The sequence below is a fragment of the Martes martes genome (genome assembly GCF_963455335.1).
Source record: "Martes martes genome assembly, chromosome: 17".
Taxonomy (NCBI): Eukaryota; Metazoa; Chordata; class Mammalia; order Carnivora; family Mustelidae; genus Martes; species Martes martes.
Window position 1 is genome coordinate 2125882 of NC_137905.1, and position 233157 is coordinate 2359038.

Genomic DNA, 233157 nt, shown 5'->3' on the forward strand with positions numbered 1-233157 from the left:
AGCCCAAAACTCGTGGCTTAGACAGACATTTCCTATCTTGCGGTCCCGGTGGCCGGATGTCTGACACGGGGCTGGCCGGACTGACATCAGGGCACGCGCAGAGTGGGCTCCTTCTGGAAGCCCTGGGTGTGGTCCGTTTCTCCGCCCCCCCCCCCCCGGCTTCTAGAAGCCTCCAGCGTTCCTTGTCTTACAGCCCGTCTTCCAGACGCAAAGCGGGCAGCATGGCCCCGTGGCTGCTGTGTGACGTCCTGCTTCCCTCCTAGAAGGACCTGTGTGGACACTGGGCCCACATGGACACCCCAGGACCGTCTCCCCATCTCAGGGTCCTGACCTTAATCACACCGTAACGTCCGCTTTGCTCTGTACCTTACCCCGGGCCCCAGGGACGAGGGCCCGGCTGTCTTGGGCCGGTTACTTTGCCAAACTCTCTCCTACCTTGGGGCCTCTGAGACGGGGCGGGTGGGTGGGGGAGTCTGGACAGGCGAGCCGCGCCTGAGCCGCCCCTGGCTGGGTCTGGGGGGTGAGGCTGTGTCACCGCGTGGGAGACTGAAGGGACACCACAGGGGCTCTAAGACCGGGAGGCGGGATGGCTCTGGACGGCTTGTTACGGAACAGATTCAGACATTGTCGCGGCCAGGAGCTCTGGGAGGTGTCTGGGCGGTGTAGGGCACGGAGGGTGGTTGCTGGTCAAGGTCCCGGTCGGGGGCGCTGGGTCCCTGCCTCTCCTTCTCTTCAGGCTCCAGGGAAATGGGACGGGACCGCTGGGCCGTCAGTGTCCCGTCCCACGGCCCTCCGTGGCCGGCCTTCTGTGGGCGGCATCGTCAGTCCTCCGCCGGCCCCCACCGGGGCTCCCAAATGGGGCAGAGGGACACTCAGGGGCAGTGTCAGCCCCCCGAGATGAGCCTGGACAACGCCGTGAGTTTGGATTCAAGCCACTACGGAGTGTTGAAACTCTCCCTCGGAGAAGATGGGCAGATAGGCGATGTTTGATGTGACGGCGAGAACGTTCAGTGCGTTCCGCTTGTCAACAGCTCCCTTTACTGGAACAGGAACTTGGATTCATCCTGAGCCAGAATGTCTGGCCTGTCCCTCGGCACAGCGGTGGGTGAAGGTGACCTGCTTGAAAATGTTGGCCAGTGAATCCAGTGCGAGCAGACTCTGCTTGGACAGGGAGGCTGAGAAAGTCACACAGGGTTTCCCCGCATGCCACCGGCCCTGCAAGGCAGCCTCAACCACAGGAGAGACTGTCCTGCCAGGAGCTGCGTCCAGGATTGTCCTACGCGGTCAGGCCCGTCCCAAGGACCGCGGAAGAAGCTTTGTTTGCTCTCCGTGGGGAAGCGTAGAGGCCCTGTTGGTCACCACACCTGGTCCTGCCGGAACGAGGGACCATGCGCTCGGCACTCAGCCACAGACCCGTCCTCGCCTGGGCCCCGCAAGACAGGTCTGAGGTCGAGGTGTCCACAGGACTGCCACGGCCCCTCAGGACGCTGGGTCAGTGGTCTCGACTGTTCGCTGGGGAACGCGCTGTCAGCCCTGCAAGCCCGCGTGGGTGTGGGGCAGCCTCCGCTGACCTGGTGGGGCCCGGCCCTCGCCTTTTTTCCACGTGGCTGCCTCTTTCCAGCGAGGATAATGCTTCTGTCCGACGGGAGGATTAAGGGAGCGCCTGTGATCCGCAGGAGGCAGCGGACGGCGGGCGGCTCCACCGAAACCAGAGAGTGTTGTAGGCGCCCGTGAGTCGGTAGGGAGCGGCTGATTCCAGACACTTCCCCCTCTCGGCCGGAGATGTGCTGACCCCTGCCCGGGGGCTCTGCGGTACCCGCCACCGTGCACAGGAGAGCCTGGGAGGTGGCGAAGACGGCCTGGGCCCGGGGCTCTCCCCCGTGTCCCCGGGGCCTGAGCAGGTGGGAGGCGGGAGGGTTTTCTGCACGACAGAGCCCTGGGCATCGGGACTCCCTCTCCCCTGGTGGGGGGCACTGCCCACGTCCTCCTTCCCCCAGCTCAACCGTTCTTGTCTAAGGAAGGGGGCGGGACATCTGCCGTCTCAGCCTCACGCCCTCCGTGCCCTGGGCTCAGCCTCACGCACAGAGCCGTCCCTGTCCCTTCTTCCCCAGTTTCTTTTACAAATATACATATGGGGGCGCCTGGGTGGCTCAGTGGGTTAAAGCCTCTGCCTTCGGCTCAGGTCATGGTCTCAGAGTCCTGGGATCGAGCCCCGCATGGGGCTCTGCTCAGTGGGGAGCCTGCTTCCTCCTCTCTCTGCCTGCCTCTCTGCCGGACGTTTAAAGGCTCCTTTTAACTGAAATATAAGTGACACAACCTGAAGTTCAGCACTTTAAAGGGTCCGGCTCCGCAGTACTTAGGAGACTCACCCCCGTGAGTCCCCCACTCTACCCACTGCCGGAGCAGTTCCCTCCCGCCCCGCCAGCCCGGAGCTGGGACGTCGCGGCCTCCCCTCCCCCGGCCACCGAGTGCCTGTCTCCGCCGACTCGCCTATTCCAGACACGTCCTCCGCGGGGCATCACGTCCTCAGCGGCCTTCTGCGACCGGCTTCTGCCACCGAGCGACACGTGGTCCGAGCGGGTCCATGTGGCGGGTTGTAGCAGGGCTCCCCGCCCCTCCTGCCCCCCGGCTGTGCCCCACCCCAGGGCGCGGAGGCGCTGCGTGGACGTGTGCGCCGCGGGCACTCCGGGCCGTGGGAACGGGGCCGGCTCCACCATGAAGGTTCCTCTCCTCGGCGCTCGCGCCGGGGAGCGGAGCCGGTGGGTCGCCAGCGTTCCCTGTGGTCTGACTGACGCTCTGAGCCCCGCTGGCGGGCCAAGGTCCCCGGCCGCTCCCTCAGAGCCGCTCCCTCGAGAGCCCGCGGCGGGGAAGGGACGTCTCTCACACATGGCCAGCCCGCGGGGGGCAGGGTGTCCCTGACACGCGGATCGGGGCCTCAGAGGCGATCCCCGGAGGTGCATCAGGGTCCACAGACCCCGTGTGGACTGGCGCTGAGGGGTCTCTCCAGAACCTCCCGCCCCGTGAGTCCCACTTCGCCGCCGGTCAGTTTCCGCCACCTCCTGACGCTCGGGCCGTCCTCCGTCTCCGCGGCCCGGCGTTCCCATCCTTCTGCGAACAGCCGGACCTGCGACCCTCTACTGTGGCGTTTTTTCCTTGTGTTTACGGCTGGTTTTCCCATTAAGTGAGTCCATTTTAGGAAAAGCGGTAAGAGGACAGCGATGGGGAGCCCGCGGGGTGACTGAGGTTTGAGACGCCTGCAGCGCCCAGGAAGCGACGACGTGGGCCTTGCTTCCGCCCACGTAGAAAACGTTACTACAGAGTTTTGGGGGGGAGCACCTGGGTGGCTCGGTCAGGTGAGCGTCTGACTCTTGGTCTCTGCTCAGGTCATGATCTCAGGGCTGTGAGATCGAGCCCCGCGTGGGGCTGCGTGCCGGGCAGGGATCTCCCTCTCCCTCTGCTCTGCCCCCCACCCCTCAGGTCAATAAATACATCTTTTAAAAAAAGGTTTTTTGGAAAACAAATTCCTGGTCACGCCTGCAGGATTCTGGTCTCACAAGGCTTGGGCAGAGTCCCGGGGTCCACAGTTTAAGGGGTTCCCTAAAGTGTGCCGTGGGGAAGCCAGTTGGGAGGTGCTGGTTTGGGGTTGGGGTCTGAAGTCCCAAGCAGGGACTCGTTCCTGGGTCCCGTCCCTCCCCCGTCCCACGCCGTGTTATCTTCTGCCCCAAGCCCCTCGAGTGTGGGTCCTCAGACCGGTGAGGACTACGATGTCACAGTCTGTGGGACCGGAGCCCGGGCAGTGCTGTTTCTTGAGCGGGTGCACCTGCCTTAGGAGCTGGGCCCTCCTCTGAGGAGGCACCAAGGCTGAGGCCGACAGCTGGGGCTCCCCACCCCACAGTACTTCCAATTAGCATTTAAAAGTGGGGAGATTTCGCATTAAAAAACGACAACAAATTTCTGACTTCTCTCTCTAAAGAAAACTCAGCAGTCCAAAAGTTTTGGGTTCCTGGTCCCCTGGAGCGGCCCAGCAGTGGCCCAGGTTCTTGGCGGGCCTGGGTGCCGAACCATGGCCTCCCCCTGCCCCTTCCACTGCCCCTCTTCTAGGTCTGGCCCCTGGAACAGCTTGAGACGGCAACTGCTGCCTGTCTCACCACCTTCCCCGAGAAAACAGCACTCCACAGAGGGCCACCGGGCCGCGGAAACCCTGGCTTACGCAGGGTCCGGCGAGCGTCTGTCCACGCCCGGGGCCAGCAGCACAGAGGCTGTGGGAGCAAAAGGCCCGGAGGGAAATGGCAGAGAGACGGAACGGATTAGCTGCCTCCGTGCAGGACAGTTTGCCAGGTGGGTCTAGGATCAGGTTGGAACAGCAGAGCCTCGCTGCACCCTTCCCCGTGCCAAGGGCGCACAGAAGCCACGGATGAGCCTGCTCCTTTTCTCTCCGGTCCCGGGGCCGTGGACATGTGCGGCCAGATCACACTTTGTGGACGTGTGTGCTGGGGGACCGTCTGTGCCTTGACGCGCATGGACCCGAGGGCGCCCCTCCCCAAGCTGTCCCCAGACGCAGACGCAACCCTGCTTGGAACGAAGGCCCCATGCTGCTCAGGGCCCCAGCCCGCCAGGGTCAGCCCCAGGGGAGACCCTCTGCCCTCCCTGCCAGGTCCCAGTGTGTGAATTCTGTGAACTCTCTCTCTAGCACCGTGACCCTTTCCAGAACCCTGCTGCCTCCTGTGGACGTGCAGATGCCGCTGCCCTGAGCCCTGCCTGTGCTCCCTTGGGGCGGGGGGGGGGGGGTGTCTGTGACTCCCAGACCCAGGTGAGGGCAGGCAAGTGTCAGAGCAACTGCGGCGAGGAGCATCTGGCCTGACCACAAGGGCAGTCTCTGGTGACGCAAGTGCCCATCTGGGCAGAGAAGGCAGAGCGCCGCTGTGTTGGGAAAGAAACCCTCAGGGGCATGTTCCTTCCCGCGCATCCGCGAGCCGGCAGCCAGGTGGAGGCTCCAGCAGCCTGTCCGTCCTCCCCCCATGCCTCGTGCAAAAGGGTGGCTGATGCAAGAGGCCCCCCCGAGTGCCCTGTTCCCCAGAACTGCTGCTCGGGCCAGGGGGAGGGGAACGCAAACGACCAGTCGACAAGTCGCTAGCACAGAAGGCGGGAGGCAGCTGCCAACATACAGCCGACAGTTAGAGACAGAGGGGCCGTGCTGGGGCTCTGTCGACGGGGAACTAGAAAAGGACCAACGCTGTGGGCACGGCGGCAGGAAGGAAAGGGAGCACCGCGCACGGCCGCCCCAGCCGGAGCCTGCGCGCGCCCGGGGCGGGGCGGGGCGGGGAGGAGGGGCGACAGCCGGAGGAGGCCCGAAATAGCACGGCCGGTCCCCAGCGGGACCCAGCAATAGGGTTCCTGCCCGGGAACCCTGGGGAGGCTCTGAGGCCCCGGAGCCGTCGGGAGAGGTGCGGGCGGCCCCCCAGCTGCCGCCACAGGGGCCGGCGTGCCAGGGAGGGTGGCCTGGGAGCTGTTTGCTCAGCACCCGCCTCCTAGCTCTCCGCTGAGTGGGTGCCCGGGCTGGAGCACAGGAAGTAGCCCCCTGTGGTCCCCGCCTGGAGGAGGAGGGGACAGTGGCGCACAGGAGTCAGGCAGCCGCGCCCTTCGTCTCAGAGTCACAGGCCCACCCCACAAGCCACACTTGGGGCCGGAGGTCCTCCGTGGTGGGGCTGTCCCTTGCGTCATAGGTTGCCGAGCAGCTTCCCCGGAGCGTCCACCCAGCAGGTGCCACGGCACTTCTCCCTGTATCGACAGACGTCACCAAACATCCCCAAGTGTCCCCTGGGAGGCACCTTTGACCCTGAGTGAGTGCCAGCCCAGGGCCGAGTGGAGCCAATCCCCAGAAACAGTCCTGTCCTCTGCTCAGCTGAAAGTCCTGTCCCTCCTGTCCCGGCTCTGACACCCGCCTGCCACACCCACCTCTCCCCGTCCCTTGACCCTCTTGGCCCTGGGCTCTTTGGAGGCTGGCCAACCCCTGCACCCTCTGCTGGGTTCAGCTCCCGGGAAGGACCCCCGCCAACGTGTCCACAGGAACAGGGAAGCCCCCCCCAGCCTCGTCAGACGTGAAGACAGAATCTCCAAGTGGCAGGTGTCATCTGGTCCTTTTAGAGGTCTGCCGGGAGGCCCTCCGACGAGGGGAGAGGCACCTGCTTGGGCGTCTGGGACAAACGAAGAGACTTGTCCACGGAGGAGAGGGCAGTGTCGCAGCAGCAGGTGCCACGCGGCGGCTCCCGTGGGAGGCTTGGGGTCCGAGCCACGCATCACCCTTGTCACAGCGGGGGAGAGGGAGGCAGGTTTGTGCAGGACGTAGGGCCAGTGCAACGGGGCTCCGCCCGGGGGGAGAGAGCTGCGAGCTCCAGGATGGCAGGGGCCCTGGGGTCAGGAGCTGCGAGTCGTGAAGAGGAACATGGCGGGGAGGGAGGCTCCGGCTAAACAGAGGACCGGAGAGTCAACATGGCAGTCCTGGCCAAACCGACGTGGCCGGGCTCGTGTTAGCTCCGGGCTCCTGGGGATGTGCCCTGTGTGGCGGCCTAGTCGGGAAAGGGTACAGAGGAGCCTACGAGACCCGGGTCAAGGAGCCTCCATCACAGACCGGGACATTATGTTGGTAATCTCTCATTATCCTCCGGGAGGGACTAGGGGTGCAGAAAGGCCCGGTCCCTTGCCACGTCCCCAGCGGAGGGCCGGGCAGGCGTCAGAGACCCGCACGGCCACATGGGGCCCAGACGATGACCCTGACATGTGGGAGTCTGGTGAGGGAGAGTGAGGCATGGGTTCCCCTTTTCTGCAGCACGTGCTGCCCCCATCGGACCCCGAAGACATGGGGTAAAGGGGACAACTGTCTCTGGGGCAGGGCCTTTCCGAGGCCCCTACTTTTGGGGTTTTTTGAGTCAGAGGAAGGATGGAAACCTTCTCAGGTATTGTTCAAGCCAGCTTGTCTTCCCTTTAATCCCACGCCGCGGGGTCTCGGGGGACTGGCAGCCCCCAACAGGGTGCTGAGGAACTAGCCGCCAAGATGAAGGCCGTGGCGCTGGCGAGGCCAGGAGCCCGGACCGCCCAGGTTAGGATCGCCCCAGATTCCCGTGGCTGTGGGAGGGGCTGCCCGGTAGTGCTCCGGGGGACATGCGGCCCCACCCCGCAGGAAGGCCCCAACACGTCTTTCTCTGGCCTCCCTATCCCTCCAGAATCAGCCTCCGGGCTCCCGCGGTAGCGTCCCCGTTGGTCGAATCCAGCCGGCAGCCAGAGGGCAACAGAGTGGCGAGCTGGCCATCCGGAACAGCCTTGGGGTGCAGGACGGGGGACACATGGGGTGGGCCACGGCAGAGGGAGGGTACGGCAGGGGGAGGGCCTGGAGGGCCCGGGGCGGCGGCATGGGTGCTTTCAGGCCCGGGCAGAGCAGGCTGGATTATGATGGCAGGTGGCTCCAGGCAGGCTGGGGTCACAGCGGAAGAGGTGGGAGAGGCCCGTCCGCGTCCCGTCCCGCAGAGCCAGCCAAGGATTAGAGGGGCGGGGGCGGGTGCTCTGTTCCAGATCGGGGCCCTGTGATCATCCCTTCAAAAGAGCTCTTGTCAGGTTGCTCGGGGCTAGACAAGCAACAACTAGAGACCCAGCCCGGGGGGTGGGGTCACGACCCGATCCCAGAGCCTTGCTGGCACCTACCCGGCACCGCGTCTGAGCTCTCCTGGCACCTGGACCTGCTTGTATCAGAGCATTCCTCCGGGTCCCTACTTGGCTGAGCTCCCCAGCAGCCAAAATTGGCCTGCTCGAGGAGGGGGCCCACTGCGACCGGGTGAGGAGCGGCAAGGTTGCTGTGAGGAGGAACAGCGGCGGGTCACGCGTCTGAAACAGACACTTCCTACCTCCTCCTGTTGGGAGTGAGGCCTCTGCACAGGGCTGCCACGTACAGTTGCACAGTTTGTACACTTCACAAAGGCACATGGCCCTGGCCCAGGCTCCATGTGCACCCTGTGTACTCGCCTAGGCCTCCTCCAGCTTGAAGACGGGGCATCTGCTTTTTTGCACAGAATCCCATCCAATAGCCAAGACGTCCACTGTGCTCACCCAGAGGGAATGTCTTTGAACAGTGTGTCCCCCCAAGAGGGGAAGACTTTTTTTCCATTCTCGCCAAATCACCTGCTCCACCAATCGCCAGGTAACAAGTCAGCCACGAGTTAGTGTCTTAAGACAATTTATGATGAGGCTCGTGGCTCTGGAGAGCTGGATTCAACTGGACGGTTCCTGAAGAGGGTCTCACAGGCGGCCGGGACCAGAGGACAGCTAGGTCTAGAGTCAGGTCAGGGACTCTCGGTCCCCACGTCTGGCCCCCAGGCTGAAATGGCTAGAGCTGCGAGGGCCGGTCAGGCACGTCTCTGTCCGTGCGGCCTCTCCACGGGACTGACGCGGGGAGACCCTCAGCCTGCCAGTTTCTCCGTGGTTCTTCGGTGGGACTTCTAGGCTCCGGGAATGACTGTTCCGAGAGACCAGAAGGGGAAGCTGCCAGCCTCCCGAGGCCCGGCCCGGAGCTGGCGGAGCATCGGAGCTGTGGGCCGCACCCCTGGATACAAAGAGCCCCAAAGCCTCTGTCCAGCCATTTTCAGTCCACGACCACAACCCAAGGCAGGACCTCAGACTTGGAGCTGGAGGGACCCCCAAAATGAGTAAAACCCCACTCCTGCTTTCTGGGAGCCCCCCTCCCCCAGCCTTGTTGGGCAGCTGAGTGAAGCACACCATGGGCAGGGCTTGGTGACCCATGAAGGGGACCCCAAGGAAAGTGAAGCGTATGTCCTATCTCTAGGCTTTCCACATCTGCGTGGTCAGCTGGGAGGGACTGAACCTCACACCTTCCCATGTGTCAAGGGCACGGCTCAGGAGCTGCCTCCCGTGTGCAGAGTGTAGTGGAGGCTTTGCAGCAGACACGGCCGGAGCCTTGGGGAGCCACTCGGGGAGTCGGCCTTCGGGTCTCTTCAGGCTTTCACCTGATTAGATAAGGCCCACCATCATTACAAAGCACAGTTCGCTTTGCTCAGTCTACCGATTTTAACATTAATCTCACCCAAAACTCTCTTCGCAGAAACGCTCAGAATAACGTTTGACCACATATCAGGGCACCCTGTGACCCAGACACGTTGAGACATAAAACCCATCACACACCTTTTGTGTCTTCTAGGGTCTGGTGGCTCTGGGCCCCCCCGGGCCTGTGGTCACCTCCCTCCACTCTCTGCCTCTGTTCTCCCGTGACCTCTCCCTGTGTCCCTACGTCCCAGATCTCCCTCTCCTGTCTCCTTCAAGGAGATTTGACATTGATTTTTGTAAACTAATCACATCTGCAAAGATCTTATTTCCAAATAAGGTCATATCCACAGGGTGCAGGGGTTAGGACTTGGACGTATCTTTCTGGGGGGTCGCTTTTCAACTCTCCGCTGCACACTGGATGAACATGGCCCTAAAGCTAACCACGGCTGTCTTTGTTTTTTGTGTGGTTTTTTTTTTTTAAATGATTTATTTATTTATTTATTTGACAGAGATCACAAGTAGGCAGAGAGGCAGGCAGAAAGAGAGGGGGAAGCAGGCTCCCCGCCGAGCAGAGAGCGTGATGTGGGGCTCGATCCCAGGACCCTGAGATCATGAACCGAGCCAAAGGCAGAGGCTTAACCCCCTGAGCCCCCCAGGCGCCCCTCCACTGCTGTCTTTGTATGAAGACACGTGAAGACACAGAGAGAAGCCCAGGCGAAGGCAAGCAGAGCCTGGCATGAAGCGGCCACAGGCCAGGAACATGAGGGACTGCTGGCCACCACAGGGGTGAGAGGAGAGCCTCCCAGAGCCTTCGGAGGGAGCTCAGCCCCACCAGCACCTTGATTTTGGATGATTGGCTTCCAGAACTGTGAGACAATAGATTTCTGTGTTTCACCCCATCCCCCTCCACACACACTTTGTGGCAGTTTGTTATCATGGCCCCAGGACACTTGCACACCTGTTGGTTCCTACCTCTAATACATTGAAGCAAGGCACCCACCTGTTTGCTCTACATTTTCCTTGCCATTGATTTCTGTCTTGATCTATCATGAAATCAGGCTACTAGGAAAGTAGCTGCAGAGTCCCCTCTGTCCCCTCGACAGGGTCACATATCCACAGAGCCCTCCTGGGGATCAGAACGGGGTGACCCTGCAGCCCTCACCGTCTGTCCCTCAGCTCACAGGGGCTACAGTGCTCTTTCTGTGGAGGGTAGGTCTCTTCCTGTCACTGCCCTGCTTACTACCCACCAGCAGCTCCTGTGGTGCTTAGAACAAAATCCAGACGCCTCCCGGTGCTCACGACCCCAGAGGAGGGGGCCCTGCCTCTCCACCCACCCTCACCCACCCCACGGCAGCCCTAACACCCTCAGCCCTCCGCCCCTCCTCCAGAGTGTTCCCGCCCTCCCACGGAGGAAGCTTTCTTGCATTCTGCATTCCGCACAGTCCTGCTTAATTCATTCACACACTTGTCCTTGTCCAAACCCATCTGTGATTCCGTTCACTTGTCTCCCGTCCGTGTCACCTCCAGAAACAGAGTTCCCAGCCGAGGGTCCGGGGACCCCCGAGCAGCCCTAGCGCACGGTGGGCACTCAAGGATATTTGTTAAATGCAGAGGCATTCCAGGAGACGCCAAGGAGTTAAAGCCAGCCCTGTCGTCTGTTTCTTGGCACGGGCTCGTCGTCCAGTTCCCGGCCAGGGATTCAGACGCACAAAGCGCTCTTGGCCTGGGCTGGGGGAAACAGAGGGCACAGTGTTGCGGCAGAGACGCCCATTGTGGGCCCCCTTTGTGTCCCTTGAGCAGATGAACTTCCTGCGACTGTGAGGAAGCGGCCGTGGGTCAGGGAGCTGGGCTCCTCTGCGGGCCCTTCTCCACCCGTGATCCGGGAGCCCTGTTTCTGCCACCCGCCACTTCCAAATCCCAGTCTGGCCTTGGCTTTCGGCCGCGGGGAACAGTATTCGTTGGCAGGGAGCCTCCGCCTGGCTGAGCTGTGGGACCACAAGATAAACGATGCCCCGAATCTTGGCAGGAGGGCATGGATTGTTCCTTCTGGGCCGGAGAGCCTCGGGGAACGAGGAAGGTGCTGACGCGGAGACCAGCACAGCCAAGCCCGGGGGGCAAAAAGCGCAGCGGCATCTTGGCCCATTCGCCGGCCTGCCCCGCACGGCGGGGTCCTCTGCTCGGTGCTGGCGTGGTTGTTAATTACAGAGATCCGCAATTATCTCCGGAGAATGAGAGCATTGCATGATTTTGCCCAGGGCTGGGAAGACGCGTCCACTCGCCAAGTAGAAAGGTCAGCGGAGCAAGAGTCTCTTCTGGACGAATAGAAAGGTGAGCCTGACGTGTGTTCGTTTCCATTTGCTCCCCCAGGGAGGAGCCCTCTGAAGACCCCGGAGACCCCGGAGACCCCCAAAGACCAGAGCAAAGAGCCAAAAGCAAACACTCGAGGCAGGGGCAGCAGCCCACTCTATGGGAAAGGGTCCAGAGTGTCCACAGGGCCACACAGAACTTCTGCAACCACAGCCACGGGACGTGGACTGCGGTGGGGTGTGGACCCTCAGGAGCCTCCCCTCCCACAACACCCTTCCCGGCGGCCGTGCCGAGCCACGGTTTCCCCAGCAAATTTCTGCACCTTCGTGAAGCCAGTGTTTGTATCAGGCGACGTACAGTCAAACCAACTGCTGACCGTCCCGGGGGTGGAGGGACCCGGCACGGCAGTTCGAGCCTTGTGTGTGCAGAGCAGCACGCCTTTGTCCCATCCCCGGGAACGCGGCCCCGGATGCTCGGGGCACATCCCGTCCCCTCTTCGGGATTTGTTTGTCGAAACCTGCAGGATCCTGTGTGTTAATTCCCAAGGAATGAAGCCGCTGGAGCGACCCAAAAATTGCTGGGCTCCTACTCCACCAGATTAATGGCTTCCCTAACACGACCCAACAAGTCTAGGGAGCTGCTTCCCACCAACCTGACTTTCGTCCTGGCCTTTCATTCATCCTGTCATTTTTTGACAGCCCGCCAAAGCTTTCCGGTGGTGCGTGCATCTCGGTTCAGAAAGAAGGGAAACTGCCCAATGCCAACTTGTGGGCCATTTCCATAATACCTCCCCCGAGGAGAGAACACCGGCTGCTCCCGACCTGGCTCTGTGGTCCGAAGAGTCATTAGTCATTTGTTTTTTTCAGACGGAGACGGCAAACCAGAGCTCGTTCTGCTTTGCATCTTGCCTCGTCCTTCTCAGTCCTCGGCATTTCCGTTTACGTGTTGCAATCGGCTTCTGGGTTGGTGAGCGCACATGTCTGGGTATGCAGAAAGCCCCCTGGGATTTCGATGAAATGATGCCATATCTGTAGGTCACCGTGGGGAGACTGAAACCTTTCCAGCAGCGAGTCTCGCCTGGTCTCTCAGACCTCTGTCTCCATACGCGGGTCTGCTAAGTGTTCTCGGTGGTGCCCTGCACTCTCCAGCACAAGGTCTAACCCGTCTCTTGCTCCCTCTGCTCCTAGGTATTTGGTGGTTTCTGGTGCTCTAATCAATGGTAACTTCTAAAGATTTTTTATTTTATATTTATTTGTGTTTGGTCTGTAAACAAAAACCAAAAAACCACCCGTTTTTGTATGTCGATCTTGTATCGGGCCGCCTAGCTTAGTTTACCTCTTAATTTGAATGGATCATCGGTAGATGCCTTTGGCTTTTTTTTTATACCGTGCTCTGTGTCAACAAGGACACTTTAGCCTGTCCCTTCTCAAACCTTGTGCCTTTTGTTTGTTTGCCTCTGCCTGTTTGCATGGCTGGCCTGCCTTTGCCGTGTGAGATCGCCATGGCGAGAGGGCGCCGGACCTTCACCTCCTTCAAACCTCCTTCCTTCATCGAAGGGCCCACGAAGGATTCTGGAGAGATGGCCACGGCGGCCTGGTTTTTGGCTACTCCAAAGCCCCACGTAAAACATAGCACCGCTGAAAAGAAAAGTAAAACTTCCAAGAACTCTCACGAGTGTGCAGCGGAGTTTTCCAGAGGCCAGGGACACGCTGTGCCCAACAGACGAAATGCACAAGCAGGAACGAGAAGCTCATCCGTTGTCTACGAAGCCAGACACCGAGACCTCCGAAGAAACACCAAATCATGCTCATCTTTTCACGGAATGTTGTCACTTTTGATTAAAAAGAAATATAGGGGCACCTGGGTGGCTGTCGGTTGAGTGTCTGCCTTCAGCTCAGGTCGTGATCCCAGGGTCCTGGGATTGAGCCCCGCGTCAGGCTCCTGGCTTGGTGGAGTCTGTTTCTTCCTCTGACCCTCCTCCCTCTCATGCTCTCTTTCATTCACTCACTTTCTCAAATAAATAAATAAAATCTTAAAAAAAAAAAAGAAAAAAGAAATGTAGTTGCTTTTCATGAAAAGTAGGTAGTTTATGTTAATGTGTAATAGGATGATTATTGCTGTCTTAAATGAATTAATAAATAGATTGTTTAAAATAAGGAATATCTGGGGAGCCCGGGTGGCTCAGTGGGTTAAGCCTCTGCCTTCAGCTCGGGTCATGATCTCAGGGTCCTGGGATTGAGCCCCGCATCGGACTCTCTACTTGGTGGGGAGCCTGCTTCCCCCTCTCTCTCTGCCTGCCTTTCTGCCTACCTGTGATTTCTCTGTCAAATAAATAAATAAAATCTTTTAAAAAAAAAACAAAATAAAATAAGAAATATCCACAGACAACATCCACACCGAACTAGGAGGTATGGTGTCTGCACAGCACAGAGTTCCCAGCAGGTGGGGCTGAGTCACGGGGAGGCACAGACTGCGGGGGTTGGGTCCGTGTAGGGAGAGCAGGGGGGTGACAAACTGGAGTGTCAGGGGGCATCAGTGCCCACAAGGATGCCCTGGACAGCGTGGAGTCTGACGGCAGCAGGTGAAGGTGACAGCGGGTTGTGGCAGAAGGAGCGGGGAAGGGTGACCTGGTCATGTCTCACGGGGATGGACAGTCCAGCCTCTGGTGGCTCTTTCAGGACAGAGCCCCACACAGAGGGAAAACCGCTGGGTCAGCACCGCCCTGGACGGGGACAAGAGAGACCAGCGAGGGAGAGCTGCGGACAAGCGCAGGGAGGGGGTAGTAGGGTCGGTGACCCTGTTTGTTAAAGCCCCGGGGGTCACAGCGTGCTCAGGAGAGCGACAGGAGAGGGCTGTCGGGGAGATGAGAAAAGCTGTAACATGTCTTCTTCAAGAGGCTCAAGAGCCTTAAATTGACATCAAGCAACAGAAAAGCATCAAGGGTAAATCCCATACAAAGCTACTGCCAGAAAAACGAGAGCATGCCACAGAACGACGCTCCTTACAGAGGAGAAAGCGCAGCAGAAGGATGTGCTCCAAACGAACAAAGGAAATATCAAAATCACAACATCCTGTTCCAGAATAAACTAAAAATGAGAAAATGATAGAAAACCTAGGGGGGAAATGCCGGCACCACAAGTTAATGTTTAAAACTCAGAAGTGAGGCGAGACGCTCAAGCAAGGAATGAAAAACAAAAGAACGATTATTTCATAAATGTAGACGAAATAGAAGCTTACGAGTTGAAGGCAGCACGAGGAAGTGATGCCTTCAGGGGATGAGGAGATGAAAAGGAGAAACAGTTTAAAATTCGAAAGAAGAAAAAAACCACGATTTGGAGGATGTCAAAGAAACTTTGAAATTGTGAAAATTGGCAAAAAAATTCCAACAGACAGATAACAGGGCTCTTTGAGGAAGGCGCCAACGCAAGACGGCAGAACAAATTCTGAGGCCCGTATTCAAGGAAAGTTGCCTGAAATCCAGCCCAGAATGACCAATGCCAAGACATATTTTAGCAAAATGACTGGTATTTGAAGAAAAACAAAAAATCCTTGGGGCTTCTAGGTAGAAAGAGAGCACTGGCTTAGAAGAGACAGAAATCGAGATTATCACACAACTTTTCCACAGCAGCCCTTGATGCCAGGACAGGGGAGTCACGCCTGGAAGGTACTAGAAACCAGAGCCCGAGATTTTTATACCCAGCACGCAGAGCCCATGCAGAGCCCAGAAAGTGCTTCTGCCGTGTAGGAACGCAGGCTCGCAGGAGCCTCCTGGGAAGCCTGCTAGATGGGGTTTCCTGTGCCCCACACAGTGTGGACACACATCACACGAATGTTGGCAGCGTGGACTTGGCTGTTCTGAGAGCACCGCATGCAGGGCGTGGACAAAGCCAATAGGTAGCCAGGGAGAGTCTAGCTCTGTCATCCCAGGTGTCCTTGTGCCGCACCGTTCCCAGTGATGAAGACAGGGTATGAAGGAGGTCAAGGGAAACCTTCCCACACGCACCGGGAGCCTCCACAGCCTGGACCGTGGTCTTAAGGTACCATTTTTGCTCCCAGCCCACTCCTCCTCTCGCTCCCTCCCCATAAACCAAAAAGGCAGGGCTCGGGGAAGTTGGGGATTCCGGGTCTGGGCACAGGCAAGTCTGAAACATCTTGACACACCAGCGACTGGGGCCTCAGACACTGCAGGAGCGGGGGGCCGGCCCTGGGGGGCTCCTGCTCGCTGAGGATGGGGTGATCTGACCTTCCTTAACGGGAAGACTTGCACTGATGTCGACGCCCCTCGGATGCATCTGAATCCGTGCATTCGCGAGGGCATAAAGGCAAGCGGGCGCGCTCATCAATCACACTCTGAGGATGACAGAGAACCCGTTATCTCACACACCAGGCAAATTAAGCAAAGCACCTAGAATATGTCCCTGCTGTCCTCAAAGAAATATACCCCCGCAAGCGAGCAGTAGACCAGGCCTTCCAGAGAGGTCCGGCTCGCCGCGCTTGGGGAGAGAGAGAGAGTGTGAGCGCCGCCAAGCAGAGTCCTGTGGCTCCGAAGGCAAGAATTGTATCTTCGCAAAATTCACACGTGGAAGAGCCAAGCCCCACCTCCTCCGCAAGTCTCCACCATCGGAGATAGAGCCCCCCAAGAGGGGTTGGTTAACATGTCATTAGCTGATCCCTTAACCTGAAATCTCACGGTAGCACAGAGCAATGACCCCGTGAAGCCCGGGGACTGGGCGGGGCAAGGAGGGACCCGCCAGAGGACCCGCCCACAGCTCGGCCTCAGCCTTCCTGCCTGCAGCCCTGGGAGGGAGGGAGCGACCACGGGTCTGTCCCCGCTGCAGTGCATGGCCCTGGCGGCCTGAGCAGGAGACTGTGGGGTGGGCGTGGGGGGACCCTCAGGCCCAGAGGGCTTCATGGGCCCTGCCTGCACGTGGTGTCATGCCCTGTAAAGAAACCACGCCGCCCACCCCCTGCGGGCATGGAGGGGGAGAGAGGCGACGTTTGCCCCAAGGGCACAGGACCCCCAGCCCCATGGGAACAGCACCAGCCAAGCTACAGAGACTTGCCTTGATTTTTTTTTTTTTTTTATGGACTTTACTTTTTTGGAGCATTAACGGGCTACCGTCAGAGCCTACAGGGACACGTCGCCGTCGCCCAGCCCCCTCTGTGCTTCCAAGAACGGGTTTACTCTCCCTGGGTGTCGGACTTCTCACACCACTGCTGGGGCCAGAAGGCGTTTGTTCTGGTCTCTTTGTGCAGAACACGGAGTGGGGATGGTTGGAGAGGGTTAGCCGTGGGGGGAGCCTGAGGGGACCGTGGGTGCCGGTAGGGAATCTTCCCCGACGGAGGGGACACAGCAGCCTAAGCACGCACGGCACGTCCGGCCTGGGGGCTGGGAGGAGGGTACAGGACCCCTCCCCACCACGTCCCGGCTGCCGGGCAGCCTCCTGAACCTGCGCTTCCTTTCTTTGTGCTCAGTCCCCTGATTTGCAAAATAAAGCAGGGGTTTTCTGCAAGCCTAGCCTGCAAGGGGCCTGGGGGTGGGGGGAGGGAGACCGACGGCGCTCAGCCTAGAATTAACTGTGTCTCTGCAGGGTTGGGAGCGGGGGAGCAGGGCACCGACGTAGCCTAGGCCAGGGACAGGGACGGGGAGGCCAGCCCCCATCGCCCTGGTGCCCCATCAGGGCCATGAGAGCTCACACTGGTCGTGGGTTCCTTGTGCCGGGCTCTCCGGGCAGCGCTTCCCCCTCGTCGCTCGCCCCAGGCTCTGCTCTCGGATCCCCAGGCTCTGCTCTCGGATCCCCAGGCTCTTCAGCGACCCTGTGACCCTGGGGGTCAGGAGGATGTCCTGTTTTTGCACTTGGGGCCGGCAGGGCGGGGCAACGTTGGGTATACAGTTCTGCCCTGCCCACGGGTGGCCCCACGGGTTATCGGCTTTACTGTTGTCCCTGATCCGGACAGCAGTCTCCTCGGGTGACCGGCATAGCTCGGAGCCCCAAATGTTCTGGCCCCATTGCACTGTCATGTGATCTCGTGAACGAAATCACGGACCTTCCGGGACCCGTGTGCTCGGGGGCCCCTGGGGGCAGAACCAGTGCTGGGAGTCCTGGGTGCATGGCTGGGAGACATTCGGGTTTCTGCATCTTACTCCTGAGTTCCTTCGGATGTTTTGAGCTGAGCCCAATGATTTAGGGGTAGTTGGACAGAGACGTGAGGTTGCTAGGATACAGGTCCTCAGGAGGGCCTGGCCTCGGGAAGAAGAGACTCCTCCTGCCAGCCTCTATGTGGGGCTTGGAAGGGAGTCTCCGATGACATCCTGCATCAGTGCGTTGACTGTGAGGTCTGGTGAAGCATCTGGGGGTGGGCAGCAGCTAGCCAAAGGTTCTGTAGGGAGATGCTTTGAAATGTTACTTTGGGCATCCTGTGGGGCGGAAAAGGACAGTCACAGAAGGACAGAGGGGACTCTAAGTAAGGAGAGTCTCAAAGAGGCTTTAATCCCTACTTCTACGCCGGGTTCTAGATGAGTCTCATCCCCAGAGGACTCTGCATCTGCCCATCTCAGTGAGGTGAGGCTTGGCAGCCTGTGGTTGATAGTCAGTAGTGAAAGACTGATCCTTCGAATCTTGAGAGCAGGGCAACTGGCGTGATAAGGACGCCAGAGGCTCCCTGAAGGGACGGAGGAAAGTTCCTGCAGGGGAGAGGGGAGGGAGGACGGCGAAGGAGTGCGCACAGCCACCTTCACCCACAGCCCAAGGGCACCCAAGAGATGCCGGGAATTCCCACGCACGGGGATGTGGTCGCCCAAGAGCGGCCGCTGGAGGCCCAGGCCCAGGCCCCAGCGGGGTGGGACGGGGAGGGGCGGCTCTCGGAGCAGCGAGCTGTGCCTGCTGCACGGTCTCCGGCGCGGGGTCGCGGAGACCAGGCCAAGGGCGTTCGTGGACGGGCCGGCAACACCCAGGTGAGGCCTGGCGTGCGGCGCGCAGTCGGGCCCCCGTGGGCGTCTCTCCTGACCCGCTCGCTGTGGTCGCGGGAGATGGGCACACGAGGCCTTCCGTCCGCGGGAAGTCTACGATGCCCGCAAGCGAAAGCCGCGCATCTGCCGGGCAAGGAACGCTGGACAGCAGGGACAAAAGTGCCCGCGGAGCCCCCGGGCCCAGAGGGAACCGGAGACGCGGCGCCCGGGGCGCCCCGGAGGCCCGACGGGGACGCCGCGGAAAGCCCCTCTTCCCGGCTACCCCCGGCGCGGGCCCCGGGCGCACCGAGGACCTCGGGCGTGAGCGCCCCCGCACGCCGCACGCGCCCCGGGAAGGCGGCCCCGGCCCGGCGCGGACCCGCCGCGGGGACGGCGCACGTGGAGCTGACGCAAGGCCGCACGCGGTGCCCGGGCCGCCGTCCGCGGCGCAGCGCCGCCCTCTCGCGGCCGCTCGTGGCGTTGCAGGCCTGCGGCTCATTAGCAAATTCGAGCGGGTGTTGCATCATCTGCGGGGGGCGGGGGGCGGGGGGCGGCGGGCTCCAGTCGCGTGGGACCCGGACCACCGCCCCCCGCAAGGGCCTTTCAAGGCTGCTGGCATGTAAGGTGCAGGTGGTGCGGTGATGCTCACCTCCCAGGCTTCTTTGTCATTGTCGTGGGCGCTGTGTCCACAGTCCCCTAGCCCTGGGCCGGGCTGGGGGCCGCCGGACGCTGGGACCACCGCCTGCGCATCGTCTCCAAGGAAGCCCTCTCTGCTGTTGCTGCGCTACCTGCGCTGACGTCCTGTCCCCCCACCCTTTTTGCCCACGACCTTGGCCCAAAACAGGGTCAGGATGTCTCTGGGCAATGGCCCCCGGGGTCACAGACCAGAGTGATCTGAAGTCAAGAGGAAATGAGGCACCCCACCTTCCACTTCCAAGAACGCTGGGGCAGCAAATCCAGACCCCTGGGACTTCCCTGTGGGAGCTGGAGCCGGGGGACTGGGCAGGGGCAAGGGTCGGAAATGGGGAGAGGTGGGACAGAGAAAAAGATGCCCAGTTCTCATAATCCCTGGTTATTTTATTTCGTTTTATATTTTATTTGTTTGGAGAGAGCAGGCAAACGTGCTCACACGGTGTGGGGGTGAGAGGGGGAGGGGAAGGGGGCGTGGGGGGGGGTAGCGCTCAGCAGGGAGCCAGATGGCGGGCTCAATTCCAGGACCCCGGGATCATGACCTGAAGGCGGACGCTTCGCTGACGGAGCCACCCAGAAGTCCCAGTCCCGGGTAATTTTAAAGTGAGGGCATGCTTTTCTCTTCTTTGCTAGTTTTTATATCTCTTTTTTCTTATTGTGTTTATTAAATATATACATTTTAAGTTTTATTTTAAGTAATCGCTACGCCCAACATGGGGCTTGAACTCCCCACCCTGAGATCAAGAGTCACACGCCCCACCGCACGTCCCTACGTTTATTAAATAGAAATCAATGTGAGTGAGCGCGGCCCCAGTGCCTGTGGGCAGAGCCGGTTTTCCGGGGGGGGGGGGGATGGCGTCCTCATCTTCGCCCCCTGCCGGCCGCGCAGCCTGGCGGCCGGCGTTTCCTTGTCTGGAAACCTCAGCTAAATCCGGGTCGCGGGCTTTGCCTGCCGGGAAGCAACCTTTAAGACGCATGAGTAATGACCAGTCAGTGAGCCGCTCGTAATGACACCAAGAGCCTTGCGTGCCAGCCCTGGGAGCCTGCGGTGGGAGTGTGTCCCTGACCCTGCTTTCCCGGAGCCTGGCATTGGCGGCTGAGTCCCCACCTGTTGTACCCCCACCTGCTGTACCCGACTCCCAGCCCTGGTCATACAGGCCGGCTACTTGCTTTTGAATGTGCTGGGGATAATAACATTAGCTACATCGCTGCCACGCAAAGGGGGCTCCGCATCCCCGCCAGCATTTGGTGTTGTCCGAGTTCTGGATGCGGCTGTTCTTTTATTTATTTATTTATTTATTTATTTGACAGACAGATCACAAGCAGGCAGAGAGGCAGGCAGAGAGAGAAGGGAGGAAGCAGGCTCCCTGTTGAGCAGAGAGCCCGATGTGGGGCTCGATCCCAGGACGCTAGGATCATGACCTGAGCCGAAGGCAGCGGCTTTAACCCACGGAGCCACCCAGGTGCCCCTGGATGCGGCTGTTCTAATGCGTGAGATGATGGTGTCTTCTCGGTTTACTTTGCATTTCCCCGATGACCTATGACGTGGGGCAATCTTCATTATGTATAAAATCCTGAACTAACTGTGTCTTTGTAGAGAGAGGACACTGAGAGCCTAAGACCTGGGACCCTCTTGGAGGGGACGCTGGGGGTCCGGAGCGGAGGCCCTCGTGGGAGGGTCCCTGGGGCAGCGCGCAAGTGTGAGGACCTCGCGTGGCTTCACACCGATGTCACTGGCATTAGGGTTTTGCCTTGGATCTGCTTCCACCCATTTTCCAGAAGGACTAATTGGTGTGTTTGTTTTCAGCACTAACCGTCTCCTGTTGCTGCTAAATTCCCCTCTAAGGCCTTCCTTCCACTCGGGCAAAACATAAACAGGGAAGGGGGGTAGAAAGGAAGGAAGGGAAACGAGGGGCCTGGTTCAGAGAGCTGACGGCAGAGCTGGTAAGGGATGGGAATAAAGGTTTGAGACCATCAAGCCTCACGCAAAGTCCATTCACAGGGAAGATGGGATTTGCATTTTACTCAAAACTCAACAGAGTTTTGTGGGCTTCTCTCTCATTCTAGCAACTGTGATTCATTCAGTGACCCTATGTTCCTCTGCTGGACTAAATCCCCACCTGCACCTCACCTGAGTCCCCGGCACGTGCTCTTCTAATTCTTCAGGAACAGATGATCTGTGCGGTGCGGCTTCTCCAGAACGTTTGAACACGGAGATCCTCCCCTCGTCTGCCCGAGCTGGACAACGCTTTCCGCAGCCCTTGTCCGTCACGAGGGGACTTTATGCATTCCCCATTTATTCATACTTTGCGAACATTTAACAAAGTGTAACCTTGCCATCCGGGGATAGGAAAGTGAACAAGACAAGGCGGAAGGGAGATTAAAATCTAGGGGAAGAGAGCCACAGCGCGTGGGTGATTCTAACACAGTGGGTTTCTAGTGAATTCTCAGGACCACTGGAGGAAGCGCGACAGTGGGGAAATCCTGACTTACCTGGAAATCAGATACTCTGTTATCCTGGCGTGCCATTGAGCAACTGGGCAACACTACACCAATTCACCAGTCCAGTCGCGGGGCACATCTTAGGACAGACCAGTCCTCAGAGTCTCTGATGGAGAAGGCCTTTCTTTAATTGCATGTTTTCTATGAATTGCATCATTCACTAGTGTGGACAAGGGAAGGAGGATGTGGTGAGCTCTGTGCCCAGAATGCAGTTTTCACAACTGTGCTTCCGTAAAGGGTTAACACCTCCCTCTGCCAGATGGCCTGAGATCAGAGCCATGTGGATGAACAATGACAGAAAAAGCCCTTCTTGAGAGCAGGGAGGTTTTAGTGGGTGTGATTGAACTTAATAGCCAGGCAGCTGGAATGTAAGGGGATACCACAAACAGCCCTTGGTATAAGTCGTTGCCTATGAGGTGAGTGAGCTTGGAAACAGGTGTTTCCCGGGATTCAAGGGCCAGACACTCAGCATAGTGATATTACCAGGATTTTATTTTTGTTTGTTTTTTTTTTACCGGGATTTTAAAAAATCAAGTTCCTTTAGGAATCATCAGTGTCTCCAACTATTTGGCAAAGGAGTTTTACCTTCTTAAAATCAAATATATCAGTAGGGACAGATTGGCACTGTTTCTCTGACTGTATTTTCTCTTGTCTGGCGCCTCTGACCACTGTGTTCAGGAAAGCTGACTCTGGGCTGTGTCTGGGTAGGCTGATGGGACACACTTGCCACAGAATGGATGGAAACTTACAGGCTCACGTGAGTGATACACACCGGCCAAGGCTTTACTGCAGCCTGCTCGCCGACCCATCGCTGCCCATGTGATGTTAAAGTTGCTTCCGTGCTTGCAGTGACCATATCCAGTGTGGTTGACGTCTTCTGTTCCATTTTCCGTGCTATCGTCTAGGTTTCCGTGTTTGCTTCTCCCCGGTGTCTACATCTAATGACTTATGGACCGTTCTAGATCTTCATGTGATGCTCTGAGAGCCAGTGATAAAGAAGACAGGGGAGAAGCAAGAGTGAAGGAGGTCTCGCACGCAGGAGCTAAGCGGGTGAGGGAAAGACGACGCAGACCCTTGTCGACCATCAGTCAACAGGAAAATGCACAGATGCAGAGAGTGGTTGCATGTGGGAGGGAAGGCCGTGGGCGACTTTGAAGTTTCCTTCTTAGACCTATGTTTTCCAAATTTCAAAAATTAGTGTTAATTACATACTGAAAAGTACCATTTTAAAAAAGGAAGCAAGGTTGTAACACGGGAGACCGGGTTATGTGAACCAACCTTCCCATTCAAAGCGACTAAAAATGCTGGATCAGTTGTAATGAGGTTTTTTTTTTTAAAGATTTTATTTATTTATTTGACAGACAGAGATCACAAGTAGGCAGAGAGAGAGAGGGGAAGCAGGCTCCCTGTTGAGCAGAGAGCCCGATGTGGGGATTGATCCCAGGACCCTGAGATCATGACCTGAGGCAAAGGCAGAGGCTTAACCCATTGAGCCACTCAGGCGCCCCTGTAATGAGTTTCTTAAAGACACTTCAGAGCTAACAAGTAGGGTGCCACCAAATTGGAACCCAACAGAAAGAACAACAAAACTGGGTAGAAACTAGGTTCTGTGAATGGCTTTTGCTTTCAGGCATGAGCAAGGGTTGCCATGTTTGACTTTGGTTTTGACAGCCTCAAAGGGCAAGGAAAAACGTCATCAAGTCCAAGGCTGCCCAGGAGGGATCTAGAAGGATAAGAGGATCTCCGATGAAGCTCAGGCCCTAAGGGCTGCGTCTGAAGGCGAGAGTAGAGCAGAAGCAATACCGCCCTCTGGTACTTTGGGGGCCACAAGGACATCACCTCGGTGCTGAGCAGGGTGAGAAGGAAAGATCCTGGGGTACTGGAACCACATCCCAGCCCTTCCTTGGACTTTCAGCCTAAATTCTCACTACCTGGGCTGTCAGAAAGACATTGGATGGAGCTGGGCAAAGAGCCCACGGACTAGTACATAAATCAGAAAGAATTATCCAGAATGCAGCACAGAGAGACAAACAAATGGAAAATGGGGAAGATTAGTTAAGAGAACTGGAACAGAGACTGAGAAGGGATGTCATGTAGTTAATTAGAGCTCCAGGAGAAGAGCAGTGAGAGAAAGAACTGCATTCTCTGGAAATGGTAGAGCCATCCCTAGCTTCGTGAAGCCTACTGAACCCCAAACACGATAAATAAAAAGAAATTAACATCCAAATGTACCTTAATGAAACTACAGGCAATAAGAATGAAGATAAAATCATATGAGCAGTTAAGAAGAAAAACAGAAACTTTTCGGAAAGATCTTTGGAAAATCTCCAAATATCTGGAAACAAAAGAGCACATTTCTAAGTAACCCGGGGATATGAGAAGAATTCAAAAGGGAAATTAGGAAGTATCTTGAACAGAATGAAAAACCAAAACAGAGCATATTAAAATTTGTAAGATGCACCCGAAGCAGCATTTAAAGGGAGAGCTAGAGCAGTAAACTCAGAGATCTCAGTTAAATGAAATAAATTTAAAAAAATAACAAAAAGGTCCCCAAACATTTGGAAATTAAACACCACACTTTAACTCCAAAGAGGAGAGAATTTTGCTTTCGGCTCCAATGTGGCAACGGGACTGGATTTTTCTTTTCCCCTTGGATGTCCCGATCGCTGGATGAATGTGTGAAACAATGGTTTGATTTCCCTTATTCCCTTCCTTTCCACTCCTTCCCCACCCCCCATTCCTTGCCTTGTTTCAGAAAGCATCTGAGGGGCCACATCACATGTATCATAGTTCATCTGTCTTGTCAGAAGGAAGCTCCTGGAAGCCGGGGGGGGGGGGGGGTCTTGTGTTCTGATACAATGTTCCTGCTGAGGCTGACATTGTTACCTTACCTGACGTGCTGTCCGGCTGCTCAAATTCATGACTTCACAGCACAGGAATCTCCTACATTTGTATTTTGCTAAACTTTTCTAAGCTTTTTTTGTTATTTTGCTTGATTCTCCCAAGAATGCTGCGCAGGGGGAAGGCTGGTAAACACTCATTTTTCCGGATGGGAAACAGGCAAAGAACCGCCTCATCCAAACCACACGCGGGAGAATCTCCCAGGCCCACGGATTATTCGTGGCCCGGGTCCGGGTCCGGCATTTCTTCTCTCCTGGGTCCCGGCTTGAAGGCCGCAGAGGGCGCCTGACCGCAGGAAAAGCTACACTGTAACAGTTCACGATCTCTTCGTGGCTACGATAACGCATCAAAGTTTCAATAAAAACGCGCTTTCACTGAAACAGGGCCACGTAGTCGATCTCACCACTTCGGGATTCTGGTCCCCTCCCGTGTTCCGGCTGCTCTCCGGGTAGTGAGAGTTCCAACCTCCCGTGACCCACCGAGGCCCCCGGGCGCTTCAACTCGCTTCGCGACGCTTCCGGGTAACAAAGCATTAACCCTGCGTCTCCCGGACGCTTCTGAGTGCCGGGGGGACCGCGCGCCCTCCTCAGCCCCCCGGAGGCCCGCGGGAACGAATGTCCTACAAACGCTCCAAGACGCAGGGGCCACTTGGCCTGGAGCGTGTCGCCTCCCGGGTACTCAACCACCTCAGGAAAGCAGGGAAGGGTCAGGCGTGCTCCTTCCCGCCTTATTCGTGCGTCGGACACACGGATCACGAGCCGGCAGAGCGGGGGGACGCAGCTCCCCGCCCCCAGCAGGGAGCCCGACGGGGGCTCGACCCCCGGACCCGGACCACGACCCGGGCGAGGGCGCCCCGGGGTCGGAGCGCTCCCAGGGCCACGCCGCGCGGGCAGGAGGCGGGCGACCGCGACACCCCGCGGCCGCTCCCCGGCGCCCGCGCGTCCTCCGCCGGCGCGCTCGAGCCTCCTGCGGGCGGCCGGGCCCCGCCGCGCTTCCGCGCTCCCTGCACAGCGCGGGGCTCCGGGCCGGCCCGCAGCACGGTCGTTCCGCGGGCCGCGGCGGAGGAACCGGCGTCCGGGACGCGCAGGCGGGGGCGCGGCGAGCTCCGCGGGGAGGGGCGGGCGCCGTCCGGCGGGGCCGCGGGAGGCCGGGCCGGCCGTCGGCCTCGGGGCCCGCGGGGGAGAGCCCGGAGCGCGGGGGACTTCGCGGCGGCCGGCGCCCTCCCCCGCGGGCCCCCGGCGGCCGGCCCTTCCGGTGACCGCGCTTCCAGCCTCCGCGCCGCGCCTCCGCGTTTCCCTTCGGTGACTTCCACCGCCCGCGGCCACGTGAGCGCCCGACCGCCGGCCGGAAGGAAGGAAGCGCGCGCGCGGGGGGCGGAAGTGACGCGCCTCCGCGCGCCGGCCCGGCGATCGCGTATTTCCGGCGCGCCGCGCTCCGCCGCCCGCCGCGCTCCGCCGCCCGCCGCTCGGGGAGTCCCGGTAGCACCGCGGACCGGCGCGATGGGCAAGAAGGGCAAGAAGGAGAAGAAGGGCCGCGGGGCCGAGAAGACCGCCGCCAAAATGGAGAAGAAGGTGTCGAAGCGCTCGCGGAAGGAGGAGGTGAGCGGGGCCGGCGGCCAGGCTCGGCGCGCCCGCCGCCCGCCGCCGGGGTCCCGGGTCCCGTCGGGCTCCCCTCGGCCGGGAGGCGCCGCGCGGTCTGCGGCGAGGGTCGCAGCCTCCGGGCCTCCGTCCCCACCCCTCGAGAGGGGGTGGGCGAGCCGCACTGCAGCGGGAGCCGCGGGCTTCCGAGGGCGCGTGCCGCCGGGGGCCGCGACCGCCGCCGCGTCTCTCCCGCGCCGTCTCCTTTCTGTCTCTCCCGGTCTCGGCGTCCTGCCCCGGCCGGGTCTGCGGAGGGGCCGGGCTGAGCTCAGCGCCCCGCGCCCTGCTCCCTGTGGCGGTGCCTTCCGACGGCCCGGGCTTCGGTCCGCACCGCGAGCGGGCGCGGCAGCTGGGGCGCGCGGGCTGGCGGCGGGACTCAGGGGCGAGTCGGCGGGGACGCGGCGCCCAGCGGCCGTGCGACCAGGTGTCCCCGGGTCCCAGCTCCGACTCCGCGCTGCCCTTTCTTCAGAGCCGCTCCTGTCTGCGTCTCCCCGTCTGTGGAATTACGGGGTCGGCTTTTCCTTCTGCCTCCGCCGCGCTCGTCGGACGGTTCCTCGCCGGTCGCCTGCACGCGCCGTGCAGCCCAGGCCTGCGTTTGCACCTCCTCTCCGCCGCAGCTGGCTGGAAGGCCTCGGAGGAGCATGACTGTCGGTGCAGCCCCCGCGTCTCAGTGTCTCACGGGGGACCGCACGGGCCTGCGTGGGGTCGTGGCACGGGAAGATAGTTAGGTTGTGGGGCGCCTTTAGAGGTTATTTATGTATTTATTGGACAGACAGAGATCATAAGTAGGCAGAGAGGCAGGCAGAGAGAGAGGGGGAAGCAGGCTCCCCAAGGAGCAGAGAGCCCGATGCAGGGCTCGATCCCAGGACTGAGATCATGAGGGGACCTGAAGGCAGAGGCTCAACCCTTTGAGCCACCCAGGCGCCCCATGTGGGGCACCTGTAGAACAGTGCTTGGCACACAGCAAGTGCTCAGTGACTGGTGGCTGCTTTTCAGTCCTCTTCCCATCTCTCTGCGGAGCCCCGTACCTGGGGGATGATGGTGGCTCCTCTGTGGACAGACAGAGAGCTTGTCAGGTCTGGGGCCTGCGACTTTGCATGGTGCCTTCCTCAGTCCTCAGAACAAATCCTGAAAATCACTGGTCATCTGGTTAGGTCAGGCCCACAGAGGATATTCTCCTTTCTTGAAGTCAGGTGTGTCACATATGTAATCTCATCACGAGTGTGCATCCCGTCATTTCCTGGCTGGGGCCTGAGGGGGAGCATCTTGGGGACAGCTGGGAGTTCTGCCTCCCACAGAACTCATGTGAACCTGGTGACAACTTCACTCGGGTGTCACGCACATTCCTCCCGCTTCTACGCTGCAAGTGTTGAAGGTAATCTCTCTATGAAGGACACTGGGCCAGGTGCTCTGGAGTAACCGTGACTCCCGACAGGCAGTCCCTTCGGCCAGCTCTCCGCAGCGTCCCAGGGGTCAGCAGTGTGCCCTGCCGGCCGGAGGCAGTGGTTTTGCACGGGGGATGTGGTGGTCGATAGGCGAGCCTTCAGGCATCTGCTCACATAGAAGCGGCGGGATAGCGGGTGCTTTTGAAGACCGCTGTGAGGGTGAAAATTGGCAGAAAATTGGCAGAGCCCCTTTGGACCCTAGTTTGTCCCTATCGAGAAGAGCGAGCTGCCACAAAGCAGTTACGCACTTGAAGGCTTGCCTTGGAGAAACTTCCAGCTACACAAAGACATTTCACAAAAATGGCCACCGTAGTGTTTGTGAAAACAAACCACTGGATTTGATCCAGATGTTCAGCAGCAGCAGGATGGGTGGAGAAGCCGGGCTGGAGCGGCACCTCTGCCACAGTGGACAGGAATGGAGTCGGGGTGTCAGGCTTCATTCAGCAGAATCGAGCCACACAGCAGGTTGTAGGAGAATTTACACTCTGATGCTGGCGACGTGAAGTTGAAAGGTGTGAAACGATAATTCATACATGTTACTTTGGGGTACGTTTACGTGCCGTAAGAGTGTAAGGAAATGCGTGAGAGTAAGGCGCCCTCTGTCCCAGAAAGTGGGTGCTTCCTCGGGGCTCATGGGTACACGCAGGGGAGGTGGAGGGCTGCAGGCGGCTGTTCAGGCTGAGGAACGTGGCGTTTTGATGAAAGGAACTCAGGCAGCCTGTGCAGCTCGGAGCCCGGAGGTGGGGTGGGAGATGAAATAGGCAGGACGGTCTGGAAGGGTTTTTAGGTTCAGGAAGGACATCTGCCTCCATTGTGGAAGCTGGAACTGGGGCACGAGGGCTGGGGGTTGGAGAGAGAGAGAAGCAGGGAAGGAGGAGGCGGGGACACATAGACCCTTGAATGAGCGAGGGGAGGAGAGAGCGTTCAAGAAGAGGGTGAAGACGGAAGGGAGCTTCCCCATGATGCACGGGTCACGTGTCGCTCATGTGTGTGATCACTGGCAGATGCAGGGGTAGGACTCGACTGGGAGAAGGAAGGCCAGGTTCCGGTGCCGTCCAGCTGGGCAGATAGATTGGCGTCTTCACTTCTAAATCTGCTTCGGCAGCTGTAGGAACGGAGCCCTTTGTACCCAGCTCGGCTGCAGCTGCCGGCTGCGCGCTCTCGCCACCAGGCATGGTTCTCAGCAGACTGTCTTGCTTGGAGCTCACCTTTTATCACCTTGGTGGGAGGGAGGTGGGGACAAAGTGAGTAAGTGAGCGGGGAACTCTCAGACGCTGCCCTGCAGCCAGCAGCGCGTGCGGCGGGGTGGCCAGGCGTGGCCACGTGAGAAGCGGTTGAAGGTGCTGGCGGAAGTCAGGGAGGGCTTGTCTAAATGGGAGGCCCTTGGTGGGGACTGTGAGGGTTTGGAATGAGGTGGTACATGCAGCGTGTGTGCCTCTCTGTGTACTTCCGAGAAAGCTGCCTGTAGGGTCAAGCTCTGAGTGTTTTTGCAAGTGTCAGCCTGTGTCCCTGATATGGGGGAGCATGTTCTCATCCCCGGATGTGACTGGACCCTGGGCGGGTCAGACTGGGCGGGCAGGTTGGTGCAAGTTTAAAACCATGTCTCAGGTGTGACTGCCTGTCTGTCTACAGGAAGACCTTGAAGCTCTGATAGCCCATTTCCAGACACTGGATGCCGCAAAGACTCAGATCGTGGAGACACCGTGCCCCCCGCCTTCACCAAGGTACGTCAGCAGGACTCTTCGAGCAGCTGATAGATTTCTTGCCTATACTGGAAAACCACTTTAAATTGGCACCGTGTTTAATTTTTTTAAAGATTTTATTTATTTATTTGACAGAGAGACATAGCGAGAGAGGGAACACAAGCAGGGGGAGCGGGAGTGGGAGAGGCAGGACCACCCACTGGGCAGCCTGACAACACGGGGCTCGATCCCAGGACCCTGGGATCGTGACCTGAGCTGAAGGCAGCCGCTTAATGACTGAGCCCCTCCAGGCACCCTGAGACCATGTTTCCCATAAATAACCAGGCACGTGGAATGTTTTCCTTGTTAAAACCTGTTCCCATTCCAGACAAGTTCCCATAACACGGTTTTTCACTTTCCTCCTGAAGAATGGGAGTGAGGCTTTTCAGCTCTGTTGTCACAGGAAACACAGAAACGGGGCCCCCCTGGGCTGCTCCGCAGGGAGCGCCACTCGAGAGCTGTCCAGCTGGTCACAGTCACGCACGGGAGCGTCGCCCCAGCCAGCTCGTAGGTTCTTGAGACGTTTCAGAAGTGTCACAGGTGTAGTCTCTTGTTGCTGTTTGTTCGTAACGACAGGTATGATTTTCAAACATAAGCGTGTATAAGCCATTTCAAATGAAATTTTTTTTTAAAGATTTTACTTATGTATTTGACAGACAGAGATCACAAGTAGGCAGAGAGGCAGGCAGAGAGAGAGGAGGAAGCAGGCTCCCCGCTGAGCAGAGAGCCCGATGCGGGGCTCGATCCCAGGACCCTGAGATCATGACCTGAGCCGAAGGCAGAGGCCCAACCCACTGAGCCACCCCGGCGCTCCTCAGATGAATTTATAAAAATGTGGAGAACTCCAGAGTCTTCTGCAGGATTTCACATACTTGGAAGGAGCCATAATGAGCTTTGGTTTTCCTCTTTCTTACTCTTTGGTGTCAATTCCTGTCCTTTTGGCTTCTGAGCTGCAGCTCTGTTAAAAGCGGATTCAGGGCCCTGTAATTCTTGTATTTGCTACTGACGCGCTAGCGGGGAAAACCCAGAATGCGTTGTCAGGAATCAGGAAAGGCCAAACAACCCTAGAAAAGATACCATGTTCTTCAGAGAAGGGTAAAAACGTTAACTTCACAAGCACACAAGACTGTTTGGTTTTGTTGAAAAATGATTTGCTTCCTTTCTCTCAGAATAAAAATTAATCTCACTAGTGTTGTTGTCAGAAATGAGATTACTCTTGGGGCTCCTGGGGGGCTCAGTCAGTTAAGCGACTGCCTTCGGTTCAGGTCGTGATCCCGGAGGATTGAGCCCCGCATCGGGCGCCCAGCTCTGTGGGGAGTCTGCTTCTCCCTCTGACCTTCTACTCTCTTGTGCTCTCTCTTACTCTCTCTCTGAAATAAATAAATAAAATCTTCAAAAAAAAAAAAAAAAAAGAAATGAGATGAATCTTACTAGAGCTGCCACCAGCCCGAGTGGAGGCCCGGGGTCCAGCACGTCAGGAGGGGGCTGCCGGTCGTGCCTCTGGGGTTAGTCTCCCCCGTCCAGAGACGGGGGGACGGCATGGTGGCCCATGTGCAGAACGAGGGGACGCAGTGCTGTCCAGCAGCGCCCCGAGTTGTGCGATGTCCCTGTCTTCATCTAAGAGCAGCATCAGGGAGCGGGGCGCGCTCTTCCTGTGTTTGGCTTCTTACCCCGGGGCCGCACAGCACTTAACACGTGGTCGCCGCACGCCGTCCTCGGAGTGGTGAAGGCGAGTGAGTCCTTGAAATGGTGGCGGCTTCATACCTACAGCCCCCCGAGGGAAGCCATTCTGAATGTGAATCCATCCCCCGACCCCCCCCCGCCTTTTGCTGACCTTTAAAAACTTTTCCTGAGATAATGTGCCTAAAAAGCCAGGTTTAGTGTTAGGATATAATTAGGAACCTTGGTGCTTCCCTGTCAGCCGGGCATTGTTTGTGACGGAGCTGGGATAAAGTGAGACTCTTCGGTCAGTCACTGTAGTAACGTCCCTCCTCCTTCTCCATCGCGTTCTAGGAAAAACCATGAACATGACTGGGTTTTGTGGGTGCACGTGTCCCTGCGTATTGGCGGCGATGTAGTTGAGTGGGGACGCAAGCGCCATAGACCCAGGTGCAGCAGAGCGGCAGGTGCAGGGCTGAAGGGGTGGGCGTGGCCTGCTGTGGGGGGCAGGGACCCTGCGGGGACCGTGTGGGGGCTGTGGCCCTCACTTGGATTACTGTTTCCCAGCTGTGCTTGCTAATTTTACGTAGAACATTTTAATAGGTGTTAAGGGAAAAAAGAGTTGGGGTTAAATAACTTTGGGAAACAGATGGTTTTCTTTTGAAATTAAAAAAAAACTTGTGGTAAAATATATCTAACATAGAATTTCCCATCTCATCCATTTTTAACTGTGCAGTCACTGGGATTCCTTACACTCACGATGCTCTGGACCCAGGGGATGTCTGTCCTCACGCCCCTCCTCTCGGCCCCTGGGAGCCTTGGCATCCCAGTTTCTGATAGAAGTGGAGTCACACGACAGCCCTCCTTTTGTGTCTGGCTTCTTTCCCTTAGCGTAACGTCCCTAGGGTTCATCCTGTCATGGCGTGAATCTGAACTCTGTTCCTTTTTAAGACTGAGTAGTGTTCCGCTGTGTGGACGTACCATGTTCATGTGTTGACGGACTGCCGACGGACTGGACGGTCACGCTGTACTGGACGTTGGCGTGCAGGCTTCTGCTCCAGTCCGTGTTCACAGGTTTCTTCAGCACGTACCTAGGAGTGTAATTGCTGGGTCACGTGCTAATTCTGTGTTTTTAACTGTCAGACTGTTTTCCACAGCATAGTCCCCCCCCCCCTTTTTTTTTAAAGATTTATTGGGGGTGCCTGGGTGGCTCAGTCATCAGTCATCTGCCTTCAGCTCAGGTCATGATCCCAGCGTCCTGGGATCGAGCCCCACATGGGGCTCCCTGCTCAGTGGGAAGCCTGCTTCTCCCTCTCCAGCTCCCCCGTGCTGTGTTCCTCTCTTGCGGTCTCTCTCTGTCATAAGTGAATAAAATCTTAAAAAAAAAAAAAAAGATTTATTTGTTTTAGGGAGAGAGAGCAGGGGCAGGGGCAGTGGCAGGGGGGAGAGAGAATCTCAAGCAGCCTCCACACGGGCCACAGGGCTCAGTCTCACAACCCTAAGACCATGGCCTGAGCTGAGACAAAGAGTCAGACACTCAACCCACTGAGCTACCCAGGTGCCCCAGCATAGTCCTTAGTCCTGTTTTTCAACCCTGGTTTCTTCCCGGCACACTTTCTGAACCTGTAGAATGTTTTTGTGCACAGTAAATCTCCAAGAGAAAAACAGGGTTGTCCGACGTCTCAAACTTCTCTGACCTTGAAAGCTTTGTCTTCCTGTGCAAAATGCCGTCTGGCGTAACCGCTGTGACGCCCCGCGGGAGGCCGCGGGACGGGTTCTGACAGCGGGGGATTTTCCAGTCGTCGTTTGTCCTGCGCTCCCAGCCCCATCACTGTCTTACTTTCTCCTGAGATGGCCCACATGTATTTATAGTGTCCTCGTAGCTGGTCTTTTGTCCACACGTGTGGTGTCAGGAGGAAGTTATTTGCGCTTTTTAAGCGGAAGCTATCTGGATACATATTGAAATGCTTAAGGCTTGGATTTTTTAGAACAGTTACTTTTTCTGAAAGATTTATTTATTTTTGGAGAGAGAGTACACATCGAGGGAGAGCATGAGCGGTGGGGAGGGACACAGAGGAGGGGGAAGCAGGCTCCCCACTGAGCAGGGAGCCTGATGCGGGGCTCGATCCCAGGACCCCGAGATCATGACCCGAGCCGAAGGCAGAGGCTTAACAACCGAGCCACCCAGGCGCCCTATCAAACAGTATTGATTGTGACTTGAGAGGACGGGCCCGTGAAACAGGTCAGCTCTGGGAAACGCGGCACGTACGTTAGGGGCACCTGGACTTCTCACTGCTTGATGGTTTTTACCCGCAAGCTGTGTGAGTCACCCAGGTCAGGGGGCCCCCTCGTACTGTGGCCGCAAGGTTGATTTTAAGGGATGGGGGCCTTAGTTTCCATTCCCGTTGCCAGGCTTTTCTTTCACAGAAGTCTGGGGAGGTGATGTGGCCTCTGGCGGCAGGGAGGCGGCTCTGGGCTGGGCGCCACGGGGCTGGGTTGTGTGGTGAACTGCTGCCTCTGTCTCTCGTAGGTTACACGCCTCCCTCTCGGCTCATCCCGAGAAAGACGAGTTAATCCTTTTCGGAGGTGAATATTTCAATGGCCAAAAAGTAAAGTATATATTATATTTTTTTTCTTTCCTCCTCAAATTTTCATGGGTCTCATTTTGAGTAAAATTAGTTTAAAGCGGTGATATCAAATTTGCACTGGTCCCACGTCCTGAGCCTGCAGGACCGGCATGCGACCTTGTCCTTGAGAGGCCACCGGGCTCCTCCCATGAGCTTCACAGTTGCTGCTCTTCTGCCCCTTTGGGTTGATGATTCGTAAGCTCGTGATGGGTTTCAGAGGTGTTTGGAAAAGTGGAGGAGAGTGCAGTAAAGTGAAGAGCTCAGCTGCATTTCCGAGCAGGCCAGACAGACCTGTGTTTCAGAATTGCGTATGAAGCATTAGGAAAGCGTGGGTTGGCTTCCCGCCGCTCGAGGATCCCTGTGAGCTCGACTCCTCGGGGTCCGCTTCCGCTCCGAACTCTCACGCCTTTAAGAACCAGGCTGGACTCTGAGAGGTGACTTGCAGGCAGCAAAGGATCTTGGTGCCGTAGGCGCTACTGGGCATGATTGTCATTATCCCAGGGACCCAAGGGGCCCAGCCGGAGGCTTCCCGCACGGTTGGGATTTACATGGCTTTAGGAAATGCATTTCCTGGGGAAAGCTGGTGATTGAGATCCCGCTTTCCACTTACTGTCACTTGGTTGGAGGCTTCACGGATGACACGAGGTTCCTCTTCCTTCGGCAGACGTTTATGTATAACGAGCTGTACACCTACAACATCAGGAAGGACGCCTGGACCCGAGTGGAGATCCCCAACCCACCTCCAAGACGCTGTGCGCACCAGGTATGTGTCCGCGCTGACACTCCGCCTTCCTTCCTTCCTGGGAGCCTTGTGTTCTGTGCTCGTGGGGTTGGCGGACGACAGGCGGCCTGGTTCGGAAGGGCAGGGACTGACACGTGGGCGCGCTTGCTGTCACCGTTTGGACGCGTTGAGAAGCTTCCTGCTCTTTAGCGTGTTCACTTATGAGACGGCGTTGAACACCTTCTCCAGGCGGCCGGAAGAGCGCGGAGAGAGGCCCGGTCGGTCTGCCTCGTGTGGTGCCCAGCACGCCGCAGCCCCACGGCAGAACGCCCGTCCTCCGTCGGAGTGAGAGGCTCCTGCAGGCCCCAGACCTGGTGGCCAGAGAGAGGAGTTCCTCGGGAGAAGCCGAGTGTTCCGACGTCGTCGTTGAGGAGCGAATCGTAACCAGAGATCACAAAGCGGCTGACGTCGGCTTGTTGTCACTGGTTTCTCCTCACCCGGGGGAGCTCTGCAGAGCTGCTGCTGTCCGGTTCTGTAACCCCACGAGCAAGGGCCCTTGGTCTGCCCTGTTACTGTCCTAACCCCGGACTTGGACCAGTGTCAGGGTGCAGAGAATAATTTGAACGAGTAATATGTTTTTATTTTTATTTTTTTATTTTTTTAAATTTTTTTTTTTTTTATTCATTTATTTGACAGAGAGACAGATCACAAGTAGGCAGAGAGGCAGGCAGAGAGAGGAGGGGGAAGCAGGCTCCCTGCCGAGCAGAGAGCCTGATGCGGGACTCGATCCCAGGACCCTGGGATCATGACCCGAGCCGAAGGCAGAGGCTTTAACCCACTGAGCCACCCAGGCGCCCCGAGTAATATGTTTTTAGCCTGGAGAGAGGAGGTTGTGCGAGCCTGCCGTGGTGCGAGGGAAGCATCCCCCACAGCACGTGGGGGTCCTTTCTCGGGTTCTCTGCTCACGGTCACCTGCGGGTCTGAAACCAGTTCTGAGAGGAGGACTTGGCTGCCTGAGCTGCACCTGAGACCGGCAGGCATCTGGACTGGTTCGTCTTGTGGAAAAGAAGGGTGTACTTGCGGGTTTAGCCATCAGATCTTAGTAAGCTTGGATTTTAGTAAGTAATACATTTTTTTTCTTTTAAATCTTTTATTTATTTGGCAGAGAGAGAGAGAGAGAGCACGAGCAGGGGAGCGGCGGGCGGAGGGAGAAGCAGGCTCCCCGCCGAGCAGGGAGCCTAATGCAGGACTTGATCCCGGAACCCTGGGCTCATGACCTAAGGCAAAGGCAGATGCTTAACTGACTGAGCCCCCCAGGCACCCCTAGGTAATGGATGTTGGAGTTTGATCTGTTCACCAGAGACCCTCAGTTCTCGAGAACGCGTGATCTGCCCCAGGCCTCCAGGCTGAGGACGAGTCCTGTCCTGTCCCAGCTGTGGTCTCTCCATGTCCCCGGCCCTCCCACGTACCTCCGTGGATTCCTGAACCCCCAGAGTGCTCACGTTGTGATGGAGCAGTCGCACTCTGGCCGCATCACGTGATGTGGGCTCAGGGGCTTCTTCTGTGTTTGTTTCCTCAGCTGTTTTAACCACAGTTGTTAACTGCATTCTTGAAGAATTAGCGTAAAAGCCTTCGCGATTTTTAAATGCACTCACTTTGCCGGAGTGCTGGGCAGGCTCTGATTCATGTGCGTGCCTTAGGAGGACTTTGCTAGTCTGGGACTAAATAACGTCTTTGTAGTTAAGGTTGGTTTGCTGGTTTCTCCAAATTTCCCAATGAAGTAGAGCCACGGGAAACAGAAAATTGGTTGTAAAGTCTTTGGCCTGAAGGTCATTACAGTCCGAGTTCTACAACATTGAATTCTGAGACCTAAAACCTTCCTCCTTACAGATCGTTCGTGTGACGTCAGAGGCCACGCTCTTTATCTTCTTTTTCGCTGTGGCGGGGAGTGTGGAGGGGAAGGCTGCATGTACACTCTTCTTTCTTTTCTCCTAGATTCTGGAGTTCTGGGGGGTGAGGTTGACTTTAGTGTGCGATTGGAGAGTTTACGTGACTTTTCTATGAGAACACAGCCCAGCGAGAGGTAGGAAAGGGCTGTGGCGCTGCTGGGAGTGTGGCCGGACGTGTGCAGGCTTCAGTGGCTCGCTCGCTCCTCAGCACCCCGTTCCCTGGAGGAGGGGAGGGCACATTCACACAGCTCTGCCTAGACCGTGAGGATGCCACCGCCAGCAGGAGGGGACCACTGAGAACCGCGGGGACAGGTGGCAGGGAGGTGGCGGTCGTGAGATCATGTCTTCTTGGTCCCCGGCTGGTTTCTGCCAAAGTCGTAGCTGAAACGCACACAAAACACAAGGTGTTCTCGCCTAAAGTAGCAGACAGTGACGGTTAAAACGTCAGCCTGGAGCGTTAGTGAGCAGCAGGTAATTTCTGGAGGGAGGTTAATACACGGGAAGCCTTTCTCCTGAGACGGCAGAAGTCACGATGGCCTCCGTGTGGGTAGTGGCCGCGTCTCCGACCGTGCGAGCGGGCATTGCGGGGGTCCCAGCTTGCTCCCTCGGGAAGCAGGAGGCATCTTTTACATTCGAGGCACCCTTCCGGGGCTGGGATGCGGCGACAGAAAAGAACGATCTGCCTTTCCCGATGGCGATGTCCCGTGTCTTGTGTTTTCTCTGATCCTGGTGGATCATGCATTTTTCGGACTCCCACTTTCACGAAGCTGAGGCTGCTGCAGTGTCCATTCAGAGTCTGATACTTTGGATTCTGATGGGCTTGTTTTTGGCATTTGGAGGGAGAGTGGGGAACTTGGGGTTTTCCCAACACGACTTCATTCCAGATAATGCAGCAATAAGCAGGCCTCATGGGACAGGACAGAGCGAGGTGCGGGCAAGGCCGGCCTCGCCTCGCCCCTGGGGCAGGGTGCCGTGCCGTCCGCCCGTCGGCGGGCTGGGCTTTGTCTTCGTGAGGTCCCGGCGACGGTTTCAGCAGTTCCTTCCGGACCGCTGTGTGTATGTGCGCACGTGCCAGCCGGCCAGGCCTGTCCTGAGGAGCTGCCCGGTGGTCCAGCCTCTGCCTCGATGTCTTCCGTAAGGGGACTCCGTATCTTAGGATCTCACGGGAGGTCATTTCGTTAGTGCTAGACTTCTTTTCACAAAATAAACTCTGGAAGAGCTCCTTACTGGGTCCTGAACGTATTATTTTTGTGTTGTGTTTTGACGTGAATGTGCATTTTATGGCTGTCTTCTGGGAAATACATTCTTTTCTGCTGCAGGACATTTTAGAGTACGGCGTGTTTATTCTGCAAACAGCTTTAACTGGCAGTGACCCTCATGAGAATCAGTTCTTGGAGAAATGCGGCACAGATCCGCGACCTGGATCAGACCCCTTCCGAAGCAGTTTCCCTGCCGCTCACTCAACAGTTACAAAATAGAAAGAGTTTGGACATTTGACTTGGACGAGACTGAAACTTCTGGGCGGGAATCGTAAGAGCCTGTCGCGAACTCCCGAACGAGCCACTTCGCCCCTTACTCTTTCCGTAGCCAAGAAACTTCTCTGTTTTCATTTTTCCCTAGTTGCTTTGATACAGAGCTGTGGGTTGTTTTTCCTCACCGTCGATTAGACACGTCCGAGTGGGGCAGGTTATTTGAAATGACGGGACTTGTAAGCATGCCTGGTTGAGGGTGTATTCGTGTCGTCGTGTGACTTCCTTGCTGTGCATTTTGGTGCAGGCGTGCACACGAGTCGCCCGTAGAAAACCCTGTTAAGACAGTTCGGTTTCAGCAGCATCAGTGACGCGCCGGAGCGCCTCCCGACGGGCACTGCACAGACTTTTTTTTCTTTCCCAGAAGAAGGAAAAAGGAAGATGAATTTAGTTTGCCCTAAAACCTATTTTCTTCATCTTTAGGGGTGGCAAGTGAAGGGAGATATTCTTTATTACCTTTTTTCTTAAGAACCTAAAAAAAAGTAGTTCAGCAGGAAGTTCAGATGTAGAATTTATCATGCTTTGTCTGTAACTGGCGCCTCTCTCTAGGGGCTGCTTGTGCTGGTGGGAACCGGCGGTGCGGGGCCCTGGGTGTGTGAGTGGCATCCTTGGGACCTGCCCTTTGCTTCGTTTCTTTGACTTGAATTTCCTCATTTTTTCGGATGACTGGGGTTGTGTTAGGTTCTAGTCTTTGAAGGCTGGGTCTGGTTTGAGGTTGGTAGGAAAGTGATTTGCCTAGTACTTCTCATGTAGTACTTTTGAAATAATTTTTTTTAAAAGATTTATTTATTTATTTGCTAGAGATCACAAGCAGGCAGAGAGGCAGGAGGGGAGAGAGAGGGGGAAGCAGACTCCATGCTGAGCGGAGAGCCCAGCGCGGGGCTCGATCCCAGGACCCTGGGGTCATGACCTGAGCCGAAGGCAGAGGCTTTAACCCACGGAGCCACCCAGGCGCCCCTGAAATCATTCTTAAAAGGTGGGGAAAGTTTTGTGTGTCCAAGACTCTCGACCCTGGGGCCCAAACAGAAGCGTGTGTAGTTCAGGAATTTCTTGTAGTTGTTTCTGTTTCCCTGACATGGGCTCACTGATTTTTTTCTCTTAATTTATACATTTGTCTAAATGTTTACGCGTTTTTCTTTTTTTAAGATTTTATTTACTTGACAGACAGAGATCACAAGTTGACAGAGAGGGGTGGGGGCGGGAAGCAGGCTCTCTGCTGAGCAGAGAGCCCGACGCGGGGCTTGATCCCAGGACCCTGAGACCATGACCTGGGCCTAAGACAGAGGCTTAACCCACTGAGCCACCCACGCGCCCTTCAGCTTTATTTCTAAGTGGAAATGTCTTCGTTTTACTTCGGTGTTACACGATATGTGTGCTAGATACAGAACTCTAGGCCGAGAGCCCTGAGAGATGTTCCGTCTTCTGGCTTCCATCGCCGACAAGAGGTTACCGGTCATTTTTATCTTTGCTCTTCCGTATCTAACGTGTCTGTTTCCTCCTCTAAGTCTGCTGAAATGATTTTCTCTTTGCTGTTGGCATTTTAGCAGCTGGGTTTTGAGGTCCCTCGTGATGTTCTGGGGGTCCGGTGAGGTGTACGCTAGGCTGCTCCACATTGTCCAGTAGTCAGTGAGTCTGTTCCTTCTGGCAGCCTTTTTCTTTTTGGCTTCATTTTGGGTGGTGTTTACTGCCCTTCCCAGCGGATGTGCCGTGAACTTGCGTGGTTTTCGTTTCACAAATGGTGTTTTTCACCGAGAGGGTGTTTGGTTTTGATGACCTTTCCCATGTCTGTTTGTTCTGTTCATTTTTCCTTTAAATCCTTGGGCGTATTTGTTTTTTGTTTTTGTTTTTGTTTTTGTTTTTTTAAAGGTTTTATTCATTTATTTGACAGGCAGAAATCACAAGTAGGCAGAGAAACAGGGAGAGAGAGAGGAGGAAGCAGGCTCCCCACCGAGCAGAGAGCCCGATGTGGGGCTCGATCCCAGGACCCTGGGATCACGACCTGCGTTGAAGGCAGAGGCTTTAAACCACTGAGCCACCCAGGCGCCCCTCCTTGGGTGTATTTGTAACTGTTCTGCATCCTCGTGTACTCATTCTCTCATCTCGCTTCTGGGCCTCTTTCGGCTCTGACTTTTCTTCTTCTAACGGGTTTCGTTTTCCTCCTAGGAATGTGTGGTCAGCTGCTGGTCGGACGCCAGAGGGTGCCCCTGGCATGCGGCAGCAGCTGGGTAGATGGGCGCACGCTGCCCGCTGGCGGTCTGGGTTTTGTCCTCCTGTCGGTGAAGGACGAGGTCGGTCCTGGCCCGCGGTTCTGTCACGCACAGATCGCCGTGATCTTTTGAGGCTTTCCCTCTGGCTGGCCGAGCTCCAGGCTATGGCCTTTCCGGGGTCTCCACTGAATGCCCTGGTGTTCAGTAACACGTTTCGCTCTGCCTGGTTGGAACTCGCTGGGCCCCGAGCCCCTGGGAAGCTCAGGCTGTTCGCAGGCATTCGGCTTTGCCCGCGGCTGTTTGCCCGGCCGCCTGCGGTCCGCCCCGCAGCTGTGCTGCTTGGGTTGGAAGGCCCCAGTGGGGTCCCCGTGTGGATTCGCAGCGTGCTCTCTCCCCAGCTCCCTGCCCCGCAGACCAGCAGCCCTCAGCAGCCCTCAGCAGCCCTCAGCAACCCTGAACTCTGATCTTTGTCTCCTCGGCTCAGGAAGACCGCCTGTCCTGGTGGGTGGCTTTCCCTGCAGCAGGTGCAGAAGGCACCCCCAGAGTCGACGTGCTCGCCCTGCCCGATTGCGGACTCTCGGGAGCATGGCCTGCCCCGCCTGTCGCCTGGTTACAGCCGCTTCGTGGATGGTCCAGTGCTCCCCTTGCCGATGGGGTGGGGGGAGTGGGACTGCTCCGCTGCGCGGTGGTCCGTCGGGTTAGAAGGGCGTTTAACACCTGGTCGTTAGAGCTGTAGCCCGTTCTTGGCTGTGCGTGAGCTCTCCTCTTGGTGCTCACAGTCTTTGAGGAGCGGCTTAAATGAGACTCCAAGGTCACTGACCGTGAACCCGCCTCCGCGCAGCCTCCAGGGTGCCCACTGGGCTGGGCCTGCCGTTGCGGGCGAGTGGGGGATACGACGTGAAAGACTCTACTTGCCTGGACTTTGACTTCGTTTTTTTCAAAATGACAGAAAAAAGTGAGGCGACTGGCTGGCTCAGTCGGTTAAGTCTCTGACTCTTGGTTTTGGCACAGGTCATGATCCTTGGGGTCGTGGGATCGAGCCCCTCATTGGGCTCTGCCCTTGGTGGGTCTGGTTGGGATTTTTTCCCTCTGCCCCATGTGCACACACGCTTTCTCAAGTAGATCATTTATTTATTAACATACCATGTATTACTTGTTTCATGGGTACAGGTCTGTGATTCACCAGTCTTACACAGCTCACGGTGCTCCCCATAGCACACACGCTCCCCAGAGTCCCTCCCCCATCCCTCCGTCCCCCTCCCCTCCAGCAACCGTCAGTTTGTTTCCTGAGACCAAGAGTCTCTTATGGTTGGTCTCCCTCTCTGGTTTCCTCTTGTTTCATTTTTCCTCCCTTCCCCTGTGATCCTCTGTCTTGTTTCTCAAACTCCTCATATCAGTGTCAAATAGATCTTTTTAAAAGTAGATTGAAAAAACTTACTATGTAAGTAATAAAGATTCATTACGAAAAAGTGAATTAAAAAGCAGAGTAAGTCCATTGTCCATTTTTGCATCTCTTGTCTAAACACGTGACTTGGGGACAGCTGGTGGCTCAGTTGGTGAAGCGTCTGCCTTGAGCTCAGGTCATGATCCCGGGTCCTGAAATCGAGTCCTGCATCGGGCTCCCTGCTCCGTGGGGAGTCTGCTTCTCCACCGCCCCGGCTTGTGCTCGCTTGCACGTGTGTGCGTGTGTACTCTCTCTCTTTCTCTCAAATAAATAAAATCTTAAAAAAAATAGACACGCGTTCCTGCACATCTGTGCTTCCTGCTAGCTGGCCCAGCCGTCAGACCCGCGGGGTGTGCACTGTCTATAATGTGGTAGCTCGAGGCACTGTTGTAATGTGCAGCCTGATGGACCCACTAACCCCACTAACTCCGAAAATTGTCAGATTTGGGCCCCAGCGGATCAGGACGTCTGCTTTAATGATTTGAAACAGTCAGTGTCTTCCCCGCACATGCACTGGTGTTTCAGAGCGCGAGGAAGCCGGCTCGTCTCTTCACAGGGTGGTCCTCTGTGTGGAGATGGGTGCCGTGTCGCCCTAACTGCGTCAGCAGGACTCCCCACTTAGTGCAGGGCCACAGTGGCTTGGTGACAGGGCCACAGCTCTGCGATGTCCTGAAGTGGCTCAGTGCGCTGCCGCAGGAGCTCTGGGGTGCTCCACGGGTGCCCGGGAACAGAGCCTGCTGGGAGCCACTGCCCAACCCGGCCAGTGAGCGCTTTCTTTCCGGACCTAGTCCCCCCCCCGCCACACTGCCTGCCACGGTGGCCCCTGCTTCGGAGCTCCCGGCCCAGAGGGCTCCCCTGGTGTGACAGATGCTCCTGTGGTGTCGACTTTGTGGCCGAGTGCCCATGGTTGGTGATCGCAGGAGACCCACCTGGCCTCCGCTCTGCCACAGCCCAGGTTTGCAGGGTGTGTGCCCAGCCTGCTTCTGTGAAGTCGTCCCCTCGGCCACACTGTTTGCAGATGGGCGCACCGCACCCTGCAATCAGCCGGGTCACCATGGTCCTGGGGACGGCGCCGCCTCTCCGGTGGAGTGTCATCGGACTAGAGCTCAGGGGAGCAGGACTCCCCGTCACTGGGCGGCCATGGGGGTGGCTGTCGCGGGTTCAGGCGGTTGTGGTCGATGGCACGTGGCCTGCAGCAAGCTCCCGGAGAGGCCAGGTGTTCTGAGGTGTGGCGCGGCCGCCGGGGCGTCCCCACGGCGAGAAGGGGGCGTGGGTTCTGGGCTTCCGGGCAGGGGCTTCCGGTGTCACTCGTAGCGTGTGTCCGTCTGCACCGAAGCTTGTGTTCGGGGAGCGGTCTGCTCCCTCGCCAGCACATCCAGCCCAGAGCTCGAAAGCCCTGGACCACGTCGTCCAGAGACTGGGGCGCCTGGGTGGCTCAGTGGGTTAAAGCCTCTGCCTTCAGCTCAGGTCATGATCCCAGCATCCTGGGATCGAGCCCCGCATCGGGCTCTCTGCTCCGCGGGGAGCCTGCTTCCCTCTCTCTCTGCCTGCCTCTCTGCCTACTTGTGATCTCTGTCAAATAACTAAATAAAATCTTTAAAAAAAAAAAACAAAAAAAACCCTCCGACCTGGTGTGTGTTTGCATCTGTACAGGTCGTTTTCCAGGGGGTGGCGTTCGCTCTTATTTTAGCTGCCTGAGCACATGCCCTTACACGGTAGAGTCCCTTTTCTGGAAAACCTGGAGACATGGACTGGCTTTGACACATGCTTTCTAATTACATGATTTGACTGGCTTTTTCTGCTCTCATGGGGGACCCAGGACGGTGATCCCAGTCTGCCGTGGGCCGAGTGTGTGCTTTCCTGCTGGTATTTCTGGGGTGCTGGGTATTCTTCGTTGTTGTTGAGGTGGTGACCTCGGGCATGTGAGTGACCGGAGCCCTGGAGTTCCCGTCCTCACTCTGCTCTCCCCTCAGCTGGGCACGTGGGTGTATGAGATGTGCCCGGGGACCACGGCTCTGAGAGCTTTGATACTCTGCTAAGCCTAACCATGCTTTTTTTTCTTTTTTAAGATTTTATCTATTTATTTGAGAGAGAGCAAGTGGGGGAGAGAGAGAAAGAAGGAGCAGAAGCGGGGAGAGGGAGAAGCAGGGAGCCCAGCGCGGGGCTCCATCCCAGGACCCCGGGACCACGACTCTAGCCACAGGCAGACGCTTCCCCGATGGAGCCGCCCGGATGCCCCAGCCCAGTGACGCTTTGAAATACGCCCTCGTCGGTCTTCAGGCGTGGTGTCACACTTGCTCCCCTCGCTCCGTCCTCTCCCGGGCCCACGGCTGTGCGGCTGCCGAGCCTCCGGGATGTGTGGCCCCAAGGGCACTGTTGTCCCCGCTTTCGCTTGCCTTTGCTGTTGTGTGTCTGTCCCTTAGAGGTGCGTGTCGGTAAACGGTGGGTGTCCCGCGCTGGTTTGGTTTGTCGGTGGGGTTGTAGATGCTCGTGCCACACAGCTGGGGAAGGGGTTAATGCGCGCGGCCCGACAGCTCCCGTATCCGTATTTGAGAAGAAGAAGGTGCTCTGTCCGCTCGTGGGGCAGCTCTTGCGAGCGTCTGACGCTGCTGGGTCCGCTTGAACAGGGCCTGGGCTTGCCCGCATCCGTCTTGCCTCCTAGGAATTCCGGGACGTGCGGTGGGTGTTGGACTGCGGAGGACCTCCCGAATGCGGGATCTTTGAGGCCTCTTCCCCTCAGACCAGGGGAAGATGATCGCCGAGCATGGGTGCTGGCTGCGGCCACCGTGTGTGGTGCTCTGCGGCGTCCTGGGACGCGGACTCAGCCGAGAGCTGCATGGCGGCCCTGACCTCTTTCTCTCTTCTCCCAGGCTGTGGTGCTTCCTCAGGGCGGAGGACAGCTGTGGATATTTGGAGGGGAGTTTGCTTCTCCCGACGGAGAGCAGTTCTATCACTACAAGGATCTCTGGGTGCTGCACTTAGCCACCAAGACCTGGGAGCAAGTAAGGTAAGGTGCTGGGTAGTGAGATTGACCTCTGGGCCTGGCTCCGGTCCCGTGCCGGCATTCTGCGTTCACGGGGATGCGCTCTAGCTCTTGGAATTCCGGGGTTCCGAGGGGCATGATTGCACAGCCGTGAGCGGCCAGTCTTGCTGGCGACTGAAGGCAGGCCAGAGCTCGTCTTTCTCTCTAGACCCTTCTCGGAGAAGCCCGGCCCGGCGGTGGCTCCCTGACCACCTGACTTTGTTGAAGGCGTCGCTGGGCTCGCTGGGACAGCTCGGTATCCCTGCTTGCTCTCCTGTCTGCCCTCGGCGGCACCTGCATGCAGTGTCTGGAGTGCAGTCCCCCTCCCGGGACATCTGTGGATCCCCCTGGAGGCAGCGCTGGGTGTCCGCTTGCTGGCAGTGGACCGTGGTCGGCACTACAAGGGACTTCTTCGGTCTGGCGGACCTAGACGTAGCGGAGCTGGGAAGAGGTGGGGAAGGACGGGGAGGGACGGGGAAGGATGGGGAGCGCATCCTTGCCGCTCTTCAGTAAACCAGGCTCTGCGGTTGCTGGTGTTGGAGTTCTGCCCCGTCGGGGACACTGGTAACGGGTTTGTCGCATCTGGACTGCATGTTCACCGCCGGTCAGAGCTGCACATCGGCAGAATGACCGTAGGACGACAGATGGAAAGTAGGGTTCGTTGGCTTTATTCTTCGGTGTCGGGGGTCATGCGCCCCGTGGCTGGGGCCATGCATAGCACGATCCCCGGGCCCTGTCTCTGCTGTCATAGCCTCGGACCAGAGCTTCCTCACGTGCCGGAGCAGGCGGCTGGATTGCAGAGTTCAGTTACGGGGCAGCACCCTTTTTGGGACCTGAGACTTCGATGGGCAGGGAGCCCCGCTCCCCAGAGGCCGCGGTGGGTGGTGTGAGGAGGCTGCCGATGCCGGGCTGTGCAGGCCGGCTCTGACCGGCTCCGGGCCCGGGCTGGTACCTCGGCGGAGGCTGCTGTGTGCGGCGAGGGTGCATGTGGCCCCGGCTCAGTGAAGCCGCCGCAGGGGTTCGAGTTAGTCTTAGCGAAGTGGGAACCGGGGAGCCTTGTGAGCACTACCGAGGACTGACGTCCTTTCCGGTCCCCTCGCTCGCTCTGGGAGATGTTTGTCGCCTCGGCGGGCACAGGGTTCAGTCACGTTCGTATTGAAAGTGGTTTCGTCGTGCACATGTGGAAACTGGTCATTTGTCCTCAGTTTAAAGCATCTTCAGGCCCGGGGCACCCGCCTGTGTTCCTCGTGCCGGGCTCAGTTGTTACTTACCATTCGTCTGTCTTTGGGGAATTGATTCACGATATTTTCTTCACGTTTTTATCAGTTTGAGTAGCTTTTTGTCCATAATTCTGGGGTGGGTGAGGGGCAGTGCTCAGCTCCACGAGAGAATGCGGCCCCCTTGGCGGGCTCCGCGGGGCCGGGGCTGGTGGCGGCTGCGGGGCCGTCCTCAGCTGCTTTGCCGGGTGCCTGTTTTCTCGGGGCCCTCAGCCCTGCCTGCTTCTGCGGCGTGTACTGTGGGTGTGGCACACGGAAGCCGGGGGCACTCGGGACACATGGCCACTCGGGGATGTGCCCTTTGAGGGGCTCGCTGTGGCCGCTGTCTCCCACCCAGCCCGGGACAGCGACCCTCGCCTCCGTGCGACCCGGGCCGTCAGTCCCAGCACGTGGGCATGGCGTTCGCGGCTTACGTCTTGTGTCGGAAGTGGTCTCCTCGAAACAGGTCCCCGCGGTTTGGAGGCTTACTGCGATCGTGATGCCAGAGTTTATGGAAAGCGTGTCGTAGAGCGTATTAGAGGGTGACAGGGACGCGGCGCCTCCCGTTGGCGTTCTTAACCCGGGCTCGTCCGGGGGGCGTGGCGGGCCTGGAACAGGCCGGGCTGCTCTGTTTTACTTTGTGCCTGAGTTCGTCCAGCCTTCCTCCCGGGTAAGGGCCCCGGGTCTGGCGGGTGAGCGTCGCGCGAGCTGTCCGACAGGCCACGTGGCAGTGTGCCCCTGACTAGGAGGTCCAGCCTGCGAGGCAGGAGAGGGAGCATTCTGTCCCCAGCCCTGCTTCCGATTCTGTGTGCCACGAGCTTCTGAACGAGCGGCTAGATTCCTGTGTTTTGCTGCTTCACGTATTTATCGTTGAGCTGTTTTCTGTCTTGAGTGGCTGACGAGAAGCAGAAAGTCCTAAGTGGCGTTCAGGAGGCGTCGTGTGAGGACCATTGCCTACGTCCGTGCCCTGATGTCTCCCATGCTGTACCATCTCCGGCGCTGAGCTCTGCCTTCCTATAACGCTTGGTGCTCTGACGGCCCGCAGGCTGCAGCCCTTCCCCCGCCCCGCCTGCCCCAGAGGTGGTTCTGAGACGAGGAGGGAAGTGCTGCCTGTGCCGCCCCCTCTCCTGCCCTCCCGGCTTCCCATAGCCCTCCACGTGGGGCGGGGATCGGGCAGATCTGCAGAAGGGTTTCCCACTGCTCCAGAAGCCATGAGAGCTGACTCACGTGACCATGGGACCCACTGGTTTTGTAGGGGAATGGTGCCACGAGGACACAGAGGGCGGGGACTGGCAGGGAGCGGGGGCATGAGCGCGTGTTCCCACGGAGACTGTAGAGGAGCGAGCCTCAGAGCCCCATGCGGCTCGGGGGAGACTGCGCAGGGGTGATGGCAGGCCAGCCGCAGAGGAAGGCGGGCACTGCTCGGGGGCGGGGAGGCGGACGAGCAGGACGACCCCCGCAGCCAGGATGTCGCTGCATCTGTCAGTCCCGTGCGGCTTTACATGGGCCTCTGCCCCAAGTGCATTTCTAGGAACATACTCAAAAGAAATACCCGCTCTCATTTTATTCAGAGAAACGTACCAAAAAACCATGTGGCGGAACAATCCGTGCCTGAGAACAAAGCCTGAGTGTGTACACACGCGTGTGTGCCCACCAGGAGAGCCGTGCCTGCGCCGGCCGGATCTGTGCCTGTCCAGGATCGCTCCCTGTCTTCGTCCCTGCGGCCGTCCGGTGTGTTCTGAGAGCTGGAGGGTTTTGCTCATTTACTGAAAACCTTGCTTTGCTGTGTATTTTTTCATATGAATTCCAGAATCAGTTTTTCAGGTGGTATTTTTAAAAAATCCCAGCAAGATTTTGATTGGGCTTCTTTTGCTGGTAGCCTGCACGTTGGGGAGTGGACCTCTTTCCGATGCTGTCTTCTCCCCCGGGAGTGTTGCACTTCTCTCCAGTTAGGTTTATGCCTCGCCCATCCGTAAAATTTGCAGCCACCTAGAAGGAGAATTGCGGAGTCAGCGGCCAGCCATGTCTCTGAGATTCTCCCCTCGTGTCTGTTCCTGCAGAGACTTGAGCCACGCTCCCTCCTTGCTGGGAGGACGCCTGTCCTGGCGCTGAGCTGGCGCTCCGTGTTCTTGTTTGGTGGTCTCTGTACCCCTTCCTTCTCTGTGTAGCAACTCCTAAACGGCGGGCGGCGGTCCTGTAAGTCATTTCCTGTCCTCACTTGGACTTGGGAAGGGTTCCCTAGAGAATGGTTGTGGCGTCCCAGCAAGAGTCGGTGGTGTCGTGGCTGGGAGACCTGTGGCCCAGAGCTGAGGTCACACCTGTGTTCGTGCTTCTCGGGCTCTCACCTCCCTGCCCGCCTCTGGTTCAGAGCACGTTTCAAATGGGGCCCCGGAATCGGCCCTGCACTTAAGCCCTCCCCGCCCCACTCAGTGATCCTGACCGAGGCCGGCCTCGCTGCACTTGGGGCCGTCGGCCTTGATGAGTGGCGGGTTTAGTGCTTATTTAGGGCTCTGCTCGCGGACGTGAACACGGAACACGTCAGCTGCCCTTTCCGAAGTAAGAAAACTCGGGTAAAATTCCTTAGCTCCTTTTTTTTTTTAAAAGATTTTATTTACTTATTTGAGGTATAGAGGGAGCACGAGCAGGTGAAGGGGCAGAGAGAGAGGGAGAAGCAGGCTCCCCGCTGAGCAAGGAGCCAGACGTGGGACTTGAGCCCACAACCCTGGCTGGGATCGTGACCTGAGCCGAAGGCAGACGCCCGACTGACTGACCACCCAGGCGCCCAGTTCCTTAGCTCCGTAAGCAGTGAAACAGACCAGCTAGTGCTTGGGTAATGTATTGCTTACGGCAGACCGCGAGCACCCCACGGCCTGTTTGCTGGCCTCCCGGCTGGGCTGCACACACGCGCCGTGGCCGCTGAGGAGAGCCTGTCTGCTGAGTCCCCGGGGGCCGAGGCGCTGCTCCTGGGCATGGGACTGGGCTGTTCCCGCCCAGGTACAGTGGCTGCCGTGGAGCGGGGACCCCTGGTGGCCGTGTGGCCTCCGTAATCTTGCCTTCTCATCTCAGAGAAAGGTGGGGAGATTCATTCAAAATGCAGACTGAGTTCCCTTTCCCGGGAAGGCCTCTGAGGCCAGGAGAGCCCACATTGCTCGGAAGGCACAGGCAGAGCCCGCCGCGAGCTCGAGCGTGCTTTCTGCCCAGGATTCAGCCCGGTGCTCTGTTTGTTTCTTGGTAAACGTTTCTCACTCCCGTGGGGGTAGCTCTGTGGTTGAGGACGCTTCCAGGGAAAGGTCAAGGCCAGCTCCGGCCGCGTTAAATCAGCACGTAGTGTGTGTTGAACCCCTTTCCTGGCTTTCAAGCAGGTTTTCCCTATGGGAGGGCAGGGCGGATTCCCTCTCGCTGGCTGACGACTTCTGACGGATCTGAGACAGAAGTGTGCCCGCCCATCCTTGCGTGCAGGGGCTGGTCTGGAGAAAGGGCCTTTGGGGAAACAAGTTCAGCTTGCCGGGGAGGAGAGTCGGGGCCTGCAGAGGGTGCTCAGCGAAGAGCCGCTGTGCCGAGCTCTGCAGTCAGGTCACTGAAAGCCGTGCCTTGATCGGCCAGTGCCTGCCTGTTTCCTTGTCGCACCGCCGTGCTGTGCACCGGACGCCCAGGCCTGGAGTCCCATCCCACCACACGCCTGGTTCTGCCAGCAGAGGCTGCGGGGCCTGAGCCGGTGCAGCCGGGGCCCCGAGTGCTGTCTGTACCCGTGGGGGGGTTGCTGCTGGGGACCACCTCCGCAGCCGCCGTCTGCTAGAGGACGGCCTCTCCGCGTGCTGCTGCTGGCTCCAAAGGGACCGAATGCCAGCTTGGTTTTTGGGAAAGTGCCGTTTTAAAAATTACACTTGGATGAATTTACATAGTTCTGTGCAGCTCGATGCAATCCGTGGACGCAAACGCCCTCTGTGCTCAGGTCCGGAACAGCGTGTTACTGCTGTGCCCGAAACCCCTGTGCAGCCCGGAGCGCAGGGAGCGAGTCCTGCCTCTCCCGGCTGTTCCTGAGCGTCGTTTCCAGGAGCCCGGTCCGCGTGGCTCGCGGCAGTAGCCGGCTCACTTGGAGCTCTGCGGCGCTCGTGTACGGACACAGGATGCTGCGTGGGTGCTAGGCGAGCGTCGGGAAGTCACCGGGTTCTGGTAGGTGCAGAGGGGTCTGCCGTCCACATTCCCGTACACCTTGCTGGGATGTGCGTCCGTGTGTTTCTGTCGGGTGTGTCGAAGCCGAGTGAGGCGGGGGTTCCTGCGGCTCGTGCACGTTCAGCTGCGGCCCACGCTGGCGCACGGGTCTGCACGCTGCCGGTGCCGGTTCGCTTGGCAGCCCCGTGGTGAGCTCCGGCCGCGCCCAACTGTGGCGCTGCTTCTGTCGCACACCGAACGCCGAGTGGACTCAGCTGTCTTTTCGGGTCTTCCCTGCCTCCTGTTCGTGTCGCTAGCAGCAGACGTCCCCTCGACCTCATGACGGTGCGAGACGAGAAGATGGCAGGGTTGCTGACCTCAGGAAGGCCCGCGTTAGGTGGTGGCCTCAGGGGCGTGTGTGACCAGCTTTCCCAGATATTTTGAGATTTCCTTCAGTCTCTTTCTTTCCTGGGGGATGCCTGCACACCTGTTCTGCCCCCAAACAGAATTGTCACCCTCTTGTAAGGATGGGCATGCCCACGGTGGGTCACCGAGGGGACAGGGATTTTGGCATCCCTTTTCCATTTATTTCTGAATCTGGGGGCACCCCAGCAGTCACCTGTGACTCAAAACCCAGAGGGAGGCCGGGCTACTTAGAGCTCTGTGTGGTCAGATGTCATTCGCGTGCCAGGAAGTCACCCTTTCACGACGTACGGCTCAGAGAGTCGCGCCGCCGTCGCTACCAGCTCACGTAGAGCAGAGAGAAGCTCCGCTCTCGTTACCACTCCCCCCGGTCAGCCCTCGTCTGTTCTCTGTCTGTGCGTCTGCCTCTCTCGGGTCTTTCATACAACCACAGGCCTGCAGCTGCTGGGCTCTTGGGACCGACTTTCCCTGTGCGTAGTCTCCAAGGCCCAGTCTGTATCGGTAGTTGGTGCTTTTTTTTTTTTTTTCAAGATTTTATTTATTTATTTGACAGAGATCACAAGTAGGCAGAGAGGCAGGCAGAGAGAGAGAAGCAGGCTCCCCGCCGAGCAGAGGACCAGATGTGGGTTCGATCCCAGGACCCTGAGATCATGACCTGAGCCAAAGGCAGAGGCTTCACCCACTGAGCCACCCAGGTGCCCCAGTTGGTGCTTTTTTATGACCAAATAATATTCCATGGTACAGATGGGGCACATTGCGCTCATCCATTCGTTCGTGACGGATGTTTGGGCTGTGTGCACTTTTCCATTTTGTGAGTAATGCTGCCAGGAACGTTTGTGTACAACTCAGGCACTTCTGTGTGCGTCTGAGCACTTAGTAGATGACCAATAAAAATGGTTGAATGAAAAAATACGTAGAAATGTGTGTGTGCACATTTTCTCTTGATTTGCGAAAGGCATGAACATTGGTCCTCAGACCTCCGTAGTGTGTGTGTGTTAATACTGCATCTGAGACACGTGGGACCCATGGGAACCCTAGGAAAGGAGGACCATTAGCAGCAGTTTTTTGTCTGATCCGGTTGTGAGGACCGTGCCATGTAATTTTAAAGAGTTTGAATTTGGGGACCTGAAATGCATGTGGAAGTGAACACACGAGCTGCCTGCTCTCCAGGGTCTGCCGGGAACTTTGAGCTTGCGGGCTGCGTGCTCTCCGGCCTCCTTTGCAGCTGGGTGTGAGCCCGGCGCCTGGAGAACTGGGAGCAGGAGTGCGCATAGACCCCTGCTCCTGCCCTGCTGGCCGGCCGTCGCTCCGGATGTGCTCGGGCAAGGAGGACGGCCCAGCACACAGAGGGTGGGGAGGGCAGAAACTGTCCCGAGGGTCGGTGCTCAGGTCTGCCAACGCGTAGATTGTTCCGTGCTCAGACCTCTGGCTTCGTTTGGGGTGGCTTTATGTCTTAGTTGGTGGTTGCACTTGTGCGTTCTGGGGCAGACTGTGTCCTTTCAGTTCTGGCTCCACCATCGGCCTCGTGTGTTTCTGGACTTCTAGGTCTTGTTGTTCTCATCTGTAAAATGGAGTTAAGGATCGTACCTGCCCATCTGGTTGTTGTTACAAATGAGAGCCCATAAAAGGAGCATGCCTAGTGTAAGATAAACACCCCAGAGATAGTAGTTTTATCATTAATAGTAACAGTTAAAATAAAAGTAAAGCAAGGATATAGTGCCTTAGGCTGCCTGGGTTCTAGAGACTGGTACCGATTATTCTATACGATGCAGTTGAATACCTTATACTTACTTTGCCCAGAATCTGTTGATCCCTGGAAAAGTGGGGCCGAATCCCAGAGGTGCATTGTTTGAAAAGGGAGATTTTCTTGTACGTGTTTCGTTTCCTGCTCAGGCCGTGTTATAACCATTCTTGGAGGAGGGGCTTTTCCAGTCTGAGGATGAGTCACTAGACTAAGTTCACTGTTGGGTCTCCCTGTGTGACCTCGAATCTCAGGGATATGAGAGAAATGGTTCCTTTGCTCCCCAGACGTCTTGGGGCTGCCTGGTATGGCATGCTACCAGAGCGTATCATTTCGTAAGGTGTAAACTTTAAAGTAACTCAGGGAATCATTTGCCTACCAGGTGCTTACCACTGTTTATGCCGGAGCCACGGAGTGAGCTGCTGCTCGTATGTTTCCTGGAGACGTCACCGCCGCGGCCTCCGGAGGGCTGGGTGACGTGAGCGGCGGCTTGCCCTGTTGGATGCCATTCTGCACGGAGCTCAGATGCGTTTAAAAGCACTCACTCCCACAACGTTACACACGTGTTTTTGTGCCACATATAGATCTGGCTGAGTAGGACTTGTTAATTTTCTAAGACTCCATATTTAGGAGTGATGGCAATTGAAATGTGCCTGTTGGAGATTCAGATATAAACAGGCTTTTTTGGTTGGCTTTATTTTTCTAAAGGGGTATATGGAGTCTTTTTATAGAAAAATTTTCTCTTTTTGGTTACAAAACAGTGATACTTGGCTGCTGCCAGAAAAAGGGAATTGGTGTTTCATGCCTGCCTCCCCAGAGGAGCACGCACCCCGGGATTCGCGGGCGGGAGGCTGAGCAGGGCCTTGGACCTGCAGCCTTCTGGCTGCCGGGCGTCCTCGGGCCATGACAGCGCACCGTTGGGTTCACGTAGCATTCGGGTCTCCACGTAACTCTTTTTAAAGTAGAACCGGAAGCGCTATACCAGCTTAGTTGTTGAATGAACATTTGTTCCCCAGGTTGTACTTTTAAAGTATCGTATGAGAAGATCTCTCAGAAGGGAGTGTACCTGTCACCAGCATGCAAGGTGTTTTTCTTCTTACTCAGCCTCTGTCTTGTGCTGCCACGCAGGGTGGCTCATCTCCTCAGCAGCCGGCACGCCGGGGACAGAGGTGGCTGCACGCTGTTGCCACGACGTGCAGAGTGCCAGTCGAGGTCGGTGCCCAGCCACTGCAGAAATCTTTGGGCGGTGGCATCCTGGTGGGCCCAGACCCTCCTTCAGAACCGTGGTCGTTTGGTATTTTTATCAGGAATTTGGGCTTAAAAATATGCTTACTAAATTTGTGGGTGATACAAAGCTGGAAGGAAGAGCAAATAAATTGGTTGACAAAGTCAGCATCCAAAATTAACCTTTGTGGACCAAATCCAGCAAGACGAAATTGAAGTGGGAGAAGTGTCCCTTGTAGGTTGCACGTAAATATAGAATTAAAAAAGAGTTGACTGTAAAAAGCTGCCCTTGCTAGTAGAAGAGGAGGGATTTAGTAATTTGTAATGCTGGTTGGCATCAGCACATAGTGAGGCTACCCAAGGGCTAATGCGTAAAGGTTGGATTAACAGGGTCTGGCGTCCAGGAACAGGTACGGATTACTTTTGGTTGACTTTCCCCTGACGAGTATGGTGGTCGTTTTGAGTAACACATTCCCTGGGACGTTAACAAACTGAGGGCCTTAGGGGAGAGAGACCACGTGATCAAGCATTTGGGGAAAGGTGGGGAGAATGGAATTGGTTCTGGATTGGAATAGGGAAGGCTCTGGGGGTCCTCATGGTGATGTGTGATGGGGCTCCTCATCTGGAGACACTGGGCAGTTTGAACTTTGTTTTCATTTTGAGATTCTGTGTGTTGGTGGTGGTTGTTTTTTGTTTTTTTTTTTTTAAGATTGATTTATTTAGGAGTGCCTGGGTGGCTCAGTGGGTTAAGCCTCTGCCTTCGGCTCAGGTCATGATCTCAGGGTCCTGGGATCGAGCCCCGCATCGGGCTCTCTGCTCAGCAGGGAGCCTGCTTCCTTCTCACTCTCTCTGCCTGCCTCTCTGCCTACTTGTGATCTCTCTCTGTCAAATAAATAAAATCTTAAAAAAAGATTGATTTATTTATTTGAGAGAGTGTGGGAGCATAAGCAGGAGGGACAGAGGGAGAGGGAGAGAGAATCGCGAGCAGACCGCATGCCGAGTGTGGAGCCGGACATGGGGCTCTGTCTCGTGACCTTGAGATCATGACCTGAGCTGAAACCAAGAGTCGGACCTTAAGTGACTACGCCACCCAGCTGCCGCTGTTAATGTATTTTTTGCGGCACCTAGTTTTGGGGGAAGCTGTGTATAATGCACAAAAATAAGCGGAAAAGAACACGTTGTATAGGAAGTGCTGGGCTGCGTGGTTCAGGTCGCAGCCGTCCTTTGCAGCCTGGAGCTGCTGAGGCTTTGTGGGCTGGACTGGACCGAGTTCTCTTAGGTGGGGGAGCTGGGCCGTGGGAGCCACGCAGCGGGGAGCAGAGGCACCTAGAGCCCAGTTCTCACGCAGGAGTTGAGCTTGTAATCTGTAAGAATCCAGGAAGCACACCCACGTGTCAGCTCTTAAAATCCGGTTGTTTTCTTATTGTCGAGTTTTAGGAGTTCCTTGTAGATTTTGATCCTTTCTCAGATGTGTCATCTGCGAATGTTTTCTCCCAGGCTGTGGCTTCTGGTTCTCCTGTTAGCGCCTTCTGCAGAGGAGACGTTTTAAAGTTCAGCGACGTCCAGGTCATCAGTTGTTTCAGTTAGCTCTGTCGTCCGCGCTTGTGGAGGACGTACGGTCTGCGTCTGCGTTCATGTTTTGACACGTGGGTGTCCAGCCGTTCTAGCACCGCGTGTCACAGAGTCTTCTCTTCGCTCCATCGTGTTGCCTTTGTGCCTTCGGTAAGGACCGGTTGACTGTGTTTCTGGGTGCCTAATCCCCGGCTTTCTGTGTTCTCCGACTGGTCTGCTTACTCTGCATCGACACGACACTGTCTTGATTAGGTAGCCTTATAGCAAGTCTTGAAGTCAGGTAGGTCAGTCTTCGACTTTGATCTTTTCAATATTGTGTTGGTTATTTGAGGTCTTTTTAAAAAAATTGTATTTATTTATTTATTTGACAGAGAGAGAGAGACCCAGTGAGAGAGGGAACACAGGCAAGGGGAGTATGAGAGGGAGAAGCAGGCTCCCCGCCGAGCAGGGAGCCCGATGCAGGGCTCGATCCCAGGACCCTGGGATCATGACCCGAGCTGAAGGCAGATGTTTAACGACTGAGCCCCCCAGGTGCCCCTATTTGGGGTCTTTCACCTGTCTGTGTGAACTGTAGAATCCGTTTGTCCGTACCCATAAAGCAGTTCATGGGATTGTGGTTGAGGTTGCGTTGGCTCCATAGATCCAGGTGGGAGGAACTGGCATCGTGATGACACCGCGTCTTCCATACACAAACATGGACTGTCCCTCTGTTTATTTAGGTTTTTGATTGTGTCTGTCATAGTGACGTAGTTTTCCCCAAATAGGTCTTGTAGATTTATACTAGGTGTTTCGTGTTGAGGTGTTAATATAAATGGTAATTTTGTTTTTAATTTCAAATTTCACTTGTTCGCTGCTGGTATGTAGGAAAGTGGCTGACTTTTGTGTATTAATCTTGTTGCCTACAGTGTCGCTATAATTACTTAACTAGTTCCAGGAGCTTTTGGTTAGTTCTTTCAGATTTTATACATAGATCATGTCAATTGCAAACAAAGACGGTTTTATATCTTCCTTCACAATATTTATAGTTTTTATTTCCTTTCCCCCCCGTTATCGCATTACGAGAACTTCTAATGCGACGTTGAAAGAGTTGGCAAGAGGGGACATCCCTGCCCTGTACCTAATCTTCGTGGGAAAGCTTTCAGTTTTCATTATTGAGTACAATATTAGCTGCGGGTTTTTGTAGATCTTTATCAAGTTCAGAAAATTCCCCTCAGGGGCGCCTGGGTGGCTCAGTGGGTTAAAGCCGCTGCCTTCGGCTCAGGTCATGATCCCAGCGTCCTGGGATCGAGCCCCGCATCGGGCTCTCTGCTCAGCGGAGAGCCTGCTTCCTCCCTCTCTCTCTGCCTGCCTCTCTGCCTACTTGTGATCTGTCAAATAAATAAATAAAATCTTTAAAAAAAAAAAAAAAAGAAAATTCCCCTCAATTCCTAGATTGCTGAGAGAGTTTATCCTGAATGGGTGTAAGATTTTGACAAATGCTTTTCCTCCATCCATTGGTATGATCATGTGACTTTTCTTTCTTAGTCTGTTAATGTGGTGGGTTATAATAATGGATTTCAGAACGTGGAACCAGCCTTGCATATCTGGATAAATCCCACTTGGTCATAGTGTGTACTTCTCTTTAGACTTTTCTCGGATTCAATTTGTTAACATTGAGGATTTTGTGCATCTGTGTTTGTGAGAAGCACGGATCTGTAGTCTTTTTTTGTAATGTCTTTATTTGGTTTTGGTGTTAGGGTAGTGCTGGAGGGATGACAGAAGCTGTGCTCTGAAAGAGATTATAGAGGATTGGTATCATTTTTTCCTTAAATATTTGGTAGAATTTTCCAGTGAACCCCTCTGCATGTGGTGCTTTCCATTTTGGAAGATTATCAATTATTAATTCAATGTCTTCAGTAGATATAAGCCCATTCAGATTGTCTACTTCTTATGGATTTTGGTAAATTCTCTCTTTGAAGGAATTGGTCCACTTTATCCAAGTTATCAAATTCATGGGCATAAAGTTTTTAGTAGTATTGCTTTTTAAAATCTTTTTAATTTCCATAGGATCTGTAGTGGTGTCCCCTCTTTCATTTTTAATTAATAGTAATTTGTATTCTTTCTCTCTCTCTCTTTTTTTTTTTTAGCTTGGCCAGAGGCTTATCAATATTTATTTATTTGACAGATTTTATTTATTTATTTGACAGAAAGAAATCACAAGTAGGCAGAGAGGCAGGCAGAAAGAGAGGGGGAAGCAGGCTTCCCGCCGAGCAGAGAGCTCGATGCGGGGCTCGATCCCAGGACCCTGAGATCATGACCTGAACTGAAGGCAGAGGCTTAACCCACGGAGCCTCCCAGGCGCCCCTTCTGCTCTCATTCTTATTATTTTTCTTCTGCTTACTTTTTCAAGTTTCCTGGGGTGGAAAATTAGATTATTGACTTGAGATATTTTTTCTTTTCTAATTAGTACATTTGGTCGTACAAATTTCCTTCTAAGCGCTTGATTTCACTGTATCCCGCAAATTTTGATAAATTGTGTTTTCATTTTTATTTAGTTCAAAATATTCTTAAGTTTTTCCTATTTTTTCATTGACCCACATGTTATTTATAAGAATATTGTTTAACCTCTTTGTGTTTGGGACTTTTCCCAGCAATCTATTACTGGTTTCTAGTTTATTCCTACTGTGGTCTAAAAGCAGACATTGTCTTATTTCTGTTATTTTCAGTTCATTATGGTATGTTTTGTGGCCCAGAATGTGGTCTATCATGGTGAATGTTCTAAGTGAGCTTGAGAAGACTGTTTTTGCCCATTGTTGGATGAAGTGGTCTGTGGATGTCAGTTATATCCTGTTGTTGATTGATGGTGGGGTTGAGTTCAGCTCTGTCCTTACTGGTTTCCGCTGCTGTGTCCATTTTTGAGAGAGGGTCATTGAGTTTTCCCACCGCAACAGCAGATAAGTCTGTTTCTCTTTGCAATTCTGTTAGTTTTTGCCTCACATAATTTGACATTCTGTCAGTTGGCATTCTGTTGTTGGATTTGTACGTGGTAAGAACCGTTCCGTCTTTTTGGAGGGTCCATCCCTGTATACTTAGGTGGTGCCCGCTTAAATCCCTGGTAACTTTCCTTGCTTTGACGTCTGCTCTCTCTGAGATGTAGTTACTCTGGTTTTTCTTTGATTAACTGTTGGCGTGTGCATCTTCTCTGTGTGTATACTCCACTGTGCATGTGTCTCCATGTCTGGGGTGGGCTCCTTGTACAGCACATGGCTGGGGCTTGTGTTTTGATCCACTCTGGCGCTCTCTGTCATTAAATGGTGGGTTTAGACATTAGTGCTCACCGCCGTTACCAGCCGACTGGACCGCGGTCTACCGTGTGGTCACTGTTCTGTTTGTTGCCCTTGTCCTTTGTTCTTCTGTTTGTGTGTGACTTTTTTTGGTGTTTTTTGTGGTTTTAACTGAGCATGTGGTAGGATTCCAGTTTTCTCCTTTCTTAGTATATCCGTTGTTATACCAACGTTTCTGCTGTTTCGGGTGGCCGCCTTGCGGTCGGCCGTGTGTGCGTACAACTGACCCCAGTCCACCTTCAGATAACATGGTACCATCTCGGGAGTTGCGTGGATGCATTGAGATAGCGACATAATCTTAATTCCTTCCCTGTCCCTTGTATCATTGCTGTCTTCTCTCTCCCCCAAGAACAAGCTTAAGAATACATGTGTAGGGGCGCCTGGGTGGCTCAGTGGGTTAGGCCTCTGCCTTGGGCTCAGGTCATGATCTCGGCGTCCTGGGACCGAGCCCCGCATCAGGCTCTCTGCTCAGCAGGGAGCCGGCTTCCCCCCCTCTCTCTGCCTGCTTGTGATCTCTGTCTGTCAAATAAATAAATAAAGTTAAAAAAAAAAAAAGAACACGCGTGTATAGAAGCACACGCAGGCACATCGCTGGGGCCGCCACTGTGCTCAGTTGTTTGGTAGGTGAAGAATCCGAGAAAGAAAACGTTTTTATTTTACCTTCACTTTGTCCCCTCTTCAGTTCATTTCCTTCCTCCGTGTGGAGTCGAGTTCCTGACGCGCACACACGTTCTTTCGCCCTCTCTCTCGAAGACTGTCGAGCGTTTCTCGTGAGGCAGGTGTGTTGGCACCAAGTCCGTTAATTTTCGTTTGTCAGGGAAAGTCCTGCTTCTCCTTCGCTTGTGAAGGACGCTCTCGCGGCGCGCGGAGTCGGGTGCTGGGGTTTCTCCCACCACTGTAGCTTCTTGTCCGCTGTCCTTGCTGCCCGGTTTCTGTGCAGGACTTGGACTGGATCCTCATCTTTGTCTCTCTGTAGGTAAGGTGTCGCTTCCCTATGGCTCCTTTTGGGATTTTTCCTTTACCTTTGGTTTTCTGTAGTTTGAAAATGACAGGCCTTGGTATCCTTTCTTGGCATTTAGTCCGCTTCATGTCCGCTGACCTGCATCGGGCTTTGATGTCAGAGCTCAGTCTGGGGAAATTCTCATCGTTGTGTGTTTTTCTTCTGTTCCTCTGTCTTCTCCTTCAGCAAGCCCATCATGCTTCTGTTTCACCTTTAACATAATCGCCCCACGGTCCTTGGGTATTGTCCTCTGTTTTTTCCCGGTCTTGGTTCCCCTTGATTTGGGGTTTTCCAGCTTTTCCTTGCTGTATCCTCTGGCTCTGGGGTTCATAGCCGTGTCGGGCCTGCTCGCGAGCCCGTCGGAGCCATTCTGGGCAGCCTGCGTTTCTGTTAGTAGTTTGATCTCTCATATTTCGTTCTGGATCTTTCTTAGGCTTTCCGTCTCACCGCTTTCGTTGCCCGCCTGTCCCTGCCTGCCGTCTGCTTTACCCGTCGCAGCCCTAAGCGTGTTCATCACAGTTGCTTTAAGATCCTGTGTCGCGGTCCCAGCACCCCTGCCTGTCTGCTTCTGGTGCTTGCTCTGAACCCGCGGGCAGATTTTTGCCTTTCACCGAGCCTCATACGTGTCCCCGTGGCCCCTCGCTCGCGGGCTGGGATTACCGGCCGGGAGGAGGCGTGTGAGCGGGCTGGTGCGCGTCCGTCCTGGGAGGAGGGCTCGGCTCCCTCCTGGAACTTCCCCAGGGCCTCTCAGTTTCTCTCCTCCCTTGGTAGGTGGGCCGCATGCCCAGACGGAGCTGGAGCGGCCATCTCCCTTCCTCGGGTCCGTGCGCCTCTGGTACCACTGCAAGCCGTGGTGGGCCCCGGGTCGCTGCTTGCCCCTGAGGGTACAGAATGCTCGGGCGCTTCTCAGAACGCTCCTGCCCCCGTCCCCTGCCGCTGCCGGAAGCACGAGGGGATTGTTTGGTGGCACTTCTGTGGGAGGGCGATTGAGCCCCTCGGGTAAGTCTCCCAGTATGGAGGCCCTGCGACTGGGTCCCCCTGGAGCGTCCCACTCCGCGTGTGGCCGCACTGAGCCTCCTGCAGTGTGTCTGTCCAGTGCAGGTTTTCCTGACAGCGTCCGCCCGTGAGCTTCTGCTTCCAGAAGCCGGCCTCCTGCGCTCGCCCGTTGCCCTTTACTTCGGGGCCCGCGGTTCAACCTGTGTGTGAGTCGGGAAGAGCGGCCGACTTCCAGTCTGTTCAGCTTCCCACCTGCTGGGACCGACTGGTGACTTCCAAGTCCTCTGATGCCAGACCAGAGCTCAGAGGTCCCTTTTTGGTTATTTATCCCATGTATTTTTATGTCGGGTTTATTGAGATAAAATCACATTCAGTAAAATGACAGCCTTTTAGCTGGACGGTTAGAGAGGAGTTTCCGCTAATACATAGACCTGTCTAACCACCGCCGTGCTCGGGACAGATGAGGTGTGTGTCTGTCCAGAAAGTTCTCTCCTGCCCTTTTGCTGTCAGTCCCCTTGTAGTCTTTGGCTCTAGGCGGCTACTCTCATCACCATGGATGGATTTTTGCCTTTTTAAGAACCTCCTAGGGGCACCTGAGTGGCCCAGTCAGTGAAGTGTCCGCCTTCGGCTCAGGGCATGATCCCCGGGTCCTGGGATGGAGGCCGGCGTCGGGCTCCCGGCTCAGCGGGGAGCCTGCTTCTCCCTCTCCCTCTGCCTGCTGCTCCGCCTACTTGTGCTCTCTCATTCCGTGTGCCAAATACAGAAACAGAACATTAATAAAAAAAGACTCTCCTACGCATGGAGTCCTGCAGTGTGCGCTCTTTGGCTGCCGGCTTCTGTTGGGTGTGGTGTGTTCGAGACCTGTCCACGGGGCATGTCTCAGGGCACCGTCCTCCTCTGTTGCTGAGAAGTAGTCCATTGTATGGACCCGCCACGCTTGATGCACTCCCTTGTCGAGGCACATATTGGCTGGTTCTGGTGTTTAACGGGAGTAAAGCTTCTCTCAGTGTGTGTGTAGGTCTTTGTTTGCACTTGGGTTTTCAGATCTGAGTGAGGATCTGGCATCCCGTTGCCAGGTCGTGTGCCAAGCACGTCTCACGGTATAAGGAACGGTCACGGTGGTCATGCCACCTTGCCCCTGCCGCCGTGCTGTGCGAACGAGCCAGCTCTTGGCCCGTGGCTCCAGGGGAACTTGAGCCTGTCGTTGGGTTTTGGCTGCTAGTGGCCTGGGTAGGGAGCACACTGTGCTTTGGGCTTTCGCTCCCAACGACTGATGGCGGAGGTAGGCAGCCGTCTCTTGCTGTCTTTGTTGGCCGTTCGTGGGTCTTTTCTGTCCTGTTTTTGTCTCAGCCTTCTGTTCTGTCTTTGCCTATAATTGTACTAGGTTTATCTTACTCAAAACATACAAGAGTTCTTTTACGTATTCTGGGCGCAAGTCATTGGTCAGGTGAGTGCAGAAGTCTCCCCCCACTTTCCGTCTCCTGTCGTTTGATTCTGTAATGGTTTGTTTTGAAGAGCTGAGGTTTTCGGTTTTAACCGAGTCCAGTTTCTGTACGGCCCTGTTTGCGCTCAGGTGTCTTTACTCCAGGGTCATGGAGGTGGTCTCCTGTTTGGTTCTCCATGTTTGTAGGAGCCAGTAGACTCAGGACAGTCTGGGTTACCTGTGGTCAAGTTAGACGGTTCTCGGTAAGTGCTCAGGAAACAGAACTCGGTGTGAAAAGTCGTCTGTTTCTTCCCTATTTCAGATCGTCGGGAGGCCCTTCGGGCCGGAGCGGACATCGGATGGTGGCCTGGAAGAGACAGTTAGTCCTCTTTGGTGGCTTCCATGAGAGTACAAGGTTGGTACCAAACGCAGATATCTTTCTTTCCTGGGACAATAAGGAGTGGACTTTTTGTGGGAAGAACCACTCTGAACACGCACGGGAAGTGCTGCCCGTCCCGAAAACCGCAGCCAGCTCCGTGGATACGTGACAAAGCAGCAGCGCCCGTGCTCTGCTCTCAGTGTCTTGAAGTCCGTAGTATTGAGCAGCGGCTCTGCATCTTTGTTTTACACCGAGACCTGGAAATGATACGGCCGATCCTGTGTAACACAGGATTTTCCGCCTTTACCCTGGTACAGACTCGCCCGGAGGACTTGGGAAAAGTCTGGTTGCCGGTTCCCACCCTCTGCTTTCTGACTCGGTAGGGGTGGGGTCTGAGAATCTGCATTTCAGCAAATGTGCAGGTGATGCTGGTGCTGCTGGCCAGGGGACCCCACTCTGAGAGCCTCTGGGCTAAAATGGAACTTGTCTGTGTTGGGGACCGTGGCGACAGCAGTGCTGTCTGAAGAGGGGCCTCCCGTGTGCCTGTGTGTGGCCATGTTGGTACGAGCCACCGTGATCGTGTGCTCCGTGTGTGCTCACGCCAAACCAGGCGCACTGGCTCTCCAGTTGCTGGGAGCCTGTTGTCCACACCGTAGCCTCTCAAACGTCCTCAGTTGAATCCAGAGAAGCAGGACACGTGACAGGTCCCTGTTCTGTCACCATCGTCATGTAGTGCTGGTCTATGTAACACGGTGAGACTGTCTTGCCTGGCGAAGGCCCCTGTGTTGTGCTTTGCCTCTGACCAGGCCCCACATGGGGGAGGGTGGTCGGGGGTCTCTCCCGGTGGCCATGTTCCACGCTTCCCTCTCCTAACCCCTTAACAGGTAGCAGAGTCATTCGTTTATGACCCGTCCTCGCCCCTCTCCCATTTCTCTCACTCGATCTTTCGTGACAGCGTCCGGCTCTTGACCCGTGCGCTGGATGTTGGTGTGGAACAGGAGGTCTGTGCTAGGGTCTCGCGCCGTCGTTTCCCCAGCACCTGCTCTTGGTTGAGGGGTGGGGGTGGGGGTGGGGCTCTGTTAAAGCTACGGTTTATCTTCGTGAGTAAATGTGTCTTATTACTTGAGAAAAGGAGACATCAATTCTTAAAAGCTTTAGGGGGGATTTTAAAAACATAGTTCAAGTTCAACAGGAGTGATTTTGTGTCCTTAAAGGTGTAACGTGGGTGTAATAATGCTTTAAGGTTGAGTCTCAAAGTCCGTGCTATGTTGGAGCAGGTCGAGACCCCATGTCCTAGGTGAGGAAGCCAGCCTCCCCACTGCCTAGCGGAGTGTGGCCTCCACTGAAGAGTGTTCCCCCCCGCCCCTGCCAGTGTGCAGGGCATATTGCTGTGTTGGATGAGAGAGCCTGGGCTGTTGGCAAAAGTCTACACCTAAGCGATAATCATTTATGATTTATTCTTGACATTTTCTTTTTTAAACAAGGAATTATTTGTCACACACACACACACGGCTGGGGGTGTCTATGAGTGTGTTGGTACATTAGTTCACCTTTTGAGTGTGAGATGGTGGGACCAACACAGGCCCTTGGACTGGGAGCTCACAGGTTAGACAGTGGATCAAGGTCTGTAATGGTTGTAATCTGCCATGTTTTCCAAATCAAAACTGTTTTCAAAACTATTACAATCTGTTATCTTGCTTAAAATTGTTTATGAAGTACTTAAACACACAGGAAAAGACGAAGATACCAGGAAAGCTACCTGTGCAGTCACCTTCCATTTGAAAGAAGTTAGTTTGGCTTTTAAAAACCAAAGAACAGTTGATATTTATGTGTAGAAGAGAATTTTAAAAAATATTTATTTGAGAGAGAGAACGAAAGTATGAGCAGGAAGAGAGACAAGCAGGCTCCCCGCTGAGCAAGGAGCCCGATGCGGGACCCGATCCCAAGACACTGGGATCGTGACCTGAGCCGAAGGCAGACGCCCAACCCGCTGAGCCACCGGGTAACCCTAGGGTAGTTTTTTACTGAACACCTGCGGTGCGAAGTCTGCGGAAACAGAGACTCTAGTGATGCCGTGATGCCTGCTCAGAACTCTGAGCCTCCACGGCCCCCCGTGCATGAAGAGCCATCCCACAGAAGGTGTGTTTCCGTGGGTGCCGGTCAGGAGGGCGCCTGCCAGGTAGCGGCCTGTGCCCTGTGTTGTGTGTGGCAGAGGACACCGGTCCCTCGCCAGCGCTCCTCTCCTCGCTGCCCTTCCACGCGCTGGCTGCGGGCCTCCACACTCGGGCTGGCTGCCGTCGGAGAGACACAATTGCTCACACTGGGGCACGGCTTCCCACTCAAGGCCTGGCTGTCCTGAACACCTGGAGAGCACCTCCTGGCTTCTTCTCGTGTCTTTCTGACTCAGGGCCTTGGCTTTGCCCGTGGCTGTCCGTGACACGACACCAGAACACTGCATCCTCGAGCCGCTGCTTTTCTCTGCATGAGCTCCTGCTCACGGTCCTGTGTGCACTCAAGTCCTTTGCCACTAAAGTCCCAGGAGCGCTAGGCAGGGCGCAGTGGCAGGGCCCCCTTGCTGCTGCCCAGCTGCTGGGCTCCGGGCACGGGCCTGTAGGCACGCCAGTTTCAGGAATGCTCAGCCCGGCTCAGGGTCTCCACCCAGCTCTAGCCCAGCTCTGAGTGTCTCCTTCCTGAGTATGCACTTGGCTCTGTAAGTCCTGAACTTAGAATTACACGCATGGTAACCTAATGTAATGATTTGCAAGATTGTGATTTTATGTTTATTAAAATAAATAAATTAATTTTAAAAAAAAAGATTGTGATTTTATAAACTTTGTAAGGAAGTTTGGTATAACGTTCAGGCTAAAAAGGCTTTCAGCTCTAGGCAAATTACTGTGTTTCCCTAAGGTAGCATTATCTCTAGTTCCCAGATGCAAACTCACATATGCCCATGGTCCCTTCATGTGGATTTAAACTTTAACGAAACCAGTAACTTACTACAAATGGCAGAAAATTTACCTTTAATTTGAATCAGGTTCATTTTCTAATGTCCCCACCTCCTTGTTTGTGTCCCTGTGTTATAACCAGAGATTACATCTACTACAATGACGTGTATGCCTTTAACCTGGACACGTTCACGTGGAGCAGACTGTCCCCATCGGGGGCTGGGCCCACACCTCGGTCGGGCTGCCAGATGTCCGTCACTCCTCAGGGCGGCATCGTCATCTACGGGGGCTACTCGAAACAGGTAAGGACGTGGCAGGCAGGAACCAGGAGCTCCTCTCTGGCCTTTTTCACTGTCACCAGGAATGGAAATGTCCAAATAGGATTGTGAATTGGTTTATTAGAAACACTTTCTGTTGGAGGAGAAATGGATGCAGTGTTCGCCTGTGAATGTACGAAGACTCCTTCAGCCGTATTAAGCCACACTGTGTTGTGACGCACGTGGCCCGGCTTGCCGCAGTGTGCATGATTCCGTTTGGGGGGCGTGGGGGTCTCTTCATGCTGAGCCCCAGATGCCAGCTGCCGCGGTCCGGGCCGGCGTTCTGTGGCGGTAGAGCCGCCGGCGCCGGCAGTGCAGGTGGGCTGGCGTGAGCGCCCCTGCGTCCCCCTCGGGGACGTGCCTCCCACCTGGCGTCTGCGCCTGCCTGCGGCCCCGCTCCGGCTGGCACGTGCCTCGGAGCCCCAGAGGGCTGAGCCGGTGTCTCAGTGCAGGCTTTTTCTTAGTCTTTAGAGTTTGAAAATTTCTCCAGCGCAAAGTGACTTAAAAGAATTAGTGAGCCCTTAACGCCCGCCCGCCCAGACCCTTCTGTAGTTGGCGCTCTGCTGTCCTCGCGTCCTCCCGGAGCCGTTCACAGCATCCGCCGTCATCTTTCTGGGCTTATTTCAGGGGAAAAGTGCAGCATCAGGTCCTTCCCCTGAACGCCGGAGCGCGCATAGCAGCGCACGGAGGTCAGCGTTCAAGTTTGTTTAACTTTATTTATTTTCTATCCTCTCTGCATCTGTCAGGGGGCTCACACTCGTGACCCCGAGATCAAGAGGCGCATGTTCTCTGGCTGAGCCAGTCGGGCACCTCTCCAAGTCCCATTTTGGTTTTGGTTTTGGTTTTTTTTTCCCAAGTCCCATTTTGAATGTACGGTTTCTCTGCCGTGATGCACATGTTTTAAGCGTGTACTGCCAGTCACAGAGGCGAGCGTGTGGGGGCCGGGGAGCCCTCCTCTGCTGTGCCCTCCCCTTACCCAGAGGCAGGTGCCGGGGCCTGCTTTGTTCCCCCTTGTCCTCGACGTGTGTGTTCTGGGACTTGTGACAGGTGTGCTCGGTGGAGGAAGACGTCCTTCCTTCAACATGCTTTTGAGGTCCGACCCTGTCGCACATCGAGTCACTCGCTGCTTCGTGCCAAGCAGGCTCCACCACGGCAGTTTCTCGGCTCTCTGCTGGTGGCCACCGGGTTGTTTCCAGCTTCTGACCATTAGGAACAAAGCTGCTCTGAGCGTTCTTATGCAGGTCACTGTGTGGCTCTGCCTTCTGGTTTCTTGGGAAAATAACCCAGGAGTGGGACTGCTGGGGTCACAGGCTGGAGCGTGTCCCAGCCTTTCCTGCACCGGTCGCCCACACCCTGGGCCGCCCTTGACGCTGCCAGTCTTCTTTGTTCTTGGCCATCCTGGCGGATGTGTGGTGTCTCCCTGTGGTTTTAAATTTCATTTTCCACACAATGGAATGGGCCCTCTGACTTGGGGGCTGAGCAGGTCACCTGCGGGTGGTCGGGATGGCGCAGGGCAGGGGTCTGTCCTGCAGCGGGCCAGCGTCGCGCTTCTGCCTTTTCCCACCCACCTCGCCCCCGTGAGTCGCGGCTCTGCCACTCAGGAAGTGGTCAGCCTTTGTTCTGAAAAGAGGACCTAGGCTGGTTTTCTGGCCGCAGCGAGGTGTTTGACAGGAGGCCCAAGAAACAGGTTGTTTTGGCCGGAAGCTTCTGCCCACATCGTATGCTTCGTCGTCGCCCGAGTGGGATGCAGAAGGGAATCTCGTGACGCTCATGACCCTTGAAAGAGCCACGCTGCTTGCTCCCAGGAAGGCTTCTCAGCAGCTGCTTTGTCCAGCGAGCGGCGCCAGCCGGGCTGTGGACCCGCCGAGGCCCTTCCCTCAGAGGTCACTTGCGCCAGACCTCTTGTGTTTGCATCACAGTGAAAAACTTTTCTGTTTGGCTCCATGGGGTTGATCACAATCGGGGAAGACTGAGCTCTGGCTGCTGTGAAATATTAGAGTCATTCCGAGTGGGTGGCGGGCTGCCTGAGCCCTGACTGGAACACGGGTCCAGGTCCCGGAGCCCGCCCTGGCGGAGTGCTCCTTCCTGCCCCGAGTCCCCACCCAGGGCAGGCGCCATCGGGCACCATGGCAGTGAGCTGAGCGGACAGCCGCCAGACATAACGTCCGGCGCAGATGCCCTCGAAGCAGCTTGGGGCGGCCTTCGGAGCGGCGTCTGAACTTGTGCCGAGGGAGAGATGGCCTCTTAATGGTTTCCTGCACCGCAGACGGCCACCTGAGCACCACGGCTGCCCCCGGACGGCTGTTGAGAGCTCTTTGCTGTTGTGAATCCAAAGGAACCGGGATGAGATTGCGCTAACTTTATAAAGGGACCTCTCGTTGCCAAGACGCTGAGGTGGCCGGTTGGCAACACTGGCTGCTTAGAGAGGGGGCAGGGCCTTCTGCCCCGTGTTAGACTGGTGAGCCAGGCGTTTGTGCCTGGTTTTAAAGTCTCTCCTCCTGCCGTTGGGGAGGACAGCTTTGGCACACGGGGTCGTTTCTGTGGGTGGTTCCGTGCCGGTTCTCCGCCGTCGGGGCAGGAGCAATGAGGCCGTGGGCCTCCCTGCCCCACCGTGCCCCTCCCCTCCCCGGGAGCTGCGGGAGCAGCTTCTCCCAAGGGCATGTGGGGTCTTCCTTTGTCCCCGCAGGCCCTGGTCGGGGTGTGCTGAGGAGACTGTGGCCCTGGGAACACGGGTTCCTTGAAGGTACTTCTCCCACGTGGTCCTTTTCACGTTGTTTGACTCTCGACCTGGTTGCAGGCACTGTGTGGACCCTCTCCCCACCCTCTGGGAACAAACTGGTATACGGGAGGAGTTGGGGAGCTGGTGGGGCGGGCAGCCCCAGGGCCAGTGTGCTCTGGTCCGAAGGTGTGCGACACATCCCCCTCCAGCCAGAGCCCTGGCCTGCGTGCCAGCCTGCCCCAAAGCCGTGGCCCTGGGCTTGTGGCATCACTCTTCTGGGGAAGGGATCCGGCTGGTGGGCCTGGAGAGGAGGTGTTTAATCGGTGCAGCATGGAGCAGGTTCTGACCACTGCCAGCAGCCGAATGGCACGCAGGTCAGCAGGTGCAGCAGTGCGGGGGCTGCGGCCCAGCTGTGATGTGTGTCTCTAGCCCCAGGTGGAGTAGTTCCTGAGCTCCTTCCGGGTCCCCCCAGCGGGCGGGGCCTCTGCGTGTGAATTCCGCTCCTGCAGGTGCTGGGCCTTTTGGTGTGGAATGATAGCCCCTCCTGCCATGCAGACCTGGTTGAGAAAGGGAACGTCTTGTCTGAGTAACTAGCGTGCAGACATTGCCTCACTTGAATCCTGCACATGTGTCTGGAAGGAGCACCAGAGAGGCGCACCCAGTTCCCCTTTCCGGAGATGCGGGACGGTTCCCATGCACCGCTGATCCGAACCTCCTGGGTATTAGGGTGGTCAGGTCACATGTCCCATCTGTGGACAGTTGGATCGTGGCTGTTTTCCAGAAGGAAACCAGCTTCTCCCCGCTGTAGTACACGCACACCCGTGTTTGAGAGAAGAAGACATGCGTGTGTCTCCTGATTTTGTTTTGCATTTGGTGGCGGGGGAGGAGGTGTGTAGCAGCAGCAGTGAGCACTCCTGGTGCCCAGATCTTGGTTTCTGACCATCTCCAGTGAGAGGACCCGGGGCTCCTTGGGGAAAATGGCTGATTGGAGGCCTGGATCAAAAAATGTAGGGGATGAGGCTGGAGGGTCTTGTGCTGTCCCCGTCCACGGAAGGGCTCGTAAGAAACCCACATAAGAGGGCGTGTCGGTGGGGCGCCTGGGTGGCTCAGTGGGTTAAGCCTCTGCCTTCGGCTCGGGTCGTGATCTCAGGGTCCTGGGATCGAGCCCCGCATCTGGGTTCTCTGCTCAGTAGGGAGCCTGCTTCCCCACACCCCTCTCTGCCCCCCTCTCTGCCTACTTGTGATCTCTCTGTCAAATAAATAAAATCTTTTAAAAAAAAGAAAAAAAAAAAGAGGGCGTGTCGGATGGACACAGGAGCCCCTGAAAGGAGTCCCAGTGGCCAAAGCCGGAACTGTTTTAGCAACAAAGGTAAGGAAAGCAGCTTTGATTACAGCTCAGTGTGATGTAAAAATCCGTGAGTCTGTTTGATTACAAGCCGCTGACTGAATGAATACACGAGTCAGGGGCGAGGGACAATTCCACGTGAGCTTTGGGGCCGACTCTGCCCTTGAGGGGTGGAGCGTGCTGCCCTCTCTGCACCTGCCCTGGAGGACTGGAGAGCTGCAGGCTGGGGGCGTGGGGGGTGGGCGTGACAGCCCAGCGACCAGGGTCAGCAGCATTGGTGAGTCATGGACCCAGCGTGCCCTCCTGGCGTGCTACGAGAGAAGGCACGTCATCTGTGAGCGTGTAGCCCCGTGCAGTGCCGAGAGACGTGTCGGGATGTGTGGAGAGACGGGAGATGCAGCACAGGTGAGCTGCGACCTCTCCACTCCGGAAGGTCACTGGAGCCTGGGGGGCCTGGGGCCGTGCGGCCGATGGGGCTGAGAAACCTTGGTTTCGTTGTTGGAGAAGAGTCTCAGGAAAGTTGTGAAATGGTAGTGACTGGCTGGCTGGACGGGGTGTGTGATTTTGCGGGGAAGCCTGAGCACGTGGATTGAAAGATGGTGGTGCGGGGGACACGCGGGAACTGCAACGGAACTTTCCGGTGGCTTTGGGGGAAGGGCCCCTCCACCGACAACAGGGTCGCTGCAGAGCCCCAGATGCCCCCGCGAGAGCGCGCTGGAGTGCCCTTGCCGTGACGGTGCTGGTTAAGAGTGAGTTTGTGGCAGAGTCTGTTCTTGGTCAGTAAATCATACCAGCGTTTTTTATCATAATCTGCTCAATGAGGTCAGAATTGAACCGGTTGCGGGTCTGATATTTTGGGGGGCTGGTCCAAAGGAAGGCTCCAGAGGTATCCCCACTGCACCCCGACAGGAAGCCAGACCGTGAGCTTGAGGGGGCTGTGCGGGGTGCCAGAGGTAGCACCAGGCCGGTTCTCACATGGCTCCCTGTTTCTCTTGCAGAGAGTCAAGAAGGATGTGGACAGGGGCACCCAGCATTCAGATATGTTCCTTTTGCAGCCCGAGGATGGAAGAGAAGGTACAGGCACTGGGCCGTGGGTGTGGGCCCCAGGCTCCTACCGGAAGCAGGGCAGAGATCCGAGAGCCCGCCTGCCCCGTGGAGGGGGCGCTGGGGGGCTGGGGGGGTGGTGGTGAGCCCCGCACACCGTGCCGAGTCACGGGCGAGTCCTTGCCTGAGCAGGCAGGCTGGGGGCTCCGTGAATAACCCCAGGTGTCTGCGTGGCGGGGACCATCGAGGTGTGTTCACCCTCGGGTGTTGGGGACGGCCAATACGAGCAGCGCCGACCCAGGAGCTCCCCTTAGAGCCGGTGGAAGACATTTCCTGGCAGCCGTTTCCTGGCTTGTCCTCACTTGAGCAGGGGCTACCGGGATGTGGGGTCTGGGCACGGTTCTTGTGGGCCACTGGCCCCCACATTTGCTTTCTAAAGCTCAGAAAGTCCGGTAGTGGCCTGTCTGTGAGTCTTGGGGTGAGCCGGCTGCGCCAGACCCCGATGGTGTGGCTGGTCCTGGGTCTGCTCCGGGGCCGGCAGGGCACAGCGTGTCTCCTTCCTTCCCTCCCTGACCTCTGTGAAGTCGGGTGCTTCGCAGGAAGCCAGCGCTGCTGCCCCGCAGTGACCGAGGAGGACATCTGCCTTTTCCTCCATGGGCACCAAGGTTTGGAGCCGAGGAGAAACCTGCCTGGTGTGCACATCCGGGAGCCAGAGCTGGAACCGGACTATGGTTGAGGCACCGGCCCCTGAGCCCATGGGCTCAGCCTGTGTACCCGGGCGTCAGGCCCTGGACCGCCGGCGTGGGGTACCATGTTCACCGGGCACGCGCTGAGAGTGAGCGTGCTGCCTGTGGGGGAGCCTGTTGTTCTGGGGCTCCTGCGCGGAGCAGCTGCCTTGGGTCCGCGGTCCCCCCAGGCAGGGCGTGGCGCGTGCGAGGCTCTCCTCTCACCACAGCCTGCCCGCCTCGCTCCGGCCCGGCCTCAGAGCCCCCATTGGGGTATGCTCGGCTGGGGGGCTCTCGGAGAGCATGTGGGAATATTACTCAGTGCACGCGGGAGCAGGGTGAAACTCTGGGGCGTGATGAGCTGTATTGTCTCCGCGGAGGGCTCCGCACGAGTGAACTGGGGGCCTTCTGCCTGCGGTTCTGCGTTTCCACCCGTCCCAGTCACTGGGGTCGGGCGATCCCGGCTGCGCCTGCGGCAGCTCCCCTTAACCCCACGTTCCCTCTCCAACAGGCAAGTGGGCATGGACCCGGATTAATCCTGTGGGGGCCAAGCCCACTCCAAGGTCTGGCTTCGCGGTGGCCGTGACCCCAAACCATCAGACGCTGCTCTTCGGGGGCGTCTGTGACGAGGAGGAGGAGGAGAGCCTGGAGGGGGACTTCCTCAATGACCTGCACTTCTACGATGCCGCCAAGAACCGCTGGTTTGCAGGGCAGCTGAAGGTAGAGCCGGGCCCGGAGCGTGCACCCCGTGCAGGGCCGCACCTGCTTTCCCTCTGTCGCGTCGGCCGGTCCTTCTGGCGAGGCTTCGGGGTGCCAGCGCCTCCCGGGTCCCACGGTGTGTGGGGCCCCGTGGGTGCTCCATCCATCCACGCCGCAGTGGCCCCCCCGGTGGCCATGCCTGCAGTGGGGTCCCCCTGGGGCTTCAGGTCTAGATGAGTGGAAGGGGTCGGCGGCCCACTCTGGCAGGGACTCACTGTGCTTGCAGAGCCTCTGCAGCAGACCACGTGGACGTGCGGCCAGTGTCTGGACGCCCGGGCCTCTCTGCCTTTATCTTGGGGTCACACCCGGTCGGGGGCTGCGGGCCCCCAGGCTGAACTACAGCAGGAGCTTCTCCAGTGTGGCTCAGCCCCCCTTGGGACTCGAGGATGCTGCCTGCTGCCCGCTGTCTGTGGGTAAAACACATGGCCGTGCTTTTTATCAACAGGGACCTAAGTCAGAGAAGAGGAAACGTAGGCGGGGCAAAACCGCAGAGCCCGGAAGTGCCGACCAGCAGGAGTGTGGGGGGGCCGGAGCCCAGGGGCCCCTGGAGGTGGTCAGAGAGGTGGTCACAGAGGACGGGACTGTGGTCACCATCAGACAGACGTTGGCTGCCCCGGGCTCGGCTGGACAGCCACCGTCCGACGAGGAGGACAGTCCCGACAACGCCGGCGGCCCCGTGGTGGGGCCGAGCCCCCGCTCGAACGCCATGCTGGCCGTGAAGCACGGGCGGCTCTACCTCTACGGGGGCATGTTCGAGGCAGGTGACCGCCAGGTCACGCTTGGCGACCTGTACTGCCTGGACCTGCACAAGATGCAGGAGTGGACGGCTTTGGTGGAGATGGATCCAGGTGAGCCGGTGCGGAGGGGCTCTCCTCGTGCTGGGGCGGGGACCCCGTCAGAGCGCCTCTGCCACATCTGCCTGCAAGCAGGCCCCCGCCCATCTGCCCTGTGCCACTGAGCCCACCCGCCCCTCCCCTCACTGGGCCCCAGTCACCCTGTCCCGGGGGCGGAAGAGGGTGGGCCGCCTGCCCCAGCACTGCGAGGAGCCGCACACCGGTCCTGGCACTGCTCCGAGGGGCGATGTAGGAAAACAGACCTGGAGCCCCTGGTCCAAGGATAGCCGCCTCCTGGCTGTGGCATGGGGGACCCTCCAGGCCGCCTCTGCTCCGGTCTGCACTGCTCCACCCCTCACCTCCACGTCCTACACAGGCAGCTGCTGGACGCAAGCCGCTGCTCCTTTCTTTAAGGCTGGAGACTAGGAATAAAGTTAAAATTCATACATTTTGGGAAAGTTACTCCATGGCTGTGAGACTCCTCCGTCTTCCTGCAAGGCCAGGGTAGAGCCGGGCAGCGGGAGAAAACTCGACGCGGTCTCGTGTCTTTGCCGGCCAGGCTCCTTCACCCGCCTCTGCTCGGACACCGAGAGACAACACGTTTTCTCCGAGCGTGCAGCGGTGCCAGGGCTCAGCTGTGTCCACGCCGAGTCTCGTGAGCGGGCTGCCCCACCGCGCTGACACTCGGAACGTGCCCTCTTGCTTTCCAGGAACTCAGGAGTGGCTGGAGGAGACGGACTCTGAAGAGGACAGCAGTGAGGGCGAGAGTGCTGAGGGCGGGGACGAGGACGAGGACAGCGGCGAGAGCGGCGGGGAGGCTGGGGGTGAGTGTGGCGTGTGTGCCAGCAAGGGGTGGCAGGACGCCCGCGGCCGCGCCGCTCCGGAGCCAAGTGTGCTGCGCCAGACCCAGAGCTCACGGGTCGCTTGGCTCCCACGGTCCTGATTTTTACTGGTAACGAGAGACTTTCGTGCTTTACTCCAGCTGCAGTGAAATTTGGTTTTGCTTCGTAGGCGCACTCTCAGGGGAAGCCTAAGTTTGTGAAAGGACGTTTATGTGTGGAGTGCGGCGTGCTGATGTCTGGGACGGAGCGAAGAGTGCCGTCGCCGCATGATGGCTGTGACTGGGGTGCTCCCGTGCTCACCCTGCCACGCGGGGAGTGGGGGGCCTCTGGAGCTGCCTGACCTGGGCCTCCATCCTGGGCTCGATGTGCTTCCCTCCTGCCCCCTCCAGCCCCCTCCTGCCCCCTCCTGTCCCCTCCTGTCCCATGGAGCCGCTCCCACACGCACGGTGCTGCCCAGCGAGCAGCTTGCACACGGCCTGCCCAGGCCTCAGCAGTAGTGGGCGCAGCTCCCCCTGGACGACGCTGGGCCCCATGCCGAGAGGAGAGCAGCCCACGCCGTGGCAAACGCTTTGTGTGATGACTCCCACGACGACCCCTGAAGTTAACCTGAGCGAGATGCGTTTCCTTTCCCTCGGTGTCACTGGGACTGGGTGTGATTTCCAATACGCCAGCCTTGGGGGCGAAGCCACGGCAGAGATGGTGTTCTGTGCGGCCCTCGGGGGTGCCGGCGGGGCCCCCGCGCTGCAGGCAGCACCTAGAAGACAAGGTAGAAGGCGGGGTGCGGGTGGGCGGTTTCCCCGTGGCGAGATGAGGGGCCGCATGCTCCGGGGGACGCTGCGTCATGGCCTGCGGGCCCCGCTGTGATTTCCGGAAGTCGTCGGTGGCAGCCCCCCAGCCACCTTCATGCTGTGTCTCTGCTGGTCTTTGAAATAAAGTTGTGTTGGCCGGGCGGCTGTGCGTGTTCTGTGCTGCTGGCTGCGCTCGGGCCTCTGAGGGACCGTCCCCGACTCCTCAGACCTGCCCCGCCGCGGGTTTCGGGAGGAGCCGCTGGAGCCGCCCTGTGCTCTTTCCCTTGCAGGCTCTAGGTTGTCGTTGGCAGAGGGACAGGAGGACGGGCGGCCCGGGCTCCGGGACTCCACTGTCTCCACGTGGTGTTGCTGTCCAGCTCCCGTGCAGCGCGGGGTCACCACGGTGGCAGCCTCAGGCGCCTGCACGTCCACACTGGTGCCCGCTCTGGGCTGCTTGGCTGGAGACCGGTTCTCATTGTGTAGTTGGGGTCAGAAGTTGGGCCTTGAAGTCCCAGCGGGTACCTTTCTTCATCTTAAATATCCCCTACAGCAAGAATGTGGTACTGTTAGTTTTTAGTGACACGGCCAGCATCCTGTTCGTTCCCCGGGTTAGGCCATCCCCGTCATTGCCTGGACGCTGACAGACGAGAGTGGCACTGCCCACCTGTGGCAGAGCGGGCCCTGGCCCGGAAGGTGTTGTGGAGGGGTGAGGGCTGACCTGCCCCGGAAGCAGCCCCTCGCTCCCCTAGCCTGCTCACCTGCTCAGCCCCGGCAGCTTCGACAGTGGGACCTCAGCCCGTCGGACTGGCAGGCTTCTGGAACGGAGCCTGGAGGGCTTTTGAGCAGACAGAAATCAGAAGCTGTCCCCTGGCTGTAGCGTCTGCCACTGGCCGTTGCGGAGGCCGGGCCGGGGCCGGGCAGCACAGTACCCTTCCAGTCGACGTCGGGCGGGTTTGGTGGAAAAGCTGAGCGCTCCGGCCCCAGGGGCGTGTCTGTGCCTTCCCTTGGATGCTGGGGCGGGCCGGGTCTTCCTCGGACATGCGGGGTGCAGTCCTGCCGGATGGCCCTCAGGCACAGCTGGTGGGAGGCCAGGGCTGGGGTGCGGGACCTCCCGGGTCCTCCAGGCACCCATTGTGCCCTCTCCTGACATGTGGCCCTCGGCCCTGGCTGTGCGGCTGCTTTCGGGGGAGGTCCTGGAAGAGCTTGTCAGGTGTGCCTCCATGTTCTGTCATCAGAGACCAGGGTGTTCTGATCGTCTCTAGGATAGAGCAGGTCTGAGGGAGGAGGCTGTTTTTCAGTCAGCCCAGTCGAGAGAGAAGTCCCAAACCCCCTGAAAAAACTGTGTACAAACAAGTCTCTGTTTCTGCCATCATGTCCGTAGGGTCATTGCTAGAACACTCAGTTTGAGCGGACCGACCAGAATAAATAAAGAAGCTTCCGGAGAAGGAGCTGCCCTGCTGCCGCATTGCTGAGACAGGAACTCCAGACAGATGCACCCGAGACGTTTAGCAGGCGGAGAGGTGGCCGTGCGCTCTGGGATGGCAGGGGCCCTCCAGGAACAGGACCAGCATGCCCACCCTGCTGTCTGTCGGTGACGGCTGTGCCCCACGGAAGGTTCCGGACACCCTGATGGCCACCACGGGCTTGAGTGGCCGGTACAAAGCCCAAGGCCCCCATTCCCTGTGTTGCTGGAGTCAGAACAGCTGGAAACAGCTGTGTTCCGGGTCAGCAAGGGCCCTGCGGTTACACCCTGTCTCGTCTGCTCCTTGCAGAGTTGGTAAGCCCCCATGCCGCGGCCCGGCTGCTGGGTCTGCGCCTTTCGTGCACGGTGCTCCTCCCCTGGCTGTGCCGTCTTGGACACCAGCAGAGCTCCTTGGGGGGTGTGGGGGGTTTGGGGTGTGAAGACTTCTGCCGAGCCCCGGGGCCGCTCATGCTGCAGGAAGGTGGGTTCCAAAGGGCTGTCCAGTGGGGGTAGATTTCTGGGGTTGGCTTGAATGGAACAAATGTCCTTATCATTCACAGTGTTTTTCCATTTCTCTCTAAAAGACTGGAAAAGTGGTATTTATTGCAGTTAGACACGTTTTGGGTTTTTTTAATCAAGTTGTACAGGAAGGGAGTCAGCAGCTAGCTGGCAGTAGAGACACATTGAGGGGCTAGAGGCTGGCCAGGGCCTGCTGGTGACAGATGGTCTCGTCAGGGCTGTCCCCCGGGGCTCAAAGGGACCTCAGGCTGCCACCCAGGGGAGTTCAGGCATAAGGTTGGATTTAGATCGGATGACCCAAGTGAGGCTCCCACTTGGGAACCAGTCCCCCCACGTGTGTTGGGGTGAGGAGGAGGTGACAGGGTGTTGCCTTGGGGGCTGGGGAGGGGCAGCTGCTCCCTAGTACGGGGCCAGGGGGACGTGACTCCCTGTGGCTTGCGGGAGCAAGAAATCCATCTGCTGTCCACTGCTTACTTCCCTGAGCCCTGAAGGAGCTTTCTAGTAACCGCTGCTTTTCTGCGTGCTCTGACCTGGGAGGCAGGCTGCGTGCAGGCCTTTGGCCGCCAGAGGCCCGTGTTGTCTTACTGGCCCAGGTAGCTCCCAAGTACGGAGCAGCGGCATCTGCATTTCTGTTTTTCGAGAGCTTTGGCAGTGCTGCGTTCAGGCGGGGCCTGGTCCTCCACCAGCGGTCTGACCGTGGTGTCCAGCGGGAAGCCAAGGCACCGACCCGCGCAGCCAGTGGCCATGGACATCACCCATCGGGGCCTGAGGAGCCTCCGTGGGCACAGGCCACGCTGGGCCTGGTTTCCCCGTGCTTAGTGGGTGTGGGACCCTCTGGACCAGACCTGCTTGTGGAGCTCGGCAGCCGTGTGCCAGGGCTCTGGACCGGGGAGGCGGCCTGGAGAGACTCCGGTGTGTCGGGAGGGGATCCTCAGACAGGAAAGCTCTCTCGGGGCGCCCCCATGAGAAGCGAGATCCAACTAGGTTGAGCACAGAGGTGCCGTGAGGCCCTTGGGGCAGAGCCTGTGGAGGGGAGTGGGCGGGGCTGGCGGGCCCGGCTTGGGGTGTGGGGGTGCGCTTTGGGCTGGGCTCCCGGAGCCCTCCCGCCGGGGACCTAGGCTGCAGGGCTGCCGTCGGGGCAACACGGGCTCTGCCCCGGGAAGGAACTCCGTTTCTCTGAAAATTTGGGTTTGAGGAGGTTTCAGTGAAGACCCTGGGCTGTAATGACACGATGCCAGGGACCCAGAGTTTTCACACGATGACGTTTATTACTAAAAGGAGCAAAAGTGTTGTAAATCTTGACAGTGTCCTTTGCTGTAAGAGAGCGAGATACATAATAATGGTATGACTTCGAGTGTTACATTCATTAAGGAGAAGGTCCTTAATTTTCACTTTGTGAGTGACGAAGCTATTTTCCGGCTAAAAGGTGAAATAGCGAGGTAACATACTTAGCTGCTTCATGGGTCAGAAAAATCAAAACACAGTCAACATTCCCTTTTGGTCAATGCACAAACGATTGTACTGTAGTAACGTCTACATGCACCGGGGGGAAGCGCGGGAAAGGGAAATGCAGACCGAGACCGCTTTCGGTTAGAATTCACGGGAAGGCATCTCCGTCAGGGTGCGCGGCCTCGGTCTGGCAGGAGGGCGAGTGCGCACGCGCCACTCCCCGCGCGGTGAGGGCCGCTGGGACTTCCATCGGGCTGCGGCGGGCCTCGTTTCTCTGGACGCGGTGGATGGAGTAGGTGAGCGGAGTCTGGCCGTCAGGGTCGGCCCTGTGGTCAGGGGGACCCCTGGCCACGCGTGAGCCACCGATGCCCGCCGCCTGCGCCCAGACCCGTCTTCTCCCCGAGGCCCCGCCCGTGTGGAAGGCCCCGCTGGGTGACTGGAGGGCAGCCCTGCCCCCGACTGCTCTCCTGCCCTTCGCAGGCGGGGGGTGCGGGTGCCGCTCTGGAGCACTCGGCTGTGTGGTGTGGGCTGCCCCGCGCCTGACGGTGTCAGGGAGGGAGACCCCCTTAGTGCTCTTGGCCTCGCGATGGAAAGCCCTTCCTCTGTGACATGTCCTCTGGGGAAGCCCCGGGGGTGGTGACTCTCATCTTATGGGACTGGGACGCTCCAACCTGCTCATCTCTTATCTTCGTAGCAGGCGAGGGATCGCCGGGGCAGGTGTGGCCAGCGTGGTGGAGGGAAGCAGGGGCCCCGCCAGCACCTGTCCCGCCGTCCCTTGGGGTCTCCTGCCCTTCGTGGGTTCAGGCTCCTGCCGTCCCTGTGTCCCCAGGCAGTGGTGGCACGGCCAGGGCAGGCTTGCGCAGACACAGTGGTGAGCTGTGTGTCAGGTCTGCGGCAGGTGGGAGCGGTGGGGGCAGACAGAAGTGAGGTAGGTATGAGGTGTGCTGCTCTCCGCCTTCCCTGCCGTCCCCTGAAGCCCCGGGTCCCGGCCGCACACCCCGACTGGTCCCGGGCTGCTCGCGGCCGGGCCGCCTGCTTCTCGGAGGCCGAGGAACAAGCTGGAAGGACGCGTGTTTGCCCTTTTATATCTCAGGCACCTCCGGGTTGGGGTTTCATGCAGAGGCGCCCTTTCTCCTTAGCTCGTGGGTGCTCTTGGGGAGGAGGCGCAGCCGTCCCTGGGGGTCTTCCGCGTCCGGGGTCACGCGTGCCGGTGTCTTCTGTCTGCTGCTCTGTCGCTTTTCGAGGTGCCCAGGCCCCCCCCACCCTTCCTCAGATGCTTTCAGTGCCTGCGACCCTTGGCTCCCAGAGCTTTCGGACTGTAAAAATGCAGCGTCGTTCTTCCGTTTTGGAGCAGAGGTAACTGTACTTTTTCCTGATGCTCTTAAGGCTGTTAGCGACACTTCTTGGGAACGGATCTCAGGGGCAGATCCTGTTCCCAGTCTTTGCTTGCTGGCAGTAGCGTGTGACACGCGGCCGGGCCTGGGCAAGGGAGAAACTAACAAGACCGCTTGTTTGCCGAGAGCTCGTCACCCTGCTCCTCTCTCGTCTGGTCTTGTGGCTTCACGTTCATGCTGGACTGATGCGAGCAAGTCCTGCCCGAGGCAGGACACTACGGAAACGCGAAGTGTCTGCGCTCCTCAGTGCTGGCTGTAGAGTGGGGGGCCCGACAGCACGTGCGGCTGTGGACTAGAGGCTGAAAATCTAGTAGGCACCTTGATGATAAGTTTCTGAGACCGAAGGCAAGAAAAACCGGAGGACGAGACCTGCAGGAGTCGAGGAAAGTCAGCTTCATCCAGCGCCGAGGCTGGCGCTCCTTGACCGCGAGAGGTGTCTTCCTGCGTCCTCCGGCGAGCACCTGTCCCTGGAGGGAGGCACCACGGGCGTCCGAAGCATGTCCCCCTGTGGGTGCAAGTGAGACCTGCCTCAAGAGGGGACCCCAACACTGGTGCTGATTCAGGAGGGGATGAGAAAAGGTGGTCAAAAAACCCAAACTAAAAAATGCGAGAAACTACTTTCCTTCAGTGTCGGATGTTCGTCTGCGTCGGGCTGTAGCGTCTTGTACCTGCACTGGGGCTTTCGGTGATGTCCCTTGGCTTTAAGTGGGGACGGATTGTCCCCACTTAATGGATTGGCCAAATGGGGACTCTTCTGCAAGGGAAAGGGAGCACCTTTAGGACCAGGACGTGGGGCTGCCCTCTTGCTGTCCCCTCTTGGTGTGGGCACCAGACACGGTTCCCGAGGGGTGGTCGTGGGCTGTGGGGACCCGCCTGTGTTCTTCCTGCTTTGCTGGGGAGTCTGGGTTGGTGCAAGTGGCAGGGAGCCGTTACCCTACAGTTGTGTGTGTGCGCACACAGCCCGTGCAGTCATTTCGACACAGACGTGAGCTTGTCTGGTTGTGGACTTCTGGGGAGAGCGATTTTGGCAACGGGCGTTGTACTTCTGTGGCTACTGGAAGTTTCCTCCACTTCCGTCCTCTCCCTGCCAGTCATTTTTAGGCTCCTGTATTGCATCCCTGCTCTGTGTCTTTGGAATCCCGTGTGCTAATGATTGGGAAGCTTAGACGTGTGGGTGACTTTCCATGTGCTTGACGTTGTTCCAAGCACGTCACAGGCACTGAGCAGGTTTCGAAAAGCACAGCCCGCCTTGTAAGTTTCCTCGGGTTTTTGGGAATGCAGCAGGTGCTTTGTGGGCACAGACGAGCTCACCTACGGACCCCAGAGGGCAGTGTCCTTCCCAGGTCTTTCGGGGTGAGGTGTGAGTGCAGGTTTCCCAGCCCGGGGAGGGGGGTGGTAAGAGCTGGGCATGGATCGGTGACCTGTTTGCGCCCCCACCCCCCCCAATGGGCCCAGGCTCAGGGGCTGCAGTCACTCAATTTCTCTGCCTCCGGCTTTCACATCTAGAGTGTGGAAGAAGTTGTCATGGGAGAAAAGGACTCTCGCAAGGTTGCTCTGGGACTAATTAAAACGTGTCAGCCCTTCGAACCACGGGGGGCCGGCCCTGACCGGCTCGCCTGTGCTTCCCGACGGGCCTGTGGGGCCTGGTCCAGCTCTGCGTGCGCGCCCTCCGGGAGTGTGCAGGAGAGAAGTGGGTTAGCTGCTCTGGCCCCATGGTAGGACCGGCACCCGCTGGGGGAGCCGGAGGCTCTGGGCCGGGAGGAGAAGCCAGCCCGGAGAGCAGACGTGCTCGTGACTGCTGAGCTGCCTGGTCCTAATCGGTTGGGAAACCAGGGAAGCGCAGCTTCTGGAGTCCCTCAGCCCCAGGACGTTGTGGCTGTGGAATCCAGGGGAACCCCTGGGCGTACAGGGAAGGGCGGGCCACGTGGTGTCACGGCTGTGGTCGCGGCGGCCGGTGTGAAATGGGACACGAAACCCTTGTCATGACACCACTCCTGCCTTCATGGGGCGGCAACTAGCGTTTCTCTGCTCCTCCCAGGTCAGCGTGCGTGCGTGTGTGCGTGCGTGTGCGTGTGCGCGTGTAACCTGCCGCTCCAGGCCCCGTTTCGTGTCTTGCCATCCCCAGAATGTACGGAAGTCTGTCATCTTTGCCAAGAGGCACAGACAGAACTCTCAGACCCACGTCCCAGCACGGAGGGCTCTGAGCCGCCAGGAGCCGGAGTCTCTGGTTTCCCTCGGGTCCGAGCAGAAAGCACGGAAGGTAAGATATACAAAAAGATGCCATTTCCCTTTAGGAAGTGACATCATCAGCAAATGCATTTCCTAACGGATCCTCGCTGTCCTCTGTCCCCAGGGCCCCAAGAAAGACCCCCAAACTAAGACAAGATGAGAGGAAAGGGGGCATGAATGTGGGACGGAACAAACGATGCTGGGTTTAACTGGAACATGCTCTAATCTTGAGTTTATTTCTGGTTAAAAATATAGCAATCCAGTGCAGTGTAGTAAAGAAATCTGCTCGAAAGGTAGCAGAGAAACAGCTAGACATAAGCAAAGCAAGGCAGAGTCCATAGCCGGGCTGTGTCCAGGACGGCTGTGGAGGCTCACGGTCAGGACCGTCCCACGCGCGAGCGCGGCAGCCTGTGCATGGACGTGGCCGTGCCCCACAGACACGTCCATACCCACGGGCCGGGGCTGGCTCCGGCGCTAGGACCACGGGGCGCCCAAACCTTCCGGAACCTTGTTCTTTCATTTGGATGACGGAGCGACACCGGTAGAGAAGGCAGAACTGACTGAAACCAGTTACGTGGTGTTGGGAGGGGGAGGGGACAGGCCACAGCTGCTCAGGAATTTTAAGCCACTGGGTTTCACCCACATTCCTGTCCTGGGACCAGACCAGCTCTGGAGCATGAACGAGGCATCTGGAAGGAGTGTGCATATCCGGGGGTGGGGAGTGGAGGCCGGCACAGGACAGAGATGTGAGAACCCGTGTGCTTAGTGACCGCGAGAAAGGATGGTGTCACTGCCATGACGTCTGAGGGGGACAAGGGGCCTGGGTACACTTTCTGCATGCCACGTGTACAAATGCCACAGTCCGAGCCAGCTGTGCTGGCTACGTGAGCCCACAGTACTCCCTGCCCTCTGTCCCCTCCGCAGCCCTGCTTCCTGGGGGTCGGGGCGGGGGAGGAGGGGGGGTGGGGCAGACCGGAGGCGGGAGTATCAGGACTTTGCTTTCAGACTTGGTGGGCAGCTGGCCTCGCCTTGAAGGCCAGAGGAAGCAGAGGGCAGGGGTGGGAAAGGGAAGGGGCGGCAGGTCCCCGCTTCCTCAAGTACACAGCACAGATTCCAGACAGAGGCCCGGCTGCTGCCGGGGTGGGGGGACGGCGCGCCCTCTTCCCCTGCCGCGCGCCCACTCGGGTCACCCGCTCGCTCTTCCAGGCCCCGGGGGAAAAGCAGAGGTAGCAGACTTCCCGCACTCAGCCTCGCAGCAGCTGCTTCCCGATCGGCCGGGCACAGCCGGACGCGCAGGGCTCTTCCTCCGGCCGCCTCCTTTTCCAGGCCCAGGCGGGGCGTGACGGCGGCGAGGACCGTGGCCGTCTTAGTTTGTGGCCATCGATTTGCTGGGATCCCTTTCCTGCCGCACCGAGCCGGGGGGTCGGGGTGCTGGTCTCCTGCTGCCATGCCGCACGGCGTCGTGTTATACAAGCAAAGAATTTTGGCTAAAATCCAAAAAACATTACCCAGAAAAAAAGGCAAACTGTGAGTAATACCCAATCGTGTTCTGTGAAAAGACTCAGAAGTGGTGGTCGGGCCGTCCGAGTTACGATCCTTCCCTGTTGTCGTGGGTTACGTCCCTTTTGTACACCAACTGTTGTCTTTGCTAACGTGACATCCCGTCAGATGAAAAAGTTAATAAACAAAATGGCGACTCCGATGTTGAGCAGGATCACCATGGCCACGAGGATGGGGGCGGAGCCCTGCAGCGGGAGGGGACAGGAGAGGTGAGCCCCACCCAGCCTGCCCTCCCCCGCCCCCCAGCCAGGAGCCGGTCCTCTTGCTTCTCAGGCTCCAGGGACTGGTCCTGGAATCCCCTCCCGGCACCGGGTCACCTAAAGTAAGTGTCCTCTGCGGCTGGGACAAAATACTGTCCCTGGGGTTCCCGATGTGGCCCATCCAGAAAGGCCGCAGCCTGGGGGCCAAGGCCCCAAACCTGCTGACATCCAAGCCCTCGCACAGGCGTCCCGTCAGCTGCTCTCGCGCCCCTCTTGCTGTCCCTGTGCAGCCTCGGGCCGCCTCCAAGCCTTTGCTGCCCCTGGAGCGGAGGCTGCAGCGAGCCTTCCTGGGGCTGGCTGTCCTTGGAGCCTCAGTGCTGAGGGGAGCAGAGGCCACTGAGCTGCACCTGGGGGCAGGGGTCAGTGGAGGAAATACAGGTGCCCCCCGCCCAGGGGCTTCATCTTACAGCACCAGTATAGGGAAGGAGGCCACGGGTCGAACCTTCTCCCCTATCTCCCACCCGTGTCCATCTTCTAGCTTCCTACCATAACCACACGTGCACCGTGCACATGTGTGCGCGTGGGTACACACACCGTAGGGCGTGCAAATGTTTCTGGCTGCTGGGACGGGACACAGAGCTGTGAGTACAAGCTAATCCTGCCCCAGTGGGCACTCATAGGGTTGCGCTCTGGTGGGATCTGGGCGTGGGGGGAGCAGGAGCACTACGGAACCGGCCCACGCACCCGATGCTCACAGTGGTTTCAAGGGGAAGGCCCTTACCCCCAACGTCTCTTCCCAACGCACGGGGCCCTGACATGCCAGATGGTGCCGCTCCTGCAGGGTACAGGCGCAGACACTGACCCTGCCCGGCCACACTGCTGGGTCCCAGAGGTGGCCGAGGCGCTGCGTGCCCCATGGGGCAGGTGTGTGGCCCTCCAGGGGCAGGGAAGCAGGCCCTCGTGGGTGGGTGCTGCAGGCTATGGCATGGAGCGCGCAGGGGCACGAGCCCAGGGTTGGGGCTGAGAGGCTGTTGGGCCAGGGGCGTCGGCTATGTCTGCCCCTGGTTTGCAGCCTCCAGCTGAAGGGTCCCAGAAAGTTCCTCCTGTGTGTGAGAACTCACCCGGCCCCACACAGTCGAGCCTAGGGGCCTCCGTTCTAAGCTCCAAACTGCCTACCATGGGAGCATATGCACATACAAGGACCCGTGAGTGAACCCCAGGGCTCCCCACCCCCGGTGACCTGGAGCCCGGCTGCACCCATGTGGCTAATTCCCGAGGTGGGTGAGCCAGAGAGGCTGCAGCTCTGTGAGAAACGGAATCTCGGTGTGGGTGGCCTTCACCAAATTTTATCTTCTGTCCATCTTGCCTGTGAGAGCGGGCCTCGTGGAGAACCCCAGCACCTGGCCCCCAAGTGAGAGGTGTGGCCCGGACAAAATAGTCGGGAGCCAGTTCCCAGCCCGATGCCCCAGTGGCTCCGTGCTCTTCTCCGAGACCCGGGACCGTCCCTGAACCCAAGGACGGCAAGGTCTCCTCACCAGGGCAGGGGAGGACCCTCCTGGGCCCAGGTGGGGGAGGACAGGGTCCTGCTGTGGCCCAGTTTCTTTTGGGAGCATCCAGAATGGTCCAAGTGCGTTCGCTGCTAGGGTCAAGCCTGGGAGTGACCTTCTCTTGGTTCTAAAGGAAGGGGGACCCTGTCCCCCCCAGAGGCTTCCTATGGGGAGGGTCCCTTTCCTCCGGAAGAAGTTCCCGCCCCCTCGCCAGCGGCCGGCAACCACTTACCGTGCTGGCCTTGAGCTCGTCCCCATTCTCCTCGTCCGACTCCAGCGCCACCGGTGAGGACTTCTGGGGCGGGGAGAAGGCCAAGTCCCAGCGCAGCAGCCGGGGCTCAGCCCGGTCCCCCAGCCGCAGGCTCTCCAGCCTCTGCACCGCGGGCTCTGCGCAGGGGGCCGGCCGGGCACTGTCCTTGTTCTGGGACTTGGACCGCAGTCTCTGTGCCCCGAAGCCCCGGTCGTCAGCGCGGTGGTCCTCCCCCAGGCCCCGGCAGGCCGCCCCCTTGCTGTAGCGTCTCTTCTGGGGCTGGGCCTCCTGCGCGCGCGAGTCCATCCTCAGCAACGGCTTCATCTCCGTCTCGTAGTTGCTCAGCTTCTCCTCGTCCAGCTCCAGCAGCTTGGCGCCCCCGGAGCTGGGGTTGCTGGCCCGGTGGTGCGAAGTCCAGGAGAACGTCGGGGGTGACTCCGTCCGTCGCTCCCGGGACTTGGGGTTGCCGGGCTGCTTGTGGCCCGAGCCCCGGCAGCGGAAGTCGTCCGCAGGCTGGCCGCTCCGGAGGGCGCTGCCACGGATGCCCCTGGAGCCGCCGGCCTTCTCCTCGCCCCAGCTGTTGCGGGCGTAGTCCCCGCCCCGGCCCTCCAGGAGCATCTGGATGTCCCCGCCTCGCTCCTCGTCCACCGAGACCTGCCGGGAGAAGTGGGCAACCTTGTTCCGTGAGGCAGGGGCCGGGGGCGGGGTGGCCGTGGGGCTGGCGGGGAAGCTCTGCAGGGGGCTGTCGTCGGGGGTCAGGTCCGAGGGGGTGGTGCCTTTGCGGTACAGCTCGGGGCTCTCCTGCTGCAGGGGCGTCCCCGTGGAGGCCACCTCGATGTCACTGCTGGAAATTGGGTGCTTCGGCCGCTGGTACTCGAGCCCTTTATGGAGGGGCAGGAAGCACACAGAGGTCGGGTTACTCAGACCCTCTGTGTCACGTGAGGCCTGATCTTACCAGAGGAGCGCAGGAGACCAGGACTGGGCCTGGGCCCTGGGGGGCAGTGGCCAAGGCCAGGGCGCTCACCATTCACCCGTGGGGTGCAGGCATGGTGGTTCCCAGAGCCCTTTGCATAGAGCCCCAGGCCTCCCACCCGAAGGGCACTTGGAGGGTGACCAGGTCCCCAGGGGCAGCAGTAAACAGAGGCTCTGAGCTGCCCACCCCTCTCCCCGGCTACACGGGAGCCCCAGGCCTCAACATGCAAGCGCGTGGGCTGGCCTGGTCCCTGCTCTCAGGTCCCCCGTCCCCCACCCAGTTCCCTCCGGAAAGTGGAAGGAACCCTCTGGTGTCGGGCAGCCTTCTGCAGGGTCTTGGGGCCTCCCCGGGGGCAGTGTGTAGAACAGGGGTGGTCTCCCCTCTCCACTTCTCTGCTGGGGCTTCGAGCTGGGGCAGGAGGGGCTGCAGGGGCCCCGGACCCCGCGGCCCGGCAGGGAGAAGCGTGCCGTGCTGTTGCCGCCGTGCACGCGGCGGCCCCAGGTTCCCCCTCTTGCGTCTGGGTATTCTGAGACGGGGCCGTGAGCAGCACAAGGCCCAGCTTCGGATGCCTGGCTGCGCGTGGGAGGGTGACGAAGGAAGGGAGGTGCATGGGCCCTGGGGAGGAGGGCTCTCAGACTGGTGAGTGACGAGCTAAATGGTCAGCCCCCCACCCCCCAAGTCCATGCACACTCCGTCCAGCATGTGAGGGTCAGGATGCTGGGGTGGCCATGCACCCCTTCAAGCACAGGGTCGGAGGCACTGGGTGCCCGACCACAGGAGGCCAAAGATCACCGCCCTGACCTGTCTTACTTGTGCCTGGGACGTCCTCGGGTACAGCGCACCCCCAGACACCACGCCCCGTGGGCAGGCCAGGGGGTGGACGGTCCAGCTGCCGGGCGGACTCCGCACACCGGGGGAGGTCTGTGCCCTCCTGTTTGGCGCCAGCACCTCGACGGGCAGCGCCACCGGCCGGGAGCTGATGCTCAGCTCAGACCCGTTCCAGATCACAAGCCCTTCCTGGAGGCGTCACCGTCAAAACCAGGGTAAATGGGGCGGCGATGGCGGCGGGACTCCAACACCTGTGCCCTGTCTTGGGTTCTGGGCGGGTCCAAGGCCACTCAGGTCCTCCTGCCTCCTGAAAGGCCTGGCGCCTCTGGGCTGCCCAGAAGGCCAGAACCCGTCCCAGCGAGGCCTAGAGCCATGGGCTCCAGGAGAGCCTGGGGTGGTCTGGGAACAGCGGCTTCTGTCTTCTGGGCCCTGACCTTTCCTGGCTCTGGAGCCTCCAGGAGGGGAGGAAGCTCCCGGCTGGGGATGAACGGGTGGCGGGGGACGGGGTGATGGGCAGCAAGTCCAGCCTGAGGGCCTCCCCGGCCTCTGGTCGTCACTAACCCTGCTGCAGGCCTCCTGGCTGGCCCTGCTTGTGTGGAGGCTGACGGGGCTCCCCCGAGGGAAGGAGGAGGGTCGCGGGGTTGGCTAGCTCTTGCCAGAGTGCCTGGCGGGAGCACCTCCCTGGGGAAGAGCCGTGCTGTCCCGCCGGGCCAGCCACCACGTGTCCCCCGCGATGGTCACGCAGTGGAGAAACGGAAGCCCTAGTTCCTCAGCGGGCCGGAGAGCCCCCCCGACGGGACAGAGTGGTTCAGCAGAAAGCTCTAGGACCACGGGAGCGGAAAGGGCCGGGGGAGCGTGCAGATGGTCCCCTGGAGAGTAGGAGCAGCGCACAGACCGAGTGTGGGGCGCGGGGGTCGGAGCTGCTGTGGCCTCGCAGCCCAGGGGGCGCCGGAGGGAGGCGCCCACCCGGGCAGACGCGCACTCACCGTTTTCCCGGGGCCGGAAGGAGGGCGAGAACTCTCTGGCAGTGATTCTGGCGACGCGTGCCTCCTCCTGGGCCTTCTGTGCTGCGGTGAGGGCCGCCTCAGCCTTGGCCCGGGAGTGGGAAGTCCTGGCAGGGGGAGGCAGGGCGGGCGGTCAGGGCGGCGGAAGCCTGGCGGAGGGCTGCTGGCTTCCGGATCTCATGCTTTCGTCCCTGCAGCCAACCTGCCGCCCAGCGGGTAGCCCGCCCGAGCACCTGCCAGTGCCTCGGGGCACAGGGCACACCCCAGCCAGGGCAGGGCCTGGCCGAGGATGGATGTCTGCGCCCGCAGGAGAGCTCTCAGCCCGGGCGAGCCCCAGGTCCTGTTGAAGGAGCTTCCCTCCCCCCGGGGTCATGTCCACACGGCAGAGAACGGAACGCAGAGCCGTCTCCTCTCTGAGCCTCCGGACACAAGCAGGAGCTTGGTGCTGCTCTGCCTGGGAAGGAGCTGGGAGGGCAGCTGTGCCCAGCCCCACAGGTGGGGTGAGCAAGTGGCCGGCCGGGCTCTGCAGCAGGAATGGGGTAGGCCGGATGCCCGGACCCGCCAGCCGTCTGAAGGTCCAAGGGCACGAGGAACAGACGGCACCTTCCCCGGGCCCAGGGTGGGTACCGGCTGGCCGTGCCGGACCCCGTGTCAGAGCCAGAACGGCCTCCCAGGAGCGCCAGCCCAGCAGCCGCCGGGGCCGCCCAGTGCCTCTGCCCCCCTGCCCTTCACATGGCCCCGTTGGGGCCCTGGGGAAGGATGCCGGGGGCAGGTCTGACAGGCTGTGGCCGGTCCCTCTTGCCCGCCCCTGGCACGTGTGGAAGCCGCCGGCACAGGCCCTTGTGGAGGAGGCCAGCGGAGCCGAGAGCGTTCTCCGAGTCCGCAGAGGCCTCCGGATACCGGGAGAAATCACGTCCGTGTCCCATGGGCTCGCCCAGGGAGGAGGCCCAGCTCCCACCGGCTCTTAACTCAGGGTGACTGCCCTATGGAGCAGACATGCTTCTCTGTGACTCAGTTTCTCCCCTTGGTCCCACGGATGCCAGCGGCGCTGACCTCGTGTGTGGGGCCTCCAGTAGCTAAGCTCAGGCACGACCCGGGAGACTCCTCCTCACGCGCCGACAGCCCTGCCCCAAGGATGCCCCCCCACCCAGCGAGGACGCTGCCTTGCACCTGCCAGCAGGACGACCCCACACTGTCTCCCTGCAGGCCCACATGAGACCCACCCCCTCGGGGGACGGGGCTAGACCCGCTGCCTCTTACCGGCCCGGCACCCTGGCTCCAGAGCGCCACCTCCCAACCCCGGCGAGACCGACGTGCCACGGCCCGTCCCTGAGAGGGGCCGCGTGTCACCAAGGACAGATCACGTGATAAGTGGTCACCGCTGCCCGGGACCCTCCCTGCGCGCCAGGGGCTGCCGGGAGCCCTGCAGGAGCCACTTCCGCCCCTGCCTGCCCAGCCTCTGGGCCGTGGTCCCGGCCCCTGACGTCCCGCCCCAGCCACGTCCACGGCCTTCACCAGACCGTGACCTGCGGCCTGAACAGACGCACGAGCGAGGCCCAGCCGCCGGCCCGGCAAGGAGGGGCGCTGCTCTCGGCGCGAGCCCAGACCGGTGCAGCGGTTGAGTGAGGCTCTGGGAAATGGCACGGACTGCCCAGAATGCCCCGTGGGTTGGTGTGCTCTGCCGTGGTGACCGTGTCGTCAAGCGGTAACTCACGTGCCCAGCGGGTCACCCAGTTAAGGCCCAGCGCAGTGGTTTCTGGACTCTTCACGGCACGTACCCGCACGGCACTCCTTCTAGAACGGCTTCAGTGCCCCCGCCCTGCATCTCCAGTGACCCCCTTGCCCAGCCCCGCCCTACAGCCCTCGGGCAGGCCTGCTCTGACTTCCCTGCCCGGCCGGTGCTCGCTGAAGGTCACACACAGAGTTAGAAGTGTGCCAGTGGCACACGCACGTTCCCAGGCCGTGTGAGTGTTTCCAGCACCCAGCAGGAGGCCCGGCCCCAGAGCAGCCTGGGGGCTTCTCTGCGACCACTGGGTGTTGGCCGAGCGCCGGCCCTGGTCGCGGGGCCTGGCTGCACGGGCTGCTGCGCGCAACACCGGTGCCCCCGTCCTGGGACCGGCGGTACTCGGCTGGCCAGCACGCACGTCTGGAGGGGACCCGAGCGGCCGACGACCACCCTAGCCCCCTGGACACCTCCACGCACCGGGTCTGGGAAGGCCCGTCCCTCAGGCACGCAGCGCGCTCCCATCCTCGCTGGCGTGCTGAGTCGTGCGGGCTGCGAACGCAGCCTCCGAGGGGGGCAGGCGCGCGGACGCGGGGTCCCGCACCCAGCCGGCTTGCTCACGAGCAGACCAGATGAAGGAGACGCCGAGCGGGGTGTGACGCACGGCGTGCCGGAGGGTTCGGGCTCCCTGGGGGCCAGGCAAGCGGGGGAACGTCATGGATGCCCTTCAGGGCACACGTGAGACACCAGCCTGGGGCTCAGGAGAGGGACGGCCGGGCTCTGGATCTGAAAGCTCCTTCTCGGCCTCACAGGGGGACCCTCGATGCAGGCTGCTGGGGCCGTGCAGGGTGAGTCGAGGGAGAGCGACCCGAAGACCAGCACCGAGGGTCTGGCACAGGGCCCAGCGCCTACGCCGTGGTTCCTTCTCCAAGTTCAGCTTGAATGGCTCGGGGCAGACTCCTCCGTGGGAACGTGGGAACGTGCCCGCTCACGACGGCTCGCCCCTTTCTAACTACACCGCCGACCAGGTGCACGCAGGCCGGCGCGTACCCACACTGCTCTGGGCCCGGAGATGCAGGGCAGAGTGTGGCCACGCGAGGAAATGCCGCGAGGGTGAGGGGCAGCTACGGGTGGCTGTCGGAGCAGAGCTTAGTCCTTTCGGAGCCACGGCCCAGCCCAGCGGACTGGAGCGGACAAGGCTGCCCAGAGAACAGAGTTGCAGGAGGACACGCGTGAGGCTCGGTGTCGGTTAAAGCGGCGAGTTCGAGGTTCCTCGTCCCGAGCAGCAGCGTGAGCTCGCGTCTGTCCTACGGGCACCCCCCCTCGCAGGACTCTGCCTGAGTCCCCCCAGCTGTCGGGCTGGAAGCATTTCTGCACATGCGGCCCTGAGGGCTGCGTGTCAACACGGGGGGCCGCCCCCCAGGTCCTGCGTCCCTACCAGACACATGACTTGGCCACGGCAGCCTCTCCCACGGGGGGCCTCCCTTCTGTTTCTGTCCCAAACCCAGCAAACGAAGTCACTGGGCTCCCAACCCACTTCCCCACCCCTGCCTTCCCCTGGGGAGACCCGGCTGCTGCCAGGGAGAGTCTGCACCTCGCTGGTGTGGCCCGGGCCTCGGTGGACGGTGACAGCCAGGTCCCTGCCTTCAGACTGTGCCGTGGTCACCGCGGCCGTCCTCTAGGCCACATGGTAGGGTATGGTGCCCTGATCCCACACGGACCCTCCCATGGCGGGCGGGAGCCCGGGAGCTGGTCGTGCGCACCCTGGAGTGGCCGCTGTTTGGTTTCTACATCTTCGCTCGGTAAAATACCACAGACGTTAATTCACCAACATCGTACGTGTGTTTACATACACACGCTCACACATAGGGAAGGACTGTCTGTGCCAATCCTAAAATAAACCTGAATCAAGGAGAGCGCGTTTAATAGGGAAGGAAACCTCATGGCGCCTCCCAAGGGCTGAATGGGACTCGGGCTCTCGGGGGGGAGCGGGGCGGGGGGGGGCACCTGAGCCCGACAACCCGTGTGGGGACCCTGAGGCACGGCGGGCAGGTAGCCGCGGCCCCGGGCTCCCTCCCACACGTCAACCGTGGCGGCAGCCCCGGACAGGACGTAGGGTGACCTGCCCGTGTCCACCCCCCGTCCCCGGTTCCACCGCTGGCACCTGCGCTGGACCCTGTCCCCGGCCCGCCCCCACCCGCCCGGCTCTCCTGGCTGGCCCGGAAGTCTGCACTCCCGGTGCTCCCAGGTGACACTGCCGGTGATCCTGGGACCTCGCTCTGAGAACCCGCGCGCCAGAAGCTGGACGCCCCAGACGACCGCCTGACCTGGGCCCGCTGCCCCCGTGCCTGGCCGCTGTTCCGCGTCCAGCCCTTCCTCCTGGATGGTCCCCACGTTCCGTCCCCTCCACACGTGATTCACAGCCGGCCGGCGGCCCACTGCCCTGCCCTGGATCCCAGCACCGTCCCAGCGCAGACCAGTGGGGCGTGTGACCCAGCGCGGGCTCCCCTGCTCTGGGGTCTCCAGCCATGGCAGACCCTCCCCACCAAGTTCAGAATGTGGTTTTCTTCCCAGTCCATAGTCCCTTGTTACTCCCTGAGGGCAGATCCCCTCCCAGTTCCTATCTCGGGTCCCCATAGGGTGTCACTGCGGGGCTCCCAGCTGTCACCAGTGCTGGTAACTGGGGAGCTAAAGTGGGCCTCGGTGGGGGACGAGGGGCCCTGGGGGAGGTCTTTGCTGGTGCGCAGAGGTGGGCCGAGGGGGCCGTGCTACAGGGGTCTCCCCTCGCCAGCCCTTGACCAAGGGTCAGGGGCCTTACACATCGCCACAGGACGCCTACCTCGTGTTCCAGAGGGGCTCACTGTCACATCCCGGACAGACGGGGACACTGAGGCACAGACATCTGGGCTTCCACACGCTTTGATGGTCTCGCCCGACGATCCTAGTTCTCCAGCTCAGAAACGTGCCCCGAGTCTCCGAAGTGGCTCAGGCTGTGGCCTTCCCAGTGCATCGGCTTTGGGAAGGGGCCTGGAGGGGATGCCCGCCACCCCCAGCCCCCAATCCACATCCACCCAGAACCGATGAATGTGGCCTCCTCCGGAAATAAGGTCTTCGCAGATGTCTTTAGTTGCCAGGAGGTCCTACTGGATTACAGGAGCCCTACATCCCATGCGTGGAGTCCCTATAAGGGGGGACACAGCCCATAGGGCGGGAGGCCCCGGGGGGATGGCGGAGGGATGGGGCAGCGGCGGGGGGGGGGCAGCCCATGCCAGAAGAGCCGGGAAGGACCCTCCCTCCAGCCCGCAGAGGGACACAGGACTCAGAGCTGGAGAGTAAACGTCCCGTTTTTGTCCTTGGCTAGCGCCGCCCCAGGACACTATGTCAGGCCGGGGGCATCCTGGGGGGTGCTGCTGGAGGGCTGTGGCCGGAAGGGGGTGAGACCCGTTTCTTGACCCACACGTGAGCTTGTCTTCCACGAGGGGAGACACGCCGCGGGCACCTTTAGGAAGGCTCCAAACGCGTCAGGTGCTAACGAGACCCTGAGCTGCCCCGTCCCTCCTCCCCTACGGGGACCCTGCAGGGACGCTGGCCTCGGTGCAGAGGACACCTCCCTGACACCAGGGCACCTGCCCCTCCCGCTCAGGGCCACGTGCGGGACATCCCTGTGTGGACAGAGATGACACCAGCCCTGCCCCGGAGCCTGCAAGGTGGGGCCCCCAGCTCCCGACAGGCGACCACGGACAGGTCACGTCGGAGATGGCACCCAGCCACTATCACTGCTACCCCGCGCCCCGTCTGCCACCACACACCACACGGGTCACCTTTGTACAAAGCAGGGCCTTTTAGCACGTCCCCAGAGCTGTGTGGCCGTCACTGCGAATTTGAATTCTTGACCGTCTCCAGCTCCTCCAGACCCCCGACCCCATCAGCAGTCACCCCCACCTGCCGACCCCTCCTCGGCCCCACGCAGTGCGCTCTGCCTTCCCACTCGGGCCCCTTCCTGTGACCGTGTCCGCGACACGCCAACATCCGTGTCTCAGGTCCGCCGTGCCGGGCTCAGGGAAGGACGAGCGTCTCTGGGGCGGGACCCGGAGCAAAGCTGGGGTCCAGGGATAAGCAACGTGGAATGATCACTTCACAGTCAGGCCAAATCCCTCCTTCCCCAGGCCGCGTACTCGCGCCCCGAGCCCTGTTCCTACGAGCCCGCCGGTGACTAGTGGGTCTCCACAACCAGTCCCAGTCCGCGAACGGACACACTACGGGCTCGCCCGTGACAGCAGCGCTCCCTCTTCGGAGAATCCCGTTCCCGCACATTCCCCCAGCACTCCTGTCCAAGTCGGGGAGCCACTCAGGGTCCCCCCTGCGTGTGCCATCGCCCAGGGTCCGGGGTTGTGGCCTCCGGTGCGTTCAGGCTCCATGCGCTGTCACCTATCCCCTGACCCCAGGCCCCGGCTGTCCTTGTGGCCCTACACAGAGAGGAGAGAGTGCGCTGGGCCCCAGGTGGCAGAGGCCAGGGCACGGACGATTGGGGGGGGGTCTGCATTTTTAAGGAGGGGCCTGACGTTGCTGAACAGCCGCACAATCCCACGTGCCGTGTGGTCCGTCCCCTGGCCTGCCACGTGCCCCTGGCTTGAGGTCTTGCCCCCCTCCCCCTCACGGCTGTGTCCCCAGCCCTGGAGCACAGCGGTGGCCAGGCGGCGGCAGGAACAGACGGGCTGTGGCGCGGAGGCGTGCCCGTGGGGCGCCCGGGGAAGCAGGTTGGCTTCAGGCCCCGTGTGGAAAAGCCGCGCTCCTGCAGCCCTCGGGAGGCACGGCGGCCTTCCCTCCCGGCGCCGACACGCAGCTTTCGTCTTTCTCAGGCCCGGGAGGCGCTCAGCCCCACAGAGGACATGTGCATAGGCTAAGGGCTGAGTGGCGTCCCCAGGAGACGCGCTGGGTCCTAACCCGGGAACCGGCGCGTGTGACCGCGTTCGGGAGGACGCGGCGTGAAGACGTGGCTGTCAGCGTGCCCCCCGCCCAGGGGGCGGACACAGGGACACAGACACACGCCCGGGAGAGCGGCCTCAGGAGGAGCCGAGCTGCCCACACGGCCCTCAGATGTCCACCCCCGGGACCCAAGGCGAAACGGTCTGCTTAGCTGCCCCCGGCCGTGGCGCTCGGGGACATCGTCGGAGCTGACACGGCATGTGGTTTCTTCCCACACGCGAGCCCCTTCCGCGCCCCATCGCTTCCTCGTCAGCCGTCACTGGTCCCCGAGTCACACTCGGGCCTTTGGTTCGAGCCAGGCCCACCGGTCCAGGGGCTCAGGGACGCACATCACGGGGAAGGGGGCTGCGGCCGCGAGTCACCCCTCGTCCCCCGCTGCCCCAGGCCCCGAGCTGGGGGAGCAGGCCCCGGGCAGGCCCGCAGACCCCCAGGCCCAGCGCTGACCCCTACCTACTACCAGGGGTCAGGCCACCCACGAGGCGGGCACGGAGGGGGTCAGAAAGAGCTGCCCTGGTCGCGGCAGACAGCGAGGCCCCGGTTCCTGGCTCTGGCGATCCTGGGCTGGGTCCCAGGGCCTGTCCTGTTTGCAACCAGAACATCCCTTCTTGGCAGAACCCCAAGGCTGGTTTTGGGGAGCACACGGGCACCCATGCTGAGGGCAGCCCCAGAAACCGGACGAGTCCTTGGGCTGGAGGCTGCTCCCACACGCCCTCCAGCGCGGACGACACTCAGCGCTCTCTGCGTCCCTTCCGGGGGTCTCCGGCCACAGCCCGCGAACCCGCTCTCTGTCCCCAGCCGCCCCGGGCCGCCATCCGTCAGCTGACAAGCTGAGAACCGCGAGCCGCCCCTGCCGCTGTGCCCAGCCCGGTGGCCCTGACCGCGCCGCAGACCTCACACACTTGCCCCCTCGCCCTGGGCCCGTCCCCGCCAGAAAGGGACAGGCCGTGGGAGGATGAGCCGCCTGCCGCGGGGTCCCAGGACCTGCCAGCTGCAACTGGGAGCCGCGGAAGGCCCAACTCTCAGGCCCACCAGGCCCTGCCGACTCAGGGGTGCCCCCGGCGACTGCAGCCCTGATGAGGCCATCCGTGGGGGCATGGGAAGAGCCAGCATCCCTGGGCCCCAAAGCCAGCGGGGCCGGGGGCTTCTCAGAGAATACAAGATGCCTGCGAGCGTGTGTGGTCAGCCTCACAGTTCCTGGGACCCGCCCCCGGGGCAGGGGTGCAGCGGGGGCCACGGGGAGAGGCGAAGGCAGGCGCCCCCCCGGGCGGAAGGCTGGGGGTGCTTGTGCGGGCAGGGGCCGTGGAGGGAACCAGTCCCTGGATGGAGCTGAGCCATCAGGTTGGTGCAGGAGTCTCTGCTTCCCTGGGAGGGAGAGGGGCTGCCGCGGGGGGCCCTGCGTTTCCCCAGGCCGGCCAGGCGCTCTGTCCAGGCAGGGCTGTTAAACGCCGCTGGGGGGACTGTCCCGCAGGCCTGGGGCTCTTTGGAGAGCTGGGTGCCTGACCCAGGGCAGCTGGCATGCACCCCAGGGGACAGGTCACCACGGGCCTTCTGCATTGGTCCTACACGCCGTGTCGTCACGTCCTGTGGACAGCCGGCTGGGAAGCCAGAGACATTCTAGATCACACACAGCGGCAGGCTTCCCTTTCCCCTACCATGTCTCTCCCTACCCCCATTTTTTTCCTATTAAAAATTCTCGAAGAAAGAAAAACACCCCAAGCTAAGGAAGAACATGCTGCCCCATGCGCCGGGGGGGTCGAGGGAGGCTGAGTCACGAAGGCAGCAGGACACCGACGGGGGTCACAGAGGTGCCATCACAGAGGGACAGGCAGCCACCAGCACTCTGCACACCAGCCCAGAAATGGCCAGTGCCTGACGCAGAGACTGCGCCCGGCGGGGCTAGGGGCCATGCCGGTGTCCTGGGGCCACAGTGACGACAAAGCCGTGTCCTCTCCCAGCTCTGGGGGCTGGAAGCCACGATCGCGGGGCTGGGCTCCCAGAGGGATCCAGGGAGGAGCAGCCCCACCAGGCCCCCAGCACGGTGTCACTGCCAGCCCTTGTGCTCCTTGGCTGGCACACGTGCCACCCTGATCTCTGTGTCTGGCTTCCCTGTCTCTCCCTTTCTCAGGACACTCGTCGTTGCGTGTAGGCCCACGTCATCCGGGATGACCTCATCTCCGGGTCCTCAGTTACACGCTACCTCCTTCCAGGCAAGGCCAGTCTGAGACCGCGCTGGACAGGTCTTCTGAGGTCCAGCGTCCCACCTGCGACAGGGCACGAGGGCTCCACCCGTCAGGACCCTCCGTCCCCAGCCAGATTCACCCCAGAAAGTGGCACTGACCCCCCCCTCCACAAAGCAGCCCCCAGCTTTCCTAGGATCACGTTCTAGGATCAGGAACCACGGGGGGCAGTGCGCCATCCCCCACGACTTCATCTGGGCCAGGTCGGGCCGCCGTGAGCCTCAGTTTACTGCAGAGCGGGTACACTAGGGTCCCGGCAGGAGGGGTCTCTCCAGAGCGGGGGGAGCCGCGGCGCACACCGCGCCCAGCCCGCCGCTTCCCGTTAGTGGCGATTTCGTGGGCTTCGTTTCTGAGCAGCTTTGTCGAGACACAGTTCGTAGACCGCAACGCCCTCCTGTGCGAAGGGAACCGTTCCATGTGTTTAGTGAGTGTGGAGCTGTGAAGCCGTCACCATAAGCCAATTCTATAACCTCGCCCCTACGAGAAAGCTCCCGCCCGTCGGCGCTCGCTCCCCGCCCCTCCCGCCCCAGCTCCTGCGCCTGCTCGCGGCTCTGGCTTTGGCTGCTGTGTTGAAAGTGCTTCTCGCAGGCAGGAGCCGAGGGGCGAGGGCTGGGGCCGTGGTGCCGCCTTGGAGAGCCCCCCCACCCCACTGTCCCACAGCACCCCGGTCGCCTCCCACCTGGCGTCGCCAGAGCTCCTGTTTGAGGTCAAAGCAACTCTTAGCTATAAAAGCAGACAAAACTCCAGAAAACCACCCTCCCGGAAGGTCACGGAAGGCAGAAGGGGGGTTAACACTCACCTCGGACACAGAAGCACCCTGCAGCAGCGTGGGTCAGAGAGCCATCAGCCACCCCACCAGGCGCACTCATCGGCCACATGCTGGTAGTGGGGACTCAAAGCATGAGGCAGGTCCTGCTCTGAGGAGGTGGCACGTCTGATGGTGGATGGCTAATGTATCGACAGTGGCTGGGGAGGGGGCACGGGCATTCTGGGGGTGGGGATGGGACGTGAGCATCCCTGGGGTGGATATGGGCATCCCTGAGCTGGAGGCGAGGAGGGGTTGGCCAGGTAGAGTTCCGAGACAAAGGGAGAGCGAGTGCAAAGGCCCAGGGGCAGGGAGCGAGCAGCGACAGCGTATCAGAAAACAGAGAGGTGAGGTGGGAGGCGGCAGCCTCTGCCGTGGAGGGAGAGAGCGGGTGACGGAAACAGCCCTCAAGCCTGTGGGTCTGAAACCTTCCACGGTCCAGCTTTGTGGCTGGATATACACATTTCTAAATTTACAAAAACAAGATGGATTCTTTAAGCAATCTTTTCCTGGTGTAGATGGTGAACGTAAGTCTCCCCTCCCAACTGCGCGGCTTGTCAGTGCCCCCAGAAGACGGCGCTCAGTCCTGCGGGCTCCCGTTCACCTCAAGGCCCACGTCCTCAAAGGTGCGCGTGCCTCGTCTCCGGAACCTCAATGGCACCGGCGTCTACGCAAGTTTCCCACTTGTGGTTTTTGCCCCAGTGCGTCCCGGACCGTGCGCAGCCCCCGCGCGCCGCAGACTTCGGACCCAGATGTCCGCACTCCGCGCGCAGCTCTGCCTCTCGCCTTTCTGCCGTTGGGTTTTGTTTTTTTCACCCCAACGCTGTGTCTTGGAGATTGTCCCACACCAGCAAACACAGAGCTCGCTTGTTCCTTTTAATGGATTTTTGTTTCCCCGAAATAAACCGCGCCTGGCCCGCCGACGGGCCCGGAGGCCGTTCTCGGCTCTGTATTCACGCGCCGCTGTCCTGCCGTCTGGTTCACACACACACACGTCTGTCTTTGAGGCGGCCTGTCTGCACACATCTGCTCTAATCCAGTGACGGTCCATTTTTTAAAAAACCCTCCCCAAGCGGACAGCGATTCAACCTTGTTCTAATCTGCAGTTTTGTTACTTAGAGCGAGGCTGGGTTTCTCCTTGTTCACAAAGACAGAGGGAGGCGGTCCCCCATTTCACAGGTGGGAACACTGAGGCTCCTGCAGGGAGATCCCCCCCACCCCGGGGCTTGCTGGCCCCCTGCAGGGGGATACGCTGCCAGAATGCCGGTGGGGGGGGGCTCGTCCTGGTTGCCATGGCAACCCCCAGCGCCTCTCCTCTCCCAGGGAGCTGATTCCCCAGCATCACTGCCCTTCTCCCCACCGCCTCGCCGCCCCCTGGCCGTGGTCTATGTTTAGACTGAGCGCCCCCTCTTCTCCTCCCGCACCCCACACCCGAGCCCCCGCACTCCAGGAATAGCGCGCGAACCGCCACCCTGCGAGTAGCCTACGTCCCCACTGAGCAAGTGGAAAGCCGGCTAATTCCGGCGCTGCGGTTCCCCTGCGGGGCCGGCCACCTCTGCCTGTGACCGCCGGTGCCGGACGGGGCCGGGGCGCAGGGGGCGGCCATCAGTGTGGGGGGGGCCAGGGGTGGGGGAGCAGGGAGCTGGGGAGGCAGAGGGGTGGGGGGCAGGGGGTGGGGGGCCAGGGGTAGGGGCTGGAGGACAGGGACAGGGAGATGGGGGTGCAGGGGCGTCGGGGGTGGGGGATGAGGGGGGGAGGCAGAGGGGTGGGGGGCAGGGGGGTGGGGGGCCGGGCACGGGCATATCCCAAACACATGAAGAGCTAACACACGTGGTGGGGTCGTCCTTCCTCCTCAGGCCCAGAAGGCCGGGCTGGGAGGAGCCTCCCCCACAGACCAGATCTACCCTAAACCCAGCTGGAGAAGCTCATGCCTGGTCCTCTGTGGTTTGCCGACATAAGGCTCTGCCCGAAACCCGCTCTTTGAAATAACGCTCGGGCACATTCCGTTAGCAAAGGAGCCCATTTGGCCATGATGTCTGAGCCGGGCCAAGGACCACTGGCCTCGGCAGGTCGGGACGAAGGGCGCGCTCCCCAGGAACCCTGGCCGGCAGCACCGCGGTGTGGGGGCCCAGCTCAGTTCAGTCTGGGACCGGGTGCGGCGTCCAGCAGGGCCAAGTCGACAGGGCAGCCCGTGCGGGGCCCCTGTGACCTGCCGGGGGCCCGTGCGGTCACTCTCCCCTCCTGGGGTCCGCGCTCCGGCCTCCAGTGGACAGGCGAGCGGGAAGGCAGAGCTCCCTGCTCCGACATGCCACTGTCTGATGGGGAACAAGGGGACCCTGCCATGGGGCCCCCAAACGTGCTGTGCCATCTGCTCACGGTGACCCCGAGTGCACAGGGCCCCCAGGGGCAGTGGTGGAACGTGGGCTCCCTCACCCACACGACCTGGTCACCACTGCGGGATGCCGAAGGGAGGCCAGGGGGCAGGAGGGGTCGGGGCTGGCAGCCAAGCCCCTGTCCCATGGGAACCGAGGTTCCAAGACTGCAACTTGTGGTTGCATCAGGCCACATTTACACGACACGGCCCCCGAGGCTGGCATTTCAAGATGGGTGGCCGGGCCCTGAGCCCCCGGAGCAGGGTCCCTGTGGGCGTGGGGCTGCAAGGGCGCCGTCCTCGCGCCGAACCCACCCCGATGACCGCCTCGCTGCCCTCTGGTGACGTCATGCTGTCTCCGACTCACGAAGGGCCAGGATTCACCCCCCCCAGCCCCTCCGTCTCTGAGCGGGCGGTTCTCCTGGCAAGTTCCTCCTGCCCAATCCCCCGCCCAGGCCGGGGCAGGTCCCCGCCCTCTCCCCACCCTGCTTAGAAGCTCCCAGACCCTCGGCGGCTCTCCCCTCCTAGCTCGTGTCCCCAGTTAGCGCCTGGGGCCGGCACGGGGCGGGGCCAACACGGGCCCGTGTCAAACCCACTGATGAGTTCATCTCTGCGCTTTCCCAGGAACATCTCCGTCCCTCTGGTCTGGTCTCCGTCTGGTCTGGTGCACGGTGGGCGCCCGCGAGATACCCGTGCCCGGAAGGGAGGGCGAACAGCACAGGCAGAGGCAGGACGGAGGCTGACGGGCGCTCGCTGGGCTTGCCGCTCGCACGACAGACACTTGTCTGGGATCCCCCCACGCGGGGCCTGGCGCCCGGCACCGCACTGCTCACATGGCACAATCAACACGCTTGTTGACAGAATACGTAAGGCCCGGCCAGGCCCGTGGGGATCCGTGGCGGCAGGGACACCCGTTGGGGCCGTGCTCGGGGCTCCCACCTGCGCCCCCGTGGGTCTCCCCCGTGCGCCAGCTTCTCCCGGCAGTTCAGCAACAGGACAAATGAGGGCAAAGGCCATTTACAGCCCGGCCCTCCGGCGGCCTCCATCCCTGCTGCAGGGCTCCCCGCGGCGGGCCCCCACCCATGCCCGTCCAGGCCCTCGTCAGCCCCGCATCCTTCCTGTGGGAGGGATACTGGTCTCGGTCAGGGCCTCGGGCTTCTAGCAACCAGCTGCCGGGGGCGTGGGCCTGGCTTCCACTGACCCGGCACTGCAGAATGCTCCCCATGTCCGTGACCCCGTCCCTGGAAGGGCAGAGAGCTCCGGAGCCTGGCACACGGGCTGGCCCAGCGGCAGTCCCTGGCAGCCCCGGAGGCAGCCGGGCTCCACGTGCAGCCAGACGCAGAACACGGGGGATCCCGCGAGTCGGCACACGCGGCCCGCAGTGAGCCCAGCCTGGTCTCCCCTCCCCACGCGCTGGGTGGTGCTCAGACACCTGCCACTTGGCCCCAGCACACCCCCACCCCCGCCCCCAGAGCCAGCCGGAGCTCTCACCCCAGGCTAGCTCCCTGCCCTTTCCACAGGGCCCCCATCTAGGCACCTGCTGTGTGATCACCCCACGTTATAGAAAAGGACCCCGAAACACAGAATGTTAGGCAACCTGCCCGAGGGGGCAGGCGAGGGGCCCAGGGGCCTGCTCTTCTCTACCACGATGGGGCACGGGTCCCGGCACAAGCATGAGCCCCAAGGGACCCAGCTCCCCGCTTTCTTCAGCCCTCCCCGAGTCAGGCAAGGAGCAGATCTGACACCTGTGGGCGCTCAGCCTGACCAGCCCATCCAGCCAGCAGGTGGGCATCACGGGTCCCAGACCCATCACCCACTGACATGGCAGGATCTCCTACAGGGGTGGACGGGAGCCAAGGCCCGGGTCGTGCCGCTCTGGGGGCCCAGGGCAGACCCTCCACTGCACCCCCGCCCCCGACCTGGCCTGAGACAGCAGGTGTCTGCAGCGCGCCGCGGCTCCCCGGCCCACCCTGGAGGCTGGGAAAGGCTTCTGTGCATGTCTCTGGATAACCTCCCTGGACACAGGGGCATCGAGGACTCGTCTGCGAAGGGCCTGGGGCCCCCTGGAGTCCAGGTCCGGCCGTGTGCAAGGAGCGAGCTGGACGGAGGAGCTCGGCCAAGCACGGCGTCTGCGGGGTAGGAGGGGTGCAGGGGCTCCGCGGCCGGGGTCCCTCCTTGTGGTGGAAGGGCGGGGAGAGGCCCCCAGAGCCCAGTTCTTTGGTCTGCAGTGGGGAGAGCCTGACGGGCCGGCCACAAAAGACCCCTCAGTGGCCGATCATTGAGCCAACTGGACAGGGAAGGAGGGAAGAGGCCCCGCCAGGCTGTGAGCGTCGCCGAGGCCCCAATCAGCAGCAGTGACATGTCCCAGCAGGGGTGTCCTCCCGCCTTACAGCAGGGGAGGCCGTCTGCTGGGAGGCACGTCTGGCCTGTCGGGGCACGCTCCGCACAGAGGGAACCCTCCCCCCGGCCCTCCCACGCCGCGAGATGTCGTCTTTTCCTCCACCAGCATCTGCGGCGACACCGTTCAGGCAGCAAAGGCGGGGGTCTGGGGCGGGGGCACCAGGAGGACTTCCCAGAGGAAGCGCGGCTGATGAGGCACAGGCTGGTGCTGCGGGAGCGGAGGCGGCCTGGGCGCTCGGCTCGGGTGCAGTACAAGAAAGGGGAGCCCCAAAGCAAGAGTGACCCTTGGGGACCGGGCAGGGGTCTGCTGCTCCGGTCGGGGGCAGACGCAGCCCGTGGCCTTGAGTGAGGAGTACAGCTCGCCTTCTGAGGGGCTGTGGAAGAAAGGGGGCGTCCTCTGTGCCCGAGACCCCAGAGCTGGCAAAGCCCGAGACCCTTCCCTCCGTGCCCTGTCCAGAAGGCGTGGACCCGACCAAGAGGCCCTCCGTGGGTCAGTGTCCAACCTCCGCACCTGTGGGGCACCAAGAGGGTGGTGCCTCGGCCAGGACCACCAGCTGTCACCAGGCAGAACCCGGGCCAGGCTTCCCAGGGCCAGGCCCCGCCTGCGATTCCGTCCTGTGCCCCCCGTGACCACGAGACGGATTGGCACACCCTGACCCCAGCCTGGGGGGAGCACCCTTCCTTCCTGCTTTGCTGGGGTTTGGGGGGCAGTGGACAGGGGATCGAGAGGAGGCCTTTAGATCAGATGTGACACTCTCCTCTGCCCACACTTGGAGGGGGGGGCCCTGGGTGGCACGCCACCGCTGTGGGTCGAGGGCTGACCCCGTTTGCGAAGACGGTCTTTGCAGACACCGTTACGTTAAGGGTGTCGAGATCAAAGACTATCCTGGGTTACGGGGTAGGGTTCAAACGCCATCATGAGTGTCCTTAGAAGAGGGCACAGAGGGGAAGGACGCACATGGCCACGGAGGCGAGGGTTGCGGGGAGGGGCCAGCAGCCACGAATGCCTGGGGAGGGGCTGGATTTGGCACTCCGGCCCCCAGTGCCCCGCCGCGGGGCCCAAGGGGACAGAGACACTCACGCAGCTGTCACGGGCACCCAAGGGCTGTCGCCAGGCCTCCTGGGCTCAGTCCCAGCCGAGCCGAGCTGTCGGGGGTCCCAGTCCCCTTGGCCTCCATTTCCCTATCTGCAGAATGGTAACACGCTTCCTGCTTTCCCAGGGTCACTGTGACAGGCAGGGGAGGGTCACCACAGGGCAGGCTCTTTTGAATGGCGCACACGGGCATCCCAGGGTTAAGCCTGCCAGTTCTGCACCCACGCGGCAGGCGGCAAGGGGGTGCCTCCCGGCAGCCGGGGCCGGGCTCAGCTGTGCGACCCGACTTCAGCGTGGAGGCCGGAGTCACGAGGGCCCACGCTCCAGCTGGGGTCAGAACATTCTAGAGAACTAAAGTGGCCGCATCCAAGGAGGGAACGTGGCCTCCCAGGTGCCAGCCAGGCTCGGGGGGACGAGGGGGAGCCGGACCCAGGGCGGACGGGAGGGGGGCGGCGGCGTTAGGGTCGGCCGAGCCGCAGGGACAAGCGCCCCGTGCCCGCCCCCGGCTGCTGCAGCCGGGACTCTGGGACCCCTAGCCTGCGGGGAAGGGACGGACAGCACCGGTGACGTGCGGCAGGACCCCACGATGCCGCGGGGGTTCACGGGAGACCGTGCCCAGGGCACGCCGGCATCTGTGGGCTGCTGTGTCCCATGGGCCCCGCCCCGGGACCGGCCTACTGGGGAGACACCAAGGCCTCTGTCAGCCCCTTCTGGGTCGCCCCCTGAAGCCAGCCCCTGAGAGAAAAGAGCGGATCCCCAGGCTGCCGACGCTCGGGCCCCGGGTGCCCACCCAGGGGAAGAGAGTTCTAATGGGGCACACGGCAGAGGGCTGGGCGGGCAGGGCTCGGGGCCGGGGAGCAGTGGGCTGCTAGCTCAGGGCCTCAGTTTCCCCGTGTGCCACCTGCACCACGACGCCCATCTCACTGGCATGACGGGAGTGAGGGCGTGTGGCCGAGCCTGACTTCTGTCCTGCCGGCAGCCTCCCCGGGAGCCGCTCGCTCAGAGCCCACCACGCATCCGCGAGGCGGCCCCCGGGGCACGGGCCTGTCCAGCAGCTGAGGCCGCGGCCCCTGTGAACCACCTGCGGGACCAGGGTCCCACCCGCCTTCTCCGGGACGCCGGCTCCTCTCCCTTGCGCCCTCCGGTGGCGGCACACGGCCGGACACCCGGGGGCAGGAGGGGAAGGAGGCCCAGGCCTTAGGCGGCACCCCTGCGTGTCTGTGTCTTCATCCGAGGAGTGGGACGGTGACGGCTCGGATGAGAGACACCCGTGAGCCTCTGGGACAGGGCAAGTGCCCGGCACAGCCGAGACGACGGTCAGCAGACCGGCAGGGGCTGCATAGCCAGGGCAGGGGGTGGGACCTGGCCCCGGGAGCGGACGCCGTGGGTGGACGCGGGTCTGTGCAGAGCGGGACCCGCCTGTGGTTGAGCCTCTGCCAGGACCGCCCTCCCGTCAGCACCACGGAGCTGGGCCTGCACCCCTCAGAGTGGCCCGGGAAGCCCCTAATCTTGTGTCCAGAAATTTAAATATTTGTAAAAATGTTCCATCGTTACATGTATTAACTGAAACGGCAGAGTTTGCAGGAAATCAACAGGTCAGGACAGACGGCTGCCCTGAAGGGGCCCCCGGGAGAGGCCAGGGGTGTGGGGGTCTCCCCACAGATGGTCTGAACCCCACTTTGGCTGGTCTCCTCACGAGCCGCCCGGGAAGGCCCAGCGATTGCCAGCAGCTCTGTGGGTGTCGGGGGACCGGGCGCCGTGGTCCTCGCCTCACCTCGCCTGCCTCCCCAGACGCCCTCAGGCTTCAGAGCAAGTGGGGTTCAGGCCCCCGGGGAGGCAAGAGCTTGAAGCTCTGAATTCTTCGGCATTCCCTCCCGTAAACCCAGTGTGGTCAGCGCTAGGACACGGCTCACAGGTTCCTACCAATCACCCCTCCACGCGGGATGCCAGGACACGACGAACCTCAGGGGTCGCGGGGAAACGCCAACACTCACCGACTCACTCGTCGTCAGGACGGGGGCCCGACGGGACAGCAGCCCGGCTCCGCCTGCGCTCGGGGCTCCAACGTGTAAGGACCGCACTAACCACGGCCCGGCTCGCTGGGGTCGCGCGGCACGCGGGGCGGGAGGGCGGCTGCCGCGGGGGGCGAAGGGGGGCGGCTCTCAGGCTCAGGGTGCACCCTGTCCCCACGCAGGTCCGTGGCTGCCTGTCTGCCCGTGTCTCTGGAGCCAACGTGGCGGCAGAACTTGCTACAATTACATCACCGAGAAAGCCACCCGTCCCGACACCTGGTCTACCGACTGCATCACACCTCCCCTCGTGGTCCCCGCGTTCCCAGCGCACAATGTGTCAGCGAGGCCGTGAGCGCCACCGTGAGCCGGGCCAGGAGCTCAGCGTGCCAGACTTCGCGGGGCCCTGACATTGTCACAAGGGGCCTGTGCTCGTCCTCTGTGGGCAGAGGAGAGCTGCCCCGAGTCACGGGGCAGGACTTCCAAGGGAGACCGCAGGCCGCCGTTGGGGCCTTGGGTGGCAGGTGATTAGGACCTGAGCAACACTTTTATTTAGGGGCAAATGAGGGAGAAACAGCCAGCCAACCCTGGGAGACAGTGTGTCCCTCACCCCAAACCCTCAGCAAGACTCGACGGACACGCGGCCGTGACCCAGGACTGACCGTGGAGGGACCAAGGCTCCCTTTCCTCCTGCTCCGAGCATCTGATAAGATCCGGACCCATAACAGCCCAAACACAAGCTAGGACACCAGTGCCCATGTCCACCGAAACCAGCCACGACCCGGGCCTGTTAGCAGATGGTCCCAGGAAATCAGACACGAGCCCAGCAAAATCAGGAGATGGGGGAAATCCAGCTGTCCTCTTCGTTTCGGGGCTGCCCAGCGTCTGCTGCCAACAGAAACGACAGGCCTGCTGGTTCTCAGGCTCCCCCAAGTCGGCGGGGCGGCTCCCAGGCCAGGCACTGCCACGGCCACTCCTCCCAGCAGGGCTCTGCTGTCCCAGCGGCGTGGGGAAGCCGGGCCAGCAGTTTCAGAGCCGCAGGCTCAGCTGCAGCAGGGGTCCCTGTGCCCACGGGAGGCAGGCAAGTTCCGGGGCCCCTCCCGGGACGGTGGGTGACATGTGAGCACAGCTTGTGCGGCCACCAATGAGACCGATTATTTGGAAATGTCATTTACAAATCACGTCTGAGGGCCGGGCACATGCCATGCCTCTCGGTGGACACATGAAACAAGCCACTGTTGTGGCCTACGCTGCCCTGGACAGTAGCGCTGCTTCACGGCCTGATGCTCCCACCACCGGGCCCAGAGTGCCCGGCTGGGCAAACACCAAGTTTCATGGAGACTAGTGCAAGGGCAGATGTGGTCCCGTCCCATCCAGCTGCTTGTGAGCCCTGGGCACCAACCCTGCTCCGACCCCTGGCGGGCTGGGGCACTCTGGAGGTGAGGGACACATTCCCTAGCCCTTACCACAGCCTGCCCCCCAGAAGGCCAGGCCACGCTCGGGGCTGAGGCCTCGCTCCCTCCAACAAGGAGCTACCATCACCCATGGGTCCTGACGGTGGGCCCAGGCCCCAAGACGTCCACGTCCTACTCCCTGGAACCTGGGGGTGTCGCCTCACACAGCGCAAGTGTCCCCGCACATGTGGTTTACTTCGGGATCTGGGGGTGGGAGGATCTTCTGGACGACCCAGGGGGACTACCTGCCTCCACAAGGTCCCTGGCGGACAAGAGTGAGAGGAGGGACCAGGGCAGCAGAGGTCGGAGAGCGAGCCGGGTGACCAAGCTGAGCCGCTGACCGTGAGGGCCGCGGCAGGGCCATGAGCCACGGGAGGCGGCGCCTCCGGAAGCCAGGAAAGGCAGCGAAGGGATGCTCCTGGTGGCTCCAGGAGCAACCAGCCCGGCTCACGGCTCATTCGGGCTTCAGATCTCCGGAACCACAAGGTAACAAGCATGTTGTTTGAAGCCACTGACCTTTCCGTCTGTTGCGATAACCGTAGGCCGCCGTAGGAGGACCCAGAGCGTCCGGAGCTGCGGCCCCACTGGGGGTGGGGGCCCGAGGAACCCCCAGCTCCCAGCTCCTGCTCCGTGCCCGGCACTGTTCTAACCCCTGCCCGGCCAGCACTGCTGTTGTGCCATTTGAGAGATGGGAAAGCCAAGGCTCAGAGAAGCGAGGGGACGGGTTGCATGAGATCCCATAGATGTGTCCCTGGAGGACACAGGAACCCCCAGACATGTCCCTCCAGCTTTGTGTGGGCTCAGGTACCCAGGACGCCACATGGGACGGGCGCTGCTGTCCCATCTCGGCTCAGGGAGGGTCGTGTGAGAGCTGTGTGTCCGGGAAGAGGCTGCTGGTGGGAGGCTGGAGACCCACCTGGGATGGTGGCTTCCCTCGGAGGCTGAGGGCTGCAGTGGGGACACGGGTGTAGGCTGAGGGCTGCAGTGGGGACACGGCTGTAGGCTGGTTCCGATCTGCATGGCCTGGGGCACCACAGGACAGCAGCTGGGGCCACGGTGCCTGGTTCTGCCTGAGGACAGGCTGATGTCACAGACCCTTTGGGGCCCTGTGCCTGAGGGGAAGGCAGACCTGATCGGCCGGGCCCCTCTCGCACAGGGTCCCGGGAACCCCCACTCTGCCCCCATCCCTGGACATCCCCCTCGGGCTTGCGCTCCGCCCTCCCCGCAGATGTCCATCTGCCAGTGGGAGCGTCACAGCCCGTGCTGGGGGAAGGGCTGCTGTCCTCTGGGGAGCCGTTCTGGGAGGGCTGTCCCACGAACGAGACAGTCACTGTCAGCAGGTCCCACCGCAGCCTGGGGACAGGCCTGTCACCAGCTCCTGCGCACACAGGGAGACCGAGTCTCAGACAGGTGACGGCACTCCGCTCACTCTCTGACCTCTGCTGCCCTGGTCCCATCTCCTTCCCCCATCCCCATACTGACCCTCCCGCCTCCTTTCGATAAGGACCTCGTGGGGTGATGGGTGGACATCCAGGGCCTGCGCCCCCTCCCACCTGCGAGGGCCAGGAAGGCTTCTTCAAAGCTGAGAGCGGAAGCCTAGAGGGCGGACAGGTGGGGACCGGCACGCCGACTTCTCACCCAGCCCACACTGGTTCACACCTCCAGCGGGAGGTGGGGTTGGGGGGACAGGGCACTGTCCATAAGACTGTTCACAGCCCCGGAGGGGTCCGGAAGCAGTGGTGCCTGGGCCCCAGTGAAGGGCGGCAGCCGGGGGACTCCGGTGGGCCGCCCAGCCGGAGGGCCGGGCTGCAGGGCGAGTGCCCCGGACGGGCAGGGCGGCAGGAGGAGCGCCAGAGCTCGGGGGTCTTGCCGGTGGGAAGCACGAAAGGTTCCCAGCTGGTCCCACAGTGAAGTCTGCCCTCTGGGGACAGATTCTGGCCACGGAGAAGGGGAGGGGGAGGCTCCGGAGAAGACGGGACCAGGGCAAGCGGCCGCAGGGGGTCGGGCAGGGCCTGGCCAGGGTGAGCTGGGAGGGGGCACCTGGCTGGGCCCAGGTTTCCGTAGGCCCCGCTGGGTGCGTGGTGGGGCTGCTCGTGGAGACTTAACGGAAGCCGGGCAAAGTGCTCCTGGCGCACGCCCGTTAGGACGGCCACCATCAGAAGACCAGAACACAGTGAGTGTTGGCCACACCGCCAGGGAGCCGGAGCCCAGCGTCCTGCCGGCAGGGGCAAGGACGGAACAGCTGCCGTGTGAACCAGCCCAGTGGTTCCTCGAAGAACGGAGTGAGCGCCGCCGCCGGCCCCGCGGTCCCGCCTCTGGGCACATCCCGGGAGCATGGACACTAGAGCATCTAAGAGGAAGCCATACACACGTGGGCACGGCAGCACTGTCCACGGCAGCCAGGGGGTGGAAGCCGCCCGGTGCCCGTCGAGGGATGATGGGCAAACCACATGTGGCTCGTCCCTACGGCAGAAGGACCGGTCAGCCATAAAAGGCCGGAAACCCTGACACCTGCTAGAGCCGGAGGGACCCTGAGGACATCATACTCAGGGAGAGAAGCTCATCGCAGCAGGACAGCGTACGATCCCACAGACATGCACAGATATCTCACAGGTGTCCCACGGATGTCCACAGATGTCCCACAAACATCCACAGATGTCCCGCAGATGTCCAACAGTTGCCCCGTGGACACCTACAGGTCTCCCACAGATGTCCCACAGATGTCCACAGACGTCCAGAGATGTCCAGAGATGTCCACAAATGTCCCATGGACATCCGCAGATGTCCCATGGACGCCCAAAGGTATCCCACGGATGTCCACGGACGTTCCACAGATGTGAGGCCTAGAGCCGATCGTCTATGGAGACAGCTGCTGGGGGCGGGGGGGCCAGAGGAGGTGGGAGTCAGTCTGGGGCTAGTTCTGCAGACGGTGGTGGGGACAGCCTCACAACCAAGCACGGTTGAGCCGGTCACTTAGAAATGATCAGAGTGGTAAAATGTATATTGTGTCTGTCACTACAGCACAAACATTGGAAAAACCCGCCCCAGGCACCAAGGCCAGAGAGGGCAGCTCAGTGGAGAGAGCTCCGTGTCTGCTTCCCTGCCTTTCCCCCGAGACGGCCGAGCGAGGACACACACGCCTCTCTGGGTGGCCCCAGTCCGCCAGGGTCCATCCACCGAGCCCCAGCCTGGCCCCTGAGTCCTTCTGGACCCACAGCCCTTGGCAGCCACACCAGTCAGCGGACGGCGGCCAGCGCCCACCCAGAAGCCGCTCCAGACACAGGGCGGGCTGGCTAGGCCTTGGCTGTGGGCGCCGCGCATCTCGGCCGAGCCGGTGGCGGCTGCATTCTGGCGACAAGAGCCCTGATGGGGTCTGCTCCCCGTCCAGCCACTTCGCGTCCTCTCCCGCCCACATCAGCCAGCCAGGCCGCCCGCTGAGCGAGGAACGGACGGTGTTCAGCCAGAAGGTAGAGGACGCCGGGGCTGCGGGGGCCACTGCAGTGCCGCAGACACAGCACCCCCCAACAGCGGGGCGGGTCCAGGCCCCCCAGCAGGTGGCGTGAACAAGGATGAGAGTCCGCACCGTTTCCCATGGCGGGAGCACAGCCCTGTACCCCCCCCGCCGGCCGGCCCCATACAGGAGGTCACCTGTAGGCCTCCCTTGCCAGGCAGCCCTCGGGCCTGTCAGGACCCACAGGGGAAACACAGAATCTCCATCCAGACGCGTAGCACGTGGGTTCGAGTCCCGCCTGGGCGCTCAGAGGCTCTGCGACCTCCAGGGTCAGTCCCACCGTCCAGCTCTCGCGCACCTGTGTGGTATTCGCTGGTCACAGGCCCGGCGCCGGGTTCACGCCAGGCCCCGGACATGGCCTCACGCGCAGACAGCGCCTCGGCACCCGGGAAAGGAGGGACGTCGGCAGGTGGGAGAGACACGTGGCCTTGTGGAGACGGGGGCAGCACAGCCCCCACGTGCTTGCGAACGTGTGCAGAGCGGGGACATGGAGGTCCTCGGGAAGCCGCGTCCCCGTGAACAAGGAGGCCCCGGTCTGCAGCACCTCATGGCAGCCAGACCGGACGGCACAGCGGGGGAAGGGGAACCCGACGGGCCGGGACCACGAGAGGCTCACAGCAGGAGCACGGGGTCCCACGCGGCCTCCGAGGAGGGACAGAGACCCCGGGGCGCCTGACCCGCAGGGACCAGCTGGAGGACGGAGGTTCACAGTCAGGGCACCTTGGCCGGTTGACCTCAAGGGGCACAGCTTGTCGGCAACCCTCGGGACCCACCATCGAGGCCCCACTGTGGCGGGGGGTGGTGACCTCAGCACAGTTTTGCAGAAGCCGCTGGGTGGGTGGGAAGGGGAGCTTGTCCGGCAGCGGCGGCAGCCGAGGGGCACCCATGATCCCCGAGCATGTGCTTGGTGGCGGGGGCAGCGTGTACACTTCCTGGCCCCCCGACTTCATCTGGAGCCTCCTGGGGGCAAGCGCAGTGGAGTGGACCCGGGACGGCCCCACGGTCCCCTCCACGGAGGCAGGATGCCGGCCAGCGCTACGCCGCGGGGGCTCTTACGTACACCGTCACCCTGGGAAGTCACAGAATTGGAAGAGCAGGAAATGAAGGTCAAACGGGAGGGGGACGCCTGTTCTGCGGGCAGGGACGCGGGGCCCAGCAGCAAAGCGCCTCAGCCAGGGGGCCCGCGCGGGAGCCAGGTCTGGTGGCCTCCGTGTGACCGGACGGCGGCCGACCGGGGTCCCCACCCCGTGTGGAGCAACGGGGTCTTCAAGGATAAGGCGGAGCAGCGCCACCACGGGTGCCGAGCCCCTGCCGACCCCAGAGCACCACCCCTCCGGTCCCCGAGGCTCTCAGCAGGCACCAGCCACGGCCACGCTGAACAACAGCGACCCGCCAGGCACACCCCTCAGGTGCTGGCGGCGGACAGCGGCTCGTCTGTGGGGACGTTTTCCAGGCTCGCCGGGGATCGACCGCGAGACTCTGCCGGGCGTTGCCAGGTGAGTGGCGCACTGCGTGGCCCCCTGCGGGCTGGGCAGAGCCGTGATCAGAACCCAAGGGACCAGCGTCTGCGTGTGGTGAGGCAGGACCCAGAACCCGCGGGAGGGTGGTTCTGTAAGCTTGCTGCACTTTGCACCAGCCTGGAAGGTCCCAGGATGAGGACTACTGCAATCCCAGAGGGCTTTCTGGCGGCAGGGACGGACTGAATATTCCAAGAACATCGTCCTGTTCCATCCACCGCCCTGGGAGTGGTGCCCGATGTACAGATCGGGAAACCGAGGCTCTGACCCTATGGCCCGTGACGCGCACTCCTCAGTACGTCCGTCTGTGTCAGCGAGACTCCACCCCTCCCCCTTCCTTCCTGCTTCACAGAGAAGCAAAGCCCTGACGTCAGGGAGCTCGTGGTCCCAACAGATTCAAAACTGCACCTCAAGGCAGATGTTGACACGGAGGGACCACAGAAAGAGAGCAGCCAACGCTCCTCCTCCGACCGGGGAGGAGTTCAGAGAGGGGCGTCTGAACTGGGTCTTGAGGGTTGTGCAGGAGCTCACTGGGCAGAAGGAAGGGCATTCCAAGCAGAGGGAACAGAACGTGCAAAGGGGAAGGCTGCCCAGAGGGTGCTGGGCCACCCGTGCTGGACGTCGGCCAGGGGTAGGGGGATCCAAGGCCAGAGGACTGTATCCTAGAGACTCGGAAGCACTGAACGGAGACCAAACTCCTCTTTTCACAGCTGCTGATGTGCCCATCTGTTGTCTGCAGAGACGCCCGGACAGGAGGCACTGAAGATGGGCAGGGGTGAGCTCTCCCAGAGGAGGGTCTCTGTTACCGCCTCTCGGCACCGGCACAAACATTCCACACAGCTGGGTCGATCCCCCCTCGCAGGTCCCAGCCCCCGAGACAGGCCACCCCAATACTTCCACACCTGCTGGTCTCTTAGTCATTCTGGACCTCCGTGGGCATCTGGAGGCCCGTCTGACAACCCAGTCTGAGTCACAGAAAATGCCCAGTGGCGTTGGGCCCTGACTGCCTGATTTCTCCTCTCCACTCCCTGAAATTCGCTTATTCCCAAAGTGCCAACCTTCGAGGACAGCAGGCCCCCACAGTCCTTGCCTCTAAGCTGGTCCGGGGACTGGCCTCGGCTGTCATAGTCTCCAGCTCAGCCGAGCCCTGGGGTCCAGGAAGAGGACCGGGCGCCAACTCCAGGGGCTCATGGGTGCCGTACCAGGCCCTCCCTGAGCTGAGGGCCTCCTGGGCCCTGACTGTGCCATGGGGAGGGCGGAAGGGAGTAGGGCATGTGGCCCCATGGCAGGGACCCCGCCCCCCAAGGCCCTGCCCTGCTCCGCACACTCCGAGCCGACAGTGCCGTCCTGGTCATGGGGAGGGCACGGGTGAGGCTGGGGCACTTGGGAAAGTGACGGGGATTCAGAAGCCGAGTTCGAGCCTGTGAATACCCATGCACGCACACATCCGGTTTCCTTCACGAGGACAGGATCCCACTGCATGTGGGACCCGAGTTTTCACTGTAGCCTCACAGCAGGGGCCCTGGGCATAGGGTCCCACGTGCCAGCACGGCCCCCTCCTCTGCCTGTCTGGGTCACGGTGAGTGGACACGGCCACCATGCAGGCCTCCAGAGTGATAGGCGGCCGCGTCTGCCGGGCTGGGAGCCGGCATGTGGAGGGGTCTGGACCTCCCTCAGGCGCCCTGGGGGACCAGGCAGCAGCCTCGAAAGTGTCCAGTGGCCTCCCTGAGTGCAGGGCCAGCTGCGCCAGGAGGGACTTCAGCTTTGGCGATCCGCGCATCTGTCAGGCGGGTCCAACCGTGTCTGAGCCAGTGGTCGACGGCTCTGACGGAACAGACAGACTTCTGGTTCACGCCAGGTCAAAACCCGGTGTTCCTGAAACAACGGACCAGGCAGCGGCCACGTCCGACACTGACGGCACCAAGAGGGACGCGTCCTCGTGGGAACGGGCAAACAGAATGGGGATCTGATAAGGCCTCCTGGTCTACGGGTCTCAGGGAAGCCACGGGACCAAGCCACAGGCTCAGCCCCCCCGGGAAGCAGTCAGCCAGTCCCAGAGCGGGGAGGTCGTACCGCACAGCCTGGCTGGCTCGGCACGTGCACTGCCAGGAGTCGGGGGCCTGGGCTGGGGGAGAAGCTTCAGCGAGACCCGAGGGACCAGTCAGCGCGGCAGCAGGAGGGCTTGGCTGGATTCTTAACGGTATTCGTCGTTGGGGTCTTTCTTCAGGGGGGATGACGTGGAGCCCGGTTTTCATTGTTTTTGTCCTTAGAGGGCAGACGGCGACATGCCTAGAATTGGCTCCAAGAGCGGCCCGGGGGTGCAGCGGGGTTCGGGGTCAGGTGGACGAGAGCAGTCCTGAGCTCCTGAGGGCTCGAGCCGGGGCAACGGCCCACGGGGTCACAGACCCTCCTCTGCACTTGCGTGTCCTGGAAATTCTCCCCGATGCAAAGCAAAAATAAAAGGACGTTCCCCTGTTCACAGCAGTATCATCCACAACGGCCAAAAGGCGGGAGCGACCCGGCCGGCCGCTGTGGGGCGAACCCAGCAGGGTCCCCGCAGGTGACGGGAAGGCGATGGTGACACCTGCTGCAGCACGGACGGACGGACAGACAGACCAGCGAGGCCGGCCCGTCACAAGGGCACAAACACCGTAGGTTCCGCTCATTCAAGGCTCCGGGGCAGGGGGATCCACAGAGGTGGGGCGTAGAAGGGGGAGGGGCGGGGAGGGGGGTGCAGCTCCCCTCCGACCACAGCTGCACTCTGGGAAGATGAGAAGGTTCCGGTGGGCCCAGCTGCACGGCATTACGAACGCACTTCGTGCCGCTGAACGTCCACTTGGAAACGGCTCTGACAGTAAAGCTGACCTTATCTGTGTTTTACCACAATTAGGTTTTGTTTTAAGTGAACAGGTGTTCCTAGTGGACCATGGCTCCCTTCCAGGTGGGGACATGGGACCCAAGTGCCTGGGATCCTCAACCCTGGCTCTGAGGCCGCCGTGCGTGTGAAGCCGCGGGCCCCGGGGAGGGTCGCCGCGTGCCGGCTCCCGCCCCACCCACCCCTGCCCGGGGCCAGGGACTGTGGTGCGCCTGCGATGGAGGGGGACGGGCTGGTGGCCGCGAGTCGGCCCGCAGGGTCAGGCTGGACCGAGCAGCTGCAGGCCAGGGAGCAAAACTGCCCTGTTTGAGCTTTTCCTATTGGCCCAGGACCACGCCCGCTCACGACAGCCGGAAGCCGAGAGGGGACGCAGTGGGTCTGCCCGGACGGACGGGCCGGGGGCCGTGGGACCAGGGGGCGGGGCAGGGAGCCTCCTGTCCCCGCAGAGGAGACAAGGGGCCGAGAGCTCCTGCAGGGGTAGAGGAGTCGCGGGGTGAATCCCAGCACCTGAGCCCCCCTGCTCTGGAGGAATGGGAGTCTGGGGGCGCCGCTCACCCTGCTGCCAGCCCCATCAGAGACCCGCGGCCTCTTGGCTCCACAGGGAGCAGGTGCTCTTTGGACGCGGAGGGAGGCCCAGGCGCGGAGCTGGACGGTAACGTCTGCACACCCACAGGGAGGCCCAGGGCTGGGGGCTCCAGGGCAGAGGCTGTGGGCGCCAGAGAGGCTGAGGTGAGGTGGGAGATGGGCTGACGTCCCCCTGCCCCCCTGACACGCCGTCACCGGCTAGGTACTTGGGGACAGCCGAGGGCGGGAAGGGGTGAGGGTGCCAAGCCGCTGCCGCGCCCTCCCCTGAGGGACCCACCCTGCGGAGGCCCCACAACTAAGTCTCCAGCAGGCGAGCTCAGCGGGGCCTCAGGGCGGGAGGGACCAGGTCTCCCTGGTGGCCACCGCAGAGACTCGGGTCGGTCCCCAGGCTGCACAGCGCCCTGAGGACTGCACTGCGGGGTCGAGGGCTCAGAGCCGCCCGGGTCAGCGCTGGGTAGCTTCACGGTCGGCTCCGGAAGGGGTCCCTCCCTCGGCACCTCCCCAAGCCCCATCCCAGGACCCCCCACCGCTGGACACCGAGGAACAGGGTGGCAGGCAGCCCCCCAGCCCGGCAGGAGCCCAGCCTCACGCAGGAGCTGGACTCCGACAACCTAGCGTGTCCAACAGGACTGAGAACACGACTATTAAAGCCCCAGACTGCAGACGGTGTCCCCACACACAAGCGGCCGACAAGTGTGTCATCCCGCCGTCGTTCGCCGTCGGGGAGAGGCCCCCGCACACCCACGGGGCGGCGAGCGCGCACCCACCGTGACGAGAGGCAGCGAGGATGGGAAGAAACCAGGACCCACTGCGCCGCCAGCGGGAAGACAAGACAGGCGGGCCGCGGCGGCGAACGGCACGGCGGGTCCCCGTAGCGCTGAACCAAGGACTGCGGTGGGTCCAGCGACTGCACTCCCAGGCGGACGCCCGAGCGAGCTGGACACGCGTCCGCACAGGGCTCCGTAGGTGACCATGCACAGCGGCAGAACTCAGCCCAAAGGTGCGGACACACACGCGGGGCGCTGTTGGCAGGACAGCGCCGACACCTGCTGCCGCGAGGATGAACTTGACATCGCAGGGACACGCTGCCGCAGGAGGAAACGGGCCGAGGCTCGCCCGCGTTCCTCACACGCACGAGGACACGCACCCCCGCGCCGCCCCCTTACGAAGCTGGGGCAGGGCTCGTGCACCCGGCCTCCCCCGGCAGGTGCCATCGCTCCCCCACTCCCCGTCCTGCGGGGCGGCCGTCCGGGCATCGGTCCTCCGCCGCCTGCCTCACGCTGGAGGTGCACGTACGTCCCGGGCCGGCTGCTCGGAGACTTTCCCAACCACTCCGACGTGCGTGCCGGGAGCCCGTGCAGTCTCCTTCCCTCCGGACCCAGAACCTCGAGGACGGCCGAGCGCGGACCCGCTGGTCTTTCCCGCCCTGTGCGGGGGAACCCTCCGGAGACGGACGTGAACACGCAGAGGGAAGCCAGCCCGGCCCCTTTCGTCCTGCACGGATTTGAGTTGTGACTCTGTTCTTTTGCAAACGAGTCCTGAATAACACCGCCGGCTCCCAGTTCCCACGGACCTAGGCTTGCAGAAAGCCACGAGGCATCCAACTGCCCTTCGGAACCCCGTGTGGCGTACGTGTAGGAGCTCTGTCTTGCCAACGGTAGGGATGTTTCCACAGCGGAGAATCAGCTCCGCGACGCACTCCTGCGGTGAGGGCCCCCCCACCCCAACCCCGTCAGCCCCACCCCCCACCCCGGGTCTCCCACCGGCCTCGAGGCTGGCGGGCTGGAAGTCGGGACTCTCCGTGGGGCGGGGCGGCTCGCTGCCTGACAGAGCCCGTTGCTGTGACTTGTGAGAGGCAGGGGAGGCCCTGGGGGTCACCGTCTGGGGGCGGCGGCGGACAAAGCCTGAAGCTCGGGCCGGAGGAGTGGCCGGGGCGTTTTGGAGCCGTGGCCTCTGTAAGCCGTGGCAGGTTCCGTCAGGGCTGAGATAACCCCGACTGTCTCGCCATCGGTCAGGTCTACCACGCCGCGTGCCCGGGTAGACGGTGCCTCACGGAAAACTGCAGGAGAGCTGAGGCCCCGGGACCCCAGGAGCTGAAGACACTTTGCGCGGAGGGGAAAGGGGGTCTGAGCAGCCTAAGCAAGCGAGCGGCGACCTGGACCCCAGCTCTCCGGAGGACGGCCGACTCCGCGGACAGGCGCCGGGACAGCAGGAGGTAAAGGAGCGGGGGACACGGCGCTCAAAGCCGTGGAACAGCCTGGCCGTGGCGCAGAGTGCTGTGCGCTGAGGCAGGGCCCCCCACCCCCACCCCACCCTACAGCCGGATTCACACCCACCCAGAACCTCAGCGTGACCTTACCCGGGATGGGGTCTTTGTAGATCTAATTAAGAGGAGGTCAGATGGGGTTACGCTGGCCCTTAGGCCACGGATGTGTCCTTGGAAGAAGAGGGGACACGGACACCAGCACGGGGAGAGGCCGAGTGAGGACAGAGGCAGAGACGGGGGCAGGTGGCCGCCAGCCAAGAAATCCCGGGACCCCCGGAGCAGGAAGAGGCAGAGAGGACCCTCCTGGCACCTCCGGAGGGAGGGCAGACCCACGCACTTGTTTCCAGACCTCTGCCCCCAGAGCCGGGAGAGGATGGACACCTGCTGTGTCGAGCCCTCCCCACCCCCCCCCCCACCACCGCGGGCGGCACTTTGTCACGGCGGCCCCGGGACATGGATCACAGGGAAGGTCAGGAGGGTGCCCCCGAGGACCGACGGTGCGGCACGGCTGGGGCGCAGCAGGGACACTCGTCCTTCCAGAACCACGGCGGGTGCTCTGTCAGCCGGCTACACCGCCGGGAAACAAGCCACCTGGGGGGGTGGCTCGAAGTCATCGTTTATTCCCGCCGGTGCGTCGGGGTCTTCCCGGGGTCCCCACACCCAGCCCCTGCTGTCACGGTGCTGGAGCCCAACGGGGCGAACTGGGGTCTGGCCGCCACGTCCACCCCAGGCCAATGACCAAACAAAGCACACGGCCGAGACTCTAACAGGAGGGACCCCAAAGTCCCCTGGCAGAGGGCACAGCCAGTGGGGGGGGCGGGCAGAGTCGGGAAGAGACGTGAAGCCACCGTCATCTGCTGGATTCCGGCTGGACTGAAACCACACTCTCCGGGTCTGACTGACGTGGACGTGGCTTCCCCGGCTCCGAGGGCGCAGCTCACTCGGGGGAACACGGAGGCTCGGTGACCATCAAGGGGTCAAGGGCAGGGGGGTTGCTGCGCTCTCTGCACCTCTCTCCCTGCCTGCCCTCACGTGCCAGGGAGGAACAACCCAGGGTCCCGTCTGTCCCCGCGACCCCACCGGGCCCCTGCTGCTTCCCACTCCTTACACGGAGCTGAAGACGCGGTCTGGGGAGCCCACGAGCCTTGCCGGAGCCCGGAGAGCAGCGCACGGCTCTCTCCAAGAGGAGGAGGAAACAGGGTCCCGCTGCAGCAGGAGGGCTAGGGGTCCCACTGAGGGGGGCATGTCCCATAGTCACCAAGTCCGGGGACAGATCGCTGAGACCGATTTGAAGTCCCTCTCTCCAGGGCTCTGTAAGAGGCCCCAGCTTCTCCTGAGAGGCGGGGGGCTCAGGGAGGACAGGGGAAACGGCCCCAGCCCCCCTCTGGGCCCTGGGGCCCGGGGTAGGGCTCTCCTGGACGTGGCCAGCGCGAGGCCGGCTTCCTGCTTCCTCGTCATCCAAGGCGCCTCTCTGAGCGCCAGGTGGGGTCACTGCCTGCGGCTGAGTCACAGGCTCCGTGCCTTCTGTCTGACAAGTGGGACGCCGCGGAGCCAAGCGGGCCACGAGCCTAATCACATCCGACAGCCCACATCCCCTGACCCCGCCTGCGAGTGGGAGGCCCCACGGGGTGCGGTAGAGGCATGGAAAGGAGCCAGCCCCTGCCAAGCACCAGAGGACACGGGACACAGGCCCACACTCGGGAGCTCCTGGACTTCTGGGGCAGGAACTAAGGTTTGGGGACGCACACAGCCGGGAGGCAGCAGCCTCTCGCCCCTAAGCGAGCCCTTGGCCGGCCCCAGCGCCTTCCCAGGATCGAGCACCCCAGTCCTGAGCCTCTCCTCCGGTTTTCCTGTCCAGAGGCCAGAGCCAGGACAGATGGCTCTCGCCCACCAGAAGGCGCGTCCTAGCAGGTGGCCAGCCCTCCTCCGGGGGCAGGAAGCTCTCGTACCCTGTGCAGAGAGCCCAGCTCCGCAGGGCCTGGAGGTGCTCCACAGGGCGGGCGGTGCTGGACCCTTCTAGAACCTGGGGGTGCAGGGCTGAGTTTCCTCCCTTCTTCCAGCGGCCCCATCCTGGCCTCCACTGTCAGTCCTCTCTGAGCGCGTGCGCACCTGCTCTGGGACCCTTGTAATCACACCGCCCCCAATCCTGCACCAGCTCGTCCTCTCAAAACCCTTCACCATGTCTGCAGAGTCCCTTCTGCCGCGGAAGGTCACATACCCGCAGGGTCCAGCGATCAGGAGGACGGTGTCTCTGGGGCATCGCCGGCCTCTGCCACGGACAAGCCTCAGTGGTAGAGCTGCCCGTCGAGGTCGCCCCACGTCCTGCCGCAGCCCCCCTCCCCAGCCACAGGAAACCGGGCAGCCCTCCGGCCAGGCCCCCACAGCATCGGCACGGACCAGCCAGCAAGGCCCGCTCCGGGAGGCTGCAGGGCAGAATGGCCAGCCGGCAGCAAAGGGGACAGACCCAGCCTCTGTGGCCTTGCCCCTAAGACCGAGTGACTGGACGCACCCAAAACTCATTCAGAGAGTCAGGGCTGGACCCATGTGGTGTAGCCACGAGGAACACACGGAGAGAAGCGAGCCACGGACGGCGCGGTCCCATCGCGTAACAGGAAACCACAAGAGTGCGAGACCTGTGTCTACACGGACACGGAGAAAAGCCGGACAAGAGCGTGTGGTGGTCAGGGGCGCCTGGGGGGCTCTGTGGGTGAAGCGATGGACTCTTAATCTCAACTCGGGTCTTGATCTCAGGGTCGGGAGTTCAAGCCCCTGCCGGGCTCCATGCCAGGGCGAGAGCAGGAGGGCCTGGCGGCCGGCGCCGATGGTGTGTCTCGTCGTGACCGGGCCACTGCGCCCTCAGCATCAGGGCCTGTCCTCGGCCACGCTGCCCACGCGATTCACCTCCCCCCCCGCCCCGGCCAGGCTGGCAGGGACAACCCCCACCTCGGAAGGGCAGGCTGCCCGTCAGGAGGAGCGTGAGTGCACGGAGGTCAGGGAGCCCTGTCCGCCCGGGTGTGAGGGGGCACGGCCGCCCCTGTGTCAGGAATGACGTCTCCCGTCCAAACGTCTGGTCGAGGTCCCTCGCGTCTCCTCCCCCCTGCAATTCTACGCACTCAGCCAAGCGTCCCAAGACACACACATCCACCGAGGGCCAGCACGCGCACCTGTCTGCCCTGCTGGCCGCCTCGAGGACCCAGCGAGCCTCAGCACACAGGGACAGGTGCCCGCAGCTGCCCGGCCACCACCAACACAGAAGCAGGGATGCCTGCCCCACGCCAGGGCCTCAGGGCACGGCGCTCCCTTCCTGCCTGCACACCCACCCCCACCTGGGGCTGCCCCCAGGACAAGAGCCCCCCCTGAACAGCTCAACCGCCCCCGCACCTCCTCTTCCCTCACCCTGATCACCACGGCCACTCCCCGGGGACTGCTGGCACCAAGCACCAGGCTGCGGGTGTCACGCCAGAGGGAAGCCAGCCCGGGGAGTGGGGGGCTGGGACAGAGGGCTCTTGGGTCACTATCCCTGCTCCCCTGCCCAGCACGTCCTGGCTCGCTGTCCCCGACCAGCCCGGGTCAAATCGGGAGCGAGCCCAGAGGTGCGCCTGGCCCCTGTGGGGGTCTCAGGGGTAGGGGATGCCTGGGAGGGGGATGTGCTGTGCACTGCGAGCTCTCATCTTCGTCTGCACACGCTCACCACCCCTGGGCCCTGTGCTGAAAACGGCAGACCCCACCCCGTGTAACCCCCACAATGCAGGATGCCGCCGGGGCATCGGCCTCCACCCCCGTGGAGCTGGGTGACTGCCCACGGCTGCACGGTGAGCCCTGGCGGTTAGGACCTGGCCCCACCCGCGCGACGGCGGCCCCGGGAGCCGGGACATGGAGGAACCGTGTGGAAAATGCGGTTCCTACTTCTGACCTCTGCCAGAAGGCGCGGCCTCTGCCAGAAGGCGCGGCCTCGCTGGGCCCGGGACGGACGGCTCTCCTCCTGCCGGAATCCACGGGCACCAAGGAGCCAGAGGGTTCCCTCGGTCCCCACGGAAAGGACAGGTAGCTGGGGTGACCCTAGCTGCTTGGGAGTCTGGCAGACTTGTGTCCTGCCCCCCGAGGCCACGGGCACTATCACACCTCCGGGCCCCCAGCTGCTGCCGGTGAGAGCAGGTGCGGCCCGCACGATCAGTCACTCACTCGTCCCCTCCTTCACTCGCTCGAAGCAAGCGCACGGAGCAGATGCCACCGCACACGCTCTTCCGGCCCCCAGGGCCTCAGCCGTGACCAGAACACCCCTGGCCAGGAGTCCACACGCCAACAGACCGAGCAGTGACAAACACCTCAGCGCTTCGGACAACGCCGCACGTCCGCGGACAGCTCTCCGTGGACGCGTCCGCGTGGCTCCACAGAGGCGGCAGACGGGACCCTGCTCGCGACCACCACCGGGGCCCCTGAACTGTCACAGGCCCTGACCGCCCTCGCCCCGCAGACACAGCAGGTGGGCTCACCGCAATCCGTCGCCGCCTTCTCAGCAGCCCGGGGAGCTGCCCTGTGTCGCGGGGCTGCCCCGGATGGGGGGGACGGACCGGGATGTCACCCCCAGCTCGACACCCACCAGCGCTTTCCGCCACGGGGAGCCACGAGAGCCGCGTGACAGAGGGCAGCCTCTGGACACTCCGGTGGACAGCCTCTGGGCCAGGAGTGGACAGGTTTGCGTCCTGACTTCCAACCAGCTCCCGGCTGGTCCTCGGAAAGACCAGCGGCTCTGGTGAGACCGTCAGGTGCTGTCCACCGGGCCAGCGCACTGCCGGGAGTACTGGGATCGACGCGTCACGTCTGCCACGGGCACCGGGAGGGAGGATGGAGAGGCCCCAGGCACGGAAGGGACACATCTGCTGTCCTGTAAAGGACACTTCGCGGAAGGGCCAGGGTGTCGTACAACGGGAGGCGTCTACACTGAGGTCCCCCAGAGTACTTGTGGTCTGAAACAGGCTCCTCCGGGGGCTCAGGGTGTCTCCCGCCCATGACAGGGCAGGTGGCGGCCGTCAGTCACGATGGGGGAAGAGGACACCACAGGAAGTCACAGGGGAAGGACAGCAGCACCTTCTGCTCTGACCGCGGCCCCCTCAGACCGACCCATCTGGCGGGCCCTGACCCACCCGTTTCCTGTCTCCTGCGGCGCCTCCACCCTGGGGGAGCTGGCGGGTGCAGCCTCCCGGGCGTTCTGAGGAATGCAGGTTCTCAGGCTGCGCCCAGACCCGCCAAACCAGCAGCTCTGGGGTGGGGCCCCGCCTTCGGCACGTTACCACCTCTGGTGCTGGTGACACTGACGATGGCCCAGAAAGCCGTAGGAGCTCTGAGCCCAGATGGCACCCCAGACAAACCCAGCATCTCTGGAGGGGTGGTGCAGGTCTCCACGTGCCTTAGAGCCCCGGGATGCCCGTGCACAGACCGGGGACTGGGAACCGGGCTGCGGACACTCCCCCGACCCCACCACCCCTTCAGCTGTGGGCCCACATAAGGGGCCCCCACTCAGAGCTTAAGCTCTGTGTGCCATCGCCCCGCCCATGTTTTCCAGGAAAGCCCGTGTCCCTATCCACAGGGCAGCTGTCCCCACAGAGCTGCCCCCAGGGGAGGAGACACCGCACCGTCTCTCACAGACATCGCTCAGTAACCTGTACCCGCCCAGCACAGAGTGGCAGCCCCCCTCTGTGACCGCCCACATGGCCTGGCTGTCTCTTGGCCGTGACAATGACCACAGTCTGCCTGGGAACCACCCACCCTGCAGATGCCAAGGCCACTTCCACGCTCCAGTGGAGGGGGGCCTTGGGGTGTCCGGCCAGGCCCCCCCCACAGGCTGCGGGCACTGTCCATTGCTTCATCCTGTCCTTCTACAGGGAACCCAGCCCAGAGAGGGAAGCACCTTCCCCACACTGCTCAGCAGTGATGGGCCTGAGCCGGACCAGGGTCTGCAGCCCCCTTGAGCTGACCCCAGCACACAGAGAAATGTTGCCTGAGTTCTCAGACCTTCGGCGGACAGGGGTCGTCACTCCCGGTTCACGGACTGAAGCCAGCCCCGGGGGAGCCCGTCAGGTGTGCGGACTCTGAGCTCAGCCCACAACATGATCTCGGGCCCCCATTTCTGAGCGATTTTTCAGAAAACTTCCGCGTCCCACGTGCTCAGTCCCAAGGACGTTCTCCTGGTCGCTGGACTTTAATGTCACTTCTGCAGGAGACCCGGGGGCCGAGAAGAGATCCGCAGCCGGACGGGAGCTCCCACAAGGACCCCGGATCCCCGACCACTCGGTGCCCCAGCCCTGGAACGGCCTCTTGTCCGTGGAGGTCAACAGGCCACACGACACACAGCTGAACGGTGGGACATACACCCAACACCAGCCCGTCGTGTGGCCCACCAGAGCTGCGGACGCCATCCTCCTTCTACACTCCGCGTTCATACAAGCAAGTGTCGTGTTTAGGAAGGAAAAAATAACGATCACACCTAATTTCATCTTCAGCGTCCAGGGCAGTCGTCATCAATGCGGGCCCTGTTTGTTTCCGTGCCTGGACGCGTCTTGGGGAGGAGCGGGAGCAATTTGGGACCTTGGTGCTCAGGGAGTGGCTGATCCTTCTCTTGGCTTCTCAGAAGGGATCTCCTCTCCCTCTAAAGCCTCAGACTTTGGGAGCCGCAGATATTCTGCCGATAAACCCTAGCTACTGTTTCTGTTCTTCCGCCGTGGACCGAAATTCACGGAAAACCAGAGCCCAACGAACTAAAACTTTAATTAGCGACAAGCTTTGGCCTTGTCCTGACCCTTGATGGAGCCAGAAGGTTTCCTGCCCCTGGCTGGGAACCCAGAATCACCCAGAAAGACGTAGGGTTCTGTCCTCCTAGACGCCTCTGGCCTGGGCAGGTGCGCCTTCCAAAGCCGTCCCTAGGAGCCCTGCCGACCGACCCCAGCAGCTCCGGGAGCCGGGCCCTGAGCCCCTCCTTCTAGCTCTGAGCCCGCACCATGCACCAACACCAAAATCCCCCAGAGAGCTGACACGGTGCCCCCAACAGCCAGCTCGGGACTGCTGCCCACTGCCCGGCAGCTCTGAGGAACCCCAGCTCAGGAAGGGGCACACCTCACGCTGGCTGCCGGCCTACAGCGCCCAGGGTCACGTGGGCCTCTTGCCGGGCACCCCCGGCCGTCCCTCCCCTTGGGGCTATGTCCTGGGGCCCACGGACAACCAGGGTGGCTTCCTCCCGCCGCCACACGCCCGCAGCACCAGGAGCGCGACCGTGGCGACATCACACCTCTGTGTCGCCGGCAGAATGGGCCCCCTCCTTTCCCCACGGCGACCCCACGGGAAACGCCAGCACAGGGAGCAGCGGGCAGTCTTCTCAGCTGGAGGAACCAACCAGCAGCAGCCGCTGGACCAACCGCTGCCCGGCTCCGCCCCCAAGAACCGCCGGGGAGCCCCCGGGAGCCCCAGGGCACCGGATCAGAAACAGCAGCGTCTCATCCTGTGGACGGCGGCGGCCCGAGCAGACCGCCGCGCCCCCGCCCGCCCCCGCCGCGCCGCCCACCTGGAAGCCGCGATCTCCGCCTTCTGCTTGGCGATGGTGGCGGCCCGCTCGGCGGCCTCCACGGCGCGGTCCACCTTCTCGCGGATCTTGCTGGCGCGCAGCGGGATGAGGTTCTTGCGCTTGCCGCTGACGAGCACGTTCTGCTTGTACTTGCCCTCCTCCTTGGTGCCGTCGGGGAAGGTCATGCAGCCGTAGCCGTGCCGCCGGTTGCCGGCCCACTCGCCCTCGTACCGGAGCCCGTCGGAGCGCTGGCTGACGCCGAAGCCCGAGCGCTTGTCGCTCTTCCACTCGCCCACGTAGGTCTCGGTGGTGGTGGCGTCGATGTCGTCCTCGATGGCGGCCAGCTCGGCCTCGGCCTCGCCCAGGCTGATGGTGGAGTGGACGTCGCTGGCCGTGGAGCTGACCGTGCTCATGCCGGCCTCGCTGCGGAACGAGCTCTGCTTGCTGCGCTGGCTGGCCAGGCTGCTCTTGGACTCGGACTTGCGCAGCTTCAGCCCGCTCAGCAGCGAGCGCCGGAACAGCCCCTTCTTCTTGCTCTTGAGGATGTCGGAGTCGCTGTGGGCCACCAGCACGAAGCCCCCTCGGGACACGGCAGGGCTGCCGGCCACCGCCGGGGAGGCGTCGGGGTGCAGCGCCGCGCCGTTGGTGTGCTCGCTGCGCAGAGAGTTGATGGACGTCCTCAGGGGCGAGCGGATGACCGCCGCCATGCCGTAGGGGACGCTCTGCCGCACCCCGTAGCCTTGGCGCATGCCACCGACCCACTGGCCCTGATAGGTCCCTGTGGAGAAAAAGGAGAGGGGGGTGAGCCCAAGGGCAACGGCGGAAGGGGACGGGACACAGCAGATGCAGCAGACCGGCCGCCGTGGTTCTGGCTTGGGAGGCGGAGGGGGACGGAACATAGTGGACCAGCCGCCGTGGCTCGGTCTTGGGAGACGGAGGGGGACGGGACACAGGGGACACAGTGGACCAGCCGCCGTGGTTCTGTCTTGGGAGACGGAGGGGGACGGAACACAGTGGACCAGCCGCCGTGGTTCTGTCTTGGGAGACGGAGGGGGACGGAACACAGTGGACCAGCCGCCGTGGCTCGGTCTTGGGAGATGGAGGGGGATGGGACACAGGGGACCAGCCGCCGTGGTTCAGTCTTGGGAGACGGAGGGGGACGGAACACAGTGGACCAGCCACCGTGGCTCGGTCTTGGGAGATGGAGGGGGACGGAACACAGTGGACCAGCCGCCGTGGCTCGGTCTTGGGAGATGGAGGGGGATGGGACACAGTGGACACAGTGGACCCAGTCGCTGTGATTCTGTCTTGGGAGACAGAGGGGGACGGGACACAGGGGACCCAGCCGCCGTGGTTCGGTCTTGGGAGACGGAGGGGGACGGAACACAGTGGACCAGCCGCCGTGGCTCGGTCTTGGGAGACAGAGGGGGACGGAACACAGTGGACCAGCCGCCGTGGCTCGGTCTTGGGAGATGGAGGGGGATGGGACACAGTGGACACAGTGGACCCAGTCGCTGTGGTTCTGTCTTGGGAGACGGAGGGGGACGGGACACAGGGGACCCAGCCGCCGTGGTTCTGTCTTGGGAGACGGAGGGGGACGGAACACAGGGGACCAGCCGCCGTGGTTCGGTCTTGGGAGATAGAGAGGGATGAGACACAGTGGACACAGGACCAGCCACCGTGGTTCTGTCTTGGGAGACGGAGGGGGACGGGACACAGTGGACACAGTGGACCCAGTCGCTGTGGTTCTGTCTTGGGAGACGGAGGGGGACGGAACACAGGGGACCAGCCGCCGTGGCTCGGTCTTGGGAGACGGAGGGGGATGGGACACAGTGGACACAGGACCAGCCACCGTGGTTCTGTCTTGGGACAACATGGTGAAGTCTGCCTGGAGGCAGACAGCCCGCAGTGTTTTCGTGACTATACCACCGATGGTCTTTGGTAAAGATGCTTCCACCGTGCTGTCTACGGCGGTCTGCCACTCTCCTGGAAGGTGGAGAGGGAAAAGCCAGGTGTCTGATGCGGCCAGGGGTGAACTGGAGCTCCCCCAGCATGCGGGCAAAGGCCCAACCCGGGGAACACGGGGAGGCACCCAGTGGAGGAGGGAGAAGCACGTGCTACCGAGTGGCCTCCGACAGTCGTGGGGCCTGGGAATCCAGCCACGGGGACACAGATCTGGCCTCCAGACCAGGTGTGAAGAGGCTGGCCTGGGACGTGGCAAGCTCCCAGTGGCCGGAGGTGTCCGAGAAGGGTCTGGAAGAGCAGTAAGTGGGGCACCTCAGCAAGGGGTACACGGGGGCACTGCAACCAGCAGACCTGACACGCCCAGAAGAACCCAAGGCAGTATTTGCACACCCAACTCACAGCGGCATCACTCAGAACAACCAACAGGTGGAAAGGGACCAGACATCCCTCTATGGACGAACGGGAAACCCAGATAGGGTCCGTCCACACAGTGGAGCATCATTCAGCCACAAAACTGCCGCCCGCTACAGCGTGGGTGCCCCGGAGGACTTGGGGAAACAAGTCGGTTCCAGAAGGACACACGCCACCCGAGAACCTGGACAGGAGGCCCTTCCCACAGTCGGGTTCAGAGACAAAAGGGCGGGTGCCCGGGGTCGGGGGAGGGAGGAACGGGTTTTGTTCTCCGATGGGGTCGGTTTCTATTTGGGGTGATGGAGAAGTTTGGAAAGTAGATAGACGGGATGGCTGCGTGACACCAGGAATACAACGCCGCTGAACCACGTAACGAGTGGTGAAAACTCCAGATTTTCCGATATATAGAATATCCCACCACAACAGAATAAAAAGGAAAAATAAACCAACAAACGCAGACTCGTATCCTTTGCTCTACTTACTAATTGTGTGATGGGAACCTCTCTGACCCTCGGTCTCCTCGTCCATAGAAGGAATCTGAAAGCCCTCATGCCGTAAGTCACTGGAGGAAGAGGGTGGCCCTCAGTGTGGAGTCTGTCCTGGGTTCCCAGACTAGGTCTCAACCCAGGTCCACCGAGGGGCTCCCCACCCTGGAAGGGCTTTACGCTCTTCCAACTCCCTGTCACAGGGGCTATAAACCAGAAACTCGCCAATATACAGGTCTATTTTGTCCAACAGTGTTCTTATAAAAAGCTAGAATTATGGGGCGCCTGGGTGCCTCAGTGGATTAAGCATCTGCCTTCGGCTCAGGTCATGATCCCGAGGTCCTGGGATCGAGCCCCGCATCGGGCTCCCTGGCCCTCAGAAGCCTGCGTCTCCTTCTCCCACTCCCCCTGCTTGTGTTCCCTCTCTCGCTGTGTGTCTCTCTCTCAAATAAATAAAATCTTGAAAAAAAAAATAAAACTGGAATGCCAACAATTCAAAACCAAGACGTTTCACACAAAAGTTCAGCTCTTCGTTCTCCTACAATTACAGGATCCGGCAACCCTAAATCCTTGTTCCCAGACGGCAAATGGAGTACAGTTCAGCAGCGGCCACCTCCTCCAGACAGAGTGTGTCCTCCGGTTTGCCCCACTCCCCGCTGCTCCCTACTGTCTCTCACGCAGGCCCTCCCCTTCACATGCCCACCCCACAACAGAGGTAAGACACAGTCCAAGTGCGGAATCCAAAGCCTTGCAGCGTGGCCCCAAAAGACTTCAGTCAGGGGTCTGTCACTCCCATCACCATCCCCCACAACCCCAAGGCAGAACAAGTCCTGACCGCCCAAGGGCTTGTCTGACACTTGTCCACACAGCCTGCCCTGACTCAACCCCCATCCCGCCTTTCAAATCCCACCCAATCCAACCCAGCTGCCCGCCCCCCACAGTAACACCGTGGGGTACCCCGGTCCACGGAGCTGACCGCACTCCCACACAGGACCCGTGGCCTCCAGGCCAGCATCCGGCACTCCACAGCAGGGGGGATGCCCGGCTTTGGGGGACACGTCTCCCTGCCAAGCTCCCCAGAGTGGGCGGACCTTGGGCTCTGACTCCTTCTCCTCATGACTGGTGCGTGGCCTCGATGGGGAGACACGTGGCCGGGGCAAGGGGCCAGGACCAGGGACCCGGAAGCCCTCCGCTCCAGCAGACAGCAGCCTACCCGTCAAAACAGTGACTCACACGCAGGTGCTGTCTCGGAGCAGAGCCGGAGACCAGTGTCTCCCTGCAGGGACGGGTGAAGGAGGGAGGAGCCGAGGCGACAGGGGTCTCCGCTGTGTGTGTCCTTCAGCTCAACCCCGTGGACTCACCCCACCCCGGGAGGGGCGAGCTTCTGCGCCCCCACACTGCTCGGTTGTTTGGCAGCCCCAAAGCCGGTGGGGGTGTGCCCTGCTGGGGGAGGCCGTCCTGGGCCCACTGCCCCAAGTGGAGGGGCAAACGTGGAGCAGCAGGGGTGCCCCCACCCTCTCCCCTCCTCCCACCCCTGCCCTGACCATGAGCTCTTCCTGCCTTGGACCGCCTGTCCCGGTAGTGGGCACCTTCCCCCTGGGGGGACACCACCAGCCCCACAGCGTCTGCTGCACCCTTCCCAGAGTCAAGCTGGCTGTAAGCGGGGGACGGTTGTGGGGGCGGGACAAAGGCGATGGCGGATTCTGTCACTCTGCGGGCTCTGTGTGGCCCACGCGGGCACAGAGACCCCGTCCATGGCTGACACCCACGAGGGCTGTGAGGAGGAACCCGGGCCCAGGCGCCGTTGGGGTGGGGAGGCCTGGGGGTAGCGGGCCCGTTCAGGCGGGCAGACCTCCTGTCCTAGTTCAGGCTGCAAACAAGCTGCCATCGCTGGGACTCTCTCCGCGACGCCCAGGATGCCCCTTCCACTTGTGACTCAGGGACGGGGCTGTCAGATGCGGCCCAGGACGCTGAGTTAAAGCTGAGTCTCTGGGACGCACTTATACGAGACGAACTTTTGGTGATGATCTGAAATTCAAGTTCGGCTGGGTCTCCCACAGGTTTATTTGCTGAATCTGGCCACCCAGCTGGGACCCTCCATGAGGACGTCTCGGGTTCTGCAGACGTGGGGCACGAGGGATGGCAGGACCCTCCCCAAGAGCAGGACCTCCTGCGAGGGAGGGGAGCCTCGCCCCTGCCCCGCACGCCTCCTTCCCCTCAGAGGAGGCTGAGGCTTACTGACGAGGAGGAAGTTAAAAAGGTGTCACCCGTGTACAAAATGGGGTGCGTCCACGCAGCGGAGTATCACCCGGCCTAGAACTAGGACGTTGTCACACCTGCTACAGCATGGACGGGTCTGGGGAACACGACGCTTCCCGTGAAACCAGCCCGTCCCAACAGCACTAACGCCGAGCGGTTCCGACCACACGAGGCCCCCGGAGGAGCCGGGTCCTCGGAGACGGGCAGTAGGTGGGGGGCGCGGGGGCCCGGCGACGGGGCTAGGGAGCGGGCGCGCCAGGGGGACAGAGCCCGGTTCAGGCAGGTGACAGAGCTCTGAAGGACGATGGTGTGACAGTTACACAGAATGAATGCCCTTAATGCCACCGAACCGTACACTTTAAAATGGTTAAGATGGTAGATTTTATGTCTGCTTCGCCAAAATTTAAAAGAGGAAAGCAGTGAAGGCACTCCCAGGAGCCACAGGCATAGTCTGGCAAGGGCTGCGACGGGCAGGGGCTTGGGGGAGCGTCAGCAGGACAGACCTGGGTTCGAGTCCCGACACCACACTTTCTGGATCCGTGAGCTTGGGAGAGTCTGCTCTAACCGCAGCGTCCTCGTGGGTAAGAGGCGGAAGATGGCCGTGCGGCGCGGACGCGGGAGCAGGTGCAGAGCACAGAAAGGTCGCCAGCACTCCCGGGAGCTCTTCCTCACCCACACCTTAGGGAGCTGGTACCCCCTGACTTTGCAGGTGAGGGAACGGAGGCCCTCCTGGGCAGGATCTGACCCCAGGGCCCACCGTCCTTCCCCCTCTCCCCCAGCACCCCTGTCCTGCCACGCTGGTCCTCCACGAGCCACGCGAGTCTGCCGGGAGGAGCGGCGTGGCCGGGACAAACCGCGGCCTCTGTGACCCTCAGTCCCCACAGCAGTGGGGCGACAGCGACTCGGTCCTGCGCTTGGGGCTCTCGCACTCTCGTTCTTTAAAGAAAAAGGGGGGGGTGGTTGCCTTCACATGATGTGGATTTCACATCAATTTTTTTAAAAGAATGCAATGATCGGCGCAGAGAAATGCACAGAAACTTAGTGGGCAGTAGGATTTCAAACTCCCCCAAAACAGGCAAAGGGAGAGCTGACGGAGGTCTGGGGGCTTGGAGAGCAGAGAGACGTGAGCTTTCAAATGAAGTCCTGCGGCCAGCAGGGCCTGGCCGAGGGAGCCCAGAGCAGGCGCACCGCCGGTCAGGCAGCCAGAGCCCCGATCTGGCGGCCTGGGGTGACAGCCGCGCCCCGTGCTAGGTCCGTAAGCAGCACACACACGTGCTCGGGGCTGGGCGTGGCCGGAGACCGCAGTCTGGGTCCATATGCACGTCTGCCCCAGTGGGACCCCATCTCCGACGCTGTGGCCGGGACAGTAAGAAACTGCATTTGGCATCGTGGAAACGGCACACCAGCTCGGCTAGGACCTGCGTGGGAGCCCGGCCTTCATCGCCCGCTGCCAAGCGCAGGTCGGAATCAAGAGGACGGACCCCAAACAGGCCTTGGGAAGGTGGCTTCTCCCAGAGGGGGCTCCCATCCTCTGCCCCCTGCCCTCCCTCCCAGCCTCCTCCCTGCGCCAGTCCTCCGCCTCTCCTTTCTTGCTGGGGCTGGCGGAGTGGGGGGACAAACGGCTCAATTCCAGCCCACCAAGTCCCAGTGGCTGAGTCCAACTGGCTACTGGCAGAACATTAATGCAGTGTCTCGTGGTTTCGTCCGACACCCCACGCAGCCTGTGTATGGAAACGCAGGAGTCCGCTGTCCTGCAGGATGCCGGGACGGTCCCCAGAGCAGGGTACCTTCCTGTGTGCCCTTCCGCCTGGCCCGGGGCCGCCCCGCACAGAAAGACACCACGACGCAGACGGACCACCGGGGGCTCCCGTTTCCCTCCCGGCGAGCTCAGGAAGGCAGGGGACCTGCCCACGGCCCGGCACCCGCTCCCCTGCCCATCGCAACAAAGATGAGGGACGGCTCCCTCCGTCCCAGCCCCTGGAACCTGGCATCAGGAGGTCCAAGGGCACCTGAGGTGAGCAAGCAAACTTCCCTGAACCTCGCTCATGAGAGCCAGCGACGCTCCCTCGCGAGAAGAGGAAACCGGACAAGGCCGGGGGTCTCACGCCGGCGCGGCACCAACGTCCCCCCACGGGGCCTGCCAAGCCCTCCCCGACCCTCCGACTCGGGCGTCACGGCGGGAGCTGTGTTCCTCACAGGCTCCCCGGGAGGCGGACACCGCGCTTGGGACCCCAGGGAGGGTCGACAGCTGGTGTGGCCCAGGCCATGCCCTCCCCGCCAGAAGCTTCCCTCCACACTGGACAGGCCTGCGTCCTACAGGGCCGGTCCCTCCTGGGGGCACCGGGCGCAGCGTTGCCCCTCCTGTCGCAGGTGAATGGACCCCAGACTGTGGCCACGCGCCGTCTCCCTGTGGAAGGTCAGCGGGGAGCTGAGGAGACCCGCGTGACCACTTCCTGCCGGCGGAGGAAAGAGAGCGGTAGCCAGGGTCGTCCTCAGTGCAAGACACGGAGGTGCGACCCCCCTCACTCCTTCCAAGCCCATATGTCCCTTTGCCCAAACACTCCCTACGATACCACCAACCACTCCCCCGCCACCGCCGTCTGTCCTCCAGGCGTCAGCGTGCCCAGGACACGTCGACTGGCTGTGAGAGCCCCGAGCTGAACCAGCGTCTCCCTGCCAGTAACACGGCGTTTACAAGCTCCAGGCTCCTTTGTCCTCAGGTGGACAAAAACACCCGGGGATGGGGGGACACACAGGGCCCCCTCCACCCCCGTGCCCCTGCCTTCACGCCCGGGGGCACTCACAGAGCCCCCGCCATCCTTGCACCCCGGCCTTCATGCCTGGGGTGGGGGATGCACGGAGGCCCCCCATCCCGGCACCCTAGCCAGGCTGGGTGGGCAGAGGGACCATCTGACCAGCAGGAAGGCACCCTGAGGAGTCAAGCTGCACCCATATTTCCACACACGGGGCAAGCCCAGAACCCCAAGACGGGCAAGACCTTGAAACAGGGAAAGCTAGTGCTTCCCACACCCCCCTCCCCAACACGAAAGCCACCTGCTGTGATTTTTGGGGGGTGGTAACTGCAGTTCCAGGCACGAACTCTGACCTGTGGAACCAGCACGGTCAGAGCAGAGCCGGCAACGTGCACCTGCCGCCGCCCCCCCGGCCGGGGCGCCCCTGGGGTGAGGGACGTGGCAGAGGCCGGCCAGGAGGGGACGAGCCTGGTCCAAGGACGCCCAGCCCACAGGGAGCAGAGCCCAGGCGGGGGCCTCGCTGCACACGTGGGCACACTAGGCTCTAGAACCTTCTTCCACGAGGTACCCTGGCCTGCCTTCCACCGTGACGACATCCTTAGTGACGGCTGCAGCCAGCCCAACACGGGAAAGCTCCACGGCACAGAAGCTGCGAGCCCGTGGTCTGTGGAATATTGAGGTCATTCCTCATTTTTGAGAGCTTGTGGTCGTACGCAGCCCATATCCTCAGGACGAACTCCGGGAATGAACTTGCTCGTTCCAAAGAAGGGTTCGGGTTTTTGATACGCTGCCCTTGGAAAAGACCCCATCCGTGCGACCGTCTCCCCTTCATCACCAGCACCACGAAGGGTCATTTTTAAAAATCCATTTTCACGGGGTGCTGAAGAGATAGGGCGGGCGGGGGGTGCAGCACTCATCCCCCACGTCGCACTCGTGCCCCCCGGTACCTCAGGACGAGCCGTATCTGGAAAGACACGGCCTTTGTAGACAGGACCGCGGTGGAATGAAGTGAGGCGACAGGCGCACGGGCAGATTCTCGACGCCGCTCGCCGTCCGGGAAACAGGTCGAATCCACAGCGGGACCCCACCTCACGCCCACCAGGACGGCCACGGTCAAAACCACGAGAGGTGGTGTTGGTAAGAGCAGGGAGAACATGGAGCCCCTGCCACCGTTGGCGGGCACGCAGAACGGTGCAGCCGCCGTGGGTGACAGCACGCGGCTCCCCCAGAAAATAAACCCAGAATGACGGAAGGAGCCTGGGGACCCGACCTGGGGGTGGGGCACGGCAGGGGCTCTGCACGCCGCGTTCTCAGCAGCCAAGAAGCGCAAGCAGGCCAAGGGTCCGCGGACCGGTAGGGGAGTGAGGAAAACGAGGTCGACCCACGCCACGGAACATCACTCAGCCCTGAAAGGAGGGAATCCGGACTCGTGCCAGGACACGGGTGAACGCGCAGGACACTACGTTAAGGAAAAGGTAACGATCGCACAACTCCACTTGGAGGAGATACTTAAAGAAGCTCAAATCCGGGACAGAAAGTCGGATGGTGGGTGCGACGCCCGAGGGGAGTCGTTAACGGGAGCAGGGGGCCTTACGGGAGCAGACTGCTGGACGTGGACGGGGGGGATCAGCTGCCCGGCAGTCTGCGTTAGTACCAGTGAACTGCAGTCTTGAAAACGGTGAAGATGATAAATTCCATGTGGTCTTTGACCGCAGCAAGAAATTGGAAGCCCCAACCCAGTTGTTCCTGGGAGAAAGGCGGGTGAAACCGGGGGTGTGTGCAGAGGGGAGCACCCGCATGAAGACGGGGTGAGCGGCCTCGGGAGAGCCCCACCGGCCGGCACCTCGATCTGGGCCTCCAGACTGGGACCCGACAAATGGCGAGGGGTTACGGGAGCCCCGGCAAACCCGTATAAGACCCGGGCTGTGGAGAACACACACCGTTCCGTCCTGTAGCACGCAGAAAGAAGCTTCCGGAGACAGACCCAGAAGATCGCACCTGGGGGTCCCCAGGAGAGAGAAGCCAGACACCGACTTCCGGGAGGAAGGCCCTGTTCTGAGCAGAGACCCTGCCGGCCTTCCCAGGCCATCAGGGGCAGGCGGCTGGGATCGCCCCTGTGGCAGGGCGGAGAGCCTCGGGAGGGGCTGAACGGGGCCCGCTGGCTGCCTGGCATCTCACTTTAATAACTGGACTGCGAGGGGCGGCTGCAAGGCCCAGTTGGTTAAGGGTCTGACTTCAGCTCAGGTCAGCATCTTGGGGTCCTGGGAAGGAGCCCCAGAGTCAGCGAGTCTCTCTCCCTCTGCCCTCACCCACTTGTGCTCACGTTCAAATAAAATATTGAAACGACAGCAACAACCACCCGCCAGGGGCCATCGGACGTTTGGGGAAATCCTCCGGCAGGAAGAAAGAGCCAAACATACAAAAAATGCAGGGGGGAGAGGGAGGGATTGGAGAGAATCATGAAAAACACAGAGTGCGGAAGATGTCAGGAGCCCAGAAGTCACATCCATGAAGAGAGAGGGTCCTGCATCCGCCAAGGGCAAATAAACCCAACAACGGCAAAAAGGGAAAGTCAGGGACAAAGAGCGCTTGGAAATTCAAAGCATGAGCTGGAAGATAAATCCGGGGGAACTCCAGAACCTGGGACAAAAGGAAGAGGCAGGCACAGGACCAGAGCCGGTGCGCGTCAGCCCCAAGCCCGTGCAGCAGGGGTCCGGGACGTTACCGAAGGCCTTCGACAGCGACGCATCCCAGCCCCGAAGGGGCCGGGCCGGAGGGGCTCATGGACGCCCGCACGACCAGGGAAAGGTTCCCACCAAAACTCGGTGTCGCAGGTTTTAGGAACTGCCCCCCCCGCCCCAAGAACGAAGGTGCCCAACCCCGTGGGGGCCCGGGGGCGACCGTGCAGGAAGGACGGAGAATCGGGTCGGCATGGGCCTCCTCCGCAACAGTGGAACTGAGCCGTCCGGGGCAGCTGCCCCCACCCCAAGGTCGGGGCGATGCTGGCCTAGAACTCTGTACGCAACCTGTTCAGCAGCGAAGCCACTAAAACAACCTTCCGGGAGCCCTTGCTCCCAAAGCTGCGGCGGGCCGGCGGCCAGCCAAGGGAGGGAGTGAACCACGAGAAAGCAAGAGGTGGGCAGCGGCGCCGCGGAGGTCCAGGCAGCAGAGGGGGAGCCGGGGACAGACACGGGACTCCCGGAGACAACGAAGGGAAACCCAGAGAGCGTGTGATCGACAGAACGTGTGTGTACATACGGGTAGACGGCGGGGAGACTCTGGAGCGTGCGTCCGCGGAAAAGGCGCCCGGAGAAGCACCTTACGGAGCCTTCGGGAGGCGGGGAGGGGTCGGGGCATCGCAAGCGCCGCGCAGCTGGGAGAGGGCGCCGGCCGGGCACACGGGTTCAGCTGCGCGCGGTGGCGTGGAGAGGCGCGCAGGGGCATCGGGCAGGGCTGGGCGCCCCCGTACGCGTTCGCCTCGCAGTTACGACTGAAAATCCTCCACGGAGCACACGTCCACACACGACAGCGAGGGCACAAAGTTAGCGGCTCGACGTTCTGGGCAGGTGGGGCCGGGCAGGGGTGTGTCTGGGGCCCTGACGGACACCTGCAGCTCCGGGCACACGTGATCTTGACGGAGGTGGAACGCCGTGAGCGGGGAAGGGAAGGGAGGGACATCGGCAACAGGGTCCCTCAGCAGTCATCATGGCCTCACCGCTCCGGCTCCTCACCGCTCAGACCTCATGGGGGTGCCGCCACGGGGCCCCACTGCCCGCAGAGGACGCCAGCCTGCTGAGGGCTCTGCCCGGGGCCTGAGCAGGCTGCCGGGGAAAGCTGGAGCAAAGGGGCCAAGCCTCACCCAGGTCAGTGGTCTCCTTGGGATGGAGGGCGGGACACGGCCCGGGAAGCGCCCTGGGGTCCGCGGGCGCAGAGCTAAAGCAGATCGCAGCGGAGAGCAGCATGCCCGGCCTTCACGTTCACCCTCGTCCCAGCCAGCAGAGATGTGGGCAGTGCCCCCGGCCTCCCGGGGCAGGGGGCGGGCACGAGGAGCCACCCAGGTGGGTGGGCCCCACCTGAGTGTGCTGGGGGCACGAAGGCCAGGGACTAGGCTCAAGAGCAGCCTCTCCCCCCTCGGCGTGGGGGTCCACGGCAGGTGTCCACGCTGCCCCTCTACTCCCCACACCGGTCCATTACGGGAAGAGGTTTTGTTTTGTTTTGTTTCTAAATTTAAGCGCACTTTCAGGGTTACAGAAAGGTTGAGCGGGAAGCACACAGACCTTCCAGACGCCCCCAGGCCACCATTTTGTTCCCCTGCACTCATTAGTCCCAGTCAATGGTCCGGTATCGATGCTGGCCGAAGTGCATAGTTGACAGCAGGAGACACGCAGGGGCCTTCTGTGGGTCTGGACAAACGCGCCCCCACAGAGCCACCCACTGCCCTACAAGTTCCGTGTTCCCCCTGGTCCTCCCTCCCCTCAACCCCAGGCAGCCACGGACCCTGGCACTGTCCGCAGTGTGTTGCCCCGTCCGGTGTCGCAGAGCAGGGACGGTGCACGGTGAAGCCTTCCGGGCTGGCCTCATGCACGCGGCCCCCAGCCCCAGAGGCGTCCGGCTCCCGGGGGGGCTGTGCGCCGCGCATGGTCGTCCACCCCTGGGGAAGGGCAGTTTGCTGCCTCCAAGTCTGGGCAGTTCACGGGAAGTGCTTTTCCGCAGAAGGAAGCAAAAACCTCGTTTCCGAATAAGGACTGTTCCTTCAAGGATTTTGGCCGTCACGAAGACGTCCCCCTATCCGTTCCCGCCACTGTGGAAACCCCTGCTGGTGAGCCCGGCGGGCAGGAACCCCGAGCACGGCGTCTGAAGGGCACGGGCCGCTGCGGCTTGCTGAGTAGTCACGGTAGAGTGCCACGTGCGGTCATTGCACATGGGCCCACGGGGTGCAGAGAGACGAGGGCACTTTTCCAAGATCCCAGAGCAGGGAGAGCGGGGAGATCTGACTCCCCCTGCTTGGTTCCCCCCAGAGCGGACAGGAACCTCTGACCCCTGACAGCCCCCATCCTAGGGGGAGGCCCACGCTCCATGAGGTCAGCCGTGCGGTGCGAGTCTGAAGTAGCAGCGGGTCTGCGGACCCCAGCCAGGGGTCCCCATGTCTTCCTTCCAAGCCACACTTCCCAGGGAGACCGACTGTGCTCGCCTCGTCACCCTGACCTCACAGGGGAAGGCGGAGGCTCCTTACTCGCCAACAGGAATGGCACAGCCCACACTGCCCAGGGCACACAGTGTATCTGCACCACGCCAAGGACTTCTCCGGCTGGGTGCCCAGAGTCGCTGGGCCAAACTTCTGACACGGAGGACACAGCTGGGCTAGGACCCTAACCAGGTGTGCCTGATAGAGACCCAGGCCCGGGTTCTGGACAGTTACCTCCACCACCGTCCAAAAGGTAGGGAGACGCCAGCAATGAGGAACGCGGGCCCCAGCTCCAACCGCACACGCCCCCCCAGGCCTGCCGGGTCTCAGACCCCCGTGCGCAGAGCCGCTCACGCAGAGAGGGCTCGTTCTGAGGCCCGGGAGCGGTTCGGCCGGCGGGCTGAGAGGACCTGGCTGTCTCTCCCACCAGCTTCCCGATGCCATCCTGCCAGGCCTCAGGGAGCGGGGACCACCCGTGCCCCCAGCCCTGAGCACTCCATCCCCCAGAACCGACGGCCGCACAGAGACGGTGTGACTCCGAATCCCACCGTCCGGGGACACCTCTCCTGCGTCCACGCTCCCCCTCGGGTCACCCAGTGGGCGTGGAGGCTCCATAGCCGCCTGACACCCACAGGTTAGTCCCTCTGAGGTCAGGGGTTAATGGGAACACTTGGATGGGGGCCCCGGAGGCCACGGGCAGGAAATGAGGGATCAGCCCTTCTCAAAGGCGCCCTCCACCAGAGGGGCAGAAGTCGGGCAGGTCTGAGCGTGGCCACACGACCCTGGGTAGATTCCTTGACCCCTGAGCCTCACCTGTCTCCATCTGTGAAATGGGTACAATGACAACAGCACGCCCGCCCTGCCATGTGTTTCTTATGGGAAAATTATCGATTCATACTTGGAAAGCACTTGAGGATGATGCTAGGTCCAAGGCGATTGCCGTGTTTAAGTAAAATTCATTAGGAGGCCACGGTGGTCTGAGAAGTAAGCCAGCAGAGGGTCCGCTGGAGGGCTGGCTGTCCATGCGTCACGGCTGCTGGGTCTGCCATGGGTCTCCTGGGCAGCATCTACGCCACCTAGGAACTTGCTGAAATGCAGATTCCCAGGGCCCCAGCCCCAGTGAGGCAGAGCCCCTGTAGGTGGGCCGGCACCCAGGTGACCCTCCAGGTGACCAGGGCCCCTTGGGGCCGAGAACCCATGTTCTCCCAGGAGAAGCATCCAGAGAGTTCTGGGAACCGATCGGACTCTCGGCCTGCGCAGAGCACGGACCCAGGGGAGGGGGGTGGCATCTGGGAGGAGGCTGGGCAGGAGCAGCCCCCCCATCACTTTCCTGTTTACACAATGTCCCGTGAGAACCCACGATCTTGTCGCTGGAAAGTCGCCCGCTGGTCAAGCTTCCGTCCGGCCTTCCGACGGCAGCCCCCCCCCGCCCCCTCTCCCCCCGTGTCGCTTCTCAGGGTTGGGCCATCACACACACACCAGAGGTACACCAGGAGCCCGGCTGAGCACCCCGCCTTGGGGCCTGGGGGCTGCATTGAAGACGAGGCTCTCAACGTGGCTTGTGGTCCATCACCCCATACGCGCACCCACGGCCACAGCGGGACACAGGGGCTCCAACCCCCTCAAGGCTGTCACTAAGCCCCCGTAAGACCTCCACAGGCCTCAGTTTCCCGAGTTCTGGGCCAGAGGACCTGGGGCAGGTGGGGTCTACGTGGGGCTGCCGGTTCCCAGGGGCAGGCCTCCCACAAGGCCACTTGGACGCAAGTCGAGCTCCACCACCAGCCATGAGGCTGGCCGCGTTACTAACCCTCAGACTCCACGTCCATAAAAGGGCGACCATGGTACCCAACCCCCAGGCCTACAGCAAGACGGGGACTGAACATGGGGACCTGTGGGGACTCGGCCAGAGAGTGAAGGATAGAACCACTGAAAGGCCCCACCTTCTGGCCACGGCCCCAGAGGCCCCTGAATCTGCCACAGCCCCACAGAGCCCCCGAGGGCCACGGCCCCCCAGAGGCCCCTTGTGCCTGTTATCATCCCAGGGGGAACCCCCAGGTCCCTGCCATCTTCTCAGGGGGTCCCCCAGAACTCTGTCACCTTTATGCGGGTTCTGGGTTCCACCCCACAGAAAAACAGAGGGCTCCTCGGTGGTCACTGGGGCTAATTTGCACATCAATGTCATTTCCTCTCTGGCGACCTCTCCCGTAGAGAGCGGGATCCCGGTCACTGCTCAGCTAGGGGGCTTCCTCTGTCCCCCTCCCCACACCGAAGCCTCCATCTCCTGCAGCGTGGGGAGAAGACCCCCCCCTCCACGTGACCACACATTCACCTCTGCCTGCGGAGAACCGTCTGGGAGCTGGGCAGAGACCACGCAGAGAACAAAGAACCTCTTGGATCTGGGATTTAGAGGGACAGAGACACATGACGGGAACACCACCGGCAGGAGGAGGCGGAGAGCAGGGCTTCGGGTGGGGGCCGGGGGGCAGGACTGTGGTGGGGACCACGTGCAGGGGACCGCGAGTGCCCCCCCGTGTCCCACACCGCTGCCATCTCCAGTCCTGTAAGGGTTTTCTCCAAACACAGACTTGGCCACGTCCAGAAAGAAATCCATCCCTCACCCCCTGGAGAGGGGGGGATGCTGGTAAGGATTTCTGATCTTCCAGAACATTCTTTTTAAAAATAAGCTGAGTGGAAATGCACAGTGGTGCAGACACTTTGGGAAACAGTCTGGCAGTTCCTCCAACAGTGAAACCCGGAGTCACCCTATGACCGGCAATCCCACGCTTAGGTGCACCCCCAAGAGAGAAGAAAGCGCCCGTCCCACAGACACCTGCACCCTTCAGCCAGCCGATGACTGGGTGAGCCGGCGGTGGCCCGTCTGTGCCTGGAACGCCGGCAAGTCATAGAGGGAACAGAGCTCTGGCACATGTGACCGCATGGACGGACGGAGGGGACTGTAAGGGGGTGTGACGCGTGTACATCAAAGGTCCAGGACTGGCAAACCCAGTGACAGAGAGAAGACTCGGTGGCTGTGAAGGGGCGGGGGGAGCTAGGGAGAGGACAGCTGGGTACAGGGTTTCCCTTTTGAGGCCATGAAAGGCCCTAAAGTCGACGGTGGCGACATGTGCGACTCTGGACCCACCAGGAATCACTGACTTGGGCGTTGGCAGCGGGTGTGGTGTGTGCCAGGTGGAGTCTGTCTGCACCGACTCTGCACCCGGCAAAGAGCGGCCCCCGTGTGAGGTGGTGGCAGCCTTCCTGGGGGGGACATCCCTGCCAGTGTGAACGCACCTCCACGTCCCAGAATCGTCCAATAACAACCCTGCTCATCCCGTCTCCCGGCCACCCAGGGGGGCTCCCGCTCTGCAGCCCAGGGGCTCCCACGGCCGGCGCAGTGTCAAGCACCCGGGTCAGGATCCCCCTCAGGACACAGAGGGGGACAGTCGGATTTCAGACATGAGATCTGCTCCCGAGGGACGAGGTGGGAGGGGAGGCCCCCAGCCTGGGGTGTGCAGACCCTCAGGGGGTCCCTGGATGGAACCGGGGGTTGTAGAGAAAGAACTCACATCCTTTTTTCACTAGCCTCAACCTGAGGTATAAACGGGCAGTCAGTCGCCAAAGCTGTGATTCTGTCAGTGATGGAAACAGCACGTCCCGGGGAGAGCGGCTGCCAATGTCCTGGGGTAGCGTCACCCTCCCCAGGCCTGCCCCCCAGAGCAGGGCCCGACGCTTCGGGACGAACCTCACACCTATCCCACTGGACGTGAGCGTGGCCAGCCAAGGGTGGCCCAGGCCAAGGCCACACAGGGCTCTGGTCCCTGCCTGCCCCTGCAACCCCCATGGACGAACCTCACGCCTATCCCGCTGGACGCGAGTGTGGCCGGCCAAGGGTGGCCCAGGCCAAGGACACACAGGGCTCCGGTCCCTGCCTACCCCTGCAACCCCCATGGACGCCAGCTCCAATGTCGTGCCGGGCCTGGGGAGGCCCAGCCAGCAGCGTGTCCTTGTGCCTGCAGGACGCTGCTGCCCAGAGCAAGGAGGGCTACGGGGGGCTGCACAGGCGTCTCCGGACAGAGCAGCTCCGAGGGGAGACCGGGAGAGCAGAGGGAGGGGCAGCAGGGGCCCAGCTTGCCGGCGGCCAGCACACACGCCTTCACCTACAGCCCCGTGATGACTCCTTCCGGACACCTGTCCCAGCCCAGGAGGACAGGCCCTGGACGTTGGGTTTTCCCGAAACTCCTTCCTCAGCCACCAGCCAGAGTCCCTGAGGCTCACAGAGGAAGAGCAGAGTGAACTCCGCAAAGCCCGGCCCTGCTCCCAGACCCTCACCCAACCACCCCTGCAAAGCCCGGCCCTGCTCCCAGACCCGCACCCAACCACCACCCCAGGCTCCGACACCTCCTCCCTCCAGGTTCCCGCGGGAATTCCTGCAACAAGGAACAAACCAGACCTTCCCACCTCGGGGCGGACGCGCTGCTGGGTGCCCCGGCTGGAGGGCCTCGACACCCCCGAGGGGGTTCTGGATGTTTCTACAGGAACTCCTCTGGCCGCCGTGGGTGGAGGGAAGGCCCGCCGGCAGGGGTCTGCTGGCCCTCCTGAGGGGCGGCGGCGCAGGAGGGCACTTGGAAGCCCCCGGTGCTGACCCCTGCGGCCTCTCGGTCTCTCTCCCTATCTCTCTCTCTCAGTCTCCCCATCTCTGTCTCTCTCTCCCCCTCTCCTGGTCTCTCCCACCTTCCCTTCCTCCCTCCCTGTCTGTCCGCTAACGTCCACCTGCACCCCCGACCGGCGCACTCCTGCCCTCCTCTCCCCCCAGCTCCGGCCTCCGGCTGACAGGACACTCCGCGCTGGTGGACACTTCATGGTCACGGTCTCCAGGGCCGCGTCCAGTCGCAAGGAACCCTTGACCTCCGCTCTCTTCCTGCCGCACTCTCTCGGGGATCCACAGCTCACTCCCTCCAGACGGGGCCCTGCCCCGCAGACGCAGCCGCTCGGCCCCACGCTGTCCGGGTGGCGAGGCGTGCAGGAGTGCAACCAGGCCAGGCCCTCCGTCCCCAGCCGGTTTACAGGTTTCCAGGGTTTTGGCTCTGTGCAGACCCAAAGGGTTGGGCTGCAGCCTCCATGGCCAGGGACGGCCCGAAGCCTTGACACGGGGCTACAGGACACAGCCATGCTGGCTCCCCGTGCTCCCTCGGCCCACGCACGCTTACAAACCCTCCTCCTGGAGCATCTGGGACCCCCCCCCCCCAGCCTGCCCACCTCTCCCCACCATCTCCCGGGGAAAACCCCTCCCCCGCAGGCTTTCTCACACCTGCTCCTGGTCTCTCTGGCCTCCCCTGGCCCAGCTCCTTCCACCCCATCGGCAGGAACGGGGAGTCACGCAACAGGTGCACGGACACGGTCCCCTTGTCCCAGGGCCGGCTCATTGCCAGGCACACAGTCCGCGCTCACTAAACGCCCATGTGCTGACCCGCGGCTGTTCTCCCCGGCTGGGGAAGCAGACCCTTCCGGGCCCCCACTGCACGGCCCGCACAGCATCCCGACCGCCTCGCCCGTGGGCAGTGGTCCTGCTTCTGTCAAGTCAACATCAGCTGAAGCCCTACTGTGAGCCTGGCACCACGCTCGGTGCTCTGGGGCATGACAAAGGCATCGAGCTTATTTCAAGGAATCCGCTCTCCCCTGGGGCAGGCGATGGCCACACGGGATCCTGGGGGAGGGGTCGGGCGCTGGACGTCAAGCCACTATTTACAATGTATTTTTTTAAAAACTGACAACTCAACAACAGAAAAACAAATAACCCAATTTTAAAGCGGGCAAGGATCTGAACAGACACGTCTCCGAAGACATGTGCGTGGCCCACGGACACGTGGACAGACGGGCCTGGCCAGTCCTCAGGGAGACGCCCATCCACACCGAGTGTCCAGGCCCAGCCGCTCCCGAGACAGAAAGCAGGTCAGGGTGGCCCAGGGCGGGACTCAGCGCAGGCGGGGTCTCTTTCTCAGGGGAGAAAAATGTTCTAAAATTAGGGGGTGACCGACTAGACACTACTGAAGTGTACCCTTCGCAGGCGACCTTTGTGACCGGTCACTTGTACCTGCACAAGGATGATATCAAATCCATACGCGACCGTCTGTCCCCTCCTGGTGCCGGCGCGACACGGAACCACCTGTCTGGGACAGGAAGCCCAAGGGGGTGACCAGGGGACGCGCAGAAACCTTTGCCTGGGGACCCTTCCGCAGGGGCTCGGGACCTATGTCGTGTGATCCCCTTGCAGCTGGAATCCAAACCGTCCAAGGGACGCGGGCAAGTCCCTGCGCCCCCCAACCGTGGCTTCCCCGTCTGCAAAATGGCACAGCTGCGTGTACCTGGCCTCGTGGGGTGGAGGGATGGTAAGGAGGCCTCCCGGATGAGAAGGGGGAACCCGGGGCTGAATCCTGGGGCTGAATCCCGGTCCATCTCTGTCCCTGCTGTCTTCCCCTGCCCCCACCCCCCAGGAGCGCCCTCCCCCTCGGCCTGCCTGACTACGTCCCTCGCCCCATCACCCTCCCTCTCCCGCCCAATTCTGAGTCCTGGGGCTTCTTCCCTTCAGTCTGGTCTCTCCCGACTTCATGCCACCTCCCCGTGGACGGTGCCCCCACCTAGATCAGAGGTACCGTCTCCCTGCACCCTCCACCCTCACCCACCGCACACCCTCCTGCCCTCGGAGTCCCCTCTGAAACAGGAGATCGGTCCTGACCTGGGAGCTGGCTGTCCCGGGCTCCGCCCGCCTGCTCAGCCCGCCGCCAAACCTCAGGGCTCTGTGTTTCCCCGCCGCATTGCCCCTACCCAGGCCCAGGCCATCATCTCCCCTCCCCCGGACACAAGCGCCCTCCCAGGGGTCCCCAGCTTCCACTCTGGCCCCCATTTCCATCCCCACCCAATAACCAATGTGATGACCCAAACACAAGCACACAGATGGCAACGGTCCAACAGCCACGCTCCTAGGTGTGTCTCCCAGGGACACGAAGGCTCACGTTCACCTAACAGCCTCTCCGTGAAAGTCCGCAGTGGTGGGACTCATCGCGGCCCCTCGACGGCTCGTGGTTTTTGATGGCACGTGGTTACACAAGCCGTGGTCCATGCACACGCACACCACAAGACCCTGGTCTGCAGCAGAAAAAAGTGTGGAAGCACACACGACCTGGGTGGCTCTCCAGAGAACCAGAGGGAGCGAAAAAAGCCAGTCCCGAGAGGTTGCACCCTGTACGATCCCATGGATAGAACATTCTGGAAATGAGAAAGTGCCAGGAGGGAGAGCAGCGGAGTGGGTGTCAGGGAGGGGAGCGAGCACGGTGTCGCTGGGCAAGGCGGCTGGGGCTCCCCGCTGACGAAACGCTCCGTGTCTCCGTGGACAACCCGGCCACAGCCCGTGCGGTCCTTACGTCAGGGGTTCCTGCGGGGAGACTGCCTGGAGGGCCCAGGGGATGCCTCCGCTGGTGTCACCACCGCGTGTGAGTCGACAAGCATCTCGGAATTCAAACTCAATTACAAAAGCACGAACACCAGCCAACGAGGCCGCCGCACTTGAATCCTTCCGTGCCCTTCCCTCCGGGGGCCGGGAAGCTGTGCTCAGACCCCCACCCCCTCTCCCTCACCCTCTGGGCCTCTAACGAGCCACAGCTGGGTCGGAGCCACACCTGCTCCCGCCTCCTCGGGGCCTCCGAGTGCCCTTTCTCCTGCTCTCCACGCCACTGGCCGTCCTATCATCCACACAGCAGCCAACCGGGATCTCTGGAGCTCTCCCTGCTGCGGGTCCCAGGGAGGGACCGCCAGTCTCTGCCACGCACCCCCCCCCCCCACCAGAGCCTCCAATCCACCGCGAAGGGACCCTCCCAGGAGCAGATGTGCCCAGAGGGCTCGGAGGTTCCCTGAGGGTCTGGCCTCCCCACACCATCCTCACCAACATGCATTCAGCTCTTGCCCGTTCTCCCCCAGAGCTACCCACAGACAGCCAGGACCTTGAACTCACCAGGAAGCGAGCAAACAGCCGGGCGGGGGGCACAGAAATGTCATGCATGGTCCCCCGGCGGGCAGCGGGGCGCCAGCTCACAGCCCCTCACCTTGGCGTCTGCAACCAGCCTCGGAGAGAGCCGGCACTGGTCTGCAGTGTGGGCCTCCCAAGGAGGCCCCCGCCCGAGCCTCCCTTCGGACCTGAAACTCTCCCCACAGGAAATCCCTCCTGGGCTCCCTACAGTGAGACCACCCCTCTGCCACCTTCGGGGGTCTCCTCTTTTCCCCTTAATGGTCCTCACCCGAGGCAGAGGGCAACAGGGAGGGACAGGGTCTTCTCAGATGCGGGCCCCAGGATCCCTGCCCCAGACAGCCCCAGAGGCGTGCCCTCTGCTAGATTCCCTCCTAGGGAGCCGGTCCCTCGAGCCCAGGGTGGGAGGTCAGGAGCAGACCACTAGCAGAACGCTGAGACCCTGAACCAGCATCCCCGTTTCCTTGGCCTCCCTGGGCCTCAGTCTTGCCCTCCAGAAGGGGAAGAAGGCCTTGCTTCCAGGCCGACGGATCGAAAGAACGCACAGGCGGCTCCCGGCTCGTGGCCAGATGCTCGCTGAGGCTCGAGTGTTGTTGGACTGGTGGGGAGGACGAAGATGAAGAAGTTTTGAGGGTCAAATGCAGTCTGGGGGGGCAGACCGGGGAGTCCCGTGGGAGCAGCTGAGGGCCCTGGGGCCTCGACATGGGGAAGGCTGTGTTCATGGGAGAGGAGACAGGGAAGGCCAGGCCTGCCCTCTCCGGTCCTGGCTCTGGACTCGCGGGCTGTAGGAGTCCGCTGGCTCTGGCCCTCCTCTCGTTTCCCACTTGCCGTGCACAGCGAGCCTGGGCTGCCATGGAGAATGGGACGGTTCCTATCCTGGGGTCCATGGACAAGTCTTGGGGAGTCTGTGAACCCCCACAAGTACCCACAAAATGTCTCGTGTGTGCAGGAACCTGCATATATCCTGGGAGAGGACCCGCGGCTTCCCCACACTCTCGGAGGAGCCTGGAAGAAACCATGAGTTTACGCACTGCTGAGCGAAGAGCCACGGAAAGCCCGGCTTCAGGAGGCCAGGCCCCCTCCCCTGCCTCTCTGTTACTACCAGACCCGGGCCCCTCCCTGGTCCTCTGCTGCCTCAACTGTACAGCAAGGGGGTGGCCAAGACAAGTGTCCACCAGGCGGAGCGCCCGGCCCCCCGCCCAGGGTGCTACAGACCGCGCTAGGCCAGCCCCACAGCCCAGCAGCCCCGTGGCCTCGCCAAGCCGCCCCAGGCTGTGAGCACATGCCTCAGACGTGGGAGAGCGCGCCTCACCCCAAGCACAGCTTTAAGGACTAAAAGGAACAAGGTCTACGGCAAAGCGCGCTGGCCAGAACCTGGAACGAAGCAGACGTTCACACGTGGTCAGTGTCCTTCCTTCAGAGCGATCCGCGGCTTGGGGATTCCAGGGGCCCGTGTCTGTTGGGCACACTTTCAAACTGGGGTCTGTAAGACACAGTCGTGTCCTCGTCCTGACCCCAGGGCCCTCACACAGACACAGGCCTTGTGGGTGCAATGAATTCAAGATCCTGAGAGACTGTCCTGGATCCTGGTGGGGCCCTAAACCCGGGGGCGGGCACCCCGTAAGGAAGGAGGAGGCGAAGGCAGAGGCAGGGAGGGGCCACGCACACACAGCAGCTCTCCTTGCCCGGGCATCTGCACGTGCTGGGAAATCTGCAAGTCTACAGACTCTACATGAAGCCTAACATCTCCTCCATGAGCCACTAGACCCGGCGTTTGAAGAACCGTCCAGAGCAGCGGCTCAGCCCCGTCGGCTTGTATCGGGGACCCGGGTCAGGGGGCCATCCTGCCTTCCAGCCGTGTCTTCCGTGCCAGTCTCCCAGCGACACCCCCGGCGAGTAGCCCTCTGCCTCGGCTCTACATCAAGATCACCGGGACAGTTGTCAAAGAATCCCGATGCCCAGGCCGCACCTGGACCAGCTCAGTCTCCGGGTGGGGCCCGGGCATCAGCATTTCCCAACGCAGCCAGATGACTCCATGTGCTGCCGAGGTTGGGACTAGTGCGCTAGGTCCTCCATTCGAGCCACCTGGACATCCTGCAGATGTGGGCTTCTGGCCCTGGAGGCCCCTGGGCTGGGGCTGGGGGGACGGTGCTGGGATTCTGCACGTCTAACGGTCTCCCCGGGGAACCAGCCTCAGTGGCTCTGCTGTGCAGCTGGCATTAAGAAGCCCCATACTTGGGGGGCGCCTGGGTGGCTCCGTGGGTTAAAGCCTCTGCCTTCGGCTCGGGTCATGATCCCAGGGTCCTGGGATCAAGCCCCACATCGGGCTCTCTGCTCAGCAGGGAACCTGCTCCCCCCCACCCCCTGCCTGCCTCTCTGCTTACTTGTGACCTCTCCCTCTGTCAAACGAAGAAAAAAAATCTTTAAAAAACAAAAACAAAACAAAAAGAAGCCCCACACTTGGGCGCCTGGGTGGCTCAGTGGATCTCCAGAGTCCCGGGATCGAGTCCTGCATCGGGTTCCCGGCTCCATAGGGAGCCTGCTTCTCCCTCTGACCTCCTCCTCTCTCCTGCTCTCTCTCTCTCTCTCTCTCTCTCAAATACATAAATAAAATCTTAAAAAAAAAAAAAGCAGCACCAGCCTTACAGCCACTCCAGAAGACAGTACGGAGGTTCCTTAGAAAGTTGAAAATAGAGCTACCCTATGACCCAGCAATTGTGCTACAAAATACTTAACCCAAAGGGTACAAACACAATGATCCGAAGGGGCACCCGCACCCTAGTGTTTACAGCAGCGATGTCCACAGCAGCCAAACCGTGGAAAGAGCCCAGATGTCCATCGGCAGATGGACGGCTCAAGAAGATGTGGCCCATGTAGACGATGGAAAACCGCTCAGCCATCAGAAAGGATAAAATCTTGCCATTTGCAAGGATGTGGATGGAACGAGAGGCTATTACGCTGGATGAAGTAAGCCAATCATCATATGATCTCACTCACGTGTGCAATTTAAGACACAAGACAGACAAACACAGGGGAAGGGAGGGAAAAAATAAGAGGAAATCATAAGAGACCTGAACTCCAGGAAACTAACCGAGGATAGATGGGGGGTGGGTCAGGGATGGGCAGGAAGAAGGGCACGTGACGGAATGAGCGCTGGGTGTTACGCGCGGCTGATGAATCACTAAACTCTAACTCCGAAACTAATAAAACATCCTCTGTTAATTAACCGAATTTTTAAAAAAAGAAAAAAGAAGCCCCAGCCCAGAGCCATGCTTCTAAAGGTGGGGTCCCCAGACCAGCAGCAGTGGCGCCAACTGAAACATGTTGGAAACGCATATTATCAGGCAGGATCTCAGGCCAGAAATTCAAGGGGGAGACCAGCAAATCTGCTTTCGGCACCTTCCAGGCGATTCTGACGCACAGTCAAGTTTGCAAAGCACTGACCTCGAGGAACGACAGTGGGGGGCCAGCATCCTGCCCAACCCTGCTCCCCCAGGGGCACAGAGGACCCTGGGTCCTTCCCGAGGCCTCCAGGAGCATCAGGGAGACCTCCGGACACCCAGGAAGGTGGGAGCCCGCACATGGAAAGAGTATTATGACTCCACTACGAGGACACGCCTCCTGCAGAGTCAGCAACCCAGTCTCGGAGACCGGACCCCAACCCGCCATGATTTAGCCTGAGCCCAGTGGTCCCCTCCCCTGGGATGCCCCTCTGCTGCTCTCAAGGACACACACAACCCCCCTTCCCTTCTCAGACCCCTCCCCTGCGGTGGTTCCCCCAGAGTCCCCAAACTCTGGAGTGAGAAACCCCGGGTTATTTTACACATTTTAGTTTCACTTCCAGACTTTTTGGTAGAAGTCACGTCATCTCGTGTCTTCGACATCGCTGCTAACTACATACCATATTCCTTGTGCTAGCAACAGAATGTCTGTGAGGGTCGGGCCCTAGGCATGGGATTAGTGCCCGATAAAGGAGACCTGGAGGGTTCCTCCAGCCCTTTTCCCCACGTGAGGACACAGGGAGGTCAGCAGTCTGCACCCCAGAAGCAGGCCCTCACCAAACACCAACCTGCCCGCCCCTTGATCTCAAACTTCCCAGCCCCCAGAACTAGGAGAGATACACACGGCTGTTTAGAAGCCTCCCGTCTCTAGGGTTCTGGGACAGCAACCCCAACGGATGAAGGCACAGAAGGGTCAGCAAGTAATCCCAGGTCGACTTCCTAAAGGCTGCCCTGGGCTCTTTGGCTTTCCCCCTCGAGCATAGCAGAGGGTTCAGGAAACGCATCTCGGCGACTGGACCAGTCAAGCCAGAGCAGCCGTAAGAGCAAAGAGAGTTACAAAGCCGGTAGAGGAATGGCCGCTTGTTTTTCGGTTTCTTCCCAGCACTTTGCCACGAACACTGCTCACTGCACAGTGCTCCCGCCGCGTCCTCTGGCCACAACAGCGCTGCGCCCTCGGGACGTCAGCACACCGTCAGAACGGGTCCCCTTTGCTCTACGCCATCCATCTCGCTCACGGGAACAATGGCAGAGCGTCTTACACACAAGGACGGAGCCAGGAGCAAAGCGAAACCCACTGGGGACCTGTCACCTCGATGCTGTCAGAGAAGAGGGAGCGAGGCTGACCCCACCGGCAGGACAGTCTCAGGGAAAACTCTCCTTTTAGCTCTCAATGCCCGCTGCAGGTGCTTGCAATGAGGTGACATGCGGCGAGATGGTGGTGAGGCACGGCCTTCGTTCATTCCACAAACAGCATGCCGGCGCCACCACAGGCCCTGCACGCCAGGTGGGGACCGGCACAGACCTGCGCCTCCCCACGCGAGGCTCACGCCCCAGCAGAACCTTCTGTGATGGGGGACGTGTTCTCTCTCTACACCGTCCACACGTCCCACGTGGCTATCGAGCCCTTGAAATACGGCTAGTGAGAGGCAAACTCTGATTATCTACGTTTTATTTCCCCGAAATTCATTTGGATTCAAATTGGAAAGGCCACGTGTGGCCAGCAGCCACGGGTGGGTCTAGAGGAGGAATCCATGGGTTCTGATTTGAGGAGGAAGGTGGCACGGTAGCCTCTCATTGGCTGTCACGGGCAACATCATTCCCTCACCAGCCTCGGCAGAGCCCCTGCACGCCCCACGAGCACAGAGGCGCACCCAACCTGAGACGGGCAGGGACGAAAAAACTTCTCGTGGCCGAGGGTGCTGGACGGGTCAGAGCCGGGGGGGGGGGGGTCACTGGCCAGGAGGGTCAGTTTGGCCTCTTGGCTGCAAGGGGTTGTCCCGCGAGAGAAGGAAGCGGAGCCAGTCGGGCGTGTGGCGCTCTCCGCGGTGCTGAAGGGACCCGCCGCTCCTCTGTCCTAAAGGAAGACACAGAGAGTCCAAGAGAACCCCTGGTGGGACGCACAGAGCCTGTCGGAGGCAAAGCCAGGACCCAGGGCGGCGCTCACCCACCCACCGCGTGCCTCGCAGGAGGCAGGAGACCCTAAACTGGGGCAGTGGCTGATCTAAGAGGGGTGACCACGGTGGGAAGTCCAAACAAACATCGTCCCCTCGAGATCCCACGGACCCACATGTCTTGTTGTCACTGTGACGCTGGGCTAGCGACCCCCGTCAGCTCAGAGACCACGGCCACTTGACTTCAGAGCTGTGCAGGCCTGGGGGACAGCGAGGAGGCAAGTGAGCCTCCAGGAACAGCGGCAGAGCTTCCCGGCTTTCCCCCAGCAACCACCACCACTCTGTCTTCCAGGCCGTGCCCCCTCCTCCCTCGGTCAGCCGGGCTGACTGTCGCCGTCAGCCAGGGATCCTCGAGAACTCCGCGGCCACTGCGACGGGGCTATTTCCGGAGGGTGCTGACCCTCATCTCCTCACCAGCGTGCGGTGGGGCTCCTGATCTAAAGCACCCACTTTGCTCCAGGGCTGTGTCGGGTGAGAGGAGCGTGCGGTGACGCTCTTTCTCCGCTATTATTGGCAACAAAGAACCAGTTATTTGCTTTTTCTTCTTCCTTCCACCTCCCGGAGCCTTTCCCCTGCCAAAGTGGCTGAACCAGCATCTTCGGGGACGGGCTTTCATCTCCGAAGGCTGAGGGCTGCTTTCTGTTTCCCCGGTGGCCTATGCTGTCCGTCGCCGTGTCCGTGAACCTGCTTCCTTCCTTCCTAACCTGGGCATTTGGATCTCTTTCTTTCTTTCTTTCTTTTTTAATTTTGCTTTCGCATATTCATGGTCTAGTATCAAAAATAAGCCCCTGGTCCTTTATTTTGTTTGGATGAGGGCTGCTTCCCCAGTAACAGGGGCACGGAGGGTAGAAACGCGTGTTTACAGTGGAAACAACGCATCGCCGCCCCCTCTGTAACCTGAGCCCTCCTGGAAGGCTGGCGATCTCCCTTCCCAGGAATTCCTGCTTCTCAGGAGCAGGCGCTAGGAGGGATCTGGAGGGTACACGTGGCTGTGTTTTGGGGGACGGGGTGGAAACATCTCTGGGTGACAGGTGTATTGTGCGTGTGTGTGCGCACAGGCGCAGAGGGCCTGGAATTTTGACCGTGGGCGTGTGTGATTTGTGTGGGCCGAGGGATCTGGGCCAGTGAACGGAATCTGCATTTGAGGGGGGAGGCCTGGTGTGTGAGATGACTCACATCTCTCAGGCTGTGGGAGGGTTTATTTGTGGGGGGAATGCTGGTCCGAGGGGTCCTGTAGACATGGCCGCAGGAGGAAATATTTACCTGTCTGGCCAAGCTCAGGGGTCCAGCGTGTGCAGAAGGGGACGCGCGCACCCGGGCGGGGTAGAGGAGACACCTGGGAGCGCACCTGTGCCTCTGCTGACAACTCCAGGCTGCTGCACACAGAGGGTAAGCCGGGTGCGGAGGAAGAGGAAGGAACGAGGAGGCAGTTTTGCACAAGGGAGTTTGAGAACGTGTTCCACACAAAAGCAGGGGTTCTGGAATCACTGTCCTGAGCGCAAATCCTGGTGCTGCCCAACACCCACCAGCCGAGTCGTCTGCCCTCTCCGAGCCTCCGCTGCCCAGTGTGGGACATGGGGGAACGCGGAAACCAACCCCGCAGAGGAATTAAAGGCCAGAATGCATGCAAACACTTGCCCCATGCCCGGCTAGGGTTCAGCATTTAATGTTGCCATTTAGCCTCATTATGACCGCGACCACACCCGGCTATTGGTTCCAGCAATGACCGTGAGAAGTGGCGTTCACTCCAGGTGTCACGTGAGAACAGAAGAGCCATGCGTGGCCACGAGAGCTTACTGTACGCCTGGCACAGCCGTGCACACGCCTCAATCCATCCCCACTTACTTTACAGATATTATCAGCCCTTCATATGCACCAAGAGACGGAAGCTCAGAGATGTTAAGAAACTCACCCAAGGTCACACAGCAGAACAGTTGCAACTACAGCATGTGCTCCTCCCGTCCCACGTCCCCAGGGCCTCACCATCTCCAAGGGGTCGCCCGGCAGACCGACCAACTGTGGAAATCCCTTGGCTCACTTCGGTAGAAAACGCCTGCCTTGCACTTGGGGGAGGATGAACCCGGAGGAGGAGGGGTTGGCAGAAGGGGCCCCAGTTGAAATGGAGTCCATACCAATCCCAGCCAAATGTAGGATACATTTGCCGTTTGTGCATTATTCATGAAAATCGCTGTTTCCCAAAGTCAGCACTGGGAGCTGAGCTGGAGTTCAGGAGCTGTGCTGATGCCTGCCCAATCTTCCCATCCCTCGTGCAAAGGAAAAGTCGGGCTGGAGTCAGGACCATGAACTCATTAAGGCTCCGCCTGCCCTTCCTGGGCACGAGGTGCCACGCCCACCCGCCCACTGGGGAGAAGGCATCCAGACCCACGCCGCAGCACCCCCCTTGGGTTCTGCTTGCCTGATGGACTGCTGGAGGGCAAGTCACTTCCTTCCTGGTGAGAAGCATGGACCACGCTGCAGAAAGGTGGCCCCAGATGTCTGGCCCGATTATCCCAATTTTCCGTCATGCCATGTCGCCAAGCAAAAGGCAGCAGTCAGCCCGGGCGCCCTGCTACCTGGCCGGCCTACAGGTGGTGTGATGTGGGAAATGGGGGCTCCACTCGGGACAAACCGATGTTCCCACCGTGACTCTGCCACTACAGGCTGGGGGCTCTGGCCTCGTCTGCACACTGGACCTGACCCTCGCCCCCACCATGGGAGGACCTAAGTGAGGAGCTTTAGAGAGCAGAACCGTATGCAGCCACTTGGATGGGAGACAGAGACCCAAGAACACTGATCCACTGAAGGAAGCATTTCTCACATCAACGCATCAGACCCTAAACTCATGGCCAGCTACCGAATCAGAGCCTCTCTTCCCCCAGTGAGCACAGAGGAAATTACTACCCTTCCCTCTGAAATGAAACTGAGGACCAGGACTTTTGTGTGCTCTGCTCACCGCTGGTTTCCAGAGCCCAGAACACCTGCCCATAGCAGTATCTGCTGAATGAAGGATGGATTTCTGCAGGCCGCCCAAGATGTCCGGGGAAGGTGGGCAGCCTGGAGGGCTAGCTCACACTCTCAGCTATTCTGGGGAGTTCCACAGAGACAGGGCCTGGCTCCTCTCCTCCTCAGGCTCCCACAGGAGGCCGCAAAGCTGCTTTCCCGGCTCAGGCACAGCTGGGAGCACCTCTGGAGAGACAGATCCTCAGAGCTGCACGGCCAGAGCCCCCAGGGTGACAACTACCCCTAGGCTCCCAAAGAGCCCAGCTGGGAGTGCCCGGCTGCTGAGCCACCCACCTCAGCCACCCACATCTGCTGCCTGAGCCTCGCCGCGCGCGCGCACACACACTCCTGCATGCACACACGGCCTAAAACCCAGAGAGGGCTGTCTGCTCGGTCCAGCCCCGGCGCCCCAGGGTCACGGATGCTCTCCAACCTGCTCCATGAAAACAACAAGAGCACAGAAGAGGCCGCCTGGGACGAGGCTGGGCACGGCTTTGATAGGCAGGAGCATTATATAATTAACTGCCCCCCCCCACGCCTCCTCCCCTTTGAGTAGTAATGAACCCTGCCTCTCGGTTGCATAAGCCAAAATAATAATTACTCTCCAGCCCTCCGTCGGTCCTGGATGTGGCCGGGGAGCAGGTGTTTGGTGCCTGCTTCATGAGACGCTAAGGCAGCAGGCAGGGAGAAGACCACACGTACGTTCACGATTTCCATGCCCGGTAGCACACGAGTCAGTTCCGTGCCCCACGCCTTCCCCAGGCATCCATGCCTGAGAAATTACCCAGAGGGAGGCATGGAGCCACTCTGGGGATAAGCTCCCAGATGGGGGAAGGGGGCATCTGGAGAGCCAGCTTGTTTGGGGTCTAGCTTCCAGGAACGGTAAACACTCCATGCCTCGGAGAGGCAGGGAGGAGTGGACGCTGGAGTGTCCGGGACAAGGGGGAAGCTGCAAAGCCAGCCCGGGCTCTGTGCACAGAAACCATCTTGCGGCCAAGGCAGGCAGACAGGCTCAGCCCTGGATGTGGCGGCTGGAATGAAGGCACAGAGCATTCCCTAAACTACCGTGAAAATGATTCAGCCACTGGAAGGCAAGATTCCTGGGCTCTCACTAAACAGATGGGCCTCCCCCTCCCTCCCTCCAGCAGCCTCTCTGGCTGTGCTAGCCCGCGTCCAACCACCTAGAAGTTTATTGCCGTGTTGTGTTGCTCTGGGTTTGTGTCCCTCTCCCAATCGCTCCCTTTCCATTGGCTTGGGTTGATCAGGACTAAGGGAGGCCTTTCGGCACAGCAGGAAAACAAGGAACAGAGCTGGGGCCTGACTCCTGGCGGCCTGGCGCGACGGAGCTCTACCAACAAGGGCAAGGGGCCGTCTCCCGGCTCCCCTCTGCCCTTGGTGGGTCCCAGATGAGGCCCTGGGCCCAGGGCCCAGTCTGGCCTTTCCAGCAGGTCTCTGGCCTGCGCTCGGCTCATGCACTAACAGTCTCTGGGCTCAGCCCCACGGCGCTGGGCCTGGTTCTGCTCCTGGAAAGCCCCCAACACCCTTCGGCTGGTACGGGGGTGCTGTCCCCCACCAGGCAGTGGGGCAACCTGTAGCCAGGGCAACTACGGCCTCCAGGAAGCCCCAGGAAATGCTCCAGGTGTACAGGGCCCCACTGGAGGGAGAAGCTCAACTTCCCCAGAGGTAAACAGAAGAGGCAAGAGAAGACGGTCCCTCCGCAGCCCAGCCCCCGGCCCCGGCCCCCCCGGTGGCACCTACCTCCATCCGAGTACGTCTCCGTGCCGTAGCCGTCCTGCAGCCCGTTGCTCCAGGTGCCTTCGTACTTGGCCCCGTTGCCCGTGCACTCCCGCACCCCGTAGCGCCCCTTAAATCCGTGCGTCCACTCGCCCTTGTACACCCACTTCCCCTTGCTCTCCAGGCCGATGCCGTGGCGCTTGCCCTGCGCCCAAGTGCCCTGGTACGTGTTGCCGCTGGGCCAGGTGTAGACGCCCAGCACCTCGAAGCCGTGGCTCCACGAGCCGGTGTATTCGCCTTGGCCCTTGGGGCCGGTGCAGACGCCATGGCCGTGCGCCTTGCCGTCCTCCCAGCCTCCACAGTAGGACCCTCCATCGTCAAAATTAAACCTACCCCCACTGGACATGCATGTAACTCGGTTTGCAAATCCCGCAAACGGTGAAAAAAAAAAAAAAAAACACCAAGGCGATCAACAAACCGGGTTCTTGGTTGGCTGGCTGGCTGGTTTTGTTTTGCCTTTTTTTTTTTTTTTTTTTTTTAAGGAAGAAAGGAGAACGCGAAAAACACGGCGAGCGGGTCCCGGGCGGCGGCGGCCGCGGCGCCGGCTCCGGCGGATCTAAGTCAATCGGGGGCGATTATTCCTTCCCGAGCTGCGCCGCGGAGCCTGACCAGCGTCTCGCGCTCCCGCTGGAGACAGGACCGGAGGGGAGGAGGGAGGGGGAGGGGAGGGGAGGGGGAGGGAGGGGGCAGGAGCAGGAGCGTCTGGTGCAAACGGCTCCACCTCAGCGGCAAGTGCCCCTCGGAGGCGAGCCCGCCGGGCTTGGCCGCGCAGGCCGGGGCGGGGACGGCGGGCGGCTCAGGCCCGGGGCGCAGCCCCCCACCTGCGGCTGCCGCGCTGCGGGCGCCCGAGGGCGGCGGCGGGGCCCGCGGGCGGCGGCGGCACGGGCGGCGGCGCGGGCGGCTGCACCATATTGGGGGCCGCGGGCCGGGCCGGGCGGCGGCGGCAGCAGCAATGCGGCGGGGCGGGCGGGCGGGCGGGCGGCGGCGGCGGCGGCGGCGTGCGCTCGGGGCCCGGCTCGCGCGCTCGGGCCGGCGCGGCGCGCGCCCGCACCCCACCCGCGCCCCCGACCCGCGCGCCCCCGACCCGCGCCCCGCACGCGCCCCCCTCCCCGATCCGCTCCCCGCCAGCGCCCGCGCGCCCCCGACCCGGGCCCCGGACTCGCGCGTCCCCCTGCGCGCCCCCGACCCGACCCTCCGCTCGCGCACCTCCCCACCCGCCCCCGACCCGGGCCTCTGCGTGCGCGACGCCCACCCGCTCGCCCCCGCACGGGCTTCCCGCACGCCCGCCCCACCTCGACCCGCGCGCGCCCGAGCCGGCCCCCTGCCCCGGGCGCGCGGGCAGTCTGGAGAGGGGCGCTGCCCCGCCGGGGCGGAGGGCGCAGGACAGCGGCGGGGACCCCGGGCGCCCGCCCTCCCGCACCCCGCAGCCGGCGCTCCCCCCCGCCGGGCTTCCCCCTCAACGGGGCACGCCTGGAAATAGGGGTCCAGACAGGTCGCCCCAGCCCCCCCTTTCCCGGGACTTAGATTTAAAGGGACAGGAACTGCGTAACGGGAAGGCGCCCAGCACCCAGGGCGCTCTCCTCCCCCTCCCGGGAGCGAGCCGCGAGGTGAAACCTGGCAGAGCAGGCCCCGGGCGTTCCGGGGCACCCCTCGCGTTTCCTGTCTCCCCCCTGCGCCTCGCCCCCTGGCTCCTGGCTCCCATCTGCGACACCTGTCCCTGGCTTGACTGGAGAGGCTCTTGGCGGACCACAGGTGGTTTTCCCTGAGACCAATAACCCATCCTTCTTCCTTATGGGCCGTTTTGGCTCCACATGCTGCAGGAAGGGGGGCGATCGCGCCAGAAAACATGTAGTTGGTGAATGCCCCCTCCCCATAAATTAATAGAAAGTCCGGCCACACGCACATGTCCTGGCGTAAAGACACCCAGATGCCGTCCCTTCCCTGCGCCCTGACCAACAGGTAGCCCCCAACTCCGGGAGCGGTTGCACTGTGGGGGAGCAAAGTGGGATGGTCACGAGGCTGTTACTAGGTCTTTCTCCATTCATACTCCCCCTACCCCACCCCCAAGTGATGATGTCTGATTCCTGGATCCCAGTATCCTGGGACCAATTTAAAATGCATTTCCTGGGCCATAAATCCGCAGACAGGAGCCTGGTTCTCAGCTCTCCCGGAACGTGGACGGCAAATGGCAGCGGCCGCGTGCTGCGGGGGGAGGGGCGAGACTGCGCAGGGTCGCGGCTAATTGCCAGCCTGGGACTCCGCGGTCGGGGAGACAGAACTGCAAGCCCGGCAGACAGCCTGACATTTAGCCCCAATTAACCGGAGGCCCAGCTCACACCTTCTCCCGCGTCCCAAAGATGGGAAGACTGATCCCGTCTTTGGCCGGACAGGCTCTCCCGGGAAAACCAGCCCCTCCAGGAGTCCCAGAGTTCAAGCGCAATTTTCTGTCTTGCTTGGGGCTCCAAAGCCCCCTCCCTCCCTAAACCTCCACCTGCTGGAGAGCAGTTACTACCTTACCCCCCCCACACTCCACCCCCTCTCTGGGGCGTATTTAGGGAGTTTGGCCTGGGGTGGAACTGTTGGGTAAGCAGATCTGACCTGGGGTGTAACGGAGCCGAGAGCAGTTTCCTTCTCGCCCCGCAGTGCCCTGTCCTCCTGGCTCTCGTCGTCCTGGCTGCACCTAGGAATTACCAGACTTCCTACTATGTTTCCATTTATTTTCTTTTGTTAATCTGTAGGAAATAGTGTCTCGGGGCTGTTCGGCGTAAACGAAAAATTGCCTATTGTGAATGTGCACACAAACCCGCCCTTCTTCACCAGCTTCAGGCTCACGCTCTGTCTCCGGAGCGGGCCAGCTGTGCGGTTTGGGCAGTCACTTACTACCTCTGAGCTCAGTTTTCTCATCTGTAAAATGGGCAGATACTAGCTCCCACAAATTGCCCTGGGGATTCAAGGAGCTGGTGTCTGGGGCATGGGAGGCACTGGAGAAGGGGAAACAGTGGTGTTAGGAGTCCAGCCCCTCCTCGAAGGTCGTGGATTCCCACTTGGGACTCCCGACTTTCGGCCTGCTCCCCCCAAACCTCACTGACATAAAATTGCTGTTGCCTTTACACTCTGCGCTTAATTTCTTCCATTCCATTCCCCACCCAGGTTTTTTGCTGATTCAGCAGCCTTTCCTCACACGGGCGGTGGATCACAACCAAGATCTTGTTGGAAAACGAGGACTTGAGGCTTCAAGCAATTTCTGGCCAGCACCTTCTACCTCTTGCTAATACACACCCTTCCCCCAGCAGTTCCAAGGGACCTCTGCTCCTACCTCCCCCAGCCCACCCTCCCTCCTCTCCCACGCCTGGTCATGGTCGCATTAGCTTCAGCCCTGACGGACTTCAGTCTCTGAAATGCAGACATTAGAGGCATTCATTTTGTCCCGTTTGGAAATCATTCTCCCATAATGAATGGCGGGTGGCATTGATTTCATTTTGGAGGAAACTCTGTAAGGCTACAAACACAGTACCCACCCCCAGCAATTTCAAAACAGAAACCAGAAGGAAAAACAAAAAGCCATAGCACCACGCAGAATTTCATGGCTCGGGGCACCAGGCTCTGGGACGAGTACCGTACCTTAGTGACCTCATCGGCACTCCTCAGGTGACCCGCGCTGCCATTCTCACCTGTCTAAAAGACCAGCTTGGGGGCTGCCTCTGTGAAGTGCCCGACGGAAGGAAAGGGAAGGGAACGACAGACGGCCAGAGCAGGACTGCCGTCCAAGCGGACTGGTCTCCCAGCCGGCAAGCCCTCTGGCCTCCACGCCTGGGCACTCTCTCCCTCACCTGCCCCCTCTCCCCGTGGCCCAGAAATTTTCCAGTCTCTGGCAGAAAGCCTCCTGGGTTCCCCAGATAAGGGACGCCCCCCACCCGCTACTGAGTTTTGGACACGCCTCCTGCTGCCGCATCTCACCCCAGTGATGCAATGTGTCTTCGAAGGTCATGTAAATGGCAACACGCCTTCTGCACGTGCCCGTGGACGCACAGAGACCCCACCCACGGCGCTTTCCTCCCCGTGCGTTGTCATGGTTTCAACGTGTAAAAGTGGCAGTATAATCCCAGAGCTTCGGGGGGCAACATAGTGGATCCGTGCGTGCATTGCAAAGTGACCAAACCGGAAGTCTAGCCGACGCCCATCACCGCACGTCGCCACGTGATGTGTCTCTTCCAGGGAGAACTTTCCACGTCTAAGCTCTTGGCAACTTTCAGATGGGCACCGCAGTGTTCATTAGATCTCTGTGACCTGTTTCTTTTATGGCGAGAAGTTTGTGCCTTTCGACCTCGATTCATCCATTCGGCCCACCCCCTCTGGCAACCATTGGTCGGTTCTCTGTACCCGTGAGTTTAGTTTGCTTTGTTTTCTCTAGATTCTGTGTATAGGCGAGATCGTATGGTGTTTGTCTTTCTCTGTCTGACTCATTTCCCTTAGCGTAATGCCCCCGAGGTCCGTCCATGCTGGTGCAAATGACGAGATTTCCTTTTGTATGGCTTCATAATATTTCATGACATTATATACACACGCATTTTCCTCATCCATTCATCCATCATAATTTCAGTATCTGAACCAAATAAATGTTATGTTAAGCCACACAGAGGCCATGCAAACTACGAGGTCAGGGGCCAAATGCTTGTTTTTAGGGACAAAGCTTGACTGGAACACAGCCATGCCCGCCCACGTACACACAGCTACAGTCGCTTTCACACCACAGCATCCGGGTTGAAGAGTTTCCATAGAAACCACGTGGCCCATAAAGAACTCAACACCTTGCCCTTTACAGAAAAAGCCAAGCCCTGTGTCTCAGTCTGCTCAGGCTGCCAAAACAGAACACCATACGCTGAGTGCCTTCCGTCACGGGAATTTATCTCTGCAATACTGAGGTTGGAAATCGAGCTCAGAGTGCCAATAGGGTCAGGTTCTGGGGAGAGCTGTGCTCCTGGCTTGCAGATGGACACTTTCTCACTGTGACCTCATGTGGCAGGGGGTTGAGGGTGGGGTGGGAAGAGAGAGAATGAGAAAACCCTCTGGTGATTCTTCTAAGGACACTAACCCAGTGGGATCAGGGCCCCACCCTTATGACCTCATTTAACCTTAATTACTTCTTATTCCAAATACAGCCACATTGGAGGTTGAAGGACACAAGCGTTCAGTCTGTAACACCCTGATTTAAGTCACTAAGTCTTGGGGTGGCTTGGTACAGAGCAGTAGCAACCAGAACAGACCATATGCTTCATGAGGATGGCTCTACGTCTTTTTCTCCTCCTCTGTAAAATGTCACCAACACTGATTCCTACTTTCCAGGGCTGGGGCAAAGGTGAGGAAGGAGTTTGGGGGTCCCTAGTGCCTCACTAGACCCCAACAACTCACAGCTATAGCTCCTCACCCTCTCTGGGGGTGGTCGTTCCTAAGGATGAAGATCACCCCAAGGTTGCGGGAGGTGTCGCCTGTCCTCTTCCCAACCACTACAGCTCATCCTCCGGTTTTAATGTTCCTCCCGGCTGTACGTGCATGGACAAGTAAACCGTACCACACAAGGGGCAGTTAACGTGGGGGTGCCTCGAGATTGCACGAGGGCTCTTGATTCTCCCCAGACCAGAGGCAGAAAAAGATGCCAGCCCTGGGTGGGAGCAAAATCAGGGGCCAGTCAGGATCCCTGGCTGTTGTCGGCCAATTTCTCCATGCAGACCTTGAATGCCTCATTTCACCTAAGTCTTGGCATGGCCCTTTGGGGTGCAGACTGTGACCATCTCTTCCTTCTTAAAGATGGGGAAATTGAGGCTCAGGCAACTAAAGTGAGTAGCCCCAGGCCACATACAGCTCTCAAGTGCCAGCTCCAGGACTTGTCCCCCTAAAGATCAGGTGAACTTTGAGGGGAATGTCCTCCTGGGACTCTGGCTGCCAGACCCTGGGCTTCAGGCAGCTATGCCATCCCTAGGGACCGACCCACAGGGACAGGAGACAGGGGAATCCTCTGTACTTGACTAGCTGCTGGTCAGCTCCAGGATCAAAAGTCTGCCGAGGAGAAAAGTTGAGATGCCTAGTCCGAGCTTTGAAATCGTGCGCTAAGCCACCCTGCGGGGAGCGTTTTCTCCTCATGCTGGAGCTGGCTTGCTCCCGTCTCCGTCCCAGACAACACAGGGGTAACCGCGGCCAACAGCACAGCTGTGGAGTGCCAGTGGTTAATTCATCTGTTCCTCATAATGACTCCAAGCGATGCTGTTTTCCCCACATTACAGATGCAGAACCTGAGGAAGGAACAGATGAACGAGTCGCCCTAAGGGAAGCAAGTAAATGCTCGAGGAGTCAGATCTCCAAGCTTGACTTTGCAAGTTCATCCAAACTAACTGCCCCCTCCACCGGGAGGGCCAGAAACCCAGATCCCTGACCATCCTCCGCACGGTCAGCCAGGGGCCTTGCTTCGAGCTGGGCTCAGTGCCCCGAAATCCCTACCTCCCCCAAGACACATCAGCCCCTGGGGGGCCACCACTCTGCAGATGAGGAGTCAGAGGCAAGGGCAAACGAGCTGGCCCGCCCAGAAGCAGCAGTCTGGGCTCCTGGCAGACATACGGCCATGTGCTGGCCGGCAGCATCCCCTCCCACTCAGCGGCTGGACTCATGGCATCTGGAGGAAGAGCGGTAACAGTGGCCAGTGTGCCCTGTCGCCACTCTTACCAGAGCCCACCCCAAAAACGTACTGAGCACAGCGGCCCCAGAAGCACCAGCCGGCACAAGATAGAGTTTCTCTTGTGGACCTCCCACCAATATTCCCTACCACGCACCCCCACAGGGGACAGCCACGCTGACTTGCATCGGCGTAGATTAGTTCTCCCTTATCCATGAGCCTCAGACCCACGCACGCATACGTCTGCGTCTGCTCCGTTCATTCAACATCGCGTCTCAGAGTCACCTGAGGGGTGCATGTGTTCCTTTCAGTGCTGCATAGTATTCCACTGCGTGAATATACTGCAAATTGTTTCTCTCGTTTCCTGTTGATCAGCCCATGTGTTGTTTCCTAGTTGGAGGTCATTTTGAACAACCTGGCATGAGCACCCCCGTATGTGTCTTCTGGCAGACACCCACCTCTTGAGCATACAGCTAGGAGTGAACTTCCTAGGGCCTGGAGTACTTGGGTATTTCGTTCTTGAAAGTGGTCAAGTCAGTCTGCAACCTGCCTCCCAGCAGGGGGTAAACATTCCAGTTGCTCCGTGTCCTCACCAACACTTGATGATATCAGCATTGTAAATTTTAGCCAGTCTAGTGTATTGCAGTGGTATTTCATTGTGATTCTGATTTGCGGTCCTGAAACACTTTGTAACTTAGTTAGGCTTCTTTTTTACTTGTAGCTCACTCCTTAATTTTAATTGAATAGATATAAGCAAACTTGTTCTTGTCACTTGTTTGCAGTATTTATATTTGCAGTCCCCTGAAAGTACCACGTGCTACCGATTTTCTGTTTAGATGACTATTGTAGAGTTTTCTTTAAAGACAAATCCATCCAAGTTTAAAAAAAAAAAAAAAAGGTTGGGGGAGATGCCCTCAAAGAGGGATATTTTGCAACTAATAGACCTGCACAGGTGGGAATGTGGCGATGTGGCACCTGTTGAAGACATAGCAACCTCTCCCAACCTGAAGATAGAGGGGAAAGCAGGCTCTGGACGGAAGAGAACCAGGAAGTCAGAACCCACATCTGTCCCTCATCCTGGGCCCCCATCTCTCCTCTTGGTCCACCTGCTCTGTGTGTCTGTTCTCTACTGTCTGCCACACTCTGCTCTCTCCTCTGCCTCTCAGTCCGAGCCCTAAGATCAATAAACTGGACTCTATCGATCAAAATTCCCAGGAGAGACTCCACTGGGGGAAGCTTGAGTCAGGCACTGATTCCTGACCGTCAGTCATGGTCAGAGAGTGGAGACCTCTCTGTGACAGCGGGAAGAACACATGATTGGCCTTTCTAGCACATGTAGAGGAAGCACATTCTGAGGCAAAAATCGGGATATTCTGTTGATGGGACAGATGATTTGAAATTGAGAATGGAAGGGGCTCCTGGGCGGCTCGGTGGGCTGAGCCTCTTCTTTCAACTCAGGTCATGATCCCAGGGTCCTGGTATCGAGCCCTGCATTGAGCTCCCTGCTCTGCGGGGAGCCTGTTTCTTCCACTCCCCCTGCTTGTGCTCACTCTCTCTCTGTGTCAAATAAATAAATAAATAAATAAGACATTATCATTTAAAAAAAAGAAATTGAGAATGGAAGACATTTGAAAAATAATAGGCATAATTATTCTTCCTTATTTGTCAAGATCTAGAGCTATCTATGTCCCCAGGGGCACTCTCACTGGCCATTCAATTTCTAAGTGAAGATTATTACGAAAAAGAGAGAGGTGGAGGAAGGAAGGAGGAAATGGAAAAGGAAGATAATGTGAAGTGATTTGGATGAATTAGCAAGAAGAAAAAAAGAGAGGCTGTGGTGATGGTGGTGATGATAATGGTGATGGTGGTGATGGTGATGATGATGATGGTGGCAGTAGTGATGATGGTGGTGATGAGGATGGTAAAGATAGTAATGGTGGTGATGATTAGGATGATGGTGATGGTGGAGATGATGGTGATGGTGGTGAGGATGGTGATGATGATGGTGATGATGGTGGGATGGTGGTGAGGATGGTGATGGTGGAGGTGATAGTGATGGTGGTGATGATGGTGATGATGAGGATGGTGGTGACGGTGATGCTGGTGGTGATGATGGTGATGCTGGTGGTGATGATGGTGACAATGATGACAGTGATGATGGTGATGATGAAGATGAGAGTGATAATGGTTATGATGCTGGTGCTGGTTACATTTTTGTGCCTGACTCTGTGTTGAGCACTTAACATTCACGATCACATTTCTTCCTAAAACAACTTCATGAGGCTCCTCCTATTGTCCTCATTTTACAGATGAGGAAAACTGAGGCTTAGACAGGTCAAGTCACTTGCCCCAGTTGAAGTGAACCAAGGCAGCTGACAGCAGAGCATGAGCATGTGTCTAACCATGTTCCTCTGTCTCAAGTGCATAGATGTCCCCTCCCTGGGGAAGATGAGCTGTTGCCTGTGCTCAAGCCCCATATTCGTGCAATTTAACAAATGGTTATATAACAAATGTCCATGGAGAGTTAAGCACCCAGGCCCAGGAGCCGGACATTATTCACATCCCAAAACCTACTGCGTGCCCCTCGCGGTCATAACCGTCTCCCCTCCTGAGACGGAACCGTTCATCTGAATTGATGATCACCTTGTGTTCCCTTATAGCCTTACCCCCTGTGAACGTGTGTCTCTCCGCACTGCAGTTTAGCTGTTGGAATTTATGTGGCTGGATCTGGACGATATGTGTTCTTTTTCTGCCCAGCACTGTGCTCGGGGTTTGTCCTCGTGGCTGCGTGACTCTCGGGCTCTTTGTCCCCTTCGCTGCACAGTGCCCCATGGCATGGATGCCCACGTCACTGTAATTGGACATCCGGACTGTTGCCAGCTCGCGGCTACTGTCTGTGTATCCCAAGACGTGTGCCCAGGAACCCTGACCATAAACCTCCCTCCCCGGGATCCGCAGGCCTGGGGGGGCCTCTTCTCTGAGCTTTCTCAGCCCCTGTGCTCCCCCCGTTGCAGCGCATGTCCCTCCGCCTGGTAGTTGTCTTTTAATTCACGGCCTCGTCCCCTCACACAGGGTCGGGGGAGTGCGGCCCGCCGGGCCCCTGTCAGGCTCCTCTCATCCCCAGCCAGCGCCCAGCACAGTGTCTGGCACCAGGACCGCAGCCACAGAATTTTGAGCAGAAGACGAACGAGCGAAGGAAGACGCGCGTGGAGGGTCGGCGTCCCCCAACACCTGCCGAATCGAAGCGCGTCACAGACGTGAGAGGTGGGCCCGGAGGTGCCGGTAAGACACTCAGCTGTGGCTGTTTCCGATCTGCATCCGGACCTCGGAAGACACCGGCCGGTCTCACCGGCACGGCACGCGGGGACACGGACTCCCGGCAGGGGAACGGGGAGGTCGCGGAGGCCTCTCTCCCTGTCAGCAGATGGTGCGCGGACATAGCGACATCTAGAGAGACGCTTCCCAGCTGGATTCCTTTCCTCCGCCCTCCTCCTCTGCTTCCCAGGGCTAATGAGTGTGATTACATCTCCTCAGGAGGAGGCAGCTAGTGGTTTCCCCCGGCCCTTCGCTACCCACCGCGTACCCGGTCTGTCCCCGGGAAGGCGAGTGAGCTGAGCAGCGGCAGGAAGCGCCCGGATCTGCTCCTCAAAGAGGAAGATCAAAGTCACCGAGGGTGAAGGAGGGTCCTGGGCAGGGGGCGGAGCTCCCGCAGGTTGGGGGGCGTATCGGAGGGTCCAAGCTGACATGCAGAGGCTCAGAGGTTGGGGACACGTATCCAGAAGTGACCGCCGTGGACTGGAGCCCTGCCGGTGTCAACCAGCTTAGTTCCACGCAGGCCAGGCCAGGTGCCTTCGCACCGTCTTAGTGATGCTAGTTTTCATCAGAGCCCACGGGCCTGTGGATCACGTCCAGCCTCCTTGACAGTTGACAAGGCCTCCCTGGCCGGTGCCTGCCAACCCCCCTGCCTCCCGGTGCTCCCCTCCGTACCTCCCGCTCCTCCTCCTCCTCGCCCTGCCCGGGCCGGTTCCGCCCTCACGGGTCCTGTTCCCTGCCTGCCGTGCTCTTGAACGGCTCACGCTTAGTGACTGCTTCTTCTAGGGGGCCGGCCTGATGCCCACCCCATCTAAGGCCAGGCCAGCTGCTCCCAAAGCCCCCGGGACCTAGCACCCAGCACACTGTACGGTCCAGGCTTCCTTCCTCAGCACCATTCTCTGTTGGATGATGAAGGATAGACACCAAGGCCGCGGGATTCACATTCTACCCCAGCTCAGGGTCCGGACAGAGCAGGTGCTCAGTAAATGAATGTCCTGGGTGGCTGAGTGAATAAGGTGATCAGGCGTTTGCCGAGCGTCAGAAGGTGACTCAGAGGTAACCAGGTGCGGGGACAGCGTCTTCCCTCTTCCAGCCCTGCCCCCCGACCTCACCTTCCCTATAGGCAAGCCAGGAGGTCCTTCGTCTCTGCCTCTCCAGGGCCTGCCTCCTGAACCACCTCAAGCCTGCAGTGGATAGAGATAGGGTTGCTCAGGATCTGCTGCCAGGGTCAGGCCAAAGTGCTCAGACCACACCCCGGTTCTCAGCCCAGGTGTTGGGAGTCTCCACCCAGGTGCTGACGACCTGTTTTAGCTCCCGAATTAGGCAGGACCTGAAGCTAGCCTATGTTCGAATTTACTCACTCACTGACATACAGAAACTAACAAATTCCCTTTCTGCTTGTATCGCTCTGAGCTGGGTTTCCTGGCATTTGCAAAAGGATTTTTTTTTTTAAGATTTTATTTATTTATTTGACAGAGAGGTCACAAGCAGGCAGAGAGGCAGGCGGAGAGAGAGGAGGAAGCAGGCTTCCCGCTGAGCAGAGAGCCCGATGTGGGGCTCGATCCCAGGACCCTGGGATCATCACCTGAGCTGAAGGCAGAGGCTTAACCCACTGAGCCACCCAGACGTCCCTAAAGGATTTTTTAAAACAGCATTATTAAGACATAATTCACATGCCATATAATACATACATGGAAAGTGTATAAATCAGTGTTTCCAGTACAATCATCAAGTTGTGAGCTACCACCACAGTGTAATTTTGCCTTTTCATCACCCCGCAAAGAAGCCCTGAGCTGTTCGCAGTCACTCTGGTTCCTCCCTGCCCCAGCCCCGGCCCCTGGAAAGCATGAATCTGCTTTCCATCGTGATGGATTTGCTGACCAAACAAGACCGTCCAAGAGGGGCCTTCTGTGACCGTCTTCTTTCATTGAACACAACGTCCTCACGGCTCATCCACACCATAGCAGGTGTCTGAGTCATAGTCCATCGTGCGGATGGACCCTGGCGTGCGCATCTGTCCCTCCGTTGGTGGACGTTTCGATTGTTTCCACTTTGGGGTCCCGTGAATGAGGCTGTGGTGAACGTTCGTGTTCAAGCCTTGGTGTGCCTGTATGTCTTGACTTCTCGTGGGTGGAAGCCGGGGATGACATTGCTGGGTCATGCGATGACTCCGTTTCACCTTCTGAGGAGTCGCCGGCTGTACAGACTGCATCCTACCTGGCCAGCCCCCCGGGCGGGAGGCCCATGGTCCTGCTCCGCCCGAACACACAAGTCACCCACACAGCGGGCACACGGTGTCTTACCTCAGCTCCTAACCCCGCGGGTCCCGGCTGGGCGACTCTGGCCTCCTTCACTGTGGGAGCCTCAGAAAGCCACAGCCCAGGGCTGCGGCAAGGACGGAACAGGACATCAGTGGTAATCACCTCCTCCCCAGATCAAACGTTCCCATGTATACACCTCTGATCACTTCCGTTGAGTACACCCCAAAATGTGCAAGGGCTGGGTCAGAGGGCACGTGCTTTCTGCAAGCCCGCTGCCGCCATGGGACAGTCCCCCTTAGCACAGTGTGGCTCAACCTTCCGCAGTACCAGAACCACCCGGACTCCTGGGGAAAAGGAGACACTGGTTCAGCGGGCTGGGAGGGGCCCGAGCTCTCTGCATCCCCACTCCCCCCCAGCAGGAGGGATCCCGGCACTGGCACTCAGAGGGTCCGGCAGAGCACAGCCCCAGGCAGGGCGTGGACGGTCAGCTGCACTGGCCGCGGGGGCTGCAGAAGGCTGGTTCTTGGCAGGCGGCCTCCGTCCGGCACGGCTCCTGCCCACTCCGCAGAGCCCGAACCTCTGTCTTTGGCCGCTCGCCCAGCCTGGCCATTCACGGAGCCGATTCCTGCGAATCTAATCCGCCCAGGGAGGATTGGAGAGTCCAGCTCTCTGCACCAAGGCCAGGCGGCGAGGGTCCAGCCCTGTGCGTGGAGGGCCTTTCCTGCAGCCCCCTGGGCCTGCGGGCTCCGGTCCCTGCAGCGCGGCATCCAGGGAGCCCGGAGAGGACAGCGGGCCGAGGGAGACCCCGTCTGGACGGGAGTGGCCGTGCAGCGCGGTGGCCGGTCTCTCCACTGCAAACCCCAGCAACGGGGAGCCGGAGCCTGTGTCTGCGGGGGTTTCCGTTCTACCCCCAAGAGGCTGCTGAGGCCTGTGGGCTCCTCGTGCTGGGACTGGGGGAGGGAGCAGCAAAAAATCATCATCATCGTAACTTTAACCTGGTAAAAGTAGGGGGAGGCCACAGAGCACCGAGAGGGTTTTGCTTTCCATATGAAATTGGAAATGAAATATGAAATGAACCACATGAAATTGCTGATTTGGGCCATTTTTGCCTTCTAGAAAAAGGTAGTTCCACACAGTTCCATGTTAATGCTCAGAGCAAATTTGGGGTTGTGGATCCAAACTTCCCCGTTCTTGGGACACACGAAGCCGGTATATTTGCACACAAGCACACATCTCATCACACGTGTTGCTATTCCCGGGTGCTACAGGTCATGGAATCTGAGATGTCACCGAGTGTCAGGTCCTCTGGGTCCCTCTGTCCCTCCGAGAACAGAGGAGTCCCAGACAGTGCCCTGGGGACTTCAGAGAGTCAGCACTCCTGTTTCCTTTCCAGCGTAACAGGGCTGCTGTGCCTCACGGTACACTTTTGTGAGCCACACACCTGTGAGGGGCGATGCGCTGACGGGGGAGGAGGTCCTTCGCGAGCCTGGCCTCTCTCTGTGTCCATGGGGGCCCTCCTCTTCCTCTTTTCTCTCCCACCAACACTCGGAGGGTCAGCCCCAGCGAAGAGCCCCGGGCTGGGTGGGGACGGCCGCCAGACCGAGGGCTCAAGGCCCCAGAGAATGCTAACCCAGGGGTAGGGCTCCCAGGAGACCAAGATGCTCATGGTAGATTAGAAAATACTAAATAATTAGCAGATAGGAGTAGTAAAACAGTAAACACATGGCCAGATCGCGGAGTCACCGGGCCCCGCCTCCCAGAACCGGGAGGTGACCACCTCCCAGGTGTCACTGTGTGCATCCACACCAGACAAATAGGGCGGCCCCCCACCCAAATTTAGGTCCGGATGTCAAGAGGGATGAGCCTCCCTACCCCCCACACACACTCCGAGGGTAGGAACAGGCCATTACTCCTGTGATGAGGCTTTCTGGGGAGAGCGCGGAAGGTCCCACATGGCTGCAAAGTGGCCAGAAGGAGTGGGCGAAGGAGACTGGCCTGGGGGCTTCCGGCGGCTGGAGGGTGGGGCCGGGGGAGGAGGGTTCCTCCACTCGGAAAGGGGCTGTTGGCTGTGAACCTACTACAGCACCGAAGGACAGAGCAGCCGGGCTTTCTGTCCGCCGGCCGGCCGGCCGCAGGGTCGCGGGGCCCAGGGAAGCAGAGTGGGGTTAACTGGGGCCAGCAGCGCGGCGTCTCAGACGGGGTCAGACACCACCGCAGGTGGACGTGCCTGCTCCCCAGTTCCGAGACACCCAGGGACACGCGTGCCGGGCATACGTGTGCACACGCGCGCATACCATGCACGGGGAGCACGACCACCCCGGCAGTTTTCGGCCCGGTAACGTCTGTGGGGGCGTGTTCAGCCCGCCTCTCCCAGAGCAGCCTCCTGGCGACTCCGCTGTCGACAGACACTCAAGGTTCCCAATTAGGAAGAGTTCGGCTTGTACCAGACGCCCGTGTACCACCTCCCAGATCGAACAAATGTTAATTTTTTTTCCCTATTTGCTTTGAGTGTTTTTTAAGGAGCTCAAAGTCAGAGTTAAAGTGCTCCCCGCCCCCCGCCATCTCTCTCTCTCCTTTTCTCAGCCCGCGCACTCTGGGAAGTCAGCGGCCAGGATGGGAGCCGCCCTAGGGAGAGACACAGCGAGGGGTAGAGGCCTCCCGTGACCAGCCAGCGAGGACCTGGGGCTGTCGACAACCACAAAGTCAGCTTGGAAGGGGACCCTTCTGCCCCAGTGAGAGCCCCACACGACCCCGGACCTCAACCACACGAGACATTAGGAGCCAGAAACACTCAGGCAGCTCCCAGACTCCAGGCCCACCCAAAGCAGGAGCTAACACGTGTGTGTTGCTTTAAGCCCCTGGGTCTGGGGGGTACTCGTTTTGCATCAGGTGATAACAAATACACCCATCTGGCATCCCTCAGAGGCTGGGTGCTAGGACACAGGTCGACTTGGGCACCCACCTGTCCCCACCACCGACAGTCTCCAGGCATCTGTTCCTCGTAGGGTCCTGCCGTTGGACGGGGTGGTGATGATTCAGTGTGAACCCCTGACCCGGCACGCTGAGCTGGGCAGCGCGGCGTATGAGCCCCGGTGGCAAACACCTCCTTCCGGTCCCCTTCTGTGTCCCCCAGCCTGCCATCCTCAGCCAGTTCCCTCACAGCCGCACCATCTGGCCCTTCGGGAGCCAACACCACAGAACCACCTCACACCAGCTCTGATCGGTCCCTCCGTCTCCTGGCCACGCTTCCTTCCCGATGTCAGTTCCGACACAGAACCCAGCAGTCCTTGTCACAGAAGATGTTTGGAATTTTGCCCCCAAGTCAAGAGACTTTGGAGACAGACTGGGTTTCCAGTCTCCTCCCACCATCTCTGCCCCCGAGGCTCCCTCTGGAAAGTGGGCTCCAGAATCACGCCGATCTCCAGGACGACGGAGAGAATCGGGGCTGATGAGGAGGGCCCGCGCCGAGCGGAGAGCCCTCAGCAAACGTGCTGTGCCGGCGTCAGCCCTCATGATCGCCGTGGCGGGAGGTGCTCGGCGGCCCAGCCCTGAGAGAGGCCTGGGACCAGTGGCTGAGCCCCACGTCCCTGGGAGGCCTGTCGCAGGGTGTGGTGGGGCGAGGCAGGGGAGGGGCTCCTCGGCAGGGAGGGTCCCTCCCGTGTCCCCGGGACCTTCTCTAGGCTCCATATGGAAACACGCTGCCTCCCACCCCCTGCTAACTCTATTTTTTCTTTCTTTTTTTATTGAGGTAAAATTCACACAACATAAAATTAACTGTTTAAAGTGAACAGTCCGATGGCATTTAGTACAGGCACGGAGCTGTTGCAACTGTCACCACAATCTAGTTCCAGAACATTCCATCACCCCCGAGGAGACCCGACCCCTCCCCCAGCCCCTGGCAACTGCGAATCTACCTTCTGTCTCTCCAGATTTGCCTCTTCTGGACGTTTCCTCCAAGAGGAGACCAGCACTGCGGGACCTGCTGAGAAGGCTCCTTTCACGTCGGAAGAGGTTTTCGGGGTGTATCCGCGTTACAGCCTGCGTCACTGTCACCCGTCTTTAGGGCTGGGGAAGGTGGCCTCGTATGGGCAGACGCCTCTGCTTGTCCGTTGTCGGTGGGTGGGCTTTGCTTGTTGGCGCGTTTGGACCGCCATGAATGCCGCCGTAGACACCCACGCGCAGGGTTTTGGGTGCACTGAGGTTTCGGTTCTCCTGGGGAGATACCAGGGTGTGGACTCCCTGGGACTGTCTGCTTTGGAGGACACCCCCCCCCCACCGCACCTGCCAGCCCCCACCAAGCCCTCAGACTGTGCGCTCTCCAGGGGTCACTTTCCACGACACTTTGGGAATTGGTCTGTGTGGAGGTCTGTGAGCCCCATGTGAGCCAGGCCGGGGGGGCGTGCTCAGCCCACACCCAGGCCTGGTGACGAAGACACTCAGTGAGCACCTGTTCCTGTGAGGACGGACTGTGGGGATGAGCCAACGGGCGAGCAGAGACGTGGCCGGGAAGCCCCAGGACCCGGGGCAGGACCCCTCAGCAGACGCACACACGCTCGGCGGGCACGGGGTGGGCTGAGGCGCTGGGGGTTCATACGCAGGCTGTGCACAGGGCAGCCTGTACTGAACGGCCAGTGGTGTGGCGGACCCACGCTATGTCCTACACCGGCCCCCCAGGACAACGGTGGGACGGCATCCTAGCGCGGTCAGAACGAGCACCCCAGATCTTCCTCCCTCACCTCCCGATTGACGGAACCCACTGGGATCCTGGCTCAGGGTCTGTTCCCGGAACCCAGTGGAAGCCGGTGCGCGTGCCCTCCTGTCCGTCTGAGGACCCACCCTGCCATCAGGAGGGACGAGACGAATCATTTACAGGAAGGATTAGCCAGAGTCAAGGGGCTTTCCCGAGGCTGCTGCACTGGGCACAGTCACGCTCTGATTCCGGGGGGCTGCCCGCCGCTGCACCACCTCCCCCCGAAGACATAGGTCAGGCTGGGACCAGGGGAGGCAAGTGAGGCGCCCCCTCAGAGTCCTGGGGGCAGCACCCCCTTGTCCTGGTGACCCTGGTCCTGAGAGTAGATAAGGCCTCTGTGTGCGGGTGTGCACACGTGTGAGCATGTTCGTATGTGTGCGCGTGAACACCAAGTGCATGTATCTGCATGTTTTGCATGTGTGGCTGCGCGGGCAGGCATATGCACGTGTGTGTGTGCAGTGTACACGCGTGTGCGTGCCCTGAGTGCGTGGGGTGAGTGTACGTATGCTGGTGTGTGCATGTGTGCCTGAGTGGACTGTGTGTGTGTGTGTGTGGCACACCTCACAGCAGCTATGGAGCACTCGCAGGCCCAGCATCAGCCTTGGGGCTTTGCGTGCAGGGACCCACTGAGTCTGCACAACCCTGGGGCCTCGGTCCTGCCATTATGCCCGTCTGCAGATGGGGAAACTGAGGCTCAGGGAGGCCCAGAGCTGTAGGTGCAGGACGGGACGAGAGCGACAGCTGACTCTGGAGCCCGCACTCTGCTACTCCAGGGAGGTGCTCGACCACGTCCACCTGTCTTCCTGCCACCCACCCCTTCCTCTAGCCGCCGGTCGGTGACGCTCCTTCCTCATGTGCTACCCCTTTCGCAGCGAGGTGAGCAAGAAATCCCAGAGCGTACTGGTACCTGTGCTCACTGCACCGTCCAGCCGAGGGACCACCGCAGGGAGAGATGCCACAGCACGGCCCTTGGTGACAGGTGTGGCTCCAGAGCCTCCCAGAGCCCCGAGTCCCACGCGTCCGCCAGACGGCAGGACACCTCTGCCAGGACCACACACACCGTGTCCTTTCTCCCGCCAGAGGCCACCAGGACCACTCTCTCCCCAGGGCTCCTCCTGCCTGACCACGCCTTCTGGAGGGCGTGTTAGTGGGAGAAGGGTCAGCGGAGGCCGGAGGCGGGAAGAGGCCCCTCTGGAGGGTGGGCTGAGCTCCTGCAGAGGAGCAAAGCTGCTCCCTCTTGGCTCCTGGCTCGTCTGCCTGCCAGGGTCGGATCATGGAATGGGAGAAGGACATCACCTGTGGTGACAGCTGCCCGCGCTCCCCGCTCTGGCCGCCAGACAGGCCGGCCTTGGCCAGAAAGGACGTGTTTTGAAGATGCTGCTGAACCAGAAAGCCCAGGACAGGGCCACTGGGATTCTCCTTGCCCGTCCGCTGGCGTCTCCCCTCCGCGCTGTGATTTTTTTAAAAACGTGCTTCACGATGCAATATATACACATTGCAGAAAAACAAGAAAATGCAGATAAGCGTCAGGAGGAACTGAAAACCTCCCAAGTACGCCGCACAGTGAGGAGGTGAACCGGCCTGATGTGCGCACACGGCGACAGCCCTCCCAGCAGAAGCCCGGCTCAAGCGCTCCGCGATCGCCGCTGACGTCACCGAACTAAGTAACCCACAGCGTCTCGGGAAGCCGGACGGGGGCCCCCGGGCGGAGGAGCAGGGCCCGGGCGGAGGCGGCACCTCTGTGCTCCTTTGACTTCCGACCTACTTGCTTTCCCTCGTGTGCGTTCAGCAGCACCTTGACCAAATGCACACTCGCGCTCTAACGCCAGGACTGCCGCTATTCCCGCCTGTGGGGTCCCCTCACAGCCCTTCTCATACTCAGATACGCGCGTGCTTTTCTCGTGGGAAGATAAAACCTACCGTGCCTGGCTGTGTTCTCACCGGTCAGACGGCAGGCGCCGTCCCACCGCGAGCCCCCAGTAGGCCCCCGCCCCCGCATCATCATTGAGGGAGGGCAGCTGTGAGCCCGCAGCGACAGTACCCGCCTCATCTGGCCCTGTTCCCCTGCTGTCTGCAAACATCCTTCCCAACCAAGAAGTCACACCTGGGCCTGCATATCAGGGAGCCTCCAGCCCCGCGAAACGCCCCGTAGAATGCTCCAAGCTGCTCTCCGTCCAAACCGAGTATACAAATGTTCTGGTTGTCAAATAAGGCGTCGCAGGGATGCTACTGAGATTTAATTCGTCAATTAAGTTAGAAATGCCATTTTAGATCATAAGTAAGGTTACAGAAAATATGTGCCCGGCACAGAAAAGATGAACGAGGGGTGCCTGGGGGGCTCCGTCAGTGATGCATGCCTTCGGCTCAGGTCACGATCCCAGCGTCCTGGGATCGAGCCCCCCTGGGCTCCCTGCTCTGCAGGGAGTCTGCTTCTCCCTCTCTCTCTGCCCTCCCCTCTGCTTGCGCGTGCGTGCTCTCTCACTCTCTCTCAAATAAATAAATCAAATCTTAAAAGAAGGATAAAAATAAATTAAAAACAAAGCAAGAACATGTGGTGGGGGTGGCCAGTCATCCACCCTACAGCTCCCCTCTCACTCCTGGGACACAGGCTGATTCCACATCCCAGCCACGCGGACGGCGCAGGCACAGGACGGTTTTCTCCACGGGACTCGGCAGTGACGCCGTGTGCCGCTCCCAGCCTGGCCTCAGAAGCCTCCTGCACGTCCAGCCTCCCCCGGCTCGCAGCCCATGTGCCACCCAGACGCCGGAGGCAGCCCAGGATGCCGTTGCCCCGGGGGGACAGCGGGCCCCCCACACGACAGGCCCTGGACACCCACCACCACGACCGAGGGGAGAAGGAAGCAAGCCGCAGCTCACGGCACACAGAGGTCTACGTCTCGGTGACCGGCGCGGCCACCCACCGCGCTCACTGACTGGCCGGCTCAGAGGCGGAGCTTGTCTATCTCCGGACTCGTCGCGTGTCACCAGCCTCGGAGCCCCATCTGAGTCCTGGAGCCCCGAGCCGCCTCTCGCTCGCTCTTCGCCCTCGGGGTGGGGGTGCCGTCCCGCGCTGCGAAGGAGGATGGCCTACAAGACCCGCGTCTGCACGGACGAGCACGGGGGCAGCGGGCGCCCACGTCTACACGCAGCTTGCCGGGCCTGGTCTTCGCCCCGTCGGCGCTTACAGGATTTCTCCCGAAAGAGGCCGCTAAAAGGCTTTCTCGCTGTGGCCCCTACACTGGGGAGGCCCTCCCCGCAGACGGCCGGCCAAACCCGCGTCTGCCGCCTCTCTCGTTCCCTCCCTCCCGGTGCCCCGGCAAGGGCCTCCGCTGAGGCCGTTTCGGAAGAAGCTTTGTTCTCCGAACAGACGTGCAGGCTCCAAATAAAACGACCGAGAGACTGACCCGTAAAGATACGATTATTAGGTGACCTGCCTTTTCGCCTGTTACGTTTGTATTATCATTTACTTTTCAGCGGGGGGATTTTCGAACACGTACAGGAGCAGAGTGGGCGCCTCACAGACCCCGGGTGCCCACCGACCGCACGTGGGACAATCCAACAGCAGTTGCCTTCCAGAAACCAGGGGGTCCTTCTCGGAGCCGGTTTAAGAGGCCGTGCGGCGACCAAGGCTCAGGTGGCGGAAGCCCCCTTGCCCTCCTCTTCCGTCCTGTCCTGGGTAGCTCAGGGCAGAGCCGACCTTTCCGGGGCAGGGCCAGGCAGCGAATAGGGGAGCTTCGGCAGATAAACGGTTTCTGCGGCCCCTCCGGGACTCGGGGTTGCAGAACCGAAGAGCCAGAAGAAAGGCTTAATTTACAAAACCTGGCAGGGGCTCGACATGACCCGTGGGCCATCGTCCGCCAAGCCTGACGCAGCCCAGCCCGACTTAGAGGAACACAAGGGCCCACCTCGTTTCAGCTGCTTTAACCAGCAGCTGCAAGAGCCCCCACAGCCGAGAGCAGGAGCACGAGGCTGTGCTGGGGTTTGAATGGGGCCCTCAGAGCAAATGGGGGGTGTGAGCCCGGGCAAGTGACTAATTCCTCCAGGCCTGGATGCTGAAAGGGACTTTGGAACCGTCCCTGCCTCTGGGAGGAGTTGGGGGAGTGACGAGCTCAGCTGGGTGGGGGGCTCAGCCCTGCGGCTTCCATGGGATACCCAAGGGCCGCTGTCATTAAAACACGGGCAGGATGGGCAGCCCGGAGCATGCACTTCCGGGCAGCGGGAGGCAGCACGGGAGGGAGGCAGAGGTAATTAATCAATCAGGCCCGTTGGGGGCAGCAGGGAATTGAGTTGAGAGCAGATAGGAGGACACGGACAGAGGGCTGCTGGTCGTCCTCTGTGTGAGTGGCTCTCTTTTCTAGGGCCGCCTCTCCCACTTGACTCTGCTGCCCATGCTGCCAGGGACAAGGCTAATTTTACTATAGCCCCCCCACCAAGGGCAGGCTGCACCCCGATCTCTGTGACCAACAACCTCCTTCCAGAAACTTCCAGCTTGGCCCCTAGGGAAGGCAGTGCCCACTGCATTGGGCCATCCACCAGGCTGTAGGGGTGCTGGCTAGGGTGCGTCCACCACAGAGCCCACTTTGTACGCCCCCGCCCCCGTGATGGCGCCTAGCTTGAAGCCAGAAGTGCGTAGAGACCACAGCGGTCACCCAGGCCAGCGTCTCCTGGGCCACCTGTGCCCCGGGGAGCCGTGAGAGTCAGGTGAACCTGGCCATGCCAAGGGCCAGCTGTCGCCAGGAGGAACGCAGGGCTCTGGAACCAGACGGCAGGGGATGATGCGGCCCCTCGAGCCCTCAGTGTGGTGGCTGCTGCTGTGACCGATGGGAGGCAGAGGAGGTCAGCGGTCAGAGGTCACAAGGACTCTCAAGGATCAGCAGGAAAACACCAGAAAGAGAGATTTCAGAGTGCGAATCGTGGAAACCTTGAACTGTGCAATTCGAGTGGCCTAGAGGGGGCCCGTGTCTGTATCCTGGGCCCAGCTCAGCTCTCTCAGCCCCACATGGGTCTCACCCCGAGAACTGACCTGGACCCGGACTTCCCAGGCCATCCCCTGACCTCGCCTCACCTACCTTCCTTTTGGGGGCCTGTCCTGCTGGTCTCCCAGGGCCAAATGGGCTCTTCATCCAGCGCTACCTGTCCATTTTGGCCCCACAGAGCAGCCCGTCGCCCGGGTAAGAAGGGACTCCACCCAGGCTGGGAACATGACTCAGGAGGGACGCAGCTGCATTGCCCTGGTCGCAGCCAGGGACGCCATTCAGAAGTCTGCAGGCCGGAGGGTCCCTCCCGACTGTGTCTCTCGCCTCCCACAAGCCAAGGAGTGCACCGTGCACCCGCTCTACCGGTGCCGATCGGGGTCAGGACCTGGCCTATCGGGAGGCCCATCGGGGACAAACAAAGTTGAGGAAGTTGGGGCTGGGGCGTGAACTGGGTGCCAGCAAGGCCTCCTGCCGTCGGGATCTCTACCCTCCCTGGGGCCTCCCCTTGGGGTGACTCGCAGCTCACTGAGCACTCTGGTCAGGGACCCCAGCTCTGGGTCTCACCCTGCAGGGCAGGAAGAACAGGCCGCCACTCTTAAGTTTCCAGATCCTTCTCCGGCCACCTCTAGTCTTGGTCTGTGGAAGGGAACGGTATCGACAGGCATGTGCGCCCTGGGGTTCACGATGTCACTGTGCTCGGCTGGGTAACGGCCCTGCAGGACGTCCCCGTCCCAGTCCCCGGACTCTGGGGCTGTGAGACCCCACAGGGCAAATGTGCCGTGGGACTGAGGATCTGGAGGTGGGAGGTGAGCCTTGGAAGTGGGAGGCCAGAGGAGGTCTGCCTGCGGGAGAGGCAGACGGCAGGGTGGTGGAGATGCGGGGAGAGGAAAGGCCGTGGGGTCCAGGGCCACGAGGCAAGGAGCACGGACGCCTCCCCAGTTGGAAGAGACAGGGAAGCAGACTCCCCTCAGAGCCGCCAGGAGAAGCCAGCCCTGCAGGCACCTGGACATCTGCCCGGGGAGGCCCCAGCTCACCTCCGACCTCCAGCCCGCCAGAGAATAAGCTGTGTCCTTCCTGGCCACTGGGTCTGCGGGCTACACCGGGCAGCCCCGGGACGCCCCCCCCGGCTGCCACCCACCGGCTCCGGGAGGCAGTGGAGGCTGCCGGGGGTTTGGGTTTCAAACAATGGGATTCTTCTCCAGCCCCTACATTGGAGCGTCTCGGGTCAGCCCTGGTGCCGTCAGCATGTGTGCGTCCTGCCGCTGGTCTGCAGCGCTGCCGTCCTCACCATCAGACTAGCTTAGTATCACGGCCCCGAGACCAAGGCCCCGGCTCCACTCCATCTACCAAGGGAGGGGCTTGCGTTGGCCCAGTGCAATGACAGCCTTTTCAAACCGAGCCCTCGGGGCGCCTGGGCAGCTCCGTTGGGGAAGCGTCTGCCTCTGGCTTGGGTCATGATCCTGGGGTCTCGGGATCGAGTTCTGCATCGGGCTCCTTGCTCAGCGGGGAATCTGCTTCTCCCTCTGCCTGCCACTCCCCCTGCTTGTGCGCTCTCTCTCTCTCAAATAAGTAGATAAAATCTTTAAAAAATAAATAAGCGAGGGGCGCCTGGGTGGCTCAGTGGGTTAAAGCCTCTGCCTTCAGCTCAGGTCATGATCCCAGGGTCCTGGGATTGAGCCCCGCATCGGGCTCTCTGCTCAGTGGGGAGCCTGCTTCCCCACCCCCCACCGCCTCTCTGTCTGCCTGCTGCTCTGCTTACTTGTGATCTCTGTCTGTCAAATAAATACATAAAATCTTTAAAAATATATAAATAAATAAATATATAAATAATCAAATAAAGTGAGCTTTGCTAAGTGCCCAGCACCCTCGCACGGCCCTGTGGGGTGGGACCCACCATGGCCCTGGGCACGGCCTCACCAAGTCTCCCAGAGCTCCCTCTCCTGCACGGGGGGCCGTCTGGCCACCTGCAGAGAGGTCCAGAGGGTGGCTTGCTCTGCAGTGTCTCCCCCACACTTCTCGGGGCACGACCGGCCCCTCGCAGCTTCCCCCCCCACACAGGGGCTCCCACAGCGCTGCCCTGCCTTGGGCAGGTTGGGGGGTTCAGAGCACAGGCAGGTGAGGCTCACCTCCTGCTTGGGCCTGGGGGGATGGGCAGTGTGGAGCAGAGACGGTCCTGAGGCACTCGGTCCTGGGTCCGTGGCCCTGGGCATTTCCTCCTCCTCAAGGGGACAGAAGAACACCTGCCTTCCGAGGGCTCTGCAGAGGCCAAGCGAGAGGGCAGGTGCAGCCCTCGCCCGACGCGGCCCCTGCAGCACACAGCTGACAACCCAGCCTGCACCCCCCGTGGCCACTTTCTGACCACGGACTTCCACGTTGTCCTCCAGCAAACAAGTGAGTGAGTGTATCCGACACGGACACGTGCAGGCCGCTGCGCTAAAACCAACTGAATGAAAGAAAGGAAAGAGAAACTCACTGCTTTGGGCAAGTTCTTGTCTTAGTTGAAATGGAAATGCCTGGGGGGCTCATGACCCCGGGGTCGTGGGGGTCGAGCCCCCGCGTCTCCCTCTCCCTCTGCCGTCCACCCCCACTCACGCTTGCTCCCTCTCACGCTGTCTCTCTCTCAAATAAATAAATAAAATCTTTGGAAGGAAAGAAGGAAGGAAGGGAGGGAGGGAAAGAGGGATGGAAATGTCTGGAGCTTCCCAGGAACTGTCCCTTCTCCCTCCTGCCACTGGGAGGCCCAAGGGCTCCGCGGACAGACTCCGGGCGGTCCCAGGCGGACAGGCAGGATGGCCAGGGCGGCCCGCCTCCAGGAACCAGGCATTCTTCTGCTCCAGAATATAAACACATCCCACGCAGCCTCTGGGAGGGCCACGGGCCCTGCTAGCTGCCTTGGAGGGAGGATTGTTGTCCAAAGACCAGTGTGCAGCCGGGGCCCGCTTCCCGAGAGAGCTGGGAGAGCCCAAAGCATCATCGGGTTGACCCTGTGCTCCTGCTGATGGGCAAACTGAGACCGGGAAGGCCAGTGACCAGCCCAAGGCCACTGCCCAAGGCTGAATCCAAGCCCCTGCTACTCAGCCAAGCCCAGGTTCCAGCAGACTGTGCGTCTCGTTCCAGGAAGAGGCCCAGAGCTCAGGTGAGGAGGAGGGCCTCCCCTGCAGGCACGACGGTGCCCAGGGACCGCACAACACCCGGTTCCTTCATGCCGAAGCTGGTGTCCCCGCAGACCAGAGCCACTTGGACCCCTCTGTGCTTCCGTCCAAGCGGCAACGGCCCCCTGGGAGGGCTGACCACTTTGCAGTCGGGAGCCAGACCCCCTTCCTCTGTTCTGGGGGATTTCTCCACGTCAAAGGCAACTTCTGGAACTTTCTGTGAGTGACAGAGAACCAGTCCCAGCCTCCCCAAGAAGCAAAACCTGGGCTTTGGCAAAACAGGAGCACAGGACCGCCAGTTGGGGCTGGACAGCACTGCCGGCCAGGCCTGTGTGACATTCCCTAGAAACCGCACAAGTCACCAAGGCTGGCTCCTGCGCCCCGTGGGATGAACCGCCCTTCCCGGGAGACTTCGGCCACCAGAGACTCGGAACAGCTCAGGGAGAGGAGCTACAGCCCGTGGCCACAGACCCCAATGTTGACTCTCGGCCCAACACCGCTGCCTCGAGACACGGTGTGGCCCTGGCGTACACGGCTGCCATGAAGGCAGGACTGGATTCTCCCCAGACGCCGGCCATCCCGGGTGGTCCACGCGATTGCGGCGTGGCTCCCCGCCAGCGCGCGCACGGCGACAAAATCCCACCTTCCCTGGGGCTTCTCTATGCCCGGCCCCACCTGGTGGAGTGGCGGTCCTTGCTGGGAGCAGAGACGGCTGCTGGGGGTGGAGAGCGGTGCAGCCATGGTGGGAACCAAGTCTGGCGCTTCCTCCAACAGTTCAACGCGGAGGAACTGCCCAGAATTCCCACTCCTGGGTATCGACCCAAGGGAAGTGAAAACATGCGTCCGCACAAAAACCTCGACCAGAATACCCACGGCAACACTACTCACGACACAACCCAAGTCACCCTGTGAACAGATAAATGGAACACGAGCCACCCGCACCCCGGAATATTAATCAGCTGCAAACGAAGGTGACGTGCTGACGCGCGCCCCACGGGCGGGAGCCCAGAGCCCGGCGTCAAGTTAAGCAGTCACAGGACCCTGTGGCCCGTCTGACAGCACTGTGCAGGGACGGAAGGTAAATCGGAGATGGCCCAGGGTGGGACGGGGTGGGATCTGAGGCTGATGGCTAGGGCATGAGGGATTCTTTTCAGGGTGATTCAAACGTCCTAAAATTGGCCCTGGCGACGGCCGTGCAGCCCTGCTGCGTCCGTTCAGCTCCACCGAACCGCACGCTGGACGCGGACGAATCGTGCAGTCTGTGCCTTGTATCTTGATGAAGCCTAAACAAGGCGAACGTTGACGGAGGCCGAGGGCGCGTGTAACGGGCACTTTCAGACACTTCGGGAGTTCTGAGTGATGGAGCTTTGAGCCAGCCGTGCCTACTGAGGCTGAGCACGCACACGCCACGACTTCAAGCCCCCGTCTCAGCAGAAATGGATGCACCTGTCATTCCACAGACGCGTGCCAGGGCGTCCACAGCGCGCAGCTGGTGACAGCTGTCCCTGGGAGCCACCCGCTATCCGTCCACAGCGGGAGGGATAAACAAGCGTGGTCTGCTGGTGCGGTGGAGTGCCACACCACGACGAACAGGAGCGAGCGGAAGCCGCGTGCAGCACGGACGAGTCCCAGACAGCAGGGAGCGGGAGAGACACCTGCTGGGTCAGAAGCCAACCTTCCGCGCTGAAGGTCACTTGGACGTTCACTCGATGGGGACAGTGTCAAGGAGGCCGGGGAGCGGGGGCTAACGGGGCTGGCGATGATCCGTTTCTTACTGTTCCATGAACGCCTTCGTTCTGAGAACGCAGCCCACGGCCCCGGCGGCATTTGTGTGCTTGGCTGGTATGTCGTATCTCAATAAAAAGTCTGCAGATAAAGATGTTTCCAACGTTAGCGTAAGGAGGCAGCCCAAGCGTCCATCAGCTGAAGAACGGGCACACACGCTGTGGGGACAGTGGGATGTTAGCGGGCAGTGAAAAGGCAGGAAGGGCTGACCCGTGCTCCAAGAGGGATGGGGAAACTGGGGTGCAGAGTCCCCCACCTGCCGTGAGGGTCTGTCCACACGAGCTGTGCATGCAGAGGAGGAAAATGCAGGGACGGAGAGCAGGTCTGTGGGTGCCAGGGCCTGGGGAGCAAAGTGGGGAGTGCCTGCTGATGGGGATGGGGTTTCTGTTTGGGGCGATGGAAAGTTCTAGAAGTAAGTAGTGCTGATAATTGTCACAACTCCGAGAATGTGCCGAACACCACTGAGTGCACCCTTGAAACAGTGAGTTTCGTGTTTGAGGAAGGACGTGGAAGTTTCAAGGGGCCAGCTCAATCTCGAGAGAGCTGGGATTTCTAATCCACCCGCCCCCGTCGATGCCGCTACGCCTGTGTTTTGAGTCCTTCCTCTGCACCAAGTCCCAGGGCAAGCTCCTTTCCTACACTCCCGTTCGTCTCCAAAGCCATCCTAGGGTGTCGCCACGATCGTCACCCCCACACTACAGATGAGGACTCTCTGTAACAGCCGTGGGGCAGCAGAAGGCGGGTTGCTGTCCAGGGCCGCCCCGCAGGCAGGTGGGCTGAGTCCTCGCCAGCGGCCGGCCTGACGTGGCCCTCACGGGGGGTGTTTATAGGGGAGAGCATGGTGGGAGGAGATGCTGATGAACACCCGGGCACACCACTGCTGCCCCCCAGGCCTCCCTTCAGGGAGCCCATGGCAGGGCCAAGGGAGGCTGGCCTCTGTGGACGGCACCACAGTGCTGACTCGTGAATGTCTTCCAGTCCGCAGGCCCCTCAGAGCCTACATGCACTGCCCGTTGGACCCTCGCAACCACCCAGGGTGCTGTCCGTGTGGCAGCAGAGGAAACGAGCCATGTCGCTTTCTCACGCAGTGCCAGGTGGCAGAGTGGGGACTGAAACCCAGAAACCCGGAGTCCAGAGCACCCCCCCCCACCACAGGTAGCCTGGGCCCTGACTGCGCTCCCTGGTGATGGCAAAGCCCATGTGGCACGGTAAACTTGGGGTGAGCATTTGGAACCCTCCCGGGGGGCAGGTTACATAACAGGAGAGGGAAGCAAAGCCTCGGGCCTCAAGGTCAACGTGTGGGCACACCAGTCCACAATCTCCCAGAGCCGGTGGTCAGTGCTCAGACCCGGGACACTTCCAATGGCAGCAGAACTGGCGGCTGCCCTACGGAGGCCACCCCAAGCCCTGCGGGGCTGGACACTTCTGCTTGGGCAGAGCAGTGGGCAGGTTCCCAGCTGGCCCCAGTCTAGACTGGTCTCCCTCCAGCAAAGGAACAAATGGGAGCTCAGGGCTGAGGCCACACCAAGAGGTGGTCAGTAGGGCAAGGGCTGGCCTAGGACACAGCAGGCCTTCCCATGTCCAGGCTACTGCCCATCAAAGACGATTCTGCCCTAACAGAATGGGCCTGGATTTATTCATTCCACAAATATCTACCGGGCACAGTGAGGTATGATTTTATGAGTCCAGGCGGCTGGGCCACAGTGCCTGGATATTTATTTAGTCAAACCTTATTCTGGATGTTTTTAGATGAGACTAGCTTTTAAATCTGTGGGTTGAGTACAGAAGGTTGCCCTCCATAATAAGGGTGGGTCTCACCCAATCAGGTGAAGGACTGAATAGAACAAAAGACTGACATCCTCCAAGTCAGAGGGCATTCTGCCAGCACACAACAGACTGGGAGGTAGCATCAGCTGTCCCTGGGGTCTCCAGCCCGGGCCAGCCCACCCTGCACACTCTGGAATGCTAGCCTCCATACATACATACACATGTGCGTGTGTGCGCGAGAGATTTATATATACAAATACATAATGTGTGTATATGTGTGTAGTGTGCATATACAGAAATGTATATCGGTCACATAATATTAATTCTGCTCCTTTGACAAATGCAGGTGCCTGCCGTCTGATGGGGCTGGAATTCAGAGGGAGGATGCGGCCCTAAGGCGTCAGCCTGTCTTCTGTTGAAGAGGACCAGCCTCAGACACCTTCAGGTCATGGAGGTCACACGGGCCAACAGGCACAGACTTTGCCCGCTCCTGAAAGCAAGTCTGTCTGCCAGGATAGAGGCTCCTTCCGGACAGCGGTGTGACCTTGACCGCAGGACTTCACAGGCTAGGTTTCTATTTCCTTGTCTATGAAACGGGCTAATGCCAATTTCATCTCATGGGTGGCAATCCCGGGGACCAGACGGGACGCAGCGCATGCAAAGGGAGTCGTGCTCAGCTTCCCGCAGGCGCTCAGCAAAGCTCTCCGAATGTGGATCCCAGGTTGAGCCAGGGACGTCACTGTGTCAGAAGCACCCGGGGGCTTGTCTGGAACGGCAGGCTGTGGGGCCCCTCTGACCTGCTGAATCTTCCTCTCCGGGCAGAGGAGCCCAGGACCTGCCTTGGAAGCACGCCGATCTCTAGGCAGCAGATTTGGGAATCCTGGCCCCTCACAGGGGGGCACCAAAGGACCTTCTGCATGCAGGCAGAGCTGAGCCTTCTCGAAACAGGCAGGACCGGGCCCAGACCTCACCTCCCTGGGCTGAGTGAGTTGGACTGGGGCTGGGCTCTCAGCCACCAGCAAAAATTGCCTGATAATGAGCTACCTCATTACCTTGCAGACTGCCACCCCCCTCAGCCACCATCTGCCATCTCACCTGTCCCTGGCACATCACCATCCTCCCGCTGCTAGAAGCGGGGAGACCATGCTCTTGAGCCTCGTTGCTCCAAACTGTGCCTGCGTCTGCTCCCATGAGGGTGCTGTGTGTGCAGAGACCGAGGTTCTGGGATGGATGCAAGCTGGGGGCCACGGGGACAGGACAAGTGCCGGAGAGGGCTGTTTGTTTTCGGTAGGTGATGGAGTTTCCTAGCACGAAATTCAAAAGGCACACAGTGTGCCCATCCTGCCTCCACGCCTTCGGTCTTCTTTGCTACCAGGGTTCTGATTTCGTCCGGGGCATCAAGTCCTTGCTGAAAACCCCCACGTCCCAGCCTTCCCTGGGTTGGGCTGTGGGACCCAGCACCGCTGACAGCCCATGCATGGCAGGAACAGGCTTCTGGAAGAGCCCTTCCCACTCAGCTGGTCTCTGTGCTTTGCATGGCCCTCCTTCCTGAGCCGAGGCCACGGAGGGCGGTGCTGCAGCTGCCGGCATGCAGACATGAAGACAGGAGCCGGGTGAGGTCCCTGCTGCCCCAGCTGCCTGCCTCTGGGTCCCACGAAGAGACGTGCTCCTCATTCACTACGCTGAGCCCGGTTCTGTTCCCTGACGTGCCCACAAGCAGCTCGCAGCCGGCTGGGGAATGAGGTGAGAAGTCTTCTGGGCCTGTCTCCTGTCTCGGTGCCCAGCGCCCCACAGGCGAGCGGCACAGCAACGCGGCCGGCGTCTGGGAGTCGCCCCGCAAGCGCGGATGGGCGCCCACGCACACAGCCTCGCGGGCCGTGCTCCTTCCCCACCCGAACGGTGCACGCGGCCCACGGTGCGGCCCCTGCCGCAGCGCTCCAGTCCCTCCCAGACCAGGCGCGGTGTGAGCTCCGCGCGCCGCACCACCCGCAGGGACGCGAGCAGAGCCCCACGGACAGAACCATTCCAGGCACACGCTTTCCAGGCAAGGATTTCGAAAGGTACTGTTTGGGCCGATGGCTAAGGTTAGGAGGGAAACGGAGGTAGCCCCCTGAAAAGCAGGCGGGGGGACAGCCGGAGGGCGGGCAAGGAGGGCACTTCCCTTTCCCTTCTCCAACCAAAGGCCTGCCCAGCCTCCTAAGATAGACGGCCCCACACGCAAGAGGACTGGCCCCACCCCCACGACCTATGGCTCCCCTCCTCACCCACCCCCACCCCTAGGCTATATGGCCCCACCCCAGGAGGCCTGGCTCCACCCCCAGGACATACGGCCCCACCTCCAGGAGGCCTGGCCTCTCCCAAAGGACATATGGCCCCGCCCCCAGGAGGCCTGGCCTTGCCCCGCCCCCAGGAGGCCTGGCTCCACCCCCAGGAGGCCTGGCCCTGCCCCAAGGCCATATGGCCCTACCCCCCTAGGATATATGGCCCCACCCTTAGGATATGCAGCCCGACCCCCCCACACAAAATATATGACTGCCCCTCCCCCTCCTTCTCCCAATGCCTGGCCCCTCCCCATGGGCAGATGGCCCCACCCCAAAGAGGCCTGGCCCTCACCCCCACAACATATGGCTCCCCCTCCACGCCCACCCCGAAAGCCTGGCTCCACCCCCAGAAGGCCTGGCGCATCCCCGAGGCCTGGCCCCACCCCCAAGGGGCCTGGCCCCACCCCCAAGGGCCTGGCTCCACCCCCAAGAGGCCTGGCTCCACCCCCAAGGGGCCTGGTCCCACCCCCCAAGGGGCCTGGCTCCACCCCCAAGGGGCCTGGCCCCACCCCCAAAGGGCCTGGCTCCACCCCCAAGGGGCCTGGCCCCACCCCCCCAGGGGCCTGGCCCCACCCCCCAGGGGCCTGGCCCCACCCGCGGCTCCTCCCACTGCCCCGGAACCCGCTCTCCCTCTGCGTTCCTCCTGCCCAGCCCCCCCGCTGGCCACCACCACGGGGCCCGTTCCTCACTGCCTCCTTCCTGGACGGCTGCAACTGCCTCCCACCTGTCTCCTAGCCCCTCTCCTACCCCCTTCTCACTCCCGGGGTACGTCACTCACCCCTGCTTAAGGCCAGTGTGGGGTTTGTTGCCTCCAGGGGCAAGGACCAGGCCAGGGCGGGCCTCTCGGCGGCCACAGCACGTCAGCGAGCCGCCCACCTCCGCTTCCTCCATCTCCGCGCGGGAGTCGGACCCCCCGCGCCCCTCTCGGCAGCGGGCCCCGCCCCACCGGACCCAGCCCCCTGCCCCTCCTCCCCTGCGGGCCGATCCCGGGAGCCCTGGGCGCCGGCGAGCGCGGCCAGCCCCTCTCCCTGAATCCTCGCTCCTGGGAGGCCAGGGGCTGTCCGGCTCGGGCAGAAGAGGAACCGGAGGGCTGTCTGCGGCGCGCCCCCGGGCTCCACGCACGGGCTCCCTGGGTTGAAAGAAGGGATCAGTGAGGTGGGCGAGGAGATGGCGAGGCAAGAAAAGGCCCAGTTTCCATAGCAACGGAGAGGCTGCAGCGCTGCGAACAGAGAGGACGAGGGGGTTGTCCTGGGAGCAGATTCGGTCCTGGGATTTGAGGACAGAAGGGACCTTCAGTTCCCGCTACTTCAGAAGCTCTCAACAGCGTGAGTTCCCCCCAGCGGACATTTTTGGGGGGTCACTTTGGTTGGGTGGGAGGTGCTCCTGGCGTCTAGTGGACAGGGAGTGGGACACCACAAAACAGCCTGCAGTGCGCAGGGGGTAGAGCTGCAGAGCTCTCCCGCCTGGCATGCCCACGGGCAGAGGTGCAGAAACCCCGATGCCAGTCAGGCCATGTTCTGGGTTCGCATGTGCTCTACAACATCTTCCCACCCTCTCCAGAGCTCTTTTCAGTCTTCACTTACATGCCTCCAGTGACGGAGGGCTCACTACCTATGGGATCAGACCGTACAAGTTGAGGAGCTGGGGCACTAGTGCCAGAGCTGCTGGGACACCCGGGGGAAGACGTTGCATGTGTGTGTCCATAGCAGAAAGGCAGCACCGGGCTTGCACTGAAGACTTCAAGAGGAACGAGCCTGGGCAAAAACTAAGTCACCAGCTTCTGTCCTCAGATTCTCCAAGGAAGAGGGTCCTCCAGAAACCAGGGGTCTGGGAGGGAACTCAGGGAACTCAGTCCTGCTGGTTCCTGGTCCAGGATCTCTCAGCTTGTGACTGCAGGGTGGGCGTGGGGACAGGCAAGAAGGGGGCAAGAGATCTGCATTTCCAGAAGTAAAGTGTCTACAGTACTGACATCGTGTTTGTGATACGCATGGCAACGTAATTGGGGGAAAGGTACACACACGGAAATATGTCCAAAAATAAGAGGATGGCTGGGGAGGTGGGGTTAGATGGATCCGTGCTGGAATTCACAAGCTTGAGTCATGGGTCCCTGCCGACCTCGGTTCTGTCTTCTGTAAAGTGGGGATGACCACAGCACCTGCCTGGAAGGTTGGAGTGAGGACAGCATTTCTGAGATATCTGCACTGACTCTGGCTGATATGCCCGTCTGAAGTCTCCATGGGCAGCAAAGTTGCCTCTTGGCTAATCCCGCTGAGGTTGGGGGCTGGGGAAAGGTGTAATTCCTTCTTCCCATCTAAGTTTACAGACCCCTGAAGTCCTTCCATGAACCCCATAGGAATCCCTGCCCCAGTGAGAATCGACCCTGGCTGCCGGGCTGGCAGGCTCTTGAACCTGTCTTCGTCCTTCCCGAGCAACGGGGACTTTTAAACCTTGCAAGCCCCAGTGGCAGCGGGAATGTCCAGGCTGTTGGAGGCGATGGCCTCTGCTCCTCATCCCATCCCACCCCGAGTCCCAGCCTGGAAACTCTGGGGGTCACAGAGTGAGGCTTTGCTTTCTGTTCTCTCCAGGAAGGAAACAGGGCCAGTCCTGAGCAGAGAACAGGGCAGTCGGGCACTCAGACCTCATGCCAGCAGCTGGGCGGTCTTTTAGCAGCTGGGGAGAGGCTAGGCTATTTCTGTGCCTACCATGTCCCCAGGGCCCAGCCAGCCAGGAAAGCCACTCAGGGCCAGGCCCGTCCAATCATCAGCCATGACACTGGTTTTCCAGAAAGTGTAGGCAGGGTGGGAAAACGCTGTCTGGCTGGGAAGCGGAGGCGCTACCCAGCTCTGAGTGAGTGGCCACGGTGCCCGGGGAAGCTGGGTGTGAGTGATATGGCCCCAAGCTGGTTGGCAAGTCCGAGTGTGTGGGAAGGGATGTTGCCCACAGAGCAGCCCAGCCCTTGCTCCCCCCAGGCAGAGCAGAAAAGTGAGGGTTTTTCAGGCAAGGGAATGGCCTGGACACAAGAGGGGCGTTCAGCAGCAAGGACAGAACCGTGGGCCAGGGCGGTCAGGCCCCTCCTGGAGGCAGCAGGCACGGCCGAGCATGCAGCCTCGGAGTCTGGCTCTGGGCTTCAAAGCCTGCTCTGGCTGTGCGGTCTCGGGCGAGTTGCGTAACTGCTCTGTTTCAGTAAGATGGGGATTACCAGAGCATCTAGTCTAAGGGCTCTGGCAGGGAGCCCACGTGACAACAGCGAGGGCACAGTGAGTGAGAAAGGAGCATTAGCGCCTCTCGGCCTCAGTTTCCCCATGTAGGAACTGGGAGAGCAGACTCTGTCCCATCTTCCAGGGCCATCTAGATCCGATGTGACCCCTTCCTCTTGTATGGGGGTGGCGTCCAGCTCCCTTCCTCTCAGCCCTCTCTGAAAAGCCTCTTTGATTCATTTTTGTGTGGGACTCTTCCATTAAAGACGAGGGCAAAGAAAGGGGCCAGAAGCAGCCCATCAGGGGGCTGCCCCTCATCTCCCGCCCAGGCAGGGTCCCCGCTGTCCGCACGCGTCATATATGCACCGAGCACACCCGGGCAGCTCTCCATCTTGTCCCGCTTCACAGAACCTCCGCAATGGTCTGTCAGCACTGTTTCGTAATCCTGGTAAACACTGGCTTTCCCTTGTAACATTTATTTATGGATTTATTGCAAAATAGTTATTTTTCTCCTCATAAGCGGAGTACGGACTCATTGCAAAATATTCAGAAAATACAAAGTGTGATGGAGAAGAAAAAAAGATTGCCCTTAACCCTAATACCCAGGGGTTGTCACTGTTAACCCTCTGGTGCTCACTGGGCCAGACCGATTTTTAAAAACTATCCCTGGAGAAAGGTATTTGCTCACTTATTTACACACTGAAGATCCTACCTACATGTGTGCTTGCTGTGATATTTCTGACTTTAAATGTATGTACACACGTGTGTGTGCACATACATATCCACACATACATATATGTTCACACGTGTACACACAGTCACATGCTTTACCTTCTTGCATGGTCTCACACAGCCCCCGCGATAGGAGAGCAAAGACACAAAAATAAATCGTGTTTAGAAGTTCTGCACAAACGACAGTACAGACAAAAGGTTGATACCCAGGATCTATAAAGAACTCCTCAAACTCAACACACACAAAACAGATAATCATATCAAAAAATGGGCAGAAGATATGAACAGACACTTCTCCAATGAAGACATACAAATGGCTATTAGACACATGAAAAAAGGTTCATCATCACTAGCCATCAGGGAGATTCAAATTAAAACCACACTGAGATACCGCCTTACACCAGTTAGAATGGCCAAAATTAGCAAGACAGGAAACAACGTGTGTTGGAGAGGATGTGGAGAAAGGGGAACCCTCTTACACTGTTGGTGGGAATGCAAGTTGGTGCAGCCGCTTTGGAGAACAGTGTGGAGATTCCTTAAGAAATTAAAAATAGAGCTTCCCTATGACCCTGCAATTGCACTACTGGGTATTTACCCCAAAGATACAGATGTAGTGAAAAGAAGGGCCATCTGTACCCCAGTGTTTATAGCAGCAATGGCCACGGTCGCCAAACTGTGGAAAGAGCCAAGATGCCCTTCAACGGACGAATGGGTAAGGAAGATGTGGTCCATATAGACTATGGAGCATTATGCCTCCATCAGAAAGGATAAATACCCAACTTTTGTAGCAACATGGACGGGACTGGAAGAGATTATGCTGAGTGAAATAAGTCAAGCAGAGAGAGCAAATTATCATATGGTTTCACTTATTTGTGGAGCATAAGAAATAACACGAGGACATGGGGAGATGGAGAGGAGAAGGGAGTTGAGGGAAACTGGAAGGGGAGGTGAACCATGAGAGACTATGGACTCTGAAAAACAACCTGAGGGTTTTGAAGGGGCGGGGGGTGGGAGGTTGGGGGAACCAGGTGGTGGGTATTAGGGAGGGCACGGATTGCATGGAGCACTGGGTGTGGTGCAAAAACAATGAATACTGTTACGCTGAAAAGAAATAAAAAATTTTTAAAAAAGTATCATGTTATTAGAGTTTTAACTTCCATTTCTTTCACTAATAGCCATATTAAGCATTTCTCTTTCAATATTAAAAAAAAAGAAGTTCTGCACATACTCGTATCCATTGTTAAGTACCACGGCCTCTGTCCCAGGACCCTGCGAAGCTGCTGGCCCCACACAGCGGCCCCTTCCTTCTCCCCAGGCGGGCAGGGGACCGCGCTCCCGGGAGGCGACGGCTGCTGGCTCCCACGTCCTTTGCTGACCGCCTTGAGCCCCACGCGCGCCTGTGCAGATCGACCCTCCCCTGAATTCTTTGAACTTGCCCATCCGTCTCTGCGTTCCATTCCACACTCCACATTCGGAAGCTGGTTCAACCGCGTCTCCGCTGGGGGGCAGCCAGGTGGAGTCCGGCTTTTCGCAATCATTGTGAAAGGCTGTGGACTCTCCCTTGGGTGTGCTTGGAGAGGGCTTCTTGGAAGTGACATTGCTGGGTCTTGAGAGCACATGGTAACATTTCTAGCTGCGTCTGTGGACGGTCTGGTGACGCTCTGTCTGGAGGAACTGCGATGATCACTCTGTCATCCCCTGTGGCTGGACGCGTCCGATGTTCCCAATACTTCCCATGAGACATAACACCGGGGGGGACGTCTTCAAGCACAAAGTGGCTTTTGTGTCTGGGACTGCTCTCTGGCCAGCCTGGCTTTACCAGGGTAAAGGGACCCTGAGGCCCGCACTGGACGGTTTGTTTGGAACAGCCATACCCGCCGAAGTTTACACTGGAGTGACAAATCAGACAGGAATAACTGCTTTATTTTGTGGTCTGCGTGTCCACTGACAGCAGGAGGTCAGCGCCCCATGAGATGCCCAGCAAGTGGGTCCTACAGAAATATCTGACCTTAAAAAAAGCAACAAAAATCGAACCTCAACTTCCTTCCCCTGGGGCTCCAGCTACCTATTCCCGCCACAGACGGAAGCAGATACTTCTGGCCGTAGAGGGGGCCCAGCGGGCCAAACCACGCAGTCCTCCCCTACGTGGCGCCCGGCACTGCCACCCATGTCCTCCCCCCACTAGACTACAGGCCCCCGACTTGCTCCTGCCTGTGCTCACCGTTGCCCTGGGGTGTATGGTCAGACCCTACACTTGCGTGAACGGATTTTAAGGTCAACTCTGAAACTGGACCTCTGACACACATTGTGAGAAAATCATGTGATCCACTGCGTGCCGTCCCCTCCCCCCGACGTCACCCCGACTTTGGGAGGCTTCCATTTGGATTCCGCACATCCGGAGCTAAGGTCCGCTGTGAACCTCACGGCATCTGCTCACCCGTTTCCAAAGCTCCGCCGGCAGAACGTGTGTCTCTTCAATACTCAGGTTTTAACCCACCAGCTGTGTGGGAGCTGTACGTGTGAACCGTGCCCGCAGGAGGAGTTTTCTTCTCTCTTGGCCCTCAGGCTGCCCCAGGCCCGCCCCTCCCGCCTGAACCACCGCCAGCTTCCCTGCAGCACACCAGCCGCTCATAGGTGGGAATCAAGGAGCTGCCGTCCCTCGGCTCGCCCACCCTGTCTTCTCGGCCGCACTGCACACCCACAGTCAGGGTCCACCGCTCACAGAGTACCTGCTCTCCCCGCACGGGACGGCAATGTCTGGGGTCATCCTAACAAGGGCCCTGTGGGCCAGCTAGGACTAGCCCCTTACAGATGGGACAGCGGAGGCTCCGAGGGCACATCCCTGCCTTGCAAGTGGCAGGCGCAGGACCCCTCACCGTGCCTCTGCCTGGAGCGCCACTCAGGTGTGTGCTCAGAGCATGCACGGGCTGGGGTGGGGGACACACCGGGACACGTGTGTGTGAACATGGTGGCTGAGGGGTCTGCATCCAGCCGCCGAGCTGAGATCTGGGCAAGTCTGGCTAGGAGCCCCAGAGGCGCCCACCTGGCCCATGTTTGGCCCCACCAAGCCAGGTCTCCGAGGAAAAGGGGGTGGGGAGCCAGCCTACCCCTCGGGGCTGCTGTGGGCCAGAGGCTCCCTCCCGGTCCTGGGCGTGCGCTCCCCATGAGGAGCGCGGGCGACCACAGCAAGCACCACAGACCAGACCGCGGGGCTGGCACAAAGAAGTCTGTTCTCTCCCATTCCGGAGGCCGGAAGACTGAGATCAAGGTGTCAGCAGAGCCACACTCCCCCAGGCCTCGAGAGGAGGATCCTTCCTGCCTCCCCCGGGTGCTGATGCCAGCTACCACCCTCCGCAGACGCGTCCTTCCAGCCTGTGCCTCTGTCCCCATGGGGCCTCTCTGCTGGGTGTGTCTGTCTCTGTGTCTCTTCTCCTAAGGACATGTGACATTGGGTTTAAAGCCCCCCTGACTCCATCCGGCAGGACCTCAGCATCACTGGAGCAAGGCCCCATGAACACTCGGCACCTGTGGGAATGAATTCCCTGGTGTGGAAGGGAAAGCCTCGGAGGCAGGAGAAGTCCTGCCTCAGTTTCCCCAACTTGCACACAGGGGGTTGGGCCCAGACCCAGACATCCCACTGCAAACTGCCTGGGCAGCGCCACCTGCTGGCCGGACCAGGAAGTGCACCTGGTAGGAACCTTCCGGAAGAACTGGGGGGTGCGAGGTCCTCCTGCCTGGGGCCCATCACGGCCATCTTCCCTTGAAGGCGACTCCTAAGGAGGCCAGCGATCCTGTTCCTTGGGCCCCCCTCTGGCTCTAGCGGCCAGAGTGGCCGGTGCCCAGTGATGGGGACCTCAGGGATGGCCCCCAAGTCACCCGCACTGGGGGGCCGGCCGCTCAGGGTTTCCCACAAGTGGCCTCAGGGCTCAGCCTCACGTTCGCACACACTCACACACCCATTGTCACACGCCGCTCACACTATCACGATGCTCAGACTCACACCGGCTCTCACGTGTCACACGCTCACCCTCGTCCCCCACACGCTGTCACGCACTCACATACACTCTCACACACCCCACACTCGTGTGAGCACACCCATTCACGCTCGCCCATGTGTGTGCGCATGTGTACACACACTCCGCTCACATACACACCCCTGCCCCCTCTGCTGGGCACAGTCACCCACACTCACACATATACTTGCCCCTCCACGCACACACCACTACACGCTGCCTCCCACCCCGTCCCCGCCCGGCCTGAGCAGTGGAGCCCCACGGACGGGGCGGGTGGAGCGTGGGGGAGGGTCCGGCTCTCAGCACCGCGCACAGCTCCCGGGTGAGCCCTAGACCACCTTCCCTGGGCTTCCTTTCAGACAGCGTGCACGCAGCTGTGCCACACGCGCCCTTCAGCTTTTCTGATTCATTATGTCAGGGGGGTTGGCCAGCTTTCATTTGTCAATTGTCAAGTCCCCAGGATCCCATTGTACAAATTTACCATAATCGAGTGATTCATTATCCCGCCCATCGATGCTCCCAGGCTGCTTGCCGTGACAGACAACAATACCGTGAACGTTGGTGCGTGTGTCTTTGCACACCCAGAGCAGTCTTCCATGGCCTGCCCTCTGCAGAGCACTCACCACCGGATCATGGCGCGTGCGTGGCGTCTCTGCTGCGGGGATGCCCGCGGGGCCTTCCTGCTGCGAGGGCCACATGCCTACGTCCCCCATCCTGACCACTCCCGGTGCTCTGCCCGCCTGCTGGGCGTGGAAAGGCGGGCGCTGTGACCCGGCCCGTGTGTTCCCGCGGGCCGGCGAGCCCCGCAGTGTGCAGCGTTCGGGGCCCAAGCCACGTCTTCCGCTTGCCCGACCGGCCTGTGCGCTTCGCTCGTCTCTCCGTCTGGTTCCTTGTCTTCCCCCGACAGGTTTTCGGAAGTTCCTCACATGCTCTAGATGCTACTCTGTCCTCGGCTGCTTATACTGCGAGTGACTTTTAGTCCGTGACTTGTGTCTTCACTTTGTAATGGAAATCTCTACGTTTTAAAGATTTTATTTACTTATTTGGGAGAGACAGAGAGAGAAAGAGAGTGAGTGTACGCACGCATGAGCCGGGGAGTGGGAGAGGGAGAAGCAGACGCCCCCGCTGAGCAGGGAGCCGGACAAGGGGCTCCATCCCAGGACCCCGAGACCATGACCTGAGCCGATGGCAGACGCCTGACAGAACCCCCCAGGGGCCCCCAGAAATGTTCACATTTTTAATGTCAAAGTGACCAATATTTTCTTCCACAGTTTGTGCGTTGAGGATCTTGTTAATTCCTTCCCAGCCATCAGGTCAGGAAGATACGGCTTCCTTTCCCCCAGAGTTGTATACATTTTGCTTTTTGCTGTCGTAGGCCTCTTTGGTGTTGAAGGCAGCGCGCCGTCAGAGTCAGACTGCTAGTCACCTCGGTCCCCACGGCAGCCTCCTGCCACCTGCTGGCTCCTGTCCGCTCTCTCTGCCTCCAGCCCTCCTCACGTGCTCCCCCCACCACCGTCTGCTCTCTCACCCCTAACCCCAACCCTCCATCTCTCCTGCAGAACAGTCCCCTCCTCCCCAGGTCCTCCTCCCGCACCCAGCTCCGGGCCAGGAACTCAAAGTAACGCCCAGGCGCTGTCACTTGCTCACCCTGCGATTTCGGCCACGTCCTCAGCCCGCCACAAAGCTTGATGCCAATGCCCACGCAAACACCTGCTCCGACATCCTCCACCAAAACCACCTGCCCGCCCACTCTCCACCCCCGTCCGCCCTGCTCTCTGCCCTCGGAGCTGACCGGTACGTTCTGCAGAAACAGCCCTCCTTGCTCTCTGGCTTCTGGAGCCCAGAGGGTGCCCTGGTACAAGGTAAGTGGGAAGGTGCAGAAGGTCCAAGTGTCTCCTCCTCTGGACCCTTCCCCCAGGGTGGCATCTGGCCAGGTCTCCCACCTGAAGGTCACACCCTTTAAGGCTATGGCTTCACATTCCCCCCACATTCCAGCCCCAGGCCCCTGCACGCCCCAGGCCCAACGTGGACGAAGCGCAGCAGCTGTCCTGATGGGATCACTGCGTCATCGAGGCGCTCTGCCTGCCACCCCCCTGTAAATTATACCCCATAAGCCCCTCCCTGTGCAGTGCTCCTGTGGGTGTGCAGCAGCCACCCTCTCTCCTTCAGAAACCCCAGCTGCCATCAGTGGAGACAGAAACCCCAACAAAAGTCAGAAAGGAGTGGCAGGCAAATGCATCAGTGGGTTCTGAAGACAATTTCACGGGTGGTGACAAGTTGGGGCACTGTTCTCCTTGAGACAGGATGTCATAAAGACGTGTGGGGACGGTCAGCACATTCCAGGGCCAGCCTGGCTACCAGAGAGCCAAGCTGTCCCCTCCTGAGTTCTGCTGAAAGGGGCTGCTCGGTGATGAAGGGGAGGGGTTAGCAGGAGGGCATGGTGACAGGCCCAGGTTTTCCCCAGAACTCTGTCAAGGTCAGAGCAAGCAGCCTCCTCCCACCCCCAGCCTGTCTGGTGGAAAGTTAAATTCTGTCAGAGAGCAGGGACAGCTGCCAATCAGAGACAGAGGGGACAGCGGGGGAAGGGCACATGCTTTGAAGTTGGGCCTGCCTGGGCTGAGCGCCCAGCGCGGCCGTTTTCTAGCTGGGTGGCTTGGGCAGGTCCCTCAGCCTCTCTGAGCCAGGCGTCCTGGTCCGTGAAGCGAGGGTGGCATTCCTGCCCTTGGAGAATTATACAGACGTGGCTATGACCCGTTCACACTGTGGCACACTTGGTTATGGTTAGCGTGCGCAGCCGCGGTCGGGAGCATTCCTAGGATTAACACAAGAACAGCATTGCTCGCTGAACACCATCTTCGAACATAAGAAAAACGTGCATCTATTTTAATGTTGAAACCGCTGACTACTGACCTCTACTGCTTAGTCACAGGTGAGGACACTGTGACCCAAAGAAGGTGAGTAGCTTGCCTGAGGTCACACAGCAATAGCAGAGACGGGTCTGGAACAAGGGCCTTCTAAAACTGTTTTCAAGCCTCACGCTGTGGCAGAGACTACCACGGCGACTGGCCATGAACCACGTCCTGTAAGATCCCCTCCCATAAAGTATGGGCAAGAGCTGTGACTTGCTTCTTTAAAAAAAAAAAAAAAAGATTGATTTTCGAGAGCAGGAGGAGGGGCAGAGAGAGAGGGAGAGAGAGGATCTGAAGCAGACCCCACACTGAGCGCAGAGCCCGACACGGGGCTCGATCCCACGACCTGAGATCATGACCTCAGCCGAAACCAAGAGTCAGACACGTAGCTGACTGAGCCACCCGGGCGCCCCTGTGACTTGCTTCTAACCAACGGAATGTGGGGTGCCACTACGTTTCAGCACACAAGGCTCGGTCTCAGCAGGTGGAGGGAGAGCCTCCCGAGGGCCGCCCAGAAGTGAACGGCCGTGCTGGGAAGTGCCCGTGGACGGAGCCGTGAGGCAGGGCCTGAGCGTGGCCTCCAGGTGCAGCCCGTGATGAAGTGAGAGTCTGGGTCCTTCAGCCACAAGGAAATAAACAGTGACCCGAGTGAGCCTGGAGCCGGCCTCCCCGGCTGACTCTCCGGGACTCTCCGGACGCGAGCGCAGCCCACACGACGCCAGGACTGCAGCCCACGGCGAGGCCTGGAGCAGAGACGCAGCACGGCTGGGCCTGGACTCCTGACCCACAGCAACTGGGTGTTTGCAGCCACTAAGCTTGCGATAGTGATTATGCGGCCTAGAAAATGAACACGCACGGGCCTCCTGAGTTCTCCTAACTTCCACCTTTCCTACCCGCCGCAGGCGGTCAGGCCCGCGTCTCTCCTTCGCAGCAGTCACATGCAGGGTCCCTGGTTCTGCGTGGGCCCGGGGCTCTCACAGCAGAGACCCCGGCTTCCGACAGACGCACGCGGCTCACAGTAAACACCACACCGCCGGCCTCTTTGCGGGGAGGTGCAGCCAGGGGACCGGGTTCCAACCAGGGGCTTGAGCAGGGGTGAGGCGCACCGCTCCCGAACGCCTCCCTGAGCCTGGGAGTCGCCCGCCCTCGCACCCCCTTCCCGCTGGCTGGGGTGCAGCCCGACGTAAGCCAGCCCGATTAGGCACCACGTGCCCCGGGGACCGTGGCCTTCACCTAGTCCTCTTGCCGCTGGGAGGTAGCCCTCCACCTCCGCCCTCTCCGGGAACAACCCCAGCGGAAGACAGAGGCCTTGCCCGGCGCCACAGACCCCAGCGGTCCCTGCAGGAGACGAAGGCCCGGCCTCGACCCCGTGCCTGGGACCCTCCAAAGGGCCCCCCCAGCCTCAGAACTGAGGTGTCTGCCTGGCAGCGCCTGGGGACCCCTCTGTGTGCAGATCTCCCCCGGGGCCGGCCTGCGGCCAGGTGAACAAGTCGGCACCAGGGGACTCGGAGAGTTCGGAGCGAGGAGATGCCTGAACCCCGCCGCCCTGACCTTGACATGAGAGAAGCAGAGAGAAACCTCCTCCTCCGACGCTTCGCTCCTCCCGGTCAGGGTTGGCGCACCCGCCACGCACACTAGGTCCGTCTGTGCCTCCTGCACCCCCAGAGCTGTGCTCTCCAACCGGCCCTGAGACATCCCCCGGGCCGGCTCACACCCCACCTGCTGCGTGGCCTTGAAGACTGGCAGGAGACCAGGGCGGCCCCTGCCTGCCCACGGCGGGATCCGCACGGGCCTGGGAAGACGCGAGGCCGGCCACAGCGAGACAGGTGGCCAGCAGTCAGAAGTCCCGACGAGCAGCTTCTGAACAGAAACGCGGCTCACCCGGGAAGCACGCGGCTCATGCGGGACCACGCGGTCCCTGCCGGGGCCGGGCCTCCAGCCGTGGGATGACGCGCAGAGCTCACACGGCCGTGTGGGGAGCGACTCGGGGGGACCGCAGAGGCCAGCATGTTCAGGACCCTGCGTACCTGACCTTAACCTCTACTATCCAACATGCAGAATCGATCACCACGTTAATGCCAATAAACGTATTGTGTACCGATGGCACAAACAGATCCATAAAACGTGGGGCGGCTGGGTGATTTTGGAGCCGGGGCTCAGGCACGCCGGCTGGGCAGACTGGGTGCCTGCTCTCGAGGCTCTGGTGCCAGGGAAGGAGCGGGGGAGCGGGTCGGACAGCAGCCGCCTGCTGGGCACCAGGCTTGGGGGGAATGGGTCTGTACTCTGCGGACCCCTCGTACTCCCTTGTTCACGGAGGTCCCCCACAAATAGGGATGGTCCCTGAGCTAGGGGAGAGCCGCCGGGAAGCCGCCTGTCGGATTCAAATACAGGGACCAGTTTGGTTCAGGGCAGAGGGTCTTGCCTCCTGCCTGGTTTGGGAGGATCCATGAATGTCATTTCTGTGAACCTGGAGCTTTGGTGTGTTTACATCTCCCACAGCCAGGCCTGTGGAGACTGTTCAGAGAATATTCTCGGCTCCTGCAGGCCCTCGGCCCTCACCAGTGGAAATGCCTGGGACTTTATGTCACTTCAAGACACGGGCATCCTGTGTGGCCTCCTCCCCCGTGGCCTGTACCCATTTCCCCAGGGGACGGACACACGTAATAGTCACCTGAAAACAAATCTGCACATTACGTTCTGCTTCTGGGTGACTCGTCCCAAGGAAAACGATCAGGGAAAGTGTGCAGGACCCGCATCAGAGGAGACGGCTCTGTGCGGTGACAAAAACCCAGCAGCCACGGCCACGGATCTGGGCACACCTTTAAAATACAGTGTTGGGGCACCTGGGGGGCTCAGTGCATTAAGCCTCTGCCTTCAGCTCAGCTCATGATCTCAGGGTCCTGGGATCGAGCCCCGCATCGGGCTCTCTGCTCGGCCAGGAGCCTGCTTCCTCCTCTCTCCCGCTCTGCCTGCCTCTCTGCCTACTTGTGATCTCTCTCTCTCTCTCTCTCTCTCTCTCTCTGTGTGTCAAATAAATAAATAAAATCTTTTTAAAAAAATACAGTGTCGGGGCACCTGGGGGGCTCAGTTGGTTGGGCGTCTGCCCTCAGCTCAGATCATGACCCCAGGGTCCTGGGATGGAGCCCCTCGCCGGGTTCTCCGTTCAGCGGGGAGTCTGCTTCTCCCTCTGCCCTGCTTGCGCTCACTCTCTCACTCCAATAAATAAACACAATCTTTAAAAAAAATACAAAAAATAAAATAAAACCTCCTGTTAAGTGAAAAAAGCAAGGTGCCTAAGAGTGGACAGAGTATCCGTATTTTTTGAAAGGGGAAGGACGAAACTTCCATTGTGCGCGTCTGGTCTCCACCCGGAAAACCAGCGGAAACTGAGACGTCAGCAAAAGCGTCTAGGACAGGGAGCGGACGCAAGTGTGCGTGGGCTCGGGTCACTGACTCCGATGGGCTTCCACCAATCCAAAAAGTAAAGTGTGGACCCCCGGAAGCCTGCTGCAGCCCGCCTGAGGTGAGGAACCGGCATCTTGAAAGGCTCCACGGCTGACCAACGCTCGCCGGGCTCGAGGACCTCGTTCTGGACGATTTCATCACCAGGTCTGAACAAAACCCACCCAGCAGCCAGCCGCTGAACACTCGGGCGGTGCTGCTTTCCGGGACACATGCCAGCCCTCCCCGGAAGCACGATCGAAGGACTCCTTTCATTCCTGGTGACCCCCGATGGTGCGCGTGAGCTGGGGGCTCCCGGCTGGGAATCAGCCGCCTTCACCAGCCTCCGTGGTCCCTTCAAGCCCAAGCTTGCGCCACATCCCGGTTTCCACAGCAACAGCAGACACAATGGTTCCTGTGCAGTTCGGGTCTATAAATAATTTGTAGATCGCTTGTTGAGGTGTGAATGGGGTGGGCTCGGCAGGGCGGTTTGTGGTGGTGGCAGGCCGGGCCACCGTCCACGGGAAACCGGCACGCTCGGGAAGCAAGGTCGTAGCCCTCTTTTGTCCCTCTGGGCCGGGGCGGCCTCGCCCCATCCCGCAGCAGTTTCTGCTTCAGAGCACATCTCTGGGGCTGTGCCATCTTGCCTGCGAACCCCAGAGATGTTCCCAGCTGAGCCGGCTGCGTGGTGGGGGGGGGCGACGTGGGTGTTCGAAACCCTTTCTGCTGACCCGGGGACTAAGGCAGACTCAGAGGAGCAGGGGCACGGATGTCGCTACTCCTGAGCTGGCAAGGATAGTGCCTGTGGACTTCGGTGAGACCCGGAAGGGCCTCGCGTTTCTCTGGAGCGAGGGGTGGATACCCTCCGCCTGGTACCTGGAGACCAGCCGCCAGTGCGTGGAGAGAAAGAAGGGGTGCATCTGTCCGAGGGGATCAGAACAGGCTCGGGATGAACGAAGATTTTTAAAAAGAACGAGGTGCACAGATGCTCCTATTTGTGTAAGAAGAGACGCGTGCCGTGTTGTAAACATGCACCTGTGTGCACACATGCGTTCACGGGCGCACGCACACGCGTGCAGGGAGAGACCATCTCCGCAAACACACACGAGCCAGACAGCCTTGCTCACTAGCTCTGGACAGGTGGGTCCAGCAGCCTCAAAGGTGAGGGTAGCAGGAGACGGAGTGTTTGAGGCTAAGCTCTCTGCAGCGTCTGCATCTTGTTTAATCATTTGCATATGCTAATCTTTCAATTAAAACGAAAGGCGGATGGCAGCGTGGAAAAGAAGAGGGGGCGAAAGCGGGGGACGGGAGGGGCCGGGACGGGGGGTGGGAGCCAGGAAGAGGGGCAGGGATCCCCTTTCCTTCTGGCTTGCAGGGGTGCGTGGCCGGGAGGACGTCCACGTCGAAGCCCAACGTGGCTGAACGTGCCCCCGCGACCCCAGCTGGAAGGAGTCCCTGCGGGGCCCCGCCCCGAGAGGATCAGAGACGTCGGGCAGTGCGCCTGCCCCTCCATCGTGTGAGGACGCGACGGGAGGGTGGCGGCCTGCACGCCAGCGTCCTCCCCAGAAACCGTGACCTTGGACGACTGGCCTCCAGCACGTGCCGTCTCGTTAAAGCAGCCACGGGACGCGAGCAGCCCCCACGTGTGGGTGGGGAAGCAGAGGTGTGGGGAGGTTGCGGGCCGCGGCCAACGCCGCAGGCAGGGCGTGGTCCAGGAGGTGGGCTGGGGAGCCCAGGCTTTAATTACACAGAGCGGGGCAGGCTCTTTTGTTTTAAACCTCATAGGGCAATATGTTGGGAAAAGTCTGGAAGCTACCAGACTAGAGAGAGAGCACGTGAGACTCTGTGCGGCAGAGTAACCACCCCGCGGTGTCCGGTCCCAAGCGCCCGGAACCCGTGAGTATTTACCTCGAGTAGCAAAGGGGCCCGTGTCCATGTGATGAAGGGTGTTGAGATGAGTGGATTGATTGTTCCAGACGATCAGGCGACGCATAAATGCAATTTAGGGGCAGGAGAGGCAGGCAGGGGGCTCAGGCAGGGGCGCAGGCGCTCGGCCACTGGCTGGGAAGATGGCGGGGAGCCGCGGGCCAGCAGCACGGCGCCTGCAGAAGCTACAGGAGAAGCCTGAGAACACATCCGCCTCCGGAGGCCCAGAAGAAACGCAGACCTGCAGCCCACTGTAGGCTTGGGACCTCCAGAACTTAAATACGAGGCTTGCGGCGCTCTAGGACAACAGCCGTAGAAAACTGCTCGGAGGAAAAGCCGCGGACTTCAGGGGCAGGTTATCAAGGGGAGGGAACGATTGGGAGAAGGAGCTGAAACACATGGGCCGAGGGACCTGCCCCTCCCTGAAGTGACAAGGCAAATGTGCAAAGGGCTTTGGTCCACACGGTGTGGCAGGAGCGCTGTGTGACCTCTGACCTCAGTTTTGAGGGGCCCTGCGGTCCCCACTCCTGCTCTCTTGGGTGGCCACGAGGAGTCCCAGTCTGTAGAAGGAAGATGAGGCCGTGGGGAGCAGAGGAGAGCCAAGTAAGCCACACCCACCGCCAGGCCTGCGGCAGCGGCCACCTCTGACCACGCAGCCCCGGGGAGCCACCAAACCACTGCAGCCACGTGAGTGATCCCACACCGTCCCACGGAAGAGTCACCAGCTGAGCCCAGCCCAAACCGCCCTGCCTGAGGGTCAGGAACGTGTAAATGCTGGAATCAGAACCCAGCCCTGCGGGCGCAGAGGTGGGGGCACCTCCCTGTTACTCTCCACCTCTTCTGTTCTCAGTGCCGCCGTCGCTCCTGCCCGGATCAGCAACAACACCAGACAGAGCCCCTCGGGACCCGCTCCTCCTCACCGCAAGCCTGGGGTGGTTGATCGTGGCATCGCCGTTTGACAGATTGGGCCCCGAGGCCGAGAGCCCAAGATCCAAAGGCCGGTGAGAGGAGGGAGTGGGCTTCGAACGCGGACTTATCTGACACTGGACGCCCGTCACGGAGCTTTCGCTGGTCTGCTCCACTCACTCACTCATCCCAGATAAGTTTATCCAGAGTCTTTTATGCCCAGCGCTTGGAAAGATGAAGGAAAGGACGTGGTGCCTCTGTGGGCAGCTCTTCAAACAGTTGCCGTCCTCAGGGACGCTGGGCGTTCCGTTCGTTTCCCTGACGAACGCGGCGCGGACGTGACAGTGGCTGTTTGTTCCGGGGATAAACTGGGGTTGTGCTCGGCTGTCACACAAAACTCAGTTCCGTGGCTTGTCCAGCTAGGCTGTCGTTTTTCTTGTAAGACCCTGAGGACAAGAGTCCTGGGTGGACAGCAACAGGAAGGGGTCGTCCGTGTCTCTCCCCCGCGCTGTCCGTTCCCGACACAGGGTTTGTGGCCGCGGGCTTGGCTTCTGTCAGGCTGGTCCGGGTCACGTGCCCACGGCCTGCCCGATCCCTGCGGCTGGAGTGACCGTGCATTACAGCTGGCCCAGCCTGGGTCCTGGGCTTCCTCTATGGACGGAGGACAGGACTGTGAGACGAAGGGGGGCCGGGAGCCAGGGAAGGGGTTACAGGTTGTGTTTTCCCAACATTACTTCCCAACTGCACGCTCTTCTATACTGGGAGTTTTCTGCTCCTCCCAAGAGATGTAGGGACTAGATCTCTTTCCCTTGAGTTGGAGCGGGCTTGTGACCGTGGTCAGAGTAACGCTATCCCAGATCTGTCACTGGGTCATGGAGGTGGGGCACGTTCCACCCGGTTTTCTTGGAATGCTTTCGGAAGGCAGCCCCTGTGGAGAGGTCCCATGCCGGCGCCTGGGTGAGGTCCCATCGGCCCTCCGAGTGAGAGAACCTTCTCAGCTCCCAGCCACGGAATCACCCTCGGGAGCCGAGCTGCCCCACCTGAGTCCACACAGAGCATAGACCCGTGGTCCCTGCCAAGCCCCACTCAGAACACACACTTGTCACCATACTGCATGATTTCCTTTTTTCTTCTGGAGACTAGATTCAGGGTAGTTGGTGAGGCGGTGTCAGAGAAGGAGAACCGGAGCAGGTGAGCACAGGTGACGGACAGGCGAGCTCAAGCGCATCCTCTCTCCTGGGAGGTGGGGGCCGGCGGGCAGCAGGCACGCAGAGACAGAGGAGAACGGTGCGAAGACGCCAGGCTCACTGGTAGCAGAGCAAGGGCGCCGGGCCTGAGTGGGGGCCTGAGTGGGCCTCTGGCTCGCAAACGTGAATCTGAGCCGACTGGTGGGCTGCAGGCTAGCTGGACTGGAAGAAACCCAGAGACGGTATTTCCGGGACCGGGGGAGAGTGAAGCGTGGGATTCGTGAGGTTAGCACCGGGAAACGTTTGCTCCCCACCGGGCCGTGCCTCCTCTCCGGCCGGGCGGAACCGCACCCACCCACATTCCTGCACCAGCTCTGGCCTCGGGCACATCCCATCCTGGGGACCAGTGGCTCCGTGATGGACCGTGCCCTGGGGCCTCTGCCCAAGTCCAGCCACTTGCCGCTCTATTCCCGTGCCTCTAGATCCGAGTCTTTAATTATCGGACATAACCTTAAACCTTAAACTCTTATCATTCCTAATTACTTTTTCTGTAGACTTTTTAAAAAGATTATTTATTTATTTACTTGACACAGAGAGACAGAGAGAGCACAAGCAGGGGGAGCGGCAGGCAGAGGGAGAAGCAGGCTCCCCGCTGAGCAGGGAGCCTATTGTGGGACTCGGTCCCAGGACCCTGAGATCATGACCTGAGCTAAAGGCAGACGCTTAACTGACTGAGCCACCTGGGTACCCCTGTAAGTTCGGGTTTTTACTAGTCACATCATCTGAGAGTACTGATGGCTTTGTTTCTTCCTTTCCAACTCTGAGAGTTTTTACTGCTTTTCTCACTCCCTAGGCTGGTATCTGCCCCCATACAATGTTGAAGGATCCTTGCTTTGAGCCTGATTTTAAAGACACTGCTTCGAATGGGCGCCACTGAGAATGGTATTTATTAAAGCATTTTGGTAGGTGTGGCTTATCACACTAAGAAAGTTTAACTGCGTTTTTAAGACATTTAAAAAATTTTTTTTAATTTTTATCTTAAGCAAGCTCCATGCCCAACGTGGGGCTTGAACCCACAACCCTGAGATTAAGCGTTGCTCCCTCTGCCGACTGAGCCAGCCAGGTGCCCCAGCCAAACTCTACTTTTGTTCTTCATTTCCCAGTTTTCAGGATAAAAGGAGGCGGAGTTTTAGCAACGGCTGTTCGCCTTGGTGTCCTCCTTCCGTCTGCTCCTGTGACAACTGACACAGACTCTCACTTACCAAATCTTTCTTGTATCCCTGCTGTAAACTTACATTTGTTTTGAAGCGATACCATTTTATAGATAAAAGACCGGGTTTGCCAGTATTGTAAGATTCCTGGGTCTGTGCTCGTGGGTAGTGTTGATGTCTAATTTTCCTGTCTCACACTACCGGGTCCGTGTTCTGTCAGCATCGGGATTACGGTGGCCTCAGAGAACGAGTCTGGAAATGTTCCTCCTTTACTGTACTTGCTGGAAGAGTTCTTCAGACCACGGCGGTGGACTTGAAGGGTCCGGTAGACGCCGTCTGTGAAGCGCACTGGGCCCGGGCTGCTCTCTGTGGGAGGATTTGGAATGAAAGTTCGGTATCCTCTGGCTGCGGGACCCTTCCGACTCCCTCCTTTGTGAGCCCCTTTGGCTGATGTGTTTTTTCTAATACTGTCTCCGCCGCTGCCTGAATCGGAAGAACCCTTGTCTGGCCAGCTCGAGGGCACGGTTCAGCACCTGCATCCGAGCTGCCCTTGACTCTTGGGGAAGCCCAGTGTCCTTCCGCTCTTCTCTGCCTACGTCGGCATCTGAGTCAGGATGAAGCGGGCTGCAGGCAGCAGAACATTGGGCTAAAAATGGCTTAAACAATGAAGAATTGTGACGATTTACTGGGAGCAGTCCAGAGTTGGGCGGCTGCAGGGCTGTTCGGGGGATAAGGGTGCCCCTGAGGACCCGCCTCTTTCCTTCTGCTGGTCCCCGGCACATTCGTCTGCACATGGAATGTGATGGGGGTTGTCGTCAGAGGCATCACGTATGGGGACGTGGAAACACCCAGGAACAGGTGTATCTCGGGTGTTACAAGACTTATTATGGGGGAGGGGACGCCTGGGTGGCTCAGTGGGTTAAAGCCTCTGCCTTCAGCTCAGGTCATGATCTCAGGGTCCTGGGATCAAGTCTCGCATTGGGCTCTCTGCTCAGCAGGGAGGCTGCTTCCCCCCCCTCTCTCTGCCTGCCTCTCTGCCTACTTGTGATCTCTCTTTGTCAAATAAATAAAATCTTAAAAAAAAAAAAAGACTTATTAGTGGGGAGGAAAGCATTCCTCCAAAGCAGCCCCCACACCAGGCCTTATTGGCTATAGGGTCAGGTTCCGACGAGGTGTCCACCTCCCCAGTGGGTGGCCAGCCCTGTGTGGCCAGAGTGGGAGGGGGTGCTGGGCCGAAAACCGTGTCCGCTCCAGCACCTTTGGGCTTCGCCCACAGGCCATCTCACCTGAGACCCTCCTGACCTCTCTGGTGTGCTGCCACCCAGGTTAGCCCGACAGAAAGTTCGCGCACCCGTGGTGTGCTGGTTAATGTTTAACAACAGGCTCTCAGGGGCTGGGGGGAGCCCTCATTTGAAGGTTTGCAGATTTCCAGGGTGTAAAGACTCCCACTTTGGTTGATCTCAAGCTACCGATCAAGGTCATTGACTGCAGAGCTGGGAAGCTGTAAGCCGGCTCCAGAGTGCTCCTCCCTGAAACCCACTGGACCCTACAAATGGTAGCCAGGTGGAAGGGGGACACCCTGCCCTCACCAGAGAGCGGCACCTAGGCATTAAAGGGGCTGCCCTCGGACGCATGAGACCATGTACTTAACACGTCCTATGGGCTAGTCAGGTAGAAAACCCTATCTTGATTCCTCCTAACCGTCCATTCGCTCGCTAAGGAGACAGAGACGCAGAGACAGCAGGCACACCGAACTGGATGTGCACAGATGTGAACTGGCGTACACAGCACTGGATCCCAACCCAGGCTTGTCCCATCCGTGTCCTTCCACCCCAAGCAAAGGCCCAGATGCGGAAGAGACTCAGCTCCCTCGAGTTCAGAACCCAGGACGCGCCGGGCGTAATTCCACCAAAGCGGAGCATTACTCATAAAAGCCCAAACTGTGGGGCAAAAGCACGTGTCCAGCAAGTAACGAATGCCCCAGCAGAGTGCGGTCTACCCAGTGGAGAGCCGCTCAGCCGCGAGAAGGAGTGACGTCCCGCCTCGGGCCGCCCTGGGGATGAACCCGGAAGGTTTGCCGAGCGAATGCGGTCGGTCACGCAGCACCAGGCACGATGGGGTTCCACGCGCATGAAGTCTGCAGGGACGGAAAGCAGATCGGTGCTTGCCAGGGGCTGAAGGGCAGGGGGATGGGGAGTGACTGCACTGGATTCGGGGCTTCTCTTGGGGGTGATGAGATTCTGGGAGCAGGTAGCGATGATGTTTGTGCAACTGTCTGTCCTGAAAGCCGCCGGACTATAAAGCAAATAAAGTACAGGATTGATTGAAGAGGGCTTCCGCGCACACACACACGCGCGTGTGCACGCGCACGCCCAACCGAGGCCTTCCACAAGCCTCTCGTGATCGCTAGTGGAACTGGCCCAGTTGCCCGGGGTCCTGGGCTAAGGAAGCCCTTCACAGGCACATTTCCAACTAAGTCCTTCAACGCCCCTACAGCTGGGTCAGATGATCAACCCCATTCCACAGGTGAGAAAATGGAGGCTCAGAGTGAGATGAAGCCACCGGGTAGTTGACAGCAAGAGTCAGGATGCGGACCCTGGTCCATCAGACTCCAAAACTTGTGTTCCAGGCGCTTCCCTGTCATAGAGTGGTATCTGGGTTGCCGCAGGACCCCTCCATCCTCCTCCAGGATGCTGGTTCGGGTGACTCTGCACCTCGCAGGGCTACCTGGCCTAAGATCAGCCTCCCACCCCTCAACAGGAAAGACTGTGTGCTGGAAGGAAGGGCCCTCTGTTGCAGGAAGGAAGCCTGGGCTAAGGGGACAGGGTTCCCGCTTCGAAACTCAGTTCTGTGGCTACACCGCAGGGTGACCTTGCTGAGCCCCATTCTGGCTCCAGCCTCCTTTTGCTTACCTTAGAAAAGGAGGGACCCCACATCTCACTGGTCCCCAACAGGGGCACTACTGCCCCCAAAGAGTATTCTAGAAATTTGTAGGGGTTCTATGAGTGGGACAGTTCCCCAAAAGGGAGAATCCCCCAACCTCTCCAACTTTCCAGTGTCCCACCCACCTGACCTTCGGGGGCATGAAAGAGCCTCTTATAATTTACAGGTCAAGAAACTAGCTCCATTTCCCGTTTGTCTGTTTTTTGCAGAGCTGTAATGTACGCTGGGTCGTCCAGGACCGCAATGACCACGCGGTGAAGGGGAAATCGTCGCTTCTATGTGGACTTGGCCAAGAGTCAGTCACCATCTTGGAAAATCACATCGCTGGCAACAATGCCTTCGTGGTGTTTGAGGCTCCGTGGGACACACCGGTGTCACCAAGCTTCCCCCTCCCATACAAGCGACAGACCACTGTGTCGCCTAGTAGGGCCAGCCCCAAACACCTGTCTTTGAAATCCATACTGCTTTATTTCAGATGACTTTTCCTTTACATTACAGTGAGGGCCTCATGTGGGTTGTTTTTTGCAGTGGGTGTCTGGATAGATTAGGTTTCCTATGAGTTTCATTTCAGAATAAGAAAGGGAGCATTTGGGACGCCTGGGTGGCTCAGTTGGTTGAGCCACTGCCTTCAGCTCAGGTCATGATCCCAGGGTCCTGGGATCGAGTCCCACATCGGGCTCCTTGCTCAGCAGGGAGCCTGCTTCTCTCGCTGCCTCTGCCTGCCTCTCTGCCTGCTTGTGTGTACTCTCTCTCTGACAAATAAATAAATAAAATCTTAAAAAAAAAAAAAAAAGGGAGCATTCACAAAAATTTTCAAGGTGTTTGGCAGGGCTAAAATAGGTCTGGGGTTCACTGAGCTCCGTTGGATTTCTTCAGCTCCCTTCCAGCTTCTAAATAATGAAACCTGACCTCAGAAAACTTTTTCCACAATTCTAACAAAACCGAGAGTGGGGTGCCTTTTAGACAATTCGGAACCCGTCGCTGCACCACAGCGGCCCTCACGCATCCAGAAGCTGATTTCGACGCGCCGACCCCACAGACCCTCAAGGGGCTTCCTTCTGTCCCCGCGGAGACCACCAGCCCGTCGGTAACCCACACGCACAACCAACCTCCTTGTGCGCTTCCCATTCACCTCAGGAAAGGAAAAAGCCGATACGCCACACTCAGACTCCTTCTTACGTCATTTCTTTGCACTCTGACAAGTTCAGTGCCCACCTGGAAGGTTTGCCGAAAGAAAGAAATAAAATAAAAATAAATAGGAGATGACTTCGGAGGAAGCGTTCAGTGACAAATTTTGCTGTGCCCGAGGGAGTTCACACCGGGCGACATTCCTTCCTATTAATTACTGCTCCCGGGCTTGGCTCCCCTCGTCTCTCCTCTAGCTTACTGTGTCTTAACGGCAGCTAGCGGGAGGGTTGGGGCACCGCCTTCCCCGTCTGTGGGGAACAGGATGTTCGGAACGGGTGGTGTCGGGGTTGCCGCGCAGAACTGGCAGATGTGCTGGGGAGAGGAAGGAAGCAAAAGGGAGGAGGTGAGGAGCAGAATCCACCAAAGCCAGGCAGGGAGCAGGCCATGAGGAGGGGCGCTCTGAGTTGAAGAGGGTGGCCCCCCAACATTCGCATCTGCCCGAAACCTCGGAACGTGACCTTGTTTGGAAACAGGTGTGTAGCTAGGCTATACGGAGGACGTATGGGATCGGGGCGGGCCCTAATGTGGGCCCGCTTCTTGTAAAAGGAGGACAGGACACACATACGGAGGAGGGGCCGGGTGGCAGCAGAGGCAGAGGGTGGAGGGACACGGCCACAAGCCACGGGACGCCAGGAGTCCCCCGAAGGTGGAAGACGCGGGAAGGACCCCAGCCCCCGCTGCCTCCAGAGGGAGCTCGGCCCTGCCCACACCACGACTTCAGCCTCCGGCCTCCAGGACCGAGAGGACACGTTTCTCTGGTTTGAAGCCCTCCGGTTTGTGGTCGTGTGTAAGGCAGCCACAGAAAGTCTCTGAGGGCTGACGACGAAAAACCGAGAAGGTAAGTGCTGTGGACTGAATGTCCACAGATTCTTACGTTGAAACCCTACCCCGATGCGACATGAGGAGGTGGGGCCTTTGGGATGTGCTAGATGGAGCCCCGGGAATGGAACCCGAGCCCTTCCGAGAATTAGGAGGTGTTGCCGCCCCCGCTCTGCCCCCCATCATGTGAGGATACAGTGAGAGGGCACCAGAGCCCCACCGGGCTGCACTCTGCCTCCGGAACTACGGGAAATGAATGCGTTTTTCTACAAACACCTCCACACCACCCCGGCCCAGTTTGCGATATTCTGCTGGAGCAAAGTAAGTAGACTGATCCCCACCCCTCCATCCAGCCACCAACGGCCAAACTGATCTCCAGACCTGGAGGAAGGATGTGCCGGGCTCTTGCCTCGCTGAAGGATGGGGGTCTTACAGACTTGCTGAGCCCTGGGTGTATGTCAGCCCCAGCTGGTCGAGCCCCTTCCTTCTCCCCACTGGGCATGCTTGGTACCAACAATGGCCGGCATTTACCGCGTCCTTCCTACAGTCCTGGCACTAGCCAAGTGAAAAATACGAATACTGACGTCTGCATTCTGTATAATCTCCTGAGAAGACAATTCGACTCGTACACAGAATGTGTCGACTCCATATTTCATCCTCAAAACAACTGCATTTCATCAAATATCAGACGCCAGTAGTTGTAAGACACACAGTTACATTCTATACCATCTAGAATCACAGAGACAGTGAAACACGTCCTTACTTGTAAACACATCACAGTTTTAGAAATGTTAATGTGCGAATCTTCGAATCGACGGTATGGGATGCTACCGTCACCCCTCTTTGATGGGTACAAAGATTGGAAATTGCCGGGGTGACACCACTCTTAAAGGGTAGAGCCACTGGACGTTTGGCTCTGGGGTCTGAGCTCTTGGGACACACACCGCAACTCCCGCAGGGAATACTACCAACTCTACTGCTTTGGGAGTCACTCAATGGCTGTCACTCAATGGCCACTCTCCCCCGTTTAGGATTACAAACCTTGGGTTTCCATAGGCACATGGTCACTGGCTATGAACTACATTTCCCAGACTCCTTTGCAGCTAGCTGGCCACGTGACTGAGTTCTGGCCAATGGGATGTAAGCAGAAGAAATGAGTAAAACTCCTGGGCCGCGGGGTGCCTGGGTGGCTCAGTGGGTTAAAGCCTCTGCCTTCAGCTCAGGTCATGATCTCAGGGTCCTGGGATCGAGCCCCATATCGGGCTCTCTGCTCAGCGGGGAGCCTGCTTCCTCCTCTCTCTCTCTGCCTGCCTCTCTGCCTACTTGTGATCTCTGTCTGTAAATAAAATAAACAAAATCTTTAAAAAAAAAAAAAAAAAAAAAACTCCTGGGCCTTACCAAGGGGAGTGGGCACCCTTTCCCTCCTCTGGCTTCCCTCTGCCCTGGCTGGAATGCAGATGTGCTGGCAGGAGCTGGAGCAGCCGTCTTAGATCTCGGGGTGGATACAACACATTGGGGTTGGCAGCACAGTGAGACAAAATACAACAGGGCAGCAAGGGTTGTCATGTTAGCCTGAATTGTTTAGTCTTGGGCAATTGTGAGAGAAAGAAAGAAACCTCTTCCTGGGTTAAGCCACTGTTATTTCAGCCTCTGTTCTAGTAGCCAAGATGTAATCCTAATTAATACACATCATTGTGCGCCAGATGCTGCCCGGGAGGCTCAGTCCCTGCCCTCTGAGAGCTGGGGGCTCACCGAATGAGAATGTATATAAAACACCCTGTGCTGAGCACAGAGCAGGCCCTGGGGAAGAAGTCGGTTCCTCACACAAACACGGGTGATGGAGGCATCAGTTTGCACATCATGACGTTGTCCTGCTTTCTCCAGATCCCACCCAAGTACAGCTGGAGAGGCAGCATGACTCTCATTTCGCTGGGTTCCTTTGCCAGCTCCCGACCGTGTGCACCTTAATAAATACAGTGTTCTCTCAGTGGGCAGAGCAATTCATAAGGAAGATGTGGGGCTGCCTCTACACCCCAGGATGGCACCCATTCCTCAAACAGCCACACCCCACTTTTCCTTCCTGACCGCTGGCCAAGTCCCTGTGGTCCTCAGGGTGGCCGTCTCCGCACCCTCCCTTCACTAGGCCAGAACGTGGCTCACGACCCCACCAGAGGGCCAGGGCTCTGCACCCCTCTGGCCACGCAGCGGCTTTAGAGGAGACTCGGGCCCCCGCTGAATCAACCGGCATCTGTTCTGGGGACTGACACTGGATGTGGCAGAGGGGGATTGAGCCCCTCACTTGAGATCTGGTGCCGTGTTGATCGTGAGATCTATTGCAGTTGCTACAGCTATGTAACAAATGACCCCAAAGCTCGTGACAGAAGACCACCGTCTACCATGCTTATGGGTTCTGTGGGTCAAGACAAAGCACAGTGTGGATGACCTCGCTGCTCCATGATGTCTGGGGCCTCAGTGGCAAGTCTTGAAAGCCAGAGTCTGGAATTCCCTGATAGCCCAGCCTTTCATGCGGGCAGTGGTGGCTGTCAGCAGGGGCCTCAGGTCCTCTCCATGGGGTCTCTTCGTGAAGCCAGCCTGGGCTTCCCGATGGCATGGCTGCTGGTTTCCAAGGGCTAGTGTCCCCAGAGAAAGTGAGCCAAGTAGAAGCTGCTTGCCTTTTAAGGCCTAGCCTCAGGAATCACATGTAACTTCCACCACTTTTTGTGGATTGAGGCAGTTCAAAGGGCATTCGAGGTCAAAAGGAGGGACCATAAACCCTAGTTCCCGACGGGAGTACATTAAGGTCACATTTCAGAAAAGTGCGTGGGATGGGATGTGTGTAGATGTGGCCAAATTTGGAATACACAACAACGTATCACCAAAGCCTGGAGCTACTGCCATCCTTAGTCAAATGCTGAGGCCATCTACGAAACGGGGCCAACACAGAGGAAAGCAGAGCAAAGAGAAGGAGAGTCCCCTGGATCCAGTTGTACCTGAAGCTTGACTCACCTGCAGACTGTCTTTTCCAGGTAGTGAGTCAATAAACATTACTTTTCCTTTAGAGATCTGGGTGGAATTTCTATCATTTGCAGCCAAAAATGTCCCAAGCAACATACAGACTGTAAGCACGAATAAGCTTGGCTAAGGCAGGACTCCAGCAGTTAGCAGCATGAAGCACTCGCCCGTGCTTTGAAATGACAGGTTTTCCTCTGCTCTTGGCTAACCAGAGTCCCCAGGCCAGCATCCCCAGTATGAATCTGCCACTCCCTTTAGAGGGCAAGAATTGATGACAGTCAGTTTTTTACTTGGCTCGGGCTTAAGCAACCAAAATGTTCCCTTTTGCCCCGAGTGCAATACAGGGTAGCATCTGGAAAGTGCTATCCAAGCGACCCAGATCAAGGTGATCGTCAGCACAAGAGAGAGCAACCCCGGGGCCTGGAATGTTCCTCCAGGCTGGTCCTGCAGGGAGATGCCAGGCCTTGGGCAGAGAATAACAGCGCTGTAGCCGGCATCTGCTCCGGGCCAAGCGCTGGTGTCTGCCCACCTTGCTCCCAATCTTTGCGGCAATCCTGCAAGGGAGGTCTCATGTTACAAAGGAGACAGAGGCGGAGAGAAGTCGCGCAACTTGCCCGAGATCCACACCAGGAAGCTGTGAAGCCAGACGTGTGGGGTTCTGACTGCCTGAATTCTTTCGTGCCAAGCTAGTGGGGCTGGGAGGAAACCGCGCAGGGCGTTCTAGGCGAGGAGGACCACATGCTTGCCTCTGCGAGGGGAGGGAGGACCAGCAAGTCAGTCACGTGGCCGGAGCACGGAGGGGAGGGGCTCGTCACGGGAGCAGATGCCGATGAGGGGGCTCGCAGGTGGTCAGAGAGGCAAGGACTGGCATCCTGCCAAGCCCGTTCTTTGGTGACCTGTGTGTAAATTGAGGCCTGGCCACTCTGAGCAGGTTTTCGGTTGCTGGTTGGCGGCTGCTGACCGGCTCCCGCTTGCCAGCCTCTCTGTTTGGCACTTGGCTGGGTAGACAGAAATGAGTCACACCCCGGTGCTGCCTGAGCCCCCTCCCTCTTCCTGGGGTGCAGGCCGCCTGCCAATCCAAAATAAGCAATGCGTGGCCCGAGGGGTCAGGATCTGGGAGGGGAAGGAGCCCTGGGATAGGTGCTAGTGCTGTGAGCACCTCGAGCTTTGCAGGGTGGACCCCGGTGGGGGCCCTGGTCATCAGAGACCTGTCCCGCTGCACAACGTCAGGGGACTGAGGTCCAGGGCCAGCCGTGCCTCCAGTGAGCCATCTGACCCCGGCAAGTCCCTTCCTCCTGACTCTCAGTTGCTCGTGTGTGTAAAATGGGGCAAGCCGACACCCGCAGCACGCGGAGCTCCAGGCCCCAGGCTGCTTGTCAATCCTCCCAGATCCTGGGCGCTGGGCTGCTCCTGTCTGACCTGCCATCATGTATCCACCCTTCCTTTCTGTTCTGCAAACGTGCCCGTCTCCGCCCCGGAACCCCCACCCAGAACCCAACATGGCTAGCAAGCGTCAAGCCCCAAATCCTGGGTGACAGAGTGACCCAGCCGGGCATCACATCCTGGGGACAGGACCCAACACAGGAAGTGCGGCCCAGAAGCACCCTTACAGTCAGAGTGGGACCCTTTCCAGAAGTGGGATGTGGCCTCCTGTGTCAGAGCTGCTGGGGAAGGCAAGGCAGGATGTGACTAATGTGGGCCGTGGGTGTGACAGCCCGCCAGCCTGCCAGCCCGCTGCCTCATTGTTAGAGCAGAACAAATGCAGCCCCCAGCCCGCTCCCCTGCCTGCTGCCTGCCCAGCCCTGCCCTGCGTCGGGTCCCCCTCCTCCCTTGGGGTGTACAAACCCACAGTGCCAGGCACTTAAAAATAGCATCCTACCCGAAACGTAGGCATGAGACGGAACTCCAGAAAAGGAGAAAGCGTCTCCTCCCTTGACTTGGAGCACGTGGACTAGGAGCGAGCGGTGCCTGGCACTGACAAGGGGCCTCTCTCCGTGCCTTCTGTTTCGCGTGGGGAAGGGAAAGCCCATGTGGTGAGCTCCCCATCCTGAAGCCAGCACCGCGATTCCATGGGGTGGGGCGTCACTGCTCCCGCCCAGGGCCGCTCTGCACCCCGGCCGGCCGCGAAGAAGGGGCTGACCTTGAGGAACAGACACTGGGAGCTGCTCATTTCCTACCTTCCTCCCCGAAGGTCACCACTGGCTGGCTGTGACCTTGACCTCTCCATCCAGCCCCTCCCGTTGGGTCAGTGACACACCTGATTGCATTTCCTGCTGTATGGTTTTTTTTTTCCCCCTCAGCGTTGTTGATAATACCAAGAAACCAGAAGGAGCTAAAGCCTTCAAAAATAGGGGTCAATCAAGGTAATTATGGCAAAGGCACCAAAGAATACGCCGTGGTCTTCCAGAAGCATCTTCAGAATGCCCCATTTCTTTGAGTCTGAGACACTGTCATTTGTCACCGGATCACCCATCCCGTAACCCCCTTCAGGGGAGAGAGAGAGAGAAGCAGCAGCTGGCACGTTTCTTTTGACAATGATTCTAAAACACATCCCTATTTCAGAAACATCAAAGTGTGGGAAAATATGCAATCTGGTGAAACGGAATGATTTGGAGAAAATGTTCTCGATACATTTTTAAGTTTAAAAGAAGTGGGTTAAGCAATATCACGCCCAGTCCTCAGAAAAACTAGCACGCACATACAGACGTACGCTGTGCTCATTCAGCAGTGATCCCAGTCTGTGAACCACGCAAGCCTACAAACAGGCCCGAGGGACACGGAACACAAGCTAACAGCGTGCGTCTCCAGGCACCGGGGCTGTCAGCGCTGTGGGTTCCTGCTCCCTGCCACGGTCCACGGGTCCGCGCTCACCTCCGCTGAACGCCCGACAACGGGGACCCATTCGGGGCTCACGATCCCATGTGGCGGCAGGAAATCTTTCCTGTTGCCATTCTGCAGATTGGAAAACTGAGACTCAGACAGACTGAGCACTTTTCCTGCCGGGCTGGAGCCCAGTTTCAAGCTCTGGTTAGCGTGAGTCCAGAGCGGAGGCTCCTGGCTGTGCCGACAGTCCCTGTATCTTCACGCCACAGGGCATCTAAGGACAGTGCCACCTCCCCACCCGCCAGGAGGGGAGGCCTTGATGTAGAGCCCGGAGAAGGCCCCTCACGCAGCTACTGAAAGGCTGGGAGCTAGGGCTGGAGCCCCCCTCCCCAGCCCCTTTGGTCCTGAGCCACTCATGTGTTCTATGGGATAAAATGAACACGATCAGGCTGAGAAAACCAAGACCCACTCCAGCAGCCCAGGCCACCAGGCCCTCTTGGAGGCGGATGCAGGAAATGGATGTTCCCACAGTCCCATGCAAGGATGCTTTGGCGAGCCCCCCTGCACCCCTTGTCATGGTGTCTTCTCGTCTGGCTGAAAGGAGTCTCCAGCTTCCCCAAGAGATAAACATTCCTGACATCACTTCTTCTCAGCTGGGCAGCCAAGGGAGCAGCTGGGAGCCCTCCAAGCAGGGGGGTGGGACCGTGCTCATTTGCTGGAACTCAGCCGAGAATCCTTTCTCTAGGAGACCCCAAGAAACCGTTCCAAACAAACAAAAAGGCTGCTGGGGAAACTGGTGGCCGGGAACCCAGGGCAGCCAGTGCAGCCCTACAGAGAAGGACGGAGTCAGCAGATCCCAGTGTCGCTGGTCCTGGACATCGCTGCCACCCGCGGAGCTCCTCGAGGCGCCAGGATGTGCATCCATGGCAACGGTCCGAGGGGGCAGGACGGTCCCATTGTCCAGGAGGTGGAAGCTGAGGCTCCGAGAGGTCAAGGACGCCGCCACAGCCAGAACACAGCCTGAGCTCAGAACGATGCTCTCCCGGCTCTTTGAAATGCCCCTCGGGTCTCGGACTCCTTCGGAGACACCTTCGGAGACACCGCGGAAGCCATATACCATCCGCTTTAAAAAAAAATACGCACGGGCTTTTCATGCAAAACATGGTGGGTAAGTTCAGGGAGGTCAAGCGCTCCTTGAAGGCCTTCGATAAGAATCTCCATCAACTGTCCAAACACATTCACCGCCACCCCGCCTCCCTGGGCCAGCACAGGGGTCAGGGTCGGGGGAAGGATGCTCGTCTCCGCCTCCTACCTCAGCCTTGACGGGCAGAAGGACCCAGAACTGTGTTGTCCCTGTAGTGGCCCTGTGCTCGCAGGACCAGGTCTTTGCCCGGGGGGACCCACACCTGCCCCCCGAACATTTCTGGTTATTGGGGGCCCTCAGTCTCACCATTTCTAAACTGGTAAGACCCGTGTCAGACACCGGACCTCTAGAATGCGGCAACAGGTATCTGTGTTGTCTTAAGCTCCGGAGTTTTGTGCGTTATTTGTTAGAACAATCACAGGGAGCCAAGGCACCGCCCCCGGAACAAACATTTGGGGCTGCTTTCTCCGTTTCCTCGCTCAGAGCGAGCAAGTTCACAGGCCTGGAAGCCAGCCCCCGGAGGAAAATTTCAACTTTCCTTTCAGAGCATGCCAAGATGCCAGGTGAACCCCAGGAGATCGGCGGGCTCCATGCGAACCCGCTGCAGCCACACCGCAGTCGCCAGGAGAAACGGCCACTGCTCGCAGGCGCCAGACACTTGCAGGCTGCTGTACTCACAGTCCCTGAGCCACACAGCAGCCCGTTATGCAGATAGGAAAAGGGAGGTGCAGGAAGACTGAGTGGTGTGCCCGGGGCCATGTAGCCGCGAACCCCAGTGCCCCAGGCTCTGGGCTCTCCCAGCCCGCTCTCATTTCTGACACAGCCAACTGTGAATGAACCCAGACACAATGGAGGTGGTGCCGGCACGGTCACCGCAGGGCCGAGGCGGGGCACGGACAGTGCCATGCGCATGCCCGGGGAGGGAGGAGGAGGAGAAGGCTGTCGTGGTGGCGTCGGCCCCTTGGTTATCTGTGGCAATGGGCCAGTGACAGTGAGATAATCTCGGGGGGGGGGGGACTCCCTTCTCACCACAGACAGCCCCTCAAACCTCTCAAAGGGGCTCACGGGGACACAGAGCCAACAAGTCCCTTCCCTCACTCTGGGAGAACCAGCTGTGGGGTGGATAGGAAGGCAGAAAGCGCCCGTGAGAGGTCGCAAAGTCCATCCCCGCTGGCAAGGAGATGAACCGGGCAGACGTGGCCTAGACAATGCTGGAAGGTGCCCAGGCGGTCGTCTGGGCTGGCCGTATGTGCCCAGCTGTGAAATGCCTGATTACGGAGCACAGACGTGACCAGCGGCTGGCTCTATCGGAGCAGGACGGCCCCCATGATGAGGGTAAAGGCTGACGACAGCCTGGTCTGTCGTGAGAGGAGCCCCACCCCACCCACATCTCAGGCAGCATGGCCGCACAGCCTTGTGGTGACACAGCTGGGGTCGGACGGATGGCAGTTAGAAATCCGGCACAACAGCATGTGACCGCTGACCTCCTGAGCCTCGCTGTCCTCCTCCACAAACAGAACCCTTATCGTGCTCCGACTTCCAAACACTCTGCATGTCCGTGGACTTCAGGACAGGCAGAAGGCAGACGGGTCAGGGGCCATCACGATGGCTCTAGTCCCCTGGTTTGTGGTTACTTTCAGCAGGGATATGGGACACAACCTAGCCAATGAGCTCAGGGGCTTCAGTGAAAGATTTCTTCTCCTTAAAATTGATACACAAAGAAAGATCATCTTTCTCCTTCTGTTGGAAGCTGGATGTGATGCCCGGAATGGCTGCAGTCACTTGTGAGCATGAGGAGAACCAGCACGAGGTCAAGGTTGACACCCCAAGGATGGTGTATTATAAGGACAGAGGAGGCTGGGTCCCCAGTGGTGTCTGTGAGCCACAGCATGAACCAACTCTGGAGCCTTCCTATTTTAGGACTTTTTGGCTTTTCGAGCTGCTAGTTAGCAGGTCACATGGGTAACGCCACATGCTAATATCAGAAGCATGCATGAACAGTGAATAGAACGTATTACCATTAAATGTTATCATACACTTGATACAGAAAAACATAGTCAAACACAGGTGACCAGAAATACGAAGATGTGCGAATCATACCAGCTGTTCTCTACGGTGGCAATCGGCTCCCAAAGGTAGGCTGGTACGTGGGTTGGCTGGGTGATCCCCAATGGCTCCTTTGCCTCTTTTCTCATCCGCTAATTAAGAAGTTAACCTCACATGACCCCCAAATTCTCTTCCAAATTAAGTCTTTCCCGTCCTGGGACTCGCACTATGTTATAAGGAAATATTAACAATATTTTGGGGAAAATTCCTCTCCACAAGCATGAGGGAAGAAACATAATTACACAAAACAGACCATCTTTGATAGACAAGATGCTGTACTAATTGGAGAGATTGGCATGGTGCCACCGTCTTTACAGAAGAGAAGGGAGACCTTCGGACGAAGCATTGCAAAAACTTATTTGGGACGTCGGAACGACCATCAGCCAACATTTAGCAAGTGCCTATACAAGGCGTCCATATAGAGCTGGAAACCCAAAGTGACAAACACGTATCAGACCCAGTCCCCGTTCTCAGGGAGCTTAGAATTTAGTTAAGGCTCTAACAGACGTGTGTCGACGGGACTGACCTTCCCTTGGGATGCGCTGGCACGGCCTTCCCGCATTTCGTAACCAGGCTCGGCTCTGATGGTTCCGTACAGATGTCTGTGTGGCATGCTGTCCCTGCACGGAAGAGAGAAAGTCTCAGCGCCAAGGAGCCCACGCGTGAGGAGAATCACACGCATGACATGCGGACCAGTGGTTTAAAGAAACACCAGCTATAGAAACAACTCTTCAACCAGGACCGGACGCCGACGTCAAACACACATGACGCACGCAAGCTCACAGACACACGTGCGGATCCGGACTGCGGTGGTCGACACGTGAGGGCGAGGCTTCCACTCAGTCAGGAAACCTCTGACATGATTAGGGCCACACAGTGGCCAGGACGGGGGTCCGTGCTGCTGGCCGTGTGCAGAGGGAGCAGCCTCTTCACCTGCGAAAGCAGAACCAGGAGAAACCATACAAAGTACCCAGCCTCTGGCAGGTCCCCACAAGGGCTGCGAGCTCCACGACACCAGGTCACGAGCCGAGTGGAAGGGACATTCCACGAGGACCTTCCTCATTATCGGCCTCCAACTGTGCCATCCTGGAAGGGACGGGAGGAGCAGGACTGGGGACCAGGAAGCCTTTGTTCAGGTCCCGCTCTGTCAGCATCTGCTCTCTTTCCTCGAGGTCTGACGGCCTCCTCTGCCAGGTGAGGATAAGGATCTATTGATTTCAAAGGCATGTCACAGGGTTAAATGAGGCATGAAAGTGCTTTGTCCCCTGGCATTTCTGCCTTTCCTGCTTTGGGTGCCAAATCCTTTAGCTTGGCTACGCTTGGCAGGAGGCACAGTGAGCTCCCAGCCTTGAGGCCTAGCTCTGTCACTTGCTAGCTGCCTGTCCTTTAAAAGTGACTTGAGACTCTGGGCCCTGTGCACCAAACCCACTGGATAAATGACGGCAAGTGTGATAACATCCTGTTGTTTTTGTCCCGTGACACAGAAATGGCTTGGGCCAACCTGGGGGTTGTCTGTGCCGTACACACACACACACGCACACGCACGCCCCATGCACACGGAGGTCAGGGGGCTCATTCGGCATCAAGAGCTCATTCAGAGTCCAGGTGACGTGGCAGGCTTCTCCCCCTGGCCGTTTCCACTGTTTACAGCTCCAAGCCTGTCGTGGGACCCCTACCTTCATCAGGACACAGGAGGAAGATGCTCCTGGAGGGGCCACCAGCCCCCATTTCTTGACGCCCTGCTGAGCAATATCTCATCTCATCCCCCAGCCACCTTTTGAAGCAGGTACTTCTACCTCCATTTTGCAAAGGGAGGAGGGACACGGGAGGGGAGACACACCGCAAGCTGGGGGTGAGAGCCAAGACGAGCATCTGCTCCCTCTGACCTCTGCAGCTCCTGCCCTTAACCTCTCCGGTCCACCCGAGGGAAGATGGGTTTGGGAAGGCTCCCGTGGGCAAGCCATGGTGTTGGCTAAGCACCAACACAGGGAGAATTGTGGGGCGGGAGCTGCTTAAAACAGCAGAAAGCCGTTCTCTCTCAGCGCCGGAGCCTCGAGCCCAGAGTCGAGGTGGCGCAGGGTCTGTCTCCCTCTGGAGGCTCTAAGGGAGGTCCTTCCAGCTCCTGGGGGCTCCTCGCCTCTGTCTTCACATAACCTTGACCTTGTCTCCTCTTCGGGAAGGGTATCAGTCCTTGGATTAGGACCCACCCTCGTGACCTCATCTCAGCCGATGACACCCACAAAGACACTACTTCCAGATAAAGTCACATTCACAGGAACCAGGGATAAGGACTCCAAAACATCTCTTTGGGGGACACGACCCCTAACAGAGACCGTGTCAGCCTGCTGTCTCTGGGAGGGAATATAAAGGACCACACCTGCTCCCTTCAGAGGCACAAAGACGTCTGCTTCCAAGATCAGACCCCACCCCCCACCCCTGCTCCCAGGGCCTCGGGTCAGCCTTGCCTCAGTTGGGGGTTTCAGACGCCCCCATCTCCTTCCTCACATCCACTCTCCGCCAGACGCTGCTGATGCAGGGCCTCATCTCTCCTCCTCCCGCCTGAGGGTTTTCTTGGACACATGAATCCCCAAATCTGTCAGAGACGAAATGGTTTCCAAACCCCTGAACGGCCCTGTTCAATGTGGACCTTACCTCCCACCTGCAACCTTGCACTTGCCGTCCACGTGGCCCCTCAGTGCTCAGGGCTCCTCCCCGGCCCAGCACTGGCAGTGGTGACCTGTCCCCAGGTGACACACCTGTGCAGCCAGGGTCCCTTCTCTGGTCCTCACCTTTATGACGAGGAAACTGCTCTTGGGGGAGCAGCCCGGGGGCAGGCGGCTTCACGGCATGGGGGTGGGATGAGGTACAAGAAACATTCCACCTGGGGACCGGAACGTCACCTGCTAGTGCTTACTGAGCACCTGCTACGAGCCGAGCGGTTCATGCCCACCATCTCCGAGTCAACGAGGTAGGAGCTCCTGGCCCCCAAGCCAGGGCACCTAGAGCAAAAGCCTTTGCTGTTTGCTTCTTTTGGGGGTGAGGGGCAGGATGCAATTTTCTGGGACGTTACCCCAAAGAGGGAATTTGTTATGTTAAAGGACTCTAGCAAGAGTGTTCCGGGTCCCCAAAACCTATAAAACAGCAGGATAAAATGTGGTCAGACCCACTTGGCTCCCTCGTCTTCAGTAACAGCTCAAGTGCAAGAGAGGACGTGTGTCTGATTCCCATTAACCTCTGAAGCCACCAAGGACACCACAAGCCAAGTTCATTTGGTGCCTCTGTGTCTTTGCAGGGGCCTGAAGTTCTCATGGGCGGGAGGCTGAATGCGCACAGGGGCCAGGGGAGGGGACCACGGCATTGTCTGGCCCCACACCTTCATCCCCTCATCATTCTCAGCATCCCCATCCTCAGACCTTCACCAGGAGCACAGGTATGTTAATTTGTGCGGCTGCAGAACCCATTACCCCAAACTCAGAGGCCGGAAACAGCACCCATCTAACACCTGGCAGCTGCCCACGCCAGAAATCAGAACAGACGCCACCTAGGATCTCTGCTCAGGGTCTCAGGGGCAGAAATCAAGGTGTCAGTGGCTGGGTTCTTGTCACGGGGAGAATCTGCACAAGCACAAGCGGGTGTGGCAGAATCCACTTCCCTGAGGCCAAAGGTCTGAGGTCCCTGTGTCCTTTGCTGGCTGGAGGTCAGGGCCACCCTTTGCTTCCTTCCCTTATGGCCCTGTCTGTTTTACAAGCAGTGATGACATCCCCCATTCTCCTGACCCTTCGGACATCGTCGACACCCCCATCTGCCACCAGCCAGAGAAAACATTCTACTGCTAAAGTTCACCTGAGTAGGCCAGGCCCACCCAGATAATCTCGTCACTTAGATTAGTGTTTGGATAACCAGGGGCTGGGAATCCTGGCAGGGGGGAGGGAGGGGAGGCATCCTTGAAATTCTGCCTACCCTGGGAGGTCTTACAGGGAGAGCTGCAAGAGAGCCCCCTACTCCCATCTCACGGCAGGCAAGAACCATCTTCCTCCCCCTCTGGTATGAAATGGGCACTTTTGGGGGTACAGAAGAATTTGTAGAAATTCACCCCTTACCCTGAAAGAAAAAACAAAACAGACCTGGCCTCCAAGGGGAAACCCAAATATTCGTACTGAACAAGCCTGTCTTCTGCAGGCTGTGGGCAGGCCATCCATTAGGTCACACTTGATTGGCCAGATTTTTTTTTTTTTCGTTTTTTCAGGGCATTTTAAAGTGACAGGCTGTCAGAGATTTTCAAAACCGATCTTCTAAGTGAAGCACAAGTGACCCAATAGAGTGACTCTTCGTCGCTGGGCGCGGATGACCGCAGCAGCAGCAGCAGAGCCCTGCGGAGGGTCCCCAGGCTCTCAGCACACGGGCTGTGGGGGCCCCAGACAGCGCTGCCTTTCCCTCACTGGACTGGGCTGAATGGTGACCCCCAAAACCCACGTCTTCCTGGCACCTAGGAATGTGACCTTATTTGGAAATGGGGTCTTTGCAGATATACGCACACTAGATGAGGTCGCACTGGATCGGACGGGCCCTGAACCCAAAGCCTGGGGGCCCTGTGAGACAACAGACATTTGGACACAGGCATAGGAAGGTGGCTACGTGGTGATGGAGGCAAAGGCTGGAGTGGTACGGCTACAGGCCAAGGCGCACCAGGCTGCCCCTCCGGCCCTACGATTCCAAATATCCAGTCTCCAGGGCTGTGAGAGGATCCATTTCTATGGCTTCAAGCCACAAACTTTGTGATAATTTATGTATGCAGCCCTAGGAAACTAATGCACCCACTGTGTGTTTATGTGTGTATTTATTTATTAATATCTTGCTTCTTTATTACAGAGCGAGAGATCACAAGAGGAGGAGAGGGGCAGGAAGAGGGAGAAGCCGACTCCCCACTGAGCAGGGAGCCCGACGCGGGGCTTGATCCCAGAACCCTGAGATCATGACCTGAGCCGAAGGCAAACGGTTTACCGACTGAGCCACTCGGGTCCCCCAGTGTCTGTGTGTTTTTTTAATGTAATCCTGACTGGCTATATCCCTCCCCCTAGTTTATTACTCCATCCATCTTCAGTCACTTACTTTTTGCCGGCCTCTTTAGAGCATGTTAATTTGCAACCCCTGGTGTAGTTAAAAATAAAACTGGGCTTCAAAAGCAAATACCTCATATTACATGTAAGAATAAACTGCAGGGGTGCCGGGGTGGCTCAGTGTGTTAAGCATCCCATTCTTGATTTCAGCTTGGGTCATGGTCTAAGGGTCATGAGGTCAAGCCCTGCAGTGGGCTCTGTACTGAGTGTAAAGCCTGCTTAAGATTCTACCTGTCCCTCTGTCCCTCCTCTCCCTGCTTGTGCATGCAAGCACGCATGCTCTCTCTCTCCCAAATAAAGAAATGATATACTCCAAATGGGTTAGGGATCTAAATATGAAAAAAATGAAATCCTGTACATAATATAAGAACACATATGGTATAGGGAGGGGTTTCCTAACTATAACTAAAAATACAGATGTAATAAATTATCATAAAAATACTTTTTCAGGGGTGCCTGGGTGGCTCAGGGGGTTAAAGCCTCTGCCTTTGGCTTGGGTCATGATCCCAGGTCCTGGGATCAAGCCCCACGTCGGGCTCTCTGCTCGACAGGAAGCGTGCTTCCTCCTCTCTCTCTCTCTGCCTGCCTCTCTGCCTACTTGTGATCTCTGTCAAATAAATAAATGAAAATCTTAAAAAAAAAAAAACAACTTTCCTTCAAAAAAAAAAAAAACTTTTTCAAGGTAAAAGCACCATAACTGAAGTCAAAAGTAAGAGACAAACTGGAACAGAATATTTTCAACATAAATCACAGACAAAGGGCTAGTAACTCTAATACATAAAGAACTCTTAAAAATTGATGGAGGGGCACCTGGGTGGTTCAGTCTGTTAAGCATCCAATTCTTGGTTTCAGCTCAGGTCATGATCTCATGGGTTGTGGGACAGAGCCCCATGCTGGGCCTGGGCTCCTCACTCAGCTTTCTCTCCCTCTGCTCCTCTCCCTGCTCATGCCCCCCCATCTCTCTAAAACTAAATCTTTAAATTAAATAAATAAATAAATGAATAAAAATCAACAGAAATAAAGATGCAAAACCTGATGGAAAAATGGGCAAAAAACATGAACAGGCAACACATTAAAAAAAAAAAAATGGCATCCACATCTGGTTCTAGGACCCTTCCAAAGACTCTGTTGTAATGTAATAAAACTGTTTCTGCTCAAGCCAGACATAGTGGACTCTGCTGTTTTCGTTTTGTTTCATAAGCAGAGGCTGTTTCCAGATATCAATCCTCCTCAAAGCACAAAGACTTTCCCACCTACAGTGTCTCCAAAAATTACTTACACAGACTGTGGAGACAACGGTGTGAAAGAGGAGTTCATGGATGTATTTTCAAGCAATCACAGTTTTATCACAACAGGAGCACTGCCTTCTGGGGTGAGCACCTTGAAGGAGGGAACGTTACTGGATTGGGTAAGCTCTGGTGTGTTTGCTTGAAAAGAATCCTCCCATATTTTAGAGTTACACCTCGTCACCCAGACAATATGTTATCTGCCTTTGGAACATGTTTTTCACCTGGACTTGAGTCTGGGTGTGTCCTGCGTCTTGAGCTGCCAAGCCAGGCAATAAAGCCTCGACTGGGACGGCACTGGGAAGCAATCCAGTTCCTTCACGTTAGCCCTGCTTGTGCTTCTCAGAAACACCCAGGGGATCTAGAGGAGGTAGATCGGGTTTCAGCCTGGTGCAAGGTCCAGGTGAAGCAGAACTGCCTTTCGAAACGCCACCAGCAAAGCACAGAAACAACCTGAATGCCCAGCTATAGGGGATTAGTAGAAAATACGGCCTTGCATCCAAACAACAGGATTCTGGGCTGCCCTTGAAAAACGGAACTTACAACAGAGTCTGTGACGTGGGAAGACATCTGCGATATGTTGTTATATGGAAAAAAGGAGATCGCAAAATGCGGAGGACAGCCCTATTTTGTGGAGGATACCACTTCCGTAAAAATAGGTGTGCATACACACATGTGAATACAACAGTGTTTAGAAGGATGTGTTTTAGAATGCTAACGGTGGTGATCCCTGAGAAGTGAGATTATTTGTGACTTCTACATTGTCTCTTAGCGAGAAATAATCTCTGTACAAGGAGTATGTATTACCCCATAATCAGGCAAAATAGCACTAACATATACATATATTATTAGTTATATGTGTATAAAACCCTGAATTTATTTGCTTTAAAATAGTCCATTAGAAAAACGCCCGTGTTCCGGGGCGGCATGGGAGCCACAGATGAACCATGGCTGGGGAAGCCGGGCGACAGGGACACAGGGAACCACGATACCAGTCAAATGACTTTTGGGTGTGCTTGAGAACTCCCACAGTAGACAGATAAGCAAAACACACAAAACCAAAAGCAGCAGGGAATTAATTGTGGGCTTTTAGAGATAGAACTGTGGTGTGAGAACGGGAAAAATGTGAAAAATGAACAAATGTACAAAAGAAATAGGGCTCGGGACTTAGCGAGAACCCACGAGCCCCTGGTGGTGTGACCTCTCTAAGCCTTGGCTTCCCTGGCTGGGAAGGAAGGAAGAGGGAGGATCTTTGAGCTCGGGCAGGCCTGGGATCTGGACCTAAGCGATTATTGTGGGGGTTGCTCTTGGTCCAAAGAAGCAGGCTACATGCCCAAAAGCCAAACCTCTACTTCCCAAAGTCATTTTCAAATATCAGGGTGACTGGGGTTACCCAAGAGCCAGCGTAATGCAGAGTCCAAGACCCCAGCCCCGGGGAGTCTGACTTCACACCTGGGGTCAGGCTAAGGAATGTCCATCTTAAATAAGAGCGCAGGGCAAGTCCCTGCTGTGGAAATGCTGCACCTAGCCAAAGGTCAAAGACATCCAGGAAAGTAGGTCCTCCTTGGAGGTAAACGTGCAGCTGTGTACAAACAGCGCCGGGCACGATGGGGACGACTGTCCATTTACGACTCCAGGTGGACTCAGTCGGCAAAGTCCAGGCTAGGAAGAGCCGGCGTGCCACACATGTGACCAGTCTCTGGTGTGCAGAAATAACGAAGAAACGACAGCTCACCTTCGGGCTTTCCTCCGGGACAGACAGAGTCTGGGCAACTGACAGGTCAGGGCGTGGTTCCCACACACACCAGCGGCACGGCCCCGGGCCCACGGCGACTGGTCAACATCTGTAAAATGGAACAGCAGCAGCTCAGAACCCGGCTGAGAGCTGCGGTGATCGCTCGAGGCCATCAGGAGCTGAGGCACCGGGAGAGGATCCCATCAGTAAGAGTAGGGACCTCACTTCTCAAGGCCTGCACATGAGGGGTTCTGGGCCCCTTTGTCTTCTGTCTCAGAAAGGCGGGGCCTTGGACAAGGAAAAACGAAACTCAGCAGGTGTCTCCAACTGGAGGCCACGCACACCCCTCAATGAACCCTCAGGACCCCGGCCCCGAGCCTGTGTGTGCGTGTGGACCCTGACTGTTCAAGGAGCTCTTGTCTTAAAGGGAGTCTAAACCCTAACCCTCTGTTTTCATTTTCCTATCACAACATGGCCTCTAGGCTCCTGCTCTAGGGTTGGCTTGTCAATGAGAAGGGAGAAGTGGGGTGACAGGGACGGGGTGGGGTGCGGGCACTGGACCTGGAGTCCAGGTGGCCGGCTCTGGCCTCAGTCCCGGTCCTGTCACCAGCATCACCCTTCCAGCCGCAGGAAGTCATCCCAGGCACATCACATCTTCACGGCAAAATTCATTTCTTTGGGGCATTTGGGGTGAACTCCCAGTCTCTCCCTGTCTCTCTTTCTCTAAAATAGTATTGACGTATATTCCATTCCAGCTCTATGGAAAACATAGACAGACATACTGTTCTGCTCTAGACCTAGACCGTGAGCTCCCGAGGGCAGGGCCCATGGCACTGGGAGCCCCGGGCTCGAGTTAGGCACGTGGCGGGTATGTTCACTCCTGGGCGTGAACTTGCTCTCCCACTCAGCGTCTTACTGGGAATCTCTCCTGGTCTCAACTCATGGCCTGCCTCCCTTTTACCTAGAACGCCTCTGATCGTGTGGAGGAACGCCTTGCTGTCTGACTTGCCCTACACCAGCCTCCCAGCCCCCTCCCATGGATCCTCGGGCCCCCCACTTTGAAGGCGGTGGAGAAATGTTCAAATCCCACTTGAAGCCAGGGATCACCTTTTGCAGAGAGAAGGAGAGAGACCAGCTCCCAAGAGCTCGGAGCTGGAGGCTGTTTTAGGGAAGGAGCCCAAGCTGGGAGGGAGGGCAGCAGCAGGCTAAGAGAACCACAGCCTCATGGCCAGCGCTCAGGGACAATGTTGGGAGGGGCAGGCAGGTCAGTGTCCGCTCTTGCGTCCGGGAGGCTCCCGGCTGCTTCCCGGGAAGAGGACAGCAGGCCAAGAGAAAGCTCCTGCAGGCGTGGGCCATCTGCTCTGGAGACGGGAGTGCAGGCCGTCTGTTCCTTAAAGCGGAGGAGCTCGGCCCCATTCCTCTCGGAGGGGCCCACGTCCTTAGCCGGGTCTGGCCCTGCAGGGTCGCGATTCACCGTCCGTGGGGCTGAATTACACGGCGCCGGAGCGAAGCTGAGGGGAATCGCGCTGCAGAAGCATCTGGGGGCGGCCGGGGGCGGCCGTAGCAAACGACCGCGGGCTGGGGGTTTCACACAACAGAAGTGTTCTTCTGCAGTCGGACATCCAAAGGCAAGAGGCCACAGGCCTGTGCTCCCTTCACAGGCTCAAGGGGAGGGTCCTTCCTCCCTCTGCCTCTGTCTTCAGTGGCGTCCCCCGTCCCGAGTCTCTGCTTATTCTTTCCTGCTACAAGGGACACTGTCAATTTGATTCTTACCTAAAGTGTATCTGTGAAGACACTATTTGCAAAAGACGTCCCATCCTGAGGTTCTGGGTGGACACGACCCTTTTGGGGACATCACCGTTCAGGCCAGTACACGCGTTCAATAGCAAATAGCACAGCCCAAAGTGGCAAGAAGGCAGGAGGAGGCCTCCTGGTACGTGGGGCTCAGTTGTCCCAGCTGTCCAGAGCCCCTGTTAGCTCCTCTGACACCCACTGCTAGCTGGGAGTGGGGTCCTGGCTTCCTTCTACTGATGGAGGCCTGAGAGTGAGTGGCCAAGGTCACACAGCTGGCCGGAGCAGGGACTGGAACGCGGGTCAGCTTGATGACCTGGGGGCTTCACAGCCTGGCTGGGCTGGATTGGAGGAACCCTCAGTGCTGGAGGGCCCTGAGATCCTTCCGCTCCGAGGAACCTAATTAACCAAGAGAAGGCAAAGGTGTTGACTCGCCTGATGTTCACATGGCTTTACTTCCGCATATCATAAATTTTGGCTATTCTCCTGGAATCACTTGAAGAGGTGAGGTCAAAGAGAACAAGGATTCATTATTTATAGGAATTAGTCTGTACTGGGGAAATGAGGCAGGAAGACACAACGAGGCCAGACTTTCCCCTGCCGTCTATGTGGATTTTACACTGCCTAGAGTTGTCACCCAGATGCTGGGATGCCTGGGACTGTCGCCCGGATGCCGGGATGTTGGGGACTGTCACCCAGCTCCTGGGATGCCTGGAACTGTCACCTGGTTGCTAGGATGTCTGGGACAGTCGTCCAATTGCTAGGACGGCTGGGACTGTCACCGGTTGCTGGGATGTCTGAGACAGTTATCTGGTTGCTAGGAGGGCTGGGACTGTCACCTGGATACTGGGATGTCTGGGGTTGTCATCTGGTTGCTGGGATGCCTGGGACTGTCACCTGGGATGTCTGGGGCTGACACTCGTTTGCTGGGATGTCTCGGGCTGTCACTTGGATAGTGGGAGGTCTGGGGCTGTCACTTGGTTGGTGGGATGTCCGGGGCTGTCACCTGGATGCTGGGATGTCTGGGACTGTCACCTGGGATGTCTGGGGTTGTCACCTGGTTGCGGGGATGTCTGGGACTGTCACTTGGGATGTCTGGGGCTGTCACCTGGTTGCGGGGATGTCTGGGGCTGTCGCCTGGATGCTGGGATGTCTGGGGCTGTCACCCGATTGCTGGGATGTCTGGAGCTGTCACCTGGGATGTCTGGGGTTGTCACCTGGGATGTCTGGGGCTGTCACCCGGATGCCTGCTCCTCCTGTCACTGGCTCAGAGCCCCAGAGTGGCTCTGGGAAATCTGCCCAAGGACTGGAGAGGGGTCAGGGATTGGGAAGCACATTTTCTTCTTCTCCCTAGCGTGGCTCTGCAAAATCTGTCCAACCTTGAAGTCCCAAGGCTGGAGAAAGTCCTGTCCGGAAGTGCCCAGCGTCCTGGACCGTGTCCCGAAGAAATCCGCGCACGGATCCGGTCCTTCGTCCCGCGCGCTGCCGAGAACCCGGGTGTGAGCTCTGCCGGGCGGGGAGGGCAGGGCAGGGCGCGCCCCTCGCCCCCGGCTCACACGGCTGTGAACCAGCGAGCCCGCGCGCGGGACCTGAGGGCAGGGCGGGGGCGCGGGGGCTGCACGGGGCAGCGGTCTCCGCACGCACGGCCGCCGCGGGAGGGGCCGGGAGCAGCCCGCAGCCCGCAGCCCCGCACCGGCCGCGGGCGCACCTGCGCCGCCCCGACTCCCCGCTCGCGGGCCGGAGGCTAACAATGGCTCCCCGGGGGCGCGGCTCGCACGGGCGGGCGCCGGCCCCGTCTCCGCTCACGACCTTCTCGCGAGCCCCCGGGGCGGGAAGGACGACCCTGAGCTTCCGCGGAGGCGCCCGGGGCTCAGAGAGGCCAAGCGACTCGGCCAAGGTCACACAGCCTCGCGGACGGGGCGCCGGGGCCCCGCCCCAGCAGCTGCGCGGGGACCCTCGCCGGCTCCCGACCGTGACGCCCCGGAGTCGCCCGGGGAGGCGGGACGCCCGGCTTTCGCCTCAGACAATGCTCGGCGCAAATCTGCGGGAACAAAAGCGAGCGGGAATCCGGCCCGGGTTTTCCGGCGCTCTTGCCCCGCCGGCCGCCGAGGGGCGGGCCGGGGCGGCTCCGGCGTGATCGACAGCCCCGAGGAGGCGGGGCCGCGGCGGGGGCGACTGGGATTGGGGGCCCGGGACAATCACGGGCCGAGAGGGGGCCGGCCGAGCCAATCAGCGGGCGGGGGCGGGCCCGGCCGGCGAGGCTGTCGCGAGAGGCGGCCACCCCGCCCACTTGCGCCTCGTCCGGGCGCCCGTCAGCAGCGAAGGCGGCCGCGCTCGGCCGGGATCCGTCCGCCGCGCGGGGAGAGGCCGGAGCG

The 233157-nt window shown here is 59.9% G+C and overlaps 2 protein-coding genes across 3 annotated transcripts; one reads left to right on the top strand and one right to left on the bottom strand.

The window, feature by feature from the left end:
* The first annotated feature begins 25814 nt into the window (after window positions 1–25814).
* KLHDC4 (kelch domain containing 4) lies at window positions 25815–74350 on the top strand. Of its 2 annotated transcripts, XM_080828803.1 has the most exons (12): window positions 25815–25995; window positions 29112–29203; window positions 33411–33489; window positions 34172–34270; window positions 44228–44364; window positions 61812–61904; window positions 64956–65115; window positions 70193–70268; window positions 71475–71683; window positions 72168–72570; window positions 73266–73379; window positions 73567–74350. In XM_080828803.1, exons 1-12 carry the CDS (start codon window positions 25897–25899, stop codon window positions 73587–73589), a joined length of 1584 nt encoding a protein of 527 aa, XP_080684929.1. In that variant the 5' UTR covers window positions 25815–25896; the 3' UTR covers window positions 73590–74350. The 2 variants fall into 2 exon arrangements, with proteins under 2 accessions (XP_080684929.1, XP_080684930.1); XM_080828804.1 differs by lacking the exon at window positions 25815–25995 and having other exon boundaries at window positions 29179–29203; window positions 33411–33466.
* Window positions 74351–82902: 8552 nt separating this feature from the next.
* On the bottom strand, window positions 82903–156654 carry JPH3 (junctophilin 3; the record flags this gene model as incomplete). Its single annotated transcript, XM_080829074.1, has 5 exons — window positions 82903–82983; window positions 84778–85676; window positions 87583–87707; window positions 124988–125765; window positions 156273–156654. The coding sequence occupies 5 exons, from the start codon at window positions 156652–156654 to the stop codon at window positions 82903–82905; spliced, it is 2265 nt and encodes a 754-aa protein (XP_080685200.1).
* Between the last annotated feature and the right edge of the window lie 76503 nt (window positions 156655–233157).

Coding starts and splice junctions, on each gene's coding strand:
- KLHDC4 (XM_080828803.1), top strand. CDS start 25,897: ATGGGCAAGAAGGGCAAGAAGGAGAAGAAGGGCCGCGGGGCCGAGAAG. Junction 29,204..33,410: donor TGCCCCCCGCCTTCACCAAG/GTACGTCAGCAG, acceptor TGTCTCTCGTAG/GTTACACGCCTCCCTCTCGG. Junction 72,571..73,265: donor TTTGGTGGAGATGGATCCAG/GTGAGCCGGTGC, acceptor CTTGCTTTCCAG/GAACTCAGGAGTGGCTGGAG.